At 42.2% G+C, this 288358-nt stretch overlaps 1 protein-coding gene, 1 long non-coding RNA gene and 1 other non-coding gene across 13 annotated transcripts; all 3 read left to right on the forward strand.

Moving 5' to 3' along the window:
• The first annotated feature begins 2740 nt into the window (after positions 1-2740).
• AIG1 (androgen induced 1) lies at positions 2741-214870 on the forward strand. Of its 11 annotated transcripts, none has more exons than XM_036024798.1 (6): positions 2765-3227; positions 48119-48274; positions 75586-75687; positions 172204-172319; positions 207417-207580; positions 212229-212302. In XM_036024798.1, the coding sequence occupies exons 1-6, from the start codon at positions 3087-3089 to the stop codon at positions 212285-212287; spliced, it is 738 nt and encodes a 245-aa protein (XP_035880691.1). In that variant the 5' UTR covers positions 2765-3086; the 3' UTR covers positions 212288-212302. The 11 variants fall into 11 exon arrangements, with proteins under 11 accessions (XP_035880700.1, XP_035880699.1, XP_035880693.1 ...); XM_036024799.1 differs by lacking the exon at positions 212229-212302 and adding an exon at positions 208378-208568 and having other exon boundaries at positions 2767-3227; XM_028510607.2 differs by lacking the exon at positions 212229-212302 and adding an exon at positions 214201-214870 and having other exon boundaries at positions 2770-3227.
• On the forward strand, positions 86728-86877 carry LOC114495830. The gene has a single exon (XR_003684495.1). It is a non-coding gene; the product is annotated as a small nucleolar RNA SNORA57 (small nucleolar RNA).
• LOC118500356 lies at positions 100474-111888 on the forward strand. Its single transcript, XR_004902926.1, has 3 exons — positions 100474-100485; positions 106273-106276; positions 108651-111888. It is a non-coding gene; the product is annotated as an uncharacterized LOC118500356 (long non-coding RNA).
• Positions 214871-288358: the final 73488 nt, after the last annotated feature.

Consider the following 288358-nt stretch of genomic DNA (forward strand, 5'->3'; position numbering starts at 1 on the left):
TCTCCACCTCTATATACTGTAAAAAGACTTGCAGGTATATGCTGAAATGTTTGCAGTGTTTTCTCTGGTTGGTGAGAGGCTTTCCTATTTTAATATCATAAATATGCTACTTGTATAATGAAGAAAAATAAACAACTCAAAGCTGTATTTTTTGTGACACCACAGGAGCCTTTCTGATGCCCAAAGCTCTCAAAGGAACACGTCCCAACTTCCGCCCTGTGGTGCAGACAAATGTGGAGGGGAAAAAATGATTTGCTCAAATATATTGATATTGTTAGGAAATGCTTATCTAATGTAAATAGATAATCAAAGGAAATACATAAACATAGAATATTGTAGGGATACACATAAATAATTCTTCCTCCCACATTTTTAAGCAAAGGCCTGTGGCTATATGAAGTTGGCTTCTTGGAATACAACATAAGGGAGACACAGGGGATCCTGTCATTTCCCAAACTAGGGATAATTATCATCACTAACATGTCAGACACCCTCCTCCTCAATAAAAAAAAGAAAGAGTATCATTTTTTAGCATTACTCAAGGAAGTATACCTTCAGCCCATATACAGACTATGTAAGAGTAAGGGCTATTACAATAAAAAAAAAAAACCCCACTAATGTAAGTAGAAGCTAAAACAGGGTCTTGAAATATTCCCTTGGGAAACATGTTTCCATGAAACTCACGGGGATAAGACTATTCTCTTCCACCCCCACTAACTCTGTGGTGGGATGAAAAAGATAAACAAGTGACATGTAGACATTTCCCCTCACAATGTATTCTTTAACTCAAACATGGAATCATCATGTAAATATTTATCAGTGAATAATGTATTGCAGTTCTTAAAAAAGGATGACTTTTTATGAAGTTTTAAAAGCGATATCCTATTGTATTATTTGCACTGTAAAAATGCAGTCCATGTCTAGATTAATACTGTCTTCACTAAGAATGCCTTGAAACATAGTTTTTTTTGAAACATAATTAAGATTAGATAGTATATAAAAAGTAAAATGAACAACCTGGACATATTAATACATAGTTATCAATAAGTTCCCCAAATTGTGGACTGACACTCTCCGTAAAATATTTGAGTTAAGGTTTATGTAAATATTTTATTACCCCCCCCCAAAACTCTTACGATGGCTATGCAATCACAAGTAACAAAGGCAACCCCATTGAAATAGATTCAAAACACTTCTTTGAGTGATATAGTTATTTATTTAAAAAGAAACTGACCACAGAAAAAAATTTTATGTGGCTTTATGAAAATATTTTTATGGCTTTTAATGATGGGGGCAAGAAGTCTTGTTAAATATTTTTTAAATTGCCCTGGCTGGCATAGCTCAGTGGATTGAGTTCGGACTGCGAACCAAAGCATCACAGGTTCGATTCCCAGTCAGGGCACATGCCTGGGTTGCAGGCCACGGCCCCCAGCAACCGCACATTAATGTTTCTCTCTCTCTTTCTCCCTCCCTTCCCTCTCTAAAAATAAATAAAATCTTAAAAAATATTTTTTAAATTGTAAGGTAGGAAGTCATATCAAACTAAAAGGATATTCCATGAACACATACAATTTTATCAGGGACTTCACAAGTCAGATCTTCAAATCTACTTTTAAATTGCAATCTTATGAACATGTAGCATGGACACACAGTTAAAAAATTAAATCCAACTGTACATGGAGAGAAAGCTACAAATCATCAATAACAAATAGTTTTAGGTTGGTAGAATCTTTTTGGAATTATCTTAATATTTTTGTGACATCATTTCTATTAGCATAATTATAAGGCCAATTTAAAAAATCTACTGGATTTCTTAATTCTGGTTTGGAGCTTGATTGGAAAACTTCGGGCAAACCTTGGTGAGGTGTTCCTTTCTCTTTCACTTTGCTTTCCCTGGCCCCTCCCTCCACAGTCTCTGACTCCGTCCGAGACTATTTGGAGAAGACACCTATTTTAAATAGATCCACAGGAAATACTTATGTTGTCTTTTCATAATTTGCCTCTGCTTCTGGTTGGCTAAAATGTGATCGTGTTGCCCAAAGACTGATGAAACTCCAATGTGACAACATTTACTGGAAGGCAAAGGGCATCCAGTTTATATTTACTTTCCTTCCATTAAGCCCTGGATGTGTACGGTAGGAAAAAAATAAATAAGTAAAAGGGCAAACCAGTTTAACCCTGAAAAGATTAGTGTTAAGTTACACACACGAGTTTTATATCCAAACTTCAAATGATTTGTTTTTAAGCAGAATGTAATCTTGTAGCATAAACAGTTATCTCACTCTTTCTTTATAACCTTTTATTTATAAACTTCTTTCAAAGTTCACAGTCTGTATTCTTATATATTAACAAGATATTTATAAACCTCCTGTGGAAAGAGCAAAGAAATCTATCTACTGGGGTAGAGCTTACAAGGGAATTTCGTAATGAACAGTAAGTAGTCTAACACTAAAAATCCAATCGGTCCAGAATAAAGCAGTCACTCTACCCGTGCTCACGCTGACAGCCCACGGGTTCCACAGCACCAACCACCCTATTTATCCAAGAGGTACAAACCCCAGGGACCCCGCTCCCCCGAAATCCCGCGGCTGGAACACTTGGTCGACGCCGGAGTCATCTTCCGCAGGGCAGGGTTCCCAACTTTCCGCCCCGCCCCGTTATTGTCACCCGCAGCAGCCCCTAGAGGTCGGAAGGCGTTCCCTTTCCGAGCCCTAGGCGACCTCGGGGATAACCCCACCCACCCGCCCAGCCCAGCCCAGCCCAGCCCAGCCCAGCCAACAGGCCCCGCCACTCCTCGGAAGCCTAGGGGGCGCCCCGGGCCGGGTCTCCCGGGGCCCGAAAACACTGGAACAGAATGACGGAGATGACGAAAGAGCTGACGCCACGCCGCCTGCCCGGCCGCGGCCACCGTTAGCGCCAGCGTAGGTCGCCTAGGCACTCGCAGTCGCGGTTCCAGCGGGGCGCGCTGCGTTCAGCGCCGTCCCGCCCCTCCGCCCGCTGCGCCCGGCCTCCCACCGCGCGCACCTATTGCCTCCCGCACCCGCCCCTCCTCGTCTCTGCCCAGCCAGCCCAGGCCTCTGGCGAACATGGCGCTTGTCCCCTGTCAGGTGCTGCGGGTGGCGATACTGCTGTCCTACTGCTCCATCCTGTGCAACTACAAGGCCATCGAAATGCCCTCGCATCAGACCTACGGAGGGAGCTGGAAATTCCTGACGTTCATAGATCTGGTAAGGCTGTCCTCTCCCTTTCCCCGTGCGCCCTGCACTTTAGCCTGAGAATATTTGTGAGTGCTCCAGTGCCTGTGGGCACGCGCCTCTAGCATCCACTCTGGTCCTCGCCTCTTCCCCTGTGATTGCATCTGCCTACCCCTTCCTTCGGCAGCCCCTCAGTACCACCCACATTACCTGGTTGCTGTGGTTCAAGTGGAGGTGGGGTGCAGCCAGGTTGTGGGCTCTTTGGAAGGGAACACATATGCTTCTAAGAGGTGACACAGAAGGATGCCCAACTTAATAAATGGATTGGACGACCTTGATCATGAGGGGCCTCCAACTCACTGGCTCCCAAGGTGCTTTCCAGAGTGCCCATCGTGGGATCAAGTTGCAGCAACTGTGGAAACTGGGTACTGTCGAATTACTTGGAGCTTCCTCTGCAAGGACCAAAATCCTCCACACAAAGAAGAGAAAGCGCCTAATAAAGTTGTGTTTTTTGCATCTGGTTATTTTTATTTTTGTTTTTCTTTATTTTTGGCCCATCGTCAGTAATTTCCTTACTTCCTTTTACCCAGAAACATTAGGGGATAGAGATTTTCAAAATGCATTTCCAGTGCAACTTTACACCCCAGCTTCCTACCATCCCATGTAAAGTTTGCATTAGTTTGCATAAGCAGATCCTCTTTTGGCACAACATGATAGCCTTGGCAACTGCAGCTTTTGTTTTTTTTTGTGTGTATTTTTGTTTGTTTGTTTTTTAACATATTCACTTCTGGCACTAAAAGGGCCAGAGAATCGGAACGTGAACGTAAGGCCCAGGAATGACATGGGGTGGAATGTAGGAACTTCAGAATGAAAGGTGGCTAATTTACTCTGGGTCCAATAAACCCTAACAAATGGCCACACTAAAAGATGACCTCAAGGATGGCCACACTAAAAGATGACCAACAAAGTCTGGGCAGAGGGTTCGAACAAAAGCAACCCATGCTAAGGACTGCAGAAGACGCTGAACCAAGTCCTGGGATGCGGGAACTGTCCAAGATTACATACCAGGTTGGCTACACAAGCAAGACGACGGTCATCTCTAATCGTTGACACTCCATTTTGTTGAAGAGAAGTTGATATTTGCTTTAAGATATTTCCAAAGGTTTTAGATCCTTCAAAAGAGAAAAGTGCAGTCGCAGAGTTTTTGTTTAGAAAAACCAGCTTATATCTGTGTCACATTAGATACATTCAGAGAGGAACTTAAAAGTTCTTTTTCCCTAGGTCTCCAAATTGGGCTCGTAGCCCAGGGCACAGGACGTACTCAAGACCTCCCAGGGTTTCAGGGGTTTCGTTTTTCAAATCTTCAACTTCCATGTCTTTTTTGAAGTTGATCTCTCTCTGAATATAGGTAATACCTGCCAGTTCTTTTTTGCTTTGTCATGTGCTCATCCATCCATCCAAGGGGTGAGCACGTGACAAAGCTCTGTGTCGTATTTACCTGATCCTTTTAGCATTCAGAAGCTAGATGATTTTTCACCAGGACTGTCTTTATATTTGATGGAAAAATGAAGTCAGGCTTGTTTTGACAGGAAGGTGTATTGGGTTGATTGGCCCTGCCAGTTATGATGTACAGCATACATGCTATAGATTGAATGAGTGAATCACAGCCCTGATGTTATATATATATATATACATACATATATAACATATATATGTTACATACATATACATATATATATATCAGGGTGTTAGAAATCATGTCCCTTTTTCAAGTGTTTAAACTTATGCTAAAATGTTTAGACATATTAAAATATGTGCTTAGGTTTTCAGACTTCTTTTAGGAGCTCTGTGAACAAAGTTCCTCTTAGGTCACTACAATACCCCCTTCCTCAATCAGATCTCACTTAGAGCTGGCCCACTTCAGTGTCACCAAGGAGCGGTGTTGGGCTAAAATACTGACGGAGACCCCACCCAGCAGAGCTGCAGGAACTCTGAACAGTTCTCAGAAGCACTCTGGGGTTAGATACAGTGTGCAGGGGAGCAGAGTAGGGGGTTGGCCATGGAGAAGGAGAGAAAGTGAAGGTGTCGGTTAATCCATGAGCGATGACTGCTTCTCACACTGGCGTTGCTTACTGTGTGTTGAAAAATAAGACTCCCATAAAGCAATATATTTTTCATAACCTCCGTGTGACGAGAAGCTGTGGTAGAGCCACTCTGACTCTCTTAATCTGTCATATACTTCATATTTTAGCATTTGATCACTGGGCATGTCTCTTTTAAATGATGATCATCACAAATAGACTTTGTCTATCAAAATTCAGGCATCAATTCAAATTAGATACTTTTACTTGGTTTCGTATTTAGATTCCGTTTGTATGGGCCTGCAGCCAGTCATTCAGATTTCTTACTGTCTGTGGTTCTGATTGAGATATAGTAATTCTCTTTAACCATGAGTTCTTGTGAGAAGTTATGTATAGAATGTATTCACAGAGGGACACTCAAGCAAACTAATATGTATATATCAGTACATATATACATATATGCTATGTACATGTATACACATACACACATATATGAGATCTGTCCAGAAAAAGTCCAGCCATTGCTAATATAAAGAGAATGGTTTGCATGACACTGATGTAATCTGGCAGTCAAGGAGAGTGGACTGGAATGTGCATGTGTGAACAATGATGACTTCACTGCCCAAGTCAGTGGGGGTGGTAGACCCCATTGGGTGAGCACGTGCACTGTGTGGCCATCACATTCAAAATGATTGAATGAGTAGAGCAATGAATCTGTATTAAATTTTGAGTTAGGCTTGAACATTCCTCCCAAAAACTATTCAGATGATTCAGAAGGCTTTGGGGAGGATGCAGTGAGTGCAGTGCAAATAAAAATGTGGCACAAATGCTTCAAAGATGGTTGAGAATCTGTTGAAAGTGACCTACATTCTAGAAGGCCTGCAACAAGCAGAACACCTGATAATATTGAACGTGTGTGGGCTGCAATCAACAAAAATCAGTGACTGACAGTGTGAGCACTAGAAGCTGAACTGGGGATTCCAAATACTACTGTGTCCAAGATTTTGACAGAGGATCTCGGCATGAAACGTGTCGTGGCAAAATTCATTCTGCAGCCTCTGCTACCAGAGCAGAAGAAATGTAGTTGCTGATGATGACTTGATCCAAACTGCTACCAGTGAAAGAGATTTCCTCAAGAAGGTCACAGCTTTGAAGGGGACTAAGGGGTCATTGTCCTATGTACAATGTTTCTTGTGTCTTACATCTTCTTCAATAAATGTCTCTTATTTTTCTTATTGCATGGCTGGATACTTTATGGACAGACTGTACAGATTCATAGTCTTTAGAGCTTAAGCATTGTATAGCTGTTCAAATGTCGTGGCCACCAACCGGCAGTGACCGTGGAACGCTGTGGATGGCTCGTCGAAGCTCGAGAAAAACATACACAGAGACAACTGAGTCCTGTGGGGAAATAGGGTCGAAATGGCCATTCTCTCTAGTGGGGAGCGCCATGGCCACCCACCCTAGGGAAGAGCACCCCATTCTCCCACCCAAGTAGGCTTTTATTGGGTTTGTTTGCATAACAATTCAGGTAAAGCTCATTACTCATTGGGAGGCAGTAAAGATCAAACAATAGATAACAAAGAACTCCGAGGGCCTATTTTGAGTCACAGTCAGGTAGCTAAAGAGCTGTAAAACTTTGAGGAACAAACTTACTTCTTCCTTGGACCCTTATCATTCAATTGAGACCATTCTAAACAAAGCTGGTTTCACAGGATTTTACACATTCTTTCTTAGGCCTGATCACCCAGGGGGCCCGCCCTTTCCAGCACAGAGCAGCACCACCCTCTGTCATTGTTTCAGGCTTAGGTGGAGCAAGGGAAGTAAGGCAGCCAAGAGATTAGGATATTTTCTCCCAGACAATGAGGACTCAGGCTTTGTCAAAGCCGAGGGGCGAGGGTCCATCACCCCCTTTTGCTGTAACCCCCAAAGTCCTTTCTTGGGGGCCTCCCACATGATCGTGCCTGTCTTAGGTCGTTCCCCCCTTGGGGAATCTTACCCGTTGCGGGCCAGACAGGGTGAAGTAAAAGGAGCAGAAGCGGTGTTCCTGCCAGGGAGATAAGCTTTTGTTTCCTTGGTGGCTTGTGGTCCAAGGTCATTCCCTCAGCCTTAGCCTTCATGGGGGTTACAGCTTCTGATACCTGGCAGGGCGGTTCCCAACATTCAAACAACCAACCTGTCATTCCTTAGGAATGGCATGAAAAGATTAGGCTACTATAATTTACCCATTTAACTTTTCATTTTTGTGTGTTAAAAAAAACTTTGTCGCTTAGTGCCTTGAACAATTTTAACAATTCGAAGGTCATTAGAGCGATTTTTGAAGAGGGTTTAGCTTCTCAAAATTCCAAGTAGAAGGCCCTTCTTCTAGTCAACGTGGCTGGAGGGGAGTCTGGGTATTTATCCTGGTGGCCATAGTCTGGTTCCATGTTCCATGTTCCATGGCATCAGTTTACCAGAACACAAGTTGGAAATCCAAGGCTGTGTGTATCCGGGAGCAGAGGGCTGCATGGCAGGGCCGTTCCAGCTGCAGCCACGGCTTTCTCTGAGTGTGAGTCATCCCAGGAGAATCAAAGCTCATGGTTAAACACTGAAATGCAAGATACTGCTCTCAGTAATTTTACACTGTTATTCCCCAAGAGCTTCTTTTTCCAGCATTGGAAAACGGTAAGAGAGCTACAGTGCTTCGGGAAAATTCAAGTTGGCAAATGGAAATGGAATGCCTGTGGTGTGGTAGGCAGAATGACGGGTCCCTAAAGATGCCCGTGTCCCCGCAATCTATGAATATATTAGGTCACAAGGCAGAGGAGAGTTAGGGTTGCTGATTAGCTGATGTTAAAATAGGGAGATTATCCAGGATTATCCAGATGGGCTCAAAGTAAGTCACACACATTCTTAAAAGCAGGGGGAGGCAGAAGAGGAGTCAGGTGGAAGAAGAAGTGACTGTTGAAGAAAGTGACGGAGAGATGAGGCATTGCTGGCTTTGAAGGCGAAGGGAGGGGCCAACTCCAAGGGGTGTAGAGGGGTGTCTAGAAGCTGGAAAGGGCAAGGAAATAACTTCTCCCCTGGAGCCTCCAGAAGGAACACAGCCCTGCTGACACCTTGGTTGTAACTTGGTGAGACCCATTTTGGACTTCTGCCCTCCAGAAATGTAAAATAACAAACATGTGTTGCTGAAGGCTCTAAATGTGCGGTAATTTGTTACTGCAGCAATAGGAAGCTAGTGCCTGTGGCTTTGTATGCTCTGGCCTAAACAAAAATCCTTAAATGTTGTTGGCTTAGGCAATGACTCAGTAGTCCTTCGAGTGTGTTAGGTAATTGGGTAATTTGCACTTTAACCAAAATACAGGTTTTGGCCTCCTGCATCTATGAAACTGTGTGGAGGAGACGCACATGTAACAATAGGCAATATGAGGATCTATAAAAACTGAACGACACTGGAAAAAGTAGGTCTTTGCTGTACTGTAAAGTATTTCAGAGACTCTCACTATGAAACACGCCCTACCAGGAGGAAGAATACCCTAAACTGGAAATAAGCTGGAGAGAAGGAAAATTTACACTTAACTGATTTCAAATACTTCCTTAGCCAATGTTACAGCTGACGAATTTTCTTCAAATGATACAGATTCGTTCACTTACCACTAATGAAAGGATGCTTGCCCCCTCAAGTTATGTAACAGTGGCCCCCAAAATTATTAAAATGAGAAATCAGAATAAAGGCAGCATAAATAAGATATATGTTGAGGCCTCAAAGTAGTGCTGGAGTTTAGTATTTTAAACTTATGAACAAATGCAAAGTTTTTCCTACCAAATTTTCAGTGAGCATTCTTTTCTTGCCCTAACACCGCCTAAGACATTTGAAATCATAGGGATTTTTTTTTGGAATATATCAATCAGAACTTTATTCAAATGTGTGTGCTAGAATGTCTAACACATAAGCCAGAATCAACTTTGAAAAACATGAACTGGACATTTGTTGCTAAAAATTAAATTCCTACTGACATTGGACTTAGGACCTTTGATTCTTAAAGATGGAAACAAAAATCTGGCTCTCCCATTTTTTCTGCTTCATGGTGCCCGCCAGTTTGAGAGTTACCTCCTGGGGCTGCATCTCACGCATTGTCTTCCCTGTACTGACTTCAGTTATGCATGCGCAGAAGATTGTTTAGGTCATGCCTCCTCAAAGTGTGGTCTGGCAACCAGAGTATCCATGTTACCTGGGAGCCTGCTGGAAACATGGAACCTTGGGCTCCCCCCCAGACCTTCTGAATCAGAATCTACACCTTAATAAGACCATCGGGTCATTTGTCTGCACATTCTAATGTGATAAGTGTTGCTCTAGGCCACCTTGTTTCTGCTCTGTAATTTAACATGGAATAGTTTATAGAATACAGCATCAATATATTAATTCTGCCTACTGTATTTAAAACACCTCTAAACATACCATTGCCGGCGTGGCTTAGTTGGTTGTAGAGTCATCCTATAAACCAAGAGTTGCGGGTTTGTTTTTGGTCAGGGTACATGCCTGAGTTGTGGGTTTAGTTTTTAGTTGGGGTGTGTGCAAGAGACAGCTGATCAATATTTCCCTACCTCACATCAATGTTTCTTTTTTTTAAGATTTTATTTATTTATTTTTAGAGAAGGAAGGGAGAGAGAAAGAGAGAGAGAAACATCAATGTGCGGTTGCTGGGGGTCACGGTCTGCAACCCAGGCATGTACCCTGAATGGGAATCGAACCTGCGACACTTTGGTTCGCAGCCTGTGCTCAATCTACTGAGCTACGCCAACCAGGGCTTACATCAATGTTTCGCACTCTCTCTCTCCCTCTCTGTTCCCCTCTCTCTAAAAACCAATAGGAATGTCCTCAGGTGAATATAGAAAAACATTTAAACATTTTTCAAAATATATTGAAGGTGACTGTTATGGTGAAATGGTTAAAAACATGTAAAGAATGACAACTTTAAAATAAAAGGAAGAGAAAAATGTGTTAGGCGCCAGGGATAGGTTATTTATTGCCATTATGAAACAAATTGAGCTAATCTTCAGGGCAACCAAGGTGAAAAAGCAAATACACACTTGCTTGCATTGTGCCTTGTGTTGGCATAAAGGAAGCAGAGCAATTTATCAGAAAAATACACTTCTTTCCAGACGCCGACTTTTCAAGGTCATTTATCACTCAGGTTGTCATACAAAGAACATTGAGTAGAAAGTAGATAATGCCTTTGATTGATTTTTAGCGGAATATATAGGAGTATTTTTATAGTTGATGTTTCTTATATCATGATTTGAGGAAAGCCAAAGGCATGGCTTTCTATTTTGACTGGGTGAAGGCATTTTTGTAGAGGTTTAAAGTAACATAATGTAGGCACTTATTTTTGTTTTCTCAATCTGTATTGCAAAAGAATTTAAGAAAGCCACAGAGTGAGAAGGGTGAATAAAGGCTCAGATGTTGAAACCCTTGGGGTGTTCAAAGAGCAGGAAATAGTCAAGTATACCTGGAGGATATATTTTGTGCTTTTAGACATGCTAAGAATTTTTGGCATTTAAAAAAACATTAAAAAGATAGCACTACATAAGTGTATTAAACAATGCATTTGAGTTTTTCTCATATTTACCTATTACTTACAATAAAACATTCTTGACTCTAGTTCGTGGCTTAATATTAAATAGGAAATAAAATATCTTGAGAAGAGATTCTGTATGTCATTATGTAACTAGGGTACTTAGTTTGCCAGTTAAAACCACAGACTGCCACGTGAGGGCCAAAAGTTCATTGAGTTCTCAGTGAACATATTGAAGTGGGGTTTTTGTTTATGTTTTTTGTTTTTGGATATTATACAAAGAGGGTGAATCTGCATTTTTTTTAGTAGAATCATCCTTTACACTGAAATGTGCATATAAATTTGAAGGGTTAATGCTTTTTCCTAGCCTTGGGGGAGAATTGTGAGTGTGATACTTTGCATAGAACCCTCTTTACCTTCTTTGAAAGTGTTGTTTTGGATCAGACATAATGTAGGGGCCTGGTTTCATCAGCGTGGGGAGGGTAGCTGAGTATATTTTTTTTTTTTTATTTTTAGAGAGGGAAGGGAGGGAGATAGAGAGAGAGAGAAACATCAGTGTGCGGTTGCTGGGGGTCATGGCCTGCAACCCAGGCATGTGCCCTGACTGGGAATCGAACCCGCGACACTTTGGTTCGCAGCCCGCGCTCAAGCCACTGAGCTACGCCAGCCAGGGCGGTAGCTGAGTATATTACCACCCATTCCCTTCCTTAGTTGCGACTGTTATTGACATTACGGAAAGTCATCTGACCACTCGTTGAGGTCACTTCTTTCCCCATGCCCGCCACCCCCCATCTCTGCTATAACATTTAGCAAAATTAGTAGCTGCTCTTGAGGCTTTTCATTTGTTTCTGTGTGTTACCCTGAAATGTCATGTGTTGCTGCGGGGCTGTGAACAATAGTATAATTTTCCATCTTGAATCAGATATTCCTGCGATCCAAGTATGCTTGGAAAAATCTTACTGCTTAGGATTCCACAACAACCGGGCTCTCTTGAGTGCCGGGCAGCCTCTGGCCTGACAGCTGCAGGGCCTTTTTCTCACCTGTGGTGCAGTCCTACCAGAGCTCAGGGAGTGCAGGGCCCTCTTTCAAAGTGGTGCATCTGGTGGCGGGTCAGATCTATTTTGGAGCAAGATATGGAATGTAGCTTCGATGGGCTTGGGCAAGATAGACTAGTCAAGAATAACCAGAGAAATCACTGGAATACTGTTCTTTTGAATCTTGAGAAAATAGAATGTATTCATGACAATATTTTAGAAGCATGGCATTCTAAGAAGTCAGTTAGATAAAGGTATAGTTGACTTCATGTTGACTAATATTTAGATGTGTCAGGCTATTATTATTTAAGAATTTAATTTCACAAGCAACACAGACTTATAGAAAATTTGTATAATACAGAGAGCCATAGGGAAGAAAATATACCCCATCTCAGTTACCCTTAGTTTTCTGTGCATGTTAGCATTGAGTGCTTTAAGATGGCATTTATTTGAGAACTTCATACACACATAGAGAGTCAGACTGCAGCTATATATATTGTATATGTTTACAGTGTGTGGACACATGTATAGTCAGATTTCAGAAAAACCCTATCTTTATAAAAATTATTTTAAATGACAGAGAAAAACATCACTCAGAGATACCAATGTTAGTATTTGGTTTTTGCCTTTTGAGCCATATATATATATATATATTTCTTTAAAACAAAAGCTCAATATATGCACACAGCTGTATGAATTAATTTTTTAAATTAACATACACTAAAATGAACCCCTTTTGGTGTCCAGTTCATGAGTTTTGACGGATGTGTAGACGCATGTAGCCACCACCACAGTCACCTAAAATATCCCTTTACGCTGTCCCCTCATCGCCCAACCCTTCCCCTGAGTCTTAGCGGCCCCAGATTTGTTCTCTATCCCTGTAGCTTTGCCTCTTCTAGAAAAATATATGACCTATGCTGCCCAGCATTGGAGTCTGGCTCTTTTTGCTTAACGTGATGCATTTCAGATTCCTGCGTGCTGTTGCCTATTGATCGTCCCATTTTATTGCTGGATAGTATTCCGCAGGATTCATGCCCCACTGTTTGATCCACTCCTAAGCTGAAGGGCATTTGAGATTTTTCTAGTTGTGGTAATAATAAAATAGCAGCTATAAACGTTGTCGTACAAGTTTTTGCATGAACGTGAGTTTTCATTTTTACTGGGTATGTACTTAGGAGTGGGATGGCTTGGTTATATGGAAAGTACATGTTTAACGAGAAACTGCCAAACTGCTTTCCAGGGTGCATGTGACATTTGCACTGCCATCATCAGTGCGTGAGAGTTCCAGTGGCCTGAGTCCTCGTCAGTGTGTGGCATCCTCCATTTCTCTTCTATTTTAGCTGTTCTAATATGCGTGTGTTATTAGTATCTCGTTGTTTTAATTTGCATTATACTCATGGCTGTGCATTTTTATCACACATACAACTTCTTTGAGAAATGTCTGTTCAAATATTTTGCCCATTCAAAAATTAGATTGTTTCTTATGATTAAGCTTTGAGAATTTTTGCATATGGTGGATATCAGTTCTCTGTCAAATGTGTAATTTGCAAATATTTTCTCCCTGGTGTATCTTTGCATTTTCTTACTACAGTGGTTTCTTTTGCAGAGCAAAAGTTTATCATTTTGATGGCATCCAAATAATTCTTTTTTCTTTTCTGGAACATGCTTTTGATATTTATCCAAGAACATTTTCCCTAACCCAAAATCACAAAGAGTTTTTCTTCCTCTAGTTCCTTCTAGAAGTTTTATTTTTTAGTTTTCAGTAGGCCTATGGCCCATTTGGAGTTAGTGTTTTGGATATGGTGTGAAGTAAGTGTCAAGTTGAGTCTTTTCTGTATACGTTCTTTTTCCTGTGTATATACAGGTGCTCCAGCACCGTTTCTTGAGAGGTCTGTCCTTTCACGGTGGCCTTCACGCCTTTGTCAGAGAGCAGTTGGCGTCTGCCTGCTCACAGGTACTGCGCTATGTTGATTTTTGCAGCTTTATCACACCTGAAATTTTTCACAATTTGTTTAGGCTATTCTAATTATTTTGCCTGTGTTTAAATTTTAGACTACACTTGCTAGTATCTACAAACTGTTCTATTGGTATTTTTGAATGGAATTTCACCGAATCTATAGAATGATTCAGGAAAACTTGACATCTTCACATTTACCCTTTTAATCTGTGAATGTGATACAACTTTCTGTTTATTCAGATCTTTGATGCCTTCCATGGACATTTTCTAGTCTTCAGCATATAACTCCTGCACATATTTTGTTAAATTTACACCTGTTTTGTTTTTGTTAGTGCTATTATAAATGGTATTTTTAAAAATTTGCCTTTTATTAAGCATGTTATATTTAATTGGCATTTTTATTGAGATGACTGTAGATTTGCATCAGCTGTAAGACATGACACAGAGACACCTGTGTAGGCTTTGCTCAGTGTCCCCCAGTGGTGCCATCTTGTACGATTGAATCATGATATCACAACTAGGATATTGATAGTGAAGCAGCCCAGATGCGGAACAGTTACATCACCACAGTGTACCTCATGTAGCATTTTTTATGGCCACAGCTACGTACTGCCTTAGCCCTTCCCCTGACCGCTGTTAACTATTGGTTTACTTTCTATGATTTTGTCATTTCAATAATATTACATAAATGGGGTCATATTGGTGACTTTTGGGGGTTACCAAAAGTAACCCCCCAATTATTCTGAGAGGCTTTTACTCTCAGAATAATTCCCTGGAGATTCACCCAAGTTGTTACACGTGCTGATGGTTTGTTACTTTTTTGCTGTGTCGTATTTCGTGGTATGGGTGTATCACAGTTTGTTTAACCAGTCACCCATTAAAGGATACCTGGATTGTTTCAAGTTTGGGGCTATTGTTAATAGAGCTGCTTTGAACATTCATGTGCGGGCTTTTGTGTGAACATAAATTTTTATTTTTTTGCATAAATATTCAAGAGGGCTGTTGCTGGGTTGTATAATAGTTGTAATTTTAGTTTTAGAAGAAACAGCCAAACTGTTTTCCAGAGTGGCTGTGGCATTTGACATTTTTTATCAGCAATGTGTGAGTGATACAGTTTTTCCTTATTCTTGCCAGTGACGCGATGTTGTCAGTGTTTTTATTTTAGCAATTTTGATTGGTATGTAGTGGTATGTCATTGTGCTTGTAGTTTGCATTTGGCTAACAATGGCTAATAACATTGAATGTCTTTGAGCTTACTTGCCATCTGTTTATGCTTTCAGTGAAACAAATAGTATTACTTTGTTAAATTGTCCTTTCTGATGGCTTATTGCTAGCTCATAGGGATACATTTGATTTCTGCACATTGATCTTGTCTTGTGATTTTGCTGAACTTGCTCATCCTTAGAGCTTTACTATAGATTCCATGTGATTTTTAAAAAGTAGAGTCTTGGCACCTGCTGATGAACAGTCTTCTTCTCTTCTAATCTTCAAGCCTTTTACATCTTTTTTCTGATTTATTGTATTGTTTTAGACTTCTAATATGATATTGAATAGAAATGATGAGAGTCAATATTTCTGCCTTATTTTTTAGGAAGAAAATAGTCTTTTGCAGTTAAATATGATGATAGTGATAATATTTTTTTTCATTTTTCATTTATTGGTTTTCCTTTATATTTTCTTCTACTCTTAGTTTGGAAAGCTTTAGAAATCACAAATGGATGCTGAATTTTGTCATATGCACTTGACTGTATCTGTTGATATGCTCGTATGGATTTTATTTCTTTTTCCTGTTAATATGCTAAATTATATTGGCTGATCTAAAAATATTGAACTAGTCTTGCATTCCTAAGGTAAATGCATTTGATTGTGCTATATTGCCCGGTTACATATTGCTGAATTTAGTTTGCCGTATTTTGCCGATTTTGCCTCTATGTTTATTATGTTTTGAGGAATATTTACCTCTTTTCTGTGTGTCTGACTTCACGATTGGAGTAGTTCTGGTCCTTGTTCTTCTTCTGTGTCCTCGAAGAGGTTGAATAGACCTGTGCTACTTCTTCCTGACGTTTTCTGTAGAATGTGTCCATGGAAACCACTGGGCCTGAAGTTGTCTTTGTGGGAAGGTTTTCACTAAAATTCTCATTTGGTTGATTAGAAGATAGGGAACTATTCAGTTGATCTACTTCTTTTTTATCATGATTTGGCAGTTTCTGTCTTTCCCGGAATTGGTCTGTTTGGAGAAGCCCAGCTCTCTTTCTCCGTGGCCCCTGCCCTAACCTCCGGGTTGCACGTGCTCCTTTGCTGGCTTCCCCTGGCCAGGAAAATAGAGTTCTGTCAGGATGTTACCTCCTGGGCTGTCACGCAGTTCTGCACACTTGGGGTCGCCTTCACAGAGAGGCAGCAAGGGAAAACCCCATGCCCCCCACCCCTTCCACCACCCTTTATACAAGAGAGCCTCCGTTTCCCAGTTCCTCTGGCTAGAGAGACAGACAGGTTTTCTTTCCTTAGGGTTTTAGACACCTGTGTTATTCCCAGCGCAGTTCTGTACTTGGGCCTGTAAGGTCTCCCTCACAACTTGCAGCACCCAGGGGGTCTTTTCTCTGGTCCTCTGGCAGGAAAGAAGGTGTTTCTCCTGGGGTCTTTGTGGCTAGTGCTTGCTGCAGAATTCTAAGAGTGAGCTCACCCTCAGTTCAAATATAGGGGGGAAAAGGAAATAAACATCCACAAACCTTACCCCTTATTCAAGTTTTCACTTTAATTCCCAATCTGCCTGCTCTGTGTACTTTTCAGAGCCTTCAGGTAGTAGCTTTTCATATTCTGTTCAGAGTTTTTAGTTGTAGTCAGTGATGGTGATAGGCTGGGTGGGGTCCACTTTCTCCATCTCGGCTGGCATCGGAAATAGCTTGCATATAATTTTAATATCTGTTTTTTTCCATCTAGAATATTTTGTATACATTTTCCCATGCCATTATGACATTTTTTTATAATATCATTTTTAATGAATGTGTATTCCTTCATCTGGGAATTTACACTAATTGGCCTAGTGAACATATGAGTAGGTAAATCTTTTCACACATCTGTGATTATTCTCTCAGGATAAATTCTTAGAGGTGCAATTGCTGTTCTAAAATCTTTAAGAGTGTACCCTAACTTTAAATCAATCATTTTTACTCCCTCCAATATTTAGAATACTTATTTCTCAATATTCTTGCTAACACTATGAGTGGAAAAATAACAGCAACAATCACTCAAGGTTCTGCAACTTCACAATTTCCTGACCAGGAGTCGCCCTGCAAATATTTCAGCACATATCTTATAAATGTAAATGAGAAGCTCTCATTAAGTTTATAAAACCTGTGGTATTGGCACATTTCGTTTGGGCTCATTAATACTTGAACCGTACATGAATCCTCAAATGCCTAGAGCATCCTAATTAGGGTAGAACTGACTTGGCTGAAGCGAGCATTTAGTTTCCTGTGCACAGTCATCATGGGTTTGCTTGTGCCTTCCACTCACCTTACATTCAAATTGCACTGCAGCTGAGTCATGAGTGACTTATTAAATCTAACTTGAAAGGCCAACGTTAGGAATCCAAGGAAAGTGTGTTTGCTCTTACAGTACACATCCTTTTCTTTGTAATTACACTTACACATCTTGGTTATTTTTTAAAAGAACATATGAATGTGGAAAAATACATAGTAGAATGGCAAAGTATCCTCTTCGAAAATATTAAGGCCTGAGTTCAATGCCAGAACAGATCCCTTGTGTATCAGCCCAGGTCCTGGCGGAGGAAAGATGGCCCGCTCAATCTGGGTAATTTGAACGAGTTTAGTGAAGGAACAATTTACAAGGGTGGGCAGGGTATATAGAGGAGTCACGAGATACAGCACTAAACTGTGGGCTACGAATATGGGCAATGCCCCGGCTAGGCTGAGGGCAGTGGCCTTTGGTGCTCCTCCAGCACGCAGGGATCTGCGGGGAGTGAGTGACAAAACAAACACCCCAAGTTTCCTTTCCTTGTGCTCCCCAGTCTCCTGCCAGTACTGCACATTGCTTAATCCCTGCCAAAAGTCAGAGGGTAAGAGAGCCTCTCTGATGCAGTGCCAAGATGTACCAAAATGAATATAAGGAAAATTATTGAATTTAAAACCCCTACCACAAATTCAGAAGTCTCTGGCTAATTTGCAACCAATTGTATATGATAAGGGACGTTTCTGTATATACACACACGCGCACACATTTGTAGTTGAAGATATAAAATGTAATGCTTAACATAATGTAAAATGATTTGCAGTAGGCTTTGCAAAGCATACTGTCAGTTTATTGGAGAATTATACACAGCCTATTCTATACCTATTAAATGGAGGCTTTACAGAATAGGAGAAGAGCACGTGGGTCCAGGAATCAGACTGAATCTGAACCTCATGAACCTCAGCCTTACCGTCTACCAGTTACCCAGCTCTGAGTCGATTTCTTACCTTCTCTAAGGCCTGATTTTTCTCATTTGTTCAATGGGAATAATAATAGTACCTATCCCACAGAGAGAGTTGCAGTGAGGATTAAATAAGGTGATGTGTTAACTGCATAAACCGATGCCGGTCACATATCAAGTACTTAATAAATGATTTGTATTATTTTTTAAATTATATTTTATTGATATGTTATTACAGTTGTCCCAGTTTCCCCCCTTTGCCTGCCTCCACTCAGCACCCTCCACTCCCTCAAGCAATCCCCACAGCATTATTCATGTCCATGGCTCATGCATATACGTTCCGTGGCTACTCCATTTCCTATATGGTACTGTACACCCCTGTGGCTGTTCTATACGTACCTATTTGTACTCCCTGATCCCCTCACCTCTTCACACATTCCCCCACATCCCCCTCCCACCTGGCAGCCATCAAAATGCTCTTTGTATCCATGATTCTGTGTCTGTTCTTTTTTGCTTAGTATGTTTTTTAGATTCAATTGTTGATAGATACACATTTATTGCCATTTTATTGTTAGTAGTTTTGATCTTCTTTTTCTTAAATAAATCTCTTTAACATTTTATATAATAATGGTTTGGTGATGATGAACTCTTGGTTTTTTTTCTTATCTGGAAAGCTTTTTATCTGCCCTTCGATTCTAAATGATATTGGTACTAGGAAGAGCAATCTTGGCTGTAGATCCCTGCTTTTCATGACTTTGAATATTTCTTGCCAATCCCTTCTAGCTTGCAAAGTTTCTTTTCAGAAATCACCTGACAGTCTTATGGTAACTTCCCTGTAGGTAACCAGCTGCTTTTCTCTTGCTGCTTTTAAGATGATCTGTCTTTTAATATTCTCTATTCTTTAACCTTTGACATTTTAATTATGATGTGTTTTGGAGTGGGCCTCTTTGCATACATCTTGTTTGGGTCTCTCTGTGCTTCCTGGACTTGCATGTCTATTTCCTTCACCAAATTGGGGAAGTGTTCTTTCATTATTTTTTCAAATAAATTTTCAATTTCTTTCTCTTTCTTGTTTCCTTCTGGAACCCCTGTGATGTGAATGTTGGAGTGCTTGAAGTTGTCCCTGAGGCTGCTTGTGCTATCCTTGCTTTTTGGATTCTTTTTTCTTCTTGTTGTTCTGATTGGTTGTTTTTTTGCTTCCTTATGTTCCAAATCACTGATTTGGTTCTTGGCTTCATCCACCCTACTGTGGTTTCCCAATAAATTGTTCTTTATTTCAATTAATGTATTCTTCATTTCTGACTGGGTCTTTTTTATGCTGCTGAGATCCTCACTAAGTTCTTTGAGCAGCCTTATAACAAGTGTTTTGAACTCTGTATCTGATAGATTGCCTATCTCCATTTTGTTAAGTACTTTTTCTGGAGTTTTGAGGTATTCTTTCATTTGGGCCATGTTTCTTTGTCTCCTCATTTTGGCAGCCTCCCTGTGTTTGTTTCTATGTATTAGGTTAAGCTGCCATAACTCTCTGACTTGGTAGCATGGCCTGATGTAGGCCCAGCACTACCAGCAGCCAGCCTAGATTCACAGCTTGGCTTTACCTAGTAGTCTACAAACTTAGCACAAGTAGCAACCATCTCAGAGTGCTTTATAGCTCATGCAGGGTAGCCCCAGGTAGAACGCAAGTAGGGACTAAACTTGACCTGAACCACCTGGGAAATCCCAGGACCAGCGCACTCAGTAGATAGCTACAGACCATGTCGGAGCACTGCTAAATCTCCCCTGCATAGCTGATCCTCCATGAAGGGCTGAGGTTGGTGGTCAGTGGTCACAGCCAGTCCTTGCAGCTGACTGGCTTGGGCAAATCCCTCCCATTGACCTACCAAAAGAATTCAAGGCTCATCTACAAGAGGAGGGTGTACTCAGTCCACATGAAGGGTGCGGATTTAATACCCAGCTTGGGTGATAGGGGAGGCTGTGCCGCTGGACCCTACAGGACACCTAAATGTTTTCTATTAATATTCTAATTGTTACATGGTTACATGAGACCAGGGACAAGAACCATGATTTGAGAGTACTATAGTCATTTTAAGATGAAACTAATTGCTTAACCAAGTATAGGATTCAGAAAGGATATAGAATTCGGCAATTAACTGTGCAGGCTCTGGGGTAAGATCTTGGGCAAGTTACTTACCTGCATGTGTGTGTGTGTATGCACACATGTGCTTTTTTCATGATTAAAGTTACACAGAACTAATCTGACTAAATATTTTCTAGTAGAGATAGTACTTTAATGAGTGCATAACAATTTATTTGCAATTAGCACTGAAAATACTAATCTGAGCAGTGTGGGTTTTTGCTACTTCCAGTATAGTTTATATGAATAAATATAAATTGATATGCCTTAACTGGCTAAATTAGCTTTAATAAACTATTAATATGCTTTTTATCATTCATCAGTTTCAAAGGTAAATTCCAGTGATATTAGTCTCATCCACTCACACTGTCCCGTCTTTGCTCTTAAATTGTGATTTCAAATAGCATAGAATAAATGAAAGAACTTGTGTTAGTGCCACTGTAAATAAGGCTTAACCTTGATACCTCACAAGGTGAATTCCCTTGGGCTAAGATTTTGTGTATATGTATACTACCATAGTGCCATGCTGGTATGGATAGTTAATAGATAACTATACGACAATAATTGGTAAGCCATTTTCCTAATGACTTCTCTGTCTTCAAAAAAGAATAAGAAGAAAGAAAATATCTTTCAATCTAGACATGGATCTCTATCAAATATAAGTTGGAAGTCAATAGTAGCCTATCATAGATACTGTAACATAATCACAATTGCTTTATTTCTACTTCATATTTTTACTGAAGGTCAACCTAACATAACTTAAAATGATCTTTGATTCTAATACATTTAGTGTTTCCATATGTTAACACGAGTTAAACTCGTACCTTCACTGTAATAAACATAATTTGAGCTGATTTCCATTTGCCATAGGAGGCCATTATGATGTGACCTAATTTGATATTTTAAAAATTGCCATCGGTGACCTTAGGGACAAATAGAAAAGGGAGCAGCACTGTGCCAGAAGATCTAAAGTATCAATAGAATGATTGTCAGATATGTCTGTCAGATGTAACCTCCCTGTTTTTTTCCCCCTGAAATGGGCTCGCTGTTATTTTGTAGTGGGAGAATTTCCCAGTCTTCATGCCTCCTTCATTTTCTCATTTTTTAGAACCATAGATTCCATGCTCCAACATCACAATCACATACTTGCATATCCTCAATTACCAGAACCCTTTCTACATTCACTCTTATTGACCCAGAAAATCTGTAGTCCTAATCAAACCCAACTACCTGCCTACTTATGTCTGCAACCGAGCAGCTGAGCACTGCTAAAGAAAATCACAGAAGCATGCTGTTTGGTCTTGCTCAATAGCAGTGACCACAGATGGCAAGTGGGCCCTCAGTACTGCCAACAGTGCACCGCATTTCCCTGGTCAGTCGAACCTCCTATTTTCACATTGCCTCCTTCACCTGTGTCCCCCTGTCTTCCAGCCTTGGCCCTCCCTTCAATGAGCCTCTCTGTGTTCACTCAGAGAATAATCTTCCCATTGGCCGAAGAGCCTAATGAACTTGCTGCTTGTTGCAGTATAGATGGACTTGGACGACATCATGCTGAGTGAAATAAGCCAAAGAAAGCCAGTCAAAGAAAGATAAATACTGGATGATTTCATTCATCTGTGGAATTTAATGAATAAACTGAACTCATAAGGAAAATGGAGACAGACTCATAGATGGAGACAGCTTGTGCAGGAGAGGTTAGGGAGTGGAGGGACTGAGCAAAAAAGAGAAAGGTCTCGTGGACATGGACAACAGAGTGGTAATTGCTGGAGGAAGGAGGAGGAAGAGGACTAAATCGGAAACAATAAATAAAGATTTAAAAAAACAAAAGCAATCAGAAGAGATTTCTACCTTCTCCCATCATCGTCACATCTACCAATCTACTTTCAGCTGAAACTGTGCTCTGCGTTCCCTCCTGTTACAGATGAACTGTTTGCTCGTCTAAGGACGACTCTTCCGTGAGCACGCTCCACGGCCTCCAGCCTGCTCCGGCGTTCCACCGCTGACATTATCTCCTCTTCCTCTTATGTTACATCATTTTCCATTGTGATTGCTTCATTTCCACACATCTGCAAATATACTATGCTATATCTCATTGTAAACAAAACCAACTTTATCTTAGTCTTGAGTTTTTTAGTGCCACTCTATTTTTTAAGTCTATTTTCAGCAAAACTCCTTTGAAAGAGCTGTCTGCACATCCAGTCTCCACTTCCTCTTCTGCCATTCTCTCTTAAACCCATTCTGCTGAAAGAGCTATAATTAAGGTCATCAGTCACCACCACATTGACAGATATAAGGGCCACTTTCAAGTATTTATTTAACTTAAACTCTCAGGGATATTTGATCCAGTTAGTTCCTTTCTGTTTCTTGAAACACTGTCTGAAACTTGGCTTCTGGGGAAATAGGCTTTTCTGACTTCCCTCTTACTTTTCTGGCTGTTTCTTCTTAGTTCCCCTGTCTGGTGTCTCTTCCTCTTCTTGGCCTCTCAATGTCAGACACCCCAGAACCAGTCTTAGATCCTCTTTTATAGTCTTCAGTCACTGGCTTGGGGCTCTCACGTAGCATCATGGCTTTAAGTATGTTCTACGTGCTGATGGTGCTCTAGATTTATATCTGGAGTCCCGATTTCCCCTGAATCTCGCATTCCTATATCCAACTGCCTGCTGTATGTCTCCGCTTAGAGGGATGATATATATTTCAAACTTATGCTCAAAACCAATTTTCTTGGTTCCACCTCCCAAACTTGCTTCTACCACATTGTTCTGTATAGCAATAAATACCACTATTACCTGGGACTGCAGTGTAGTACAAATCCAAAGTGTGTTGTTCTAAATGGGCCAACTGAATTTTTATTTGAATCTTCTATTTATTTTTCCAATGGGCATCTCATTTGTTTGAAATAGACTTAATAATGCAACAATTTGGCAACTCTTTCTAACTCTTGAAATGTTTAACCTCTGTGAGGAACTGCTATATTCATTACATGATGCAAATGATCGACTAACATCCCTTTGTTTAAGAAATTGTGGAAGATCAGAGAAGAACCTTCATCATGGTCAAAGAACATAATGCAAAAAAGAAAAAAAGTGGTTTTAACCAGTTTTCATGTCTTGGAGATATTTCAGCAAAGGCTTTTAGATTTTTAAAAAATTGTTTTTTACTTAGCATATTCTGATTCTTCCAATGATGGATGATTGACATGTCTGACTTTTAGACTTAACTATAAAGCTACAGTAATGAAGACAGTGTGGCATTAGTGAATGAGTAGAAAAATAGATAAATGGGTAAAGAATAGAGCCCAGAAATAGACCTAAATAAGTACAGACAACTTGTCTTTAACAAAGGAGCAAAAGCAACTCAATGGAACAAAGATAGTTTTTTTCAGCAAATGATACTGGAAACAGGACATCAACATGCAAAAAAGTGAATCTAGACATACACCTATACCCTTCATAAAAATTAACTCAAAATGGATCACAGACTGAAATGTAAAATGCAAAACTATAAAACTCCTGTAAGATAACATAGGAGAAAACGTAATGACCTTGGGTCTGTAATCCTCTTGGGTATTTTTAAATACAGCACCAAAAGCATGACCCATGAAAGAAATAACTGATTAGCTGACTTTATTAATATGAAAAAATGTATATGCTCTGTGAAAGACAATGTCAAGACAACGAGTAAACTAACCACATACTGGAGCAAATATCTGCAGAACACACACTGATAAAAGACTGTTATCCAAAATATACAAAGAACTCTTAAAACTCAATAATAAAAACAGAAATCTGATTAAAAATTGGCCAAAGACCTTACCAAAGAAGATATACAGCAGTGAGCAAACATATGAAAAGATTTCCACATCATATGTCATTAGAAAAATGCAAATCAAAACAACAAAATACTACTATGTACGCATTAAAATGGCCAAAATCCAAAACACCGACAACAAACGCTGGAAGGATGTGGAGCAACAGAAAGTCTCATTCATTTCTGGAAATGGTTCAGCTATTTTGAAAGACACTTTGGCTGTCTCTTAAAAAATTAAATATACTCTTACCATACAATCTAGCAATCTGTGCCCCTTGGTATTTACCTAAAGTCAGTGAAAAGGTATGTCCACACCAAAACCAGCACACAGATTTTTTAGAGGCAATGGAATATTACTCAGCCTGGAAAAGAAATGAGTTATCAAGCCAAGAAAAGATAGGGAGAAATCTCAGATGCATATTACTGATTTAAAGGAGTCAATCTGATTTAAAGAAGTCAACCCTTTTAGCAGGGGCACATATTGTATGAGTCCAAGTGTAAGACATTCTAAAAAATGCAAAACCATGGAGACAGTGGTTGTCCAGGGTTGGAGGTAGGGGGACGGATGAATAAACAGAGAACAGGTGATTTTTTAGGGCAATTAAAATACTCTATATGACACCGTAATCATGGATAGATTTATTATACATTTATCCAAACCTATAGAATGTGTATCACCAAGAGTGAACCCTAAGGTAAAGTGTGGACTTTGGCTGACATGTCCCTGTAAGTTCATCAGTTGTAACAGAGGTACCACTCTGGTGAGGGATGTTGATAATGGGGGAGATGGTACTGTGGGTCCAGGAGTTACATGGGGAATCTCTGTAACATCCCCTCAATTTTGTTGTGGACATAAAGGTGCTCTAAAAAGAATTATATCTTATTAAAAGAAAAAGTGGTAAATATCAAAGAACTGAAAGCACATTATTAGCTCTTTTTATATGCTGTCACCACTACAGCTAACTTCATAAGCTTTTTGGCCAGAAATATTGCAAAGATCAAAGAACTTTCAAAGGGATTTCTAATTAACAATAAATATAGGCTACTCTCTACATAATCCAGGTTTGCTATGCCCTATTCTTTATAGTCTAAGCAAATCGAGGCTTTTCAAAAGTCAATCATGGGAAAAAATGGTAAATATGAAAGAGTGTAATCGTTGTGTGCCTAAGGCATTAAACCAATTTGTAGCACTGATTTGACTAGTGCTGTTGCCTTCCATGGTCTGTATCTTTCCCAACCCGTATTTCTGCCTCCTGCCTGGAGGTAGCTGCCATTCTGAATGTGGTGTTTATCCTTCCCTTTAAAAAAAATACTATGTACTCCTAAACAATATATTGTGTTGGTTAGTTTAGCTTGATTAGGGCCTTCATAAAATGGGATCATTATGAGGCTTTCTTTATCCAAATAGAAATAGCATGCTTAAATAGGGTGAACTTGACAGCACAATGAGCCATTGTGCGGTTGTTTACATGCCTGTATTTCTTATTGCCTTCAGTACTGTGTAATTTGGTCGTGCAACTGATTAGCCAATTAGGAATTGGAGGGGTGATATGTAAATGTTACTGTCTAACTGACAGAATGATTTATTAGAAGTGTATCTCCGTGGAATTTCACCTGCTTTGTTGTTTAGGGGGCCCAGTGCCAAACCCCAAAACATGTGTGTCAATGGCAGACCTGTGGCCAGCTTTGTAAGAAAATTCTGCCAAAGTTGAATTCCATTCAAATATAATTTGGGTTGGGTTATCCAGAGGGATTGTACTGATTGAAAAATATATTTACCTTTTCTATAGCTTCCACCAGCATTGTTGAAACTTTCAACACGCACGGCTGTAACCCGAGGGCCCTGATGCCATCCACTGATGACGTTGATTTAGTTTTTGCCAGGGCTTGTGCTAGTACTTTGTGTTCTTCCCATGCCAGCTGCCAAGCGGATTCTCTGAACCGTAAGATTTACATGAAGATATCTTCCCTTTGCTCTTCACGTGTGGCTCCTTGACCCAGGTTGTTTACTTTGATCTCAGAAATGGTTCGACTTTGGTTTTCATTTGAATATTCCTTTGATTTTAGTGCGTTGCCTCGATGTAATTTGGATAGAAAATGCTATAAATTATTTTTATAAAGAAAGCAGAAAAAAGAAAGTGCCATTTGGCCATAACTTTAATCTACAAATGAAAAAAGAGCATTGATTTACTCTAGAAGACGATAGAAGTCAAGATTATGAAAGCTGTTAGTTAAAGCTTTGTAACTGGAAAAGCGCTCCCTTACTACTCTGCTGTCTCTTTAGTCCCATTGTTTTAAAAGGCAAGCGAAATACGCATACCCTGATAATGATACTATAAGATGCTAGTGGGGAATACAATAACATGGTCATACCTAAACTTTATTGCCTTGAATAGTGAATTATGCTTATTGTTGTACAAGTTGGAATTTCATTTTTTGTGTGTATATCTCAGAAGCTTTTATATTTCCTGCAACTCTCCTTACGCTACTGATATTGAACTGCTCTAAAGAGTAGGCATAGGGAAGTTTATGAAAGTGAAATGTCAGGTTACTGGCTTTTATCCTTCAAGTTCCAGTTTTACGGGAATAGGTAAGAAAACATGATGGTGAGGTAGCTCACGCAGAGGCATCTGGGAGACCAGTAAGCCCAACGCTCAAAAAAATCCTGGTAAGCACATTCCATCAATGAAAGTACAAGTGGCCTGCAAGAGTGGTACCTATCAATCATTCACAACATTGTATGAATTACTCTAATTAAGTAATCACATTGTTTGCCTTCTACCATTTTAGCTTCATTTCTGGGGATTGTTGGTTAGAGGAAAGAGGAGCAAGTTGGAAGGGCTGGGGAGGGGAAGCCCATGCTTAAGAGTGTGAATACCTGCTAGCATGGGGCTTGGAGCAGGTGGAGGTCTGTCGGGGCTGGAGACGGTTGGAGGGCAGCGAGCGGCTCTGAAAATCAGAGAGATGGAGTCCGGAGCTGTTTGTATGGCATGACTCCCACAGAAACCACCTACTCTGGCTCCTGACTCAATGTCTGAGAGACCACGTTAAGGCCGAAGAACGGCTGAAAACATGCAGGAGACGTTAAATGGAGATGTCATTGTTGTAGGACTCTTCAGATATTTTTCAAGACCACAGCCAGATAGTATTAATTTTTTGGCACTGCATTCATTGTAACGTTCTGAAACCCTGCATGTAAAAGTGTCGTAGATAAAATAATAGTGGTTGGTATTCATTTCCATCTCCATCATACACCTTTACTTTTTGTTGAGTTAACAGATATCTGACTTAATTAAAACAAAACTTAGTTATGAGCAGGGATGAGACATGCCAAAGTAGTCATTTAATTTTTCATCAAAGCTAAAACCAAACTAAAAAAATACTGTGTATGTTGGGTTGACACTTTATTTTTATGTTATCCCCACATTCTGAAGATTTGTATATACATTAGACACAAATACCTAGCGTGCATACATGTCTTGGGCCATTAGCAGTGAGTGCGTTCTTTCAGAAGGTGTAATTGAATTACACGTAAAAGACAATGAAAAATATCCATTTTTTAGTCAGTTGACTTGTTGACCCCACAAACACCTTCTCAGTGCTTCCTGTGTGTTACTCTGTTAGGTTATGATTAGGACAGTGACAAGCAATGCACTTACCGAGGTATCATTTATGGCATTGACAGGGTAGATGTGATGAATGCAAAGTTTTCTGAAGTGAGCTGCTGTTAACAGATCTTGTATCATAGGAATGTATACTTGAAACCTATATGATCCTATTAACTGATGTCAGTCAACCCAATAAATTTAACTTAAAAAAATAAATGATTTTTAAAATGTTTTTATAAGGTAATATAAAGTGAGCTACTGAAGGTCCTTTTTCCTGGTGCCTTCTAACCCAAAATTATTCACTAAAGACAAATTACTAAGGCCTTGGGAAGGGTTAGTCATTAGCCAGGATTCTTCTGAGTAACTGAATGAAAATTACTTGCCCCATCAAAACTTTTTGCTTTCTTTTTCTGCCCTAAGTGGGTGGCCTTGTCAGGGTTTGTGACTGCTGTTGCTGCGTCTGGTGGGGATGATAGTGGTGGGGGTGACGGGAAGGGATTTCCGTATTTTGACGAGCCCCTGAGCGCTCCCCTGAAGCCGTGTGATGAGCAGAGGTGGAAATGAGCACTGGTCCATGCTGGTATCGGGGGATCTGCTGCATTGCTTTTCTAGTGTTTCCTTAAGATTCTTTTAAATGTGAGTCTTAAAACTGATCATTCCATGGAAACATACAAGGCCCCAAAATAAAAATACTAACAATGAAAAGTAACAGTGCTTACAGCCCTACTGTGTAAAGGCCTATGGCTTGAATTGTTCAAATCCCTTTGCCATGGTAAACAGAGGACTCTGGCCTCCCAATTCTGAGGGTGGAGTTTCCTTCCGACCTTATTTTAGTGGAGGGATCCTTTTCTCCAAGAGGGCCCCCCTTTCCGGCCCAAAGCTGCAAGCTATGCGGAAGGATAGGGGTTCTCAGACTCAGCTGGCTACTTTATAGTTCCAAAGACCTCTGGGTGTATGACATCTAGTTCAAAAAGACCTCTTAGCCTTTCCCAGGTGTGAGCTCTTCTGTTTTTGTTTTGTGTTTCAGTGCTGACTCAAAGAAACCGTAGAAGCCATAGAATGCCCTGAGTGTGTCCCAGAGCTGTAGATAGTAGGCCTGGAACTAAATGCTGGAAGTAGGGATTTACATTGTGGGCAGAAAATGTTGTATTAGTAATTTAAATCCCCTAAACTAGGAATGACACTGTGCCTGTCAGCTCATTGCCACATTCTACACTGTCACAAAATTTTGTTTAGAATAAGAGCAACACGGCACAGATCAATGAGAACAAAGCAGAATGCTGAGGTCAGGTGAGGGTAATGTAAGTGGTTAATGAAGGTCCCAGGTCAAGAAAGCCAGAAAAGCCAAGGGAATTTCACCAGAGAATATGCAAGACAACAGTAAGAGTGGGAGGCACGGAGGCAGCGTGTGAGGGGGAAAGGCAGAGCCCTGATGGCTTTTGTTGGGGGTTTTTGCGAGGAATCTTCCAGGTGGGGCTACAGACGAGCCCACAGGGGCTGAGCAAATAGAGCACAGATCTTCAGAGAAGCAAAATCAAGAAGTTCCGAAATTTATTGTGCATCGTAATTTTAATATCACATCCTTACGTCTAAAATATTTGCCGACAAGTGTGATAGCTGGATTGCTTCCTCAAATTGACTATAAACATCATGAAGTGTAGGTTTTACTGAGAAAAACGTGTCAAATGATATCAATGTTTTCCCCACAGCTCCAGACAAAGTGTCCACAAGCACAATTCAGACCTTGGATTGGCAGTGCAAGTGAAACGGATCATTTTCTGTGTTACAGAAGTGCTCTGATTTGGTTTTTTGAGACTTGGTAGTCTGGTTCTGACCTAGACCCTCACATGGGAAGTTAAGGGGCTTTGACACAGCTGTTGTGTACTCTTGGTGGCAGTCGCTCCCATTCATTAGGATTTTAGCTCTCCAGGCAGCCACTGGGGCAGGTGAGAGGAACAGGGGCCCGACTTCGGGGAACAGATAGTAGGACTGGATGCCGTTAAGGAAATGGTGGCTTTTCCACAAGGATTCCCCAAAGTCTGGTGAATGATTACAGTGAAGTTGAATGCCTTTCGTTCTGTATTTCTGTGGATTGAACTGTGTCCCCCCTAAATTCTTACCATATGTCAAAATCCTAAACCCTGATATGAAAGAATGTAACCTCATGTAGAAATAGGGTGGTTGCAGATGTAATTAGTAAAGATGTGATCCTAGTGGCATAGAGTGGACCCCTAATCCATCAAGACTGGTGTCCTTATGAAAAGGGAAAGTTTGGCACAGACGTGCACAGGGAGAGTGCACGTGAAGACGAAGGTAGAGCCTGGGGTGATGCTTTCACAAGCCAATGAATGCCGAGGATTGCCAGCGAACCCCCAGAAGCTGGGGGAGAGGCCTGGCCCACACTTCTCCTCACAGCCCTCAGAAGGAGGGACCAATCTGCCGCTACCTGGATCTCAGACTTCCAGCCTCCAGAGCCATGGCCTCTCACGATGTATCTCCATTGTTTCAGCCCTTCGGGTTGTGGTGCTAGAAAACAAATACCTGTGTCATCTGTGTTTCTTGTCTGTCTCCTCCCATCACTCCGCATTCATTGAGGTCAGGCACTACATCCTGGGCATTTCTGAATCCTTAAAACTTAGCACACTGGCCAGAACACTTTGGGGGGCTCCAAGATATTTGTAGAATGAGTAGGTAAATATGCTGATCTCTACCAATAAACATTCAGGTATCTCTCATATAGGAAAGCATGTATTCTATTTTCCCAATTCCCAAACTTACTCCAGTTGAGTAATTTTGGCCCTGGATTAGGTTCAGATTGTCTTTTCTTGATTACTTCTCTCAGAGTCTACCAGTACACTTCGTTCAGATAGTTCTATACTTAAAAATGTGAATATAACTACTTTCACAGTATCTATAGATAAGTGAAGTTGTTATACCACTGTTCTAGGATAGTCATCATTTACAACATAATTTTCATAGGTTGCATTAAATGCTTGGTTAAGATTTTCGTGAGGGAGGACAAAGCAACTTTTTTATTGATGGACAAAGTCAATGACTAATTTTTACATAGAGATGGCTACTCATTGTACAGATGTGTCTTGAATAAATAAAGAATGTAAGTGGACAGTTTATTTACCCTGAGCAAAGGGATAGCCTATCCAAAATATTCCCATCGATGCATGCATCTGTCATCTCGAGTGTGGGAAATAGTGATACAGAATTCTATGCATATGCCAGTGAACTGAGATGTTTTTGAACTATAAGGGAAAATGTAGTTCTTTAACTGAAAACTTCCTCCCAAAGTGCCAGCAGCAGAAATATGCCAGCTGGCAACATGAGGAAACCTCATTGTCATTTACTGTAACTTTAGCCTTCGTACCAAGTGGGTGAAAAGCAGAGGGGAAGGAATCTTCCTGGAGACTGCGAAGAAGATGAGGTGACTTAGGACAAGGGAGGAAGGGAAGAAATCTTTATCTCCTATAATTGGGACCCCCCAAGTTAGAAGACTCCTCTGAAAGCTTGAAGATCAGCTAAAATATTCTCATACCGCCATAAACATGGAAACACCTTTAACTTCATACCTTTTGTGTGTTTCAGTTGCTGTGGTTCTTTGCGTATGTTTGGTTGTGTTTCTTCTAAAAGAGGGAACAGCAGACACTTCCGTTAAATTCCAGATCCAGTTAAACATAAGATGGACAGCATGGTTTTACACAAAACTTCCCTCTGAAAACTCATTTGCTTGAATTACTGTTGTTTTAACTGGAGTTATCTGTTTTGCTTAAACATTTAGACTTGTCCAAATGGCTGCGCAGAAGTTTTATGCTGAATTACAACTCTCAATTTACAGTTAAGGAAGAATTGTTTTCACAGTACAGGGAAGAGCATATCCTGTATGGTCAGAGGTCTACGTCGGCTTTTCTCTGCTGTCTGTACCGCGTGAGATTACTAGAACGAGAGTGCGAATTAGAGGCAGGCCCTAGACTGAGATCTATTTTATAAACATTGCATATTTACTCTACTAAAAATGATAGGATAAAAATTTTGTTTAAGATGTCCTACTTGCTACATAGCATTTAAGAAAAATTGACTCATTTTCAGACAGTCTCTTGAGAAACCTAAGATCAAGTGAAAAGACTTGGAAGGAAAACATCTTTTGACCGCGATGGTCAAATGTTTGTGGTGTCTATTTGATAGAGCAATAAGTGAAATAGAACTCCTAGCTTGTTGTTTTCCCTGACCTAACTAACCTCTGTTTCTAGGAATAAAAAGAAAAAAAATGCAAAAGGGCAGTTTGAAGCTTAGAGGATTCTCACTTAACAACTTCAGCGGGTGGAGCCCAGAACCCGGCTTGCATGTACAAAACTATACTCTAACTGTATGGGAGGGTATTGCACGTGCATTTTCCAGTATCAGACAGACACGTATTTGTGGTATACACATAGATGATTTAGCTTTCTAAGATATTTACCATCAGAAATGCCTTTTAAACTCTGGACTATAGTTGTACAATATCATGATTCCGTACACTTGACTCCATCTTACTATGTCCCATTTATTCATTTACTCACTTATTCATTCATTTATTTACTAGCTAAGCATAAGAGACATACTGAGAAATGCACAAATTATACATGATAAAAGGTCGAAACGCTTTTACAAAGGGAACATATCTGTGTAACTGCCACCCAAATCAAGGTGTCAGACACCAGCATCCCAGAAGTCACCTTCTGTCCTCTCCATGTCATTAGCCCTTTAAAGATAACCACTGTTATGACTTCTGTTACTGTAGACTAATGCTGTCCATTCTTGAATTCTAGAGAAATGGAATCATGCATGCTTCTCTAGCTTCCTTTGCTCACTATTGTATCGGTAAGGTTTGTCCTTGTGGTTGCACATAACTGTGCTTTGTTCTTTTCCATGGCTATGTAGAACTCCGTGTTGTGCATTTTAAACTCTACTTTCCGCCTTACTGCTCATGCATTTTGAGTTACTTGCATTTTGAAGCTATTGAGAATAATGCATCTTTGAATGTGCTCATGTATGTGTTTGGTGCACGTGTACGTGCATTTCCACCCAGGAGTAGAGTTGCTGGGTAAAAGGGTAAACGTGTACAGCTCAGCAGATACCGCCCAAGAGTTTTCCAGAGTGGCTTAAAAATTTATGTCCCTGCCAACAGGGTTTGTATTCCAGTTATTCTGTATCTTCACCAATGCTTTAAAGTGGCAATATTATTTCAGATTTATGTATTTTATTATTTTTACTTAGCTCTTCTGGGGGATATGCAATAATACACACAATTTTAATTTGTATTTCTCTGGTCACTAATGATGTTTAAAAAATTATTTGCTTATTGGCCATTTGAGTAGCCTCTTTTATGTAGTGCCTGTTACAGTCCTTTGCCATTTTTAAAACTTGGGTGGTCTGTTTCTTACCTTCTGATTTGAGGGAGGCTTTTAAACAAATACAGGTCCTTTTCCAGATCTACATATATTACAAATGTATTTTCTTTCTTTATGACTTATCTTCACTCTTTATGGTATCTTATGATCAACTGAAGTTCTTACTTTCAGTGAAGCTCAATTTACTAATCCGTCCCATTGCCGCACATGCTTTCTTTTGTCCTTTTAAAAGACATTTACCTAACCCAAGATCTTGAAGATATTCTCCTGTGCTGTATTCTAGAAGTTTTCTCCTTTTATGTTTCACATTTATGGTCCATTTGGCAGTGGTTTGGGGGTATGGTGTCAGGTACGAGTCAAAGGTTTTGTTCTCTGTAGCCTGGAGATCGGCAGTGGCAGCTTTGCTGTAAACTAGGGGGCTGGACGTGTGGGCCTGTGTCTGGGCTCTGTTCTGTTCCACTGGTCTGTCTGCTTAGCCTTGACCAGTGTCACTCTCTCTTCACTGCTACAGCTATGTTATGTCCTGCTATCTGCTAGTATAAGTCCTTCAACATTATTCAAGATTGTTTTTACTCCTTTTGGCCTTTGCATTTAATTTTGTGATCAGCTTGCCAAATATTAACCCTCCAAATTTAGGTTGTTAATGAAAATAGCATTGAATCTATGATCAGTTTAGGGAGAGTTCACATTTTGCAATATTGTACCTCCCAGGAGCACAGCATGTTTCTCCATTCCTTTAGGGCTTCTTTAATGTTATCTCAGTCAAGTTTTGTGGTGTTCTCCACGGTGGTCTTGCACATCTTCCATTAGCTTTATTCCTAGTTATGTGCCTTCTTTTTAGGAGAGAGCAGCTCTAGTTTGTACCAAAGCAAAATCTCCCTTCAGGCTCACACCCTTAAACAAAATGTTACAGAGAAACTCTTTTAAAGCTAAAGAGAGGAAGTGCCCTTGCACCTCGAGGAGGAGGTGTGGGGTTCGTTCTTCCGTTGGTGTGAGGTAGGTGAGATGCAGTTTGTCTTGTCCAGATGGAATCTTTCAAATACCATCGAAGGCAGCAGATGTGTGTGGGAAGAAGGACAGAGTATATTGAGAAGCAGGCCGACTTGCTGCCTTGGGTAATTTCATAGTTGAATGAAGAAGCCAATGTGTGTTCCAAGCATCTGAAGCACAGCCATTGATGGGAAACAAATGGCCATTCTAAGTAAATAGATTATATCCTCGACCTGCCTTCCTAAATCTATGGACTTAACTTCACCGATTGCCCGAGATTCAAGTTTTAAAATTAATGATCACATTATTACTAAGGTGACTGAGTAGGGGATAGGTTTGTTGGATTTATCATAAGCGTATTTCCCATTCAATTAAAAAAATCTTCAAAATTTAATAAATCATGTATGAGTCACTGAGAGCATTCTGTTTCAGAGATGAAGTCCTTTGGAAATATGTCTGTTTACTACTTTGTTTTTCTTCCCTTTCCCAGTCATGCTTTGGGAAAGAATATTCCTCCCTCACTGACCTGAGTATCTCCGCTGCAATTCACTTCTCACTCTGGCTCCTGACCCCTGAAGTCCATGGAAACTACTCTTATCATGAAGCCACAAAGGCCTCTTTCATGTTAGATCCAGTGAAAGCACTTCAGCTTCTTTCAACATTTGAGGTTACTGAAACAACCCTTCTCCACGGAACTCTTCTTTCAGAGCTTCCCTGACAGCCACCGTCCTCTCCTGGCCTTCCTCCCGCGTCTCGGACACTCTTTCTCAGGCCCGATTTCGGGCTCCCTTTATTCCATAAATGTTGGTATTGCACGTTGCTATTGGAGAGGACTCATTGTTGTCCTCCTGCAAACTTTCATTCTGGTGGAGCTTGTTCACTCCCATGGGTTTGCTGACAAAGCCGTATTCTGAAGTTACGAAAGGCTGTTTTCCTATGCTACAAACCTCTGTCTAAGTACCTGATGGACCTCTCCATTTAAGTGCCCCAAAGGCACCTTAAATGTAATATGTCAGAAAGTGAAATTTGTAAACGTGCTCTGCATCTTGGTCAATGGCACCCTTTCCAGTAGGCTGGAAACATGGATGTGGTTATTGATCCTTCTTTCTCCTTTCTCCTTCCATATCCAGTGCTGGTCAGTCTTCCTCCTTCACATCCTTCACATGGTTCCGGTCTTGGCCTTCATCTCTACGACCACTGCCTTTTTTCCTGTTCCCACATGTTCTCACACTTGGCCTTAAACAGCAGCCTCTTGGCTGGCCCCTCTGCCTTCAATGTTGTCATACTCTAATCCATTATCTGTTCTCACAGTGATCTTTCCCAGTGTGCTACTCCTTGTTTAAAACTCTATAGTGGTTCCATTTTTTCCTTTAGCGCTTTTCCTTTTCCTTTAAACTCTTTGTCATAGTTTTCTAAACCTAGTCATACTGAGGCCCCTCTCTGCTTCTTCCACCTTATCTCTTGACAGTGTCCCTTCTCTATCTCATGTGACTGGTCTCCCGGCCTGCTGACAGTTCCTTCTATCGCTCTGCCTTCCCTTTAGGAGTGCTGCTGCTTTTTCCCAGAGCAGGCACACTGCCCCGCTTACCACCCTCCTTCTAGGCACTGCCTCTCACTCATTCTGCATAACTCAACTCAGAGAGAGCCCATTCCAGGGGAGACCCTTTCCCTTCTTCCCCACCAGTCTAGACTATATTCTTTTGCATTGTAAGTGTGTGCTTCTTTTGATTACCCCAATCTGAACTTCTTGAAAGCAAGAAGCCTTTCATGTTTGTATCCTCCCTCAGTGTCTGCTTTTATGAATGGGCACCGCGCTAGGCTCTGGGGATGCAAAGATGAATAAGACTTCCTCTGTGCCCACAGCACTCTCACACTGTGGAAGGTGCTACAGAAACATCAACAGATAATTACTGTGCAATTTGTTAAGTGCCACATTACAGGTATTTACAAAACATGAAAGAAGGAGCACCTGATTCTGGGTCTGAGAGACTTTTGTTTAAGTGTACACAAGGGATCTCTAGAGAAATGATGTGTGGAGAGATAATCCTCTGGGTAAAGATCATCAAGGAAAATTCCTGGCAACGCATAGCCTGTTTCACCAGTTACTCTCCAGAGATCATTCCCTCAGATCTCTCTGATGCAGAGAATTACATGGGAGCTGAAATATTTACAAATGATACATGAACATGCAAATAAACATTATGCAGCTTGGTTGGAGCAATAGATGCATTGCAATGTGTTTTGGTGGGAGAGATATATGTGCATCAGGCTTAGCTGAGACTTGAAAGAGGCAGCAACATATTTTATATACCTAGGAGCTCTCTGACAAAAATTCTAATCCTGCTTGAGATAAAATTCACCCTGCTTTTGTCCGTAAATGTTTGCCTTTATGGTGAATAAGGTCCTAACGCCTTGAAAGGTTCATTATGTCTTTTTCAGTTATAATGTTAAACCTCAGAAAACAATCTAGCAAAAGACCTATATATTTTGGTTCCCCTTAGCCACGTCTCAGGAGAGGAATCCAAGGGAGGGGTATGGGCTGGAGATGAAAGTGCAGGAGTCATTACCATGGAGATGGTATGCAAAGTAAGGAGGCGGGGTCAGATCTCCCAGGGGCCGACCCCACTGCAGCTGGAAGAGAGAGAAGGTTCAATGACTGGGCCCTGGGTGCCCCAGGGGTTAGAGATTGAGAAGGTAAGGAAGACCCAGCTGAGAGTCAGTGTCATGTCCAACAGGGAAGAGGAAAGGGCCAACTAGCAAAACAACCTAAGTGAAAGCCCACTAGATGTCATATAAACTGCCACATAGATCATTATAAGCACTATGCACTTTTGGAAAAATGCAGTATATCATGATTTTTGGTGCAGATTTTGATTGGGGTTTATTTCAGGTATCGCCTTTAGACTGTTCACTGTGGTCACCACCAAAAATATTTTTTCTTGATGGGTGGTGTTGAATTATTTCTCTCAGGAGAGGTTTGCAGAGGAATTACTGTTTTTAGAGGAAAGGTGTATTTTTATTAATACCTGTTGGAACTCCGGAAGATTTTGAATTTCCTTCTTTATTCCACCCACAACAAAAATGATAAGACTAGCTTTATCCCTTTATGGGGTATTTTTGCCATTTGTTTTAATTGTTCTGTCCATATACAACTTTGGTTTTTGATGTTTTTCCCTATTTATTAGCATTTAAACACATACTTTGTATGTTCATGAGAACAAAAATGTGTCAGGATCATAAGAAGATGCAGTCACTTTGATGTAACTGAAAGGAAAATGCCTTGTTTATATTTCCATTGATATAAGGCGCACAGTTATTAATTGTTTTATAGACATGTATTTTATATTAATATACTTAATTTATAGATTTCTACAATATCGCTGACATTTTTTAAAACCTATTTTTTTCCTATTTTGCTCTGGAATTTACAATAACACCACTCCTCACAGTCCTTTTTCCTCCTCAACTCTGCCGACTTTTGTCTTGTCCACCCTGGAGCTGACTGCCAAGGCCACCCCTGCATCTCACTGTCATCAGGAACAGCTTGATTTCTAGATCATTCTCCAACCACAGTCTCTAGCTTCATATTCTCTCAAACTGAAAGAGTCCTGGGATTTTACAAATACTCCATCTAGAGGTAAAATATTGTGGATTCATTGGTGAACTGGTGGAGAACAGAAATGTAGAGAATGGTAAATTACACCTTGTAGGCTCTGCATCAGTAAACTTCAAAATGATAAGATTAGACCAATTAATATGGTATAACAATGGCCAGGTTGAGTTAGAAAAAGCAAACATCGTCTGATAGGGATTGAGGCTTCCCTAAGCCCATCCAGCAGCTTGTATCTGAAAGATCCTATTTCCGAAGGCGGAGTCAGCATCCAGAAATGGGGCTGCCTTTACAGCTGTTCTAACACTCACTTCCCTGCCGAGTAGTTGTCCACAATTGCATAGACATAGCCTTTATGTAGACTCAATGTTAGACCCAAATCAATAGATTTCTGAGTATTTTAAATAGCAACTTCTAGGGACAGAGGTCATGTCTTTCTATTGGCTGTATTCACACAATTTCACCTGCCTGTGTGTATGCTCGTAATATATACAATTTAGTTTATGATGCATAGATCATGCATGAGCATGTGAGATTATCTGATTCTATAACATCTAATCAGTTAAGATCTGATTTGGTCTTTCTTCAGGTCTAGGTCCTTTTTGTTTAGGTTGCAGATTTATCTAGCTCTTGAGTGATTATGTTTGGCACTTAAATCATCTTCTGCTGAAGTAATTTGTTACCATGAGTAAAAATTTGGAAGGGTAAAAAACATTTTATAATATTAGAAAATCTTCAGAATAGACTTCTCTTATAAAAGATGCATCGTTTTCAATAACTGATAATTACCATTATCGTGCTTACATCTAGATATCGTATACTTAGCAAGTAAAGAGTGCACTAAGTTAGAACATAAACACTTCTAAGCACATTCACGTTTACAGCACAATGTACAATCATTTAATAGTCTGCGTGTCTGCATTAATAGTTTGTTAAGTGCTTTGTACGTATTACTTAATCAATGAATATTTACTGAATAAATCAATGGTGTGTTTAACAGTTTTCAAAAAGTTCATGCTAATATTAATAGTTTCAAAAATCTTTAAGCCTATAAAAGTGTCGAGTTAGCTCGTAGTACCAGTGAAGTGCAGTGGAACCACCCAGAGTGGGGTTTGTGTTATTATTTGTAGATTAGAACGGAATCTCTGGCAGGGTCCTGCCGTACATGCTCTCCCCAGGCTGCTGCTGGAACACGGCAAGATCACGCCCTTTCGTGAAGCCACGCCAAATGCCTTCTTCAGATGACTCTTCTCCCTGCTACTTATATCTTGAAAGCGATTATGTGATATTGTAACGAATTTTGTGGACAAGCTTTCCTTTCCAAAGCTGCTTATCTAAATGCATTATTTCTGACTGCAAAGCTTATTTTTCTTTCTTTCTATCTAAATGAATTGCTTGCGAGGGGTGATTTATGGCTTACTTCATCGATTTTCAGTAATGAGATAGAGCAGTATGAGGTAAATGTCTGCGTACATGGGCAAGGATTCTAAATCACATTCTGAAAACCACGGGCTTGATGATGCAGTGAGTCCATCTCCTCAAAAATGCTTGTGGTGAAGATTCCTTGAAAATGCTTGGGCTTAAAGCACATCACTTAAATGACAGATTTGGAAAAATAGAGTTGCAATCATTACAGTTAGAGAACCATGCTGGCTTATTCAAGCAAACCCTCTCCCAGGGTACTGGAGGAAAATTCACCAGGCAGTGCATCTGATGGATAGAGTCTCAGTGGCTGAGGGAGGCAGAGAGAGCCTCTGGTACTTCTAAATGCATTGATTTCTCTAGAGAGCAGCATTCAGACATGTAACTGATCATAGCTTCCATGTCACTGGTAGACTCCATACTCTCTGTCACTGAGACGGACCCCCGTGGGTGTAGGACTGCTAGGGATGCCCGGTTGTCTCAGGCGAGGAAGGCACGGGAAACCAACTCTAAGGAATCCTTGTGGGTTCATTCAGTTGATTTCACACTGAGTTACTGTCCCATGGTGCCGAAATTCTTTTGGCATTCACTCTTGATCTTGATAATAAGGAGAAGGAATTATGCACCATTAAAAAGTAAGATGTGTGTAGAAGGGAGGGGGAATCCCTTGAAGATTATGTGTAATGGTCCTGCTATTTTATGGCTTTTGGATCCTTCTCACATATTATTTAACTCCTTCAGTCAAATTCACTCTTCACTGAGCACAGATACTGCTGTGGACTGGTTTCTGGCAAGAACTGCCTTGAAAGTTTTATGAACTGAAAACAAAATAATGTTTTCGGCCTTCAGTGCCGCATGCTATGTAACTGTAGGTGAGATACAGGACGGCCTCGAGCTCACACCGTTGCTCTAAATGTGTTAGTCAGCATTCTGCATGGGAGAAATCACACACACACATACACCACACACATACACTACACACAAATACCATGTATGTGGTGTATGCGTGTTATCTATCTATCCAGTATACTGTTCTTTCCTAGACTACATATACATTTATTAAAAGTTACAGAATACTCTGTTCTCTAATGATAAAACAGTTCGGGTAGATTTTCATTTCTTCTTCAGCCATTGCCCTTAAAGTAACGCTCTCACCCTCTAACGTGGAGGACCCCTCTAGGACCTCCCTCGTGGCACCTGTAAATCTCCCTGCCTCCTTCCCATCTGCTCTCTCCACAGTTTCTCTCCATTTCACGATCTGTATCGTTCTGGTCTCATTGCTGCCCCTCAGAGTTACATCTTCTTGTTTCTTCTGTCTCAAAGTAACTTCAAGCAAAATCTTCAAAATAAACATTAGGGTACTCATTATGTTCATTTTATGGACGTACAGTATAAGTAAAATGTGGTACACCATAGTATAAGTCACTGGAAATTTTACTCCCCAAGGTCAGGACGGCTACAATCTGGTCTTCAAAAATTCGTGTAAATAATGATTTGATTTCTTATTTAATGTGCTGCATTTCCACTTTGGTGCATTGTTGGGTCTTGCCTAAGTTTGGCCAATTAGGCAGAAATGTACAAATTATCAACTAATTCAAGTAATGACATGACTTCATATATAGACTATAGGTTTGGTGCAATTACACATAATTGAAGATATTGAAATGATCTAATAAAATGAAATAAAAAATCTATTCTATATAAGCCCTATCATATATATTTGGGACTGATAGAAGTCTAATCAATTTGCCCCATAATACAGACAATTTAGTACTAGTTTAGTGCATTCCAGAGGAAAAAGGAAAAAATATTAATTTAATGAAAACCACTTATGTGTAAAAAGTATAAGGATATGAATGGAATTGGGGTACATTCCCACACTTGTGGAAATGAATCCTACACCTAGAAGGACTCAGAAAAATGCGGTGATTTCCTGACAGGGGAGTTGAGGCGGTGGAGAGAAGGTGCAGAAGGAATGAAACAGCAGAGAATGTCCTAGAAGAACAAGTGCTAGAATGACTCAAAAATGACCTGGGATATGTTTCTCATTCTGATAAATCCCTGTTTGTATTTCTTGGGGAGAAATGGTACAATTGACCACTTCATCTCTACACATGGCACAAAATTATAAGAGCAACCAGCCTGCCACGAACTCCAAGCCAGATGGTGCATGTGTGCGTCATGCTGAGTTGATGGTGTGGACACGCCAGCTCTGCAGAATGGCTGGAGCCGAGAATAATGCTTCCAGGTAATCCTGCTTAGGATTCTCCTGTGCCTCTCCAGGCACCCTTTACATTTTTAACAGTTATTTTAATGAGTTTTGAGCTGCGGTGGACAACATGATGCCTATAGGCAATAGAAAAACACAAGTAAAATGTCTCTAATGTGATTTGTTAGCTGTCAGCTCAAATCAAATTCTAATCCTGAAGCAGAAATCTGACATGGTTTAATAGTGTTGGTTAATTGCATCTTAAGTGAGCAAATAACCAAAAGTCAGTCCGAGTTTCTCCCCAGGGAATGGTAACCTATTCCATAATTTCTGTGATCGTCTTTTGAGGATTAGTCAGTGTGATTTTGAATTAAAAAAAAAACAACAGAAAACCTCGCAGAGGCTAACAGTGCCCTCTCTGCCTCTTGTTTGTAAATTAAGAGGAGATCGGTTTGTACTAGCTGTTTTTCCTGACCTGTGAGTATGCCCTCTGGGGGAGTTTTCCCCTGCGGTGCTGGCAGGCAGGCGGCCAGCTACTGGAGAGGTCCGCAGACAGTGACAGGGTAGCCACCAGGTGATAGGGGACTGCTGTGTTAGATAATACCACTGGATAAGAAGAAGACAAATCAACAATAGAAAAAGTGTAACATTTCATTGTACCATTGATCTTATAAATGGCAAAATGTGTAGACTGTTGCATTTATATTTGCAGAAATTATTTTGTTTTTGTACTCTAGAGTACAAGCTTCTGTTCCCCATTTTGCATTTGAAGGTTCCCCCTTTCTTTTATAAATCTTCAGAAAAGCATCTGCTTCCCAAGAATCACTGAATTGTTATTTATTTAACAAACTTTATTGAGTAATTTAACCCCTTGCTAAGTCAGGTTTCGTTTCCTCTATTTTGAAGCTCAGCTATTAGGTGCATACACATTTAAGATTATTATGCCATTTTAATGAAGTGACCCTTTATTATTATGAAGTGCTCCTCTATATTTTTGGTAATATTTCTTAATCTTGAAACTTATTTTTGATATTAACATAACAATTCCAGCTTATGTTTAGTGTTTGCATCCATACGCTTCTAACAAATCTGTAACTTTGTGCTTAAAGTGCTTTTTGCTTGTTTGATTTTTAAATGCAATCTGTCAGTCTCTGATTTTTAACTGGAGAGTTTAAAACATTTGCATTTACTGTAATTATAAGCATTGTTGGCTTCAAGTCTGATAGTTTGTTGTTTTCTTTGCCTCATCTATTCTTTGTTCCTTTCTCCCAACCTCTGACTTGTTTTTGGTTGTCTTCATTTTGTTAGTATTTCATCTTATTTCCACTATTGGCTTATTGTCTGTGAGAAACAGAATTCTTAAATTGCCCCCCCAAAGATGTCGCCCTCTAGTCTCAAGAACCTCTGTATTAATGAGCTATAACCCCTCTGGTTGTGTTATGATATATGGTGCAGTTGACCATAAGAAATGGACATTATTCATGGAAGCCTGGTATTCCCGCATGAAGCATTAAAGGCAGAAAACTTTTTCGGTTCGATGGCAGAAGGAAAACTTAGAGATACCAGAATCTTGAAGTGCGTTTGTATTCTGCTGGTCGTTTTGACAATGGACGTGGCCAGTTGTGAAGGTTGGAGAGCAGATGCAAGGGAGTGAGAGTAACTCAGGCCAACTGCCAGCCAGGAAACTTGAACCCCAGTTTTACAGTCGACAGGGACTGGATTCTACCATCAACCAACCAGGTGGGCTTAGAAGTAAACCCTTTAATGAAGCCTCGAGACAGGAGCCCTGTGTGGGGACCGCTTGGATTTTGGCGTTATAGTTCCCTGAGCATTGAAGCCGGAATAACCCACCCGGGCTTCTGACCTACAGAATCGTGAACTAATCAATGGGTGTTCTAAACTGCTAAGTGTGTCGTGATTTGTTATGCAGCAGAGACAGTTAATACGTTAGCTAAAATCTCTACTTTATTCTTTTAGTGGTTGCTCTAGAGTTCAGAGTATATGTCTTTAATTTATCACGGTCTGCTTCCAAATCATGGTATATCACTTTATATATAACTAGGAACCTAACAACAGTCTGCATTTCATTCCTCCCTCCTCATCCTCTGTGCTATTGTCATAATTTTATTTCTAAATGTGTTTAAAACCTCATAATATATCATTATATTTTTGCTTTAGTCAATTATCTTTAAAAAGTAAAATAAAATTAGAAGTTAAATTGGTTATACTTATCCACATATGTACTATTTTCGGCAGTTGTCATGGCCTCGAATAGGGCTGAAGTACCCAGTGTCCTAGTCTCCATTCCTTTAGTACTTTAGTACTTCTTACAGTGAAAGTCTGCTGACGATGAGTCCACTCTGCTTCTCTTTGTCTGAAATAGTCTCTCATCTTTAACAATTCCTCCTCCCCCCTTAGAGGACTTTAAAGGTACCAGTGTGTTTTGGCTTGTGTTGTTTTACATGAAAAGTCTGCATATTTCTTGTCTTTATTTTTCTGTTTATGATGTATCTCTTTCCTCTAGCATTGCTTAATATCTCATCCCAAATTGTCAGTATTTGATTGCAGTGTTCCTTATGTAGTTTCCTTTGTTTAGCTTGTTGAATCTGTGAGTCTAATTCTCATGACATTTGGAAAAACTTCAGTCATTATTTCTTAAAGTCCTTTTCTACACGATGTCCCTCTTCTCCTTTAGGACTCGAGTACACATACTATTAGACTGCTTTCACATATTCTGACAGTATGCTGACATTCTATTAACTTAAATGTCTTTCTTCCTCTGATTTCTTTTGGATAGTTTCTGTTGCTGTGTATTCAGTTTTTTTTTTTTAAGAGTGAATATGGAATTTTTATTTACAATTTTTGAATCTGCACTCATGAGTAGGCATTTTTAGTATTAGGATTAGTTCATTGATAACTTTTATTTTTCTTTTTATTTTTCTGTTTCTCTTGATTATTAGTGGGGTAAATGTTCTGTAAAATCTGTATTCAGGTTTTAATCTTTCCTTCTGCAGTGTGTAATATGCTGTTATTTCAGTGACTTTTATTATGCCAGTGATTTTTTAATTCTAGATAATGTCTTTCTAATGTTTAAATGTTTTATCTTGGGGTTTTTAATATGTCTTTTATTTCTCTCATTTTCATTGAACTTCTTGAACTTATTTAATTTGTTTTTTTAATGTTCTCATCTGCCAATTACAATATTTCTGTCATGTATCTGTTTTTGTTGAATGGGTTTTCTCCTGGTTAAGGATTTCCGACTTCCTGGCATGTCTAATAATTTTTGATATGGATGTTGGCTATTCTAACGTTGGATGTTGTTGAATAATTGCATTGTGTTATCCCCCTTTAAAGATTGTAGAATTTTGTGTTTGCAGGCATTTAAGTTACTTATAGGTCAGCTTGATATTGTTGAGGCTTGTTTTTAAGTATTGTCGGAGTGGACCCAGAGAAGCTTTACTGCAAGGGTGTTTAGCACCAGTATTTAGGTATGAAACTTCCTGGGTTTCTACCGAACACCTGTAGTAGTCAATAAGTCCTCCCTGTTTGATTGGTCAGAACTTGAATAACTCTCCATTCTGAGTGAATTCTGAAAATTGTTTAACCTACAGTTTGTGGTAGGTAGAATTCTAAAATGACCCTCAGTGGTGCTAACACTTGTAGAATGCCCTCCCACTGGATTTGAGAAGACCCTGTGAATACAGTCAGTCCTGTCATTTTATTACTTTATCTGGCGAGAGAGGGGGAGAGACAGAGAGAGAGAGAATTTCAAGGTGTGCCTGGCTTCATCAGATGATCCCTTTAAAAAAAAATATTTCTCTGGCTGATTGCAGAGGGGAAGTCCAAAATATGAAAAGCTTGATTATGTATTAATTTCAGATGTCTAGTTGTTTATGGTTAAAATGCAAATCTGCTACTAGTTACTTAATCATGGAATTTTAAAATTCGCTTTACTTAATTTGCAGCTCACTAAATCCTGCTGTTATTAACCAGTCTTTAAAAGTAGGGGAAATTGCCCTGTCTGGTGTGGCTCAGTGGACTGAGTGCCAGCCTGTGAACCAAAGGGGTTCTGGTTCGATTGCCAGTCAGGACACACGCCTGGGGTGTGAGTGAGATCGCCAGAATGGGGTGTGTGAGAGGTAATCACACACTGATGTTTCTTTACCTCTCTTTCTCCTTCCTTTCCCCCTTTCTAAAAATAAATAAATAAAATCTTTAAAAAAAAAGTAGGAGAAACTGAGTTGGAAGGAAAGGAATTGAAAGACAGTAACTGTATCCCCAAAGCATAAAACCCACTCTTTTTTACATGACTTTTAAGTCATGTGAAAATATTTTGTTGTAATGAATTATACAGAGAATAATTAATAAACTTCTATGTACCTCATAATCAGCTTAAGAACTAAAATGTCATCAGTACAATTAAGGCCCTTGTGTCCTTTCCCCAATTATTCTTCCTCACCGATGTACCTGAATTCAATGTCATGAATTCCCATGCATTTCTTCATATTTTTCTTCATATACATGCATTCTTAAAATTATCTTTGCATTTTTTGAAATGTTATTTAATTTCAAAATGTAGGTTTTTTTCTGGTTTCTTTTTGTTGTTGTTGTTTAATGTTTTGTTGTTGTGAGAATGAAAAATCGATTAGTGCGTAGAATTCCATCGTGTGGATATACAGCACAGTTTATTCATCCAGTCAGCTATTGGGAGACATTTGGATCTCTCTGGCTGGTCTGAAGCAGCGACTGCTGAAACTGACTTTCGTACAGATGTGACGAGCAGACCTGTGGGTAGGGGCGGGTTTCTGTCCGGAGCGCCCTTCACAGCAAAGTCAGCAGACAATAGGGTATTTGAATCTTTACATGACTAAATTATTGCCCGTTGTTCGTCAAAGTGGTTGTCTTAACTTGCATTCCCACCATAAGGTTTCTAGTTGTTTTACATCCTTATAACCCTTGGTACTATCAGAATTAATCTGTGAGTAATTATATAGATGAGAAATGTAATCTTATTGTCATCTAAATTTGCATTTCCCTGATTATTGATTAGACAGAATACTTTTCAGTAGGTTCTCTGGGCAGATTGGTATGAATATGATTATTCCTGAATATGGCCACTTTAATTTCTCAAATCCTGATAGGGTTGAATTACAAACGTAACGTCTGAATTCATAAGATACACTATGGAAAATGTTCCAAGTATAAAGTTATTCCCTGAGTCATTTAAATTATTTCTGGTCATCATGACATGATTTGTGCCAGCTGTTCAGTTGTGCCATGCTCAGGTGTGGAAGTCTGAGCTTCTCCTACTCTGGTTTTTCTGGTTCTAGAAAGAACAACAATAAATCTAAGTCACTGGAGCAAAAAGAGAGTCTAAGTTACTGGGCAGAATATGACATTACTCTGGCTAAGACTGGCTAATAGCAGCAGGATTTGGTGAGCTCCAAAGAGCCCAGTGTATTATATATAAACACATTGCGGGATTTTTGTTTATTTAACTAAATCCGATGATGGAGTCTTCGTTCCGGGGAATTTTCAAGGTGGCTTCTGTAAGTGTGAGCATGCCCGTGCTGTGCAGAGGGGTGGAACCAGGTAGGATTCGGGCCCCCTCTCCCCTTTGTTCTGTGCCTCAGTGGGGAAGCCGATGACAGAGCTTTCCCAGGTTCTCTCCACGGCCAATGTGGAAATCTGCCAAGAAAAAATTATGTTTTCTAAACAAGTAATGAGTCCAACCGTGTCTTTTACAAATACATACATCTTCTGAAAATTATTTCTGGTAGAAGGAACCAGAAGAATCCCCCTAAATTTCTTCTTGCTGCTAAATGGGCATGGTTTTGAGCCCAGAGAATATATTTTCTGTCCTTTCCATAATTTCAATGATCATTTGCCAAGCCATATTACGGTATGCTGCGGGCCGCCACCAATGGCTCTGGATCATCAATACTGTACCCTTGCTTTAAGAATTTCACAAATAATTGGGCGATAGCATTTCCGTGTTTCTCTCTGTGGTAGTCCAAGTAAAGGACAGCGAAGGTAAGGAATGCAATTTGTAACTGATTTGGGAATGTACAGTTGGTCGTTTCATTTTGGGGAAATGACCATCTAAGTTTTGAATATCTAAGTTTACAATGCTTTGTAAAGATTTTAGTTCATAAACACTGAAAACCTGAGGAGTTTATTTAGTTCCAGTTGGACAGCAATTTGCTCCGCATCAGTCTTGATGATTGCATTTAGTTGATTTCTCTATGACTCATGGGCTAGACTCTTTATCTACCGCCTCTTCTGGTAGAAATTTCTAAAGCATAAAAAGGTTTCTTCACATTCACACTAAATTGTCTCATTTATTATTTAGACTATCCTGATCTTTGCACATCCTCGATGTTTGTTAAACCCCACTAGTCAATACAACTAGACCATAAATGTGATGTTTTAAAGTCATGGGCATGTCGTTTTGATAATCGGTGCCTTTCTGTTGAACTGTGTGTGTGTGCATCTATGTTTTGCATTTGTCCTTAGGTGAGCAAAAATGGAAGTAATGTTTTTAAGATGACCTTTATCACCCACCTCTCTCTTTGCTTTATGTTTATGGCCCGCTCTTTAAATGTGCTTCTGACCTTCTCTTGTCATGAGCTGTGTCACCCACGTGTAGCTGTCGTGGACTAACGCCAACTGTTGTCTCCCTCCAGGTGATCCAGGCTGTCTTTTTTGGCATCTGCGTGCTGACTGATCTTTCTAGTCTTCTGACTAGAGGAAGCGGGAACCAAGAACAAGAGAGACAGCTCAGGAAGCTCATCTCTCTTCGGGACTGGATGTTAGCTGTGTTGGCCTTTCCTGTCGGGGTTGTGAGTATGATGTAGAATGCATTTAACCACAAAGAAACTTGGGCCTTATTTCAGACTTCCGAGAGAAAAGGACTCATTATAGGTGGTTGAAATATTAGTTTGCTCTAACTGCCGTCACAAAGCACCACTGACTGGGTGGCTTAAACAGCAGAAGTTTATTTTCCCACAGTTCTGGAGGCTAGAACTTTGAGATCAAGGGTTGATTTCTCTGGGGCCTCTCTCCTTGGTTTGTAAGTGGCCTCTATGGACACATATTGGATTAGCCCCACCCCATGCAATGACCTCATTGAACCTTAATTTCCTTTTTAAAGGCCCTACCTCTAAATACAGTCTGAAGTACTAAGAGATTAGGACTTCAACATAGGAATTTCGGGGAGACACAATTCAGTAGTTTCTTAAACTGCCCAAACTGGAAATGTATGGCCCTTGGGTCTATGATCATTCCAGTGTTTTTGAATTTGAGAGAGACGAAGTCAGCATTATTTTACACTTCTGTTACCCAAGTGTGCCATTAGCCAGTATCACTTAAGTAAATGTTTAATATTTGGATCTGTTAGGGTCTGTCTGAAACATAAACCATATATCTTTAAAGGACCAGGAACCTATGAGATCCTGCAGATTTTTTTAACGTGTGTAGAGCCAGGAGATGAGAGAACTCATAAATCTCAAAGTGTGAGTGCAAGTAAGAGTGTATTGCCTAATTCATATTCAGACCTTTCATTTGACAGCTGATTTCTGGGTATAACAGACACCCAAGCGACCTAGACCTACATGTATTACATCTAAGGTCCAATGTAGCAAGAGTCAAAAGCTGTTTCCAATGGTTCATAGTCATATTTTTCAGATCTGTGGCTAGTGGAAGCTCAACATGCTTCTTCTAAAACTAATTTTTGCCATGTATGGTGCACACCCACATTTTCCACCAAAACTTTCAGGAAAAAAGTCTTTTGTTTTAATTTTTTAATTCAATTATTTATTTATTTATTTATTTATGTTTAGATACTTGTTTTTTTATATTATAAAGGAATTTTAGCATTTGTCTTTGAGTACTTTATGGTCCAGGAAATTTTATGTAACACATAATTACAAAACATAAGCAGAGATACAAGATGTTTCAGGTATTACTGACCATGTATAACATGCTTCCGTATTTTCTCCTCAATAGTTTGGATAAAAAGAGCACACTATATATAGTAAAATATGTTAATAAGTGCCCAGACTGTCACTGAATTGCCTTTTTTATGGACTGAGTTGTACGTTCCTGGGTAAAACAGCCCTTAGCTCTAGACAACAACACAGGAGGTTTATGATAATCTGGTTGCACTTTTCTCATTCTTATCCCCTGAAAACCTAAATCGGTGCTCAGATTGAAGCTATCTAGAAAATCTCTCAAATTCAGTTGCTTAATGTAACAGAGTTAAGTGTTTTATGTATTATTTAATATTTCCTTCTTTGGACTTGCCTTATAAAATTCTAATGTTTTTCTATCAAAATAGTCATCTAAGAGAAAATTGCCATTGGCATAAGGTACAAAAACATATACTTCCTGCATAAAAGACTTATTCAAGTCCGTATGCTTTTTTGTTTCTTTTTATCCCTCACTCCCTTGGTAATTCTATAGACATGTCATTGCCTCTGGAAGTCTTCCCTGGCTCGAAGGAATACAATAGTAATACAACACCAAAGTAAATAAGGATAAACATTACCATGTTTTTGATTAGCTCTGCCTTTCCTTCTGTTATATGATGTCAAACTGTGTCTCCAGGGCTTGCATTGTGAGTCTCGCCACTCTCATCAAAGGCTCATTACATATGCTCTTCAGACATTTGGACCTGACCTTGGCCAGGAACTTTTTGCACCTGCTTGAGACTTGAGATATTTGTTATGCACAGATTATTTGGTCCATGTACACTTTTTGGTTTGTAAAATGAACGGGGGACTTTTTGTTTCATTCCTTGTTTGAGTGCATCTGACATTCCCACCCCCCCATGTTTTACTGTTTTTGTTGTTTTTTTGTGTCTTAAAAGAGGAAAGAGCAATGATGCCTTTGGTATCTTCTTCCCCTTTTAAACCAGAAGTCGTAACATCATGTTTCCATTATATATGTATGCACCTTTCCTAGCTGAGGAGCTTCGTAGGAAAATTTACAGACAAATAATCCATCCTGGAGGTACAGCTTCACTGATTTCTTTACCTCATTCTTTTCCTGCGCACTGATACTTTACAGTCAATGTTTCCATTTTTAATAATCTTCCCTGTTTTTATGAGACCCTTACCATTTTATAGTCACTAGCCTTAGGTTCTTCTCTTACATTTGTTTCTCGCCTTCCTCTCTCTCTCCCTTCTTCTCTCTCTCCACACCTACGTATTTGGAAGAATCCTGGCTAGCAGTCTCCAGAAACCCCCTTATATTTTCCACCGTTTGTCTCTTACTCTTTCGTTTGACTTTTTATATGTATTTATCCAATTTCTACCAGATTTCTGACTCTTAATACACACACATTTATTTTGAAGCAAAAACTGGCAAATGGCTTCTTCCTAGACCCCATTAACTTTCTTGCAAAATTGTATTAACAAAGGATATGAACTTAGCTTTTTACATGCATTTTAACCTGTCAAATCACACAAAATTTAATCTAGTGATGTTAGGGATTAAATTGGCTTTACTCAGTGATTCATGAATTGGACAGCTTCCCCTCTATCACACAGAAAGGAGCTCCACCGAGCTATAGAAAAGGAAAGATTTTTTTTAAAGGCAGAAAGGGGTCGGAAAAAGAAATTATTAGGAAAGAATGTGCAGGCGAGGTTGCCCTGCTAAGGGGAACGGAAGGAGCCTATAGTCTGGACTATCTCACTAATGCCAACCGGGTCATTTCGTGTTCACTGGTTAAAAGTTACGTTCCTGGCCAGTGGAAACTGTAGCTACCCTAAGTATTAAATCTTGGTTTGCTGACCTGGGGCCTAGCACGAGTGACTCCATTTTGCGTCTGTTGTCTCTTTTATAACAAACCCAATATATTTTCATCATCGAGACCTATAATTTTATCGCTTCTTTTGCCTTCCTTTCCCCAAGGCTATTTCCTAGCTCTCTTTTCCCCTGCCTCAGAACTGCCACCTGCCCTGCTGGGTCTCCCCTCAGAGCCCCCAGCTGCTCAGCGGGTCCTGGAATTCCACTCTAGTTCTACCTTTCCTCCTTATAAAAATGTGAACCCTTTCTGGAGCAGTGCCCTGAGGAGTCACTAGCAGAGGCTTCAGGTTCGCACTCCCCATGGCCCCTGGCCTGGAGTGAGGTGCCCAGCCAGAAGGGTTTTTTAACATGAGAAAGAAGGGAACAGCACTAATGCCCAGGACCTGCTGGACATAGAGTTATACACGTAGCAATCCATGGTGTAAAAAGGTTTATCATAGGAGCAAATGATTAATTATAACATTTGCAGTTACACATCTTTCACTGTTTTGGTTACAGTCAGAAACCCCAGAGCCTTGGGTGCGGCTTCCTGAGGAGGAAGGTGCGAGCCATTCAGAACCTGTCCGTGGTCCCTTCAGGCCCCGGGCTCTGACGGCCAGGTGACCGCCCACGTCTCAGAGCGCCTCCCCTGCCACTTTCTGCTGCCTTCCTCAGCCCCATTCCTTTTGTCTGTCATCCAGAAATTTGCAGGGGAAAGCAGTGCGTATTTTTGTTTCCTGGTGCAGGGCAAACAGCGGGCACAGTGGCAGCTGAATTTATCACTTCTGCCCAAATTTTCCAGAGGAGACAGACCTCTCAACCCCAAGCTTTTCCTGGTGTGCCCATAATCTCTCTGTCACCTCAGTGGCGACGACAGCAGCCAGGGTAGGTTATCGAGGATTTGCATTTTTTACACTAATGCTTCCTCCCATCACGAGGTCAATTGAGAATTGACAGTAATTGCTTTAAGCGGGCACAAAGCCCTCGATGTGGCTTTGGGACCCATGACCCTAATGCATCTACTGCATGGACTCTCTCTATCTCAAGGATGTATAAAAATAATGAAACATTCCAGTCACAGATAATTGGAATAAAGTTTGTTGCAGCATAACCTTGAGGAAATCAGGCGGCGTTGCTTGAGTGAGCGTAGCATGTGTCATCCTGACTTGAGCAGATTCCCATAAATGCTAAGCTGGCCTTGGTTAGTAACGCTAATGGCCGGAAACCACCACCACTCCCAAAGCCTTGCCACTCACTTTGCAGGCATAACCCATGGGAGGCTCCTCTTACCATGTACAGTTTATTTCTGAACCCTGTCACCCTTTTAAAGAAGCATTACAAACAATTCTATGGCATTATGTGGTCTGGAAGCACTGAAGCTTATTAGGAGCAATCAGACTAAGAATGTCTTTTGTCTCCTGTGAGTTCATTGACTATTTATTTGGCTGGCAGATACTCTTCTAGTTAAGAGAATAGACTAAGGTTTCAGCCAAAAAAAATGATGAGGAACAAGAGGAAGAGCAACAGAAAAAAATGAGTATGGTGAATCCTGCATGTGTCTCCAACTGCTATCCTAAGCAGCCCTTGTAGTGACAATGGCCATATGTTTTCCATTAATTCAAGCCTATGCGTCCCATTCAATTGCAGCTGCTCAGCTTGCGTAATACACGTAATTCAATCTCCTCACCTCCCCAGTATACCTTTGTCCCTGGTGCTACTTGGTTGCTCTAGACCAGATGCTGGCTGCTGCCAAACTATCCTTGACTCACTCAGGGACAATGGAGGATGCCCCTCCCTTAATAAAAAGGGACTGTGTTTGGGAAGGTCCTGGAAGTTTGGATATGTTCTAACCGGTGATGAACATCTAGTGTAGAAGGGACAAATCGGCATGTACCAGGATGAACTTTTCTGAAATTTGGTCGCCTTAGTAAACCATTCCTGGTATTATAATCATGTTCTTCTAAAGACTTCATGAATAGTTTATTCTATTCTAGAATCCTTTAAAACTTGTTTTCATTCTTGTGATGGGAACTATATGTGTGGTAGCTGCTTCCTGAGGAAACATGGAAAACGGAATTTGAAATCTCAAATTCAAACTCAAAGAAAATGCATCTAGGAATTATCTTTTGAAAAATGTTTCTTGAAAAATCCTCATTTACTGACACACTAGCTAACTCTAAGCCATCCTTAAAAAAATGTTGGTGCATATACATTAAGATCTTCATACCCCTACAATTTAAAATACATTATGTTTATTTCTGATTTGAAAGGTAAAAGTTTAATTTAAATATAAAGAAAATATTTAAATGATATCAATTAATAATATTACTGTCTGTTAATATAACACAAGAGAAGGGCATTTGATTCTATTTGAGATTATAAATAAAAGCAAATGCCTTTCTTTTTGTGTTTTTTTTCTTTTTTTAAGTTATATTTTATTGATTATGCTATAACAGTTGTCCCAGTTTTTCCCCTTTGGCCACCCTGCATGATCTATAAAACAATCTGAGATATCTGCTACTTGTAGTGGGCTTCTCCAAGCCCAGGCAAAGCCAAGCTGTGAATCCAGGCTGGCTGCTGCTAGTGCTGGGCCGGTGGTCACTTAGCATTAGCGGGGGCTGAGAGGTTTTTGAGGCCTGCTGTTGCTTGTTTGATAGGATTTAAGAAATTGTGAAGCATGAGCCAAGACCAGCCATTCTTATCGAAAGGTTATGGTTAACAGTTTGGGTGGGCCCGTAAGTTAGGTGGGACAGAGTCTCAGGGGATCTCCAGGGTGAGGCAAACAGTGTTACCCAGGTTGCTAGAGTCTCAGTTATGGCACCTGCCTGCTGGCTCTGTGGGGGAAGGGCTCAGAAAAGGGACAATGGCCTCTGTCCACCTTTCTGTCTGGAAGAAAGCTGTTCTCCAGCTTCCTGCCTTGATGCCAGACACTTCAGTTCTTCCTTGTATGCTCTGGTACCTTTCAAACTGCTACCCCAGTGCTGGAGCTCAGAGGGAGTGAGTCTGAGTAAGTTCATTTGTAGGTTCTTTAAGGAGAATGCTTGGGACTCCAGAATTTTCTTCCACCAACTTAATCCCCATTGGTTTTTGCACCCAGACGTTGTGGGGACTTATCTTCCTGGCACTGGAACCCTGGGCTGGGGGGCCTGGTGTGGGGCTGGGACTCCTTGTTCATGAGATATCTGTACCGAATTTTTATGCACCACACGTGGATGTGAGACCAGCCCATTCCATGTCTGCACCCCTCTGGATGGATGTGGTTTCTTTAATTCCGTAGTTGTCAGACTTCCATTCAACTTTATTTCTGACAGTCCTGAGTGCTTGTGGTTCTATATTGTAGTTGTAATTTTGATGTTGTGCGAGAAGGTGAGTCATGTGTGCCTATGCCGCCATCTTGACTGGGGTCTATCTTCTTTTTGTTTTGATATTAAGAGGGATTTTTTTTAAAAGATTTTATTTATTTTTAGAGAGGGAAGGGAGGGAGAAGGAGAGGGAGAGAGAGAGAGAGAGAGAAACATCAATGTGCGGTTGCTGGGGGCCATGGCCTGCAACCTAGGCATGTGCCCTGACTGGGAATTGAACCTGCGATGCCTGGTTTGCAGCCCGTGCTCAATCCACTGAGCTACGCCAGCCAGGGCTAAGAGGGATTTTTTTTAAAAACACATTGTTTATTTTATAAACTCTGCATTTAATTTTAGAATACAGTTAATATCCACTGATCCTCTCTTTACTAAATTTTCACACAGTTACCTACAATCAAATTCTTTTTTTTTTAATTTTCTTTAAACCTTCTCTGATATTTTAAGGTTTCTTCACATGCCCTTTTCCTTTTCAGTCACCTTTGAAGTTAAAAATACAGTATCTGTTAGGTTTTATTTCATGGCAAAACCCAGTTCATTTAGAGTTGAGTCAACCATATGCTTCCCCCCGACCTGAAATGAGTGCTCATTGAGTTGCCTAAGAAGGAAGGTTTACAGATGAGGATTCATCAAGATCAATAAGCAAAATGAGCCTTTTTCTCCCCAACCAGGAGAAATGTTCAGAAGACTGTACTTACCTAATCTAGGTGAGTGGTCTTGTAATTCATTTTTGGTAGACTTTTCAAAAGACAAAGGTGTTAATGTGATTAGACAGATGTAGCTGATAGGGAATCTCTTCCTTCTCAGCCATCTTATATATTCTTTTCTCCTAAATGAAAACCAAAGATTTTCTGCCTAGGTGACCTATTTAAGTTTGTACATGGTCATGCTAACTCACAGTAGTGAGCTTTCTCAATGCTTGCAAGACAGATTTCTTCAACACTAAACATAATCTTGCTTCAAAAAAGAATTTATTGTAAGTGCTCATTATTAATCACACTACAGTGAAAACCACACATTTCTATCCAGAACAGTCAGAGGAGAAAAGTCTACTAGGCAGCAAGTATATAGTGCTAGGAGCCAACATAGCAGAGACTAAGGATTGATCTTGTCTTTCAAGGGTCTTGCAGTTTCGAGAAGGTAATTTTATTAAGCTATGTTACTAGTAAATTATGGGCATGATGGCCCTGACCAGTTTGGCTTAGTTGGTTGGACATCATCCTGCAAACCAAAAGGGTAATTCTCAGTCGGAGAATTATATCCTCGGTCAGAGCATGTGCCTGGGTTGCGGGTTCAGTCCCTGGTTGGGGCGCTTATGGAAGGCAACCAGTCGATGTTTGTCTCTCACACCAGTGTTTAGACAAACATCCTCCCTTTGTCTCTCCCTTCCCCTTTCTCTAAAAAATAAAAAGGAAAAATAAAAATAAATTAATGCAAAATAGAAGAGGGCATGATAAGCATAATACTACGTGTCTAAGGTACAGAGTAGCCCAAAAGAGGAAGTGATTAATATTAGCGAATGGAAGGTCCTGGAAGACATCCCAGAAATGATGATATTTGAGCTCTGTTTTGAAGAACAGCTAAAAACTTACTGGATGTGTAAGTTAGTTAATGGTACTTTCGCCTGTAAGTAACAATGTCCCCAGATCTCTGCCCGGCTCACTTTTTCATTTCATGAAAGTCTCTGCTCGGATGATTACCTTTAGAAAAGCTCCCATGAATAACCTATAGAAATTAGCCTCCCATTATTCTCTGTCCCGTCCCTTGTTTTATATTCTCCATAATGATTACCATTCGCTGGCACATTCCACGTTAATTTTTTGTTTCTGTCGTGTGTGTCTGCTCTGACTTGGTACATTCCTTACGACGCCAGGGAGGCTGTGTATCTGATATACTGCTGCAGCCCAAGCCCCGGGAGCCGTTGAGAAAGCGGACTACTATGAATAATTCAGTATTTGCTGAGTGAATAACCAACCAACCGTGACTTAAGCAATAAAGATATTTAATATCTCACAAGACAAGAAGCCTGTTAAGCAGGTAGTTTCAGAGTGATATTGCTCATCACTGTTATGTGAGACCTAGGCATTTTCTATTTTCCACTCTTCTATCACCAAGTGTTGACTTTCTGTCCTTGGACTTGCCACCTACTGTCTCAAAAGGGTTGATAAACACCCAGCTTCACATTTGCACAGCCATGTTCAGGGCAGGCAGAGGAGGAAGCTCTTTGGGTTGCTCTCCCCCCGTGTTTGTCTCTTCATCAGGAAACGAATCTTCCCTGGAAGCTCTGCCAGCAGCCTCCGTAGGTCTCCTTGGTGAGGAGTGTCGCTCGGCTAGAACAAGACGCATGGGAGGCTGGGACAGCAAGTAGCAGCGAAGGGGATGAGGTTACCGTGGGGCTGACACTGACTCTGATTTGCCTTATTGGTTGGCACATCGGTCCCAGACAAAATCAGGGGTTTCGGGAAGTATAAGTAAACAAATTTTGAGAATAACAATTAAACATAAAGTAAGTAAAAACTAGTAAGATTTTAGATAACACTGTTTATATGTGTTAATATAAAAAATAGATTCAGTAAAAATAGATACAGTAAAAAAATAGATACATGAGACTAATCATGGGTATTTACTATTCTGGCTGCAAAAGACATATTTTTCTATTTATTCCTCACCAATACTATTTTTGTGCGTTTTATCAGTATGATCATAAGCAACTATCTAAATCTGATACATGAGGAAGTTCTTTATGTTGCGCAATTGACCAAATGGTTTATGTTTAGTTTATGAATGTATGACATGCGTCAGAAGTGGCCCTGCTGAGACCACCAGCTCAGATACGCAGACAACTGAGTCCAATGGTAAATTCTTCATTTCATAGTCCCCTAGGACTTGTAGAGAATTCTCTTGCCCTGTGCATCATGTTACAGAATTACCACTCTCTCTAGGCAAGGAACCACAAAAATATCTCAGAAAATGAAGATAGCTTCTTTCCATATTTATATCCATACGTGAAATGTATATATGAACCGTGTGGTCAAGAAAAGGAAGAACTGATCTTCGGTAACATGAATAATGTGATACGTATTATAAAATAGACTGATGACTCCTGTTCTCCAGAACATGGCCCGCAAACCAGGATCTTTTCTGTGCTCTTGTTTGGGGACCAGGAACAAGATGCAATATTAGTTTTTGTTAAAAAAAAAATAGAAAAGGGAAAAAGGAGCACTATTCATTTTCCTTCTTCCTTATCTGCACATCCATCTTCCTCCCTCTCGTTATCTTTGTCTATCTGTCTCTCTTACCTCCTCTGCCCCATCCGTCTACCCCAATCATATCCTTCTTTGTAAAAATGAAAATAAGAAGGAACTGATTTGCTGTGTGGGTGTTCTTGAAATTACTACAGTTCCTGTGGGCATTTTGAGGTAACTCTTACCTGTTTGGCTGGATCAGAGTGTACTGTGTTATATCAACTGACATCAAAAGGAACATTTCCCCCCAAGGAAGGAGCTAGTGAACTTTCCACCCACACAACATTTATCAGCTGTTAGCTGTGCCCGCGCAATTACCACGCTGGTGATTTGCCAGTCCTGGATAGGACTTCCATTCATCATGCCTTTCTATACAGGAGAAAAGTTGCAGCGTAATTCTGGGGGACGTGTCCCAGAGACACAGGTGGGAAGGTGGGGCGGGGAGGGGAGGAGAGGGGGAAACAGTGGAGGAGGGATGGGTGGAGCCAGACTTCACAGGCAGCCCTGCTGGCCCAGTGTGCTCTCTCCGTGGCTCCTCTGAAGAGCAACATTCCAAGAAGTTTCCCTCCCAAATGCCCCTTTATCTGGTGGGTCAGTCTGTGCATCATTTACCCATAGGAACAGATATGAGCTAGGACTTGGGCTTGTGCTGGCGGAGTTTTCTGCCACAGGAGGAGAACGAGGGGAGCTGTGTCACAGAGGGAGCAGGGTGTCCTTCTGTCCAGTCCCCTTCTTTGCTCCTCTGGCTTCTCTACCAGCATGTTCATCGGTCTCCAAGGGGAGACTAGGGAGGGATGTGAAACAAGAAAGAACCCCAAGCATGAATGAGAGGTATACTAGAGTTGGAAGGCACGAATGGAGATGAATTTTCTGTGCTCATCTTTACAACCTCGTTACTTAGTCTTTGCAGGGCTCCTCCCCTTTGTTTAACCTTAAAAATCAACTACAAAATTAGAATGACCACCTTCATACAAGCACAAATAACTAGACAGAAAGAAGCCTCAGCGCTCCTACGCCCAGAATATAACGTGAGCGCACGTACATGCCCAGCAGATCGCTGTCAAAATGAGCACTGAGTCAAGGAAGGGAAACAGCCCTGAATTCGTTGCAATAATAACATGTTTGTCTGAATATTCAGAAATACTACCTGTGCCCTTCCCCGTCACATTACCTTAGAGTTCTAATGAAGACGCCTCATTCCCAGAGGTGGTTGCTGTCACCTCTCTTTTTGGGTCCAACGTGTGGACAAGCAGTTTCACTTACACTGTCTGAGACTTTGCACTATCTCCCGTCCAATCGTGGCAAAACCCACGAACAACTCACAAGGTTAAAAGAGCTAATAACGAAATCTGACTTCTGCTACATGCGGCTGTGAGCCAGACACTGCCCAAAGCTTTATGCTAGTTATGTCATCCTTGTTGTCCCAACAGGGAGGACTTCCCATCACTCCCACTTCACAGAAGATGCTTCCACTTTAGTTTTCAAGATGGGGTTCCCACTTTTCAGGTCACTTGCCTGAGGCCCACAGTTAGCAAGTGGGGCGACCAGGACTTGAAGCCAAACACTCTGACCAAGGGAATCCTTGATTTTAGCAAGTACTGTAAACTTTTTTTAACAAAGCAAACCTAAGCTGGGTTTTCATCATTCACTTGATAGACATTTGCAGCTTCGTACATAAATTCTGAGCTGACCACAATTTCTAATTTAGGAAAACGCATCCGAATAAGAAAGGGAGTTACGCAGAGTCTGGATCAAAAGTCACTGAAGCTGTTTCCTTGAAGCTGTTTAACAAAAGGCTCTTCATTTGTGCTCACTGTTGTTTCCCTTTGATGTAGTAGTTGGCACTCTGCAGCCAGTGGTTTGATGTAGTTTCACAGGCGGGTTTGCAAAGGACACATTTTGGCAAGAAGCAAACATCTTTCCGGCGTGTCCTCTCGTTTCAACAATTGAACACAGATTTAACTTCCCACATATTTTGCCAATATGCGTATTTTCAATATGTGAAAATAAGGTCTTATCAGTAGAAGTAACTACATTTTTTGAAGTGGTTACTACATGTATCAAATATCATCTGTAAATCACCCCTGGGCTTCCCAGAAGGCATGGTTCATAGCTGCATGATTGCAAAAGAATCTTTTTGGCAAGAAATGATCCGATACATCCTGCATGGGTATTCTAACAAGTGAACTGCGCCTACCCAGTGAGATTCTTTTACCAAGAATTCCTTCCTGAGAACCACTTCATTCTGCTATACCAAGAAAGTTTTTGTTCAAATCTTCTCTCCTTGATAAGTTTGTAGTTTACCTTCTCGCCTGTTTGCAACAAGGACGTGAGGCGGTCTGCGTCCAAAGTGGTCTGACCTCACAGGCCTCCGTGTTGCTCAGCGAAGCCTTCCGGTGAATGACCTTGCCTGTGTGGGTAAGGGTCTTCTGTGTTATGTCGCAGGATATGCAGAGGAACTTCTACGCACTTTATCTTGAAAAGTGAGGCAAGCCAGAACACTGGGGAGAAAACTTCCATTCTTGCACATTTGGTTAACATTTATTGAGTGCTATGTCCGGTCACTGTGGTAGACACAACTATGTCCTTTCACATACCTATAAGGGGATTTTTTGTAAACAAAAGGCAATAGACAGTAGGAAGCACACTGGTCCCTGCAAACCGTGACAAGAGCACTGGGGCACTGAGATGGGAATGCTGCCGCCACCCTGGCCACACAAGCTGGTCCCACCTCAAGAATGACGTCCGCCATAGTGGACCTGGCCAATGATGTTGGATGAACTCTTTTCACTTGAAGAGTTTCAAGCAAAAAGGGTAGTAAGGGAGGAGAGAAAAAAAAGTTCTAGGAGAAAAAAATATCCACACGTGGGAGATTTTCTTTGGGTTTCCTGGCTTTTTTTCCTCGCACATCAGCATCAAAACAGATGTTTCTCCCCAATCCTGGCACCTTCCTGAACTGCTGATCTTCAAACTAAATAGTTTAGTATGATATCCCGGCTCTTCATCGATGAGAAGGGTTCTTCAGCCACCAAAAAAATCAAGCAAAAGAATCCATATTGGTTAGCAACTCTAAGGAGTGGTCTAAGCAGATGACAAGGATTTCAGGTAGACCAGATGCCGAGTGCTTGCTGCCAGAAGACGGCGGCTGAGGCTCAGGATGAGACGGGCGTCTGTGAGCCCTTTTGGTTCCCAAGATGACTGATTGCTTGTTGATTCTTCCCACTGTATCTATGCAGCACAGATCAGCATGGGCTAATTTAAAAGGCAAAAATGGACCTTGCTGGCGTAGCTCAGTGGATTGAGCGCGGGCTGGGAACCAAAGTGTTGCAGGTTCGATTCCCAGCCAGGGTACATTCCTGGGCTGCAGGCCATAACCCCCACCAATCGCACATTGATGTTTCTCTCTCTCCCTCTCTCTCTCTCTCTCTCTCTCTCTCTCTCTCTCTCTCTCTCTCTCCCCCTCTCCCCCCCCCTCCCCTCCCTAAAAATAAATAAATAAAGTCTTAAAAAAAATAAAAGGCAAAAATGAATGTCCACACAAAGTTTCACAATGAGTATTTATTACTTTTATAATTTAAAAAACCCAGAAAGGTATTAGAAAAGCCCTCACATAACTACTCATATTTGGGAAAGAATCACAATTATGTTGGCAAATGTATTCTCATTTAGAGACGTTCACGTTCTAAATTTAGAGGGTGAACTGTTCATCCAGGAAAAAAGAAGGAAGATTTATACGCAGTTGATATAGTACTAAAAAGGAAACTCGCCAACGTCTCCAAAAGTTCTTTTCCTATTGTGAACTATGTACAAAACTTGCTACATATTTTCCTAGGTTGTTTGTGCATATAATCTAAACGGAACAAAGACGGAAAACCTTAACCTTCTTCCTGTCCCATCTCCTTGGCAATCAGGAGGCAATGAGGGGGCCATTTGTGGATGTCCCAGTGTGCTGGGCCAGGATTCAAGTGTCATTACAGCCCAGAACCCAAATCCAGACACTCAGTTTGGTCTGTCTGTTTTGCGGTAATCCTTCTCTCAGTAAATGAACTCGTGCCAACTAAAGTGTAGTTCGGAAAGATAATTCAGTGATTTATAACGACAAAAAGATTGTCGGGAAGACTGGAGTCTGTGTGAGCTCTCCGTAGAGGCAGGACAACTCTGAGGAAGACAAAGGGTAGCCAGAAGATTTCTGGGTGAACTCAAATGAAGGCAGTAATTGGGTGATATCTGTGTTAGGTCGTCAAATTACTAGAGTGTGATGCACCCTTGTGCACCGTAGGGACTGACTTGCAGGATGGATCACAGTGCTGCCTTGAATGGCCCGAACCTTGTTCTCTGTACAAAGCTGAAGACACATTCCTGCTCTTTTATACCCATAAGCTACTACCCACTAGGACGGTCACTTTTCTCCTGTTGACACGTGCTTCTGGGGAGGCTGTGATTCATTCCGTCAGGCTTCAGCTTCCACTGTCACAGGAGCATTCCGGTCGGGCTGTTCTGATCCGCTCCCAAGCACTGACTACAAGAGGTCACTGACGCAGAGCCGCCCAACACAGGACGCTTCCACAGAGGATGCTCTAATTACTTGTGTAATTAAATGTTATTAGATTCAGTTAAATGAGATTTTTCTTAATTTTATTCTCAGATGGTAACTTTAAATTCAAGTTGCAGTTAGCTGGATGTCTTTCCTATGTGCTTCTAGCTGCCCTGTGGATACTCATTTTAATGTAATCCTATCTAATAACTGGACTATAGTCCCCATTTTATTATGATAGAGAGAGACAGCAAGAGTTTGATTATCCAGTGATTCTGTGATGACAAAAGTCCAAATAGTTTCCCAAAAAAGAAACTTCTGTCTATGCTAATGGATTGGTAGTGGTGCTCTAACAATAAAACTAGTCTTGTGTGAGGTTTATGGATATGCTTAATTATTTTATTTGTTGTCACTTGACAGAGAGTGAAAGAAGCCTTGCTTAATTACTTTGGAGTGGAACTCCATTTAACATGGACACAACTTTGAACCCATGAAAACACGATCAGTTACTAAAATGCGAAGACGACCCACCTCGCGGGGTGATCTCACCTGTGTGAGGCGAAGAGAAACAAGATGCGGTCAGAGGCTTGAGCTGTGGAGACAGGCAGACCTGGGCTCCAGTGTGGCATCCACCACTTCCTAATGAATCCGCCACTTCATTTTATAAGCTCTCAGAATCTCAGTTTTCTAATGTAAAGAGAGGGCTCAAGGAAACCTAACTCACCTGAGTTATTCTGAAGGGCAGTGAAAGACATGGAGCGTTCAGAACAGTGTGTGGCGCGTGACAAGCAGTCAGAGGCTGTGCGCTTCCTTCGGTTGGCCCTAAAAATGGCCTCGTGTCACAGAGGATGTCGTGTTAGATGACAGCACCTATAGGTGAGGCCTGATGCCGCCCCACTGCACACACTCACTCGAAAGGTCACCGAATGCAAGTTCTCAGAATCCCAAGGGTACGTGTGGTCATGCCGTCCACAGTCCCAGAAGGAAGTCTTATATTTTTAGATTTCTGAGTGTGTGGGGATTTTTATTCTTTTCTGTTACTGATTCTGAATTTAATTGCATTTTTGACCAGGGTCTATGATTAGTAAGATACTGATATTCTGAAATTGCTTTGAAACTTGCTTTTTTTGACCTCAACATGGGGCCAGTTTTCATGTTCACGAGGCGCGTGTGAACAGCAAACACGTGTCAGACCACTGCGCCTGGAAGCACGTGTCAGGCCACAAGCCCACGTGATGGGCATCTTATGGTTCTGATGACTCTCACAGTCATGAATTTTCAAGGGAATTTTTCCTTCTCTTTCTTCTCGATACAAAGCTCAGGTTCCAGCAGGATGTTTCCTCACTGCCGCCCTCCCCTCACATTTTACTTCCCACGCCTCCATTGATTTCCCACTGGATGCAGGCCTGGCTAGAGGACCCAGAAATGAGAGTCTTCCACGTTTAATTTTTCATTCATTCAATTATTAATTCCTTCAGAAGCAGGTACTGCTTTGTGCAAAATGTATTTATAGAGGCTAAAGGCACTGGCTCTGGGGTCCCACTGTTTGGCCTCACATTCTGCTTGGCCTCTTGTTAATTTTTACCTTTGGGAAAGTTACTAAAATTCTCTAAATGTAAGTTTTTTCATCTCTAAAGCTGGCAAATGGTAATAGCTATCTCAAGGTCCTTGTGATTGTTAAGTAAGATCTTGCTTGTGAAGCCTCTGGCGCATACACAGCAGAGACGTAACCGAGGCTTCCTAAAGCACTGGGAAAGGTTTACAACCATTTTAAATGTTCTCACAATGACGAAGTGCAGTGACGGAGGACAGATTCGTGGTCGCCAGGGATGAGGCTGCGGTGGGGTGTGACTCTAAAACAGTAGCATTAGGGAGTTTCTCTGGGGTGATGGAGCCCTCCTGAATCCTGATCAGGGCAGTGGCTACACAAGTGTATACATATAGTGGGATTTCTACAATACACTCTCCAAAAATGGCAGCACGCAAAAACTCGTGAAATCTGAATAGGTCTATAGCTTAGTTAATAGTCTCGTACCAATGTCAGTTTTCTGGCTTTGAAAAACCCACCTATGCATATTATGTTATTATTGCGGGAAGCTACGTGAAGGATACACAGGAATTCTCTGTTATTTTTCAACGTCTTGTCTGTCTTCAATTAATTCAAAATCAAGAGTTGATGCCCTGGCTTGTGTGGCTCAGTAGATTGAACACCAGCCTGTGAACCAAAGGGTCACCAGTTCGATTTCCAGCCAGGGCACATGCCTGGGTTGCAGGCCAAGTCCCCAGCTGGGGGCATATGAGCGGCAACCACACATTAATGTTTCTCTTCCTTCCTCTCTTCCTTTCTCTCTAAAAATAAATAAATAAAATCTTTTTAAAAAGCCAAGAGTTAAGAAATAAATATATAAAGTACCAAGAGAGATGTGACAATGCAACAACAAAGAAATAGATCGGCCCTTGTTCTAAAGGAGTTTGAGTTCCACTGAGGAGAGAAACTAGTACTTACACTGGCAATTGTTTGATCACAGTTATGCTCAGTACTACGAAGGAAGGACTGAGCATGACAGCATATGCAAGGAACAGGGGCCGCTCAGGGGAGGGTTCTTGATTTCGGGTCCTATCCATTTGGGAAGGATGGGCTGGGCAGTGTGGCGGACGCATTCCAGGCAAAGGGGCAGTGTGCGGCAACCTTGCAGAGAGGAGGAGCTTTCTGCTAGCTGAGAGGGGCCAGCAAGTTAAGGAGCATATAAAAGTCAGAGTAAAATGGGCTAGTGTTATAAGCAGAGTGTCGCGGTGGGCCAGGGAAAAAGTCATTACTTCTGACAAGAAATTGGAGGGATAGGACCACACAACAAAGGTAACACTTGATAGAGCTTAAATTTTGAAAAAAAAAAAAGTAATGAATTTCAAGCTGCAGTTATAAAAGGTGCAAAGAAATGGATACTTGAAATATGTGGTGAGCTTGAGAAACTACGTATAGTATGGGGATTGGGTTCCTGGAAGAAGCTGGAAAGACTCTGGAAGGAGAACTGAGGGCCAGGTCACAAAGGGACATTCTTCTTTTTTGCATTCTATTTTTTATTTTATTTTATTTTTTGAATTAATATGATATCATCCTATACTTTCTTTTGTTTTTCAGATTGCCTTTTTTATTTTTTAAATTTTTATTTATTGGGGTGATATTGGTTAATGAAATTATATTGGTTTCAGGTATGCAATTCTATTATCCATCACCTGCATGTTGTGTTGTGTGTTCACCGCCCCAGGTCAAGTCTCCTTCCATCACCGTTTATCCCCCCTTTCCCTCCGGTAATGCCCAAACGGTTGTCTGTGTCTATGAGATTTTTTTTCCTTAATTCCTTCACCTGTTTCACCAAACCCCCCAGACCTCTCCCCTATGACAGTTGTCAGTCTGTTCTTTGTCTTTATGATTCTGTTTTTATTTTGTCGGTTTGTTTTGTTCATTAGATTCCACATATAAGTGAGATCATATGGTATTTGTCTTTCTCTGACTGGCTTTACTCAGCATGTTTTTCAGGTCTATTCATGTTGTTGCAAAGAGTGTGATTTCCTTCTTTTTATGGCTGAGTAGTATTCCACTGTGTAAATGTACCATGGCTTTTTTATCCACTCATCTACTGATGGACACTTGGGCTGCTTCCAAATCTTGGCTGATGTAAATAATGCTGCAGTAAACATAGGGGTGCATATATTCTTTTGAAGTAATGTTTCAGGCTTCCTTAGATATATTCTCAGAAGTGGAATAACTGGGTCGTAAGGCAGTTCCATTTTTCATTTTTTGAGGACCTTCCATACTACTTCCCACAGTGGCTGCACCAGTCTGCATTCCCACCAACAGTGCAGAATGGTTCCCCTTTCTCCACATCCTCACCAGCTCTTGTTGTTTGTTTATTTATTCATGATAGTTATTCTAACCTGTGCACCGTGATATCTCATTGTGGTTTTAATTTACATTTCTCTGATAATTAGTAACACTGAGCATCTTTTCATGTGCCCGTTGACCATCTGTATGTGCTCCTTGGAGAAGTGTCTGTTCAGATTCTGTGCCCATTTTTTTTAATTGGACTGTTGGGGGGTTTTGCTGTCAAGTTGTATAAGTTCCTTATAAACTTTGGTCGTTAACCCATTATCAGATGTACTATTGGTGAATATGTTCTCCAATTCAGTGGGTTTTCTCTACATTTTGTTGATGATTTTCTTTGCTTTTATTCTATGCAAAACCTTTTGATTTTATTCTGCAAGCAAAGTGGAGGAGCAGCATTAGAAGTTTTAAATTGAGGAGGCCTTAAAAGTTTTAATAAGAAAACTCTGAGTCCAAGATAAAGCACAGACATAATATTTTTAAAAAACTGAAGCCGCCCTGGCTGGCGTAGCTCAGTGGATTGAGCGTGGGCTGCGAACCCAAGCATCACAGCTTTGATTCCCAGTCAGGACACATGCCTGGGTTGCAGGCCACAGCCCCCAGCAACCGCACATTGATGTTTCTCTCTCTCTCTTTCTCCCTCCCTTCCCTCTCTAAAAATAAATAAATAAAATGTTTTTTAAAAGTATTTATTTAAAAAAAGACACTCTATAAATTAAAAAAAAAACTGAGGCCAGTGGGCCTCACTAAGAGGCTACCTCAATAATCAGGATTAAGGACAGTATGGCCCAGAACTTTGTGAAAGCCAGCTGAGCATGCAGCGGGGACCTCAGATCCAGATGCTCTACTTCTAGTAATGCTTTCCTCTGGTGCACTCACAGCATACAGAACAGCACACACATAACACGCGTACTGCGGGATTATTGGACATAGCAATACTTGCAATAACTGTACATATCCGTTCATGTGTGCTTAAGTAAATTATGGTGCATAATCATATAGTGGGATACTATGAAGTGTTAGGGAAAATGGAGTCTCATCAAGTCAAATAAATTGCATCAAAAGAGTATTTTCTCTAGCCTACCCTTTCCCTGAAGAAATGCGTGTGTGGCTGTACACATTGGTCTAGGAATTTAGGTTAGCCTAGACCAACAGCCTTCAAAGCTCTAAGCAAATAGTATGTATTTAATTCCTGAATTAAGGACTGCAAGACTTTATCCTACATCCACCGAATGCAACTCAATCATTTTTATTGAGCTAAGTGGCTTCTCTGTGGGCCAAACCCCTCAGGTTCAGTGCCCGCTGCACGAGCTTGCATGGCCCAAGACCCTAGTCATCCATCTCCTTGCCCACAATGCACAGAACGCTCTGAGGCTGGTATTGGTGTTGATGCCTAGAGCAACCCCATTTGCTGGACTTGCCACCGTTCTGATTTTTTCCCCTATTCTTTGTGCATCAATTTGGGTTGTGTGTGTGTATGTGTGTGTGTGTGTGTGTGTGTGTGTGTGTGTGTTTCTGGCTCCTGGTGATTTCCTTCCTCGTGTGCTCAGCAATAATTGAACAGTATATTTGTCGTGACTTACTTAGCACCCAGGGTTCTGCAGCAGGAAGGGTTCCCAGTGCAGCTAGTCTACGGCACTGCAGAAAGCTAAGCCCCAACTGTCTTTCCCAAAAGCAGTTTTTCCTTTCATCGCTTGTAAGGTGACTTGCAGATTTTTGTAGTTTTAGTTGTTATATTTTATTCATTTTCTAAGTTCTCTTCCTTCACTTTTACAATCCTCTCTTGCTTTATTTTTTCTTGTTTTATTTTGTCTGAATTTTTCTTCTTTGACCTCTATTTAGTCTTTGACCTTTAACAGATAGTTATTTGATCATAAAGTACATTTATCCTGGCATAAGTTTTCTGGTTTGTATGTTCAGTTGCCTTTTTTTTTAGGGGGAGGGGGCACATTTCACTTTATCTCTTTTTTCGGGGAGGCTGTGTGGTACCTATGAATACATTCCATGCTATTCTTTTACTCATGATTGCTCATCCTCACGTTGGTCTGTTCTTCCTGAGCCAGCTCTTCGTGAAAGGCGCGAACTGGAAACAGGCTAAGGAGTGAGCTAGAGCCGTTTGAATTTCCAGCTGTTTTCCACCACCACCACCCTCCCCTGGAAAAAGGCTTCTTTTCAGGCTCCACTCATTTCTCTTTTCTTGACTCATTTTGATCACAGCCCTTGTGTATGGTGACAGCTTGGTCCTGGCCGCCCGAGCCTGAGGCTCAGCATTCAGGCTGCTTACAGTGGATCCTTTCTTGTGCGCCTTACCGTACCCACATCCAGCTTCTTGAACAGACGACAAGCTGACCCATTTAACGTGAGCACTTAGGACCGCTGAACCCAATCAGGGATCAGCACATTTCCGCAGTGCTCTCATGCATCGCAGACCTCCTGTTCCCGGCAAGGGCCATTTCGTGCGCCTTAGAGTGTGCCTCCTGTAATGACCTCTCTGTTCTGCTCACCCAACCGGAGAGCCCTTGTGTCTTGTTTCTTACATCAGTGTCTTCCCCACCCTAGCTCAGTGCTCCGAATACTTGGCAGTGCTTCTGTAAGAGTGATGTTTGGTTACGGGTGTCTCCTACTTCTGTTGGTTTCATTTCTGTTTCTCATTCTTCTCCTTATTCTTGGTTGATTTCAGGAAAGAGAGCCATTAGTCTTCCATTTCTGATCTAGAAGTGCAGAGGAGGATTATTTTAGGGTGATGGGAAGACTAAACCAGGTGAGGGAGGAGCTAACTCCTAGATCTGAGAAGGGAAGGACTAGAAGAATCGCCTTAGAAAGAAGGACATGAGAAGGCCATATCTTCCTCACTGATGGAGGGCAAACTGTAGGGTGACCGGAGAGAGAAATCTGAGGTCAGCAGGAAGAAAACCCGAGGCGTAGAAGCATACTCGCTCCAGTGGGCGATGTGGGGTCCGCCACAGATGAGAAGCAGCATTACACCTATGTTTGTTTATTCAGCGCATTTTTGTCAAAAATGTGTTACATGCCCAGCATTGGGTAATGGCACTGGACAAGAGAGACAGGTTTTTGTTCTCTGAGACTTCACTTTCTTGTAAAAGAATGGAACAACAACAACAACAAAAAGAGCCTATTTTAAAAAATCAGGGTCTATGACAGAAAATAAAGGCGCAGTGGAGTCATTGGGGAGGCTTCTGTGAAGAGGTGATGTTTAAGCTACACCTGAAGGAACAGAGAGTCCAGCCATGGGAAAATGAGGTAAGAGCGTTCTGGCCAGGAGAAGAGAAAATGCCACGGCCCTGAGGCAGGAAAGAGCTTAATGAGTGTCAGGAACAATTAAATTGCCACTTGGAGCTTGTAGAGCAAGCGAGAATATGGTGGAAGCTGAGGCTGTTGAGAAAGGCGAGCACCAAATCACGTGAGCACTTAGAGGAGCTGGGTTTCTAATTCTCACATTATTTATTCATAATGCGAGATATGAATAATCTGGATAAATTATAAATTCTACCAAAAAGACGGTAGTTGAAAGCCATGAAAAAAGCCACATAACGTTAACATGTACTTTAGAAACTCTCTAAATGGAAATTCTGGTTTTAAGATAATTTAAGCAGAATGCATAGCATAGAAAGTATAGCCCTGGCTGATGGCTCAGTTGGTTGGAGCGTCTTCCTATAACCGAAGGGTTGTGGGTTTGATTCCCCGTCAGGCCACATACTCAGGTCATGGGTTCAGTCTCCCATCCGGCAACTAATTCTCTCCCACATTGATGTTTCTGTCTCTCCCTTCTTCTCTCCCTTCCTCTCTCCCTTAAAGCAATGAAAAATGTCCTTGGCAAGAATTGAGAAAAAGTATAATGTCACTCATAGCCTCATAATTACAAGTAGAGGAAATCCACGTTACACTTCTAGGAACGAGTACTAGAAACTAAGAGTACTCTGGAATAAAAGATGCTATAGCATTCCAGAGGGCCCTAGGCTTCGCCACACAGTTCTGAATTTGAGGGTGCGGCTGAGGGAAGTCAGCCAGGAGGGGGCACTTGCTGAGTCAGGATCTCCTAAACCTGGAAAGTGGGAAGACAAGGGCCGTGTTAAAATGGGACACCCACTTTGTGCATGGGGGCCATCTGAGACAAAGCCAGCTAGCATCTAGAACACACAACATATTCTCATGCTTCGTATGTTTGGGAAGAAAAATCACAGCTGGAAACCTGTCTAAATGCAATATCACCTCTCAGCAACCGTATGACCCTGAAAAGAATTGATGGGAAAAAAGGCATGCATAGGAAACTTGCAAGCCAAGTGATAGAACCCCAAAACAGAATTTAAATTCCTCCAATCTGTATTTGGTAAAGTCTCAGTACTAGTAGATTTGTTCTAAAAGGGAAAGCAGTTTCATAGGATATGTCGTGTTGAAGCTATAGACTTTAAACACATATTCATTTATTTCTCCCTGTTTTCCTTCTTTCCCCTTCCTTCCCTCCTTCAACAGTGGATGTTTGAGATCATGATGAGTGGTCTTTGTAGACCAATCTATAGATAAGTAACTTTTCTCTTTAGCCGAACTCATAGCACTGTTCTCTGCAACATCCTTTGTATTCTAATCTGTTTCGCTACGTCACAAAAAAATTCCCCACTGATCAGTGAAGCTGCTGCTTAGAACAGGTTAACTGGCATGTTCTAGCTTCAGCTTCTGTGGAACTCCATAGAAAAGACTGCTCGCAAAAGAGACACAGGGTGAATCCAGTTGTCTGTAGCTTTCATTTCTAACAGTTCCAGGGGTTCAAATGAGGGCTTCAGTGACTTGTTGTTACACAAGTATTTTTGTCTGGGACGCTTGAAGGACTGGAAACTGGCGGTGCTCCTTTCACTCTCAGTTCAAGTACAGTATTCTGGTCCTGGCAGCTGAGAAGCAGCAGGTGTGTGCTGAGGAATGGCTGGCCATTGGTCCTGGCCCGAGAAGGAGCCTCTCCACAGCAGTGGAATGTTTCACTATCGCTCAGCCCGTCCAAGAGCACCTATTTTTATTTTACATTCGTGCCCTGGTAGTAGAGCTCAAGCTTATTTTGGGTTCGCTGGTGACCGTACAATCAAGGGGATATCAGTGCAAGAAGCCAAGAAGCTATCACCTGTGCCGTGTTTATATCTCAAGAATTGTTTAGAGGGCTGATTACTCAGCTGTGCCTCTTGACCTTCTAGTGTTACACTAAAAAAGGTGACTAACGTGTTCTTGAAAGTCCCTTCCCTTTTAAGAACCCATATAATTCCCTCAACGTATGGTACGAGAGGGACCAGATTGCACTATTAAGTATTGAGCCCACAATGCTCTTTGCCTACTGAATGATCATTTGTGGTTAACAGAAAGGGCTGTGTTGGTGAATGATGAACAACGAGTTCTCCAGGGAAATAAACTGATCTGTAGTATTTGCTGATATCCATAGTGGAATATTAAGAACAACGTTTATAAATTCAGAAAGTGAGATGAAATAGAGAAATTCCACAAAATGCAAACATGACTAAAACTAACTCAAGGGAATAGGAAACCTGGAAACTCTATAATAAAGAAATTGAATTCATAGTTAAATCTCACAAGAAAACGTACAAGCTCAGACAGCTCTACTGGAGAAGTATATCAGATAGGTAAGGAAGAAATAATATCAGTCTTGCTCAAAGTCCCTCAGAATAGAGGAGGGAACACTTCCCAATTTATCCTGTAAGGCCAGCATTATCCTGTTACCAAAATTAGAAAAACACATTATTAGAAAAGAAAACTAACAGATCAATGTACTTTATGAATAAAGGTGGAAAAAATATGCCCTGGCTGGTGTGGCTCACTGGGCTGAGTGTCATCCCACTAACGAAAAGGTCTCTGGTTCGATTCCCAGTCAGGGTACGTGCCTGGGTTGTAGGCCAGGCACCCGGTTGGGGGCATGTGAGAGGCAATCGATCAATGTTGCTCTCACACATCGATATTTCTCTTCTTCTTCCTTCCTCTCTTCCCTTATCTCTAAAAATAAATAAAATCTTTTTTTAAAGGTGGGAAAAATATCCTAACACAATATCAGCAAGTTTAATCTACCAATACATGAAAATTATAATACATAACTAAGAATCAAAAGTTGTTTTAATATTAAAAATCAATAAATATAATTCATCATATTAACAGAATAAAGGAGAAATTTACACAATCACCTCAAAATATGCAGCAAAGCTATCTGAAAAAATCAGTACTCATTTATTACATACATATTTCAACAATAGATGAGATATTCCTCAACTTGATAAAAGGCACATAAAAACCTGTAGCTAAGATCTAACTTAAGTGTTGAAAGACTTAACACTCACCCAACGAGAGGGAAGAAGGCAAGAATGCTTACTCATAATTGCTTCCAATGAATATTGTGCTGAAGGTCCCAGGTTGTGCAATAGGAAAAGAAAAAACAATAAAATGCATACAACTTAGAGGGGAAGAGGAAAACCTGCCTTTGTTTGCAGGTCATGTACATATGTAAATCCAGAATACTTTATAAAATATACTTTATAAAATACTATGAGTACTTTTAAAATACTTTATAAAATACTATAAATACTTTATAAAATAACTCAAACTACTAATAAAACTTAACAAAGATAAAGGATACAGTGTCAATATACAAAAATCATTTGTGTTTTTGTATTCTATCAACAAAAATGTAAAAGAAATTCAGTACTATCTACAATGGCATAAAAATCAAATGGTGATAGATTTAACAAAATGTGCAAGATCTGCATATTGAAAACTACAAATGTAGACAAATTAAAGAAGGTCTAAATAAATGGAGACATAAATTAGGTTCGTGGGTTAGAAGACTGAATATGGTTAAGATGCCATTTCTCCCCAAATTGAATATATTGTTTCAGTACAGTTATAATCAGAATTTTAGCAGTCTATCTTTGTAGAAATTAATCAGCTGAGATTCTAAAACTTAATAGGAAATGCAAAGGACTTAAAATGGCCAAAATGGTTTTGGGAAGAACAGAGAGGGAGCATGTGGTAAGCAGAATCATAAGAGGGCCCCAAGATTCCACCCTACCCCCACCCTGTATTGTGCAGCCTCCAATAATTCTGTCCCCTTGAGTGCGGGAGGGGCCTGTGATTAAGTTCATTATATGGCAAAGGTAAAGGGATTTCCATCAGGACTGGAATGGCGTAATGCCTGCGTGCACTCCAGACCAAATGTAAAGCTTTGGTTCTCACCCTACAGAAACAGCTGCCTCTTAACTATCCAGGTCAAGGGATACATTTCACAGCCAACCGTCTGGCATCAGGCCCAGGAAGGAGGCCCACGCAGACCCTGGGGCTTCCTTGTGTCTACTTGGGAACTCCGGCACCTTGGTTTCCTGGGATGTAGTCTAGAAAAGCAGGGGTGCCGGCTGTGGGTGGACAAGCCACTTGGCCCCAGGATCACCTCACTCTGTAGTGAGGGAGGAGGCTCAAGGTGACTAGAGTAGGACCTGCCAGAGCGGGACAGCTCACACTTTCATGTGCACAGGGATGACCTCTGACTCTCATCAAAGTGCAGGATCAAAACTTAGCCCTGGCTGGCGTAGCTCAGTGGATTGAGCGTGGGCTATGAACCAAAGTGTCACAGGTTTGATTCCCAGCCAGGGTACATGCCTGGGTTGCAGGCCATGACCCTCAGCAACCACACATTGATGTTTCTCTCTCTCTCTATCTCCCTCCCTTCCCTCTCTAAAAATAAATAAATAAAATCTTAAAAAAAAAGCTCACCAGAACGGCGCAGGTATTCTACACATCTCACAAGCTCTAGGTGCTGCTGATCCATGGGACCCCACTTCGTTAGCAAGACTGTGGACTTGGGCCCAGGTCCGAGGGGCAGGTCACACTGATAGTCTCTACATTTGAAGTCTGTAGTGCAATCAATAAACTAAAATTGTGGGTAATTCAAAAATTATGCGTTGTCCTTGGAAAGATCCTAATGATAGTTAACCTTAAGTTAATAATAGATTTTTTCTTTTTTCATCTTGTACATTTATCAACTGAGTGAAAGTAGTTGACCCAAAAGCAGGATAAAAAAACCCAAGGACCCCAGTCATATTAAAACTATGTGTTTAGCCTACATTTGCATATTGTAATTATCATTCAGTGTGTTTTGTGAAAGAATAAATGTTCATAACACCCTAGGTTTTAAAAGTGGTATTTTTTTCAGGCAAGATAACCCATGTTGTAATTGAGATACTTGGAATAAGAACTTGGGAACCCATCTGATTACTAGCCTTGAGCTGTAACCACCAGGGGTTTCATCAAAAGTGGCATTAAAATATTTATTTTCACTAATGAAATGTGGGGACATGGTTGACATAAGAAATGAGATTAAAATTATTTCTATTGAATATTCATGTTGCATTTATCATTCTGCTGTATTTATTATTTTAGACATAACTTTAATTTGAGACAGAGGCTTTGATCCCTCCCCCTGGGATCGCTCCCTTTATCGTGCTACGTTTATTGACTATTTACAAAAGCGTTGACTTTTTCTTTTAAATTCTATGCTGAAGGTTAAGGCCTTGGGCCATTCATTTCTTTATTGTATCTGAACTTACTCTCTCATCATTAGTTTGAAGAAAGATGATAATAAATTCAGGACTCGACTCTCTTTTGATGATTATATTGCTGATGGGTCAAAGTCCAGCCTCTGGAACCCAGATGAACTTACATGTTATTCCGAGAGAATTAGGACTCTTCCTTTGCCCTCCACACACTCTACTTCTCAATGCTGCTAAAGCCCATGCTTAGACTATATAAATTAATACATTTGCTTGCAATGTGACTTCAGGACATTTTGTAGCAGTGATTTGAATGCTGTTTGTGGTGAAATAGGAACTTGAGAATGCAAAGATTAATTTAAACCACATGATGGGTTCAAGGAAAAGGGACACCCACTACAGATTCTTGAATGTACGCTGACTCCATACAGTGGGGAATGGGATCCAAAAACCACCAGTGAACTTTTAAACCCTCTTGAGAGGAATCAAACCAACACAGTCAGCCCTGGGAGGGAGCTGCTGTGGACAACAGACAGACCGTTTCTCTCTCCCTCACAAACATAGCCCCTTGCCTGGGAGAACACAACTGAGGGATCAGGGAAAGAAGACGGACCCCAACCGTTACCACTAATGGCATGAAGTTTGCACTGTCCTTCCACTCACTAGCTCGTTTACTGATTTGTCTTTCATTATAGATTACAAATTCTGTTGGGTTCTTTGAACAATAGATAATGAGCAAATTGTGTGTTGTATGATAGCTGGTGAATTTGAAATAAAGGATTTCTTTTCCCTTGCAGTTCGTTGTAGCGGTGTTCTGGATCATTTATGCCTATGACAGAGAGATGATTTACCCGAAGTTGCTTGATAATTTTATCCCAGGGTGGCTGAACCACGGAATGGTGAGTCAACTAAAACAAATGATTGCCTTTATTTCTTTTTTAAAATTGATTATTAAGTGCTGTTTTCTAGCTTAGGCTTTCTGTAACCTCAGCCTAAATAGCTGTGAAATGTTGGAAGGCTACAATGCAGTTATCACCAGAGAAGAATACTGAATATAAATAAGAAACGTCTTCCCATAAAGTTGAGTCACTGTTAAAACTGTGCAGTAGATGACTCCACAGTGTGTAAGAGGCGCATCGGTGGTGCTCGATGGTACAATACAGCCAGCTCACCAGGAGATGAAGTGGAGCCAGTGAGAGGCTTGTCCTCTCTGGCAGCCCGAGGGTCGATTCTCGCCTGCCCAATCATAGGCACTCTACTCCTCCTCAACTCACATCAGTGGGAACGTGTGGGAAGTGCCTGTGTACTGTGCTTGGGGCAGTTCCCCAGGAGGAGCAGCCGGGCTGTTCCATCCCCTGGGAGGTGGGCGCCAGAGGTATCTTCGGTGGTGGCTGCCTTGCCAGGGTCTGCCATCCAAGGGCCTTTGCCTGTGGCTGCTAGGTCTCTTCCTTCTTCTGAGTCCAATTCTTTCTGATGCTTTAGTCCTCACGTTTCAAATCAAATACTGCGGATGGTTTGCACATCACTTTACACTGTCTGAAGAGATGTTTTCTGCAGAGAAAATTGGGTGTCATCTTCCCTTTCTGCTTCTGAGACTGAGCACAGTTTGGGTACTAAGTAAGAAGCCTGCATTTTTTTGGTGACAGCAACTTTTAGACTGTCACTGGGTGCTCCTGGTGAAAAGGGCAGCCCATCACAGAAATTATAGGGGAGCACAGAACTAGAAATAGTGTCTTGAATGTGAAAGCCCTTTCATGACTCCATGTCTTTCGCTGTCTTTCTGCCCCACGTGACCTTCCCATTCTTTGCTGGGAAACCCCTGTTTATCCTGCTAGTTTAGACAATAACATCACTAGGCAGCCTTTTCTCACTCTCCCGTCAAGTTAGTGCTTCTGTCATTTGTGCATGCACAGCACTTTCACATCTCTATATCCACATCTGTGTCCCCCACAAAAATGTTACACTCCCAGTGCAAAACAGCAGCCTGCAAATTCCAAGCACTCTGCCCAGCTGCCTGGCTTATCATAGGATCAGTGCATATTTATTAGATTGGTGAATGAATTCAATAGTGCCAATTTCCATAACACCTTGCCGGACAGTACTAATAGCCACTGTTTTTAAGGACCTACTGTGTGCCAAGCATTCTACAGTGGCTATATCATTTCATTTTCACATAGGTATTATGAATGAGCAAGTGTTATCCCTTTTACAGATGAAGAAACGTAAGCTCTGAAAGTTTCTGATACCAGAAGGGCCTTAGCTGAGGACAATTGGTGCATCAGGTGCTATAGCAGTACAGTGTGTGACTATTTGGAACCCTCACTGCACAATATTACCTTCTGGCCAGAGCCTGAATTACAACCGTAGCAGATCCTGGCACTGTGTAACATTTCCAACAGATGGTTTATTGAGCATGTACACAGCCATTAGAACTTCAACATGAGTCTCGTCGTTTTCCCTGGATTCAGTTGGATGGATTAAAATTCTCACTCTTAGAGGCAAATAGAAATGCAAGGAGGATTTCAGTGACATAAATGTTTAGGGAAGAAAAAGATAAATTTATTAACATATCCAATTTTCTCAGATAATACGAGCTCAGTAGGTGCTTTCACAATGAATTTTGTCTCAGTTCAGACAAATGACCATTTCTTTGCTTGTCTTCGTATTTCCATTCATGTTTCCAAGAGTTACGGACAAAGAAGTTGCTTGTGGTGGCTGAGGAATATTTTGCAATATTAAATAATTTACACTACCCTAAGTTTGTATGTATGAAATTTTAAGTACAACATGCCTAAAGTTTAATGCTGGTTATTTGAGATTGGCAATTGAAATATGAACATTAAATGCTGGAATCATGAATAATTACATTTTTATAAAGTGTGCAATAATATTTCTGAAATATCAAAAAATTAAATGAGTGTTTTCAGCTTTGTTTAAATTTTATTTGAAAGTTTAATAATAATTAACTATAATTTGTGTTTGCTTTTAATTTTAGTAGACAATTTTGAATATTTAATTTTAAAAGTAGAAAAACAATTCCATTATAAAATTTTTACATTAATTTTAATTCATATTTTAGTGAAAACATTGAAAATGTTTACACCTTAATTATAATTACATTTTATGTTAAGTTGACGTTCGATTTAGCTTACGGTAATACTATTAGTAGAATTCAAAATTTATAAAAATTTCCTTTATAACAACAAATTTCATGAATTTATTGATATGAATGCAAGAAAATAAAATAAAATTTTGAAATAGTTATATTAAATATTTTATATTCGTATTTGTAATTTATGTCAATTTGTCTTTATTTTACTACTCATCTAATCACATTTTTCTGTTGTTTTATGAAAATATATCTAACAAGGTAGCATGATAGAACATTTTTTTAATGTTTTACTTAATTTGCAACTTCTGAATATTTTCGCAAATGGTCTATGGCTCACTAGTCCTATTTGCTGTTGCATGTTTAAATTTTTATAACTACGTGAATTCCTGGAGAGAATGTATCCTGTACTTATTAGAGTCTCAACATAATTTCTAGGGACCCGGAGCCCTGAACCACAGAACTCAGATGCAGTTTATAAGTCTAACATGACACCATTTCAAAAGACATTATTACTTCAGTCTTGGATTTACAGCATTTAAACTTCCCAGCACAAAATTAGTCAGAAAACAAGCATAAAGGAAAACTCACAGACTCTGAAATTCACAGGGTTTTCATTTTGATACACACTAAGGTTGCCAGAAGTTAGACCTGATTACAATGAAAGGCATGTATTCTATCACCTCCTTTCCACTCTCTACCTCTTTTTCTCAGCAAGTAATCCTAGAATTTACTTGTGGAAGAGAAGAGGAAAGGGGTAAATAGATGAGTTAGAACAGTAATACACCCTTGGTGTGTAGCCACTAAGTTATCTCCAGGCTCCATGAAAATAGCACCAAAAAAAAAAAAGAATTTTAACTGATTGCAATTAAAATATAAATATATAAAACAGCAAATAGAATCAGTTCAGTATCCAAAATAAAAACCATGTATCCTTAAAGCCCGATTTATTTTTATATTCCCAGCAATTCAAAAAGCACATAATGAGTACAAGGCATTCACTGTCAATAATAAAAAAGATGTTTGTGCATTTGCTTTTGAAACTTGGAAGAATTTCAGGTTTACGTTTATATCCTTCTACCACCTTTCTATCCTCAGTCCATGGATGATGAGACAGAAGAAAAACAGGTGATATCAGCCAGTGGATCATTTTCTAAAATGTAATGAGAAAGGTCATGAACAGTCGTGTGAGGACTGTGCATGGCTGCAACATGGGGGGTGGTGCTGTGCTTTGATTTAATCCAATCCAGCAAACATGTATAGAATACCTGTGATATGCAAAGCACCCTGCTAGGCACTGGGTGGCTATAGGAGAAGAAAAACACTTGCAATTTTAGAGGATGGAAATGGCATGTTTGAAGTGGTAAGTAGGAAAACAATTCCACAAGCCAGCAGAGTAGTTCCCAACAGGCTAGGTTCACTCTGACAAGGAGAAGCCCCATTGTTGTTCTGGCTTCGAAAATAGAAGCCTGAACCTTTCTCTTCTGCCAATTATAGTTTTAAATCATTGCCAATGGAGTAAATATACATTTACTCCGATAGGTGAATCAATAAATATTTAAACTCCAGTATGATTGCAGACTCTCACTGATGCTATAACAGGAAAAAACCCAACAACAGCGAGACAGTGTTTCTGCTTACTGAAGACCTAATTAATGTTTATGAAGTGCTTTGAAAAGGCCCAGCACTGTGGAACTTTATTATATTATTATTATTACCACAGATCTTTAATCAGACATGACCTAAATATTCTTATAATCACAGCAGGAGTTTTTCACTCCTTGTGTAATTTATAAGGAGAGAAGAAAAATAAATCCCACCTCTCTTCATGCTTGATTTGTCAGTTGTTCTTGTTATATGTAACTGATCCTCAGGAGAACCTTAATCTAGGGTACTATTTATTCTGTTCAGTGTTATTTTGACATTTGGTAATTACTAAAGTTTTTGTACATCTGTCTTTCCCAGAAGAAAAGGCATTAAATACTGCTTGTATGATCATTGGTTTTGCAGGAACTCAGATTTGATATTTTTCTTTTGGTGAATTGCCAGTTCTGGGATTCACAGATCATGCATTCCAGTACCCAGGGATCCTGTGCCACCCTGAGAGTGGATATTTTATAAAATAAGCTGTTAGTTGAAAGAAGACCATTGTAAACATTCCCTATGAAAAAAAAAATACTGACCTTTCTCAGTTTTCCCAATATATTCTAAAGCAGCTAGAAGATACCTGGAAATTATTAAAAATAAAAGTTCAGACAGGAACAGAGGTCAGAAATTTCTTGGGAACCTCTTTCTAAGACTCCCAGTGGACCTCCCAAAGAAAACACAAATAAGACCCCAAAGACCCAGGAACAGGGAGGGTTGTGTCCACAGTGAGGCAGACACTTGGAGCCACGCTGCGTGCTGTTCTGGGGGGTGAGCTTTTTTTCATATTCAGTTTTACTGACCACAGCTTCTCCCAGCGTGCGTTTTTATTTGCAATCATTAGTTCCACCGACTCCACTTCTTCTGTCAGATTTTGCTGATCTAACTGTTGACACGAGGATTTGATTCTTCTATTTAAGTCAGTAATCAGCTTTAAGGTTAGTTCATTTCAGCCGTTGCCAATTTTATTATTTATTTCAACTAGAAATATTATCAATTGGAGAAAATGTACTTTTGAAACTGATGTTTGAGAAACCTGAGAAGAATTTTTTGAGGTAGAGAAACCAAAAGGGTTTTCCAGGTTCTCACGTAGGAATCTTAGAAGTCGAATCTCCATCCTAGCAAATTAAAAGCCGAACAGACTGAAAAATCAACAGCTCCTTTTGCATCCTTAAAAGACAGGAAGACACAGGGGAAACTGCCGCCCCCAAGATTGGAGAGGCAGATACGCATATAAAGAATAACAACTCACTGGGGCAGAGATTCATGAGCAGAAACTACTGTGGGAACCAGTACCAGGAGAGGGAAACCTGAACTGGCATTTACGGGTTGCTGGAGGCTCAGAGTGGACACATGTGAGAGTGAAGAACTCTAGGGGAACCTAGTCTTAGGGGTCCTCACAATGCTGTGAGACCTACCCCCAGAAACCCCACAGTGAATATCTGAAAAAAAAATCCCCCCCTGTTTCTAGCATCGGGAGGGGAAAATCAACCATTTATAAATACACTGGAGCATCCCGTCCTTAGCAAGGTCTGCCCTCGGAGGAAGCAAACCACAGCCTAAGTCGCTGAGCCAGAGGATATATCAGCAGAGTCCTCGGAAAACTGAAAAGTAAAGAGACCAAAAACTGAAAGAAAGAAGAACAGAACACCCAAGCACTGTGGGACAAATGCAAAGGCGTAACACATGCATGATGAGATGACCAGGAGAACGAAGGGAAAGGCACCGAAGAAATAAGACTGAGACTATCCCCCAAATTGTCAGACATCAAATCAGACCCAGTAAGCTCAGGAGACACCAACTCAGGTAAATACCAAAAAATCTACACCTAGGCATATTGTTTTTTTAAATACGGGAAATCGGAGATAAAGAAAAAAACTCCTGAAAGAAGCAAGAGGGATGGAGAGAACTGGAGAGAGAAATAGGACCTGAGAGAGGCTGGGATGGAGGAGGGGAAAAGAGGGGAGAAGAGGAAAGGAAATGGGGTAGAGTTGTGGGCAAGAAGAGAGGCAGCTGTAGAAAGGAGGGAGAGATTGAATAAGGAGATGGGAAGAAGATGATGGGGGGCGGGGAGGGAGAGTTTACAATGTCCTAGAATAAACAAGGCACAGTGGCTAAGTCATACAGTTTTTTTTTTATACCAACCTCCTCCATAGCTCTTTGAGATTTGGGGGTTAATTTTTTTCTCTGCCCTGCTTGGCATATTATCAGTACTCAGGAACTATCTTATGACTCAATAGATGTTAGCAGATTGAGCTGGCCTCCTTAGGTGTCCCTTAAATGCATCAAGCACCCTCCTTGTCTTGGAGTACTATTCCCCAGAAACCTCTTTGGCTCACGCCTTCACCTCCTTCAAGTCTTTGCTCAGTCTCACCTTCGCAGTAAGGCTTCCTCTGAGCAGCCCACTAGGCGCCGCAACCGCCCCCGTGCCTCCCAGAGTTCCTCGCTGTGCTGTTTATCTCCCTCGTGGCACTCGCCAATTTGGACACGTTACATGGTTTTACTTACATGTTGTATGTGTGCCTCCTTGTTCATCTCCCTCTGCTAGCATATAATCTCCATGAGAACAGAGGTCTTTGTTTTATTTATTGAGTTATCCCAAGCACCTAGAACAGTACCTCTGCTTAACGGGCAGTCGATGAATGTTTGTTGCAATATTCCAGGTCCCTGTGTCCTCTTGTTTTTTCCCCCCACTCTTTATCTTTTCCTCTTCATAATAGTTGATGGAAAATGCAGCCCCAAACCATTCACTTCTTTCCTAACTTGTATGTTACTTCACTCTTCAATCTAAACTTCAGTATGGAAAAATTCTGCATACAGGCCTGCTACCCACCGCCCCCCATCTCAGAGGATCTCACTGTTTTTTACGTGTCATATTACTGCTGCTGCCTGAGAAGGCCTGGACTGAATTCTAAAGAACACACTGTGGGTACCTGGAACACGTAAGAGCTACAGGCGAGGTATATAACAGCCTGGATCGAATTTATTGAAAAGCTTCCATATATTGATTGTTTTATCTGGGTATTATTTATTCCTTCTCTAGGGTAATAGACAGTGGCTCTTTAAAGCAATTTCCTGCCCTCACAAATCCCTCTCTAGGACTAATTTTTCATGCAAGGGTAGAATTCGAGGCTAATAATATTTGGCTTGTACTCTGCCCTTTTTCTTGCTACATTTAATAGAGGAGCAAGCCCAGCAGTAGTATGAGTTCATCAAAAGGTCTGTAAGTTATATTCAGATGTTTTGGGGTCAGCAAAACCCGAAGTGTGGTTTACTCAAGTTTTTTTACCCCTAATCCTTAAATCCATAGATATTTCAAAGTAAACTTAATTCATATGTTTCTCATTCATTTGCCATTAGCTCTTCAGAGTCCGGCGAGGGGGTGGGGCCAGGAGGAAGGTATTGTCTTAGGAACTGGCTTCCTTCTTCACTACCACAGACAGATCATTCATTAGTCACAGACCCGGCTCCTTGGCAGGAGTCCATCCCTTTATCCTTTCCAGTTCCCTTTTAATTGGAGCTTCAACCTCAGCAAGCATCTGTGATAACTGCCAAGGACAGCGAAGTGGAAAAAAGCTGCATTTTCTATCATGGAAGCACAGAATCCCAGAATCTTAAACTTAGAAAGTGATTCTAGAGACCACCTTGCCCGCATACCATGGGATACTTGTACCACCTGAACAACACCCTTTCAGGCCCTGCTTGAGCATCTCCAGGATGGGGCTGCGGCTGTACAAAAGGCTCTTGTAAGGAGCTGCATCTTCTGTTGACATGTCAGTGCCCATCCCTTCGTCTCTTCTACAGGACTCAAATGCCAGTCCTCTTTGCTCTCCTCATGTTCTCTTCCAAAAGGATCTCACTCTCCCCCACAACTGTGGTCTCTGCCATATATGGGTCATTCCCAAGTCTACTTCCTGGTCCACCATCCCAAGGAGCTTCACCCTCTGCATTTGACACAACGACCTTGAGATGAACATATTGAAAAAAACTCCTTACATTAACCCCTCCTCTAAATCTTGTTACTCCCCTCATGTTGCCATCTTAACAACGGCAGGATGCATCTCAGAGCTCCTCTTTCTACTGCATCCCCCAGAGTTAACAAGTCCTATCAGATGTGCCTCCCAAGTAGCTGCGAAGTCTGCCCCAGCCTCCTCATCACCACCCTCCCTGCTTTGGTTCAAGGTGTTATCATCTCTCCACTGAGCTGAGGCAGCAGGCTCATTTCTCATCTCTTTGCCTCCCCAGTCTCCTTACCACATTCTTCTCCGCCTTGCTGCCTCAGTTACCTTTCTAGAAAAGATGAGGTTCTAATTGGCTCCCTGCTGTTGGGTTGGCCAAAAAGTTCATTTGTTCTTTTCCTATAAGATGGCTCTAGTAGCGCTTAGTTGTCTTGAACTTCATCTGAAACAATTTTGTTAGATTGAATTGTGACAGCTGTCATATCAATGTGCATTTTTAAAAATGTATCAAAATTGGTGAATTTTTGTGTAGGCATTTTAATATTCAAGATGGAAGAACATAGGCATCATTTTCAGCATATTATGCTTTATTGTTTCAAGAAAGGTAAGACCGCAACTGAATTACAAAAAAAAATTGTGCAGTGTATGGAGAAGGTGCTGTGACTGACCAAACGTATCGAAAGCGGTTTACAAAGTTTCGTGCTAGAGACTTCTCACTAGGTGATGCTCCATGGTTGGGCAGACCAGCTGAAGTTGATAGGAATCCAATGGAGACATTAATTGAGAACAATCAATGTCATACCACACGGAAGATAGCCAACATGCTCAAAATATTCAAATCCCTACAGTTATTGGTGAAAAGGAGAGGTGTGTCTTTTATTTTATGGGAAAAATTAAGCAGACTTTTCGACCAGTGCATTCCTCCCTCGGACAGCACCGGTGACTGAAGCACTCTGCCGGCTCCTGGGCATCTGGGGGCCTTCTCGCTGCACTCGGAACACCTCGTTCACGCACCTGTGAGTTCCCTTATCCCATTGTTTGGTTACTAATTATTTATGTGTTTATTGGAAGAATAAGGACTAGCCAATTGGTGGGAATGTTTCCCGTTAATATAGCCCCTTTTCTCCCTGTCGAATGCATTACTTGCTGTGAGCTGGAAATATATCTTACAATCCTATACGCCCACGTGCAGCCGCTCACATTGCCACTATCTCTATGTGTCAGGATAGCACGACCCATGTTAGTGAGCTTTCCTTCCCACACCAACCCCACTGCCATCGCCACACACAACAGAATGTCTTTTTTGCTCCATTCTTTTTTATCACATCCGATGAACCCGAAAGAGCCAGTGTGTTTCTGATGCTGTGTTGCTACCAGTTGCAGATGCAAGAGTCACCTAGAAAGAGGGACTGAGTCAAATGATCTCTCTAGTTCTCTCTGGTTTTATTATTCTGTGAAAACAGTTCCACTAGTGGGAACTTAAGAGTTCGTTGTGGGAATTCATCAGGTTGGCCGTGGAAATACATAGCACACTGCCTGCCTCATAGTAAGCCTTATACATGTAAGTCATATAAGTCCTCTAAAATAGGATAGAATAGGGCAAGATCATATAAGATGAGATGAAAGTTTCACTATAGCTAGTGCTTTTCATTTATTATCAAGTAACAAGTAACAAGTTAGTGTCAAATTGCCTAAAGCTTCAAGGAAAAATGCCCCAGTGGAGACCTTATATTTTTAGCCACCCTGAATTCACATGTACTTCTAAAGTAAAAACTTAATGAAATTCCCTGAAAGCTTATATAAAATGTAAGATAGTTACCCTTGGGCATAGAATTCAAATCTTATTTTCAAGCATTTCCCCTCAGTTGCACCTATTCAAAAGAACATTGCTTAAATTCAGAATTTGACTGCTAATATTCACACATATGGCAAATATGAACTAATCAGACCACAGATATTTTGCTGCATTCCATGGTGTCTCATTTATTTGTTTAATTTGCAGCTATAGCAACTAGATTCCACCACTTTAGGCTTTTACACAGAGACCTACAGTCTGATCAGCTTGGTTGAAGTTTGGCACTCAGCACTATACTCAATTGAAGACATATGCACAAACTCACCACATTTTTTAAGCTGGTTTTCACACGGGGCAGATGTATCCTATTTGCATAAAAATATGAAAAGCAATCTTCTGTGTGGACAGTAGACAATTAAAAGATACAGCGACCTACTCTGCTGTAACATTTCAAATCTTAAAGTTTTCTTGGCATGCTTCTCAAAAGCCCATCTGACTTTGAAGCAGCCTGTCTCTCCACAGAAAGCTCACTCCAGCAATGACTAATGGATTGACCTGGTGCCACACTAGTGCTGCTCCATGCATGCTGCTCTGCACAAGACGAGCCTTTGGAAATGACCTTGAAACAGAGTGTTGCCAAGTTAATGAAATATGGGCCTTCAAGAAGTGCCATTTCACAAGCAACTTACAGACGGGTATTTGCAGCATTGTCAAAGCTCAGGCTCTTAATTTGGCGTTGGTTTACCAAGAGTATTTAACATACACTAGGAATGATGTTCCCTCTTGATTTTATTAGTTGCACTTTGTAACAGGTTGGAAAAATTAGGTAATGGAGAAATTGGCATTCTGCTGTTGTTTCTCTGAGGTGTTTTCTTCTCAAACTTTTGCTGAAGGAACAAGAGATGTCCAAAGGGTAAAGGCGCAGTTGGTGGGTAACGAGAAGATGATAGGAAGAAGTACCTTTCTGCACTTGTAAACCGTCCAGTTGATATGGTTCCACCTCACCAGACTCAGGCTCCGGGAGAGGAGCATTGCCTTGTCATATGCACACCCATATGATAACTTGTTGTAGTTCAGAAGTGCTCGCTGATGTTGACGTCAGTTGTTGCCACGGGGTTTTTCAGACAGTGAATGATGCATTTGTGTTGGTGCATGATGTCTCCCTTCGATGGCACTTCTCACGCTGGTGAGGTTGGCTGACATTTCAGGATCTGGATAATGAAGCTGCGCTTTCAGCTTATTTGGTAGTCAGTGATCAGTCTCCTGGATTGGCGTGACTTTGAGACAGCCCCCTCAGCTCCCCTCCCTGTGGCCCTGCTTCCACAACCGTGCAGAGGGCAAGGCCAAGGACAGGGCAGTCCAAGTGGGATGTCGGAAGGGCACTGGGGAGCGAGATGTAGTCTCTGAATTCATTCTCAGTTCTCTTAAGGTAACTCTTTTTCATGCAAAGTCAGATTCAGTACTTCTTTTTAAAAAAGAAAAGAGAGAGAGAGAGACCAAAGGACTCTGGCCCTCTGGGCGTCATGTCTTTGGTGCTTATGGTTCCCAATTCACCCAGTCTATCCTCTCACGTGGGACACGGTTGAAAAATAACATAAAGACCATTCAACCCCTGTAAAGCATTCTGAGAAGACTCTTATAAAAGACTTCTGGCCATTCTTACTTTTTAAATGCTGATAATCCCCACTAAGTAATCCTGGGAAATAGACATCTATAAGATCAGGGCAGCATACTGTCAACAGCAACTTCCCAGAACATTCCTTCTTCCTTCATCTGGGGTTTTTCAATAAGTAATTTGATATTTCTGTAAGTTTATACTGGAATCAGTAAAATGAAGGCATTTTTTCCTTATAAGCTCAAGCCTTCCAGAGTCATCATTTTGGGGAGTGACATAAGTAAGCCTTGCAACTAAGCTAAAAATCTAAATTATAGAATCTAGCTATTGCAAAACTCTTCATATTTTATTCAGTAACATAGGTTAAAACCAATGACACATTTGCAAAGCAGTTTTTTCATGCAGTCACTCATAATTAAGTGAAACTTGGTGATGCTAAATGCCATATGATAAATTTTTTGCTTATAATTTTTTTTCCCAGTTGCCTGTTTTTGGTATTGTCTGAAAGGTTCTGGCAGTGGAATCTCAGAAAAATTCCATTATCTTACCCTATTTTCTTTATCTATGTATATTTAGGGTGATTCATTTTTTCATTAGAATACCACACTTTATTTTTTCATTCTTAAATGCTATTTGATCTCAAATAGCCCTCATCCTTAATTTAGAGTCCGTCATATGAATATGCCTAATTTTTCATGTATTTTCTAAAACACTTCTCAGCTTCTTAAACAAAGCAGGGATGGGAGGGGGGATGGAGACCGAAACCAGGATGAGAAAAAGAGAAAGACACGCAGCAGGGAACAGCAGCCATCAGGTACACCGTGACTTCTGCTGCTTGATATCGCAGATCACAGGAACCAAGGGACAGAACAGAGAGAGAAGGCCCAAGCCAAAGAGATCTGACACCCAATAATCGTTTGTCCTTGACCTTCTGCTGACTTCAGCACTGAGCACTGCCTTTCTCCTCTTTATCATATTTTTTAGTTATCTTTTCAGTAGACGTTTAGAAATGAGGAAGTGGTGAGCTTGGGATAGTCAATTTAGTCAGACAATATGTTTACCCCGTAAGCTATATCCACAGCCTCACCCTCCTAATTTTTGGAATCATGTGAGATTATTTATGCATATGGGGATAGAATGTAATAGAACGTTTTCATTTTCTTCTGAAAACGTTCATTCTGCATTCCCTCTGAGCTTCCCCCAGTTGAATAGGGACTTTCTTTCCAAAGCCTCAAGTAGGGACTTTCTCAGCCTTTATTGTAACAGGATGGCGCTTTGTCCTATTTGCTTTCATTGCAGAGCATCTCAGACAGCTTCTCTGTACCTTCATACATATTTATACTGGAACACACGATTGAGAGAAATATGATCTTGTATTAGTCAGGGTTATCCAGGGAAATCGAATCAATAGCACACAAGCAAATAATAAGGAATTAGCTCCCATGATGACGGAGGCTAAGAAGTCCCAAGATATGCGGTCAATCAGCTAGAACCCCAGGAGAGCTGATCACATAGTTTTAGTCCAAGTCAAAAAGCCTGAGAACAAGAAGAGGCAATGCAGTGGGTTCCGGTCTATGTCTGAGACCAAAGGCAGGAGGAGAAGGACGTCCCTGTGTTAAAAAATGAAGGCAGAGTACAGGGGCAGCACATTCGCCCTCGGTCAGGCTTTTCTTCTATTCAGGTCTTCAGTGGCTTGGGTGGAGCCACATTGGGGAGAACAAGCTGCTTTACTCAGCCTGCTGATCTGAATGTTAATCTCATCCAGAAACACCCTCCTACACACACCCAGGAAAATGTTCATCCACATACCTGGCACCCCATGGCCCAGTCAGGCTGACACATAAAATTAACCATCACTGATCCCCATTGAAAACCCCTCTTTTCCCTTAAAAACAACTCCACTTCTAGATGTCTGCAGACTGCCTTCCTCCTCCCATGCCATGGAAGTTGCGCTCGTGTGGGTCAACGCTGCTTGGCCCAGGTCTCCTGCTCAAGGTTCTGAATGGGTTCAGTCCAGGAGGGGACCCGTGCACGGTGAGTACTTTTTTAACGTCCCCCTCACAGGGTTCTGAGGCATAGCCAAAGTTGGTTTGAGAACCCTTGAATTCGTTGGTCTCTGGGCTTCCGTGGAGTCGAAATTGGTTAATGGAAGAATGCAAGAGGAATGTCACCTTGGTTGATGGCTGGGGCTGAGCTGCGCGGAGGGTATGGCACCCAGACAAACCTGTTAAATGTGCATAACCAGCTTCGTTTAACCCTTACGGGCTGGTTACAGGGTGGCATTTGTGCCTTGCTTCCTGCTGGGAGAAAATACTGGCAGCATCCCAAGATTCTAGGAAAAACGAATTGATATTAGCATTTCTTAGCAGATTAAAAGCATAATACGTCAATTAGTACTAATCCTTGGAAATATTTATAGAGTTAAATTGTCTGTAACTAATTAGAGATGGCAGTTAACAGGGGACATGGGTTTCCTCTGAGTTATATGAAACAAAATGTAAATCTTTTATATAACTCTATTTCCTACAGAAAGGATTTTTTTGCTTGTCAGTGGGATTTTTTAAAGTTTTATTTTATTTTCTTGGATCTCATTACTTTTCCATAAATCCTATAAACAGAATTATAGTGAAGTGAGTCATAGTCTTAACACTTTTTTGAAGCTTCTTTTGCCAATGCAGCTTGGAATATGGGGGATGTTTTTAAAAAAAAACTGTGTTTGAAAAACATGGGAAGGGAAGGGAAAGGAGGGGAAAGAGTGAGGCAAAGAAGGAAGAAAAAAGAGGGGAGGGAGGAAGGAAGAAATAAAGGAAGACAGGAAGGGAGGGAGGGAGAGAAGGCACAAAATATTTTACTTTATATTTTTTAACTTAATAACATTACATTAAAGGTAAAATGTTTTGCGGTATCTCATTGGTGGGTTGTAGACACCTTTGAAATACAGATGGATTTGGATTTCAAAAGTTCATGAGCTAGTCATTGAGAACTGGGAACATAGTTCCCCACAGAAATTGTGTTATATAAGTGGTAATTAATGTTCGAGGCAAGCTCATAAACTCTCCTCTCTCTGTTTTGAAGCTGAATGTGCATGTACAGTGATAAATGGTAGACTACACTATTGAAAACTTGTGGATCTAAAGAACATAAAAGCAATAAAGTCAGCTGTGGAGTTGCTGAAAACTTTTCACTTAAAAGCTGGCGCTGGAGGGAAAGCAGCTTTGATTGGAGAGGCCTGGAGGCATTCAGAACACCTCATGTTGATACCTGAGGGCATCGCCCCAAGGGGCAAAAGCCATTCTTTCTCAAGGGTCTCTGCAGCCACACTAATGCTTTAAGCTTAGCACAAGAACCCAGCACATTTGGACCCTATTAATAAGTCCTCAATAGAATGCCGCCTTTCCTTTCTAAACAAATCTTGACAGGGCACACACTATGTGTGATGTGCTCCTTACCACTTTTGCCAGAAAGAAAGCAGGAAGAACCCCTCCCTCTCTTTGTGGACTTTATAATCTAGTGGGGGAGACAATCAAATAATTGTACAGTTAGATGGCCTATGATTCATACATTTGTATGAAAAAATATTATGTGACTATTAAAGTTGATACCTATTTACAAGAAGTAATGATGAGTCCCACAGTATGTACCTGGAGATGGGGAGGAAATAAATCTTTGTTAAATACCTGCCATGGGCCAGCCACTTACTTTAGGGCATCTCATTTAATCCTGAGGGACCCTGAAAGGTAGAGGTCATTATCACCACTTCTCAGATGAGAAGCTAAGACTCAGAGTCATCAAGAAATGCATTAGTGTCCCAGGTTCGATTCCCAGCCAGGGTACATTCCTGGGTTGCAGGCCATGACCCCCAGCAACCGCACATTGATGTTTCTCTCTCTCTCTCTCTTTCCCTCTCCCTCGCTCCCTTCCTCTCTTTCTCTCTCTCTCTCTCTCACTCTCTCTCTCTCTCCCTCTCTCCCTTCTTTCCTCCCTAAAAATAAAATAAATAAATAAAAATTTAAAAAAATGCTGAAAAAAAAAAAAGAAAGAAATGCATCAAAGATGGGAAGACATTGGCAGCAGAGATGGGGTGCAGACCAAGCCTGTCTGACTCCAGGCACTTGCTGCCAATCCAAGATGCCTGTTCTGTAAAACCACCCTGGAGATACTTCCTATTATTTTACTCAATGTTATAAGTCTCCGTGCATTAATCTCCACCTCGAATTTAGTCATGGAAACAGTACTTTCTCTCCTGATGCCGGTGTTTCTTTTCCCCCATGTGAGTTATTTCTGCCTCTGCTCTGATGCCGTATTTAGTCCTCCCATGCCGTGGCCAGCTCACCTGTGGTTCCTGGTACAGTTTCTTCTCCTTCTTTCCCACCGTATATTTTTGTCTGATTTTTTTTTTGGTTTTGTGTTGGTTTTTGCTACCCTGAGCATTTTGTCACAAGCTGCCTTGCCCTTTTGAGACATAGTTAGAATACACATTACATAAATAGAAAAGAAACAGATGTGACTTCTGGAATTCCTTGATGGTCTCTTTCTGTACCCTCCTCCTGACCTAGAACAGGGCCTTGCACTCAAGTGTGAGCAATAGGGATCGATTGATTATTAACTGGTTAGTTAACTGCAGCAATTCTAAAGGACAGTCTGGTTCCTTTAAGGAGGACCAAGAAGTTGTTGGCTCCAGCTTTATATGTTAACTTCACTGTAAGACTTACCACGTTCCTTTTCCTTAACAGAAAGTTATCTGTTGCATTTTCTTCTGTCACTCGTAAAGGGATGTAAAGGACCAGGAGCACAGCTGGCAGGTACCACACTTCTCCCTCTTGCTGGGCTAAGCACTCAGCGGATATTGTCTGCTTGATCCTCGCAACCCTCTTGTGCTTCCCATTTCCCAGGAGGAGAAACTGAGGATGAGCAAATTTAAGTGATTAATGGGGAAATCAAGGAAATAACCTTTTTCCTGGTAATTCTGCACTGGGTGGGAGAAAATATTAGGAAAAGACAAAGGATTAAGAGAAATAAGTAGCTTCGGGTGTGATCAGCAAAATGTAGAAGAGGGCTGGGAAGAAGTGACTTGTAAGGAAATCATTCTTCCTGCCCACCCCCTGCTCCGTTGACCAGGATGTAGAAGTCATATGCAAATGAATATTTTCATATACATGAGACATTCTGTCATCAGGAGATCATAACTTTGGGGGTGAGAAGGCTATACTTAGAAATTTCTTTAATCCACATATTTATTTGGATAAATTTAAGTTATATAGTTTAATATTTGAACAGAAAACTAAAGATCTTCTTTATCCTTCTGGGCTCACCCTTGTTTTCCTATGGATCTCCCAGCCCACACTAACCCCAAAGTCCCTGGAAATGTGGATGTGTGCTTGATCCCTCTACCTCTTGGCAGGTGACCTTCCCCGCACCCCCCAGCATGCTCCCAATCATTACTTCCACCTGCGATAGCATCCAAGGTCCTTCGGGCACATCTGTAGCTCTCCAGAACAGAAAGACAGAAAACGGGGTCCTCTCTGCCTAGTCACGCTGGAAAGAGGGAGCACCCCATTGTGAATGATCCCCAAGAGGTGAGCATCATCCCGGGAATGAGGAGGAGGCATAGTAAGAGATTAACTCATTCATGGATATTTGCTTAACAAATACTTGCTTAGTACCATTATTGCCTAGGGCTTTTCTGGGTACTCATTTCATTCTTCTTGAGAAAAAAACATTCAATCAAGGGAGAAAAGTTCCAGCCCCAAGGAAGAGGAGGAAGAGCTCTGGTGATTTGTTTTCAGGAGCTGAAATTGGGGGTCTAGAGCAGACTCAGTGATTGGGGGAGAGTGTCCATTCAAGCTGAGTTTAGGGGATACACACTAATTGGGTATATCTGGAAGAGGAGTCAAAGGTGGGGGCATTACTGGAGCCATGGGTAGGGAAACAAGAAGGGTCTCAGATCTGGGAGAGCCTCACACCGCAAAAACTATTTTAGGTTTTACCTTTTAGGAGACAAGAAGCATGTCGAAGTTTTGCATGAGGCAGGTGACTGAATTCACACATTAAAGAGATGGGAAAAGAAAAGAGGGGTGACTCGGGCACAGGAACGGCATATGCAGAGTCAGGAAGTGCCACCGTATGTTGGGCAAAGCACACACCGTGTGATCCCACAGAAGAAGAGGGGCAATGAGGCAAGGACACCTGGAAATCACCCAGGGCCGGCCCCCAGCCACCCAGCGTCCTGGCCAAAGAGACTGAATTTGATCCCGATAGCTTGGAGGAGCTGTTGAAGGATTTTAAACAGAAAGCAGGGTGAGACATGCATTTTAGAAGGCTTCCTCTGTCAGGGTCGATGGATGAGAACTAACAGGGACAGCATGGACTTGGGAGGGAAGACAGGAAGTCCGAGAGTGGAGATTTGGTCGGCACCCACACTCAGGGAGGAAAAGCCGAGGAGATACCACCGCAGGGGCGGGAGAATAGCTCTGGGAGAAAGGGGGCCGAGAGAGGAGGACACCTCTGGAAGAAGGAGGGTCAGTCACACATGTGTCCTGGGCCACAGAGGTCAGCAGCTGACAAAGGTGCTGAAGGGTGGCGCAATGACCCAGGAGACAAACCAACGCAGAAAAAAGGAACCTGCCTGAAAAACAAAACGTAATAAAAGAAAATCTCACTAATGTGGCTTTTTTTTTTTTTTTGGTGAGGGAAGGTGGATGGTTTCATCTTTGCAGCCAGAAACAAAGGCAGATTGAGGAACAGCCTCTGAGTGGTAGGGAATTTCCCCTTGCTGGCCTTGGCTCCGTTTTCTCTAGGTGAATGACCTGCTATTTCTAACATACACCCCTCACAGGGCCAGAAGTCTCCCCAGCTACACAGTAATGGTCTTTGGTGTTCTTCCTACCGCTTAATGTCCTGTCCATCCAGAATGATTTTCTCTATATTGATATGAATGTTAATCTATACCTACTAAGCATAAGTCATAGGAAAATAGGCAGAAACATAGTAAAACAGAAGTTACTTGTTTTGCACATTTCTTGAGAAACTTTAAAATAATTCTTCCCACTCGTGACTTCTCATTTGTCAGCACACCGAAAACAACAAAAGCAAAAATAACAAAAAATAGTTTGATTCATTGGAAAGCTGCATGATTTAGATGATCTCTTCAAAATGTCCTGAAACTTGATTTAGATGCTTAAGAAGAGCCTTCAGAAATTTCTGTGGACCCGTCATTAGAGATAAGCTGTTTTTGTGAGGATTTAAAAAAAGAAACACAGTTTAGAAAATAGATGAAATTAGACTTAACTTGGAGAAGGGGTTCTCTGGACAAACGTTACTCAAAGACTTTGGACCACGAGCTCCAGGCTTCGACTGTTTCCCAAGATAAATATGCAGGTAGGAGCCGGGAGGGACCTTTCCAGAGTTCGCCGCACAGTCGGTGTTCGAATGAGCCCAGTCTGCCCGCGAGACTACAGGTGAGAGATGCATGCTTCTCGGTTCTTTCTCATAATTTCTCTAATCTTTCTGGCAATAAAAAAGGAAAAACTCATCAGGAGTATAAAATGTTATTGAATCTGCAGCAGTCGTCATGGTTACCTGCATAGTTTCGTCGCTTTATTAATGTGTAATTCCCTTTATTTCTGGAAATATCATTATAGTGAAACCTAAGAGTCCGCAGCCTCTTTGCGAGTTTCGCCATGTGTCTCAGAGACGCTGCCGATGGCTATGACGAACGTGTGTGGTGTGTGGGCCACCTGCGTGCTGAGGACCCAGTTAACCAGGACATCATTGTTTAGGAAAAGGCAACTTGAAGTTAATCGCTCTTGAGAGTTCCTTAAAAGTTCAAATGCTTTCTTAAAAAAAGTGCTTATTTTTTCCTAGAGGGAAATGTTCCACAGCTGAGTCTTTTTCTAACTACAAGAATTTAGGTTTCCTGCCATTACATTTTAAAGTAATTATTATTACTTTCTGAAGTCACTTTGAGGGGTTCAGGAATTTTTTATGATTGATTCTTTTAGAAATTATCTTTTCTAAATTTGTTTCTTGTATCATAGAAAGATTTTTATGAGACACCATTGTTAATCAAGGTTTTTGAGCGAGTATTTCGAAATATACCCTCCCACTCCCCAAGCTGACGCTAAATAAAATAGTTCAGTACGTGATCTTTCAGGCTAACTGCATATGGCAGATGCTGCTAGCTGGTCCCCACATTCTTTTCTCCTCTTCCTGCACCAGCCTGTATTTCCCAGCATCCCTTGCAGTTAGTGCTGACCTCGGACTCTTGTGACAGTGGACTGTGAATGGAAGTTAGGAGATCACTTCCAGGTCTGGCTCACAGATCCCTCCCACTGAACACCCCCCCCCCCCCCCCCGCCATCTTTTGTTTCTAAGCTGGTCTGCCAGTCTGGACCCTGCAGTAACTGGGTGGAGCAGAGCCTCCCTGCCGACCAGCAACGCCTACTGTCGTGGAGAAGAGACAAACCCTCTAAGCTGTGAGGGTTGTGTGCTGTGTTACCGTAACTAACATAACGTTTATCACCATCTCTTCAATGTGGGCATATAAGTTCTGGGAAAAGGTCTGTGGTTTTCATCCACAACATTTTCCTGTAGCTCATCTCATAGCCTTTAGAAAGAAACCAGCATTGTAAATCTTAGGGCCCCTCATCAGGGTCGGCGGGTAATTTTGCTGTTTTGATGAGGGCTTGAGACCTGAATGGCTATAGCAATTTTACATAATTGGAGAATATCACAGACCCTTGGGACTTATATGCACGAGGAATCCAAGGAGTTGGAATTGGGTACTTTTCTGAGTATTTCTATGTGCCAAGTACTGTGTTTGCCCTTCCAATATATGTGATTTATTGTCTATAATCAATCTTCAAGGAAACTATTATTCCCATTTTACAGACTTAAAGTGTCATTTAGTTTTAATAACTTCTTCATAGCTAGGGAGTAGCAAGGAAGGATTCAAAGAAATGTTTGCCTGGAACCAAATTCAGCCAAGCTTTTTACTTCGCTGCTTTTCATGGCTTACACTCAGTTAACTACATCAGTTGATCATTATGCTCTATGACAGAATGATAGCCAGTAATAATTGGAAACATATGCGAAGAATATTTGATTATCTGTGATGCTGGGAAGAGAAACTCTCATTAGATTTTTAGAAAATTCTAATACTGACATTGTTGAGTTTTTACCTTCTATCTTAATTAAAACATCACAACAGTTGCTGTAACAGATAGCAAAATAATAGTACTTTAAAACTGATGGCTTGGGGGTTGGCAGGCCGGCTCTTCCTCATGAGGTTAACCGGGGCCCCAAGCTCTTTCATCTGGTTGCTTCTGGATGCTCCAGGATTCTTCTTCATCTGCGTGGTGGCAGTTGACTTACCACACCACATCGGCATTTAAGCCTTAAAAAGAGGGTCCAGAGAGGAAAGGGCAGATGTCTTTCCAGTTAATGGCATGACCCAGAAACAGCACATATCACTTTTGCTCAGAAAGTGACACGGTCTTGCTGCTGTCTGACTGGGAGAGGGTCAGGATACGTCGTCTGTAAATGCCTGGCCTGGTGTCAGTACTTGTGTTCTCACAGAGGAAGGGGTTGAGGGACATGGTGGGACAAAGAGCAGCCGTTGCCACACCTTCTCCCACTTCCCATGTTTGATAAACATGAGAGTGGGAAAGACTCAAAAGGGCAGTGGCGGTGAAGGGGAGAAAACAAATCAAGGAAACCAAGTAATTCAGAAACTGAGTATCTCCTTTCTCCTTAACGTCTTCCAGAACATATGCTAAAGGAATCGAGAATTAGTGCCTTGCACTAAATCACTTTAAATTAGTCTATAACGATTAAATCAAACATTCTCTGAATAAAATGATTACATCAAACGGAGGACACAGGAACAAATACCAGATATTAAATAATGTCAACTAATGAGAATCAATTTCATTAGTTTCACATGTGGTTAAATTATAAAACAAAGACCTCATCTGGTAGAGATATTTACTGAGGTCTCTATAAGTGAAATGATATGATGTCTGGAGTTTGCTTTAAAATGTTCCAGAAAAAAAAAAGGGAAAGGGGTTGATGAATAGATAAAATTAGATTGGGAAAATGTCCTAAGTTGTTGAAACTGGATGATAGGTTCATGGGGGTTCGTTATGCTATTCTTTCTACTTTTAGGTATATTTGAAATATTCCATACCATAATAAAAAGTTAAATAAATACTAGTTCCAGGAAAGAAAAGCAATTTTTGGCAGTGCCCCGACATAAGAGCTCATTTCTGTACTCTAGTTAAGTACATTCTTAAGTTTCCAGTGTATTATTATTTGTTCTGCATGCACACAAAGGGCAAAAACTCATTTAATCTAAAGAATTCAGTAACAATTTGCTTTTGAGCCAATTAAGTAAGACATTGGTGAGTGCCTGCTGCATCTAGTTATGCAAAGGATGCAAAAAAAAATGAGTAAGATGAGGCCCCTGACCACTAAGCTTAAAGTCTAATCAAGAGGATAGGACAGTCTCTCAAATAAATCTAATTGAAGAGAGGTGCACCAGAAGACTTCAATGTTAGGAAATCCCATCAAATTGGAAGGATCGGGAAAGTTTCCTGGATCAGATGTCATGAGCTGTAAAGAGAGGGTAGGCTTTGGATAGATGGAAATGGTGGGGAGAAAGGCTGTAAGCCTGAGAATTTGAGGTGGTTTCCTGGTGACAGGAAAGAAAGGTATGGTTTTGAGTGAATCCGAATGTCCCATTACAAGAAATAGGGGAGTAAAGTGGACCTGACAGAGAAAAGTCTTGTTCTCTAAGGGGATGTGTCATTTCTGAGACACCAGTGAGACTTGCCAGATGTCCATCTGGTCTGCGGATGTGGTGATGGAGCACAGGAGGAGGTCGGAGTGGGAAGTCAGCTGTGCGTACTGACAGTTGAACCTGTAGGTAGATTGTAGGAAGTGTTTCTACTGACGAGAATAAAGGTTTTTTAAGGCCAGTTTTGTTAGAGTAGAGCGAAGTCCCCAGTCTCCCTCCTCCCTCTTTACCGCCTGAGCACTGCCTCCTGTCTCCCCCACCCTCCACCCCAGTCTGTGCAAAAATTGTCTTCCACGAAGCCACTCCCTGGTGCCAAAGAGGTTGGGGACTGCTGGTAGAGGGTGGAAATGGTGGCGTCGTCATTGTGAAAAGGACAGGGTGGTTTTAAAGACAGTTGGAGTCCCTGGAGTGACAAGGTCTGGATTCCTCTCTTGCACTCCCTTCTCTCACAGAGCCCACGTGTCTCCAGTTTCCCCCTCCTCCTTCCTTCAGGCTAAGCTCCTCCAAAGAGGCACCTGCACAGGATGTCTCCCCTAGAGGACTTCCTTTCACTCTTTCGCCCAGTCCGAGTCAGAATCCGGCCTCACCCGCCCATCTGCTGAAACTGTGCTGGAGTCCTCACGGAGGGTTCGCAGTGCCTTCCAGGTGGGCAGTGCTGGGGCGCCCTTTGCAGCTCCCTCCCTTGACTCTCTGAGCAACATTTGACCTGAGTAGCCACTCGCTTCTCCTTGGAGCTCTCTGCTTGGCCTCGGGTGTCCTCCTGGCCGCCGTTTCCCGTTTTCGTCAGACTCCTTCTCTCCTGAGCCTGCACGTGTTGTGGGACCTTAGGACCAGTGCCGGGCTTCCTGCAGGCTCTCCTGGAGGGTGTTTCCTGTTCTACGGTTTCACCTAAGAAAAGTCAGCCAAGCACTAACGTTTACATCTCACTTGAGTCCTGGACCCACCTAATACCGCCACTTGGATTGCTCACAGGTGTTTCATATGTAACATGTGCTGCAGTTCGGACTCCCAGCCCCTTCCCTGTTCTCCATTCCAGTAAATACCACCACCACCTATGTACAGTACCTTGGTGTTCAGGCCAGTGAAGTGAATCAGTTTGTTTGCAAAGATCCACAGGACAGTTCCGCTAGGAGGCTCAAACAAATACCACTCTGTTCGGGAATGTCCTTTGATCCTCAGGCTGTTCCCTCAAGTGGCTGAAGTGTGTAAGCTGTAAAAATAAAGGTTCCCACATAACTTCATTGTAACACAGCCATTTGATTCGGCACCAGTGCTGGCTGTAAATGTAAATCTGTGGTTGGATTTAAGCTATATATTTTAAAGGGCTTTGTGGTCTGCTGGTCCCAGGCAGCCAGACTCTGAGCCTGACCATGCTCGGTTACACTTGGGGCCAGCCCCAGGGAGTTCCATCAGTAGAGGGGACCTCGCAGATCCAGAGGCGTCCAGCCTGCGGCCTGTGGGCTGCATGTGGCTCAGGATGGCTGTGAATGCGGCCTAACACAAAATCATAAATTCACTTAAAACATTATGAGACTTTTTTATGTGATTATGTGTCTCAGTGTGTTCAACGTGTGGCCCAAGGCAACTGTTCTTCCAGCGTCGCCCAGAAACACCAAAAGGCTGGACACCCCGAAGGAGATGCCCACTCTGCTCTTCTTTCAGCCGGATTAGAACTCCACAGGGGCAGACCGCTCCGCCGCCCTGCACTTGGCCCCGAGTGGCGAAAAACAGAAACCCTAATTCTCCTTTTGTGGCAAGAAGCTGGAGACACTGTCCTTTCACAAGAGGACAGTATTAGGACAGGTTTGCATTTTATCCGTGTCTTACGAGTCTGTGCTCAGTGGAAAGGCACAAGGATCTGGGGGGAAGAGGACCAGCTTCTGCTTTCCCCCGCAGAATTAGCTCGTTGGTTGTAACACTGATTAGTGGAGTTGTCCCAATCTCTCCTTACACCGCTTTCTACACCCAACACAGAATAATAACGGATGCTACTCGAGTAGCATCGGTTATTTAACAGATGAGGAGACTGAGGCATAGGAAGTCAGCCGACTACTCAAAGACACCAAGCATTAAATTCGTGTTATTCAATTCCTGTTTGGACCCACTCTGTTGTACCCAGTTGCCTGCAGACGACCTCTGAATTACTTCTCCTCGTGCCTACTGTGCCCTTGATGTAAGATGTGCCATAAGATTAATTCAACAACAGCTTTCCCAAACAAAGGAAGTACTAGCAGATCAAGTGTAGTTATAACAGGGCTGTCTTTTAAGTTTCTACCCAATGTTTTCCCCTTGGTGATTCCTTTTTACCTCAGGCTCTCAGCTTCAGGATAAGCTAATGGCAGAAAACAGAGGCAAGTTCTAGTCCATTGACCTCTAACATTGCCTCATGAAATTGAAAAAGGATAGTCAGAAGCCGGGGTTGGTTTGGGCTTTTGTTCATTACAAGACAGAATGTTTTAAAAGACAAACTTTAAAAAAGGCTTCAAGGTCTGCTTGGATGATTTAAATTGTCAAGCATAACAATGTGGTTGAGCCGGGGAGAACGGAGAGTGACGTCTGAGGTGCTCCCTGTCCCGCAGGGGGGAACGGAACGTCTGAGCTGCAGGCAGGAGGAGAGTGTGCCGTGGGACAGACGCTGGGGGACACCGGGGAGGCACGCCTGCTCCAGTTCTCCTGGAGATGGGAGTCACGGAAATCCCAGAAGCATTTAGGAAATCCCCGATTCCAATCACCATCTGGGAGAGGCCACACCTCGCAGGGGAATCCTGGGGCAGCATGATGTTGGGAGGAGAAAAGCAGCACCGACTGGCTGAGATGTCCAGGCTACATGGAAAACTTTTTACAACTCCCGGTGTCCCCAGAGACCGCCCCGGGAGGGGATCAGAAGGGCCTTGCTGCCCCGTGCATAGGTCACCGGGATGCCATCAGCAGATGTGATATGGATTCCGTGCTATGGAACAGAGACAACGTCAACAGCAAAAGCAGTGTGGGCCCCCAACAAAGAGCAGGAACGGGGGCTAATGGGGCTGATGCCTCTTCCCTGATATCATGCCACATAGGAGCCTTCTTAGGATTTGGTTACTACCAGGCAGAAGAGAGGAAGGGCAGGACCCTATTTTCACTATGTTCAATTTCGGAATTTAGCTGAACATGATCGTGTGCCCCTAGAATTGGCTGTAGTTTTAGTAGCTGAGTTACTCAAGGTCACAGAGCTGGAGCCGCCTGCAGCCAGGATTCCAGCCCAGGCAGCTGGCTGCGCAGTCCCTGCTCTAGGCCTCCATCTGTGCTGTTGCGTTCTCTGCTGTGCTGTCTCCACATTTCCCCCACGAAACGGAATGGTGGCCCATGACCTGACTTAACTCACATTATAGAAAGGTAAAAGGGGATGGTGAGGTCCACCCTGTGACTTCATACATGGATTTTAAGATGCATAAAAATTTTGGTAACACTAAAATGTCGACTGGACATTCTCTTTTTTTCTTCATCCCTTCTGCCACTGCTTAATCCATGTCTTATCAGGAGGATTACAAATGCTTCCAACTTGTAGAGATTAGGCTTTTTCTGTTTAATTAAGAGCAAGGGAACTAGGACCAATGGATGGAAGTTTTAAAGAGACAGAGTTCCATGCAGAGTCAGAGGGAACTTCCTCATAATTTCAGATATCCAAAGATAGAATGAGCACCCTTGGGTGGCACCAAATGCCACATCCCTTGAGATGTTAGAGCATCACTGGGACACCTACTATTGAGAAGAGACCATGTGGAGGGGAGTTAAATAGAGAACACATGGTTGGATGATGTAGCTTTTAAGGTCCCTTCCAACTTTGAAGTCCTGCCACTTTATGATGGAGGTTGTGACTGTCAGATTGCTGTGTGTTTAAAGCATGAAAACCGAGGACATGGAAGCAGTAGGACAGACGTGTTTTGAAGATGGGTACCATTGAGGGAAGCAGAGCTGTATAGGGCTGATACTATAAGGTAGCATTGTAGGATTTTAACACTGGGAAGAACTGAGCAGATTTGTATGTAGAAGGTAAGGAATTCATAAAAAAAGGAAAAAAATAAAAGTTAGAGTTCTGTTGCTATATCTGTTGCTGCATAACATCAAAACTTGGTGGCTTTACATGACAGCCATATCTCAGGACTCTGCTGGCCTGGAACTGAGGCAGGGCCGACCACGGTGATTTTTCCATTCCACACGGTGTCCTCAGGGATCACACTGTTGTATTTAGCTGGCACGGTCCTGTGTCCTGGTGGGGATGCCTGGGAAGCTGTGGTCAGCTGGGACTGTTGACCAGGGGCCCTACATAGGGCCTCACCAGTCTCTCGGGATAGTCTGTCTTCTTCCACGGTGGCTCTGGAGAAGCATTCCAGAAGGTCCAGGCAAAACCACACAGCTTCCTCTGACCTAGATGGGAGCCTTTAGAGCATCACTTCAGTGCATCCTGTTCGTCCGTCAAGTCCCTGAGGACAGGTGAGGCCTAAGACGAAAGGAGCTTGGTGCCAGGACTCAATGAGAGCATTAGCAAAGAATTTATAGCTGCCTGTGATTTCCTACGGAAACAATCGCGGGAACAAGATGCTGAATAGTGTTAGGAGTCCAGGTGAGAGCAGATAGGATTGTTCTTAGAATGGTGGCTGGGCGTGTCTACCACGGAGATAAAAATGAGAAAAAGAGGTTCGGGCAGTGGAGACACGAACTTTGAGATGAAAACAAGAGAAAGTGGGAAGAGTTATTTCAGAGTGCAAGCGATGCCAGGCTATCTAGTGGGAGGAGAGTTTCCCACACACTGTCCGTGTTTTGTGCCTCTGCACCGTTTCCCCATCCTGAGAGATACCTGTCTGCACTGGTTTCACCAGGCACGCCTCACACAGCGTTTTGTCTGAAGTCGCTGTCTGCAAGACTTTCGGTTCATACTTGTAAATAGTCTTCGTGTAGCCTGCAGCACACCAGACTCCAGTGTTGCCCAGGGCTGTGGGGAAGCAGTGAACTGGCCCCCCTGGAAAATGAGCCCCTCTGTGGCTCCAGTCCCAGTGCACACGTAAGGGACTGAGCAGCAGAACCAGGAATCGCGGCTTGAGTAGCCAAATGCAATAGCTGCTTTTCACAGATTATCCAGATGATCTCTCCCAAGCTTCTTCTTCCGGATGAAAAGGAATAAACAAATAAGACAAAACAAAAACAGAGTCTCTTGAGGGTGTGACATCGGCAGGTACTCAGAGCAACAGTGGTGGTGGCTTGGCTCCTACTGTGTGCACAGAGGTGTTGGATTGGGTCCGTTGCTGTGAGTCTGCTTGTGTGCATCCTTGGGATAAGTAGCTTTAGAACTGTGCTAATTAGGGAGTAGGAGGGGGTGGAAGCGGGCAAAGCGGGGCTAAATGGGCAGGGAAAGAGACTTGACTTTGGAAGATGAGTGCGTGACGCAGTGTGCAGATGTTGTATTGAGTTGTACGCTTGAAACCTGTACGGTCTATGAACCAGTGTCACCCCAGTAAACCCCAATAAATTCAGTAGAAAGAAATGAAAAGAAAGAAGTTTGCCAATTGATTTTAAAGAAATGTTTCCCTTTGGCATGGTGTCTCATTCTTTTCGCATTATGTGTTTCGGTGATAAGTTATGAATGCATAAATGCATTACCTTTGCTCATGGGTGTTTTCTGTTGTTGATGTCAAGTGCGCACATTGGACACTGCTGAATTTGGAATGTGACATTTTGCCAAGTCAGAATCTCACTTGCCCAGACAACACACATGTGGATTTGCAGTTGTTTTCTTTTAAAAATAATATATGTGTGCGGTGCCGTTGATTAATGTAATACTGCATTAATGTGCTGTTCCAACACCGTGGGACATGCGCGAGCCCTTTCAGCCAGCAGTCAAGAATTCCCCGGACTAGAGTTTCTAATAAAATATAGATTGCGGGGCAAGAAGAAAAAAAAAACATCAACGTGAGAATTTATGGATAGCAAAAGTGCTTGAGGAATCAACTTCTCATGGACTTGCCAGTGGAAATACAGTGCAATTGTTACATGATTTCATTCCTCTAAATCATTAGACATTGGCTATCTCTCTTGAGTCACTGAATCTGGGCGTTTGAACGGCCTGCCTCTCTCTGTTGTTTCATGGCTTTTTATTTCTAAGTTTTCACTTGCTCCAGTGTTTGTATGGTTGTGGTGTCACCTCCAAAACTTCAGCGAAGGCTGACATAGCCACACAGGTGACAGGGCTCGAGCGGCCGAAAGTAAAACTGAATTCTTCACCATCCACTGCAGATTGCCGCAGGCAGATTTCTTCAGTGCATTGCTGCTCTCACTCCTGCGTGGGTCATTCCAGGCCTATTTTAAGTAACAGCTTTCCTTTTGTCTTTCCTAAAGTTATTTTCAACCTTTAACCACTGTCGTTTTCCTATTCCAAAAATCTGGAATAATATTTTTCTAGGTCAATGAACTGAGGCAGAATTTAACTGAGTAAAACCATTCTCAATGCAGTGTGTTCAGCTTTGTAAACTGAGATGCTCCTGCAGTCTGCGGAAGGAGGGCCTGCATCCACCTTCCTCTCTTTCCCATTCCAGGAGGATGGATGTTTTCAAACATCTATTTGATAGGAGAAACAGAGACAAGTCTGTGTTTTGTGCGTAAAAACCTACCTTAGCCTTAGAGTGAATTTAGAATTCAGAAAGTGACATCTGTTCTTTAATCCCGTAAACCTTGTAAGGTCCTTAAGAAAGCAAAAGATACAGAAATGAACAAACAAACAAACAAAAGTATCGTGCTCCTTAATGGAAAGAATATTTCCCTGTAGCCAAGCTTTATGAGTCAGAATTTTGCTATAAATAATTTATAGCTATAATCAGAAGATCATTAAGTTCAAGCATGTAGAAAACCATTTCATGGTCTTTGCTAATAGTGCTAATAGAGCCCAACTCAAATGAACTGGGCCACTGATATTAATAATATGCCTTCAGAGTCCAACTGATGTTGAGGGGAAGCAGAGGGTAATTTCTCTTATATTTCCGTGGTTTTAGATCTGGATATTTTCATATGGATTCTGTAAAATAAATGTCAATTGAGATCAACAACTAAAAATTAAGGTTGACGAGAGCATCTCTGTGGTAGGTGGTTGTGTTTAGAAACCATATGCGAAGGGGACAGGGCTCATGATGCCATAAGCCATATACACTCAGGGGGCATTAGAATGGGCACCCCCTCACTCCACAGGCGAGGTGTGGCCTGAGGGCTCTGGAGGAACACGTAGGGGAAACCTCCCAGATATCACCTCTCTGGTGAAGAATGCAGCTCTCTTCTCTTTTGCCCGAGTCGTAATGACCTAAGGCTTAGATTCCATCCCATGAGTGCCCTTCGCATGGAACCACCAGCTAGAATACCTCCCATGTCCCAATGACACAGCCCTCTTGTGTTTTTCTGGTGTTTGGATTCCCAGCGTTGCAACTCAAAAGTTTATTTTTAGTTTTAGAATTTTCCTTTCCATTAAAAAAAAAAATCCCTGAAGATTTGTGGCACCACTGTTATTTCTGTTAATGTCATTGCTTCCATAGCAGCAAGCTGAGACTGTACGAAACTATGTTTATGACAAAGCAATTATCCAAGTGAACATTATAGCTGCATGTAGCAAAGCCTCCATTTAGATTTCTTATAACCATTATACCACACACACACACACACACACACACACACCCCTTCCAATGTATGTTATAAACACAGTATAATCGGCTAGACTCTCCTGTCCCCATCCACAGAGCTGAGATGTGACTAGTTCTCTGGGGTTTTGTAGCAGAATGAAAGCTCAGGCAGCAAGCGTTCTGAGCCATAGAGACAGTGCATTCTCCCCTGCTCTCAGTCCCAAATGGGAGTGGAATATAAAATAACGGCATTTGTACTGACATTTAATCCTTAGAGTAGGTTTAAGGAAAAAAATAGAGAGGAAACAAACAAAATAAATTCCCATGTTTTTACAGCTCATTTTGCTAAGCATAAACCTAACATTTATTTTGCCTTGAAGGTCTTTTCCTTTCAGAATTTCAGCTGGTACAGTCACGTTTTAATTTAGGACATGTCAGATTTGCTTTACCATCTCCTAGGTCAGAGATTTCAGTAGCCATTCTATGGAGAAATCAAAGGTCTGCGTGAATGGGAATTTCTTATTAGACCTAACTCAGTATAAAGTGAGACCAGTCTAAGGACTGATGTCTAGGGAAGTCATGCTAGGAGACCACTGTCGAGTTTTTATCTTCCCGTGGACAATAGGTTTGGCCTTCCCAAGTGTTTGAATGTGGTTCGGCGTTATCCATTTTCTCCAATTCCAAAGTCTCTCTGATCAGCACAGCTCATATTCAGTTGTGCAAATAAAAGGTGGTTAAGAAATAAAGTTCATGTTTTTTGAATCCTTTTTGAGCAACATTCTTTATCAAAATCTAACTCAGCAACATTGGCTACAGAATTTTGTAGCCATTGTGAAGAAGTACCATCCAATTAAGAACAATGGGCCTCTTCCTCCTTCCCCGCTGAGAGCTTACACTTGCATGGAGAGTAACACAACCTCACATCCACAGCAAAGTAGACGGATACAAAGAAAAGAAGCAACGTGATATGCATGCAGCCAACCATGTTATATAATCGAGGGCAGGAAGCGTCAGTGGATGCAAGGTCTTGGTGGACTGTCAAGGCTTGATTCTCATGAGACATTTGGAGAAAGGGAAGGCTGTGACTTATTGAGGAAGAAGAAGCATAGCGTGCTTTAGATGCATCCAGCAACATAGGCGTCATAAAACCGAGCAACACTGCAGAAATTAAAAATTAAACAACACATTCATACTGCATAAAAGCAACCCCATAAAACTGTCTAACCTCACATTCACCAATCCACAGCCTTTCTAAATGATTTTAGATCTTTCCCCTGCTATTCTAAAATTCAGTTTCTTTATCTGGAGCATGATTCTAACCTAGGATCCTTAAAAAACCCTGTATTTTATAATTCATGAAAATTACCACGGCCAACAGACATCAAAGGTGGGGGACGGTGTTCTCAGGAATCCATAGCTTCTGGGAGGAGCTGAGGGAAGAGCCCCACGGGGGGCACCCCACTAGTGATGCTGATAAGGCAGGGCCAGCCCCAAAGGAGACGCCAGAGAAATTCGTAGGGAAGTATCATGAATAAGAATGGCATAAATGTGTGTGCTGACCAGTGTGATGCAGGAGACAGGATGCTGAGAGTGAAAACCGGTGCAGGTCTCACATTGATACCGTGTACCGAGGACAAAGGGACATTTGTGTGCGAATATGTCTCTAGAAGTGCCTCATATGCAAACATTAGTTGAGGTGGATGGAGGTTGATGAGATGTGGTCTGAATGACTTTTTAAAATTCCAGCAGTAAGTTAACTTCTACAACTTGTTTCCATTCTTATGTGTAGTATGACACCTGTCCTGCGTGTCCTTCGTCTAACCCAGGGTTTCTCACCTCAGCAGTATCAGCTGTTTGGGCCAGATCATTGTTTGTTTGGGGGGAGGAGGTGCATTGTAAGATGTTTAGCAACCTTCACTAGTAGCAACCCCTCCTCGCCCCCAAGCCTGACAACCAAAAATGTCTGCAGACATCGCTAAATGACCCTGGAGAGCAAAATCGCCCTGGGTTGAGGGGCGCTGGTACCCCACCAACAATTCCAGTCCCACCTGTCCTTGAGAAACAATTAGGTTGGCTAACGCTTCTGGCCCCTTCTCCTCTCCGTCTTCTCTTCTCACCAACTCTGCAGTCTCTGAAGCTCAGCAGGTGCTTTCCCTGAACGCAGCCCACCCGGCTCTGCCCCGCAAACTCTTTCCTCCCTGTTCCTGAACTTTGAAGGTGTTTGGGTTTGGGGACTCGAGAGCAGAAGAAAAGAGGAAGAGTCGGCTTAGCAGAGCAACTGGAAGGGAAAATAAGGTCAGAGTGGAAAGAAGCGTTCCAGAGTAGGAGGCTCGTTGAGAGCGTGGCCGTGAACAGGGCCTGCGGCAGGTCTAAGAGATGCTTCCAGACACGTTTTGAGCAAGGGACCAACCAAGTAATGAATTCTGATCTGCTGGTGGAAATTCCTCATTACTCTATAGCTGTACCCATTGAGGTATAGCTATAAAAGCGGGTCATAAATGAAAACATGGTACCGTGCAGTGCTGCACTCTGGAGGAGAGAAGGTGAGCTGTGTGAGTGCGGAAGAGCTCAGGCACGAGAGGGCCCTTGAGTTCAGCTCCCGTTCGGACCAAACCACGGAGGCCCCCTTCTGAGCACCGCCGGCATGGAGAGCAGTCAGACGGCAGAGACCAAAGTGGCTTTGAAAGGGGTGTGTGCCCACAGCATAACACCCGGTCTCCTACGACAACTCAAGAAAGCTTAAAGGTTTCTGCTTTTAAACCAAGAAAGGCAGACTTAACCTGAAAAGCCTGTGCTTTGTGTAGGAGGTGTGCCGGGGGGCAGGGGCGGGGAGTGGAACACGGAGCAGCCGTCCCCAGATCAGCTTCCTAAAGAGCATCGTGGCCCCAAGGCTTAAATATTGGAATGGGCCGGTAAAAAGCACCCCTGGATTCCAAACCCGTGCAGTTGTTCAGAAAGCTTTTGATATTTCGCAGTAAAATTACAATGGAGGTAGTTCTTTTTTCCTTAAAAGTGCTAAATGGTTTCTTACAGTACAATTTTAAATGTAAGTGTATGTGTTTAGTTACATGATTGCCCCATTTTATTAATTGACCTCCAAATAGTTATTGTGGGTTTACATGGCAACTACTGTGCTTGAAAATGATATAAATAAATACATAAATACATAAACAAGCAAACAAATACATGCCCTGTGGCTAACTCTAAGGATCTTGCCGTCTAGTGGAGAAAAAGACAAGAAAACTAACAACCATAATGCAGGTTTTTGAGTGCCTTGACAGAGTGCGGGATAGCATACATACTAGGAGAGAGACAGCTTCTAACTCAAAGGTGAAGGTCGGGGAAGAGAACAGGTATCTGGAAAGTTCTTTGTAAGAAGACGGAAGTCTACGAGAACAATTCGTGAAATAAAACTATTATATAATGTAGTTGAGTTGAGATTTTAAACATCTATTTTGAGACTTCTTATGGCTCCCCATATAAATGAGGAAAGATGGACCGGAATCAAACAGAGAGCTGGAGTCATAAAGCAACATAGATTGTTCAGTTTGAATAATTGCCACATCGCTGAACAAAAGAATAATAAAATATATGGTTGATTTTTCCTAGTAAGAGAACTTGCCAAAGCCTAATAAAATACTCTTGATATCTCGCTTCATGAAGTAACCGAAGGGAAATGTCTCTGTGTTTTCCTGCATTTCATGTCCCTGAGATATGGTATTGCCAAGACATGCAAACAGCACTCCCTGGACTGGATTTAGGGGTGACAGGCTGGGCCTGGGATGCTGGTTACTCTCTACAGGCAGTAAGGAGAGCACTGGACTTGGAATCAGGACACCCCAATGCAGTCCCCACTCTGCTGCTTCCTAGCTGCGAGATTTTAGACAGGCCACTTAACTTTCCTGAGCCCCAGTTACTTTATGTGTAAGACGGGGCTTCACAGGTTGGCTGCAAGGGGTAAATGAAATACAGGTTACATCTATCCATTGTGTCTCTTGATTAACTATTGAGTGAATGGATCTTCTTGTGCAACAATACAAGGTCATACTCTAAGTTAAGCACGATTGCAAAATATGTGATGACAGGTACATGGAAGTCTTCGGCTGTCCTCCTACCTTCTCACCCTGCCTCAGTCTGTCCTCACTTGTGGCAGATCTGGCTTTATTAAACACAGATGGATTGTGTCACTCTCCTAAGTGATACCCTTCAGTGCCCTCTCATCACCGTTCAAGGGAAACCCAAGGCATCTTATGTTCTAGTGGGTGATCTGTGCCCACCTCTCTGGCTGACCTCTGGCGTCTCCCACCCAGGTTAGGGAGGCTCATCCTCTCTCTCTTCCCTCTCTGTGTATTTGCATTGCTCGCTCATGTCGAGAGGCCCTTGCTCCCACTTCCTTACCCTGCAGATTCCTTCCTAGTTCTTCACATTCAGCGCAAGTCTTAAGATCTCCCTCTGTGCTTTCCATGGTGTGTCAATGTCTACCTTCCCAAGAAACTTCTCTTCCTGAAAGCTTATTGTCCATGTGGTTGAAATCAAGAACTATGGTTGATACGGAAATTGATCCTGGAGTGGGTTTCAGGAAACAGACTCTCAGGGAAATACAATGAACTGGGAATAGATTATCTAACCTAGATTAGGTAGAACAAAGCAAAATCCTATTTAAAATCCAGAGTGCGAGTCTAATAGCTCATGGCACCCAGTGGTGAACGAGTGAATTCAGTGCACCTCCGTTCACCTGGTGTCCACTGCTCACAACGCACGGTCTCAGATCATCACTGCCATGGAGAACAGGGAGGATCTGAGGGGGTCAGGGCCCCTGAAGTAAGAGACAGAATGACAGGCTCACATCCACACGTGCTTGTTCCAAGGTAAAAAAGAAAACTCCAAGAGCTTTCTGGTGGCCATGTAAAATGATTCCTTTATATGGCCTCAAAGCAGAGATTTAGAAAAAAAGAACCCACAAAGTTCGATCCTGTGGGTTTTGAATCATAGTGTTAGCTGAGCTCACAGTGCCTTCAGGTCTCTGAGAGAGAGCAGGGCCCAGGGAACCGGAGCAGCTGGTTTGGGGGTCTCCGGATACCTGGACATCCCCGCTCCCGTGAGCTTCCCTTGCACTTGGATGTGGCTTCTCCTTCTTGCAACAGTCACTGCTGCTCCGTGACCTCCAGGAGCTCCTTGCCAGGGGAAGCCACTTCCCCCATCTCTGTTAGGATGCCAGAGTCTTATCTGTTCTTCAAGCCCAATTCTTGGGAGTGGATTTTAGCCTATCATTTTTAAGTGCCAGCATTCCTCAAGTTCCATGCTTCAGAGTAACTTGTATTTGTGTGGGATTCTGAAGGCCTCCTTGAGTGAGGTTCATTGAATCTCTGGTTTAGAACCCTCATAATTTTCACTACTAAAATAAAATGCATTATTGAACTAACAAATCATGAGTACTAAAGATATACAACTAAAAGCAATTTTTAAGTAAACAAAAATTCTTAAGTATACTTGGCACTTGCCTCATCAATCTTCATTTTTATTCAATAACCTCTCTATTTTGTGTTTCTCTTCTTGTTTTTACTGGTTTTTATTTTAAAGGAAATGTAAACACATTACAAAAAAAATAAAGAAAACATGACCCATTATTTTATCATTGTTACCATTTTGGCCTATTTTCTTTGGGGCTTTTTCATTTGCTTCTCCCCCTAACCATTATGGTAGACATCGTGATGTGTAGAGCTTTTTAAATTTAATACACTGCACACATTTTAATCTCCTTGTGTGTCTGTGGCCTCTTTTTCAATGGTTGCACAACATTGGAAAGAGTACAGTTACTAACTCCTGATTATGAATTATTGAGGAAGGCAACTCTGCTTTATTATACCCAGCTACTGGTAGGGTTTCAATGACCATTTGTTAAATTAAATTGAAATTCCTTGCCCAGTCTAAGTTTGCAATGTTTTAAACACCATTCCAACACATATCTTTCCAGGTATGGTTTGCCCACATTTTTTACTTAAGATGGGTTCCCACAAGTGGGGTTACTGGTCACGAGGTATGACCATGTTTATGCCTCAACGTGTGTTGCCAAATTACTTTCCTTCTGGAAGGGCTGTACTGACGGACAGCAAACCCCTGCAGTGCATGAGATCACCGGTTTCACTCCACCCCTGTCAGCACTCATGCGATGGAAGGAAGTCCAGCCTCTCATTGTGATTTCAGTGTGAACGTATTCTCATTTGTGTGTTTAGTGATGGCGTCTGCTCATTTGTGAATTCACTTACATAAGCAGTTTGAGTAAACCCTACATAGACGGAGGATATTAACCTCTATGAACTGCTAGTATTGTCCGCTTTTGTTCCCCTCCTCCCCCTAGTTCTGGGATTCGGGCGGAGCGCCTTGCCTCCCCTTTGTTGACAAACCTGTTAGCCCTCTTCTGAAAGCACCTTGAGCTCTGAAAATTGGCGACCTTGTGAAATGCTCCTGTCACCTCGTTTTAGCTGCCAGCATTAACTGACCCAACGAGGACAACTTATTCATAACTACTGTAGCTAATCCAGGAAACACTTTAAATTACCTCATCCTACATGCCAGTACCGCTTCCACAGGCAAAAATAAAATAAAATACCATATGTTCCCCATTGTCACTGCTCTTTTCCAACTAGGAGAGTTGCTTCTTTTTGACCCAGTTTTCCTACCCAACTTCCCGTCCTTGAAGCAGGTGTTTGACATATGTCTTTACAAATCTTTGTAAGTTTCTGCCTTTTTCTAATGTTTTGTAATGTTTTAAAGTAGCCAGGTTACCTACCTCTCCTTACCAGAACTTCAGTCTGAACAGAATATAAACCATTCCCACTATCTAAAGTAGTGATTCCTGAAAAATAAGCATCCTCAAGGGTTTCATTCGCAACATTTTGCAAATCATATCTTTTATTGTTTTCCTGACCTCTGCTGCTTCCTGATTCTGTAGTTTATTCTTTCCCCAATTTTCAGCTTTAGAAAAGATAGGAAAGAGTAACTCAACTTTTTTTTAAAGATTTTATTTATTTTTAGAGAGGGAAGGGAGGGAGATAGAGAGAGAGAAACATCAATGTGCAGTTGCTGGGGGTTATGGCCTGCAATCCAGGCATGTACCCTGGCTGGGAATCAAACCTGCGACACTTTGGTTCGCAGCCTGCGCTCAATCCACTGAGCTATGCCAGCCAGGTGTAACTCAACTTTTTAATAATCCTTTGAGAAATTGCTCCCCTAGTCCTGTTCCCTCAAATTTCACTCCTAAACCCTAATTAAAACATCTTTTGGTTCTGAGAAAATCTCTATGAACTGCAAGACACTGAAAATAGGCCCTGTGCTGGTTGTTCCAATAACCCAGGTGTATGTTTTTATTAAAGGGAATACGTACTGGCTGGCATGAAATTGAATAGAAACAATCTCCATACCTATAAAGATCAGTGTCTGTGTTTTATGTAATAAAACATGGGGAAATTATTAAATCAGAGACGAGGAGATGGGTTCTCGGACCAGTTTGCCACAAATTAGCGATTGTTAGTAGGTTACTTAACTTTTTTTGAGGCTCAGTTGTATATCTATAAAACTGGACTCTGTTGGTGATTTCCAAAACACGAAACAAACAGTTGAGTCAGAGAATGCTCCTGACTAAAGGAAAGGCAGGAGGCCTACTGAGAGTTCCATCCTCTTAACCACCCCCCACCTTCCATGCCTCAGGCTTCAGAGGCTGCCCCGAGGGGTCCCCCCTCCGATGACTCAGGATGTGATTGTTTGTCAGGCACCCACCAAGTTCCTTGCCAGCTTTGACATTATCTACCTTCCAGTGGTTAAAACGTGGCTCATGCTAGGATTTGATCAGGTAGGCTAGATTAGGAGGGAAAGCCTGGGTATTTTGGGATGTCCCTGGGTGGAGTTGTGATCTCTCCATCTGCCCTGACTATACAAGGTCACTGGTATGTCAGGGAATTATTTTTAGTATGAACAATGTGCTTCTATATGCCATGGAGTGTAGTGCGGATCATTCTACCTTGCCTCCTTTAATCCTCACTGCCAGCCTCACCTTGAACTACTCACCCTGACCCATTCCACACACACTAGTCCAGCTGGTGGGGCCACCGGGCCTTTGCTGCTTGCTCTGCCAGAGCATCTCCAGCCTGGCCCTGTGTCTTATTTTAGGTTTCAAGGTGTTTGTTACCTGCTAAGGGAAGTCTTTTTTGATCATCCTAAGTGAAGATATCTTGAATATGCTCTCTTATTTAATTCACAGCATTTATTACTATTTGCACAGTAGTGCAAATAGTAATAATAGTAGTTGTTAATTCATTATATTTATGTTTATTTGTATAGTTTCTGAATCTCTTCACACACACTCAACTGTGAACCTCTGAAGAATAATGGTATTGTCTGTCTTATTCATCACCAAATCCCCAATACCTAGGAAAGTGCCTTGCCTACAATAGATGCTTGTAAGTATCTGAATGAGTAAGTAAACCAGAGAGGTAGTTATTATCATCTCTATTGTACAGATGCGTGAAGTGAGGCTTAGAGAGGTTTGATTACCAACTCAAAGGCACATAACTAGTAAATGGTAGAGCCTGGATTCAAACTCAGGTTTGACCCAAGAGTAACCCTGAACTGTTATTTGGAATCTCTTGGTTGAAGCATTTTCAACTCTAATCAATGTCCATATCTACTTGGTGGGGTGTTAGTAAGATAATGATTACAATGACAATGAAAATTATGACGCCAGGCATTGTACACCGCGTGAGTATTTCCTGGACCTCTTCCTTCATCACCTGCAGAGCACACACCACCTCACCTGGCAGCGTGCTCCTTGCTGGGTACCTCTAATTTTTAAAAAGTATTCTCGTATCTGGAGCCAAAATCTGCCTTCATGCATCTTCCACTCACTGATTCTAGTTTGTCCCTCTTTAGCAACGCAAAATGCATCCTTTCCAGCTGCCAGGGTGGAGAGGAAGTCGGCAGCAGCAGGGCGGACTTGGATGTCCCTGATTTCTCGCCTGTGTGCAAGTACCCGGTACATCAAGCATTCCCATGTAAGCAATTTACCTGCCACGGGTGCTTTAATGTGCAGTGATGGTGTTGTTTCATCTTAATTAATGGTGATATCCTTTTCCTTTGCCAGTAGATAAGCGCACTCTTATTAAGGAACCTGTGTTCTCGCCACAGGCTTTGAATGATCATTGTTGTCTTTGCAAACTGCCCTCATATGAAAGAGGTGTTCACACTAGACTTACTGTTCACCTCCAACTTGAACGTGGTAAAAATTGACGAGGAGATGTCTAGTAAACTCTCGGAGCGCCTTGAAACCATGGCCCAATGCAAACCTGTTTAATTCTGTTCCTCTGTGGTCTCTGGCTTCAACTTTTGGCCTTTGAGAGTGTTTCAGTCCAAGCTACACTGCGGTCACTGTGGTTTCCACTGGTGGCAACTGGCTCCCGAGGATATTCCTTATGTTTGAATCTTGTATGGCTCATGACTTTTATCTAGCTCCAATTTCTTTGGGTGGTTCCACACGAAGAAATAGAGAAAAATGTGATAATAACAGCTAATATTTACTGTGCTCTGTGAGCCAAGAACTGCTCTAAATCCCTTCCTTGGATTATCGCATTTACTAGACAATAACTTGTCCTGGGAAAAGAGTGCATTCCCCATGCTGAGTGCTTCACATTCATTATTTCATTTCATCCCAGCTCTTCAGTCCTATATTATGGTATTGTAGCTTCTCAGTGATATGACTGATTAGATGCAATAATCCATACAAAGTGCTTAGGACAGCGCCTGGCAGAGACTTAGCACTCAAGAAATGCGAGCTGTCGTTATTACCATATTTCTTACTTAATGCTGAGGAGATTCAATGTTTTTGGATCTAGACTCACACCGAAGCATGCGTTTTTCTGGCTTAAATCAACACACGGTCCTACAGTAGACAGGATAATAAGGCAGAAGCAGCAACAACCCTCAGGGCAGGAGATCTGTGGTTGGGTGTTGAGTTCTTCCATTTAGTGGATGGAACACCCCAGCAAGTTCCTCGTGCACAGATGAGATGAGCGAGCCCGATGGTCCCTCAGATCTTCTGTCCCCGATAAGTCCCCTCATATATTTCTCTGTCAACATCTGAAATTTGCTGTGAGGCTCATATTTCTGCCATCTCAGCTGACACATCACATTGAAAAGACCCAAATCAGCCCTGGCTGGCGTAGCTCAGTGGATTGAGCGTGGGCTGCGAACCAGGCATCGCAGGTTCAATTCCCAGTCAGGGCACATGTCTAGGTTGCAGGCCACGGCCCCCAGCAACCGCACATTGATGTTTCTCTCTCTCTCTCTCTCTCTCTCTTTCTCCCTTCCCTCTCTAAAAATAAATAAATAAAATCTTAAAAAAAAAAGACCCAAATCACCATCATGGAAGGTGCTTCAGGAAAATGCTTGGTAAGGAAGGTAAGACGGGCACCCCCAGGATTCCTTCCGTCTGCTTCCCAGCCCTCTCAGCAGGAGGGCAAAGCCATTGGTCACCCATGGGTTTAGGCGTGTTCAGGGAAAACACAGCACAAAATGCACTTTGGTAGTATTATTTGTTTTTTTTTAAATTTTACTTTCGTGATCCAACTGCAAGGGAGGAGGCACGCTGCAATAAGGAGAGTCCCCGCCTTGCAGCCTCTGAGCTGTACCCCAGCTGCCGCTCTGCCACGGTCTGGCCCTCGGGCAAACGGCCGTCACCCTCCTGGGGCCTTAGTTATTTCACTTGTCAAAAGGGACTGTGAAAAAAATTGCTAACCCATACCATTTCATTAACCAATGTCACCCCAACAAAGTCAGTAAAAATCAAATTTAAACATTTCTTCCAATTCGAAAAACTTTGTGCTGGTAAGTTCTTTCTACCAGAACAATACTCTGGTGAAATCTTACGGACAGAAAAGCATTTGTCTCCCCTTTCTCTCTTCTTGGCCAAGTGTAATGAGAGTTGGTGTGGAAAAAAGTCTGCCGTGAAAAGGTTCATTCAGCCTTTCCTTAATAGATCGAGTGGTTGGTATTTCTGCTGGCTTCTGAAATACATTACAAATCACGACCTGGAAGAAGTCCCAAAGCTGCTCCAAGCCTTCCTGCTGAATTTGGATCCATCTTCAGGTCTTACACTGCTGCTCATCCTTAACAACTGACAAAATATTTACTTTGCTCGGTACCGAAAAGGGTAACATTTTCCAAAATATTAAACTAGGTTGGATTCAGAACACAGACAATGAGGCAAAAAGTTGGACCTCTGTTTGAAGCCATGTCGCTGAATCATTTTCCAGAGTGCCATGAGAAAGAGGGCCTGGGTGGATGTTTGCGCGCCGTGATGATTCGGAAGGGGCAGAGCCGGCCAGCCTGCCTGGCACACGCGCGCTGGCATGTCGACCAGAGGTTCTCAAAGTGTGGTCCCCGGTCCTGCAGCACCAGCGCCCCTTGGGCATTGGTAAAAGATAGCAGTTCTCACCAGCCTGTCGCAGTCCTGCTGAACCGGCAAGGCCCAGCAGTCTGTGTTGTAAGGAGCCCTCCAGGTAAACGAGCTCTGGTAACAGAGCCGGTTGAAAGTTTGGAACCACTGGTGTAGTAGGCCTAGGAAGGCGACAGGTGCTTATACCTCTGAATGCAAAGTTACTAGTGACAAGACTACTTACTAACTTAAGTTCTCATTAATGCAGTAGTTTTTCTAATATACACGATCTGGTATGTAAATTTGAACATTGGGCATGTTGCTTTTTGAAATGCTTTCCCCACCGTCACCACCCACCCCTTCTCTACTCCCATCCACCTGTGCCCTCTACCCTTGGCCCCACCCACATGCCCACGACAATAGTGTCTCAGTTATATTTGGCCCTCGTTAGGACAGTAAAAATGCACCGCAATTTGTCCTAACATACCTATGAGTAGCTGGTGATTTTGATAAGAACTAATTGCACTTTTTAAAAGCTCATATGAAGTTCCTCCTAGGATAAAAAAAAGGGGGGGAACCAAAATCATATGACTGGTATTCATAATTTTCTGTTCTGTCAATCAGTTTTATGGTTAATAAAACTATTTTTATAAGTCAACGGTGATTTTTTTTCGATTAAATTACTGTACATTTTTCTAGTTGCCAGCCTTAATTAAGAAATAGACTGCCATTGTTTCTCTCTAACATTGTCAGGAATTTCTGGGAGAAATTAAGCTAATCCTCACCAGCACCTCCTCCTGCCACTCCCTGGTGTCTCCTTCCTGCCCCCTCACCCGTGTGCATTACCTGCCTGGCCACTGCAGGCATCTGAGCTGCGACCTTTGTCCTGCAGTCTCAGGCTTGGCAATGTCATCTGGTCCCAGGGTCCTGCATCTGTTGATTTGGAAGGCTCACAAATCTGTGACTAGAGTGTGATTTTGCTCCCGGGTTCCAGCCAATATCTCCAACTGTTTCAATATCCTTCCAGCACCTTCAAGACCTTAAGACTCCACATCCAAACCAGAACTTATCATTTACCCTAACCCGCCTTTCTGATGTCCCTGTTTCTTTTAATGACCCTCCCGCTCCCTGTGTCCTCCACGGCCTGGCGTAAGTCGGGGGCAGGACAGGAGGTGTAGCAGAACAGTCGTGGGGTTCGAAACTGTACAAAGCCAGATTTGAATCCGGCCTCTACCACCTACTGGCTACACGTGCCGTAAGGCACCTCCTCAGATCTTCAGCTCCTTCATGTGTAACCTGGATAAGTTGGAGGAATCAAAGAGGAAAAACACATAAGAATGTGATTGTGAAATGTATTGTCCAAACCAAGAACACGGAGAATAGGAGAGGCCACTCTTAATAATTATCCCATAATCAAAAGCCCAAAGGCATAAACTCAGACTGTGCCAAGAAAAGCAGGGTATGTATCCATCCTCTCTATTTACTGTTACGAGTTGTGTCCTCAATAAATACGAGTCCCCTTTCCCTCCCTTCCTGCCATTCCCGTTTGCCCTCAGTGTTTTCTGAATCTGCCCTTCACTTTCACGCCTTCTGCCCCCAAAGCTGTCCTCAGTCCCCGCCACCAAAGCATAATAATGTTCTCTCGATGAAGCTCCTTGCCTTCCATTTCTCCCCTCCACTGCACTGTGTGCCCCGTGGCCAAATTGACCTTCTGAAACCACATCTCTCAAAGCATTCCCTGCCTCGAGACCCTTTAGTGACCTCCCACGGCCCACTTGCTAACGTTAAAACTCCCAAGCGTGTCAAAAGTCTTCCTGTTTGGGGGTCCAATGTATTTTTTCAGACTTCACTCCAAGTGCCTCTCCTTTTCCTATACCAACTTCTTGGCAAACTCAAGCATTTCCCTAACTGTCTGGTCCCCTCTTATGTCTTTGTTAATGAAACTATCTTCCATCCTGTCTCCACTCCTGAAATCCAATTTGCCCTTCGTGCTGGAGTATGCCCTCTTTCAAAATGCCTTCCCCAGTCTTCCCAGTGAGAAGCTCCCCCTGTACGCGCCATACTCTCTAAGGATGTCGCCTTCATAATCTATAGCGCTGGATGCTCTCTGTTTTACACTCTAGTTAACCGGGCTGAGGTTTTAGACACCCTACAAGTAAGGGGGTGTGAGAGGGGGCAGAGAAGGCACTCGGCCCATGCCACGTGGCTTTAGATAATTCACATATAAAAGGAACTGGGTGAATGCTTGTTGAATGATAAACTAATGAATGAAAGTCACTTTTGCCCTGCCAGCAATTAAATACTGCCATTACCTCTTCAATTAGCCAAAAGCTCCTAGAAATATATGGCAAAGATTCTCATTTATTTTGCCCCTTTTAAGAAGCAGGAGGTTGAAATCATTCAATCAGTGACAGTAAAGATTCTAAAATGACACATAACTTTCCCCTGAATCTTCACTTTGATGCTATTAGCCAGATTTGGCCAATTTTGTTTTTTAAAAAATTGTTAGTCAAAGAAGTTTTATAGATGCATATAGTGAAAGTCGGGCATCTGCCTACACCTTAGGCATTGGAAAATACTTAAAAATCAGTCTCCTTGAATGCCTTTCTCCAAACTGCAAAACGTGTGGGACAATTTTGTCTTGATTTTTTCTTTCTTCTGCCCCATTTAGAGAAGAAAATTTGCGTATATATGCTAAGGCAATTTGTCTCTACTGACTTTTTGGCATTTGTTTGTTTGACTGCTTTATAGTAGTAATAACATACAGGTTATTTTTTTTTTAAGAGAACAGATATGGTTAAAGGAATAGGTCATTTCAAAATTATAATATTTATTCAAAATATCATTAAGAGGAAGTTCCTTGTTTCCAAAGACATCTTTTGAAAGGTAACAAAATAACTCATATAATTTTCAGAATTTTCCTGTTTTGATATCCACCACTGGTTTGACTTACAAAAGTGCTCTGGTGTAGTGAAAAAAGTTACACCTGTACAATCATACCTTTAAATGACGGCTCTAGATTCCATTCTCCCTAACTTTTTAATTCAAGAGATCATTTTCTTTGCATTCGATAATTGCTCAAACAGTTCTGCCAACTACTGTGAATCTTTTCACCCAAGACTTTTATCTCAGTATGAGTTTTTAGAAATGAAAATATAGACACTTAACCTTCATTGAACTTGAAATGGTTAGGCCTTCAAATGTGCATAATTTTATGAAAATTATATATGTACTACTTAACTTAGGTGCCTATTAAAAATTAGTGGAATTACAGGTGTGTCGCTAATTCACTTCACCTCTCAGGGAACTGGGATATCGGGGACAAGCTGCCAATCCTTCTCTATTATTTCCAAAGATAATCTAATGTGTTAAAGAAAGATAATTAACTATCTGTATGAACTTCTGTCATTGAGTTAAGGCTCTTGAACACAGGTAATAGACTCCTCAGAGGTGGGAGTATTGGCCCAGAAAGCAAGAATCTTACCTGTAGTCGGTCAGTCAATCATAAATGCTTGCCCAGTGCCTACTATAGACTAGGCACTGCGCTAGTATCAGGGTACATTGCAAAGCACCCAGGCGTGGCCCTGCCATGAGGAGTGTGCTATCTAGTGGAGAGGAGCCATTGCAAATGTGCCAGTGCCTCTGCCCATGCCCTTCCTTCACCCACATCTGACATGATGGTCACCAGGAGGAAGGCTTGAGAAAACATCAGTGAGAGCTATTCTTTAAAGGGCCTCCAAATCAGGAGGACATTCATCTAAACGATTGTAAAATTACAATGAAAACAGGAGCAAAAAATAAAAAGCAGCCTAACTTTTTTTCAAGGTTTTATTTATTGGTTTTTAGAGAGAGGGAAGGGGAAGGAGAAAGAGAGGGAAAGAAACATCAATGTGTGGTTGCCTCTCACACACCCCCTACTGCGGGCCTGGCTCGCAACCCAGGCATGTTCCCTAACACGGAATCAAACCAGCAACCCTTTGGTTCGTAGGCCAGCACTCAATCCACTGAGCCACACCAACCAGGGCTAGCTTTTAAGGCCTAAAATATCTCTATAGCTATGCAGAGATCTAGGCTTCCAATTTTAGGCCAAAAGAGCTGTGATCTCTTTGAGGTACAATCCTTTTCAACATAGAAGAATATCTTTGTGGATATTTTAGGGTTCTTTAGAAGGAAGGGCCAAAGGCTTACTCGGCAGCTTCAGGGGTTGGGTCAGGGGGGAGCTGGGGTGGGGAGCAATAGTTTACTACAGGGTTACACATGCCTGGGTGCCAGGACAAGCCAGGGAGAGCTGGGGCTGCAGAAGAATGGGGGTCTTCAGTTGGGGATCTGCATTAATGTGACTCAGATGGTCTCCCAGGGCCCACTACACCCTTCTTTATCTGTTGCATATCTATTATGCCACTTCTTTAACCTTCTCTGGTTCTACTTTTTCCTCTTCTTAATGATTTTCAAATACTTTTGACCAGTGAAAACATTTCTGCAAACAACATCTTATATGTAAATCTGATGAAGGTGAAACTGCTCTGGATAAAGTGGGTGTGGGCTTGGCTCCTCCCACCCAGGCCTCCTGACCCCAGGCCCTGTGTTACTTCCACAGGACCCCAGTGATTCCCTGGAATATTCATTTGAAAACCTCTGCTGTGCCCTTAGCTTTGGTTTTCTCAGTTTACTTTTTCCAATGCTTTTATACATCCTGAAGAGAGAATCTAATGGACTCTATTTTATCTTGTTGCACTTGCCTGGACTGTTCTTGAACAAAGTGGCCACCCTTGATCTAATCAGTGGTGGCCAGCGTGAGGGTAGAGTTCACGTATGTAAAATGTGGCCGCATAGGGCTGTCCCTTCAACAAGGGTCGGGTAAGCTAGTGTCTCTCAGGGGCTGTGTGTGTGGCAGCAGAACTGCCATGTCTACTGTGTGGTGGGGTTGGAGCAAGTGTTGGCACCTGAACCAGGAGAGGACAGCACCAGCTTCAAACAGCCCAGACCAACACACAGGAGAGAAAAGCTGAGGAATAGGAAGGAGAATCCGAACAGTCATTATGGGGATCTGAATGTACTTCACGCACAAGAATGAGAGACTCCGGGCTTTGGCCTCAGGGGACTGTGGGATGCTCAAAACCAATAAAGAAATGATTGTCACCAAAGCGATGGGTGTGGTCTGGGGGACAGGGGAAACAGAGCCAGAGTTTGCTGTCATTTTACTATACATGTTTTTGTATCTTCTTTCTCTTAGATAAGCCCCTTTAACATTCAGTGTACTAAGGGCTTGGTGATGATGAACTCCTTTAACTTGACCTTATCTGAGAAGCACTTTATCTGCCCTTCCATTCTAAATGAAAGCTTTGCTGGATAGAGCAATCTTGGATGTAAGTCCTTGCCTTTCATGACTTGGATACTTCTTTCCAGCCCCTTCTTGCCTGTAAGGTGTCTTTTGAGAAATCAGCTGACTGTCTGATGGGAACTCCTTTATAGGTAACTGTCTCCTTATCTCTTGCTGCTTCTAGGATTCTCTCCTTCATTTTAATCTTGGCTAATGTAATTATGATGTGCCTTGGTGTGTTCCTCCTTGGGTCCAACTTGTCTGGGACTCTCTGAGCTTCCTGGACTTCCTGGAAGTCTATTTCCTTTGCCAGAATGGGGAAGTTCTCCTTTATTATTTGTTCAAATAACTTTTCCAGTTGTTGCTCTTCCTCTTCCCTTTCTGGTACCCCTATAATTTGGATATTGGAACATTTGAAGATGTCCTGGAGGTTCCTAAGCCTCTCCTCATTTTTTTGAATTCTTGTTTCTTCATTCTTTTCTGTTTGGTTGTTTCTTTCTTCCTTCAGGTCCACTCCATTGATTTGAGTCCCAGTTTTCTTCCCATCACTATTGGTTCCCTGTACATTTTTCTTTATTTCACATAACATAGCCTTCATTTTTTTCATCTAATTTGTGGTAAAATTTGACCATTTCTGTGAGCATCTCGATCACCAGTGCTTTGAACTGTGCATCTGATAGGCTGGCTATCTCTTCATCGCTTAGTTGAATTTTTTTCTGGAGCTTTGAACTGTTTTTTCATTTGGGCCAATTTTTTTTTTGTCTTGTCACGCCTGTTACATATGAGGGGTGGAGCCTTAGGTGTTCACCAGGGTGGGGCAACCCAGTCCCTGCATTGTGACACTGTGTATGGGGACAGGGGTCCGGGAGGGAACAATGGTGCTTGCTCCGCTCTGTGCCACATTTCAGTCCCTTCCACCACTTCCCCTAAGCAAACTGGGCCCTTCTGGCGCTGATCTCCATGTTGGTGGGCTTGTGTACATCCTGGGACCCTGTGGGTCTCTCCAATGAACTCTCCTGTGAGGCTGGGAGTCTCTCCCAGCACCTAAACTCCCACAGGTGTTTTCAATCGGTGTTTTGAGGCTTTATTTCCTGTGATGGAGCCCTGGGTTGCACAGTCTGTCTCGCTCACCAGTTTCGCCTGGTTTATCTGCGCGCGAATGTGGGACCACCTGGTCCGCCAGCCACCTTGTGCACTGTGCCCCTCCACAATCCGCCGCCTCTCTGGGTCCGCCTGTTGCCACCCTTGCGCCGGGTCCGCCAGCCACCGCTTTTTTTGCTGCAACTCCGCACAGCCGCCTGACTCCTCACCTCCTAGCCGTCTGGATGAATGTATCTGCTTTGACTCCTCGGTTGTTGGACTTCCATTCAGTTCTATTTTCTGTCAGTACTGGTTATTTTTTTGTTTCTAAATTGTTGTTGTCCTGACTTTGGTTGTGCGAGGAGGCACCGTGTGTCTGTCTACGCCTCCGTCTTGGCCAGAAGTCCCCTTTGAGAGGTTTTGGGTAGATCCCATTTGAGCTTTGGGAAGATGACGCTGGCAGCCATGGAGGGTTGACTGAGGAGGCACAGTGCAGGGAACACTGGCGCTCCCCTCTCCATCCTTCGGGTTTCTCTGTGTTTAAGGAAACCTGTGTGTAAACTGTAGCAATGAGTAAACAGCTGTTCTCGATTTCAGTGTTTCATGAGTTTTGTATCTTTTCGGGGCCTTTATGAGAATTTTTTTTTTTAAGATTTTATTTATTTTTAGAGCCGGGGGGAGGAGAGAGAGAGAGGGAAAGATTCAATGTGCGGTTGCTGGGGGTTCTGGCCTGCAACCCAGGAATGTACCCTGGCTGGGAATCGAACCTGGGACACTTTGGTTCCCAGCCCGCGCTCAATCCACTGAGCTACGCCAGCCAGGGCCTTTATGAGAATTTGAAGGATAAGGTGGAAGAGGAATTAAGAATATCAGGTTGTCAAAGAGAAAACGTTGGGTGGGAACACCTTGGGCTTGGACTAAGCAGCTCATGCTGTGCAGCTCTTGGTCGGAGACCCTGGCCTCCCCAGACCGCTTTGTGCAGGAATTACGCCGTTACTCACTGCACGCGTGCGTGGCAGAAGGCAGGCTTTCTGGATTCATTTTCTTCTCAGGATTGCCTGTTTTATGGGGGCCTTTCTTCTTCTTCCCACCTGTGCTTCTGCCACTTTGTTCCCTGGCTTCATCAGTTTCTAATCCAAACGATAGCATGTCAGTAAATTATATATGTGGAAGTAGATCAAATTGAATCTTGTTAGAGTAATATACTAGCCATGCCCCCCTTTCTTAGGCTCGGGAGCTTCCTGAACTGTGCTAGTTCTCTTCAGCCAAATGATAATGAGTAACATATATGTGGGGCGGCTAGCAAGATGGGAGCCCACAAGCAAAGGGAGGCATTGCTCTCACTGATGGGGGAGGTGCCTGTGCACCTCACACCGGCCTCCGCTCCAGGCACCATCCAACCCTCTTGTCCCCAAGGCCCGGAAGTGGCTGAAACAGCAGGTAATTCTGATGACTGTCATTCACGTCAGGACATGGACCACCCAGGCGACTCTGCCTGGCACTGCAACCACGTCTTCAGTGGTTTCAAAAACGATTTCAAAAACTACAATTTCTTAAATTTCAAAACCAAGTCCTCAGATTACATTATGTTGATGGGTTCATTTATTTTGCCCAAATTAGAACCCAGGCAACCCGGGACTGATTGGTGGTCCGATGAGATAACAGAAATGAAAAGGGAAACGAACCCTGCTTTACGTTGTTGGGGAACCGCCTGGATTGTGCGGGGCCACTTGTCAGTAACTGCTGTTCCTTCTCCACCGTCTGCACAGTTAGTAGATTATTAAAAAAGAATGTTTGCCCTGACTGGTGGGGCTCAGTGGGTTGGGTGTCATCCTCAGTGAAGAGTCACCTGTCGGATTCCCAGCCAGGGCACATGCCTGGGTTGCTGGCCAGGTCCCAGGCTGGGGGAGTGAGAGGAAAAAATCCCCTCTCTCTAAAAATAAATAAATACAATCTTTAAACAAAAAAGGAGAGGATTTTTTCCTCTCTTTCTTTAAAAAAAAAAAAAAAGGATCTGCATTTTGAGCCCACCATTCCCGTTCCCGGGAAGCCAGCTGCAGCGCCTGGCTGGCATCTGTCCATGGTGCTTGTGCTGCGCGATGGTGTTCCGGAACTGCAAAGCCCCCAGCACCCCCTCTGCCCGGCCCCGTGTGATGGGGACCGTGTCTCTGGGAGGAGAGGAAGAAGACCTAGACTGAGATAGTTTTTCCCATTGTTCAATAAAACACTAGGTCATTAGCCTTTTCAGTGGTAAACGATTTCTCTTTCTGAGCTCTCCACACATGCTTACTCATAAAGAAAAAAAAGAGAAAAAGTAACTAGGAGCAGGAAAACTGCGTGAGGCTGATTTCCATTGCTTTTGTCAATTGTCTTCTTTCAAAGGTAGATTTGAGTGATTAAGTGATAATAAGATGAGTATCCCTAAGTGGGTTTCCCAAAGAAAAGAGAAAATCCTAGAGATTTCCCCACTAGGTTGCTTTTGAGGAGCTTGTTTCAAAAGAGAAGAAAAATATTGATTGAGCGCAGACTAGGAGGTTTTGTCTTTATAAGGAAAAAAATTACTGCTGGAGAAATAAAGCAGGAAGGGGAAACATAAGCCAGCCAGCCAGTGTCTCCTCACGGGCCTTACCTTCTTTTAACCTGGTTTCTTCAAGTGTCCTTTCTGGATAGGGGGCATGAGGATTCCTCAGACAGATCCTGGTTAGGATCTTTTTACCAGGAAAAATGGATCCAAATTAGACTCAAGAACCTACTCAATCCCATTGATAATGTGGTGGGACAGAAATACTTGGACTTCTCACTTAGAAACTTGCCTTTCACAACTGGTGGTGAATATTCTATGATACATAATACTAGCAAAAGCGATTGGGAGATGAGGATGCAAATGAACTTCTATCAGATTGGCTGAGAACATGGCAAACAGGTTATTCCACTTGAAGCTCAAATATCCTCCCCTTCCTAGGAAAACAAAAAAAATGGAATGAAACGAATTGTAAATCCATAGCCCTGTGTACATGCCTTTATTCATTCATTCTTCAGTCATTAGTTGAGAGCCTACTAAATGTTAGGTGGATGGTGTGAGGGGTTTAAAGTGAATGATATATGACTCTGACTGTAGAGGGGTGGCAGTTCTAGTGGCAGGAGTGAGTTAGGGAATCGTTACATACAAGGTGTAAGCGGCAGGATATGTGTGCGGCGCCATGAGACCCCAGGAAATGGGCTTTTTCTTCCAGTGGAATGCCATGAGGATTTCAGTCCATGCAAGAGTTTTTTAAAAAACAAAATTTGGTATTTTCTTTCATCATTGAAGGTCTGTATTAGCACATGTTTTATGTTTCTACAATATATTGCTGGAAGAAGAATTCAATGCTGCACTTGGGATACTTTTGCACCTGGTTTTTCATGTGACTATATTTTGTAAAATAATTGCAGGGGAAATTTGTGGGAAATGTTCAGATCTACAGGAATTTTGTGATTAGAAGCCGAAGCTGTGTGTCAGAAAGGAAGTATATCAGTTAACGTTGCTGGAATGGAGAACAGCGGCCCTTTTTCTGCTACATGCCTTCCTTGGGTTCTCCATCTTACTCGCTTCTCCCTCACCTGATACATTTTTACTTTTGTTTAGCCAGCAAGCCCAAAAGGAAGTGTGACATCTTATACCTACTCAAGATATTTTGGTTTCTTTGGCCCTGGGAAGCCTCTGTGGGCTTTACAGGCTGTGCCAGTTCTCAGGAGTAGATCGCGTATGGCTGGTGTCCCTCCTGGTGACCTTCGCCGCCATCTGGGTCCGGACCCGCGTCTGCCCGCTCTGCCCAGCAGGACAGGGTCTCAGCTCTGAGTCTGCAGATGCTTCACTGGGACTCGGCTTCCATGACTCATGCCATCTGTTGGTGATTTGTTGTTATTCTGGAGTTGGGGGTTTTCAAAGGTTTCGATTTCTGGAGTCCCTCCATGAGGTGCACTGTCTGGCCACGGTTTTCTGACTCCAGCTTCCCATCCGGTCTCGGGCCAGGCCCCAGCTCTGAGTCAAGCTGCCACGGACCTAATGATAATGTTCTTTGCACTTCAGAAAGCTTCACACCAAGTTCCTGCCCCCTCCTGAGCGAGTTTCACTCTTCATGGGACTTGTTTGAAGTTCAGCCAAGCTGGCAGCCCTGGGGTTCCATTTTTACAAGCTCTAGCAACAGTAGGCTGCAGTCCTTTGTGTCACCATGCCATCTGCTTGTCTTTTTCCCTTTTCAAACTGTAAGCAAAGTGAGTGAGCGACCTACACCAAAAACACCCCCCCAATTAAGGCACACTTGCCTCGAGTCCACCTAAATGACACTGCTTTGTCTGTTCGAAATCACATTTCTTCCTCATACTTCCAGAAGATATTTTAGTTTCATCAAACACATAAACAGTAAGAACAATGAACATGTATGTTTTTACATGCCAGGCACTGCGCTACATGTTTTACGTTCTCATGATTCCATTTTATCTACAAAAGCCCAGTGAAGTGCCATTCTTATCCCTGTTTTTGCATATAAGGAAATTGGGGCTCAGATAGATTAATTAACTTACCTGTGACCACTGATAAAACCTAAATATAAACCCCACTGCCCGCCTCTTCAGTATAAGAGCTTAATATTTTTTGTATACTGCCCCTCTCTTGATATTAATTGTCCAACCTTTGAATTTCAATGCCTTGGACTAAAAAAATTCCTTACTTTTTAAATAGAGCTTCATGCATCCATTAGCAATTCCCATTCCTTTGTTCATCCAACAAAGATTTATTGAGCATCTATTGCATACACCATGCTGGGTCCGGAGGAGCCAATTATGAAGTCTTGTCTCATGGAGCTTATAATATAATTTGGGCTACATTTATTTGTTTAACAAATCTTTGTAAGAAACAGTATACAGTCACCATGCTAGGAACTGGTGCTATACAGTCTAAGGCAATACCACTCCTTAACTCTATTATACTTAGAGTTAAGCTTTCCAATATACTGTAACTCTTAGGAATTGCAATTCCTAGATTAGGACTCAGAAGAGCTGGATTCTAGCACCAGTGTTTATTATGTATGTCTTGGCCAAGGCATGGAACTTCTCTCTCCCTTTCTCTCTTGGTTTCTTCACATATTAAATAGATGTCATGGAAGGTTACCTCCAGCTCTGTAAACACCATTTCTACTTTAACTGGCCTTACGAGGGAAGCTAAGGTTTAGAATTATGGAGAAGGAGAAAAGAGGTAAGTCTAGGTTTGTGAGAGAAGCAGGAAAAAACTTCAAGCAGCATGTTAACCAGATGGCTTCAAGTAACAGAAAACATGACCAATCACTTAAAAACAAATATGAATTAATTTTTCCACATAAAAAGACATCCAAGGAGAAATGTTTCTGCTGTTATTTCAATTGCTCAACAATGCCACGAAGGACCAAGTTTCTTTCTAGGTTTCTGATCTGCCACCCTTAGGGTGTTGGCCTTTCATCCTCCAGGTTATTGTCCCATGTTTACAAGATGGGTTCTGTGGTTTTCAGAATTGTTCTCTCATCCTGGTGTCCAAAGCAGAAGCCATAGGAGAAAAATGTTTTCTCCCTAGTGTGGCACTTTTTGTTGTTGTTTTCACTCTGGAATAGAAGCCTTCCCCCTTCTGACATTTCCTTATATCTTATTGGCTAGAACACATCAAGCCCTAAACCAATCATAATTAAACCTTTGGATCTGGGGTGGGGCCTCTACTTTCTCTGAAGTCATGGAATCTCTACCTGCTATAATATCTGTGTTTGATTTGCAAGGAAGAAAGTGGTTAGGCAATTAAGAATGTCTGTCATAGAGAGGTGAGTGGAAGCAACACTCAAGCAATGGTCATTTAGCCTTAGAAAAGCCTAGAATACTTGGAGACATTGTAATGAGCAGGAACACTCAACAGATTAATTTTAGGAAAGATAGATCCTGAAAATAAAACCACCAACTTTTGTTATCCAAAAAGGTTTTGTGTTCAGAGTAGATTATCCATCAAAGGGAAAGCTAGGAGATAAAATTGCCACTAAGAGGCTCCTATGAACTTCCCATGATTGGCTTGTATTTGGAATGAAGAAGGACCAGTTACAACTTCTCTTTCATCTGAAATTCAGATACTGTAGAAGTAATTAAGAAGGAAGATCCATGCTCACTGGGGCAGCCTAAAAGAACATGGTCATCCAAAAGTTTTCGTTGAACTGAATGCCTTGATACAAAGATAAATAACATACAGTCTACTTACAGGCAGAAATTTTAGATTTCTATGCGTTTCCAACTGTAACTGCAGTATAATGAATGTTTTACCACACATGAATGTTCATGCCCAGAATACAGCCCTGGGACGGAGCTGATCAGTTCTGCCTGGAATGAGACAGGTGGGGATGCAGGTTGCATATGCAGTGGAAATGATGTTTGAGCTGGACCCTGAAGGAGGGAAACAGGTATTCAGAGTTGAAACACACAGAAGAACAATGAAGCCAGGGGAATCTTATAACAGAAATCAATCTCCTCTGAATCTTTTTCAGCAGACACTAAATGTTAAGACATTCAGGATCAAAAGAACCAACACTTATACCAGCTTATTGGAAAACCTGCCATGTTTTTTATTTGTTGAGATAGACTGTTGCTGTGGCTTCAAAAAAAAGTGAAATAAGCTAATCAGAGGGAGACAAATACTGCATGATTTCACTTATGAGGAATCTAATGAATAAACTGAACTAGCAAGCAAAATAGACTCAGAAATAGACATCAAGATGACAGCTATTGAGTGGGGAGGTTAGGAGGTGGTGGGATCCAGGAAAAAGGGCTCGTAGACATGGACAACAGTGTGGAGATTGCAAGGGGAAGGGAGATATAAAGGGTTAAACAGTAATGGAAAAAATAGAATTTAAAAAAAAAACGAGGAGGTGATAGATGCTTATATATGGCTATTTGCTGATGAGCTGAGGTGCTGGCCTTGGGTAGAACAGTGGACAGGCAGCCCCGAATGAATGAATATGGGGAGGTCTGTGTGTTCAATTCTTCACCCCTGCTACCACACGATCTTGTTTCCCTCTCACCTTTCCACTTCCATGTCCGTGTTTATGAGTCCATCTTGCCACCTGAGTTTCACCTCCTAAACAGTGAGATGTGTATCATCACAGCTCTGACCTTCCATTGCCCTAGCACAGGACCTGCCACACTGTCGATGTTGGAATCATAGATATTAAACAAATGAGTGATTGAGTAAGCACATGAGAGGTTGGCCATGGCCGTCCTACGTGTGGGCCACATAGGCAGTTGGAACTGATGAAGTACTCTCCTGACTGCATTGTATTACACACATCTGGCTCCGGATGTTCCCTCTGACTAGAATGTGTGACATGTGCCAATAGGTGGGGAGCAGAGGCCGAGGGTCTCCCTATAACTAGGTACGTGTAACTATAAGGGTCTGAGTCGCTGTGAGCCACTGCCAAAGCCCACCTAAAATGGGCCAAGAGACTAAATGAGCAGGGATCAAATATGCCTTCAAACTGCACGTGAAAGGGAGTATGACACAGGGGAGTGAATTTTAGAGTCTTCAACCAGCTGTTTGAATCCCAATTTTATCACTTCCTGGTTCTATGACTTTAGGCAAATCACTTAAACCCTTTATGCCTCAGCTTTCTCATCTGCAAAATAGGGCTGCTGTGAGAATGAAATGAATATATATGTGTCCTATATTATCACATGCCTGGCAAATAGTGAATACTCTGCACGTGTTAATGACTTGAACTGCACAACAATCTAGGAAATAAGTATTACTTTCCCACTTTGCAGACGACGGAAGTTTGGCTTAGTGAGATTAAATGGGGCCCTGGATCTGCCAGGTCAAGTAGGTAATAAGTGACACAGTCAGGATTGAAATTTAACTCTGACACTACAACCTCTGTTGTAAGAAACTGAATGACTGCAGATTGTGCTCTTAGTGGCAATCTGTTGACCTTAACGTTGCTAGACAGTAGCTAAGACTTCCATTAATAAGTCTTCTTTAACAACACTGGCATTTCTACATGAAACACATCACCCACAGACGCCCCTTTCTGCCTGTGATCACGAAATGGTGGAATCACAGATTTGAGAACATCATCCAATCACAGTTCCTCATTTCCAGACCAATTTCCCTAACTCTTAAGGCTGTCTATGGTAAAGAAACATTTTGTTTTCTTTCTTTTTAATTTGAAATCTGCCAAGAACCAACATTTTTATAAATTATAATTTTAAAATGATTACTAGAAAAAGGAAATGAAAAAACAAACAACAGTCTAACCCCAACTTTTATACTATTAGACTTAATGGGCAAACTGCTAGAGAAATTTCTAGATGCTTATTCTCAATTTCTGTACTTATCTTTTTATGGATCTGTACCAACAGCCAGCTCTGATCCACAGGCCACACTCAGAGTTTGTGGTGAGAAGAACTTCTGTGAAGAATTAGCAGACGGAAATGATACCAATTCCTATTTGCTTTTTGCTTATGAGGAAGTTCCTCAGATTTCTATGGATTTTCCTATACAAATATTGACCTGCTGTTTGCAAGGCCACCTGGAGAACCTCCATCCATCATCAGAGGGCATGAGAAAAAGGATCTGAAAAATAAATAAATAATAAATAGAACAAGAAAATCTCAGCCACTACAGTGGATCTTGTGCTGGGCACAAGGTAAATGTTAAAGTCACTTTTTTTTAAGATTTTATTTACTTATTTTTAGAGAGGGAAGGGAGGGAGTCAGAGAGAGAGAGAGAGAGAGAAGCATCAATGTGTGGTTGCTGTGGGCTGTGGCCTGCAACCCAGGCATGTGGCCTGTCTGGGAATCGAACCTGCAATGCTTTGTTTCACAGCCCGTGCTCCATCCACTGAGCTATGCCAGCCAGGGCTAAAGTCACTTTTAACAAAGGCTCAAGAGAGTCCCTGAAAGAGACAGGCCCTGGGAGTATGTCAGAAACACTATGCAGCCCAGAGCTAGTCCAGACTGCCAAGTGAAACCCCTAGCCCTTGCAAGTTAGACCGAGCCATTCTGGAGTTGTCATGTGGAGTTCGGTGCAGTCATGTGGAGCCCTCTCCCTCACCCCTCAGCCTGTACCCCTGTCTCAAAGCAGACTCACTTGACAACTTTGCCCAACTCAAATTGGCTGTCACCCTCTTTGCACTTTTAGGATGAGGCATTAAGAGGGGGAAAAAAAAAAAAACAGAAAGAAAAGCCAGGCAAAGAGAGTTTATTCCCACAAAGACCTTCTATTGTACCTCCTATCAGATGCTCCACTTTCAATTTCATTAGCTTTTATTTTTATTTAGCAAATACTTCCACTGTGCTTATTATGTGTCAGGGACTGTTCTAAGAAATTTGTAAACATCAGCTCACTTAATCCTCACAATAACTGTAAGAGGCGGGTTCTATTACTCTTTCTTTTATAGATGAGGAAATACAGGCACAGAGCATTTGAGGGTCATCCCAAAGTCACACAGCCGGTTGTCGTCTATGGCAGCCTCCTCCTTGTCCCAGATGAACAGGAGAAGTAGAAGGAAAGGCTCAGAATGAGGGGGAGTGATAGCAGTGTGAGGGGAATGGAGCTTAGTCCAGAAGAAACAAGACCTCTCGCATGAAAAAGCAGCCAAATCTCTGAGGAACAACAAGGGACACTAGTCATCGTAAGGGAAAACAGACTCAAGACTGAGAGGCAGGGTTGGTATGTAATGTGAGCAAACAGAACCAAAATCATGCATCTGTTATAACCAAACTCACACCAAAGGACGTGGGAGGACACCTGTAACCATAACAATGATAAAATAGCTATGTTCTTTTTCAGTCTCTACGGTGAGGCAGCTTATATATATAACTTGTTTTAATCCTCACAACCCTATGAGAAAGACAGTGTTACCCCCATTTTTCAAATGAAAACATTAATAAAAGTACAGAGAGGTATAAAAAATTGTCCATAGTCTCCCCCATACTGATTGGCAAAACTAGAATTTCTATCCAGTTCTATCGTGATCACAGGCCATTTCTACTTGACCACACTATTGGAGTTGATGACCCCATGCCGTGGGGATTTGGGTTAGCAGAATCTAAACCTGTGTGCAAAGTCACTCTGTGTCCCAGAGTCTCAGAACTATGTTACCTACAAATGAAACTAAATAAGTTATTTGGGTTCTTTTCACCAATGGGGAAAACCCAAGAAAGACAAACCTAGTTACCCATTGACTAGACACAGAACACAGAACTCTGAACACTAGACACATGCATCTTACAGGGGGAACAGAGACACGGGAGCTGAGAATATGTCCCCACTGAAAGTCCTGGGGTGTCTGTCTCCCCCACAATGGGCCGGAGGTGGTCTGCAGAAGGTGAAATGTTACTGAGCCTAACGCCTATTTGATGCCCTGGATGGATGACCCGCTGGAGTGATCGGGTTCTTCCAACATTATTTCCATCCTAGATCTACATAAAGTTTGTTGGCAGCGCTGGTTCCTGAGACCAGACCAGAGGGTGTTTTCATTGCTCCATGGGACTTGTATGAAATGTATTCCCTTCCTTTTACAATATTCACCGGTCCAGCTACTTTTCAGTCCTTCATAAACAATCACTTGATGGAGTGGGAACATTTGCAGCGATCATATGTAGGTGCTAAAGTCATATTGGGTGTGTAATTGGAATTCTATCTAGGATATTCACAGTTTATCTAAAGCAATTCAAGAATAAGATCATAAAAAAAAATAATAATTCCAGAATGGGTCATCAGGAGTGATACTCTTGGAATGCTAAGTGAAATTGTGAAAACAGCACTGCTGTGTGTTCTTGGAATTCGCAAGGCACTCCCCCAGAATGTCATACTTGCTCAGAACCCTGGTTTTCTCTCCCTTTGAATGGTCTCCCAGTTAAAAATAGCCAGATACAGTATCCTAGACACCAAAATGCCAGGAATCTTTTGACCAGGTGAAGTCTCATCTTTCAAGATATCTGACCTTACACCACCCCAGATCAGCCTGTCCATTTTATTTGATGACAGACAGTGGTAGCGTAGGTCTTGTTAAGTGCTCATAAAGGCTGATGGAGAAAGGAGGCTTTCTGCAGCTTGCTTGAGGAGGGTAATCATGGTTCAGAAGCATTGCTGTGGGTTACTGTCTTACCACCACTGAGGGTAGAATAGGAGGAGAAATCCATCCCCTGTGGTATGGGAGAAAGGGAGAGGTAATAGATGGAGATTTTCAGGATTGAGCTGAGGTTAAGGGAAATGGGGAAGGCGGGGAGGAATGCAAGAAACATTGTCATCTGTGCTTGCCAGGCTCGTCTGTGACTAGATGTCCATTTAGTTTGAACTGGAAAGCATTTTCCACCCACACATGCATCCTCCATGAGAAGGATGCAAATGTGGTACTCATTTCTCAACCCTCCCCTCTCACGCTCAACACAGACATAGCTAATCAATCATAGCACTCTTCCTGGCCGTGCTAGCAGTTGGCATGTAACTCCTTCTCACCCAGTGTTCCAGGCATAACAGTTGGCAGATGAGTTCAAACCTGTTTACCTTCTCTTGTCAGCACTGGTAATGCAAAGATGAGTAAAACCGAAAACCTAGCTCCTGACCTTAAGCAGCTTGCAGACTCGAGGGAAATAGACCTAGCAGGAGTGACTTATATATACTATTTCAAGATGAAATGATAGAATTATGCATTCGATGCTGTGGGAGTATGGAACGAAGAGTAACTATTCCTGAAAAAGTGTTTCCTGGAGGAAACGAACATGAATGAGATTAAAAGGAGAGAGTTCACTTCTCAGTCAAGGTGGAATAGGCCTGGGGCTTACCATATATTGCTGTGTATAATGTGAACCCACGTTTTTGTGTGTGTTATACACAGAATTATTATGCCCATTATTATATACCCATGGTATATAATTGTTATACCTGTGTATAATGTGCATGCTTATTTTTACCTCAGAACTTGAGGCAAAAAGGCAAAATATATGTAATTAGCATAGCCGGTGAAGGTGCTTTCTCAGGCCAAGGGTCTGAGTGGGGAATGGCAATGGGTGAGGATGGGTGGCAGACCAAGGTCAAGAGTGGTCTCTCCTTGATTGCCAGGTAAGAGGTCACAGATTTTTCTTGTAGAAAAATTCCCAGCCTGACTGGGACGCCGTGGGGGCCATGGAATGACTGTAAGAGTTCCAAGAATTCACAGCCCCCTGAGGAGCCCCCGAAATGCGGTGCGTGTACCACCTAGGTGTGCACTTTATAATGTCGCTGCTGAGAACACACGGTGTTCTTGGAGCAGTAGAAGACCCAGAGAAGAGAAGGCGTTCACTCTCAACAGTTTAATCAGAAGTGTCACGAACCAAACACCGTGCCATAAAGGTACCGCTTGGGAACTGATTTAATTGTGAAAATGCACTTCCTGCACAAGATGGGAAACGTGGGCTGTTCAGAAGAGTCCTGGGACCTGAGTGTCTGCTCGGGTGCTTTTATGGTATCTCACGTAGTCAGCTTAGTTCTTCTTTTACTGAAAAACATATAAACTCAGGCTGGGCTCATGAGCTCATAGCACTTGTTACCACGAAAGCCTTTTCCTAACATCCCGGAGTACTTGAACTTAGGATCATTCTCTGAGAAGTCATTATATCTAAATAAATACTCCATGAAGGAAATATGCTCAGCTATTAATCTAATAGTTCAACTTTTGAAGAAGAAATGACCTGTAACATTACCGCTAAATTATCATCATTAAGGATCAGAAACCATTATTGCTTTTGTGGGAGGGTGCACCTCTGAAATTTCAGTTCATAAATAAGGCTTCTGGGTTTATTCATCAAAACATTGAACGTTAGCCAGTCCTCAGTACCAAAGTTAATATTATAATCTCTTACAGTTGTATAACATAGTTGGCAAAGCCCTTTCTCTTACATACGTTCTATCATTCAATGCTTCTACTAGCCATTCGAGGTAGGTGGAAAGATATTATGAAACCTGTGTTAGTGTTAAGTATTGCCATTATCCTGTGGATTTTTTAAACAAATACCTATATAAACAGAATGAAACAGAGGATTGGATAATTATCAACAATGAGAAACTGGGACATCAGCCCTTTCCCATCCCATGCCAGTTAAGTCATAGAGGGTTTACACAGGGTTATTGAGAGTCCTTTAATATTTTTAAGGTGAGTAAGCACCCCAAAGATGAACCCAGTGAACCTAATAACAAATCGGGTCCCATGGCAACCCGGCAGCATGCAATTTGAGGAATTATCCCAATTTGAAACATTGCTATTAATAGCACATTTTTCATAAGTACAAAATGTACCCCTGAAAGCATGAAAAATGAAGTCAAATTTGTAAGGAACTGGAGAAAAGGGAGGGAGGATGAAAGGAACAGGGCTGGGAAGGAGAAGGGGAAGAGGTGCTGGTCTCCGAGGAGAGCTCAAGCAGTAGGTATGTAATTAGTGCAATCCACCAAAGCAGAGAAACTTTAGGATTTGCTGTCAGTTTTTTTTCTGGACAACATTTTGATATGCGCAGCAGCTAAGTTGACTGACATTGCATCTATTTATACAAAGTAATGAAAGAAGATGAAGAAGAAAGAACATAGCTTCCAGAGAAGATTTTGCGTATGTAGAGTTTCGTGGCGGTTTCAGTTTCCCCCAAGGGCTCTGCACAAAATTTACTGCTCTTTTCATTTTATTGATACTATAATGGAATTTGATACACTCTAATTCGAAATTGAAGATGTTATTCATTTCATATGTCAGTACAAAATCCAATCAGGAACAAATATTGCCCCTCCCAAAGCTACAATCGTACAGAATGCTAATTGCTTTGAAAAGAAATAAACAAGTTTTGGATGAGGGTGCTATTCTTTGATATCAACCAATGAAGCAGTCTCAAAAGTGGGGCTCTTCATCCGAACTTTTCCTACTGAACGATTTGGGTGTTTCTTTCCAGCAAAGACAAACACTACGAACTTGATAGCTGCTGCTCCCGTTCATTGATCTCTTTGCTCCCGGGCTTGCAAACATCCTCTGTCATCCTGATAGCAATGTAGTCGATGAATACCCTCAACAGAGGTGTGTGATGGGGCAGTCTAGCTTATCAGCTAGCAGCATAGGCTTTCCAGAAATATACGTCGGTGTTCAAGTCACAAAGCTCAGGGTTTAAGTCCTGACTTCTACTTATGAATTGACCCATCCTAGAGAAGATATTGAACCCCTCTAAGTTGCATTCAGTTTCCTCTTAGAGTTAATTGGGAAGGAAATGAGATGATCCATGTGAGCCATTCAACACAGAAATGGGCATGTAGGAAGTGTTCATTTTAAAAATGGTTAGTAAATGTTTGTGTGTGGAGCCCATAAAATAGTAGCCAACATTTACTGAGCAATGTATATACCAGGCACTGTTCTACATGTTTTGCATGTAAGACCTCTTGTAATCCTCTCAACAACCCTATGAGGCAATCAAAAACCTTCAGCTAACTGTGAGAGTTAGCCAACTAGAAGGTTAGAGGGAGCAATGTGCACACCAGACCATCGTCACTCAACTCTGACATGAATTGCAAGTTCAGGGATTCTCAAAATCCTCCACAGGTTCGAAAATCTGCTAGCAGGACTCACGGAACTCATTGAACACCGTTATTCTAGGAAAAGAATACATATTAAAATCAGCCAAGAGAATGAGGATATAGAGAAGGGTCTAGGAGGCGTCCAAAGTGGGTTGCAGTTTTGCTTCCCCTTTATAGCTGTGGATGGCATTAGTTCTTCTCAGTGACAATGTGTGACAACATGCACAGAATATTGCCAACCAGGGAAGCTCAGCCTGAGCCTTTGGTGTCCAGAGTTTTTATTGGGGCTTAATCATGTACTTCCTGCATGGCTGACTGCTAATCTCCAGTCCTTTCTTGGAGGGAGAACTGATACCAAGTAGCCCAAAGCCACCATCATAAAATCACATTGTTAGGCTGGTGGCAGAAGCTCTCAGGCAAACAGGCACTGCTGTCAGCAGGGACTTTTCAGGGGCTTTGAGAGCAACTCCTAGGAGCTGAGAGCAGCCTCTAGACTGCTTCTTGGGTGAGGTTAATTCTTCACTACTAATATACCCATTTTATGGATGAAGAAACTGAAACACAAGAGAGGTTAAGAAACTTGCCTAAACACTCCCAGCTGGTAAGGAGAAAGCCAGGATTCAAAGCCAGGCAGTATTTCTCTGGGGTCTTTAAACATTATGCCTTGTGGCCTGAAGTATGTTCATTGACTCTCTCGCAGTGAGACTGATAATAAATGGTAGGACCCGGGTGGGTCTTATTCAAGAGTTCTCGGTCTTGCCATGTTCCTCTGGCTTTTGCTTACAAAAATCCGAGAGCCTCACTGACTGCCTGTCTGAAAGGCTCTTTCTTCTCCATAGGTGAAGCTGCTAATAACTCTCCCGGGTCTTCCATCTGGCACGCTGAGCCATGCTGAGCCACACTGAGCCACACTGAGCATCAGTGGCTGTCTCAATAGTAAAGTGCCCCTTTGTGGTTTCCTGGAAGTGTCATGTGACTATTAAGAGTCGATGGAGTTTTTATAAGCCTTGAAAATAACATTACTTATGAAGTTAATAATTCTGTATTACTTCTACAGGAAATAGAGAGGTACCAGTACTGATTAGTATGTGCATGTAAGCTCAAGGGAAGGTGTTGACAGTCACGTGCCTTTAAGTGTCTTTAGGAGAGCATGGCTAGGGTTCCCTTGTTTGCTATAGTACATTACAATACCATGAGAGTGATGCTTTCTTACATTTTTTAAAATTTTTATTTATTGATTTTAGATGTAGAGGAAGGAAGAGGTAGAGAAACATCGATTTGTTGTTGCACTTACTGATGCACTTATTGGTTGATTCTTATATGTGTCCTGCCCAGGATCAAACCCGCAGCCTTGGCAGATGTGCTCTAACCAACTGAGACACCTGGCCCAGGCCCTCACACATGTCTCCGGAGGCTGTCTCCAGTACCCTGAAACTCAGGATGCAATTCTAGATACCAAGCTACAGCTGGTTCCTTTGGAAAACTCGTCTCAGTTGCTTGTCAGGAGTGGATGGTTTCGAGGGGAGTAGTGGGAAGAGAGCCACACCCCCATCATCCCCCTCACAGAAGAGCTTTGCTGACTACCCACTGCAAACAGTAGAGGGCTCATGGGTGAAACGAAAGGGGCAGGCATTTCCCACCCACAGATCAGCCATGCTGATGTATGAGGCCAGCTCATCACAATGGTAGAAGTCAAGCCAGGTGAGTTCAGCTGACTGAACTTGAATCCAGGCAGAGAATCAGTGTACTTCCTCCCCTACTTCCTACAACTCCCATCAGTTAGTTAAAATCCTCATTAATCCAGGGTGAGGCAGGAACAAAATGGACATTTTTAAGGTTCTACAGAGATCCTGAGGCACAGCAAATGTCAAGCCTGTAATAGAACTGAAGTTTTGCCATGATTTCAAACCTTAAATTTGCAAACTATGTGAAACAGGACAACCTGCCATCTAATACTCATTTTCAACATCTAGGGCAGGCTTATTCTTTAAAGGGAAATGAAATGACCAATCCCCACTTGTATTTTGGTTTAGAAGAGGGGCTGTTAGTGTCAAGCATGTAATTAAAAGTCAAGCACGTGATTAGATAGTATGTATATTTTTTTTAAATTAGGGCAAGTTTACCACAAGGTAATTTAATTGTTATTTATCAATATGGTGGCTCTTGGAGTGTTTTCACACTGGATATAAAAGAATACACATGCAGAAAATTCTAAAGCTACTCTCAGGCAGGGAGATATTGTTTGAACTGGTGTATCTTCTGTGAGGACAACAGGTTGATTAGAAGTTATTTCCTGTCAGTGTCCACTAACAAAATAATCAGTTATTAAATATTTATTGACACCAATCGGATATGCTGCCTGGGTTTCAAGTTCTTGCAGGTTGAGAGGAAGAAAGAGGCGTGGGTTGCTGAAGTTATGTGGATGTACTTGAAAGACATGTGGGAAGGCTAAGGGAAGATGTAAAACCAGCCGGGCAGCCTCATGAGTGGGCCTCACCAAGTGAACATTGGTCCATACCAAGGCTAGGACTACACAGTAGCTCCTTTCATCTGGTAGTAGTTCTGGAAACCCAACAGCAGCTCTGACAGATTCCCAAGGTCAATAGTCAGATCTTCCATCTCTGCTCCTTTCTCTACCCAGTTCAGCTTCCTATGTCACTACCAGCTCATGGTCTCTACAGCTGTTACAAACTACTACCACTCTGTCTCATAGCTTTCACAGCTTCTGTTTGCTCAAAGCTTCTTCTATCTCATCTGCTTCCTGCCTTCCTCTGTGTTTATTGCTTCAAGTCCATCCATCCTACGGTTTGCTGGTGCTCTTATATGTCTAGCATTTAAAGCCTCTAAAAGAAAGGCTGGCCATAGTCATGGTTCCTTCTGTGTACCTCTATTGGGCATGTTTTGCAAAGGTTACCATGAGGGCCACTGCCTGCCTGTAGGAAGATGTCTTTGAATGAACCACTAGTTCCGTATCCTACTGGCTTTCACCAGGAATGCAGTAATAGGATGTACATCATGCATGGTAAGCCATGCATGAGAAATCCCTTAGAAAAAGGAAACTATGAGCTTTGCAGGCACATAAGGCTTCTCAGAATGTGCTTTGGCCTGTCTCGAACAAGACTAAGCCACACCGGAGCCCCTCCTGGTTGAGTCCAGGCCCAGTCCCCTTTCTGACTGAGCTTCCTGTGTGCCTTGTACACAGGCCCTGGTGTTAACCGCTCTTCTCCATCAGTGTGATCACTGGTATCTTATTTCCCTGTCAGGGTTAGCTCCAGAACAGTAAGCAGCTCTTTATATTCTTTCACCTCTTCCCTCTGTCCCTGAAAGAATGGCATGACTTTCTGTTTCAAATACATTCCTGCTAATTACTATGGTTTAAGCATGGGCTAACTAGAATGACAAACACTGGGGTATTTATAAATCTAAAAGAAGTTCCCATGAGCCCTGTCCAGGTGGCTCAGTCGGTTGGAGCATCATCCCATATACCAGAAGTTTGCAAGGTCAATCCCCAGTCAGGGCACATACAGGAGGCAACTAATGGATATTCTCTCTCGCTCTTTCCCTCCCTCCCTCCCTCCCTCCTTGTCTCTATAAAATCTATTTTAAAAAACCCTCAGGTGAGAATTAAAAATTTTTTTCAAGTTCTCACTAGTGATTTATATTGAAATGTAAGAAATGTCAACAAAAATATGTCCATGCCTTATCTCTAGAATCTCTGAATATTACCTATTATGGCAAAAGAGTAATTATTAACTCGTATGACAAAAATACATGATCAGCTAAAGATCTGGAAAGGAGGAGCTTATCTTGATCACAAGTGACCTTCTATGAGAAAGGCAGAGGAAGGTTAGACACAGAAGAGGAGCAGGCCGTAATCACAAAGGCAGAGATTGGAGTGATGTGCCCACAAGCCAAGAAATGCTGGCAGTCTTTAGGTGCTAAAAGAGGCAAGGACGGATTCTCCCCTAGAGACTTTGAAGGGATTGCATCCCTGCTGACACATTAATTTCAGATTTCTAGCCTCCAGGACTGTGAGAATAATTTTTTGTTGTTTTAAAACCACCAAATGTATGGTAATTTTTATAGAACCCTAGGAAACTAATCAATAATACTGTCTTAAGTGTTCCACAGAGGTCTGTGGAGTCTTATCTTGAAAACCAGCCTGAGTAATGCTATTTGTTTGCAAACTAGGGTGGATTTTGACCTGCGGTAGATTCAGTTAGTGCCGTGACTTGGTCTGCTGAGGTAGTCGGCCCATAAGCTCCATGACTGTAGCACTGTGCTACACGTTACAGGTGCTTAATAACCATTAAATAAGTGAAAAAAATTCTCTGGTTTCCTCCTGGTTGTTTTTTCTGGTTCTGTGCACCCAAATGATGGCTCTGGCTCCAGAAGGCAATGCACTTTCAAGCTGCAACTTTTCGGACCTTGTTTTGGGTCCCATCCTGGTCCCTGGCCTTTGAGTATTCTTTCTATAGTTCATCCTTCCTCCATCTCCATGCCCACTCGGGATAAGAAAAGCAATCTGTCCTCCTTTTTGTTCCCTTTAACCTGTGCAAACTATTGTTTCTGAAATAAAGCCTATTACATTTTCTTTCTATTTCTTCTCTTTATTTCCCCATCTTCAAAGCGTAATCAAACCTCATCTCCCCTTCATGTCACCTCATCCTTTTCTATATTGCTTATTTCTCTCTGGAAATCAGATATTTATGTGAATACCATCCCTTCTGCCAGACTTTTGAATAGTTTTACCTTTCAGTTCATCATTCCCTTAATGAATAATGTAGGAAAAGCTAACTATATTGGAACCCAGCAAATATTGCATAATTGAATTAATTGAAGGAAAATTAGGAGAATTGAGGAGGTTAAACAAGAGTAGAAAAAAATGTTGTAATGAAATCCTTAACATGCTAGGGAGATAATAAGGTAAATAAAATTATTCTGAAACAACATTAAGGGCTCAAATGAAATGGTGGTGGGCTGGTCCAAACTCATAACAGTAAGGTCAGAACGATTAGATTAATCTACACTTGGTTTCTTGTTTTTTCCTATTGCTCCATAACAGTTTACCACAAACTTAGCATCTTAAAAGAACGCACATTTTGCCCTGGCTGGTGTAGCTCAGTGGATTGAGCATGATCTGTGAACCAAACCATCGCAGGTTCGATTCCCAGTCAGGGCACATGCCTGGGTTGCAGGCCACGGCTCCCAGCAACCACACATTGATGTTTCTTTCTCTCTCTCTCTCTCCCTCCCTTCCCTCTCTAAAAGTAAATAAATAAAAACTTAAAAAAAAAAAAGAACACACATTTTGCCCTGGCCACTGTTGCTCAGTTACTTTGGAGGGTCATCTTGTAAACCAAAATGTTGTAGGTTCAATCCCCAGTCAGGGCACACACCTAGGTTGTAGATTCAACCCCCCTGGTTGGGGCATGTACAGTAGGTGACCCATCAGTATTTTCTCTCTCTTCTCTCTCTCTCTCTTCTTCTCTTCTCTTCTTCTCTTCTCTTCTCTTCTCTTCTCTTCTCTCCCTCCTCCTCCCCCCCCCCCTCTCTCTTCACTATCCCCCTTCCTTCCCCTCTCTCTAAAAAACAATGAAAAAATGTCCTTGAGTTAAGATTTTTTAAAAAATGCATATCTGTCATCACACAATTTCTGTAGGTCAGGACTTTGAACATGGTTTAACTAGTTCTTTTGCATCAGGGCCTCCCACAAGGTACAATCAAAGTGCCATCTAGGTTGGGATCTTATTTGAAGGACTTAGTGGGGAAGAATCTTCTAAGATCCCTTGGCTACTAGCAGAATTCTTTAAGGGCTGTTGGACTGAGAGCCTCAGTTTCTACGTGGCTATTGGACCCTCAGCTTTTGCCATGTGGGCCTCCTTGCCACATAGCTACTGTGTCATCAAAACCAGTAAGGGAAGTAGCCTGCTAGCATAATGGAAGTCACATTCTTATCTAGCTTCATCGCAGAGGTGGCATTCCTTCTACCTTACCACATACTGGAGGTTAGAAGCAAGTCCCTAGACCAGCCTATGCTCAGACAAAGCCATGAATACCTGGAAGCTGGGATCATTGAAAACACATCTTCGAATTTGTCTGCTGCATGTGGTAAATACCAGAGGTGTTCCCTAAGTTTTTCAAATGGATTGTATTCTAAAAAATTATATCTTCTTCAGTTAGAATTAAGAATCTAGTATGATTTTTTAAATAGAAATAATGTAGTTAGATTTCTAAGCTTACTACCCAGATAAGGGTGTTTTACCCATACTAAACCAAGGATCATGCTGCCCAAACTACTATAAATAACCAACATTTATTTATTCCACTGTTAGTCTATGAGACTATAGTTTCCAGACTTCAAGTTTGGATACTGGAACAAATTCTCCAGTTAACAGATCTTCAGCATAGCATATAGGAAGTTAGAAGTTCTCTACATCCACCATCAGGAACTCGTTAACTCTTTTACACTATGCATAGGAACAGATTATTCCCAAACAAAATATTTATCCACAAGCTGATGTTTATCGATGCTGCATTTACTGTGTAGTCATTCTGTAAAAGTCCTCAAAATTTGCACTGAAAATATAAATGTTTTTACAGGGAGAGTAAATCATTTTCAAAGTCATACAGAGTATGTTCATTCAAGGAACCATTTCACATCATTTTTAAATCCTTAAAGGGAAAACAAAAACTTTTACTGCAGTAATACCAAATCCCCTAAGCTGAATGAAGTTCCTGGTCCTCGTTTGTTTACACTAAACCTCATGGGTTAATATTATTGATGCCATCTCCTCTCCCCTGCAGACCAGTGTGGAAAATCTGCCTATTTCTTCAGCTAGCAGAAGAAAGTCTTTTGAATTTTTAGTTTCATCAAAGACTGGGCCTTTCCCTTTTTGAAGTCTCCCCTTACTTCCTAGCCATTGGGGAGTGCTTTGAACTCAGCTCCCACTGACCCTGCTTCTGCTTCAAAGGCTTCTTGCCTTCCATGCTGGGAGAAAGTGCCTTTTGAAAGTGGTGGGTTCCTGCCTTACGTGGATCTGTCAGCAGCAATAAACAAAAATAATAATAAGCAGCAGTAGCAGGTCATGGTTATTACAGAGATCTGGAGGAAGTGTGGAAATCAAAGGGAAGCCATTTAGCAGCACCACTTGGAAGACAGGAGATCGAACTTGCATTCTTCTCCGTGAAGCTGCTGCTTCTGTAATGTGCGTAAGGCAGGGAGTGGCTTCCAAGGGGCCCATCCTTGGATGGAAATTTTGGCCCAGGTAAACATCCCAGAGGCATTATACATGAGAGAGTCCAAATTTAAAACAAGTTACTTCCATGGGAATCTTCCCCAGGCTCCAGAGAATTGAGATCCAGCCCTGAGGCGAAGTCCTAGACATGCCCGTGATCTGTCTGCTTTGTTTCATCTGCAGACACAACCTGAAGCTGCAGCTCTTGGAAATTTTCTCTTGTTCTTTACTTCCTTCTTTTTTCTAGATATTGACTCCTGGACTAGTTATGGGTTGATTCTGTTGGGCTTTTTTTTATGTTTTCAGTTTAATTCTCCAATTAGATATATAAAATTTTAGCTCTAATGAAATAATTTTGTTTTGTCTCCAACAATGATATTACTAAAGTTGTTGTGATGCCTTGTGAGGCAATTTAAAAGCAGATCTTCCCCACTCTAGAAGTCTCTGATTCTGTGAACCGTCAGGTGAATCATCAGAGAAGTGTACCCGCCAGCATGTTGTAGAATAACCCCTCAAATTACTGCGTGATGCAGGACAGTTCATGCATGAAGACTGGGTCTGCAATTAGCAACAGCAATTGAACCACACTTTCCTCCATATATGATAATGGTTCTCTCAGTCACGGGGTATATTGCTAGGGCTGTCATAACAAAATACCACTGACTGAATGGCTTAAACATGGGGTCCTCAACCCCTGGGCCACAGAGCAGTACCAGTCTGTGGCCTGTTAGGAACCAGGCAATACAGCAGGAGGTGAGCAGGGGGAGAGGGAGAGAAGCAAAGCTGTGGCTAGTATTACTGCCTGAGCTCCGCCTCTTGTCTGTCCACCACCCCTACCACCAGCTTCCTCCCCTACTATGGAAAAATTGTCTTCCACCAAAGGGATACCTGGTACCAGAAATGTTAGGGACCACTGCCTTCAACAACAGAAATTTATTTCTCACAGTTCTGAAGGCTGGGTGTCCAGATCAGGGTGCCAACGTGTTTGGTTTCTCCCGAGGCCTCACTGCCTGGTTTACAAATGGCTACCTTCTGTGTCCTCATACGGCTTTTCCTCTATGTACTTGTTTCTCTGGTGTCTCTACTTCTTCTTGTAAGCACACAAGTCCCATTGGATGAGGGCCTCACCCTTATGGTCTCAGTTAACCTCAGTTTTCTCTTTAAAAGCTTCACTGGGGGTTAGGGCTTGAACATATGAATCTGGGGGAAACATGATACAGTTTATAACATGGGGTTACCCACAACGCCCAGAGGCAGCTTGAAGGTCATAAATAGTTTCTAAAATGTGTGTGAGCATGTGCATATGTGGATTTTTCTAGAAGGAGAGTTTACAGCTTTAATGGGAATCTCAAAGAATTCTAATGGATAGGATGCATTGCTTTATATTAACCTCCTTAATATTTTTCCAGGTTTGATGGTATATGTAAATCACTCATAAGGGTTCTATGATTCTATACCCCAATTGCTCCATCCTCTCTAGACTTTGAGATCTAGATTCTGTTTGGCTACTAATCATGAATCTTTTCAAAGATTAGGGAATATTTGGGGACTATGTTTTTCTCTGTTGCTGAGATAACTGCAATGATGATGCTGTGTTTTTCATCATTATACAGTTTTAAAGGGTCTTCCTTTGTAAATGGTGACTTGAGTGCTTAAGGAAACATATAGCTTTATAAATCTAATAAATACCTGAGGTAGACAAGCAGAATAACAATCAAAAAGCAATTATGAACTTAGGACATGGCAATCACATTACGAAAATTAATTAGTGAATTAGTGAACGAAGTTGAACTTCCCCGCACAGGCAGTGTCGTCTGTGCCTATTTAATATGTGGCAAAAAGCAATGAAAAATGTGGTGGGAAATGGCCCTATGGTAAAAACTGAGAAAAACTGAAATTTTTTGAAAATGGAAAACAGAGGATAACGACACTTGAAAAGTCACCCATAGCCATGGTGTTCTCTCTCTCTCTCTCTTCCTCCTCTCTCTCTCTTCTCTCTCTCTCTCTCTCTCCTCTTTCTCTCTCTCTCTTTCTCATATCTCTACAGCTCTGCTTGGGTCCCGTCATGTGCTCATCACTGGGGCTACTGCTTTGATTGCATGTTTGTCCTACTGACTCCTTAAACCTGCACTTAGGATTTTCATCACCATCAGTAAATTTCATTTTGGTAGCTTTAGACATTTTTCTTGCCCAGTGATTTTCAAATTTTTCTCTAGTTACAGAACTGTCCAATCCAAACACAGTCTTCCATGAATGGCAAGTAGATACAAGTGGAACTTATAGCTGATCTAAAGTGGGAAAAGAGCCCTAACTGGTGTGGTTCAATGGGTTGGGTGTTGTCCCACAAACCAGAAGGTTGTCAGTTCGATTCCCAGTCAAGGCACATGCCTAGGTTTCAAGCCAGGTCCCCAGTTGGGGGCATGCAAGTGACAACCAATCAATGTTTCTCTCACACTTCAGTGTTTCTCTCCTCTTTCTCCCTTCCCCCCTCTCACTCCAAAAATAAATAAATAAAATCTTTTTAAAAAAAAATGAAATAAAAAATAAAGTTGGAAAAATGTCCTACCAAAATAAAAACATACTATACCCCATGGGTATAGTATAAGTGGGAAATGTGATATTTCCCTAATCCAAAGCAGTATACTGTGTGTACTCCTCTGTGTGGGTCCCCAGTCCATTAGCGCTTCATAGCTGAATATTGCTTTCTTGGTTTAGCACTCCCTATATGCTGGAATATCAAAAACAAAAAATGAAATTGTTTTCCCAGTTTGTTTTGTTGTTTTTAAAGAGAAAAATTAGCTGAGACATTTCTTTTCTCTGATGTGACTTCCTCTAAAAATATCAGTAGTAGATGGGAAAATTAAAACAACACTCACTTCCTTTTCTACATTGTTGGACGACGACAGCAGGAGGGACTAGGAATCTTAAAGCACATCATTGACTTTGGAAACATGTGCAACCTTTGGTCTCATTTGCCCCCAGAACATGCAGCTGGAGTTGCAGAAGTAACTATTTAAGACATCCTATGACCTTCTGGTGAATGGCTCTTTTGGAAAGAGTCACTTTGAACCCCTGTGTCATTTTTCCTGCAGTCACTGTGTTGGGACCACAGACAGCTGGCAGCTCCCACCACCGTGGCCTATGCCTGATGGCTTTCAGGGAGTGCTCCAAGATCCCGGGGTCCCATCCGTTCCCTCCCTGCAGTCAGTAGCTGCGAAGCACTAAAATGAAAAGAAGTTTGAAATACGTTTCTTACTATTTAGAGAGACTCTGAATATTTCCAGATAGCATGACTGTTAAAAAATAATCTTCATTCACTGACCCTGAAAAAGAATGAAGGAAACCTTTAAAAAACAAATTAAACTTCTGAAATTAGTACAAATGCAACCTCTGTGAGTTTTGGGGATTTTCAGTGGAAAAGTATACTAGTGAGTTTCTGTATGTGTGTATGTAAACAAACTGCTATAGTTAAGTGTGTATATGGTTACAAAAGCTTTACTCCTGCTATTTGGGATTTGTGTTTGTTTTGGTTTTGGTTTGTTTTGCTTGGTTTGGTTTGGTTTGATTTAGTTTGGTTTGGGCTTTTTTTTGTTGTTTAGTTTTGTTTTGGTTTGGTTCTTACAACATTTTGGCTCTAAATTGATCAGCAAAGAAATAAAGTTGTGATGTTTTATGTAATTTGCCCCAGGTCATACAGAATTTGTGTCAAAGCCAAGTTGAGATTATTTTTTTTAATGTGCTGTTTTAACTAGCCAACACACATCCCTTGTTTCTTGAGCTATCTGGTAGGTTCTAGACACTATAGGGGCCATAGGGGACATAGAAATCTAAGTCACAGGCCCTCTCCTCACCTGTGTGTACCCTGTCCTGACCCCACAAGCCCAGTCAGTTGATAGGCCAAGATAACCTCTGAATGAGTTCTAATTCTTACTTCCGCCCAGTAATGTCTTAGGAAAATGGAGACTTAGTCTAACTTAGTTCTTAGTTAGACTTTGGTGACAGGCTGTATCCCCCTTACTGCTCATCACTTCCTGCCAGCCCTCAAGGTTAAGCATGTCCATGTGCAGCTGGTGGTGCTTTTTCTATTGGGATTCTCAAAGTTAAAGAAGTAGAATGGAAGGGAAAAGAAACTAGTAACTGTTGAATGCCTGTTTAGCCCAGCTGCGGGTTTATATATTTTAATCTTTATAACAATCCCATGAATATCTTATTGTCATCCCCACTTAACAGATGAGGAAACTGAGGATCAGAAAAACCAAGTGGGTGCTCAAGGTCCTCCAATTTAATCCGTGACATCAGCAGTATTTGAATCTAGGTTTCTCCTAAAACAAAGGCCAGATATTTCCCATTAGACTGAACCATTTCTATACAACTGCTAATGAGGATAAGCCTTCAATTTCCTTAGCAGTAAAATAAACTCAAAAGTCTGCCACCTTGGTTTACCTGTCATCAAATGGGAGAGTCGAGAACATAGGTAACAAATGAAAGAGAGTTGGTGTTCCTTCGGCCTCTTTTTGAATTGTGAACAACCACCAGGAAACTATGACTCAAGTCATCAATAGAATTAATGTTTGCAGTGACTCAGGAATGCTGAATTACATGTCATCCCGGTGCAAAGATTTCTTCTTAACCATGGCTAACATTAAAGAGAGCGGTATCTTCCATTTTTACTCACACCTTCTTGCAAAACTCATAAAACCTTTCTTTAAAGATTTTTCTTCTCTCACATGTTTCTTACCCTACATCCTCTGTTAGCCAATGAAGGCATTTCATGGACTTGATTGGCAGAGAGAATCAAAGAGGGACATGTAAGTAGATGGAGTAAGGAACCAGTAGGGTGACTGGCTTTGGAGATTATAAATGGATGCTTAAATTGAAAACATCTTGAAGAACAATTGATGAAAGGTCTCAAATTCTAGACCTAAGAGTTCTGATTGAATAATGTGGGCTAGCAGGATCTACTGCACTTTTGTTTTCTGTCCCTGTCACCTGCTGAAGTATGTTTTTCCAGGCTCTCTGTTGAACTACATTCGCCAGAACATCAATAGACATTTTTCAGTCCTTATTTCGCCTTCTCAAGAGTACTAAATGCTATTGACTGCTCCCTCCATTCACCGCCTAGCTAGGGATTCTTCCTCACCATTCAGACCTACATGAACTTGAACATCATAAAGGTTCCTTCTGTCTAACATGCTCATAGCCAAAGTCAGGAATGTACATCCCCCAACCCCTGCCAAAATCTGGCCCACTCTCAGTGTTTACTGTTCAGTGTGGCCACTAGAAACCAAAAGGGAAGGCAGGAGTGATTGTCCATGTGTTGCTCGGGCAGTTGTTTGGATAGTGGATAGAGAATACTAGAAGAATAGTAAGAAGGCAAAATGGCCGATGGTTCATTTATTTTGGGACTTACAGCACTGGAGCTGCCTAAAAGTTTCAGTTCAATAAGATTCAGAGACAGTGACCTGGAGGCCAACTGAACCCTTTCTGTGGAGTATGTAGCCCAAAGTTGTATTGGAGAAGGGGTTTGTTCAAGACAGTGAGGTTTTCTACTTGAATGTAACATTTTTTAAAGCACCTGGAGTAATAAAATCACCACCAAATGAACCCCACAATAGGTGGAATTCACAGAAAAGTGGGAAGTGAGAGGAGCCCTCATTAACTTAGAGTTTTCTTTGCCTCATGAGAGGAAACCTAGGTAAGGGCACCTTCAATGAGAGCAGTGAGCTAAGCAAACAACTCTACTTCGCAATGATTTAAGGAACCTCTGGAAGTTCTTTTCCTTCCTTGATGTTAGTGCCATAAATTTAGGTTGGCTGATAATCTTTGGAGTGTAGGAAAAGCAAGTGGTTAGTTTATGGTCAATTTCTCTCAATGATTATCTTTCAGACAGCACATGAGTTATGAGAGAGTATCTAACCTATCCCGCTGTTGAAAAAGAGAATCGGATGAATGTTCAAGGTGCTGCTGCTGAGAGCCTTTCAGCCGTTGCTGCAGCCCAGCCGTGGATGTGTCAGTGAAATAAATCCGAGACAGCCATCTAAGAATTTGCAAGAGGAAGTGTTTTCATAATATGGCTTAGCAAAAACATTTTTATATTAAATCTACTTGCAAATTTAAACTGCACCAGGGGAAGGCAAATGGGTTTATATAATCCAAGTAGCATAGGAAGTATTAAATAGTTCATGTCGTTAAAACAGGGTGACATCATTCCTGAGGTTCTTTTTTTCTCCAGGAAATTGAAGGTTCCATCCACAAGTGAGAGGTAGAAAGATTTATTTCCTGTGGGAGAAACTCGAACAAACTCACAGCCTGCCTTACATGTATGATGTCGCTGCAAAACAAGAGCTGCCCTATTTTATCTCTTCGTTTTTCTCAAGCTGAAAAACAAAGGGGGCAAAGGTAGGGGAAATAAATGAATTTGGGGAAGCCTTGGCCTTTACATGAAGAAAACCGCTGCCAAGAATCACATGAGCTCATGATTTGATCACGTATCGGTTTCGAGAAATGATTCTTAAGGGTTCCTAGAATGAAAGGAGGGATTTTACAAAAAGACTAGAAAAAGAGGGAGGAAACAAATACACATCAAACAGAACTAAAAACTGAAGATTTCTTTTTTGAAAAGGTTTACAGCCTAGCAAGGGGAAGATCTTAGAACGATATGTAATAGTTATGGTCTCCACCAGAGTTTCCCAGAGGGCCAGTCCGGGGGTAAAAAATTGTTAGGTGGGCCACAGATGGGAGCTGGGCAATACATATTTCTGGCTAAACACTGTGGTCAGTTTTTTCAGAAATTTTTCTAAGTCAAGTTTCAATGTGTTATTATTGCAGACCTTTCTAATTTCCCCCCTTTAAATTCTTCCTCAAACAAATCTGCTTAGCTAGCCTCAAATATTAAACATAAAATTAACATCAGAGATAAGCAGAAGGGTACTAATCCAGTGGACAGTGGATGGCCACAAGGAATGCTTGTTAGGACACTTGTGTCCCAGTGGACTTATTTGGAAACTTGAAACCTAAGATACTGTGACTCTTTTGGCTGTGACTGTGTATAAGGGAAAGCAGATTAATACATCATCCTTACTCAGCCCAATTGTCTTTGACTTTTCTGTTCGTAAAGTCACATGGTCTCACCCCAGCATGACTAATGGTGACCAAGCATTTTTAAGTGGTTCTCCAGCAAAACAGAAGTGATCTCACATTTGGCTGTACAGCTTTTACACGATAGTTATTTCCATTTTCTAGGTCCTGCTATTTTTCTGGGTTTTCTACCTTTATCTTTACCTACCTAAGCTTCGTCCTCCTATTTTATTTTATTTTATTTTATTTTATTTTATTTTATTTTATTTTATTTTATTTCTGACATGGAGAACTTATTCACTTGCCCTTTCTCCTGTTCCTCTTGTAAGCTTACTGTAAGCTGCGGCCTGTTTTATCATGTTTCTGTGTGTTCTCAAAAACCTGATGCTTGTATTCTAATATTTTCCCGTGTCACATCTTCTTTAATGCACTTTTTAATTTTTTTATGAATTTACATTTAATAATAAAATAGAACAGGTAAAGGACATTTGAAAAATATAACAATGTAAACACAAAGATGATCACTCATGATCTTTCAAAGGAAACCATGTTTAACATTGTACTCTAATCCTGTTAGATTGTTTTACAAATAAGACTTTTAAACAAGATAATATAAGTGTTCTGTTATGTTCTTTGATGCCTAACTATGATAAGTATTTTTATTAATATCTTTTAATGATTATGTCATACCCATTGAGTGCATATATCTCAGTTTAAAAACCATTCCCTCATTGTTGTATGGAGGAAGGGGTTAGCCGGGGTCAATTTGCTTCCGAAACAGCGGCTGCCGTGTATTCTTTGTCCAACGTTCATGAGTGGGCGCTTTTCACCTCATTCTTGCAGCATGAAGTGTTCTTATTTTAAAAGAAAGCTTTGCTAATGTAATATGTGGAAATGGCTTTTCATTTTGATGCGACTGCTTATTAGTAAGAGTGCATGTATTTCCATGAATTTGTGTATCGTTAGTCTTTATTCATTAATTCTTTCACCCCTTCTCCGCCTTTCTATTACCTTGTACCCCACACTGCTAATTTTCAGCGCTTCTCCTCATTCCCTCTGCCGGCATTTCCTCCCCCCTACGTTATATTTGTAATTCTCTTTTGTCTTGTGTCCAGTAACTTGTGGGGCAGTGGGACCCAAACTGCATTTTAAGATCATTTTTATGAGTCGTTCTCAGCAGGTGTCTTCAAGGCCCCACGTCCTTTTTTGGTCCCCCACTGCGAAAAACTGATTGGCAGCCGGTGACGGGCAGGGCACTGGCACTCGGCTCGCACAGGAAGCCCTGCAGGAGGTGCCCAGAGCCGCGGCGGAGGAAGTGCGGCCAAGCCAGCACAAGGTGGGGGACCAGATGTCGCCCGATTATGTTCCATTGAAATCCAAACAAAGCCCCACATTCAGGATCATTTCCTTGAGACTCCCCAGTTGGAAACTGGCACCAATCCAGAACCTTGCAACAGCTGGTCTCCCCATGCTAGGATTTATGTGCCTTGCATAAAACTTTACCTGCGCGTTATTGATTGGTTTCTATAAAGCAATCAAACACTCTCTCAAAGACCCAAAGCGTACTGCTCTCTGCCGAACATAAAGAGAGACCGTATATCACTGATCGCGCCAGCAGGCTTATTACAGGCTTGGGAACTCTGGGAAGGGTGCGTTTTCCTTGTTATTTATGCCGCCCGTGTTAACCTCGAGGCTGTAGCCCGGCATTAGCAGCTTCGCAGCGACAACGCTCCGCTCTGGTTAGGAGACTGAGCCTGTTCTTCGGAAATAAATTATGTTATATGAGGAAAAAAAAGCTTTCAGGGGACACTAGCAGATGAGAAATCGTGCTTATGTTTCTCATCATCCAGTTCATGTTGGGAAACCAAAGAATCTTTGCAAACGCTCATTACTTGTTATGGTCCAGGCCGTTTGCATTTATGCCTCCACGCTCCTCCTCCGCAGGAAGGTGAACTGTAAGCCTGACAGTTTTATTTTCTGAATATCAAGGACGAAAAACAAAACAAACAAAAACCATCCTCCCCACCACCCACCCCTGCAAAAAAAAAATTAAAATAAGCGATAGGGTAGTTGTGCTGAACAGCAGAGGAAGGTTTTAATTTTAACACAAAACAAGCATTTTTAAGAAAAAATTGAATTGTGAAAGCATATCAATATAATAGCGAAATATTCCTTCCTGACCTAAATCCAGGAACTGTATTTTATGCATTGCCTTTATAACTGGCTGCCCCTGCTATTTCAATCACTTGATAAGGTCTCCGTGACTTGCTCCCCCTCTCTCCCTCGATCCCTTTCTCATTCTCTCTCTGGCTGCCTGGCGGTCCTCAACCCAGATTCTCAGACCTCACAGTGAGATTTTGGAGCAAACCCTTTCCATTAGAAACAAACAAAATAAATTGTTTCCATTCCCCAAAGGAATGTGCTAAAGCCTTTTTCCCTCCTTAACATGGATGCAATTTAAGTCTGGCAAGAGCTGAACCCAATATACCTCACTCGGAAGAGAAAGCTTTGCTAGAGAGACCCTTCTAGAAAGAGTCCCTCGTCTTCCCTGTGAACTTAAAATGACAAAAGACAAGCGCAGTCCATGCCTTGGGCATTCACAGTGTTTCTGCAGAATGCTCACCCATCCCCTCACAGTACAAAAATGCACGAAGCACCTACTATCTGGAGACCCTGTGGGCAGATTGCTCCCCACCCGTGAGGCTGTGAAGTCAGTCCTTACTGTGTATGCATTTCCTTCGCTCACGCTCTAACCCTTACCATGCCCAGGGCGTCCACATGTCCTTCAAGGACATTTCCCTTCATTACTCTGGTTTAGAATCTTGCCTATCTGTAATGTGCCTGTAGGTGATGAATGAAAAGGAAACAAGGAGAAGACCATACCCATTCACAGCAGGTACTAAATGGAAATTAACTGAGATGATCTCTCAAGAGTTGATCAAAGACAATGCCGTGATCAAGGACCAAGTTAAACAGAGCCAAGGAACTCAACCTCGAGGAATACGCACAACTCAGAAAAGCAACCCTGGCCCTTGCCAGTGTCCCACATCTCTGTCCTGTTGCCCATCTACTTCTACAAAACACATGCTCAAGGCTGTGTCACAGGAGTCCAGCATCTTGGCTCAGGTCCTGGGAGCCATGCTGCCTCCCCTGGGCAGAAGCCGTGCCCACAGGGGGTCAGACCCCACGTCAGTTCGGGCCAGAGGAAAAGGTGCCTGAGGCCATGTCGGACAAGGACTTACTTGTCTCTTTCACTGTGTGGACACCCTATATTCTTAATGTACCCTAGCTTTTCCTGTTCACAAATTTACCAAAACACTTATTTCAGTCCATTTATTAAACCCATAATGGAATCAATATTTGAATGAGTACTTGAAACAATGTATACTTTTAGTCTGGCCCACAGTCATGGCCCGTAGGCCGCCTGTCCTTGTCTAGCAGGGCACACCACAGTTTTATTGTCCCCCGCTCACTTTATCCAAACCCCCATCATTCCAGGGACTGGCTGTTGCACCTAGTTCGGGCACCCCACACAGTTCCTCAGTTTATACCTTTGATCACGTGTTCTCCCGTCCTCTCTCCCTCCATCTTCTCGGATTCTTCAAACTGAAACGGTTCTCGGAGCTCCCAGGGAGCCCTGACCTCATCCTGCTTCCTTCTTCAATGGCTCCCAGAGAGCTGGGTCCTACGACCGTCCAAGTGAGGCGAACATGTTGGCTGTAGTGAGAGATCGACCGGAAGGCCAGAGCTGATGGCCAGGCCTTGACAGTCCAGCCTGCACGAGAGGAAGTCCCCCGGTGAAGAAAGGTCAGCCCCACTCATCACCGTGTCCACAGGCAACGTTCGTAGAGTGGGGACATCACTCGAAGGAGCCAGCGTCGGGAGGCATGGGGAGGAGTCTGCACGCTGTGTTAGAGCTTACAAAAACGTGTCTCTCCCCATGACTGGGCTGCAGGGGCTAATGAAAATGTCAGATTCCTCTGATTTGGCTGAACTTTATGAGCACAGTGCAGCAATACCGTTGATCTCATACTGATCCGAAATGGGCCAAAATACAGGGGTGGGCCAAAGCAGGTTTGCAGTGGACAGTTGTTCCTATGGAAAATAATACAGTCATCAATAAATAATAACAGAATTGTGTTTCACGTACTCACAACTGTGAACCTACGTTTGCCCACCCTATGTATGTTTTTCATTGTATTAAAATGGGGAGGGTTATGACTTGATGCATATGCTTTGGGAAATAAAGCTATTTAAAATATTGGTCCGTGGGTGAACATGACAAAGCATGGTGCTGTAAGGAAAAATAAAGCCAAAGGTCATTTGTGTGCTCTGGATATGGAACCTGAAGCATATTTTTCCTTCCAGCCACCCCCCACAAAATGCACTGGCACAGCCCTGACTGGCGTAGCTCAGTGGATTGAGTGCAGGCTGTGAACCAAAGCATCACAGGTTCGATTCCCAGTCAGGGCACATGCCTGGGTTGCAGGCCACGGCCCCCAGCAACCACACATTGATGTTTCTCTCTCTCTCTCTTTCTCCCTCCCTTCCCTCTCTAAAAATAAATAAATAAAATCTTTAAAAATTAAAAAAAATGCACTGGCACACGGGGAATGAGAGTTTTATGTTCTCCACACACCTGGCATTGTTCCTAGAGCCTCAAATCCTCAGTGACCTAAACTCAATGGCCTACTGTGTGCCTTAGCTACCGAAGGTGTTGAATAGCAACAAATTGATAATGAATTTTAAAAATGATTGTGTTCACTAACTATGACATGTTGAATAAGAAATCCAGCTCCATGTCAAGGAGACTTATTAGTCATGCATGACCATTTATTAAATACAGTAGCTGGCTTCATGGCCCCGCATCAGGCAGCGGTGAGGAATGTTACCATATGCTGACCGGCCGGCTCTATGACTCCTAAAAGTGCAAAGTCCCTACAGATGCTGGTGTCCGTGCACTCACAGCCCTGCGGTACAGTTGTGAATCCTCAGGCTGGTCCTTGCAGGTACTCCCTTGAGTTTGTGTACAGACAGGGGTTCAGAGAGACTGCACTGATGACTGTGTGGCCAAGGCCTGGAGTGTGAGGGAAATTCAGCTTGAACGGAAACCACCTGTGGTCGGTGGATGCCTCAGTGTGCCACACAGGTCCCCTTCGGGACTGAAGGACTCACCTTTCCAGCAGCTGGGAGCCATCGTCAGCTCTGCACTGTAGGCCATCTCCAGGAGCCACCGCCATCTGAAGAGAATGTTTTCCTACTGGTCAGACCCCCTTCCCCGGGGCAGTCCACATCCCATAACTGGTCTAGACAAGAGGATAGATAAAGACTTGACCCCCTGGCCCCAGCATAGGGCACCTCTTCAGAGCTCCTGGTGGGGTCAGCCAAGGCCCTCGTTGAGACACACGGCAGGCACACTCCACCCTCTGCTGCTTCACGCTTCCTTCTCCCCACCCCACCCCACCCCACCGCCCCCTCCACCCGCAGGCACGGATCCTCCAAACTCCTTAATCAGTTTTCTGCAGGCTGATTCCATCTCAGAGTCTGCTTCACAGGGAACCTGACCTGTAACACTACAATGGTCCTGGGTGCTTGTATCCGAAGGTGCGTGTTGGGAATATTACATTATAGTGTAAGGGATGAGAGTGGCTAAAATGAAAAGGCATGAGAGTAACCAAAAGGAAAAAGACAGTCTCAAGGGTGAGGATGTGGAACAAGTGCAACTCTTACACACTGCTGAGGGGAATGTGAATTGGTGCCATCACTTTGGAAAACTCTTGGACATTATCTACTAAAGCTAAATAGCCAGGATCATATCCTGCTGTTCCTGTCCTTGGGATGTACCCAAGAAAAATGCAAACATACTCACGGAAAGAGAAATGCACAGGAGTGTTCATAACAGCACGCTTCCTCAAGGACTAAACTGGAAGATCCAGTGTCACTGGCAGCAGACTGGATGAGTTGACAGTGTGGTATTCACACAATGGACTACCGTACCGCCATGAGAATGGAAACCTGCAAGTCCACACCTCAAGTGAGTGAATCTGGCAAACATGATATTGAGGGAAAACAGCCGGGAACAAAACAAATACATAGTGTATCATTTCATTTATGTCAATTTCAAAATCAGACAGACCTGCTCTCCAGTGTTCCAAGTCAGAGTGATGGTCCCCACAGGGGAGATCAGTTGTGACAAGAAGAGGTTCAAGGGAGATAGTGTGGGTGGTGTGTATCCTGTGTCAGTCAGTTTCTTAATCTTGGTGCTGGCTACAGGAGTGCGTTCAGTCTGTGAACATTCATCTTCCAGACACGTAACTGTTCGTACGCTTTTCCGTATATGTGTTGTTATACTGAAACTGCAAGTTCACACAGCAAGAGAGGGAGGAAGAAAGGGCCTGCTGCAGAAGAAATGTATCTGTAAGGATTCAGACTCAAATTCTCCAGATTTGAACACAATTTCTGCCGTCCACTGCTGCAGACTCTTCCCGATAATTCAGGTCCAGAAGGGCGCCAGTTGGCTCAAAGTCATATAGCCAAGTGATGGAGAACGGCTTCCGAGCCCTGTCTTCCCTCCCCTTCCTCGCAGCAAGCAGAGCCCATGCAGCCACTAGAGTCCTGATTAATCTGGACTCGCTGTTGGCCAAATAATCATCATCAGTGCAGCCTAAGCAAGACATAGAATGTGGAGGGAAATAAGGCTTGAACAAAGACCTAGAGGAGCATTGAACTTGATATACTGTGTCCAAGGTAACAGAGATGTCATCCATTTCTTAGAGGCCTCTTTCCTCACCTATTGTCCCACCCGCAGTTGTGTAACCATCAGTGTGGCCTTCTGTTTAAGAGACCACGGAGAAAAAGGCTTGAGCCATGAACTAACTTGCCTCTTTCTCCCTGGACTTTCCCCCATAATCTTTGAGAGAACATTTGACAATTCATTGCTTTCAGGGCTTCTACTGACAACATTACCTATGTTGTGGCATCATTATAAAAAAGAGCTGTTATAGCTGCTTCATATATTTTAAAATAGTTCTTCTGTAAGAGCTTGAATTTAGCTTAACAGGTAATAGAGATGAACTTCAAGATTAAAATGGAACTGCTCCCTGTTCCTTAAGTGTGTTAGTGTGTGTGTGCATGTGTGTACACATGTGTGTTTGCATGGGCATATACTGATTGATGTGTTTGTGTGGTTGTATGCATGGGTGTGTTCACAGGTGTGTTTGCATGAGTGTGTGCATAGATGTGTTTGCATGTCTGTGCATGGGTATGTGCTTACAAGTATGCATGGATATAGTCATATTTGCATCTGCATGCATGCGTGTTATGCCCATGCACAGTCTCTGTTAATATGATTCCATTTGCAGGGTGCATGTCGCTCTCTGGCTCTCTGCTTTCAATTACACTCAAACTACTCCAAAACCTCCGAACTAATCCTAATCAACTTGGAAGCCACCACACTCAGGCCTGAGGCTGTCAAATGTGAGTGCTTGCAGATGTCGGTGCAGGAATCCAGAGGACAGACCGAGGCTGAGTCACTGAAAAAGGCATGCCAGCGCATCCCAGTTCGAGCGCGCTGGGGCAGCCATGAGAAAAACGTGTCGTGACAGTAAATCAATAACCTCTTGGACACCGTCCGTTTCTGAAATATCCCTGGTTAATTATGCCAGGGCACACTTGGCAACAGTACTTTGCTCCAGCATTAACCTAATGCTTTTTGCATGAAGCAGGATTATAACTGGTTCTCATAAGTCAAATTTGACATTTCAAATCAGGCTTTAAAGGTTTGGGTTATAGATTTTATAATGCCTTCATGTCCAACATAATTGCCCTTATTGCTGCTAGCAGACATTTGCCAATCAATCAGAATATCATTTATTTTATCGTAAACAAGAGTAAATCAAAACCATTTGAAGTCTTTGTATTTGAAGACTCAGTGAAGAAACTTTAGGATCACTGAAATTTCCTTGGACACACGACAGAGGAGCGTGGTGAAATTATAGAAGTCAGTGGAAATATTACTATTTTCTCACTTCAAAAAATTAATGCATTTATATTTTGTGAATATACAGCTTTAGTTTGATGACTTGATTGCACAGAAATCTGGTTTGGGGCAAAGTAGCCCCTTTCCTTTCTGTAATAGAAAATTATAATTTTAAAGATGAATGTATTATTTTTATTTATTTATATATTTTAGCCAGGAACTTATTTTTTATCAATTGCCCATTAAATAGGGTTTACTTAAAGGAAAGTCATAATATCATGTTCCTTGAACAAAGGTTTATTGAGCCCCCATTACTTTCCCTGCACTGTGCAGGGAGCTAAGAATACAATGGTCACTGAGGTTTGCTGCCTCTCCCTAAAGAAGTGCTTCCAACATATCAGGGTCACTTTCCTACTTGTTAACTAGAACATTACAAAGCAATTAATATACCATTATATGCATAATGTTACACATATGTGTGTAACATAGATATACACACATGTGTGCAGCATTAAGCACCATAGTGTAGATATGTAGTGAGAACAATAAAAAGGGGGGATTAATTCTTTCTGGGATAAGGGTGATGATATGGAATAGCATTAGTCAGAATAAGCTAGTTTATTCTAAGGTGGCAAATTAACCCCAAAATCTTAGTGAACTAACCTCGCAGAGGCTTATTTCTCACCCCACACTGCCTGCTGCAGCCCACTAGACCTCGGGGCAGCCCCTTTCCAGGCTGTGACTCGGGGATCCAGGGTGCTTTCATCTCGTGGCTTCGTCGTTTGAACATATAGCTTATGGGTCACTGTGACGGGGGAAGTGAGTTCACAGCAGCTGGAAAGGCACCGGCCTAGAAGTGTTCCTATCACTTTGTACATAGTAGACTGTTGACTAGAACCAGCCACAATGGCCTTGCCTAACTGAGAAGGTGCAAGGGAGTGTGAGGGATGATTTTTTGATGAGCTGAAAATGACCTTGCCATAAGCATGTGCTAAAGAGGAGGTCCCAAACATCCGGGGAATCCAGTAAGAGAAGAGTGTGAGCAAAGGCACGAACATGTGAGCCCTTTTGGTGGAATGGCGACCGTCGCCAGTACAGAATGGTATGAGGTTAATTCAGAAAAGTACGTTGAATCTGATAGTATGAACCTTTGAAGGCAATGCTGAGAAACTTGGACTTTGTTCGGAAGATATTGAGAAGGTTTTAGAGAAGAGACCCAAATAGTCACAATTGTGTTTTTAGAAGAATACCCTACATTGGAGAAGGCTGATATATATGGATGAGTAGAATCATTTGAGTTCAAAATAATTTTTGAGCAGTGTAGAACATTAAAATCTAGCTTCTTATTTTTCAGTTTCTTTTTTAATTTTAACATGCCCCTAGAAATGAGTTTCCTTTTTCTATCCTCGTCCCTGAAACTTAACCAGTGTGTCGTGATCTTTAAGAATGCTTCCAATTTTACTGACTATAGAGCAGTTGGTTACCTTTCCTTTTGCCTTGCCTCCTACCGCTACCATCCCCACCCCCCAGGGCTCTCCCTTCTGCTGTCATCCAGCCCACCCTGCAAAATGCTTTCAAAACACTGTTAAGGATTGTAGGCTCAAGAAAAGACAAGGAAGATAGCTCAAATAGCATCTCAGGAAGAGAATGCCTCTCTGTGTGCGTAAACTGATTATTCTGACTCCTGCCCCTCTGCCTCCCTGGCACCCTTGGTACCCATGGATGAACATAAGGTCTGGTCTGATAGCCTTCATTTTAAACTTGAATATGGAGGTCATTCATCCTTCAGCCCTGGGAATCTTCCCAAATGGGATGGTGTGGATGAGAGAAGGTCCCTGTTTTTTTTCTCTTAAGCACAACCAAAAGACAGAGAGTTTCACTTCCTAACACCAATTCTCCCACTGGCTACTCCCTTATTCTCAGGTCTTCCCAAATGTTCCAGAGTTGGTATAGGTTGAAAGCTGGGCTCAGAAGCCAAAATGCCCAAGCCTAGGCCCAAACCTACCACCTTCCAGTTGGTGACCTTGAGCAACTGCCTTCACTGCTCTGTGCCTCAGTTTTTATAACATGGAATCGATAATAATATCTGTGCCAATGAAGTATCGTGAGATGTAAATGAGATTTAATCCGTGTAAAGTACTTACTACAGTCCCTGGCATGCGGTAAATACATTAGACAGTATTATTTAGCAATGTGCCTTCTATAGAGATTTCACAAAAATAACTTGAATTCTTTTTTGCATGTACTGTGCAAGCCACTTTTACCATAAGATCTCATGTAATCCTGATGCAACCCTAATGAATTTGGTCTCTTCTGGGGTCAGAGAATTCAAATTTGTACTAGCTTAATTGAAATGCATTCCCAAGAATAGTAACTTACTGGGAGCAAGGATCATCATCTGCTCTGTTCTGAGATACATTTTAAGTACCTGGAGTTCTGAGTGGCACATAGTAGAAGTACTAGAAGCATTTATTGAATGAACAAACAAACAAGCCTGGCAAGCAGTGTGTCTCACTCGGTAAAAGCAGAGGTTTGGAGCCAGGTAGACCAGAGGTCTAATGCTGGCTGCACCATGTACTAATTCTAGGTTACTTCTGACAAGTTAATTACTCTGTTCTTCTATTTCCTCATTTATAAAACTAAGGTGAAAATAACTATTTCATTAGAGTTGCTGTGAGAATTAAATGCAATGCTGGTGGAAAATACCTAGTATCAAACTGACTGTATATTGGTAGCTATTTTTATTACTATATATTCAGTATTTGTGCACCTAAATTAATAACAGATGAATCAACATAAAACACAGAGGGATGGAAGAAGTCATATCTACATGTTTATCTGCCAAATATAAATTTGCCAAAATTAAAGACTAGCTTCCTTTTTTATTATTTTTCCCTTGTTGCCTTTTGTGTTGTGGCATGTATTCAAGTAAAAGAGAAAAGAAGAGCAGAAAAGGGGAAATTGTAGGTGGGGAGGCTGTGGGGAGGTAGGGAAGAGGGGATGCTGAGGAAGACCTAGAAAAAAGTCATGGAGAGAATCAAGCCCCTTTCTTGAGGAAAGAGAAGGAAGGAAGGAAGGAAGGGAGGGAGGGAGGGAGGGAGGGAGGAGGGAGGGAAGAGAGGAAGAAGGGAGGGAGGGAGGGAGGGAGGGAGGGAGGGAGGGAAGAAGGAAGGAAGGAAGGAAGGAAGGAAGGAAGGAAGGAAGGAAGGAAGGAAGGAAGGAAGAGGGGTATATTGGTAGATAAATCTCTCCTCCCTCTAACCTATCCTCCACCCTGCCTCCAGCTTGCTCTTTCTATTAATGCCCAAGTATGTTTCTCCCACCTCTATATGCCTTATACTACACAGAAGGGGTCTCTACCCCTTAAGCTTGTACAGGTACCTCTGCTTTTCTACAGGACCAAGTCCATAGGAAAGCCCTCTGATTTGGCTAATGCCTTTGTCAACTATCTGAACTCAATTCCCCATGCTCTTTCATGTCCGCCAACTATAACACTCCCCTCAGAGGTCCAGGCTGTGCCTTTACACCTTTTTCATTGGAAACCTTGCAAATAAACTCCTTCCTCTATCTTTTCTTCTGCTGGTGAAGTCCTAGTCACACCAACTCAATTTCAATGTCTTCTGCTGCGTACCACTGTCCTTGACTAGCCCACTGCACCATCACAGGGCTGCCCGTCTGCATGTGTCTCATCACATTGTAATCCTTTGGTTGTCTGAAGGCGGTCATCAGAGGTGCTCTTCTGTGAGAACCACAAGTGTGAATTGTAAACTGTTCATGGAAGAAGTGAATACCTTTAAATCGCTTTAAAGTCACTGCTAGATTTTAAGATACCACGTGGGACATCTCTGGCATCACATTTACAAGAAGAAAAATTCCTTTTGGTGGCCGACACTGCTGGATGGAAAAAGAGTCCCCCCCCCCACCAGAGCCCCTCTTGACACACAGACCCTTAGTACCTGTGGACACCGTCATCAGGAAGGTTCAGCAAGAGACGTTAATGGCCCTCAAGCCCAAATGCTTTCCGAATGCAAAAATAATAGACCAGTAAAATGGTGCCACTCACTTAGTATAATCGACACCTCCTTTGCTCTTAATTGCAAAGATATGCATGTCTTGGTTTAATGTAGGTTACTGTTTGGTTTATTGGGCCTAAATATTAAAACCATACCCTAAGAGTTGTTGGGACTAATGTTAGGACTGGATGAGTCCCAAATTTAGTATTGTTCCCATACAGAGTTTTGGAAGTGTCTGGAACACACTGGCACTCAATAAATATTGGTTCCATCTGAATCTCAGTTTCTGATGCCGGATCACGCTTCTAACCTGATTCTGAGATGCCTGTAGGCCAGAGCACCTCAGACTGATGTGACAGCCAGCAGAAGCAGGTATCCAACACTACTCTAAAAAGGCAGAACCAGGAGAGCTCCGGCAGTTTCCAGGGAGATCCATCCTATTGCACAGGCATCGACGGCCACACTCAAACCAGCACCACAGCCCCTAGGAGAGGGAGGCGCATGACAAGGGAACGTTCCTGGAAACTGCAGTGGTTAAGACGTGTATTTCCCTGTCATTTAAAGCACTAGAATATCTGCGCTATGAGGAGAATGAGGAGGGGTTACAAATTTTGAGCTGACCCCTCAGTAAAATGAATAATCACAGTTTCTGGTGGTATGATAAAATGTTGTTAAAAAATTAGGTTTCAGAGTTAAAAAGTTAGGTTTCTGAGAGCTTGCCTCACCTTTGTCTCCAAGGTGCCAGGGATGTCACTGACCCCCCCCCTCCGCATCCACTGAGGAATCGCTCCCACCCAGCACTGCCTTTCCCTGTTTTCATCAGATGTTCTACTTCTGTGGAGGGCCCAGAGCTTCGCACAAGTGAGGAGTGGACAGCGTTTTACAATCTTCACCAGTTTTTCTGACATCACCATTTCTGTCGTTCTCGATCATGTTTTGCTAATACAATGGGCATTATCCTCAAACTTGAAATTCCTTCCTGCTTTATTATAGAATTTAAAAATCTCTCTTTTTTAGCCCCCTTTTATTCTAGAGGGGATTAAGAGGGGAAAAAAGCAAACGACATTTTCAAGTTACAATCTGGAGTGCACAACTGTCAGTATGCTGGAGCGAGTTTCCCGTGTATTTTCATTTGTGATTTACCTGCACACTTGTCAGGATGTCGCGGGAGCTCTCCCTCCCCCCCTCCCCCCTGGCAGCTCTGCTCACATCTCTAGCCCTACCGCATCCTGGCACCCACAGCGATGCAGCAGCAGCTGCGCACCTCCTGGGCACACACAGGCACTCGCACACAGCCATCCTTCAACTTTTTGTTTATGATCAAAAGTTGTCATGGGCATATAGGCAAACCTAGGTACCCTGACAAACACGAAGGCACGAACCGTGGTCTGCTTCCATGGGAACTACCAGCAGCGCTACTCCACATCCAGTAAACCAGACACCTCGGGAGCTGGGCCCAGCTTTGAGAACACCCCGGGCTCTGCCTGGGCCCCACAGATGCAAATAAGTAGACTGGGGGCTGCCAGCTCTCTTGTTATTCGGCTACGCAGGGGCTTGTCTGGGGCACCTCACTATTCAAAACCTGGTTTTGCTTCCAAGGAAGAAAACTGCTTGTATCTGGTGTTCATATGGTAGGGGAGCAATACTCTCCCATTTAAAAAACATTTGGGAAGAAGGAGAAAGACCAGAGAAATATCAGTTCAATGCAGTCTTCAAATCTCATGTGTTGCTTTCATAATGTGCACTCTGATTATGGCCATAATGTCGAACTCTGAAATGAACTTGAGTGGTCCCCTAATGCATCCACCCTGCTTGCCTGAATTCATATCATCACACAGCACAGTTTGTATTCTGTTTATTCTAAAACTTTCCTTTAGTTCGTAGGTTACCTGTTGCTATCACAGGCAATCAAAATGTTTTTCCCAATAGCAAGTCCAGATCCTCCTTGTGCAGTGTCAATCCATTTCTTTAATCCCGTCATAGCCCACTAAATTCCTCCATAAGTACCTGAACTTCCTACTCATCCGTCTCTCCCTTTTTCTGGTAAAAGGCCATCTGTTCATAAATCAAACAATTTAGCAGTTAAGAAGCACAACGACAATTTATGATCATCCGTTCCAGCGCATAGGCCGTGTGCCCTGACGACATGCGAGATGATTTATGGGGCACAGAGACCCGGCGCTACACAGTGCTGAGTCGCGAAGTGGGGAGGTAATTCCCTCTCGGTTATGTTTCGGTCCTCCTGATTCTGCTTAGCGGAGTCTCTGTGTCATGCTGGCATGTCTTTAATGCCCCTCTGATACTTTTATAATACTCCTACTTCGTACAGAGTGGACCTCAGAATCAGGTTTTAACAGCAAACATATTTGGCAAATATTTATTAAGACCAATTACTTTTCATTGTATTGGTGGTTATTTTCTTTTTATGACAAATGATACTGTGTCTATGAGAGTTTCTAAGTTCCGTAAGTTTCCCTGTAAATACATTTATGTAAGAAAAAAATGTAGAGAAAGAATATACTTTTTAAAAAATCAGGTAGCATGTAAAAAGCTGAATTATGACTTTTTACTTTTGCAGGCCTAAGCACTTGGTATTTGTGACTTTTTTCTCCATTTATTTATTTATATTTATTAATATACACATTAGTATATATACATACATTTGTTTTATACATATATAATATGCTTTAAAACATTTATAAATATATATAATGTGTTTATATATAAATATGTGTATATTTTATATGTAACATTTATGACTGCATTGGTAAAAACATGAATATAATCTTCAACTCTAAAAGTTATTTTTTTTCCTTCTGATTGTAAAAGAAATTAGAACGTTTGCATGGGCCCAAGGTACTGCACCTACCATGCCTAATGCATAAGCAGCCCTGGTATATGCTATAGCAAAACTGAAAACAGTAGTTCTTCATGACTGAAGTGTGACAGGCATGAATTTAATCCAACCTCCTCATTTTGCAAAGACCAATACTGAGCTTCACAAATGTGCGAGCACCTGCCTGAAGTCTTACAATCAGGCGGGCCCAGTTGGAGCTGGATCGCAGATGCCAGTTTCCCGGTTTTTCTACGCTGCTTCCTTTTTTGGATCCACTTCTTCAAAAGTTTTTTTTTTATCCCATCTCCCTTCCATCATAATGAAACCATGGGTCCTTTCTCAAATCCAGCCCTCTGCTCAGGTCTGAGCATCTCTGTGCAGAGGCAACACTGCCTGGTGGATCCCCTCTGCAGGGAGACATTTGCTGGTCAGTTCTTGGTGATAGTCTGATCATTGCTGCCCCATGGAGATTCCCACATTATATACAAATATATACCCACAAACATATTCCCACAATATATTTAAAATAATGTTTTAAAGCATATCATATATGTATGAAACACAAATGTAAATTATATATATATTAATGTGTATATTAATAAATGTAAATAAATAAATGGAGCAAAAAGCCTATGCAAACCCTATTAAGAAAAACACAAAGGATAAAAAAGGGCCAAGACAGATTTGGGCTTTCCTTTTTAGACACAATCTTCCAAATACAGTCTCATTAAAATCAGCAGCAATAGGAAGATTGAGCATGGGTTGGGATAACTACTTACACCCTAGACCAGTACTTTCTAGCACAGAGTTTATAGGGGAGATCAAGGATTTCCTCCTTGGGCTGTCAACCCTTCATCTCACTTGGCACTTAATAAAACAGTCAACCCTGACTGGCGTAGCTCAGTGGATTGAGCGGGGGCTGCAAACCAAGGTGTCGCGGGTTCGATTCCCAGTCGGCAGGTGCCTGGGTTGCAGGCCATGGCCCCCAGCAACTGCACATTGATGTTTCTCTCTCTCTCTTTCTCCCTCCCTTCCCTTTCTAAAAAATAAATAAATAAAATCTTTAAAATAAATAAATAAATAAAATAAAACAGTCAAACCTCAGTAACTCAGCTGCTGGGCAGTTGTTCTATTGATAATATGCTGCAGAAAACAGTGCAATGCAATTCTGAAGAGCCCCCTCTGGCAACCAGCCTTTATCTCTTTGTTTATCCAAAGTATATCTACACCTGCCTGAGAAAACTGTAAGTCAAAAGGTTTGAGGAATATAAACAGATCATTCCTGGGTTTGCTTTTTTTAGTTGTCAAATGATCCTTTATTGAAATGTTTTCCTCTGCAGTTCTTAAGTAGCCAGGCATTCCATCACACCCTGTGGGTGTCACCCATGATGTCATGAGGGTGGTGGCCATCAACATCTCAGCCAACAGACCAGGCAGGCCCAGTCTCCTTCATGGTTCCAGAAAGCTCTCTGGCTCTGCAGATCAGCGCTACATCTATCAGGCAATGTTGACAAGGCATCCAAAGAGCTGTTTCCACCCTGCTGGATGGGTCTTCGCTCCGCTCTCTCTGTCTGGTTCCTGGAGGGCTTTGATGGGAGGGCAGAGGCTGAAGGCCCCACCCAGTCTGGGCCTGTCTGTTCCGAATGATCAGTTTCACTGTCATTCTCAGAGCCTCCCAGTCACCTGTTACCTTTTTTGGAGACAGACCCAAGGGCCCAATCCTGGGAGCCAGGGCAGAGGTGGCACCAAATCCCCACTCATGCACTTCAGGTGTTAAGACTTGGACCCTGTTGGGGGGAACTTAGGTAACATGGCAGGGACGTCTGGTGCCAGAGGAACCCCGATGCAGGATGACTGAGGAAGTCGTGCCTTGGCCTCTTCTGAGCCCAAAACTGAGAAAGCTGCCTCCAACCGTCTTTAACTATCCTTGCACCGCTGAGTTCTGACTTTATGCCAGCTGATTTTATTGGGTATTATTATTCAGAATGTTTATATGTCACAGGGGGGAAAGACACATTTAGCAAAATACTTTTTTTTACAGTGAAGACCTTTTTGTTTATTTTGAGGCTAAACAAAAAAAAATAGGTCTGGTCTATTGAGAAGCAACATAAGCAATGTACAATCATGTACTTCCAGGTTTATTGTGTCAAAGAGTGTTTAACTTGTATCTTTTAAAGATATAATTCTAATGTAGAAAACAGAGTATGGGATTTGGAGACAGACAGAACTGGTCTGGACCTTACCTCCAGACTTACTAGCTCTGTTATTTTGGGCAGGATAATTCCCTTTTTCAAGTCATTAGTACCTCATCTGCAGAATGGAGTTAATAATTCCCACTTAAGATGCTGTTTTGAAGAGTAAATAAATCATCTCCATAAATATTTATTGATCCAGTGTGCCAGGCTCTTGTCTAAGTGCTACAAATACCACAGTGAGTAAAACATGAGATTATCATTTGGGGACAGCTAGTGGTCTTTTGTGGTTCTTGAGTCATTTAAGCTCAGTATTGCCGGGAGGAGAAAAAATCTGTATTTCTTGTACCTGTACTTCTTAAACAATTATCCCTCTTGTCACTACAGATTTTGAGTTATAACTCAGCTTCTAAAGGTTTCTTAGAGATTAAGGATGACCATCTTTAGAGTTTTACAGTTTTTCAAACTCATAAAATTTTAGCTACCTGCAGGGCAACATTTATATTTGCTATAAATATTTTGCATGATTTTCACTTTTGTTAATATACACTGTTTATTGGTAAACATAATTTGAATGATACATTTTAAGAGAAGGAGATAAGCATCCTGTAGTGCCTGGAAATTCCTAATGATAAGCAGTTGTTATCCTGATACAGAAAAAACCTTCTCCTGAGATTTCCCGCTAGCCAGACAGGCCCAGGCACAGCTGGGCACAACAAGATCTTTTGTCATTGGTTTTGTCACTGATGGAACAAGTAGCTCCTTTTTAGTGGTAATGGTGCCAGGGATGAGGTAATCTAGAAAGATATTTGTTTTTCAAAGGGATTTTCTGCCTGGCATCATCAAAGTACATTCTAACACTTCCAGGTAATGACATTCGATAATGAGCAACTAAGCCAGGCAAAGTATTGATAACTGGATGACTAAAAATTGTTAGATTTGTTATTTGAATCTGTATAACTTTATAGAAAAATGGATGATTTTCTGCTTGCTTTGGAGCAATAAATGAAGAAAGAGAGTTTGGACATTATTTAGTAATAACAAGTCAAAAATAATATTGTCCTTCTGTAAACTCACACACAGGCCATTAGAGTCAGCATTATTTTCAGTGTAAATATTTTATTTGCATGGATTTTTCTTCTACGTAAGATTTGATGAGACTTGGCCTTATTGCTAGCTGTATATTTGAATTTTACATGAATGCACCATTGTAAAACTATTGTTGGCAGCTGACATCGTTGGTGAAATTCCAAGCCAGTGTCATCTGAGGTGACTAGGTTATAGTGAAAAAAAAAAAAACCCACAATAAAATAGATCTTTAAAACACATATTGTCTCTGAATTAACACATTTTGCATGGCCCCCCTCAGAGCTAATTATACTGTTTTAAAACAATAGTAAAGAAACAAAGGATAAAGAAATATAAAGCCACCCAACTGTGCACTCACCCACCTGACACTCCAGGAATACCGTGCTCTAATTACTAATGTGTTGGCTGTCCAATCAGTTATCTAGAGGAGAATACTTAAGGCAAAGAATTTCCAGCCTTAATATTTCTTACAAAATCCTGTTGTTCTTTTTTTTTTCCTAGAATATAAATAGTAAGTTCCTCCAAAAATGTTCACCTGGATCCACACCTTGTCTTTTCCCAGCCAGGCCTACCTGTAACCTGACTCCATTTTGCTATAATACTTACTAGAGTTTGAAAGTCATATCATTCAATCTCCTGCTTTCTCCTTGAATATGCAAACAATAGAGCAAGGGCAGAATGAAGATTCATAGCTGTTATGGGGTTACTAAATAGGATCATTCTTCCTTCTGACGATTCTATTCTCCTGTCAGCTTCTTGCTCTTGGGAAACTAACCTACAATATTAGAAGGTAAATCTATACCCTGACCCAGTTTTACCTAAGAAGCTCTCTGTCCTTTATATCTGTCCACCAAATTTCAATACCAAGAGCACTGGACTTTCCTTTCTTCCTACCCAATTTCGGCCCCAACCTGGCCTCCTGAACAGAGCATATAGAGTAGCCACTGGATCTGAAAAGCAAGTGGTAATGTTCCACCCAGGTAATGTAGGTAATGTTTTCTACATTCTGTCTTCAAACATCATACCTAACTCTGCACACTGCTGGTACAAACTGGTACATTATTCCTCAGAACTAATTTGGCATTACTCCTAACTTGTTGCTGATACACACATAATTTGGCATTATATATCAACATCCTTAAAATCTTCGTAGCCTTTGACTATAAGAAAAAAATGTAACATTCAGACATTCATCAAAATACTTATGTAAAAGATATTTATAAAAAGGCTTGTTTTATAAAAAGACATAGTAAAAGATATTTACTATGATACCATGTTTAAAACAAACATTTTATTTCTTTATTTTTAGGGGAAGGGAAGGAGAAAGAGAGGGAGAGAAACATCCATGTGTGGTTACCTCTCATGCACCTCATGCTGGGCACCTGACCCACAACCCAGGCATGTGCTGTGACTGGGAGAACCAGCGACCCTTTGGTTTGCAGGCTGGCCCTCAATCCACTGAGCTATACCAGCCAGGGCTGATACCATGATATTTTTAATAAGTGAAAATTTGAAAATCTTTTTACTACTTATTGTTCAAGAACAGAGACTTGTGAAATAAATTTTTGTACATCTATAAGGTGGAATTTTAAGCAGCAATGGTCAGGGTTGATACTCTTAGAGGGGTTTTGAAAATGGCATATCAAAAATTTTCATGCTACAATTGAAAACAAAATTCACACATAAGTTTGATCTTAACTGTGTATAAATAATATGAATGGGGGTAGGGACATACACCAAAATATTAACACTGATATTAACACTGGTTATTTTTACTCCTTTCTCATGTTCCACTTTCCCTCTTGTACATCTTTCTGTATTATAGAAATGCCTTTTTATAGACATAAGTAAAATTTCAAAAATTAAGAAACCGAAGAAAAATACCAGTGGAGCAATAGACGTATTCCATGCTTTTATGTCCATGCTCAGGTCTCTGATGTTTCGCTTTCTCTGGGGATTTACACTCTCCGTTCTCCGGCTGGAGACAAAACAGCTACTGAGGGGCGATGATGAGAACCTGTGTCACCTGGCCTCTGTTCTTTTTCAGCACACCACGGTTTTGCCCTTTATATTGATCGAGATGAGGACATCGCACCACGCGTATCCCAGCAGGAGCAGCGGACTCACCGCCATATGTACCTTCTCTGTTGGCTATATATTATGGTAAGGGCAGTGCCTGCTGGGCTTTTGTATCATATTAGATTCAGCACTGCTAAATTTGGGCACGTATTTCATTATGGATATAATCACTAACAGATTCACACTGCGTGCCTCATTTGGTCCAAGACCTGGGCTTTGTCTCATTTCCCCAGATGCTTATATTTTTAGAAAGTGTATGCCAAACCTCACACAACAGGAATTTGTTGAACAATCCCATGTAAGCAGTGGTTCTTCCAAGGCTGCATTTTTCAACTCTTTTTCAAACTAAATGTTTTTCTTGGACACCAGTTTTATTGCTTAAGGGCTTTTTTGCTTGGGATTTTTTGTTGTTGCTTTTGTTGGGGAAGGGGGAGAGTTGCGACGAATGCAAATAAGGACAGAAGAAATGACCTCTTAGCGAAGCGACTCGAAACTTCATAGGAAACAAGTGAAAATGTACGTTTCCCTGAGTCAGCTTAAAATCTGTTCCAGAATTAGTTAGTACATATTGTGTCCTCTTAATGGATTTGGTTTTTAAAACTGGAGTCAATAAATCACGAGAAATCTCCAATTGGTCTATTGGGTATGAATAAGTCCCAAGTGGGAGACGCCAAATTTATTCGATATGAGTTTTTGCCTGATGAGTTTATTACACATTAATTGCAGTTCTTACCATGTTTTAATGTTTCAAAATTGTTTATCTGAAGAGAAAATTTCTCATGTCCCTTATAATTCCAAGTCCTCTTTGATATATTAGCATACACAGAAGGGGTCTCCCCCGCCAGTATTTCTGCCTCTCAGGACCCTCTTGTCCTGACTTCTGGGTCACCAGCCTTTCCTTTAAGCCTGAAGTGCTGAATAATGTTCTTCCAGTCCCATCAAACTCCTGGAGCTCTTTGGGAGGCCCAGTGTTCATGGCGGGTGTTGTTCTGGCCAGCCCAGAAATGTAAAATAAAGGTCAGTTTAGTACTTCACAAGCTGCGTGAGAATGTCCACATAATGCCCCAGATCCGAACAGAGAGGGATCTGCTTCTAGGAAGTCGTGCCCTATGACTCGATCTAAGGGGACATCTGGGCTACAGACCTCAGCACAAACGTGCAGTAATGTTCCGTAGTCGCCGTCTAGATCTTACCCAAAATGGTAAGTATGAACTTTGTCTGATAGAAAAGGTCCAAAGGATCAGGGCTCATGGGTGAAGAGTGACTGTGAAATTACATCTTAAACATGAAAATGAATGTTTGTACTCTGTACATATGAACTTGATAGTGGGATGACTCATGTCTTTCAGAAGAGCCATGTGGGGAAGCTACACAATTATTCCAGAGACGCTGCAATGTTCACAACATACCTGAAATTGCCTGTAACATTTGTTTAAGCAGCAAATGCCTTTCACTCCTCCCTCCCCCAAAATACATTCTCATCGTTTTGCATTCATATTTGCTTACCTATGGGAAGGGAATTTCCTTACTCTGGGAACTCTGGGTGTATTTCCATGAATTCATTTATATGCCATCAAATTATCTGAATCTTGTAGAGCCCCAGAGGTTTCAAGCACTACGTACTTTCAGATGGTTTTTCACCCCCTGTGGGTACAATCAGTCCACGTTCCAAAAAGACACGTGGGAAATGCTGTACCACATCATCTTCATTATAGACCCCCAAGATCCCTCATTAAAATGAAGCATTACTCATGCTCTTCATGCCAAGTGGGGCTTGCCAGCTCTGTGTACTCCCTAAACAAACCAGTGCTTGTTTGGACACGTATTTGCATTAACCAGCACATTCTCTCAGATATATCTGAGAAAGCTTTCAGAATAGACTTTTTGTTATTGTTCCGTCCTAGGCATTTATAGCTATGCCAGGACCTAAACAGTGTCCCTCACATCATGCCACATTATATAAATCCAAGGATCTTAATGGTTATCAGAAAGGTACTGGGTTTTGTTCTCCTTCAGACTATATCAGGGCTGACAGACCAGCAGAAGTTTTGGGGATATGAAGTCTGTTGATAGCATATGAGGGTCATGAGTAGACATTCCACAATCTCATGTCAGGTGGCAGAAAGCATTCCTCTTATCACATGCTGGTTGTACAATAAATAGATCTCCCTTCCTGGTCCCTGTATGGTTGAGCTGATCGGTACCCCTGGGACTGCTAGCCAGGCTGGCCGCCTGCTTTGCTCTGATTCTAGCTTTCTCTCCCTCTCACAAGTCTCCCTCCCTGTCTGAAGCTGTTCTCCGCCTGGATTTGGATAGCAAGCGGTGAGAAAGCGAGGGACACCAGAGCGTTCCCTCACAGCCTGGAGCCCATTGCGCTCCTCCCTCCGTGGCTCCAGTTCCCAGCCCCTGCATCAGTCCCACTCAAGCTCTATGTTTTGAAGTCCTCTCTGACTCCATTCATGGTCACTTCCAGCTCCTCACACTTCTCTGTCCACTTACCCAGGGGTCTGGGACGCAAACACCTCCTTGTCCAGTTACGGTGGGCTCCTTTCCTGCACACCTCCCTCCTCCATCGCTTCCCCACATACTCCTCTGCACCTCTTCGTGGGATTTCCTGAATAAATGGGATGATCCACGGTGTCTTACGCAGGGTACGACACAGGGGACCTCTTGGTTTCCAGTGTAACAGCACTTACAAGGCATTGTAATGGAGCCCACACCTTTGAGAGCCATGCCAGTGCTTTTCAAGCATTACTGAGTTCCCAAACAACCCTTCAAGATGGGGATTGCCTGGTTCATTTTACAGATAAGGAAACTACAGCTTGGAGGCACTATATGACTTGCCCAAGGAAAAGCCACTAGTTTTTTGTGGTGGTGGTTGTTGTTGTTGCCAGAACTACAGTACACGCACACCCTGGTGTGTAGCTGCAGAGTCTATACAATTAACCACTCTCTCCACTGCCTCTTCGTGTGAAGAGCAACTCCACAGGTAAACAGATTAAGTGGGTTTTGAGTGTTGTTTCTATAGTGGAGCAATGGAACACCAGAACCAGCCATATCTAAGAGTTAAGGCCACTTCCTGGACTTGAATTCAGACTCCTCCACTTCATCTTTAGGGGCTTTAACTCATTCAGGTATAAAACAGGGACAAGGATAGTGTGTACTTCCCAGGACAGTCATGAGGACTCAGTTACTTGTATGTAGAACCCATAGAACAATGCCAACATACAGTAAAAAGTTTCCATATTTGCTATTATTATTATTGTTGTTATTTTTATATTTGCAGTTCTGAGAAACTCCTCAATGAATAGTAGCAAGAGTGCATAATGTTTTTCTAATCAAGCATTTCAGAATTTTAGTTCTGATCATGTTAAACCCTTTCTCTTCCTTTTACTCTTCCTCACTCACTCATACACTTTTCACTTTAAAAATCCACCCCACCAGGATATAAAATATCACCTTTGTTCTTTTAAGTTTAAAAGGATCATCAGATAATCTTGAAGGGAGGCTGAGTAAAACAGAGGGCTTCAAGACCATGGAATGTTGACTGCTGTCACCCTAGTTGACAAATTCTGCACAGCAGGACACCCTCACTTCCCGTGCCTGGTGCAGGACTCCTGGTGGCCACTCTGTTCAACAGTGAGTCTCCGCTGTCCTGGGGAGTTTTCGTGCAGCCTCTGACCATCACCCCCTCCCCAGCGCTTCTCACCCAATCAGAGCCCACAGGAGATCTCAGGGACCTCCCACAATGCATAATACATGCAGACACTAACTGCACAGCGTGGGCAGGAGCGAGGCAGCATTAGGGAAGAGGGGAAAGAGAGCCCCGGAACAGTCTTCTCATGGATACGTATTTCTGCCACTGCAATGAACTTCTTTAAACCGAAGCACAGATTGCTGTTTTCTCGGGACCCTAATCTTTTTAAATTCCATGTTCCAAATCTTATTACCCCAAATGTGTTCACTGTACAACTTCCCAACCCAGAAAATAAGACAAAGTAAAATCAAGATAAAGTGATCTTTCTTTTGTGATGTAATTCCAAATTGTCCCGAATCAGAGTCCTGTCTCTCACTAAACTTGATTATCCCTCAGCTGTGCAATTGCAGATTTTTTCCTTGTTGAAACTTTTCTGTTTCCTCAAGTTGCTGCTGGAAACATCCATTATCTTAAAAACAGAAAGCAGTTCTTAAAAATAAAAGTGTACACCAACTTAAAAGCCATGGAAAGAATTTTTGAGCCATGAATGAGTAAATTTTTTAACATAAAATTTGTACCCTCTTTACTGTCAAAAATAACTTTTAGAGCACATCAAAATTCTCCTTGTGTAATTGAACACTTCTTCACCAGTTACATACAAATTGGCCTGCATGCAGTTTTTCTGTGACCAGCATGTGACATTTTCCCCTGTTCAACTTGAACATTTCACTCCATCATAACTGTCTGCCCAGATGACTTTTACATCTGTAACAGTGTATGGAAGTTTTCCTGATTTCCAGCCATCAGAGAACTGGGACCATGCTGCAAGAGTAAGGTGATAAGTTATCTTTCTTGGAGCTGAAAAGAGATTTTTCTTGGAGCTTATAAGAGACAGCCCAAGGACCCTGCTCCCTTACCCATCATGAAAGCCATCCACACTTTTTGCCATGCCGACCCTACCCACTTTTCTTCCTTAGCCTGGCTGGGGAACAGAGAGGGGGTCTTTGCAGTCCTGAGTTTTGTGTCTAGGGAAGCCACTGGAGGAGGAAATGTCTCCCCTACTCCCCAAAGCCCATTGTAAAAGGCTCCAAGAGAGTCCCTGGTAAATATCAGGGGAGAGAAAGGATCCAATTTAAGAAGCAGATTTGTCCACTGTCCCGATGCCTCCTACAGAGCATTGGAAGAACCTGACAGAGTGGAGAGAGAGGCAACTGTGGGACAGCCTGTATCCTATTGTATGTGGCAATGACGGGTGTTTCTTATAGATCTAGTTTGCTACTGGGGGACATCACTGGGCTTGAGCTGTCTTAATGGTGGCCCATCCAGGAAGGCCAGTCCCTGGGCAAAGGTTTCCCAGCAGGAAGAAACTGTGGCATGTACTGCCATGCACAGGAGCCGGGGGTGTTTGAAGAGGTCAAGATAGAGGAGCCCTTCGGAGACCCCTACACACCTCACACATATGTACCCCATGCAAAAGGGAGCATCTCAGCATCAGCCTCACAGCATTTACCAGTGGGAGGTTGGTATTAACCAGAGGAAGCTGGGCGACCACTTATACAACTACAGGCAATGATATAAGGAATTGTCCATCCTTCTCCCATTTCCACTCCCAGAACAACAGGGAAGAGACATCTCAGAACGAGGATATGCCCTCCCCTTCTACTCCAAGGTACTGGAGAGAGAGGGGCACAATGAAAGTGAAGAGCCCTCTTCCATTGAAGGCTCCAGCAATATCCTGGTTTGTTCAAGGGAAGCAGAAGACCAGTGTGTTGGAACAGAGTGGGGGGAGAGTGAACAGAGACGCTTGGCAGGGAGAGAGGATCTTGTAGGGCCTCGTGGGCCATTGTAAGGACTGTGCCTTTAATTCAGCATGAAATTGAGAGTCTTTGGAAGGTTTTGCGCATTACGTTGATGTGATCTGAGATGTTTTTAAAGTATCACTTTGATTTCTGTGTTGAGAATGGATTGGGAGCAAGGATGGGGCAGGAAGACAGTTAAGTGGCTATAGCAGTGACCCTTGTGGGAGATGACATGGCTTGGACCCCAGTGGTAGAATAGCAGTGTGAGAAGCAGAAGGGTCCTGGGTATATTTTGAAGATAGAGTCGGCAGGACTTCCTGTTTAATTTAGGCCAAGTCCAAATCAAACTCCAGGCTCAGTCCTTTTCACAGCTTTTTAACTTGCTGTGTGGCCGGGAGAATAACGGTGTACAAAGGTGTCTGCATCTTAACCTTAGAACTTGTGAATGTCTCCTCACATGACAAAAGGGACGTTGCAAATGGGATTACATTGAAGATCTTGAGATGAGGGGATTAGCCTGCCTTATCCAGGCAGGCACAGTCTAATCATCCAGTTCTTAAAAGGGGAGACCCTTTCCCAGCTGTGGTTAGAAAGAGATGGAGCCGTGAGAGACCAGTCAAAGAGATGTGATGTAAAAAGGACTCACACAACCACTGCTGACTTGGAAGATGGAGGAAGGAGGCCATAAGCTAAGCAATCATGTCTGCCTCTAGCAGCAAGAGAAGGCAGGGAAACAGATTCTCCAACGGAGCCTCCAGAAAGGAACACAGCCCTCCCAACATCTTAATTTTAGCCCCTAAAGCCTGCATTGGACTTCTGACCTACAGATACATTTGTGTTGTTCTAAGCCACAAAGTGTGTGTCAGTGGGTTATAACAGCAATAGATAAATCACTTATTCTCTCCCTGCCTTAGTTTCCCCCTCTGAAAAAGAGAGTGATGATACTTTAAAACAAGAAAATGGGTATAAAATGCCTGCCACATAATTGGCATTATATCAAATAGTATATAGTAACCACTGTTGTTCTGTGTATATGTTAAGAACACTCATCACCAAGCCCTTATTATATGAAATGTTAAAGGGACTTATCTAAGAAAAAGAAAATATGTACAGTAAAATGACAGCAAACTCACGATTATTAACAACCACACCTAAAACAAAAACAAAAACAAACTAAGCAAACAACTAGAACAGGAACAGAACCACAGAAATGGAGATCACATGGAGGGTTAGCAACAGGGGGGTGGGAGGGGGAGAGAGGGGGGAAGATACGGAGAATAAGTAGCATAGAAGGTAGGTAGAAAATAGACAGGGGGAGGGCAGGAATAGTATGGGAAATGTACAAGCCAAAGAACTTACATGTGTGACACATGGAAATGAACTAAAGGGGGGGATTGTGGGTGGGAGAGGGTGTGCGGGGTGGAGGGGAGTGAAGGGGGGAAATGGGACAACTGTAATAACATAATCAATCAAATATATTTTTTAAATAAGAATGTTCAGCTGTAAAGTAGCCTAAACTCAGCACCTTTCTGCGTGTTTCTTCACTCATTAACCTGCTCTGGGAGGTTGAAGTCCAGACCCTGGCCGTCAGGGGTCCTTGCTCAGTTCCCGTCTTCCTAGGGGCTTTAAGCAAATTCCTCAACCTCTCTTTGCCTCATTTTCACCACCTTCAAAATGGGAGATAATGCCTGCCCCATAGAATTGGTGTGAGGACTAATGAGCTTACAGGGAACTCAGGAAAAACTAGCAATTTCCTTCTTCCTAGGCAATAAAAATCCCAAACGTCTGAGGAGTCTGTCTTTATGAGAAATACCCGTGTCTTTGTCTCCCTCTTCCCCACCACCCTTATTTTCCTTTTATCTTCTCTTCTTCTTATGAATTTGGGTCCTGCTTTGTGGGGTTTGTGTCTTTTTACAACCTATGCTACAGAGCTTTCTGAAATTTTCTTATGGTTCATATATTCAGATCTTTCCTGAGCTCTGCTTTCCCCCTGACAAGTGAGAGTGTCCTTGCTTTCCCCTTATTCTAATCTGCTTATTTTGACAACCACTTTGTTGAGCGTGAGTTACTGTTTTCTCCTTTTCTAAGGAGCGGGTATCTATCTGGACAATTGAGGGACTGCGGCCTGGAGTGTGGCTTGCACTAGGTGCCTCCGAGTGTCTCCCTCACTGTTGATGAAGTCAGTGTTTTTAGGACTTCATCTGGACAGAAAAGGTTTATTGTGCACATACTTTATCTCAGTTTCCAGTATGTATTGTTCTGAGTTTCACCTTCTCCTACACCCAACGGCAGGGTGCTCAGACATTCTGGGGGAAGATGAAGAACTAGAACTCCCCATATGTTATGAAACATGACCTCTGGATGATTTTCTGTGTGCTTCTGATCCTTTCCATGCCCCCCAACATCCCCACCGCACATCCATACCAGCACCGCTGCTGCTTTCCCTGTCGTCTTCTGGAATCACCAATTTGAAGCTACTTGTGTCCTTGATGTTACTTGGCACTTTCACTTTGTATGTCTCCAGCCACCTCTGCCTGTTCCCCTCCACCTCCCTCTCCCAGGCTCTCTCAGGAGATGACCTCGCTTTTTATTTCACAGAGAATATTAAAGGCTTTGTGTAACTTTTTCGGTTTCTTCCTGCAGACATCCTTTCTGCACCCACCCACTCTTGGCTTCAGGTGACAGTAGGGGGAGAATTTCTACTCCTTCCATCAGGTAACACTTCCCTCTGTACTCGGGCTCCATCCCCTCCCAGCCCTTCATCCGTCCATCATCACTTCATTCTCCTGTAACGTCGGTCTCACTACGAGATCCTTCCAATCAGTATTCGAACACACTCCAGTCCTAGTCTCCCCCTTAAAAATAATTACTCCTCTGGAACCATCCTCACTCCCTTTTACATCTACAGCACTGTCTTCTTACTCACAGCCGAGTTTCTCCAAAGAGTTGTCTACACTGTCTCTACCCCCAGTTACACACTTAAGAGACAGGATAGTGTAGCCACCAAGAAAATAGATTCGTGAGCTAGACTACCTGAGCCTGCGTTCTGCTTCTGCAGTCCGACTTTGGGCACATCACCTTACCTCTCTGTGCCTGCGTTTCCTCTTCTCTGGAATGGTATATTAAGAGTACTACCTCACAAGGTTGTTGTGATGACTAAAATAATACTGATCTTTAGTATATGTAAAGCACATAGGACAGTCTAAGCACAGGGTGAGTCCTCTGTTATTATTATCATTCACCCACTCCGCTGTGGTTTAAGCTTCATTATTTTAGCGAAACCTTTGCTGATCTCATGAGTGACTTCTGTTTTGCTAAATTTGTTGAATGCTTTGTAGACCTATTCTCAACTGACATTTTGCAGTTTTGATTCTGAAACAACCTCCTGCCTAAACCTTTCTCTTCCGACTTAGATGACGTACCAGTCTCCCTGTTTTCCTCACAGCTCTCAAACTCCCCCTCCGCATCATTTGCTGGCTCTTCCTTCTCTACCCAAACCTCAGTGTTGGAGCTTTTTGGAGCTCAGTTCCAGGTCTTCTTTTTTATTTATTATTTTTTAAATTTTATTGTGGTAAGAATACTCAACTTGAGATCCACCCTCTTAACCTAGGTCTTCTTCATTTACTACCTACTCTTCCGGGTCAACCCATTCACTCCGTATTTGCAACCACTGCCCTCCAGGATCTCCAGCTCAGAGCTGTCTCCCAAAATCTGCTCATAAGACTCTCACACTTAGCAACTGCAAACCAAACTCACATGGTACCTGCTTTCCCAATCACACCCTCAAACTATATCCCTTGGCATTGCCGGCCACCCAGTTGTTCATGCCAGAAATCTATGAGGCATTCTCAGCCCATCCCTCTTAGACCTGCGTGCAGTCAGTCACTCACTAATCTCTGGCTCTTATACCTCCAAAGGACTTTAGAAGTCTTCTTACACTTAGCTCCTTCTCTACTGCCAACACCGTGGTCCCAGCTGCCACTGTTTCTCTCCTGAACCACAGAACAGAACTGGCGTTCTCCCATTACCACCCCTGTCTACCCACAGGGCCTCGGGTGATCTTTTAAAAAATACCTATGATCCGGCCACTCCCTTACTCAAAGACTATGGATGCCTTCCCATTGCTTCTAAGGATAAAGTCCAATATTCCTTTACATGGTGTATGGGGCCCTGCATTACCTGAGCCTGCCGACCTCTCTATCTTCATCTTCTTCCTCTTCCAATTTATTCACTACTCCCAGCCCCAGTGACCTTCTGTCTGACTGTCAAGAGCAATACATTCCTTCCAACTTCAAAGCTTTCACCTTCTCCATACCACTACTCAGCCCTCCCTCTTTCCCAGACGCATCTCCCACAATTGTGAACTCCAAATTTTACTCACCCTTCGAATCTCAGCCACGCGTCTCTTTTTCAGGGAGGCCTTCATTCATTCCCAAGACTTGGAACTAGCTTTGCTGCGGTACATCACTCTAATCCCCCATTCATGTCTACCTAGGGAGTTAAAAAAATAAAAACTGTTGCTTTTATGTGGTTATTTGGTTAATTTTTTCAAAGTCTGCCACCCAAATTCCCTTCCTTCACTGTCTAGAGCAAGAAAATGGTGAGCATTTGAAATGATCTTAAAGAAAATAAAGAGCGCTTCCTTGTCTAGCGTTTTCTAAGGGTTAATGCAAGCACATTTTCCTTAGGCTTCACATCAATCAACATGTCAGAGAAAATATTCTTAATATAGAATGCTTCATAAAAGAAGTTGTGACAGTATGTAAGTTTTAAATGCAAGCGGATGAAGTAGAAAATTTTTTAAATTATATGTGTTATATATATTTAACAATTATATATACCTTCCTCTGGGCTCAACTGTAACCATATGAAGTATTTATAATATTTCTACCATCTATTTTCTCATACTGAATTTTAACTTTATTGTCTCTTCTCCCACCTGCTTGATTCATTCAAATTGCCCACTGAACCTGATAGACTTGTAGGAGGAACCTCACAGACGCATTCCTTGCCAAAGTGACATCCTGTATGGGAGATGACCCAGTTTGGGCAATAAAAACATTTCAAGTCGAGGAAATCCGATTATTAGCCGAATTATAGCCTCCTCATTTTCCTGAGCAAGGCTCCAAGTTGTCTTTGAGAGGATGAGAGCAGGTGGAAGGCTCAGAACGTACTCTCTGGTGGCTAATGGGAGGGATTATGTGACCTTCTCTAAAGTGGCCGGAGTCCTGCCCCGTCTCACTGCAGGAGAGGGTTCCCACAGCCTGCGAGAGCTGGGAGGGACAGGGTGCCTTCCCAGCGCCCAGCAGCGCTGCAGCTGTGGGAGGCACGAAATAAAAACTGGTCGAAAATAAACAACTTAGATGGGGAAACATCTGCTCCAGACTAGATCCTCCAAGAGTCAAAAGATATTTACAGCTGAAAAGACTTTTGTTTGAGATAAGATGGAAATGGGAAGAAAAAACGTGGTCTAAATCATGCATGCAAAACTTTGACTTTATCCATTTAAGTAGACTGATTTCTCTAATAATTTCCAAAGTAAGAGAAGCAACTAGCTTAGTTATTATTGACATAGCGTTTTGATTCTCCCATAATCTGAAAGACCTGCACTCATGTTGACTCAGGGGAAAGTTCATTAACTCTCTCAAAAAAGTGTTATTTGAACCTCGACCAGTTGTGAGGCGTTGTGCTGGGTGCAGGGGGTAAACAACGTGTGGTGCTTCTGCTCTGCTCTCAAGGAGCTGACAGTCTATTAAAGGATAAGAGAAATAAAAAAGCAATGCCCATACCATTGATCAGGGTTATGGAAAGTAGGAGAAATGGAGGCACACACTGCCTAACTCAGACATACAGGGCTATGGAAGGCTTGTTAGAAGTGACATGGAAGCTGGCCTTGGAAGGCGACTAAGATTAGCTACATGAAGGCTGTCTTAGAATGTTGCAAGCAAAGAAAAAAAAGATGGTCCAGGGGCAAGAGGGAGAAAATCATAGGCAGTCAAAGAAGTTTAGTGCACCTGGAACCATTGACATTTTGCCTTCCTCTAATCACTATAATCTAAATTCCACCTCTACTCTCCCCACCAAAGCTGCTTTATTTTACCCTTCTACAACATCCTACTTTGAATAAGTTTTATGCTCATTTGTTTGATTTGTTGGTTGATTGACTTGCCCATTTCCCATGATGCCCAGCTCTGTCTGGTGGCTCCTTCTCAGCTTCCTTGGCAGGCCCCATCCATCTCATTCCCTAAGGCTCAACTCTTCTTAGCAAACTTGCTAGCACCGCCTCCCACCCATTTTCCACCTGTTTGCTAGAGAGTTTGTTTTAAAATGAAATCTGGTCACATCAATTCTCCTACTTAAAACTTTTTAGTAGTGTGGTCTTTTTTCCCAGTTTGGAGTTTGTCTGTTTTGCTTTGTTTTGTTTTGTTTTGTTTTGTTTTTCTTTTTTGGTAGCACATTTATTTTGCTTTATAACAATGATGTACCTTTGGGGCTGTGATACCCTCACATGCCAGTAGAAAAACAGGATATGTAAGTCATCCTTAAAAGCTGAGAATTACGTACAAAAATCTTAAGTAAATTAAAACAATGCATAAATTTACAGGTACAAATACAAATCATGTTGTGACTATAATGAGTAATTTAGTCCCATGATAGCTTGTTGAAAAAAACATTGGATAAGAAAAAAATGAAGCCTGAAGGCCTGGATTAGCTGTTTGCTAGCTCTGTGGGAAACTGCAAGAAAGAAGGGACAATTCATTTATAAATTCATGCAGCCTCCAGAGAAACCCGGAAATCGTCATTCGTACTTCGTTCAGATCTGGTCGGACGCTAGAGGAGTGAACAGCTCACTAGAAATTCAGCTAAAGAGCCATCACATTAGGCCAAGTCCCTTCCGTAAGCACAAAACTCAGAGTCTCCCTTTATCACACAAATTGCCCACCTAACTGTGTTAAACTGTAAATCAAAAGTATATACAGAATTTTATAAAGTGTATTATAAAAACAGTTAACTTGATTACAGTGTGAAATAATGTTCTTTGCCTGCCTATCAGACAAGGACAGTTGTCTTTTCTAAAAAGGCATACTCAGGTGGAAGAGTCAAACACGACATGTGTGCCTCTGCCAGGGTGAACTTGTACTTGTAAACTAACTTGTACAGAAAGTACAATGTATCGGCCAGCAGTGCATTTAAATGCATTTGTAGTGGCCATCGGAATAGCCACAAAATTTTGCAACCATCTCTATTATTCCAGAACATTTCTATAGCCCCCAAAAGAATCTTCGTATACTTTACATAGTTACTCCCTATTTCTCCTTCCCCACAGCCCCTGGCAATGACTACTCTGCTTTCTGTCTATTTAAATTTCTTATTCTGAACATTTTATATAAATGGAATTCTGAAATGTGTAATTTTTTGTGTGTCTGACTTCCTTCATTTACCATGATGTTTTCAAGTTTCACTCATGTTGTAGCATGTATTAGTACCTCATTATCTTTTATAGCCAAGTAATATTCCATTGTGTGAATATACCACATTTTGTTTATCCAGTCATCAACTGATGGGCATTCTTTGGGTTGTTTCAACTTCTTTGGCTAAAGATGAACGTAAAACATTATGAAGAATCCACACAGTCCAAGGGAGAAAGGGCTAACGGGAACAAGAAGGAATCCAGGAGACAGAGAGAAGGCCGGGTTGAACATGAGACTGCAAAGCAATGCTGCACAGTCATGTCACTTCATGGCACACAAAACCCATTGAAGTTGGCTCTGCTTCCTCCCTAGAACTCCACTCAAACTTCTTATAGTTCCATGAACCTGCCTTTATCTTGTCTTTCTTACAATGTTTTTGTCTCTGTGGGGACCATTGTCTTCCAGGTCTCATCCCCATTCGAAGTCTATCATGAGTCTCAGATCAGATGTCATTCCTCCAGAAAACCATCCCTGAACACTCTGGATTGGTGTTAGGTGCCCCTTCCAAGGACTCCCATGCATCCCCCCATCACCTCATCACAGCACGTACACCACTGCTTGGAAACCCCTCCCCTCCACCTGGCTGTGAGCATGTGGGCATGAACTACTGTTATTACCAGTGCCTGAAGCTTCCTGGGGCATAACTGGGGCTCCATAAATTGGAGGAATGGCAGAAAGGAAGGAAGGGAGGGAGGCAGGGAGGAAGTGTACATTCAAAACCACGAATCCATGAATCCATGAGGTTCAAAGATGCTAAGAATTAGGGCATGATAGTAATGTGGATTTCATTCCAGCACAATGGTGGTTGTGATTCCTCAGGGATGAGTTTTCGCAACTTTAAAAATAAGTGAGAAGTGGCGTGATTAATGTTTGTCAAAACATATTTATTTATATTTCTGAACACGTTCTCCTTCAAAGTTGAAAATAACTTTCTCAGACATACTTGCTTACTAATTCTCCCATCTTCTTTCTTTGTCTACATTTGGCATTCCATTCTTGAATGAAGGCTTCTAGAACAAAACTGAAAAGTGGTAAGAGACTATTCATTCAGTGGACACAGGTAGAGAAGAATAGGATACTAGCCAGGATTTCAAATATAACCTGTTATTAAATACACTGTATTAATTGACATTGGAAAGTGGTCCTCCCCCACCCATTATTACCGATTTTTTAATTCAATTTGTATTTATTTTTGTTAATTCTATTAAAAATTGTGCCTATGCATTTTCTCCAAAATGATTAAATTGTGGAAAATTGGGATTTTAATATTATTGAGTTAATAGAGATATCCCTTTAACTTGACTAAATAATTTTTTTTAATATCCAGCTATAGAAAATGCAGCTACATTAAAAAATATTGTACGCGCTAAGCCTTTGAATGCGTTTTCTTTGAGGAAGTCACTGTGTAAATGAAGAAATATTTGACACATGCTAATTAAGCGAGTTTGAACTATTGAAATGTAGCGGGCTACCATCCAGCTTTTTAGTTTGCTTTTAATATTTTATTTCTAAATGTATGCGTCTCTTGACTAACTACGAAGCTTGTTTTTACAAGAGACACATAAAGGGAGATGGTCTTACACTGACTCTTGCTTTGTAATCCAAAACATAACTTATGGCAAGTTCCCCTGTGCTTATCTAATAATGAGGTTGGACGAGAATAATGTGGCCTCGGATTGTGGTGTTCAAGGCATTCATTAAAGTTAATCATCAGTGCTCTTGCATAGAAGCTTTATGCCTAACGTTGATCGGCCCTTTGTTGTGTGGGGTTTGCTTGCATTCAAGTACCAAGGAGCTCACCACAAAGACCATCAGGTAAGTTTCCATGGTAGCAGTTTCCTTTGTTATTCCCATTTGAAACATAGACAGTACGGAAATACTCACCGTGTCACTGCATAATGAAAAGAAATTGAATATTGGTAATGCCAGGATAGTCAGGAAGCTGGTCTTTGGGTGTGACACTAAGAGAGGGCAGGCTGTCTACTCAGGTTTTCTTTCAAGCAGCTTTCCACCCAGTGAGACTAGTGTCCCTTTGATTTTATTACATTATGACCTTCAGTGGTCTTACTTATTGCCCTAGGGACGAATGGAACTAAATGGTGAATAGAATTATTTCATTAGTGCTGAACCTTACAAAAGACAGGTTTCTATTCATATACTAATAAGACTGTGGTATGAAACTCTGGAAGGGGGAAAAATCAACTTTTCAAGATATGAGGATAATATCGAGGAAAGACAATAGCTTTGAGTTTTTGTTATGTTCGTGCATGTGTTCATTTTTCCTAGTGACTTAACACCTGCATTTGCTCATTGTCTTTGTTGTCTAAAATACATGCATTCTGATAAGTGTCACATCCCCATGGTTGTGAGCCCCGTATTTGAGCCCCCTAGCAGCACAGGGGAGCTTTATTATGTAGCCTGTCTTGTTCTAACAGGGATCACCAGAGAAGTCAACTGGTGTTCACTCATTCGAATAAACAGAACCATGTATTTACAAAGGCTTAGCATCTGTTCCTCTATTCAGTCCCACCAAAACATTGTTTCTGCCACTTAGGAGAGAGTAAAAACTGTAACTTAACTCTTAATTTAATTTACTTTTCTCTTTCCCGCAGGCTAGGAGATCTGAAAGCGTTTATGAACTGGTAGAATTTTAGTGCTTCTGTTTTAGCTATTTTAATTTATTAAATTTTCTCAGGCCATGTACGACTTTCCCTTGTAGTGTCAGCCTTCGTTACATACCTTCATGGGTTAGAAGTATGTAAGATTTCTGCCGTATATTACACATACTTCAAAATACTTTAAAAAGAAATCTTCGGTGAGATGGAGAACATACATTAATAAGGAATTAGATACAAATTTGGCGAGTAAAGCAGAAATGGAAAGGACCCAGGATTGCGATAGAAGATTTAAACTGAATCAAAGGTTTAATATTTCAAGCTTGAAGTTGTTGGGAGGCAACATTCACCTTTCAGGTGGAGCAGGTGATGTGGGAACGTGGGCTTTCCCAATGGACAGACAAGAGTGAGATCAGGACAAGGATAGAAATTCAAGATCAGCAGGACTAGAAACCAGGAGAAGGGGAGGGGATACTAATCAAGGGTATGGCATAGAGTGGAAAACTATGAGTGGGAAGGAGTGGAGGGAGAGCTCCGAAAGACAGCCTGATAGGATCCTGCACTGCTTCCAGAAACCTAGCAGTGGGCCAGACTCTGTTCCAGAAGAAGGCAGGCCTTCAATTGTTTCTGCAGTCTGCACAGCACCACTGCTTTCCCATTTCAAAAATTAGTAATGCACGATATTTTGCCTCTGTGTAGTGGATATAAAATTTAAAATATTACCCTGCATTTTGAATGCAGCCTCCAGCGTTTAGGCGGAAATACTCTCACCTTATTATTCTAAACCATCTATGTTATGGACTTACCTTTATTCGCTAATATATTCGTACTACAAATATATACAGCACTCACTGTATATTGACTCTGCTAGCTGACAGAGGCTCAGAGATGAATGAGACCAATGGTGAAAAGCCAAGCAAAGCTCTTATGTTCCTGACAAGGAGAATGCAAAAGCAACCATTTAGAAATACAACCAGAGCATCACAGCAGTGAAAAGGGGAAAAGACTTTACCAGAGCCTTATAAACCCAAAGAAAGGGCAATTACCCAATGCTAGCCCCCTCTAGCTTTCCTTTCTCACAGACCGGGAACACAGGCCCATTAGAGCACTCAGATTTAACCATATGATTATAAAACACATCACCATCCCAGGCCAACCACTGCATTAACAGGGCCCCAGTATAACAGAGCTACAAGACACAGACTCTATTTAACAAGAAGTTTTGAGCTCTTAGGGAAACTCAAGACAAAGGGGAGAGAAAAGCAAGGACATTAAAGGAAATTGAAGCTTCTGGCACCTATGGCTACAGCAAACACTAAACATAGCCCAAGTCCTAGTCAGAGTAACACACTAAAGTTCTGTTTACTTCCATTTCTAGTGCTGGAGATATCAGGCCTGATTTTCAAAAAAAAAAAAAAAATTACAAGGCATGACAGTAGGGAAAAAAAAGCAAAAGTCTGAAGAGACAAAGCAAGCATCAGAACCAGATATGGCACAGATTTTTAAATGATTAGACAAGGCATTTAGAATAACTATGATTTATATGTTAACAGCTCTTGTGGTAAAAGTAGACAACATGTACAAACAAGAGTATTATAATCAGAGAGCTAGAAACTCTAAGAATGAATCAAAAAGAAAGGCTACAAATCAAAAACACTAACAGAAATAAAGAATGCCTTTCATGGGTTTACCAGGAGACTGGACACAGGCAAGGACCAAATTAATGAGCTTGACAATATTCAATAGAAATTTCTCAAACTGAACTACAAGAGAAAAAGAAAGAATGACAAAAATGGAACAGAATATTCAAGAACTGCGGAGCACAATTAAAAGGTGTAACATATACAAAATTGGAATACCAGAAGAGAGAACAGAGCAGAAGTACTTGTAGTAATAATGGCTAAGAATATTCCAAAACTGATAACACCAAACTGCAGATCCAGATTCAGGAAGCTCAGGGATTACCAAGCAGGATAAGTACCAAAAAATGTACAAATGTCATGTTCAAGTTGAGAAGACCAAAGACAATATCTTGAAAGAAGCTAGGGTGAAAGTGGGGGTAGGGGAGCACTATTTACTTTTAGAAGAATGTGGATAGAATTTATAGCATACTTTTCATCAGAAACCACTGTAAACAAGAAGAAAGTGGAGTAAAATATTTAAAATGTTGAAATAAAAAGACCATCAACCTAGAATTCGCTATATCCAGCAAAATTATCTTTCAAAAATGAAGGAGAAATAAAGATCTAAGACAAAAACTGAAGGAATTCACTGCCTGCAGACCTGTCCTTGAAGACATGTTAAAATATGTTTTTCAGGAAGAAAGAAAATCATATAGGATAGAAACTTGGATCTACTTAAAGAAAGGAAGAACATGAAAAAAGGAATAAGTAAAGGCAAAATATAAGCTTTAATCTCCTTATTCTTAATCGATCTATTAGAAAAGTGTTGTTCAAAGTTACAGCAGTAACAATGTGCTGGGTAGTTATAGCATGTGGAGAAGTGAAATGAATGAAAACAAGTTATGAGGGATGGAAAGGAAGAATTGAGAATAGCTTGTTATTAGGTATCTGAACTATCTAGGAATTGATATTTGGAAGTGTATTTAGATTTGTTGTAAATTTATATTGCAACTCTAGGGAAACACTAACAAAAATTTGCAAAAAGAAGTTTAACCAATACTTTAAGAGAAAAAATAAAATAGAAGCATGTAAAATAATTAAAACCAAACAAATATAAATGAGGGAAAAGAAAAAGAACAAAAACAAATATAATATAAAAATACAAAGTAGTTATTAACCCATCTAAATCAATAATCACTTTAAATGTGAATCATCTAAACAAAGCAATTGTCACAGTAGATTTTTTTAAAAATACCCAAATATGTGTGTTGCATACAAGAACTCCACTTTAAATATAAAGACATAGATAGGTTAAGCATGAAAGGATGGAGAGAGATATAATATGCTAACACTAATCAAAATAGAGCTGATGCAGCCAGATTTATTTCAAACAATGTGCATCTCAGAACCATAACATTGTGGAAAGCTGGATGCTTTCTCTTTAAGATTGGGAATAAGACGAGGGTGTCCCCTCTCACCACTCCCATTTAACATTGTATAGGAAGTCCTAGGTAGTGCAATCAGACAAGAAAATAAAGTAAAAGGTACATATAGAGTAAGAGAAAAGAATAAAACTGTCTTTGTTCACAGATGACATGTAGACAAGCCCCCAAAATTTACAAAAACACTCCTGGAATTAATTAGTCACTAGATACAAGGTTAATATGCAAAAATCAATTGCTTTGGTATATATTACCATTGAACAATTGGTATTTGTAATTTAAAACAATACCATTTACAATGACACCAAAAATGAAATACTTAGATATAAATCTAACAAAATATGTACAAGATTTATATGCAAAAACTATAAAACTCATGAAGGAAATAAATAATATGTAAATAGGTGGATACACAGTCTATGTTCATGGACTGGTAAGATGGTAATTCTTACTAGCTTGATCTATGGATTCCACACAAGCCTAATTAAAATCTCAGCAAATTATTTTGTGAGTATTGACAAATTCATTCTAACATTTGTGTTCAAAGGCAAAAGACCTGGAATAGGCAACTCAGCATTGAAGAAGAAAGAGAAAATTGGAGAACTGACACTACCTGACTTCAAGACTTTCTGTAAAGCTCCATTTTCCAAGACACTGTGGTCTCAGCAAAAGAATAAACACAAACATCACTGGGACAGAACAGAGAGCCCAGAAATAGACTCATATAAATATAGTCAACTGGTATTTAATTCAGGAGAAAAGAAAATTTAATGCAGAAAGGATATCTTTTCATCAAATGGTGCTGAAACAAACCTTATACCTTTCACAAAAATTAACCCAAAATATATTATAAACCTAAATGTAAAGCTCGATACTATAAACTTCCAGAAGAAAGCACAAGGTAAATAGGTTTGGCAGAGCTTTTAGATACAACACAAAAAGCATAAAGAAAAAAATACTGAAAACTAAGTTAGGCGTCCAAAATGTGTTATAAATGTATTTGGTCAATAAAAGGGGGAAATGAGAGGTTTTAAGAGGGCTGAACTCACATATTTCATATTAGGAAGTCTTAAGACAATATCTAAAATTGATGACTCAAGAAACAGCAATATATGGCTATTTTTAAGAAATATGGGTATAAAATCTAGAAGAAACAGCTGAAATTGTTGAAGGTGGCCTCCTCTGGGGAGCAGGGCAAGCCTTGGGAAGGAGACCAAGTATTGCAGTTGGGTTGGGCAGGGACTTCCTGCTTTTTTACATGAGCTTTCTAGAACTTTCTGATGGTTTAATTCTGATTTTAAAAAAATGAAATAAAGTTGAAAAAATGAACACTAACACTCAACTTGAAAAAAAAATAATCGACTCTACCCCTCCTCCCTTGCAGTAGTCAGACGTAACACTGAGGTGTCATCTAACATCTGTATTACTCCTGTTCGACAGGGAAGCCTGTCGCAAGGGTGGGGACAACATCTATTTCATATCCTGCTGTACTCACAGGTCTGGCACACGCTGAGCACCAGTATACATTTGGAGAATGAAAATGTAAAAGGACCAACATCTGAATTATAGGGGTACTGGAATGGGAAGAGGAAGAGCAACAAGTGGAAAAGTTATTTGAACAAATAATAAAGGAGAACTTCCCCAATCTGGCAAAGGAAATAGATTTCCAGGAGGTCCAGGAAGCTCAGAGTCCTAAAGAAGTTGGACCCAAGGAGGAACACACCAAGGCACATCATAATTACATTACCCAAGATTAAAATTAGAGAATTCTAGAAGCAGCAAGAGATAAGGAGACAGTAACTTACAAAGGAGTTCCCATCAGACTGTCAGCTGATTTCTCAAAAGACACCTTGCAGGCAAGAAGGTCCTGGAAAGAAGTATTCCAAGTCACGAAAGGCAAGGACCTACATCCAAGATTGCTGTATCCAGCAAAGCTTTCACTTAGAATGGAAGGGCAGATAAAGTGTTTCTCAGATAAGGTCAAGTTAAAGGAGTTCACCATCACCAAGCTGTTATTTTATGAAATGTTAAAGGGACTTATCTAAGAAAAAGAAGATAAAAAACATGTATAGTAACATGAAAAAAAAAGAAAATGTAAAAGGAGCATCTATCAGCTGTGGAAGCAGCACACACAGGAGCATGGCGACAAATAATACAGAGATGGCTTCACTATCATTTGACACTGGGCTCTGCCACAAAGCAAGAGCTCAAGAATTGTCTGGAAAGTTTGCTCTTTATTAAAGAAGGTTGGCGATTGCAGAGAGAGAGAGATTGGTAGTACGAAAAGGTCGCAGGATCAAGGAAGAGGGAACCACGGCAGGGGTAACCAGAACGGTGTTTGTCACGCTGAAAATAGAACCAGCTAGAAGGAGAAGCACCCAGTGTGCTAAACACTGCAAGTCATTCCTGCAGAATCTGGAGAGCGATGATTTTCTGTTGTGGCATTTAGGATGTTCCTCCTCCCTTTCCAGAACTAGCAGTTTGAACACATGGGCTTCCCATGACCAAAGCCCATGCTGATGACTGTTGGGGCCATGAGTCCCTCACTGACTGCGCTCCCCACTTCCCTCCAGGAAGAACTCATGTTCCCTACCAATGTGTCAACTTGGTGCTTGGCACCTGTATGCTTTGAGAAGGTCCAAATGATTCACGTTAAGCAAAACCAGTATGAAGTTTATTACGGGAGACTCGAATGGAAGCCTCTCCAAGGGAACATCACCATAGGACCAGGTAGGCTGTAGAAAGTGTGACTCAAAGGAGGTAAATCTTTTGAAACAGGTTTAGACATGTGCCAGGACACGTGCTAGGAGAAAATATTCTGAAGCAAACGATCGGCCTGCCCATGTGGATAAATTACCCTGATATGTATGATTGAGAATCAGGAGGAAAACACATTCCCCCAGTTCCTCACTACAGGAATTCAGGCTGGAAGACACGCACAATTCGCCTCTTTCTCCAGGGATGGGTGGAGGGACTTGTAACTTTGAAAACATCTTTGTGTGTGAGAAGTACAGAAAAATACTATATATTTGCAAGGAGCAGCAGTGGAAAGGTGTTTTGTTTATTGTTTGCTTGTTTTTTTACCTAACCTAGTGGACGGTGCTAAGAACTTTACACTACTTCATGCATACATCTGTAAGGTGGGCAGTTTATACCCCTTTACCAAAGGGGAAACTGAGGCTCGAGAAGTTCAATAATATCCAACATAACCTACAGGCATGTGGACAAGCTGGAAGTTGATCCAAAGTGTAGATGACACAGCTACATAGACAGAACCGGCTGCATAATTGGCGGGGTCAGTGCACAATAAAAACGTGGAGCCCTTTGTTCAAAAGTGATCAAGGATTCAAGACAGTGACAGCACAGCATTGAACTCAGTGCAGGGCCCCAGGTGGCTGCTGGGGATGCACAGCCCCAAGGCAGCCTGGTGCATAGATCATCTCAGGCTCTGTGTATCTGCGCTCGCTCCAGAAGGAAAATTGGAAAGACTTTGGTCAATCTTAAATGATGATTTAAGAGACTGCCTTGAAGAATACTCCAAGAAACCCACAGTACGGGAAGGATCATATCATTCTTCCTGTAACTTCTAACATAGTCTCTGGAATTGAGTTAGAGGATATTTCCACACTGCTTCGGATGGGGCCCCTCCATTTGGTATTTGCTTGTGGATAGATGCTCTAGCACTATCACACATCGCCCAGGAGAACTTTTTGAGCGCTGTTCCCAGAGCCCTGTTGCTACCTCCAGGCGGACGTCCTATGTCACATTCCCTGGGACCTACGGTCTTTTCAGTGGGAACCTGGGCAGCCCCTCTGCACCGTAATCTCCTCAAGGGCACCCCTTTGCATCCTCACTGTTGCTTACCCCACCTGGCACAAACTGAGTACTCCAGGAATGTTTGTTGAATAAGTGAATGAGTCCATGAATTCTAGAAAACTCCAGTAGAATTCTAGGTTTTCAAAAATGTGATAGAAACAAGGCTTTGCACAATCAGTACTCAGGAGATGGTCCAAGAGCCCTACAGAATGGCCCTAACATGAAATGAATACATCTAAAGAGAGGGCCAGGTCTACAGTCAGCATTTGAGCCAAAAGTCAAACGTGCCCCTGACAGATCTTCAGAAGCATCAGAGTGGAGGCACCGTGGGAGACACAGAGAGACCCAGTGGGTGAAAAGCTGAGGCACGTCCCTTCTGTCACTCCACCCTACACACTCATTGCCTGCCAAGCAATGTAGTAAGTTCCAGTAGGCTGAATGCACACACGACATGACCGTTTCTTAAGAAGTAGGTCAGTGCCTTCTCTGAAGGAAGTGTGTATGACTTTATCCCTGCAGTGGTTTTCCTCTCCTCTGAGGAAGTTTTAAAATCTGATCTTCGAGTTTTATAAGAGTCTTGTCTTATATTAAAACTTCGCCAAAACGGACTTATCTTGCATCTTGCAACATTTCTATATTTCACACATTTTCCATGATGAGCATGAATTACTTTTAGAATCCGGGGGGGGGGGGGGAATTTACACAGAGGTTTTGTACTTTGATTATTTTTGGTTCTGAGCACATTAGAAGCTGTGCAGAGCCCTCTTCCCATCCATCGCATCTTCGTCTTCAGAGCGCTAGGGGACCCTGCTGAGCGCCACGTCCCTGCTTCACCACAGACTGAACCTCGTTTGCCCTTCTGCTCTCATCTATAAAATGGTGCTACTATATATAATACCTGCCCCAAGGAGTTGCACATTGCCTGTCGGTGAAAATTCAGTATCAGTAGCTATTGGTATTAGCTGTTACGGCAATGAATTTGTGTTCTATTCTGTCTTATGACCTAATAACCTGTCTGTCAGATAGCCTGGCTCCTTACCAAAATGTGAATAATAAAACAATTTTAAAATCCTCTTTAAAATAAACTTATCATAAGAACTGAAAGGTCATCAGTAGGATAAAGAAAGGTGATAGACCTGACTGGTGTGGCTCAGTAGATTGAGTGCCAGTCTCCAAACCAAAGGGTCACTGGTTCGATTCCCAGTCAGGGCACCTGCCTGGGTCGTGAGCCGGGTCCCCAGTAGAGGTACATGAGAGGAAACCACACATTGATGTTTCTCTCTCTCTCTTTCTCCCTCTATTCCTCTCTCTCTCTAAAAATAAGTAAAATCTTTTTTAAAAAAAGAAAGGTGACAGAGCCAGAAAAGGGAGGGACATTATGTCTCCTTCACTACAGCTCCTCCAGGGCCTCAGTGACCTCCACAACTCGTGAGCTATGTGACAGGATGAAACTTGGCCATGTGGCATAGAGAGCTGCTGAGCCTGACAAGGTCAATTTTTCTTTACTTACTACTTACCATTTATATCCATTCAGCATCCAGAGTAGATTTGAATGATACATTTATCAGCTGAAATCAGAAAAATATCTTGCTTCTACTTTGTAGGTGGAAAGTCTGTTTTCTTTTTATTATTATTATTCAGTTATAGTTGTCCCCATTCCCCCACCCCGTGCCATTACTCTCCCCCACCCTACCCACCCCTACCTCCCACCCCATTTTCTTTTTCCATGGGTCCTTTTATACATGCTCCTTGATGACCCTTCCCCATCTTTGCCCCATTATCCCCTTCTCCCCTCCCTCCTGGTTACTGTCCATTTGTTCTTTATCTCCATGTCTCTGGTTCTATTTTGCTCGCTTGTTTGTTTTGTTGATTAGGTTCCACTTATGGGTGAGATCATATGGTATTTGTCTTTCACCACCTGGCTTATTTCACTTAGCATAATGCTTTCCAGATTCATCCATGCTGTTGTGAAGGGTAGGAGCTCCTTCTTTCTTTCTGCTGTGTAGTGTTCCATTGGGTAAATGTATTTTCTAATTATTCTCAGTTCTTCTCAGAGTTACTGTGCTAATAAAATGTACTCTACTCTACCCTTGAACCACTCATTTGTTGGCTTCAAGACACTCTACTTTTCTGTCTTCCCCCCAAGTCAGTAGCCCACATTTTTTTTTGCTTTCCTTTTTTACCTCATCCTTCTCAAGCTATCCCTTAAATCTTGATCTTTTTTAAGGTCCCCTTATGGACTCACTTTATTCATACCTCATCCTCTATCTGGATGATCTCAATCTGTCCTGGTGGCTTCAGCCGCCATCTTTTTGCCAGTATACCCAATGTCTGTATTGCCATATCAGTCCTCCTCTCTCCAGTTCAAACCCATGTAACCGCCTTCAGGATATCTCCACTTGGATATCTTACAGGTACCTCAAACTCAACATGTCCAAACGGAACAGGTCAACACCTCAAACCAGCTCCTTTACAGCATTCCGTACCTCAGGAAATGGCAGCATCCTCCTCCTACTTAATCAAGCCAGGAATCTGTGATTAATTCTTACTCATCTCAGTTCCCTAACTGCCTAAGTCCAAACATAATCACCAAGTTATCCTAATTCTATTTTCCAAATCAGTGTCTTTCAAATTGACTTTATTGTGAATAAAACATATAAAACACATCCTTTGCATCATGACCCTGTCAACATGCATGTGCATGAAACACATCAAGTGGAAGTCCCACAACCCATTTTTATCATCACTGTAGACAAGGCCTTCTGATATTTTCTCTTATGTTTTCTTCTATTCTTACTTTTTAAATGCTAGCAACCAGTGTGTTACTAGCAGATATTGGGTCGGCCAAAGATGACTCGGACACCGGCCTGCAGTGTCTGTGGCGTTATGGATGAGATACGAGATAAATTCACACAGACTACGAGTCCTATGGAAGAAAAGGGATGTCATGGCTACGCTCTCAAGAGGAGAGTGCCCCTATCCTTGACTTGGCAGGTTTTTATTGGCTTTCAATTTGCACAGGAATACAGGTAAAGCTCATTAATCATTGTCAGGCAGTAAGGATCAAACAGTAGATAGTATGCAAAGAATTATGAGGGCTTATTCTGAGTCAGAGTCAGTTAGCTAAAGGGCTACAAAACTTTGGGGAACAAACTCACTTCCTGCTTGGATCCTTATCATTTAATTGAGAGCATTCTTAGCAAAGCAGGTTTCACAGGCGTGTATTCATTCTTTCTTAGACCCGAGCACCCAGGGAACCCATCCTTTCTAGCACAGGGCTGTACCGCCTTCTCTCATTGTTTCAGGCTTAAGTCAGGCAGGGAAAGTAAGGCAGCCAAGAGATTAGGAGACTTCTTGAAGACAGAATGAGGACTCAGGCTATGTCAAAGCCTTTGCTATAGCCCCCCAAGTCCTTCTCCCCATGATTGTGCCTGTCTTAGGTCATTCCCCCCTTGAGGAATCTTACCTGTCATTGGATAACTGATCAAGCATCGGGGGCCAGTTATGGATGAAGTAAAAGAAGCAGAAGCAGCGCTCCTGCCAGGGAGATAAGCTTTGTCTCCTTAGTGGCTTATGGTCCGAAGGTCGCTCACTCAGCCTTAGCCATGGGAGGGTTACAGCTTCTGAAATCAGGCAGGGCAGCTCCCAACAGAAAAGCTCATCTGTTTTTTTCCATAAGATGGCTCTAGTAGCACTTAGCTGTCTGTAACTTCATTCGAAACAATTGTGTTAGATTGTATGGTGACAGCTGTTATATCAGTGTGCGTTTCTAAAAAACTTATCAAAATTGGTAAATTTTTGTGTAGCCATTTTAATGCTGAAGATGGAAGAAAATATGCAACATTTTTAGTACTTTATGCTTTATTTTGTCAAGAAAGGTAAAATGCAACTGAAATGTAAAAAAAAAAAATTTGTGCAGTATATGCAGAAGGTGCTGTGACTGATCGAACATGTCAAAAGTGGTTTGTAAAATTGTGTGCTGGAGATTTCTCACCAGACAATGCTTCATGGTTGGGTAGACCAGTTAAAATTGATAGCGATCAAATGGAGACATTAATTGAGAACAATCAACGTTCTACCCCGAGGGAGATAGCTAACATACTCGAAATATCTAAATCAACAAAGTTTTTAGTGAAAATAAAAAATGTGTCTTTTAGTTTATGGAAAAAACCTTACGGACTTTTTGGCCAACCCAGTGTGTAACAACTCGCTCTTTGGTAGCTGAGGGTGGGGAATCCTGATATGCATTTGACAGTCTTTGGCTGAATTGAAGCTACCAACCAACCAGCTTACAAACATCCTGAAGATCCAATAGCCTGCTCTCCTGGCCACCTGATCTGTTTCACATTTATTTAACACCCCTCAAGGACTTCCTGATGTCCACCCTGGGACAGTCTACATTTCTTACCATGGCTTAAAAAGCCACCCACAGTGTGGCACCTGCCTGCCCTTCATGTCCTCTCTCCCTTGAGCTCAACAAAATGTTTTCTTCTGGAATATTTGGAAGCTGTCCTCTATTTTTGGGTTTTTCCACATGTGATTTCATTTGGCTAGAAAGTGCTTGCCTCCCATCTTTATTCAATTAACTCTTACTACTCCTATCATACCTTAAATGCCATTTTGTTCATTAACCTTTTCTTCTACTGTGTGACAGGCCTGGTGGTAAGTGCTGAGGATACAATGAGAAATAAAAACAAACATAGTCCCACACCTCACAAAATTCGGATAGTCTAAAGGGGGAGAAATATTATTCAAACAAATATGTCATTCAAATTTAAGTACTAATAAAAAAAGCTTTAAAAGAGACTCATGGTTCTTAAAGAGCCTATAAAATCTGACCTAATCTAGTAGGCCAGAGAATGCTTTCCTAAGTGATGAATGGTTAGTTATAATAATTGAGCTAAAATATAAAAAGCAAAACATAATTTAACGAGTCTAAGGGGTGGTGAAAGCATAGACAGAAAAAAAAAAAAACGCATGTGAAAATCCCCATGGCAGGAAGGAACATGATAAAATCACGGAGCCAGATGAAAGCCAGTGTAACAAAAGCAAGGTTCGGTATGGAGGGAAGAAACAGGTAGAAGCCACTCTGCAAAGGGCACTCTCGACTTTGTTAAAAATGTGGGTCTTTAACAAAATACAATGGTGGGGGCATGCACATGTCTGAGCCAGTGATATAATGTGTTCAGATTTCTGGTTTGAAAAGATCCCTCTGGCAGCTGTGAGGATGAGTTGGAAGGAGACAGAAGTAGATATGGAGAGAAGTTAGAAACTATGACAATACTCCTCCGGACAGAGATAGATGATTGTAGCATGAATTAAGATGCTGGTGATAGAGATGGAAGCAAAAACATATTGGAGAGATGTGTGAGATGACCGTGACAAGACAAAGTAATGGGTTGAAAAGGTGTGACAAAAGGGAGGGAAGTAAAAAAGGTGACTCCCAGGTTTGAGCTGCAAAACTGAATGGAGCTAGCACCACTCTCAGAGATAAGGAACACCAGTGGAGGACCAGGTTTGAGGGAAACGAGCATGTTGTTGGCCACAGATACATCAAGACTGAGGTATCTTTATGCCTCAGCGCAAAATGAGATGAGATGAGGACTGTTGGATTAACAGTTCATAGGACATGAATTTGTGACATATCTATATATAGGTAGTAGACAGGAAGCAGTGGGCATGAATAAACTCGTCAACTGAGAATGCATCACCAGCATCTTAATTCACGCTACAATCATCTATCTCTGTCCAGAGTGTTGTCATAGTTTCTAACTTCTCTCCATATCTACTTATGTCCCCTTCCAACTCATCCTCACAGCTGCCAGAGGGATCTTTTCAAACCAGAAATCTGAACACATTATATCACTGGCTCAGACATGTGCATGCCCCCATCATTATATTTTGTTGAAGACCCACATTTTTTAACAAAGTCGAGAGTGCCCTTCACAGAGTGGCTTCTACCTGTTTCTTCCCTCCATACCGAACCTTGCTTTTTGTTATGCTGGCTTTCATTTGGCTCTGAGATTTTGCCATATTCCTTCCTGCCATGGGGATTTTCACATACTTTTTTTTTCCTGTCTATGCTTTTACCCACCCCCTAGACTCATTAAATTCTATTTCACTGAGAACCAAACCTTAAGGAAATTTGACATTCAATTGTTGGGTAGGGAAGAGGGAACTTACAAAAAGATCCAAGAAGCACAGCCTCAGATGTAGGTGGAGAACCAGGAGAACTCGATGTCAGAGAACCAGTATGTTTTGGTCAGTTATCAAGGACAGAAGCCTGACTGTTGTGGGTGGAGGAATGGCGCAAAGTGCAGACATGAGTCAATGAGTGTGGACTCCCTGGAGAGGTTAGTTTTGAGGAGAAGGAGAGGTGTGGAGCAATATTTGTGAAGTTGGTGGAAAATCTTGTGTTGTGCTTTAATGGAAGACATTTGAGCATATTTATCAGCTATGAAAAAAATTGATTTGAAAGGAAGTTGAATACACAAGAAAAAAAACAATAATGGTGAGTGGAAGGTCCCAAAAAAGGAGGAAATGATCCCTGGGCACCCTTGACATCCTATACTTAACATTTTCTTCATTCTACTGCACTTAATAGATATTAAGTTCATTGGACTGTAATTCATGAAAACATGAATCACTTTTGCCTCATTTACTTTTGTATCCCTAGTATCAATCTCAGTACTCAGGGGGTATTAATAAATGTCATTTTTAATTGTACTTTAAAGGGAATGACTTTGGAGGTACATTTAATAAAATAGACCACCCCACAAGTCTTCTGGTACTATAGCATGTGCATATATGAAGTCCTCTACAAAAACTATTTGGGTGATTCAAAAAGCCACAGCCATGGGCAACTGGTGATTGGCAGTTTTGTCACAACAACGCACCCACTCATGCATCACTTCTCATGCAGAGTTTTTTAGCCAAACATCAAATCACCCAGATGATTCAGTCCCCCTACAGCCCAGATTTGGCACACTGCAACTTCTGGCCTTCCCCAAAACTAGAATCACCTTTGAAAGGGAAGAGAGGAGTCTTCAAGCTTGATGTAAAATTGGATGCAGATTCATTGCTCTACTCAGTCACTTTGAATGTAATGGCCACACAGTACACATGCTCACTCCATGATGTCTACCACCCCCACTGAAGAGTATAGTGAAATGGTCATTGTTCATGAATGTGCATTCCAGTCCATTCTCCTTGGCTGCCAGGCCACAAGCCGTTCTCATTATGTTAACAATGGCTGGACTTTTTCTGGACAGACTTCATATATGTATACACACATGTGTGCACAAGCACACAAACACACCTTGGTTATCAATTTTTAGGCTAAAATTAAAATTGGTATCATTACATTAAGCAGAAGTTATTTGGGCATTAAGACAAGATAGCCTCCGATTAAGATAGAATTTGAAAGTTAACCAAGAAGGCAGAACTCTCCAAAAACAGATGAGCAAGCCCATGAGTCACTTATGTGCAGAGAATTGAGCCTTGATTATATCAAGGATACAAACGGTGAAAGCACAGCCTGTTGGGACAAGAGGATGCACCATTGGCACTGATCCAGGTGAAATCCCACACAACAGGGCTGTTGTGTCTGAGAGGGTTGGATGGCCTACTAAGTCAAGAAGACGTTTTAGCCCTGGCTGGCGTAGCTCAGTGGATTGAGCGCGGGCTGGGAACCAAAGTGTCCCAGGTTCGATTCCCAGCCAGGGTACATTCCTGGGTTGCAGGCCATAACCCCCAACAACCGCACATTGATCTCTCTCTCTCTCTCTCTCTCTCTCTCTCTCTCTCTCTCTCTCTCCCCCCCTCCCTTTCTCTCTAAAAATAAATAAATAAAATCTTAAAAAAAAAGAAAACATTTTAAAAAGAAAACCTTCACTTCATTTTTGAAGGCAATGAATGTGCCTCATTTAGGGAAGCAAGTCTGTGCAGCAGAAAAGAAATCATATGTGCATTCTTTTCCCATTTTGCTAGACACGGTCTTTACTCCGTTTCATTATCTGTGAAATGAGGATAATTGTACTTCATAAGGTGCTTGAATAAGGTGAAAGGGATTATATATCACATTAAAGCACATATTCTGCCCCAAGCTACTGCTGGAGTGACACAGTAATCATCAGTTTAAGAGGTGAGAGACAGGGGAGACATATATTTGCTGTTTGGTGATGGGGGGAGGGCAGAGATGCGCAGAAACTAGGATGCAGGGATGATGATGACGTCATGGAAATGTTAGGTTAGAGATGCTCCGAGTAGAAATGTGCAGTGGGCAACCTGGGGCTCCAGAGTTCAGGGAGAGGTCAAGGCTGGAAATAGACACTTAGGAGTCATCTACAAATAGACAGGATGTGGTCATGGTTACCTATTCAGTGTCATGATTCCATACAGACCAAAAATACATTGCAAACAATGTCTGAAGAGTCGAGACCTGGCATCAGAGACATTACCAAAAGCTTCAAATATAAGTTTCATTTTCCGGAAGCAAGTCGAATGCCAGGAACAGGTATTTAAAAATATGGCTAGCATTCATAATTTGAATTGCTCTTACTTGCCTAATTGAGGCAAGTTTTACAGTGAGTCAGATTGTTTTATAAGTTGATTTGCAAAGTCAATTATAGATTTATGGTATTGCATTTTGGGGATATTGCATATTATCTGAATGAAAATAAGCTATGTGACGAGCACACAACACCATCTACACTAATTAAGGCAAGATTAGGAAAATAAAATTGCCTCTAATGTACAAACAATAGTATGCATCAAAATCCCATAGGATTCTGGTGGCTCCGATGAGAATAGGCTACAGAATAGACTGTAGCCAAGGTGAAGGAAGCTCTTGGCATGGTTCTGTTGAGAGGTGATAAGGACTGGAGACGGTAGTGGTGGCAACGGTGAAAAGCAGATAATTTGGTTATATTTGGGAAGTAGAGCCAGTTCTAACAATCGAATTTCTGCTAACTCACAAATGCTTCAGCCTTTAAAAAATAATGACTAACTTGGCTTCCTCTTTTGGTAAAATATTTCAGTTCGGACAGTTATTCAAGCTGCCTGGCAGGATCTCATAACCACCTCCTCCCTCTAAGGCAGTGTGTCTCCTTATTGACTCCCCCCACCAAGGAAGCTTTTTAGGTATTTTTTCCCTAATCTCTACCCCATGAAAATGCCTTATTGTGCCAAAATACACAGGGTGAGACAAAAGTAGGTTTACCATTGTTCATACAAAAAAATAGTACAATAATTAATAAATAATAATACAAAAATAAATTCTGTGTTTCATGGACTCACAACTGTAAACCTATTTTTGCCACACCATGTACATAATATAATATTCATCATTTTAACCATTTGTGAGCATACAATTCAGAGTCGCAAAATACATTTACAATGTTATGTAACCATCACCACTACCTATTCCCAAAATATTTTCATTATCTTGAACATAATCTCTGAACCTGTTATACAATAATTCCCCAGTCCCCAATTCCCCTTAGCCCCAGGTAACTCCTATTATACTTTGTCTCAATGAATTTGCCTATTCTAGTATCCTATTTAAGTGCAATCATGTGATATTTGTCCTTCTGTTTATGGCTTTTTTCACTTAGTATAATGTTTTTAGCATCTGTCTGTGTTATAGCGTATATCAAAATCTCATTCCTCTTTAAGGCTGAATAATATTTCATTGCATGTATATACAACATTTTCTTCATCCATTCATCTGTTGATGGATACTTGGGCTGTTTCAGTCTTTTGGCTACTGTGAATAATGCTGCTGTGAACAGGGCTGCCCAAATATCTGTGTCCCTGCTTCAGTTCCTTTGGCTCTATACCTAGGAGTGGCATTGCGGGCCCATGAACTTTTAATACTACAGATAAACTGCATATCAGTCTATGTTCTGTGTATACCTGTACCTGTGCTTTATAGGTAAAAAGAATAAGATTTCTTCGCCACCCTCCCAGAATCAATTTTCACCTCCTTCAGGGAAAAGTGCTATCACCCTCATTGAGATTGCAAGCTCTAAAGAAAGATACCAGGTTGGTTTCTGGATCAGAGGACGTATACACACACACACACACACACACACACACACACAAGGTCAGTCCAGCCATTGTTAATGTAAAGAAGATGGGTTGGATGACATCAATATAACCCAACAGCCCAGGAGAATGGACTGGAATGTGCATGTGTGAACAATGATGACTTCACTGTACTAGTCAGTGGGGGCAGTAGACGCCAGTTGAGTGAGCATGTGTACCGTGTGGCCATCACATTCAAAATGGCTGTAAAGCAATAAAGCAATGTAAAGCCAGTAAAGCAATGAATCTGCATCAAATTTTGCATTAAGCTTGAACATTCCTCCATGGAAACTATTCAGATGATTCAGAAGGCTGCACCTATGGACAAGTAGTGATTGGCAGCTTCACCACAACAATGTGCCCACTCACACATCATATCTCATGCAGAGTTTTTTGGCAAAACATCAAATCACCCAGATGATTCAACCCCCTACAGCCCAGATTTAGTGCCCTGTGACTTCTGGCTTTTTCCCAAACTAAAATCCCCTTTCAAAGGGGAGAGATTTCAGACCATTGATTGTTGCACGTGGGTCACCGGCCAGCAGTGACCACGGAACGCTGTGAATGGCTCGCTGAAAAACACGTGAGAAACAAAACAAACATGCACAGAGACAAGACTAGTTTCTGTGGGGAAGTAGGGACGAAATGGCCACCCCCCCTGGTGGGGAGGGCCCTGATTTACAGTCCATACCTGCTTTTATTGGGCTCATTTTGCATAATAATTCAGGTAAAGTACAGTACTCATTAGGGGGAAGTAAGGAACTATAGAAAAGAGGGAACTCTGCTGGTCTATTGAGTCGGGGTCAAAGAGCTGTAAGACTTTAAGGAACAAACTTCCTCCTTGGACCCCTCTCATTCAACTGAGAGCCTTCTAAACAAAGAAGGTTTCACAGTAATTTACATGTTCTTTCTTAGGCCTGATCACCCAGGGAATCTGCCCTTTTCAGTCCAGAGCTGCACCACCCTGTCATTGTTTCAGGCTTAGTACGGGAACTAAGGCAATAAGGAGATTTTCTCCCAGATGCTGAGAACTCAGGCTATGTCTAAGCCGAGGAGCGAGGATCCGTCACCCTCTTTTGCTGCAGCCCCCCAAATCCTTCTTTTGGGGGGCCTCCCAAAGTGATCGTGCCTGCCTTAGGTCGTTCCCCCCATGGGGAATCTTACCCATCTTTGGCTAACCAACCAAGCTTTTGGGGGTTCAGCAGCAGAAGCAGCATTCCTGCCAGGGAGACAAGCCCTTGTCTCCTTGCTGGCTTACGGTTCCAAGGGCGTTCCCTTAGCCTTAGCCTAGGCGGGGGTTTCAGCTTCTGATACCAGTCAGGGCAGTTCCCAACAATTGATGAGATTCAGGAAAATATGACGGGACAGCTGACAATGACTGGGAGAACTGTGTGAGGTCTCAAGGTACCTACTTTGAAGGGGACTGAGGTGCCATTGTCCTATGTACAGTGTTCCTTGAATCTTGTATCTTCTTCAATAAACATCTCTATTTTTCATATGATATGGCTGGATACCTTCTGGATAGACCTTGCACATTATATATGTAGATAAACTGCTTAAAAAGAAGTGAAGCCATAACAAAGAAAATGACCCCAAAATACAGAGGTATAAAAAGTAATCTTTATTGCCATGACATAAATGCTTTATATTTTATTTAGTCTCCAAAATTGACAACAGCTGATATTTTGGAATATAGCTCTTAGCTGTGTCAGAAAGGAGCCAACATTGCAACTATTCTAACTAAACTTTTGAAAACAGTGGATATTAATGATGTTGTGTTGCCACTGAGTCTAAAAAAATCTCCAGAACACAAATAGAATAATCACAGTATAAATTAGTAAAATAGAAAGGGAAAGAAAGAAACAAATACAGATGCAAGGACCAGGCTGTGGGAAGCCCGGTGGCTGGAGGCTGCGGGGCGGCCCTCCCAGTATGTGGATGTGTATTGGTGTCCGGTTGGGAGGCAGGGCGGCTGGATTCCTGGCACACACTCACCTGGGTTTTACTATAGTGTGGTTGCCCAACGAAATGCTACAGTGTTTCGTTTTGTAAAGAAGAGATTAAGAAGATTGTATAATAGTATTTAGACAAAAACAAAAACAAACAAACAAAAAAAACCAGTGCCAAATCCCCAACCAAACCCCTTCAAGAGTCAGAAAAGATAAGGAGAAACTGGGGAACTTCCAGACTGGAGGAGATAAAGAAGTCATGACCGCTGAATACAATGTGGGATCCTGACCAGATAAAGGACATTAATGGGAAAATGGAAATTCCAAATAAAACCTGCCGTTCAGCTAGTAGTATTGTACCAATGTTAACTGCTTCGTTTTAGTAATTGTGCTGGTTATGCGAGATATTAACATGCAGGAAACTTGAGCAAAAGGCATGCTGGAATTCCCTAGTACCGTATTGCAACTTTTCTGTGAACCTAAAATTATTTCAAAGTAAAAAAAAAAAGTAAAAGAAAACAAACAACAAAGTCTCTGGGAGCTCCTAAGTGTCAGAAGCAAAACTGTGATGGGCATTGACGAAGAATAGTTGGAAAAGGGGGACCATATTTGTAGTATCAGCAGCTTTGAAACCTGGCGTGAGAGTAACTGCTATCTTCATCTCCCTTGCAATTCCATTGCAGGGTGTGCTGGATACATCACGTAACTGGGATGTGGGTGTACCCGTTCCTGGAACACATTGGCCCCGGAGCCAGAATCATCTTCTTTGGGTTTACAACCATCTTAATGAACTTTTTGTACCTGCTGGGAGAAGTGCTGAACAGCTATATCTGGGATACACAGAAAAGTGAGTATTATTTAGGGGAGTATAAAACAAGAGAATTCCTGTCGTAAAACTGTGTGCAGAGTCTGAAGGAAAATTCCACCATAGCACAGAATCACTTAGGAGGACTTACCTTTTTATAATAACAGTGTTAATTTAAGAGCTCCGGGTAGTTACCCAAATGGTTTATTACTCACTTTGTCTTATTAGCTCGTAAAATATCCAAATCTAAGAGAAAAGAAGCATGTCTATAAAATTTTATAGGGAGTTCACTCTGATTAATAAGACTGCCTTAGCTAAAGAACCCCCAATTAAATAGATAAATTATTAAATGTAAACAATCTCTCCCTGGCTGGTGTGGCTCAGTGGATTCAGCACCAGCCTGGGAATCGAAAGGTCACCAGTTCAATTCCCAGTCAGAGCACATGCCTGGGTTGCAGGCCAGGCTTCCAGCTGGGGGAGTGCAAGAGGCAACCAATCAGTGTTTCTCTCACACATCATGTTTCTCCCACTCTCTCCCTCCCTTCCCCTCTCTAAAAATAAACAAATAAAAATCTTTAAATGTACCCAGTCTCGATAAAAGTCACCCAGGTCTCCACTTTTTACGCCATCCTTTCCATGGGTGTAGCAGCCTCAGAGACGTCTCACCGCTATTCTGCTTGACCTTTAAGCAAGGCTCAGGCCACTGTGATAGACCAGTGACTGTCATGTTCAAGGGCTGAAGTGGCAAAGAAGTCCAGGCAGTAAAGGGTAATACTTCATTGCTGCATAAACTCTCTTAACCTACGGTTTGATTTCTCTTTTGTTTCTATTTACGGCAGAGCCTCCATCCCGGCAAGGCACGTAATCTTACCCAAGCTGCGCAAAATCTGCCCAAAGTGTATGTAAGATAACACACAATTGGGAAGGTGGCCAAAGCAACAGCGCAGATATGTAGTGACTTGAGTCCTGCATGAGAATACATCTAAAGGCAAGATGATGTGGGGATGTTAGAGACCTCTCTAGACATCACCAGAAAATGATCCACGTGCCCTACTTTGTGCCAGACACTCTGCCAGGAGCGTGCTCTAGTTAGACAAATAAAACAGTCATTGCATGGTTATTGAATCGGACTTCTTTTGTGTGTGGCTCTTCTAAGATGGTATGCCTCGACGTACCAGCCCGATGTTAAATGGCCCAGAGGAATCTGAGGGTTTCTTTTCCCAGCAGCTGGCTTGATTTGAATAAGTGGTCTATTTGTAAAAGTGTCAAAATTTTTTATTCAGTTCAGGCCATAACTTGAGGGGCCAGAAGTTTTATTTTAATGATTTTCCTTTCTGTTCAATGGGAATAGTAATCTTTCTCTAGTAATTAACTGATACAAGTATTTAGTTAACTTTTAAAATGTATTAAAAGGTAAATGTGTCCTGGCAGGGTAGCTCAGTTGGTTAGAGCATTGCAGGTTCAATTCCCAGTCAGGACACATACCTAGGTTAAGGGTTCGAGCCCTGGTTGGGGCCTGGGTGTGGATTGGAGGCAGTTGGTCGATGTTTCTCTCTCACATCAATGTCCATCTGTCTGTCTGTCTGTTTCTCTCTCTCTCTCCCTCTCCCTTTCTCTGTCTTCCTCTCTCTCTAAATATCAATAAACATATCCTCAGGTGATGATAAAAAAATTTTAAATAAAAAGTAAAATGCAAACTTTATCAACTTTTTGGGGAAAGGACATTATATTTCAATTGAAGCTAATATGCCCAATGTATGTTACTGAGGACGTGTTTATAACTGCCTGTTTCCCCTCGACTGGCTTGATTCCAACGGTCATTCGGCCCTTGTTCTATAGCTTCTAAGAAAGATGGCCTGGAAACCAGGAGAGAAAAAAATCCAATCTACATAAATAGAATACTACATTTTAGCAGCTTTGAGTAAGAAGTTAAAAATGAGTAGTGAAACTAAGGGTTGTTATTTTTAGTCATGTGTTCAATTTCATTTGCACCATTCTTTTAAGCAGCATGAGTTAAAGTTGACTGATCTTTTGTAACTCATGTCAGGTTTAGAGATTAATTTTATCGGCTTGGGACCATGCCGTTAATTCATGGAGACAGAGGTTTTGGGCCAAGAGGTCATCTTTGTCATATAGGGGAGAGATGACAAACTGATGGCCTCCTCCAAACCTTACCTGCACAAAAGTTTCATCAGGCTGACATAGTGGGGCTTTCATTTGGAACCAGCATTTCAGAATTGGGAGATTTCATATGAAGGCCAGATTTTTTTTCTTCTCAAATATCTTAAGATCTGGCAACACCGAGCCCACTGTTCTCTTCTGGCAACAACAGTCTGGAGCTGAAGGTCAGTGGTTCCCTTTAAATGGTGCTCCAGTTTACCCTAGTCCTTGCCTGGCCACTTTGCTCAGTCTCATCAGTTGGCTGGTTCTGTAGGTAGTTGACATGAAACTGCCCATTAAAAGCGGTGGAGGAATCGAACAAAAAAGAGAAAGGACTCATGGACCTGGATAACAGTGTGCTGATTGCTGGGTGGAAGAGAGTGGGTGGAGGTGGAAGAGGGCATAAGGGGGATAAATGGTAATGGAAAAAATACAATAAAAAGATATTGAAAGATCAAAAAATAAATAAAAGCAGTGTGTGTTGTGTGTGTGTGCTGTAGAATGAATCGAATACAATCGAGCACAGTGTTACCATCCTGAGCACATTTGCTACACCCCACACCAAACTCCTCCAAGGAGCAGGAATGCCACATCTGGCCCCCCTTCCTTTCATCTGTAATGACTTTTAATGGCTCAACTTCCTCCACCTGGTATGATATGTTGGCCTCAACTACAAGATGAAATCACATTGTTACAGAATCTTAAAACTAAAGAGGAGATTAGAGATCATCTAAACCAACCCTTTCCTTTTACTAAGAAACAACGAGGCCCAGAAATCTTAAGTAACCCACCAAAAATGGTTGGTTGCAGAGCCGACACCTGAAGGATGTTCAATCCGGTGTTATTTCAAGTAAACCATCAGAGTGTCTCCACTGGAAAACCAGGCATGTGAGAGTTCAGGAAGTTCACTCAGCACCGTGGACCTAGCTTATCAAATAACAAAACAGACCAACCTGATATGAACTAGGAAAAAGGCCTTTAAGGGAGGCTAAATTAATAGGTACTCGTTTACTCTTTTTAAAAGAAAGTAATTCCACGTGACTTTGTGGCTATTGTATTACCTCACCTGGGCTGCTACAATAAAGTACAACAAACTGGATGGCGTTAGCAATAGAAATGTCATGTCTCACAGTTCTGAGTGCCAAAAGCAAGGTGTGAGCGGGGTGGGTTCCTTCTGAGGACCGTGAGGGAAACTTTGTTCCAGGCCCGTCTCTTCGGCTTATAGGTGACCATCTTCACATTCACATGGCATTATCACTTATATGTGAGGCTGTGTCCAAATTTATTTTTTAAATTTTTTATTCTCACTCAAGGATATTTTTTATTGTTTCTAGACAGAGAGGAAGGGAGAGAGAGAGAGAGAGAGAGAGAAACATCGTTGTGAGAAACATCGTGTGAAATATGGATCGGTTGCCTCCTCATATGTGTCCCGACGGGACCAAACCCACAACCTGGGTATGTGCTCTGACTGGGAATTGAACCCAGGACTTTTTAGCCCGTGGGACAATGCTACAACCAAATGAGCCATACCGGCCAGGGCCAAATTTGTTTTTTATAAAGACATCAGTCATCTGATTAGGGCTCACCCCAATGGCTTCATTTTAACTTGGTAAAGACACTGTCTCCAATACAGTCACATTCTTAAAGTACTGGGAGTTAGGTTTGGGGAAACACAATTTAGCTAATGGCACTCTGCCGTATGTCCCCAAATTCATGCCCTTCATTCATGCAGCATACATTCCCAATAGACCTCAAAGTCTTTCCAGCATCTGAAGTTCAAAATCTCACCCTAAATATTATCCAAATTACATGTGGGTAAAGCTGGGGGTATGGTTCATCCTGAAGCAACATTGCACTCCAGTTGTGAACCTGTGACCCCAGACAGAAAGTTATCTGCTTCCAAAATACAATGGTTGGACAGGCATAGAATATATATTCCCTTTCCAAAAGAAAGAAATCACAGGATAAGAAAGGGTCATGGTTCCCAACTAAGTCTAAAAGCCAGCAGGGCAAATTCCATTCCATTCCAAGGCTTGAGAATAATCCCCTTTGGCTGAATGTCCCGTCCTCGGGACTCACCAGGAGGGGGGCTGTGGCCCTGCATCCTTGGGCCTGTGCAGCAGCCCTACCCTCTGGAACCAAGAAGGATCCAGCCCCTAAAATGCCTTTGGAGTTACGCCTCCTTCATTTCATCCATCCCTCTCAGTCTACACTAGCGGGGCTTCTGCTGGTACAACATTCTGAAAAAAAACCCTTTTGGCTTCCCATGTAATTCCTGGGGGTCCAAAGCATCAGACAGAGGGTCCCCCACAGGTCTTTCCCGGAGTCTGCTGAGATGATTAATTGGATTCACAGGTCGCATGCCCGGTCTCTTGAACAAACAGTCGTGCAGCCACATCCTTGGCCTTCTTTCACATTCTAAGGTCCTGGAAATTAGGACCTCGACAGATGGATTCGGTGGGGGACCCAATTCCACCTACAACACTTAAAATATTTCTCTACTTTAGCTCAGAGTTTATTCCCATTCCAGTGTGTCATTTTATTAAAGTCAAACTTCGTACAACCAGAGATGGGAGTGTCCAAGGGTGAAAGGTTGGGGTGAGGACGGCGAAAGCAGACAAAAGGAGGTCAGCCCCAGGCCTCTGGGACACAAACTTGGCGCCTTTCCTCTCTGCCAAGTGCCCACCCAGGCGCGTCCCACACAGGCCCACCCAGCAGCTGTGTCCCAGCCCTGCCCGCTGGTTGTGCCCCTCCCCCAGCCCCAGGGGAATCACAGGTGAGTGAGTCTCCGGGGATCAATCAGCTCTTCCTCTGCATTTCGGAAAGCACCTCCCGCCTCAGCTTGTGACAGGTTTCTTTCAGCTATTTGTGTGGAAATTATACCTGTGGTTCTTCCAAATATTATTTACAGCTGTCTAATTTTTCCCTCTGCCTCCCAGCTGCCAAACGAAAGTAGGTGGGGAGCCATTTTCCCTGTCTGGGTCAGTGAACACCCCTGTTCTCCACCCCTGCTTTTGAAGATTCCACTCTCACTGCCAAGCCAACCCAGCTGCAAGAAAACACTTAGGAGGAAACAGACTTGAAAAAAGAGAAGCGAGCGGCTAGCTCCCAATAGCTTCTCCACAGGGCTGGACGGGGGATGAAGTGGGGACTCAAGTCATGTGGCTTGTCTGAACGGAATCTGTGTTGTGTTTGTCTGCCTTTGCCTTGGTTACCCAACAACTAAGGCATCGCCTGCCTTCCCCCCTCTGCCCGCTCCCTCCTGCCTGTGGATGTCATGACTCCTCGATTTGAAGTTTTCCTTAATATGATTCTGAGAATTACTTTGGAAAAAGCGTTACAGATCTCCGCCAGTTCCTTAGTCATGAAAACCAAACCTAAAAGAATGTCTAAGGACACCTGTTCAGAGCATGTTAGCCACATTCCGCTGCCACCACCCTGGCCCCACAGGACACAGACCGGCAGCTGGGACAGGGGGCCACGTCTCCCACTTGAAGCCCTATCGTGGTGGCCCCCTGAGGTTAGACTTCCTGAGTTTTTATATTGCGAAATTCCATGCGTTGTTCTGTTTTCCCACCAGTCCAGCCTGCTGAAGCCTCCTCTGTTGACTGTTTATCCATTGATTCAGTAAGGATTAATTGAGCTCCTACTGTGAACAAAACACTGTGTTGTGTGCTAGGGATATAATCCGGAATAAAACAGTGAAGGGCTCTGCCCTCAGAGAGCTTGCAATTTGCAAAAGAATACCAACAGAACCTTCTATGCAGCATTCAGTTGGTCTTTTGTTCCAGCAAAAAGTGTCTGAGAATTCAGTGTCACAAGAAAAATCGTCAGCTAGAAAAATTGAAGTAGGGAGCCATTTGCTCGATTTCACTTTAATTCATGAGAATGACTTGAACATTTTCATCTCCAGGAAAATGAAACATCATTAACTATTCACTCCAGACAATGGACAGAGGTCTTACGGCCCAGATCCATATAAGTCTCAGGAAGAAAAACAGTTCCACCAATCTTGGGTTGACCATAAGGAGAACTTAAGTTTAAGTACAAATGGGTATGGATGTAAACACTTCTTGTGGCTAATGGGCTGTGAGCTTTAAAATTTATTTACACACACACACACACACACACACACACACATTTCTTGATTTTTTAAAATCCAGAGTCCTTGTCTTAGAAAGGGACAGGACTAGTCGGGGTTTCCATGCAAACTCAGTGAGTCAAGAACTGACTCGAGTCCCTTACTCCCAGAAGCCGTAAGAACCGGGTGTGTCCCAGAGATATTCTGTCCTGATTTGGTGGAAAAGGGTGGTGAGAGAGGTCACAGAGGAAGTTTCTGGAGAAAGCCGTGAAGGGCTTCCCTTCTCAGCTAGAGAGAAGGGATGGGTGCAGGAGGGTGGGTGAGAAGTGTTGAGAGAAAAGGGTTTTTTTTTTAAGCAGCGTGGCAGAGCTGCTCCTGGTTTAATCTGATGCTCACACAAAGTGCTTTCCCTGTGTCTTAGGTATGGAAGAAGAGAAAGAGAAGCCTAAACTGGAATGAGATCGAAGTCTGCACGAAAGAGCTGAGTCGAGCCACCGTCATAGACTCATTCCCCCTGGCGCCGGCAGCGCAGCAGAGGAAGCCTCAGCGTCCTGCTCGGAATTCGCCTCCACCTCCCGGCCCCGGAGGGAGGGCACCTTTTATAGAGAAACACAGTCTACCAGAATAGAATCCAGTTGTTTCCAAAATAACTCCCCCTCGTCGTTTGTTAAAGGACTCTTTCCAAGCTCCTGATGGATGATAACAGTTTTTTTTCCTCTCCTGGTTTTTAAAACTAAAATGGGTCATTGGATTTTAATGTGCACAATGTGATACCATAAAGAATAAAATTCTATTGTGTTTCTTGTTGAGAAATTTGTGAAAATCAAAGGAGCAGATGTGGAGCAAGGTATTTGAGTATTCGTCCCCAGGTGGCCGGGATAATGAACCTGGGCCACAGTGTAAGTCTGGGGGACACGGGATGGATGGTCCGTCCCCGTTGCAATCATGTCACAGTTGCCTCAAACAGGCAATGTGAGTAAAAAGTACGTCCATTTAGTCAAACCCCTGAGTGGTTTTGGATCTCATGGTTTAACCTTGCGAAACTTTTCCTAAATGCAAACTGTAACTTTAATAAAGATCAGGTAGCTCTTCATCTGATAATTGCACAGTACATCTCAAGCCCTAACAACACTGGCGTCTCCTTTCTGACTTTGTTTCTGGTACCTGTTGAAAATAGGATTACTGAACCTGGTTCTCACAGTTTCATGGTTGCAAAAATCTGTATCTTTCTGATACATCCTAGAAGAATCGTTTTTGGAAAAAAACTAATTTACAAAGTGTTTGATCATAACTAGTTTTAAAGAATGCTAATGCAGAATATGTAGTAAAACATACAGAAATAAATCTTAGAGAAATATAGTGAAAGAATGAATAAAAATAAAAGCAGAAATTATATAAGGTAGCAGGAAAATAACAGTGGAATTGATAAATAAAGTGATTATTATAGTATTTCATCTGTACAAAGACCATTAAAACATGAAAATTACTGATATATGAGCTGAAAAGAAAGAGAGGAGAAGACAAATATAAGCACAGATGTGAAGCAACTTTTTAACTATAAAAATATATTTTATAGCTCTATGACAACAAAGTCTTAGGACCCAGTGAAAAGTGCAGTTTTTAAGGGAAATAAATTCAGTAAGAATTAGAAAGCTGTAATGGACTGACATTCATGGAATATATTTTTTAATGTTCAATTAACTATCTCCAAAGGGGGAATTGGATCCAAAGATCCTTTACGAGCAAGTTCTTAAAAACTTTCAAGTAACAAATCTCATGTTACTTAAATCATTCCAAAATTACAAACTGATAAAACACTTCCCAAATCATTTTTCAAAGTTAATATAACCCTTAAAAATAAAGCCAACACAGCAAAGAAAAAAATGCTTTAACTAAAATGCTGGCAACATCAACCCAACAGTACACAAATAACTTTTTGAAACTATAAATAATGTTTACTCTACAAATTCAAGGATAGCTTAATACTAGGATTTTTTATTTAATACCTTGTCTCAGCGATGCACAAAATACAAAATCATATGATTCTCTCCATAGTTGCTCTAAGGCACTTGAGAAATCTAAACATTTATTTCTGATAATACCATTAGTAATACAAAAATATTTCATATCATGAGAAAAAAAACAGCTCATTTCAAAGGCATTTCATTTTCAGGTCAGAAATAAAATGTCCATGACACTATTATTGTTATTGTTCTGAGATGTTTGGAAAATGTGAGATCCAGCATCAAATAAGTTACACTTTGACCTGGACAGAAAAAGTTTTATGGTTAAAAAAAAAGTTTTATGTAACTATGTAACTATAGAATTGATGTTATTAACGGAAAAGAAAAATGTGGTTAACAAATAACAGGAAAGGAGCAAAACCACCATTTAAAAGGAAACCATTTTTCCAGATGACTCTCAGAAGTGGAAACCTCAAGGAGTGGAATATTTTTAAGGAGTTTCTGGGACAATTCCTCAGGGACCCAGTGACTACCCATCCCCGCCAGCAAATAACACTTTCTTGCTTTGGCCACCAAACTGACGCCTAAAGAAGCTGAGGCCTGTGGGTTTTAGATAGAAAGCTGACTCAATTCATAGGATAGCAGTTTGAATATATGCCTCACTGATATTTGAAATACAATTACGTGATCAGATTTGGGATTTGGTTTGGTTTCCCCGTGGTGGGTCATTTTTGTTTTGGGAACCCTGGAGACCCTTCCTGCCAGATGGACACCCAGGGCTCTCTCTCCAGGTGTGTGGGATGCACTGAGGCCCGTCATCCAGGAGCTGCTGATGCCCCCACTGAGCCATCACAGAAATTCAGCTTGCCCTGGAGCAGAGTGCATCAGGATGACTCTCCCTACTGCTCTCTGAGCACCGAGTGGTGAAAACATTATCAGCAATTTTTTCTTTGGGCTGGGGGCCTCCCCGCTTCCCCCTGTCAGTTCTCAGAAGGAAGTTGTGTTTTACCCTCTTCTCTATACACATGTGTTAAGTCCAACCCAACACCCATGGTCTCTGGGGAGAATGTGCTTCTAGTTCAACTTCTAGAACAAGAAAATCAACAAGTAACTAATGCAAATTAGTAGGAAAACATTTAACAGGAAATTGCATCAAAGATGCAGAACAATGAACAGCTTCTCATACTATTTTTCAGACTTAATACACTTCCCAGAATAAAACCAGAAGAGCACAAACTTTCACATATCATGAAGAAAAACACTAGTAACATAAGTCTAATGCTATAAAATAATAATTGTCATTGATCTAATTGTGTTTTTTCTTCTGAGGGACTTTTTAAAAAGATAAATATAATGAAAAGATATACTACATTCTGGAAAAGAAGACTTTATTCTTAAGATCTCATTTCTTCCTTTGAATAATTTATTTATAAGTGCTACATAATTCCATTTCAAAGTTGCCGAAGTTTTTTTTTAATTTAACAGAAAAATAAGGAAGTAAAAACAACTGAAAAAATCTTGAAGAGGACAAATAATTAAAGCATATAGTACTCTTAAAACAAATAAAAATGCAGCGAATAAAATAGACTGGTATGTCTCAAGCACAGAGAGAAAAATCAGCAAAATGGAAAACGAGCAGGTCTGTGCATGTGTGTGGTATGGCCAAAGTGGGTTCCCAGTTGTCCATACGGAAAATTAGACAATAATTAACAAAAATAATTTGAGGTACACTCCGTGTTTCACATACGCACAACTGCAGGCCTCCTTTCGCCCACCACTGTGTGTGTGTATGAATTTAGTGAGTAATAAAGATGGCATTTCAGATTAGTAAGGGCATAATAAATTATTAAATTGTGCCGCAACAAATGAATAATTATTTGCTAAAAAAACATAAATAAAGCTAAATGGCTTCCTTAAACCACACACCCACACACACCATAGATACACTCTCAGATATATTAAGTAATGAAATGCTCCCAAAAGGTATAAAATAAGTGTAATAAAACATAGATGAATAGCTGATCCTGTAACAAAGTAATGGAAAAAGCATGTAGCATTTATGTATAATGTATGTATTAGGAAATTGCATATTATACAAAATATAATGAGGAAGTTGAATAACACACATACATGTGTGTATATGTGTTAGGAAGTTGAATCTACAGGTCTGATAGCTGACATAGTATCCAGTAATTGAGACAAAACCTAAGATGTGTTCAAGACGGTGTTAGCACCATTTCCTTATTTAGGAAACCTGGAGAACCAGCCTGGGATGGGGTTTGATGATAAACTGGGCTTTGGGTTTTTCCGTATGTAGGACAAGGCCTATTTCAGTGAAATTGTAGGAACAAAACATATTCCAGGTAATTGAGGAGCTTCTGACATGAGTGTATTGTAAAAAAGAAGAGATAGCAACTACAGAATACTACTGCAAAAGCAGCACTTGCACCTATAGAACAAAAGCCATGAGGATAATATGAATCGAATGTGAAAAATCTTGGTAAAAATTCTAGGTTAGCCTTCGATGGGAACACCTCTCCCACTCACAGGAAAGAAGGAGAAAGGAGTGTGCTTAAAAGTGAGTTTGCAAGACCAAGAACAAAATTCATGGACTTCTTTTGGATGGCTGAAATTTACTCCTCAAAGAATCACCCAAAGACAGTGAGAGATCAGAAGATGGGTCGGAGTTTGTGATATACCCTGAAGGCAGTATAGACTAGGAAAACACAGAAGGCTTTCTGGGTGGCACTGATATTGAGGAGAGGCTGAAGATCAGGAGTTACCTTGCTGATAACAAGGACCGAGTAGAGATTTTCTCCAAGAGAACACAACAGGCTTAGTAACGAAGTTGAAATTTTGGTTGAGAAGAGGAGGTGCCACAAAAGCACAAGCCAGTGAGCATCAAGGGTGGCTGGAAGGATGAGCATGGGGTCTGGAACTGAGGAAGAAAAAAAGAGGATAAATGTTGGAGCACAACAAAATGATCCAGAAGTTGACAGTCTCAATAAGTCTCAAAAATAGATGTGTCAAGGAAATGAGGGCCGTAGACAGGAAGTCATGATCAGAAATGAACTGTGAGGGGTTAACATTGCAGGGATGCAAAAGATCATACTACTTCTGGCTTTCTTTAATTACTATGGTGTGGTAGCAGTGCCCCTCCCGGAGATGTCCATGTTCTAATCGCCAGAGGTTTTGAGTATTACCTGTCATAGCAAAGGGACTTTAGGTGTGGTTAAGTTAAGGATTTTGAGATGTGGAGTTTATACTAGATTTTCCAGGGCACCCAATGTAATTACAAGTGTCCATCAAAGAGGGAGAGGCAGGAAGATCACAATGAAAGAAAAAATGTGACAATGGTAGCAGAGATTGGAGTGATACAAGGAAGGGGCCATGAGCCAAAGAATTTGGGTAGATTCTAGAAACTCAAGAAAGACAAGGAAGTGGATTCTTACATGGAGCCTCAAAAGTAATTCTACCCTATTGACACCTTGATTTAGGACTTCTAACCTCCAGAGCTGTTCCGTAATAAATTTGAGTTTTCAGCCAAGTTTGTGGTAATATAGAAAATTAAAACATATGTTAAAATTAAGTACTTTTTACATATTTATGTGGGCTATTCCTGTGCTATGCTAAAAAGGGAAGGTAACGGCCACATGGTAACATCAAAAATTCATATTTGTGAATTTCTAATAATTGAGTGACCAGCACTGTTGTCCCTCATTAAACCAAACCAATTATCCAGTGTTGACAAACCGATCCAAGTTAGTCAAACTCATCTGATACATTGAAATGGAAGTGCTGATGATCACCAAAGAAGTCCCCATGGAAACATTCAAAACATTTAGATGCTTTCCTGCCTACTCATCAACAAAGCAATTAAAATATTTGAGGCAGATGACCCTAATTTCAAGTACAATTCAAAGGATTTTGGAGTGATGACAAGCATCTTTGCTTACTATAGAGAGATTTGCCAGGAAGGGAGATAGGCATCTTATGTCCAAACTTTATTGAAAATATATTTTTAAAGCCTCAGTCAAAACAATCCAAGCAGTAAAAGTCTCTCAAGGTAATTTTGCAAGTGTGTAAAAGCAAGCACAACATAAAACCTTTTTAAAATTCTATATCTGATTTTACATATAGGCACTAGCATATTAATAAGTTTGATTGAATAGCCTCAACGTAGATGTGTGCAAGAATGAAATCCATTCATTTTCAAGCAGCACTAAATGTTGCAGCCTCTTGCTCCTACAACCTGCCCAGGCCAGACATATTATTTCTTTATCCCACTCAGGTTTAATATTTATTCCTGTGCTTTTTGAAATCTGAACTGTCAGTACTCTCTCTCTCTCCTGTCTCTTCCCTTGTGCCTGGGCGGGAGGGGGAAAGACCTATGCTTACGCAGAAAATGGCATCAGAGCTGGCAAGTCCCCTCTCTGCCTCTAAGGCCAACACAGCCAGGGCCAGGATCAAGTGCTGGCCCTGGGTTCTAAGTGAGGATGAAATTGTTAGCTCTCTAGGGAACTCCCCAAGGTCCCACCCTTGCACAGATCCCCTGTCCTCTTCTCCCCTATTACCAAGGCAACAAGCAATACATCCTAAAATCTCTGCTTCTGGCAAGCCCCAGCTACCTTCCATGGCATGCACCCATCCATCCTTTCCAAGCCAAGAGTGGAAACACAGGCTGCCCTTGGGCATTCTCTCTCTCAGCTCTATCAATAGCAGCATCAGTTGCTGGCTCAGCTCAGTGGCACACAACCCCGCCTCCGCCCCACCCCACAGTCCTTACTGGGGGATGGAGGGAACTTGGGAAACACAGATTTCGACAGAAGAGGTTGGAACAGATAGACACTTCCTTGCTGCCTAGCCCCAGGCCCTCCACCAAGGGAAGGAGAGGGAAAAGGCATTGTTAATATTTACTATGTGAACCTTCTTCAAAGGTCTGATATCCTTGCTCCCGCTTTGTCCTTTATTCTATAAAGACTAAACGGGGGGGGGGGGGGGGGGTGTTGAGAAACTGGCTGGGCTGGATGCCTTTTGTTAGTAAACCTCACAGTGTGGGGCTGGCATCAGTTGGCATTTCACAGATCCTAAAAGTGAGACACTTGGTAAGTTGTATCCCGAACCATGGTCTCTCGTTAGCAGTCCCAGGGAAGCACATATGGCCCTCATCACCACTTTACCACTGTTTCTATGTCTGTATTAATTTTGCATTACAGTCATCATTAATTCTGGAATTTTTATATTACAAGATGATTTTCCCAAGACACATCCTCAATTTGGAGGCAGTTTTGAAGTAACTTTTCTATGTAAGCTGAATCAATTTGAGAGTATAATCTTTGCGCCAACTAAATTATAATTGAGGAGGTCACGATATTGCTTCCAAGAGTCCATTTGTACCTCTGGGATAAAGGTTTCTGAGAACGAAGAGTAGGAGGGAGGAGGGGAGGAAGTCCAAAAATAGAGTTTGCATTTGTGAGAGAGCCTCGCGATCAGCTGCATTTACTCTGCCCTCCAGTAGAATATTAAGGCAAAGTTGAAAGAAGGTATATCATGCCTGGGGAATTTCTGCCTCGAAGAAATTAAAAGGTCTGGAAGTATCCATGCCCAGCTGTAAACATTGAGAAAAGACTGGTGACTTCCAGACATCGGTCGACAGAACTGGTTATGACTGTGAACCCCGAGAAAGGGACATAAACGAAACGTGCCCTATGATCAGTCTGGCTTTGTGCCTAGAAGCATTTCCACATCACAGTGCTGGGTGGGAAACCCTGGACTGAGCCTGTCAGTCTCACTGGGCGAAGGAGACCAGTTCAGGAAGACCAGGGTGACTAGGATTTGTGCAAGACAGTGCTAGACACGAGGGAGTTATGAAGAGAAGGAGCTCCAGAAATCTGCATGGAACCCCCTCCAATCTTGGCTGAATATCAATGTGCACATGAATAATGAAATTCTACAATTTGGGGGGAAAAACACTTACAAAGGAGCAAATCCAAGAGCTCATTTAAAACCAGGAATTATTTATGTCCCCACTAGCCAGAGTGCAGAGGCCTCGCTGAACACACAGGGTATTCAGAAGAGTCAGGTGTTTGTCAGAGTTCTAGGTAAAAATTACTCTAGACCCACTCTTTAAAAGATTTCAAAGAAGCCTCAAAATTATTTAACTAATCCTCAGTAACCTGATTGCCTGCCAGAATAAAACACAACCGTCTCTAAGGAAAACTCTTAAGAAAATAAATAAAAAGCCAGTACTCAAGACAAAATTTGTCATGCCTGGCCTACAATCAAAATTTTAAGACATGCCAAGAGTCAAGAGAACTTGACCCAAAACCAGGGGAAAAGTCAATCAATAGAAATAGACCCAGACGGATAAAGAGATGAAACTGGCAGACAGGGATACTAGAACAACCATTATAAATATACTCCATATGTCAAGAAGGCAGAGGGAAAAATTAATGTGACTGGAAGACAAATGGAAGATATAAAAAAAATGCTCATAAAAATTTTTAGATATGAAAAATACACTGAATGGATGTGACAGAAGATTAGAGGCTTCAAGAGGAGAAAGGATCAGTGGATGTGAAGACATTGCAGTAGAAACTACCCAAACCGAAGCACAGAAAATAAAAAGACTGAAGAAATAAACACAGCTTCATTGACCTGTGAGATGTTATATATGTAATTAAGTCTATTGAAAAGGAGAAAAAGGAGGAAGAGAGGAAATAATACTTGAATAAATAATGACAAACTATATCCCAAATTTGTTGAAAACTATAAATCCACATAACTTAACAAATCTCATACAGTACAAAAGCTAAGGAAATCACACCAACAGAAATAATAATAATATTACTGTAAATAAAGTGATAGACAATTTTAACATAATAAAAGTCACATTTTATATAGAAAGGAACAAAGATAAGAATCATAGATTTCTTCTCAGAAATTATGCAAGCCCAAAGACAATGGAATGACATCTTTATAGAGCTGAAAGAATATAACTGTCAACCTAGGCTTATACACCCAGAGAAGTACATTTCAGTAATCAAGGCAAAATAAAGATTTTTTTCCAGATGAACAAAAGTCAAGAGAACCTCATCAGCATGCCTGTATGCCAGGCAGAGGCAAATGACAGAGATGGGAGCCCAGACTTCCACAGCAAGCGAAGAACATTTAAAATGGCAAATTTCTGGGTGAATATCGAAGTTAATTTTCTCATGTTATAATTTCTTTAAAGATAATGAATGCCTAAAGCAAAAATAAAACACCATGTGGTTAAGATACATGTAGAAGTAAAATATATAAAAACTTTATAGCCCCAAGGAATTAGGAGAAAATTTGGTAAGCTTCTTCCATAATTTATAAATGGGTATTATGTTTTTGAAAGTAAACCGTCAAAAATTAAAGCAGCAATATTTAAACTCAATGCAACTCATAAGAAGGTGAGATATAGCCAATAAACTAGGAGCAAAGATAAAATGGGATACTAAAAATACTCAATGATTAAAGTGTTCCGTATGTTCATTGTGGTGGTGATTCCACATGTGTACACAACCATCCGAACTCATCAGATTGCACACTTTGAGAGAATGCAGTTTATTGTACATGAATTATTTCTCAGTTAAGTTAAATAAAAATAATCTCATGAAAAGCAAGAAAAAAGGGGAAAGAAGCATAAAACAGGTAGAACAAATAGAAAATAAATCATAAGATTTTAGATTTAAATCCAACCATTCAATAATTCCATTAAATGTACATAGCCTAAATACTTTAATAGATGTAGCAGTTTTCCCATTGAGTCAAAAGGCTAGACCAAACCATATTCTGCCTACAAGAAATTCATTTTAAAAATAAAAACCACAGGTTAAAAGTAAAAGAATTGAACATACATCCCATGCACCAGTGGTCAGAAGAATCTAAACTAGCTGTATTACTAGGGGACAAAATAAACTTTATAACCAGGAATCTTACCAGGAATAAAGAAGAGCATGTTATAATTCATCAAAAAGACTATCTTAAGTGTGTGTGCAACTAGCAACACAGTTTCAAATGCATACGGAAAAGGCTAATAGTTTTGAAAGAGAAATAGAAAAATCTATCATTGTAATAGAATATTTCAACATTCCTCTTCATAACTGATAGAACTATACAAGATAGTAAGGGAACAGAAAACCAACACCACCAACCAACCTGACGTAGTGGACATTTATAGACCACTCTACCTAACTACAGAATACACATCCAAGTGCACATGGACCTATGTACTTGGTAAACTACACACTGAGTCATAAAACAAGTCTCAAATGTTTTAAAAATATTTAAATCATGGCCAAGTATATTCTTTAGCTAAAACGGAATTAAAATGAACTAAGTAGAACTGAAAATTCAACATATCAAAATTCGGTGCTGCTACAAAACAGTGCTTAGATGGAAATGTAAGCGATAGATACTTATTTAGAAAAGAAGGTCTGAAATGAATGATGGAGTCTTCTACCTTAAAAAGTTAGAAAAGTAAATCAAAACAAGCCAGAAGGAAAGATGGAAGGAAATAATAAGGATAAGAACAGAAATGAGAAAAACAGAAAATGAACAGATAGAAGAGGGTATAGTGGAATAAGTAGTGATCAAAAGAAACTTTACTTGGGGTAACAAACACACAATATACAGATGCAGTATTAGAGAATTGTACCCTGAAACCTATGTCCCCCAATAAATTTGATATAAATAAATAGTAAATAAATAGAAGTAAACAGACAGTAATAGAGAAAACCAATGAAACCACAAGCTGGTTCTTAGAAGATAATAATTAAATTGGCAAACTTCTTGACTAATCAAGAAAGAAAGAGAACAAATATTTACCATTACCAGGGATAAATAAGGAGAAGTCCTATCCTATGCTAGAAATGCTACAGACATTAAAAAGGCAATAAGAGAATATTATGGACAAATTTATTCAAGCATTTAAATTCCAATAAAATTGGCAAATTCCTTGAAAAGCAAAAATTACCAAAATGTACTCAAGAAGAAATAGAAAACTAGAATACCCTATATTAATTGAATAAATTTAATACCTAATTCAATTCCCACAAAGATAACTCCAGGCCCAGAGGGTTTCACTGGTAAATTCTATAAAACACAATAAGAAGGAAATAATAGCAATCTTGCACAAACACTTGCAGACTATAAGCAAGGGACAAGATAAACTTCCCAACTCATTTATGAGGCCAGACTCACCCGCATATTTAATACTGCCCTTAGCCCCAAGCAACCAGGACCCTTGCTCTGGGCTCTCACGCCTCAGGGAGCTTCATACTTTGGAGCACCTTCGTCAAGATTTCCCAAGCTCCCATCGAGTGCCTGGGATCAGTTGAGCTGGCAATACCATCTGGGTGAAGTGCCCTAAGCTTGTCCTTTGACCCTCATTGGTCCTAGTCCCACTTTCTCCCTTCCCTGACTCTCTACCCTTCACGTGGGACTAACCATATGCCTGATTTGCTCAGGGACCCCTACCTGTGAGGCCATCCCAGAACTCCATGGTAAGATTTCAGTTCCCAGAAGGAAGGCTGGCAAGCAGAGGGCTCCCTCTGACATGCACAGTATTACCTTGGTGGGATCATGAAAGAATGGGCTTTCAGAGTGGTGCCTACACGCTGGTTTTGAGTGACTCTTACTGATGTCAGACACAGAGCACGTTTAGATGTCTGGACTACTGCCAGAGTTTACTGCTAACCCTTGGGTTTGAGCCACACATTTGGACCCATGCCCAAATCACCCGTGTACCTTCTGACTTCACGGCCGCCCATGATCACCTGAAGGCAGCAGGAGTCCTTTACCTACAGTGGCAAGCATGTTTTTGCACTCCCCACTTCTGACATCCAGGCTGATCCCCCAAAGCCTTCTGCAAGGTCCCTGGGACGTGCCAGGCACCCTCCAGAAGGACTCGTGCCTGTCTCCTCTGGGGGCCTTTGAGAAGGTTGCCCTTTGCCTTTCTGACTGATGTTCTCCCTTGCCTTGGACTGGCGTGGCCATACTCTTCTAGGATGGTTCTAAGTCATGACGAAGGGGGGGACTTCCTTGCACATGTGGGACTATCAGCTCGCTCTGCTCACGGGGTCCTCACGTCTTCTCTGTGTGAGTGCCTATGTGTAGAAGGTAGCAGTGTGGCAGGCATTGAAAGAGGACACTTTCTAAAAAAAAACACGGACTATAGTAGTCTAAGGAGTTCTACATTTAGGCCCTAAAATTCCAAACAGTAACCAGAAAACATGTTAACATGACCAGTAAACAAAATATCCTTCACATTTTTTTTGGATAGTCTGGGTAAGATCTACATTTGCGGTTATCATTAACAAAGCAAGTAACAGCCTTTATTGTGTCTCACTGGAAGCCAGTATTCATGGGTGGTAGAGGGGTGACATGGCATCATGAATAATGATCTGACCGTAATCACATAAATAGTCTCAGAGAACTGCAGAGGTAAGAAGATCTACATCATTTCAATGCAAACAGGTCCCAGCTGTGGGAGTAAGAACAATGTTGCCACACATTTTCTAGATGGGAGATAGGAAATAAGTCCCAAGCAAGAATTTATAGATAAAGAACTGAAGAAATTGTTTGTGGACCTAAATATGAAGGAAGAGATGGGTACTAAAATGAAAGGTCACTTGCATTGATTAGACAATAAACAAATTGATTACCTCTTTTTGACCTATTTTTCTAAATCTTCACTATATCTCACAGAGGCCCATGGATTTTGACAGACATTCATAATCACAAATTTTTATATAAACAGCCCTGGCTGGTGTGGCTCAGTGGATTGGGCACCAGCCTGTGAACCAAAGGGTTCAATTCCCAGTGAGAGCACACACCTGGGTTGCTGGTCAGGTCCCCAGTAGGGGGCACTCAAGAGGCAACCACACATTGATGTTTCTCTCCTTCTCTTTCTCCCTCCTTCCCCTCTCTCTAAAAATAAATAAATAAAATCTTTAAAAAATTATATAAAGAAAGGCCTGGCAAAAAAAAAATACCTGCCAGGAGCCCCACGCTCCACGGAGATACCTCTGCCAATATCAAAACCAAACACATGACACAGAATTCTATAGACCAGTATCTTTTGAGGTTATAAACACACAAAAATAATCCTAACAAAACACTAGCAAGTTGGATCCAGGAATGTATAGGAATGATAATACACTACAAACAAGGAGTTTATCCCAGTAATACAAGGTTTGTTTAACATTACAAAAATCAGTCAATGCCCTTATTAACTGAATAGAAGAAAAATTGTCTGATAATCTCAATAGAAGCTGGGAAAACACTTAAGAAAATTAAAAGCCCATTCATGAAAGTGTTTTGTATCTGGCAGAGGGGCCCTGGGCACACAGGGCCTTCTGAACTAGAGGTCTGGTCTGGTGGTGGCCTGGTTCACGCCGCTGTGATTGCCGTGCCTGGCTCACACCTCCATGGTTACCATGCCTGGTTCACAATGTTGTGATTGCCATGCATCGCTCCACAACTGGTGGAAGAACTGAGGCCCAGGGATCACCAGTCACGTTCCCACCATTGGTCAGTGACCAAACTACGGTGCAAATGTTTCCCCGTCTGTCTCTATACTGCATCCCTTCCCCCACACCACAGTGTCTCCTACAAAGGATATCCAATTTCACTGAGGGAAGCTGCATTTAGTACTGTTAGGAAAAAAATAAGAAAAAACTTTGAACTTCATTTCCACCACGACCAACATACTTACTTTGTACACTGAGATGATCGTGAGTGTATTTTTGAGACATGAACTCAATGCACAAAGATTGCTATTCTTTCTTTTATGTTTTAAACTAAATCAGGAGCAAATACAGTTTTATGGAGCAGCAGATTAAATAATTTTGGAAGCCAATATTTGGAAGCCAGCAAATTAAATAATTTTTTTCAGACATCGAATGCACTATAAAATTATACATCCAAGAGAAGGTATAAAAATGAACACTTGTTAACAACAAATCTTCTAATGTTACAAAGATGACAAATATCAAAAACAGAAAATCAAGAAAAATAACAAATATTCTTATTCATTAATTGCCTATCATACCTCCGTGCTACCTTTTTCTTGCCTTTTTAAACTCATACTGTTTGTTTTTATGGTATGATTTCAATGGAGAGACTAAACTAATTTTTCTTTAGCATAGTCAAATAAGATTATTACTATAAATAGTCAAGATTAATAAAACATGCAACTTCCCATACAGATGTACTATCTGTTTGCAAAGTTTGTGCCCTGTGAACACAGAGATCTTTACAACTTCTATTTCTATGATTCCCATTAAAAAAGAAAACAAACTCTGTGTCTCCATTCACATAACGCTACGTAATGTTCTCTATTCCTGCACGAGAGAATCCCAGACCAAAAGCAAGGCATAGGATGCCTCTCCGTGTGCCCTCTTGGAACGATGCCGCCTTTTTCTCACCCTCCTGTAACCCACCAGTGACTTGGCTCAGCCTGGGGAGTAGGCTACAAGGCCCCCTATTCTGGAGTCTAACTCTCTCTAACCTTCTCCAGTTCTCTCCCTTTCTCCAGCTCAGAGGCTTTTTACCTGCTTGTGACGGGGACTGGAGATGCCCAACTGCATCTTCTTCCACATCTCCCCTGTCTCATGTTTGCACTGAGGATTTTTGCACACAGAAGACAAGGATCGAACATTTTTATTCTCAGGTGTCTATCCTTGTTATTTGTACTGGAGCAAAGCAACCCAGAGAGCAAGGGAAGAAATGCAGTGAGCAGGAGCAGGAAACACCTGGGTTGGCGATCCTGAAGGGCCACCACCCAGGGGGACCAAATCCTAGTCGGGCTCCTTGTCAGGCAGATTCCTCTTGACAGATTCCTTTGTAACATTTTGGAGTTAATTTTTGCAAATAACATTCCCTAAGTTAACATCTTGCTACACAATCTCATTTTGAAAGAGGAGTTATTGGAAGCATAGAGTGCTCTATTATTTGAATATCAATTAAGACTATGACCAAGAGAAAAGACAGTTTCCCTGCAGGAGGTCCTGATCGTGAAGCCTGTCTCCAATTTCATTGTGTACTCAAGCAGGGCTGTCCAACATTTTGGTGTCTCTGGGCCACACTGGAAGAAGAAGAGTTGTCTTGGGCCACATATTGACTATATTGCAACATGTAATCACCAAAAAATCTCATGATGTTTTAAGTAAATTTACAGTTTCGTGTTGGACCACATTGACAGCCATCCTCGGCTGTATGCGGCCCACCCGTAGGCTGCAGATAGGATGCCCCGGGAAGGGGGTATGAATGCAAAGCCTCAAAACTGGGCAAAGCTTCTTTTTCCCTAAATGTAACTGGTTTTTTACCTGCAATTTATTCTTGCAAGCAGTAAAGGGGAAATCTTCAGGGCCATACTGCAGGTAAAGAAATATCTCTCCTTGCATTCTTATCCAGGCACAGAACAAAGCATCTTACCTACTGTGTTTTCTCACACTTTGTTTAGACAGGAAATTGAAAAGGCTTGAAAATAACCTCAGATATGTCCGTATTCTTTTGTGTGCATCACATGTTACTTTGAAAAAGACAATGCAGGAAAAATAATTTGGGGGTGGCCCTGGATGGATCCTGAATTAAAAGTGGCCATATACAGTTTTTTCTCTCCTTTCTCGTATGACCTCTCCACCCCCATCTCTACAGGGACCCCTCCCCTCCCTCCCACAGATTTCTGCCATTCTCTAGCAAGGCAGTTTCTCAACTCTATTTTTGCCCACTTATCTGCCTTCAGCCCCTTCTCTTTATTCCTGTCTGCTTCTCCTGCTTCCCCAACAATTTTCATTCATTCTTCTTCTTTGAGACAGTGGGTTTATTAAACTAAACTGGGGGTGGTGACAATTCCCCACTGCTGTGAGACTTGATCCCTTTTATCCAGAGAAATGACAGGCGAAGGGGCCCGAGACAAGGGTGTGGGCGTGGGGACAGAGCGGAGCTGGGATGCTGCCAGGCCCCCCACCAACCCGAACAGCGCTCTTTTTGTCCCCCACCACCATCGGGAGCAGAAGTGGAAAGTGTTGGTCCCAGGACACTGGAAGTATTACCCTTAAATGGTTTGAGGATTGTTAGGTAATTAGCATATTGATTGTTGCTGCAAGACCCACAAACTCTGGATCTCCCCAAGATCGTCAGCATTCCCTCATTTCTGTCACCGTCCCAGCCACGGTCCCTTCAGTTAGTGAAAAGGGACTGTCATAACAGAGAGCAGAGAGAGGAGAAAAGGTGGAAATGGACAGAATAACAGTGTCCATTGCCTTTTGTGACAAATTCCCTAGTTTACCTTCCTAAAGCTGAAAGAAAACTATTTTGTCTGAAACAAAAACTAAATGAATGGTAAGCTCCAACAGCATAGTGCCTGGGATCTCAAGCAGCAGCTCGGACTCCCAGCTCTGCCATTCACTAGTTAAGGGACCACATTATGAGGCCTTCTAAGCCTTGGTGTTCTCAACTACAAAGTGGGGATAATAATGTTCCCTTCTTTATTGAACTGTTGTAGAATTGCAAAGAGACAACTACAGAGTGTTTAACTTGGCTTAGAATAGGATCTGAGGAGATGGAAGCCAGTATCCCTTACTCAGTGCAATGTGGTAGGAACTAGAGTACAAATTAGAAGCAAAGTTATTTGCTGCCCTTCAGGAGCTCACAATTTAATTTTTAAAAAAACATGGCCCTGGCTGGTGTAGCTCAGTGGATTGAGCGCGGGCTGCGAACCAAAGTGTCACAGGTTCAATTCCCAGCCAGGGTACATGCCTGGGTCACAGGCCGTGACCCCCAGCAACAGCACATTGATATTTCTCTCTCTCTCTATCTCCTTCCCTTCCCTCTCTAAAAATAAATAAATAAAATCTTAAAAAATAATAAATAAAAAATAAAATTAAAAAACCATGAAAAATAACAATTCCAACAAGGTCAGTTTATTGACAATAGCCTCTGTAGGAGTTCTAAGACAAGAGAAATTTGTGAATACAGAAGAAGAGGGTTTAAAGATGTGACAAAGGACACAGAACTGTTTAGCTTAAAGAAATCAGTAATTTTTAATGCATGGCCATTTCCAGACTGTCTTCATCACCCTCAAACTTCAGAGTCAGTGGAAAATTACATGTGATCTTGGAGGATAAAATCTGTGACCACGCATATTGACAGTGTCCTGAGTCTTCACCTCATGCCCTAATGGCTATGGGAACCTTATCAAAAGGGGAAGAAGTTCTCAAGACTCCTGATACTTTGTATGTGTCTGATGCATAGCAAAGTGTCTCTCTCTCTGTCAGTTTGGAGAATCTTCTGTTCATCCCCAATGTTCCTAAATTCCATTTTGGAACATTGGAATTTCCAAATGATGTTCCTTGGAATTTATTGTTTTCATGTATGGTTCTGGGCAGAGATCCTTCTCAAATCCCTTTTAATTAAGAGGCTAATGTCTTTCATGCCTAGAAAAATCTTAAATTATTTATTGGTAAATTCTTCCCTTCATTTTCCTCTGTTCTTTGTGTCTGTGTATTCTGTTTCTCAGATGTTAGGCAGCCTGGCCTGGTCCTCTTAATTCTAGTCTTTCCTCTTATGTTTCATCTCTTTGCCTCTTTGCTCTACTTTCTTGGGAATTTTCTTATTTTATCTTCCAGCTCTTCAGTTGAGCTTCTCAATTGCTAACATGTTTTTAATATCAGAAAGTTCTATCTACGTTTCCTGGATGTTCCTATTTTATAGCATCCTGCTTTTGTCATTGTAACCTCACACTGTGAAGAGCAAAGAGAGGAGGATCTCACGTCTCCCAAGGGCGGTAATCCCATTCATAAGGGCTCCGCCCCATGATGATGATAGATAGATAGATAGATAGATAGATAGATACTCTACACACATACACATACAGAAAGAAAGAGAGAATAGATCACACAGTTTTCACATACACATACAGAGAGGAAGATAATAAATCACATAGTTTTTCTGACCTGAAGCCTGAGATGAAAAACAGTGAAGTGTTTGGGTGACGATGAGAGACATTAAAACTGTATGGAATTATTTGGCTCTAACTGAGAGGATTCAAGTATACAACTTATGATGATAGTCAGAAAATTATGTTTAAAGCCTTTTAAAAAGCTGTTATTTGAAGATGATTTTAAATAAAATATACATTCTAGACGAGGTCTGAGCCAATACAGTTCATACTGCAAAATGCCATCAATGGGACTGATATCAAATATACAAATCACACTTCCTACTCCGTAAGACAGACTGGATGTTCTTTATCAGGTCCACATAAAATGCTGGTAAAACCAGCTATATATTAATCCACAAAGAAAACCTCAGTAACTTCCTAAAACAAACAGGCCATAGGGCAAAAAAAGATTGTCCAATTGAGCTAGAAGAATTCACAGATGAGATCGTTTTTAAATTTAAAAGTATAAGCATAAACATACCAAGTAGAGATGCAAGCAGAGAGCTTTCTAGGCAGAGGGTGAAAGAAGCAAGGCTGCTGGAGACTAGGCACATGGAGTGGAAAGAGAGAAACTGGGCAGGAGATGAGGATGAACTAACTGCTCCTCCCCATCGCTTCTACTTGCAACAGTTTGAGTTTCACCCTGAGGGGGAGTTTGAGCAGGAGAGTGCTGAGCACATTTGCATGTGAGAAAGTTTGCCCTGCTTTCAAGGTGGAGGCAGAAAGCAGGAGACCCGTGCTTTGATAAGGGCACAGAGGAAGGTAGGGCATGGAAAGGAGGATGAGGGGCGAATGGGAGAATGAATTACAGCAATGCTGTCCAACAGAAATTTCTGCAATGGTGACAATGTTATATGTCCGCACTGCCTGGCATGGGAGCCATTGGCCATGTGTGGCTATTGAGCACTTAAAATACGTCTAGTGCAACTAAAACATTGAATTTCTAATTTTGATTCATTTTAATTAACTTAAATAGATGCCAGAATTTATTGAACAGTGGAGCTTTACAAGGTAAAACTGCGTGTGTGTGTTTGTATGTATACATGCTGGTATGTGTGCATTTTTTTAATTTTTAAAATATCTTTATTGAGGTGTAACTAACAGAAAACAAACCGTACATGCTTACAGTGCAGTGCTGATGTTTTGACACATGCGTATGCCGTGAAACCACAATCACAGTCCAGAAGGTGAGCATATGCATCACTCTGACTGTTACATATAAAATTAATGCACCTGGAAAAGAGATGCCAGATCAACATTAAAAGACACTCGGTTTTACCAGCTGCTTCTTTGTCTGCTTTTAGGATAAAATGCAGAATCTCCAGCCCTCCTAAAAAAAAAAACTTTACACCTTTTTTAGTTTGGGTTCCTTGGGGTTTTTTTCTCTCGTTTTCAATATTATATAAAGAACCTTACAGCTAAGGCAGCATTTCTGGAACGGGGTGGCAGTGGGAAGGAGATTCGGGCACAGAACATGGTGCGGGGCGCAGAAAAGCTCGGGGCCACTTCTGCCCCGGCCTCTCCGCTGTGCTGCCGGGAGGAGCTGGCGCTGTTGCTGCAACACTCCCGGGGTGCAGTTTGGGCTGCTTGTCCGTAAATCACCATTAGGCCTCCCCGTGCAGAATTCGACTGCCTTCAGAGATTTCAAGTTTTCTGAACATACCGATGTGTGTGGTTGTGTGTCTGTGTGGGTTTCGCTGTGTCATTTTTACCCTGAAGCGCTTGCCTCACAGGGGATTTCTGTCCTGAATAGATACATGCTCATATGGGGCAGTTAGATGTTTTCAACATTTCAGGGGAAAAAGAAAGAGAACAATGTGAATGAAAGCCAATCAGGGACCACTTTGACTTTTTAAAATGAGAATTTCTTTTTTTTATTTTAAAATATGTCTGTCTAATGACGAGCTCCTCGCTTGGTCTTGACTTGGACGCCCTCGGGCTCCCAGGGCTCCCGGGGCTCCCGTCACCATGGCATCTGCCGTGGCCTCTGCGCGCTCCCAGGGAACTTCCCCTCTCTTGAAACATTTTTTAAATCTTTTAAAATTAGTCATGTTGACTTGCGAACTCTCCTTAGAGGCTGACATGGGCCTCTTTGTTTAATGATAAAGATGAGATCATTCCTTTTATTTAAAAAAATAGATCTGAACTAAATCCAGGCACTTGACTTATCACTGGTTTTTCATTTTTCTTCACAGTACTTCATGCATGCATCCATCCATCCATTTAGTTCACTCACTAAATATTTACTGAAAATTGTCTACGTGCCAGGCACTCTTCTACAAACCAGAGATACGACAGTGACCAACAATGACAAAGAATCCTACTCTCATCCTAGCTGACATGGATAACAAAATTTAAAACAACAATGGTAAATATACAGTAGGTCATATAAAGGTGAGAGCTATTGGGAAAATAAAATAGAATAAGGTGATAAGAATTGTCAGAGGAACGAGAGTTGCTATTTAATATAAACTTGTCAAGAATTACACTGGTAAGGTGACATGCGATTGGATTTCTGCAGCTAATGGGGGAGTAAGCCATGTGGGTATCTGAGGAGAAGGCCCTGAGACAAGATTTCCCTCGGTATGTTTGGGATTGGCTGGCACACAGCAAACCAGAGATCAAGGAGGAAGAAGAGGCCCAGACCATGTGAGACACAGAAGAATTATTATGAAGACTTTTACCCTAGCTGAAATCAGAAGTTATTGGCAAGTCTCAAGCAGAGTTGTGATGTTACGTAATGTATGTTTTTAATGGATTGTTCTAAGGTACAGTAGTAGACTAGACTTGGCATGATGTGGTAGGCAGAATAATGTCCATCTCCGAATCCCTGAAACCTCTGAATATGTGATGTCACATGGCAAAGGGCAATTAAGGTTGCAGATGGAATTAAGGTTACTGATCAAATGGGGAGAGAAGGGAAGGTGATCCCGGATTTTCTGCATGGGCCCGATGTAACCACAAGGGTCGTTGTAAATGAAAGAGGAGACAGGAGAGTCAGAGTGAAGGTGATGCAACTTGAAAGTCTTGACCATCGTTGCTGGTTTTGAAGACGGGAGGCAGGCATAAGCCAAGAAAGCCTCTAGAAGCTGGAAAAGGCAAGGAAATAGACTCACTCCTGGAGCTTCTGGAAGGAGCGCACACTGCCAACACATTTTAGACTTCCCATCTCCAGAACTGGAAGATAAATTGGTGGTTTTGAAGCCACTAAACTTGTGCTAAGTTCTTAGGGCAGTGATCGGGAACTAACGCAGGTGGGATGCAAAGGTGGGAGCCGAGAGGCGGTGCAGATACTGTACCCTCACCATGTGCCAGGCACTAGGTTAGACGCTAATGATAAAATGAGAAAAGATATGGTTCTTATTGTGGTGTTAGTTAGTAATTGAAGGTATGAGGCAGGAGATGTAATCTTGGTGGATATCAGAAGGTGTATGAAAGAAAGAATAAAGGGTTTGTGAATTTTGCAGAAAGTCTGTGGAAGTAAAAGTTTTCAGAAGCCTGGTAGATATCAGAAGGAAAAGGATTTTCCTTCACATTTTATATTTTTCTTCCTACCTGATCCCTCCAGAATTTGGCATTCTGAAGGAGTGAATGATGACACAAGATTTCTTTGCATAAATCCAACAAGACCAGTTGTTAATCGTGGTTATAATTTAATTGTGACTTCCAACTCTTTCCAAATCTGTCATCTCCAGAATATGACCAAAAAATGAATGAATCCAAATGGCATAATAGCACTTGACAATGCACTGCCCTCCTTATGAGTCCGACAGTTTGTTAACACCCTGATTGCACTTATTGTTTAATCAATATTACTTTAGAAATAATCCAACAGGCTCAAATAGATCAGGAGATCCTGACCCGCCTTTCTGCAGTTAAATCAGCACTGGACTGGATCGGCAAACGCCAGGACGCACTAGTGACTCTAGCGCCTGACCTGTGATGCTGGTTTCTCCAGACTGTGCATCACACCACTGCAATGGAATTCCAGCCAACATACTTGGACTGATACTCAACATCGTTTAAGAGGGACTTTTTCCACTAACTTAAAAGGACAGATTGATAAATTGCAGCTAGAGTTGCATCAGCAGCTGCAGGACATTCAATGTTTAACCAAATGGGATGTTTTTAGGGGCTTTAATGAAAATATTAGTTGGCTGAATCCCAAAACATGGTTTGACAGACTTAATTTGAGAATTTGGGTTTTCAGAGCAACTGGTTGTTTACTGATTATAATATTGCTTTGTGTACTTCAGTGTATTTGCAAATTGTTTTCCCAGGGTTATATCAGAGACCAGCAGGTAGCAACCTTTATGGAACCCTTAGCAGTCCTAACTAAGAACAAAGGAGAGATATAAAAAACCATTCTGCTAGACGTGGAACTATAACTCAACACCCACGTAAGAAACCAGTGGGGGATGAGTTGGTGCGCAGAACCGCACCTGTGAAGAAATCTTCCTGTAGGAAGTCAGGCCTGCATATACTCAGACTTGCCTTGTGATTTACCTTTCCTGAAATCCATGTAGTTCTCCCAAATATTGAAGTGTAATCAAACTTGTTACTCCTGTTTTTCCCCGTATCTAAAATATGTTTTCTTAAACTAAATTTAGAAATCTAGGTATTAACAACCCATAGAATTTCCTTTTTTGCCTTAATTTTTACTTGTGCCTTATGATGTATATAGATATTGCTTTTCTTGTAATTTGCATCCGTAAACAGCAAATAGCAGGTTTCACAGGCTTAACAACAATTCGGGTTTTAATAACTAAAAGAGAGGGAGATGTTGGGAACTGCCCTGCCTGGTCTCAGGAAGCTGTAACCCCCCTTGAGTTAGGCTGACTGAGAGACCTCTGCACCAGGAGCCACTAAGGAGACAAAACTTATTTCCCTGGCATGAATGCTGCCTGTTCTGTGCCTGACCTCCTAAGCTTGATCAGTTAGCCAATGACGGGTAAGATTTCCCATGGGGGGAATCATCTAAGACAGGCATGATCACGTGGAGGCTTCTGGGAAGACTCGGGGCTGTGGAAATAAAGGGGTGATGGATATCAACCCCTGCCCCCTCGGCTTTGTCAAAGCCTGAGTCCTTGTTCTTAGATGTGAGAAATCCAAGTCTCCTGGCTGCCTTTATCTTCTCTGTTAACTCAGGCCTGCAGAAATAGCAGGGGCAGTGCAGCCCAGACCAGAAATGGTGGACCCTCAGGGTAATCAGGCCTGGGACATAGAATATGCAAGATCCTGTGAGATCTGTTTGCTGGAGGATGTTATTAAATTAGAATATGAAGGCACAGACAGGAAACCAAAACTAGCCCTTTAAGCAATATGTTAAAACTCCAAGCTCTGCCCAGAATCACAGCGGGGATTCTGACTGCACCTTTGTAAGTCACCTACTTCTTTTGATCTTTTCTGCCAGACTGTGAATCCACAAACTAAGTCTGTATTCTCAATAAAAATCTGCTTGGGAATGGATACGGGGTGTTCCCCACTAGAGAGAGTGGCCGTTCCATTCCTACTTCCCCACAGGACCTGGTTGTCTCTGTGTATGCTTTTCTTATCTTTTGACAAGCCATTCACAGCGTTCTGTGCTCACTGAGGGCCGGTGAGCGTGCGTCATCCTATCATCAAAAAATACACAGTCTGAAAGAGAGAGACATATAACCAAGTAATTCTAGAACAGAATAAAAACTACAACAGAGATGTACATGTCAGGTTCATTCCTGCCACAAAGGGAGACATTATCGGTCTCCCTCTTTCTTCAGGAACTAGGAGTTTTGCATAAAGGTTCTAGATGACTGTTGAGGGAGAAAAGGGACGGGGTACACCAAACTGTAGGGCCAACACAGGCAAAGCCTCAGAGATATGATACAGGATGGCATGGCCCAGAGCAATAAAGAGCTTGGAGAGTCACAAATATGGGAGAGTGACAGGAGATAAATTAAGAGATACAGGTCATGAATGGTTTTCCATTCTAAGAATCATAGAAAGTATGGGATAATTGCAGGAGATTACGAAGTGGTTTAATTCATTTCAGAAAGGTCATTCTGGTGGCAGTGTGGAGTGTATATTGAGAAAGAATGAAACTGAAGATTAAGATTGAAAAATAAAGGCTTAAAAGAATAGAGAAAGGTACCAGAGTAGTAAGACTTAATAGATCATGATGATTGATTGATTGTGGTTCTTGGAAGAGAGGGAATTGTCTAGCATTACTCTAGGATTTTGGTTTGGCTAATATTATCAGTTAGGGTTAGGTTTGGCTGTGCATAACAAAAACAAAATATAGCAAAGGCTATGCAATATGAAAGCTTATCATCACTTGTGTGTAAGTCCAGAAGTCGGCAAAGTAGGATTAGAATGGCTCTGCTCCTCGAAGCCCTCCGAGACCCGGGCTCCCGGCCGCATGTGTCAGTATTCTGAGGTGGAGCCCCAGGCTTGTGGTCCAGTGCGGCCGCTCAAGCTCCTGTCATCATGTTCACATTCCAGGCAGCAGGGTGGGGGAAGGAACAAAGAAAATAAAGGCAAAGGAAGGATCCTAGCAACATTTTCAAAAGCTTTCAAAAGTTGCCATATGATACAACCATTAGCATTCCTTTGGCCAAAACTTAGCCACAGAGAGATTGGGAAAGTAGCTTTTTTTCTGAGTGGCTGTTGGTCCAGCTAAAAATATGGATTTTTTTCCATATTTTTCCAAACTATGGAAAGAAGGGAGAATAGATATTGGGAAACAATAACAACTCTGTCCCAGCTGATGGTTGGACAATGTTATCATTGAGAACCAGGTAGAAAGTAAAGAAGGAAGAGGCAGGGACAACAAGAAAGAACTTGATTTGGGTGATACTGCATTTCAGGGGTTTAGAGACTATGAGGATGGAATTGTTCAATAGTCATTGAAAAAGCAGATCTGAAAAGCAGGAGCAAGAAATGCCCTAGAGGTAAGTACTTGGAAATGATCATGTTGTAGGAGCAAACATGAGTTCATCCAAATAGAATCTAAAGAATGTCCATAGAAAAAGATGAGGAAGACCAGTCAGCCAAGATGCACCAAGAGTGAGCCACAAGAAAGTGATATCCTGGAAACCAAAGGAGGAGCAAGTTTCAAAAATGTGGAAATAGCAATGCCAAATCTTTGAAAGAATAGGGAAGACCAGTTGGAGAAAGAACCATAAATATGAGTAGTTAGGAGGTCATTGTAGAGATTGACGCAATGATTTCAGAGGTGTGATGAAGGTAGAAGCTAGACTGAAGAATGTTAAGAAGTAAAATACCATTTTTTAAAAATAAGTGGGATAAAAATAGACATCTTTTAAAGATGAAAAGTTTAGCAAAACAGAAACAGGTTGATAGAAGACACTTACAAAGAGAGACTTGGACATATGTAACAGATGATTTCATTTGACCTGAATTCCCTTTTGAATCGCTGGCAGTTGTGCTCCCAGGGGAAGGAGAGGCCCAGGGGTGTTCTGCAAGACCCGCCACTGCACTGCTTCAGAAAACCAGCCTCTACATTCACCCACGACACTGACACTTGGCTGGCGAGAATGTTATTTAGACCTCATTTTGGCCTGTAATTTCATGTTAAACTTATTCTCTCTAGTCACACCTCCTTCTATATCACCAGTTCCTGCTCCCTCAGTGACCTCCCCCCACTGCACAAACCTCCACCTCCCCCACTACACAAGGCCACACATTCAAATTCATAATCTCTCTCTCTGTCCCTCCCTGTCTCTCTCTCCTCTTTTCTCCAGGGCTTGTTCTGGAGTTCACTCATAGAGAACATTATTTTGTTAAAAAAACAAAAATAATTTACAGTATAATCAATCTCCCAGGATAATAGAGTCAGAAAAAAATTATAGCAGATGTAGACATAATCAGACTAATCTTAGCATTAAAAGAACAGAGACAGACTTAGCCACAGTAGGAAATTAGAAAAGCAATCAGGACACGAGAACTTTAGAGCCAAAACCAGAAAAGCCCAGGAACACTGGGAAAAGTTGGTCACCCCGATGGAAAGCTGTCAGGACCTGAGATCACATTAGGAATTTGTTATTCTCCATCTCTGTGTCTCATGAAGATTTGGCCTCTTCAGAAGAGACTTCTCTGTTCTCTTTTTGCTAGGAATAAACTAGTATTCCCTGATCCACACCCTAGAGGAGTTAATCTCAATGGTTTAGCAAAGAATCTTTGCACACACTACCCACACCCATCATAACACACACATGTACTCACACACACTGGATTCCCTGCCAGCTTGGGTTATGAATAGGCTGGCCTTGGGTTCAGGTGACTGTCCCTGTCCAATCTGTGAACATTTCTCTATAAAGCTAGCTCACTATCTTTCTGAACCCAGAACTTCCTTTTGTAAACACAGTTATAGAATTTGTAAAAAGATCAAGATGGAGCTGGGTATGACAGGTACCACCTAGTGACACGTAGGACAGTGTACTAGTCTACTGGGCTGCCATAACAAAATACCACAGATGTATAAAATAAATTATGCAACAGAAATATGCTTCCTCACACTTTTGGATGGTGGAAGTCCCAGATCAGGTTTCAGCAGGTTTGATGTCTTCTGAGGGCTCTCTGCTTGACTTGCACGTGGCCACTTTATGACCATGTCTTCACACGGCTTTTTCTCTGTGTACACACATCCCTGGTGTTCCTGTCTCTTCTCGGGACACCAGTCACATTGGATTAGGGCTCCACTTTATGCTCATTTAACCTTGATTACCACCCTGAAAGCCTATCTCCAAATATAGTCACATTGGGGGATTAGGACTTCAACATATAAATCTGGGATTGGGTGCAATTCAGTCCCTAACTGTCAACATTCATCCTCTTGAGGGAAGAGCTGGTCTTTATTCCCACGTTTTGGTTTAGGTGGGGTCTGCCTATGACAGTGCTGCCCCACTTCCTGGCCATAGGGGTGGACACGTGACCCAGGCAGGGCCTATCATAGTAAACCATCCCTCTGATTCTAGATAGGTCCACCCATGAACAAATAAGTCAAGGTTAGCCATTAGAGTTCTCCCCAGGTTTTAACTTAAATAAATAAACAAACAAAAAAACAGGACAGTGCTTTTTAATTTACTCAACTGGAAGGACATAAACCTGGAACAGTTTTTCCTGCATCTAGAAAGCCTGTGTGGAGTAGGAGAGAATTAACCTAACCCAGAGGAGGACGTGGAGGAAAGCGATGCAGGAAGGAGTGGACAGGAGGAACCTGCTCGCCAAATGCTGATTCTAGGCCAGACAGCCCTGGAACGAACCTGACTCCTGAGAGTCCCTTCATGGTGGTCCAATAATTTCCCCCTTTTGGCTGGACTAAACTGAGGAATGATTTCTCTGACTTAACTGAATACACATGTAGACTGATATGGCCCCCAAATTCCCACCAACCCCCAGCGTGTACACAGCTGGGAATAAATGTAATAATCGTGTAGGTCTGGGCAGCTGTGCATCTAAAACAAACATGCAGCTTCCTCGTGGTCAGGAGCTCCAGACAAGGAGCATACAACACCCAGCAACTCTTGTTGTTTAGGAGTGATGGGCAATCCCTCTGAACGTTCAAGGTTCAGACACTTGAGAAGATACAGCAGTTTGGGATACTGAGGTTTGAGAAGAATTGTAAACACAACAAAAATAAGACCAATATAGAGTTCTACTTGAATTAAGAACACCAAAAGTGAATTGTTTGAAAGTGAATGAGTCACCTTACCAAAGAGACTAACTCACTGGGGTTAGAGATTGCTTTGGGGAAATATAGTTGCCAAGAGGATCCAAGGACACTAGCTTCAATACCAGACTCTTTGGCAATGGTAACTGCCATCAAACACAAACAGTTTGTTTCCCTTAAAGTACTTATTGAATAACTATTAGAAACCTAGACAGAGGAATACAAAAAAAATGAGACACGGTTCTGACCTCACAAGCCCAAGTGTTATGGGAGGGATGAGACCTAACACACGTGAAATACAAGGACTTAAAAGAACATAATCAAGGGCCCAAAATGTGGTATATGACCTCAAGGTTTCAGTAACATAGAAGCAACTGGAGGCTCTTCCTCTTCACTAACGACTTGAGAGGATTCCATTCTCTAAACTGGCCCAGCTTAGAAAGGCTGGAGTATTACCAACACTTTTTTGCCCATTGAAAACACAATATATTTAAACTAGAAACATACAGAATAAAATAATTTTGGCCAATTGACAAACACTAGAGAGCTGTAAACATATGTCTATCTCCCCGGGTTCGCCAGCATGAAGTTGAGGATGAAGAGAATGTTTAAGGACATTGAATTATCAGTTACACACAAAGTACACACTTGGGGTCAGGTGAATTAATATGAGAGCAAATAGAAGAACAAGGACACTGAATATACAAATATTATGACTTTGTGCTTTCTCAAAAGATGTTAGAAAAGAGAGAGATGTTTGCTTTAAATTTCACAAATAGTACTTTTATCAGCATTTAATTGTTCTTATAATACAACATAAATGTGAAAGTAAAATTAGAATAACATAAATAATCCATTAACAAGAAACTCAACCACAAGAAAGAAATGTTGCATAAATGTCTGAACAAAGGTTCCATTAAGTGATTCTGGGACTGTTGTTATTCACATGGCCCCAGACGAAAAGAAATTGTTTAATCATACAATTGCCCAAATTTTACTACAATGCAAGTTTCAATTCTCTGTATCTTCATAAAATAAAAATTTTAAAAAGATATAGCTTTATCAGGAAAAAATCAGTCCTATTACAATGCAGACATATTTTCCAAGTCAAAGTTTACTTTTACACTCATGGAGTAAAACTTTTTAACTGAGTTGAAACACATCAAAACATGCTCATTATTTTTACTACCAAGTACATTTTGGGTTCCTCGTATTTCTTTTCCTGAGCACCCAGTCGGATTCTGAGAAAAACTCTACTAGGGTTACATTTCATCTACATGGTTAAAAGAAGGATTGGCACTCTTTTAATTTGGTGGTGGTTTTAACTCAAATTCCAGATTAATGAGGTTTAAGTTCCTGCAATCACAGCTCTTTAGAACACAGCAATGAATCTTCATAGGCCTCATTAGAAACTGTACAACTAAAAAGATGAGAGAAAAATGACATCCTCTTTAATTAGTCCTTTTACAAATTCGTCCTCTGGATGTTACAGGCATCCCTCAACTTAACTCTAACACATGAAAAGCATCTAAGGAGAAGAAGGTGAAGAGACCCCATAAGCACTTTGAATATGCCTCTTATTAATTATTATTTTCATGGGCTACAGAACTTTCTGTGGTTAGTGATTACCACTATCCAGTGGCCTGCAGAAGAGGTGGCAAGTTCAGGCTCATTAGGGCTCATAAGGGTCTTAAAAAGTCACTTAAATCCATTTTTCTGCCTTTAGCAGAACCATTGAAGAAATATGAGATGCTACCAATTTTTTGTATAATTTCAAGAAAATAGATGCTAGGACATAAAAAAATAACTCAAAAAATCTTCAATGTCTAGCAACCCTTACTGTTAACTCTTATTGTCTTTCTGAAGACATTTTATATCCATGAGCCTGGAAATTAGATGCATGGCTTAACTAATCTCTGGATATCAGCACATCTTCCAATTGCTATGACTGCCCAGAAAGTACACGTAAATCACATCTGTACTTTAGGAAAGAAGAGTTCAAAGCCCTCATCATTTCTAAAGGGGTTCTATGCCAGAGTGACTTCCATTACCTTCAGAATAAAATACTGATTTCAAGGGGGTAAAACCACCTGTCCCATTTCTGTTTACCAGAGCTAGTCAACATTTGAAATTTCATTCTTCTCTTTGGAATTTGTTTTTGCATTTGAAACATAAATGTGAACATGTGTTTTAAGGATTTAAAAAGAACCACACTCTTTAAATGCTAAGTATGTCTATAATTACTGAGCACCTGCTTAAATAAAGGCAAGGACTGCTCCAAACAGAGGGTTACTTACTTTTTGTTGATCATAGGATCCTGGAGAAGAAGGTGGGGTTTGGGAAAAAGGGGCGGCAACTCCCCGAGAGTATGACAAGGAGAAAGTAGCTAAAACTACAATAATTAAAAAGCAAGAACATCCCAGGCCAGTAACTACATTCGTTGTTTTTCTTTGATCATATCAAATCTCAGTTCATATCAGAAACTACATTACACTGTGAAGTTTGTTCCTTGATCAATCTCAATTAGCCACCAAGAATCTCCGGGTGACATCACGTACTTAACCAGATGTCCTTGAAAAACAAATTGAGGATACAGAACATAAGATGGATACAGACTTACAAGTCAAAATATAAAAAGCAGGTTTCTGTATATTCCAAAACAGATGTTTATGGTGAGAAAAACTATCCAGGCATGACTATGGAAAAAACAGCAGAAGGGGAAAAGGTAAGGCAAATATGGAAACATTATAAGAAGAGATCAAGAAAAGAATAGAAGTAAAAGCAAAGGGAGATGAGAGTGCTGGGTCATGTACAATAAGATCACGCACGGGTTCATGTGTATACACGTTAATGCAGCAGAGTGTGGGGGAAAGAGCCTGGACATGAAACCTGAATTCGAAAGACCTGTATTTTGCCCCAAAATTTAGCCTTCACTGGTGACATGACCACAAGCATACACAATAGTCTGCTAAGGCTGCCAAAATCAATTACCACAGACTGGGTGCTTTAGCCAACAGATACTGATTTCTCCCAGTCCTGGAGGCTGGAAGTCCAAGATCAAGGTGTCAGCGGGGCTGGTTTCCTCTGAGGCCTTGCAGATGAACATTCCTCTCCCTGTGTCTTCACATGGTCTTCCCTCTGGAACTGGGTCTTAGTCTCCTTTTCTTATAAAGACATCAGTGGCATTGAATGAAGCCCCCCACCTCCAACGACTTCATTTTAATTTTATTACCTCATTAAGACCCTCTCTCCAAATTCAGTCACATTCTGAGGTACTGGGGGTCAGGACTTCAGCATATGAATTTGGGGGAATGTAACTCAGTCTACCATAGCACATTATATAAACTCTTCAAGGTTCCCTTTTAATCATTTATTGTTATTTTATTACAGTTGTCCCACTTTTTTCCCCTTTGCCCTCCTCTGCCCAGCCCATCCCCCCCTCCCACAGTCAATCTCCACAGCGTTGTCCATGTTTGTGGGTCATTCATATATGTTCTTTGACTAGCCCCTTCCCCTTCACCCCATCATTATCCTCCTAACCTTCCTTCAAGTTTCCTTTTTAGAAGAGGGTTATAATGAGAGTAACTGATAATGCTATTGTAGTGACTCAATGAAATAACACATTCTATGTGTTCAGAACACATTTCAGAAGTTAAATGCCCGGTCATAGAAAAATGAATAATTATACAATATCCATACTACTGAATAGTGTACAAAAAAATTAGGGAAAGGTTTTAATCACATAAGAGAATATCTATGACATTAAGTATTTGTAACAGAATCTTTTTAAATCTGTATATAAACATATAAATATATTTAGTTTATAACAAAAAATATTCATTGGAGGAAAATACACTAAAATGTTAATCATAACTAAATTGAGGTGGCAAAATTATTAATAGGTAATCTTAGCTATGTCTATACTAATCCGTACTTTGTTATCTACAATGTGCATGCATTTGTTGTATTTTATTTTGCATCAGGATTATACTCAAACTTAATTTTCAAAGTCAAGTATCCTATGAAGCTCTATCTAGTCTACCTATCAAGTCCTGCTACACAAGTGACTAGTTTCAGTTCTTTCCACTGTATCTTCTGATACTTATCTTCATATTTTTAACCCAGGTTTAACTTTTTAAAAAATATCTCTATTTTATTTCTATCAACTTTCTACCAGGGGCAGAGAGGAATTAGGCCTCTTGCACTTACAACTCCTCAGCCCCCAGACATTTCCCCTCTCCCATCACCCTATTATAACTTTATTACATGGTTATTAAATAAATACCTAGTGTTTACCTCTTATGACAAATACAACCTTCTTTCTTAGTTCTAAACATTTGTTGACATCTGTCATCATCATCTCCCCTCCCGAAAGTCAGCTTTTTATGTGAAAAAAAGCTATATTTTCATAATACCCATTCTTAAAAATAAAACAGACATAAGGATGATTCAGCATCTAATTTACATGACACATATATATGTATGAGGGTGTTAATGCATACATCTGTGCTGAAATCTCGGCTCTGCGGTTTACCAGCTGTGTGATTATGGTAAAGATACCTAACTTTTCTAATGATCAGCTTTTCTTCATTTGAAAAATATTAACAATACTACCTGTCTTACATAGTTATAGTTTGAAATGGAAATTATGTGTATAAAATGACAATGATGTACACAGAATGTGCTAATGGCTCAAAAACAGGTAGTCAGTATACAGTTGATATTAACATAAATAAATTTTTTAATTTTAAAGTACTTTGTATAAATATGCCATATTTAAAACTATCTAAAATCTAAAACTATTTAAAAATCTAAAACTATCATGTTTCAAGTCAAACAATGCAAGAAGAGATCAAGGAACTACTGAAAAATTGTTTTGCCTCTGGTTCCTAGAGGAGATATGACTTAATTAGTGAGAATAAAACCGGCCACTTTATTTGAAAGTGTAGGTCACTTTGGAAGAATAAATAACTAGTGTTGCCCCTAGTATAGTCCAGATGGTCTTAGAGGTTTCTTGAACATTAAGAAACAGTTGATGAGCCAACAGCACCCTAAAGCAGGCTAGCGATAAACTCGATAAGCACACTGGGATCTCTCCCAGGTGTGACCCGCAGCCTCTTCCCCCACTGCAGCACAGAAGGGAGTCTTGACTCCAGAGCTACACGTACCTTCAGCAGATAGATGGGTAGCTCTTGGAAAAGCTATTGCAAAAATGCTTTGGATTCAATCAAAGAAACTGAGACACTGGGCATTATTCTTTGCATTTTGGGACAAGAGATCCAGAGGAGAGTCGTTCCTCACTTAGACCACCAGATTGCAAAAGGAAACGAAAAGCAGACATTGGTGAGAAGATGGTAAGAAAAGATTGTCAGAAGGTAGCAGGTGGTTTTGTGAGGAAGAAGCAGAGGAAGAAAGGGAAGGAGAGAGGGAAAGAGGCAGGGAGGGAGGGAGAGAGGGAGAGAGGGAGGGAAGGAAGCAGGAGAGGAATGGAAAGAAGGAAAGGAAAATGCCCTCTCTTCATTTGCAATGTCTGGTCCATCGCCCTCAGCCAAACCACAGACTAGAGCAGGCAAGGATATGCTTGCATCATCTCAGTTCCATTAGAGGTCTGAAATATGTCAACATCTACCAGAACAATTACTCCTGTAATCATAACTTAAGGAAGCCTGTCCGTTCTTCTCAACTCCACACTCCTTAAGATCATAGGACGTGGTTAATTCTCTTTGCATCACTAAAACTTAACACACTCTCTGGCACATAGTAGGTACTCCATAAACAAATATTTTTCTGTTAAAACACTTGGGGGCTCATATGCTCTATGTTTTTCACATGTAGTCCATTGCTTATCCTGGGCTGTAAAAATTGAGCTTACGTGTTCATAATAACCTATCAAGAGCGCTTCACTGGGTATTTAATTCATCATCTCTAATTTTTACAACCACCCCCTAAGATACTATCTCTATTTGACAGGTGAGGACCTGAGTTTGGACAGATTACAAAACCCACCCAAGGTCACAAAGAAACAGCACTGCCAGGATGTGAGCCCAGGGTTGCCCAACTCCAAGCTTGAACTCTTCACCTTCTGCTTCTCAAATGACAAGGAAAAGAAGATTGAGTAGAGAATTCCACTGTAGATTGTTCTTATCAGTTGTGTTTTATGTAAAATTCCATATGGGTCAAATTTCATAATAAAATTTAAGAGAACCTCTGAGTCATTTTGTTATAGGAAAGCAGTCTTGGTATTTGAATCATCATTTATTATACTGAATATTTTTTTTTGAAGTAAGTATCCCTTAGTTGAAAATTAGAAGAATTTTATCATAGATAAGTTTAAAATAAACAAATAACTTCATTTATTGAGTTTCCTAGGACCTGAAATTGTTTATATAAATCTTATTTAAAAGTAAACCTGTAGCTGAAGTGCAGCGAACACAGCATTATTTGAGTGTTACTTACCATTATGGATACTTTTGTGTTTCTATGTTTTGCTAACAGGTATTAGCTCAAGGTTGCCTCATTTTTACCTCCCTGTCCTTGTTTTTGTCAAATCTATGAATTTCAATGCTGTACTTCTTAGAGTAGTACCCTACCTCGAGATCTCTCTCTCTCTTTCTCTCTCACACACACACACACACACACACACACCTTCTACAGAGAAATCAATTATATGGAAGATTTTGAGGGCAGAATAAAATGCTTTTTGCTCAGACCACCAAAATAGTGATGGGCCAACTACCCAGCTCTGGGTTTGGTGTCTCACTCATTCTTTTATGCTGACCAGTACTGAAATAATATTTTCCAGATACAGCGTTGACCTTGAGTTTTGGCCAGCTTTGGCCTCTCATCCTGTCAGAAACAGTCCTCAGACACCAGTGAGTACTGGGTAATAGAACTAAAACACTAAACGTAGAATGGACCTTAAAGATATCCTCACTCGACCTCCAGGATAAATAGTTGAAGAAACAAGGTCTTGTTAGAAGATTAGTAGGTACTTAGGAGGTGAAATGAGACTAGAACCCAGGTCTTCTTACCTCCAGGAAACTGCCAACTTCCACACACCAAGCCCTCTCCTGAATTCCAGATCAGAGGAAGCTATGTGTTCTTATAAAACCTGACTTAGGAAGAACTTATCTGTATGAAAATCCTTGTCCTCTGATACCAATAACTTTTGATTTCCCCGGATGGTGCTCATTTCTCTTTTCCCATCTTCACAGCTCAGTGATTGCAACTTCTTTCCTCTGAAATGCCGTGGTGCCTGTGAATAGTTACCTGTGGGGACTTCAAAATTCAGAGCAAATCTTTGTTGAACAGGAAGGAGATCGAGGGAACATTGCCTCTTCCTGAATAGAAATTTTATGGCATTTCTCCCAAGTGTGTAATATGTATGTGGCTGCATCGTATGAAACTTTTATGAGAGCACCTCATTTCAGTTCTCCTCTTCCTCTTACAGTGGGCCCGCTCCTGTTATTTTTCTGTGACTGAGATTTTATTTTTAAATATTAAATTCTGATTGTGAAAAGAGGTTCTTTATTCCCAGAGCTACACACACACACACACACACACACACACACACACATATATATATATATATATATATATATATATGCAACTTCTTCTGACTTGTGTGGAAGCAACTCTCACATCACAGCTTCAGCCCTGGGCCCATAATTTCTAAGCATCAGATGAAGCCTCATACTGCGATGCAAATTACAGCACCCAGGGATCTGCAGTATAATCACCCAGTTGCAAAGAAGGTAAAGAGGAGAAGAAATTACCATAATGGACCACAGAATATATGCAAGAGAATGCGCTGAGTTTTATACAGCAGATTTCACCACCATTATAAAGATATGCTCGCTTTCTATTGAAAATGTGCTCTCCTTTATAGAGAAATGTTGGCTCCCTCTTGAAGGAACTTGAATTTCAGCTACTTTTATGGTACTGATGGGTTGGATTGACTTATTCATATCTATTCATCCAAACTTTGAAATAGCCAACCAGGAACTGGGATAGTTTCAGAAGCTGTAACTTCAGTGGATAAGTAGGTTGAAATACGAAAACACAAAGAGTGAGAGAGAACAGCATTCTAGGAGGGAGAAAAGGAGTGGACAAAGGTGTCTAGAAAGGAAGGCATGTCTGAGGACAAGCACAGGCCAGCTGGGCTAAAGTGGGGGATGAGAAGTTGCTGCCACATAACAATATGATCTTAGGCTCCATTACCCAATGGAGCTTAGAGCCCGGGGTCCCAGATCCCAGGGTGCAAGTTCATCTGAAGGGAAAGCTTCCTCTGATGTACTGAATATCTATTGCTGGGCCAGGATCCCAGAAAGCTCTCTGCGGGAGATGAAGGAGACCTGGAACTCTTCCACGGTGATTCCTAGGATTTCTCTGATTGGGAGCAAATCACAATTTCTTCTAGGACAATACATAATAGGATATTGAGTATAGGTGGTTCTTCCTCAAATTATTTGGAAGATGGCAAGGAATACCCACTATTTCTTAATTAAGAAATATTTGTTGCCCAGGCTAGCATAGCTCAGTGGATTGAGCGCGGACTGAGAACCAAGGCATCGCAGGTTCAATTCCCAGTCAGGACACATGCCTGGGTTGTAGACCATGGCCCCCAGCAACTGCACATTGATGTTTCTCTCTCTCTCTCTCTCTCTCTCTCTCTTTCTCCCTCCCTTCCCTCTCTAAAAATAAATAAATAAATAAATCTTTTTAAAAAATAAAGTATATCTTATTAATTGTAAAAAGAAATATTTGTTAAGCCATTTGAATTCATTTTCTTCGATTATTCCACAAATAATTATTGAGCATCTATTAAATATGGAGAGAGAAAATAAATAAGACACAGTCCCTTCACAGTGTCCATTCCTGGACTGTTGGGGATGACAATCACATAGACAATTTTAGTAAACTATGGTAAAAGAATTGCTAGAGAAATGCGAACGGAATCATGGGAGTCGAAGGAAGGGGACTGATTCTGCCTGGGTGAGTGTAAGTGTGAAGGTCAGGGAAGCTCTTTCCTGTAGTGGGAACACCGAAGCTGAGTCACATGGTTAAACAGGATTTTACCCAGCAAGCAGGGGCTGGAGTGAGAAAGGAAGGAGGGCAGGAAGGAAAGGACATCCCAGGCAGCAGGGTTGGCAGTGAAAGAGCAATGCAGCAAAGAGTGTGATGTGGCTGGTGAACGTCAAACAGACTGGTGTTCCTGGAACATAAGGCATGAGTAGGGGGCACTATGTCCTGTAACACATTGCCACAAACCTAGTGGCTTGAAACAACACAAACTGATCCTCTTTACAGCTCTGGAGGTCAGACGTCTCTACTGAGATTCAATGGGCTCAAGTCAAGATGACGGCAAGGCTGGTTCTTTCTGGAGGCTCCCTGCCCTGTTCATCTTCTGCTGTTGTTCTGCATTCCTTGGCTTGTGGCTCCTTTCTTCATCTTCAAAGCAAATGGCTTCTCTGTGCATCTGTCATCCTATGGCCTTTTCCTCCCGCCGACATCCCTCCCATTTCTTGCATCTTCATTGACCGTCTTGCCTTCCCCTCATTAAGACTGTCATATTGCATCAGGCTCACCTAGATAATTTTAGGTTAATCTCTCTGTCTCAAGAGGATGCAGGACAACAGCAGAAGATGATAATGTTCATAGACATGAGGGATTAAGATTAAGATGAAGGCATACCTGGGAGGCTTTGATTCAGGCTTTCACATAGTGAATGGCAGGAAATAAGTTTTAGGGAGCAAAAGGGATTCAGAATAAGAGGGCATTGTAAGCCACATTAGGAGATGGAGATAACCCTGCAGACAATGGGGAACTGTTGAAGGGCTGTAATCAGGGGACAGACAGGACAGCAGAAGCTGAACTGAGGGGGACACCCTGGAAGCAGAGCAGCCACTTGGGAGGCTACTCTGAGATTAATCAGAAGAACCACTTATGCTTAAGTGTAAGACGAAGTACTTCCCAGCCCCACATGATTTCTCAGATAAGACAGAGTGACCCTTATATATGAATGCTTATATTTGAATTCTTATAAATCCTTACTAAGGCAATTCTCTTAATTACTTTCATTAGAACAGCAAACTGGTGTTTGATGATATGGCTAATGATCTAAACTGAAATACTTTTTGAAATGGTTCTATTGATAATTACATAGAGACAACATGTTAAACCAGGACTGCCCCAGCCAACTAGGCATATGGTCACACTATGTTTGGAGAATGCACATTCTCCTAAGATGGCTTAGGAAAAAAAATGCTAGTTTGGAGTGTTAGAGAGGTCTCCTGACTGATTCAGTAAAAAAAAAAAATAAGGCAAAGTCAACTAATAGAGCTACAGTAATTTTTCCTGGGATGATGACTTCAAAATCACAAATGTTGGATCGTGTCATAAACAAGCCTTTGACAATCGACGTTGAAATGAATGTATTAAGTGATTACACAGCGAGGAGTACAATACACAGTTGACAAAAACAGCTGCTTCATGGATTCTTGTGACTTTAGCAAACATTTCCCAAGACAGAATCACATCTGGATTCCAAAAATGCTGTGTCTCAGACACCACAGAATTGACCATGATTTGCTCTAGAAAACTACCTTAATTCTACTGATGATGAAGGCCCTGATGGGAAACAGCACACGAGAAGTTTGAATAAAACTGCTTCATGAAATATGAATGACGGTATTAATTTCTAAATTAGTATCCTGCATTTCATGGTTTTTTTCTATATGCATGTGAAGCTAAATCATTCTAGTATAGATGGACATTGGACTATGTAGTGATTAAATTACATCCCCCCAAACATGGTTAAGTTTTAGGGAGATGATCTTCTAATTGAACAGATACCTAAAGCACCCCCCCCCCATGAGCTTTAAATGCCCGTGTCCTCCTTTCCTTCTATCTGCAGTACTCAGAGAGGAAACCCTGCAGGACTTGATAAGTAGAATGATGGACGGCAAAAGGCAAGTCCCTTGGATGGGTGACCGTATTACCAACTGAACCAGTCAATGGCACAGACACAGGTTTCAGGGTGAACGGTGGGCAAGGGGAGATTAAAAGTTCATTGTTGGCCATGTTGAGTTTGAAAGTCTTTTGGGGGCAGACAGAAGATCTTTAGGTATGGCATGGGTTAATAAAATAGGAAAGTTTATTTGCACTGGACCCGCAGGAGGAAGACAGCAGCAGAATCCCAGAGAGGCAGCACGGAGGCTGAGCATGATGACACGGGAGAGGTGAGATCACTGTAGGGGTTTATATTTGAGGGTGTTAACGAAGATGTCCAGAATATGGGGTGCGGTGGAACCAGGTTTCTGATAGTACTAGTTGAAAGGAACTGAACACAGGCATGAGCTAAGACGCCCCTGTAGTCCAAACCCAGAACCCGATGCAGTCAGCACAGGGCGCCGGGAAAGCACGGTGCCTGGAAGCCGAGAAGGGCGAGAGGCCTCCCAGGCCCCATCTGTAGGGGATGGAGCCTGCTCAGGTCCCTGTAGCTGAGAATAAAGATAGAAATGGGAGGGTGAAAAAGGTAGAGAGAGCAAGTTTAATTATAGTTAGGAACAGAAGAATTGTGTCCCCTCAAAATTTTTATGTTGAAGCCAGAGTCCCCAGTTTGATAGCATTTGGGAGACGGTTAAGTTCAGATGTGGTCACAGGGGTGGAGCCCTGGTGATGGGACTCGCATCTTTACAGGAAGAGGAGACACCACAGCCTCTGCCTCCACCACGTGAAGATACAGTGAGAAGGTAAAGGCAGCCACGTGCAAACAAGAAAGAACCTTGTCACCAGAAACAGATCTGCTGGTACCTTGATTTTGGACTTCCAAGCCTCCAGAACGGTGAGAGGTGGGTGCTATTGTTTAAGCCACCCAGCCAGCCCATGGTGTTGTGTTACGGCAGCCCAAGCTGACTAAGACAATTTTGCTTCAGGGGAATTGTTTGGCTGGAGGGACTTTCCTTCTGCTTTTCCTGTGAGTTGGAATATCCTACTTGCTGAAGAGTGGGACCAGGAGCGTGGGGTTACCAAGAGCAAATATGGGCCCACATCCGGCAGCGGCACCTCTCCAGTTCGCCACCTGTGAGACTGAATGTGAACAGAGGCGAGCCATGCACCCGCCCACACGCACCCCTTTCCTACCTCCCTGAGTCGGGGAAACCCGGCTTCCCAACCTTGCTGGCTCATTGGAACCATACAAGCTCCAGGTCCTGGTGATGGAACTGACCCCCTGAGGACGGCCCCGAGGTCACTGGCCCTCAGACAGACACAAGCATCTTCTCTTTCCACAAACATCTGTTCCGTTGGGCCCCCAAGGGGGAGGGTGGGCACTTGGTGGCTGCCTGGCTTGGAAAGTGCCCATTACGAGCAGTGGATCATCTTGCATTCCATTAAGCATGTGATTACAGCCAGATGCTGTGGTGATGGGCACACAACAACTCCCTATAATAACCGTAATTATGATCCTGGTGTTTCTTTAGCTCAACACACTCTGAACTTCTTAAGTCAGAAGAAATTTGAAAGAATTGCTTATTAGAGGCTGCAATCAGATGGAGAGGGGGAACTTTTCTAAAGAAGGGGGGAACTCCCCCCTGACACCTTGGCTTCTGCACAGCCTGCTCGGACACCCTGCGGTGTGGTTCTGGGGTCCAGCGCAAACACGGCCCTGGCTCCAAATTCCTGCTCTTACTTCTCTTCTTCCCTTTGCGCTGCCCCACGCCCACCTCCCCGGGTTCCTTCTCAGCTGCTTCCCCTGGCTGGAAGAGAAAAACAAGCACCTGCGTGCCCGTCAACTCACATCCCCCCTGCTGTGGGGGCTTGCTGAGAACACGGCCACCCCTGCCCATTTGGGTGAATTTCTTGGAATACCCAGCGAGGAGGGGGGCGTTCAAAAGCTAAAATTGGCTACTTGCTGCGATGACTAACAGCCACCTGGGCCTGCCATTCTTGTGGATCCATCTATTTGTGGAATACGGAGCCGTTTAGGGTGTATTTGTGTGCACACGAAGTCTTTACTTAGAGGAGCACATTTAAGAGAGTTGGAAACTCAAGTCTGTGAAGAAACAGGTTGCATTCCTTTCCTAGGGCTGCCGTAACAACGTACCACACACCGGGTGGCTTAAACAACACAAATTCTTGGGCTCCCCGTTCTGGAGGCTAGAAGTCTGAACCAGGGGGTCAGCGGGATCCGTTCCAGCTGAGGGCTGGCTGTGAGGGCAGGATCTGCTCAGGGCCTCTCCTTAGCTTGTGGGCTGTCTTCTCCCTGATTCTCTTCACCCTAGTCTTCTCTCTGAGCAAGTGTCTTTCTCTTCACACGGCGTTCTTTTTCATAAGGACACTTGTGACATTGAATGAGGGGCCTACCCCCTAACTCCAGTATGACCTCATCTTAACTAACGACACGTACAACAGTCACCTCTCCAAATAAGGGCACATTCTGAGGGACTGAAGGTTAGGACTTACTTCCACTTGTGGATTTAGGGAAGACAAAATTGAACCTATAAATGCATTGTGAACCTACCACATGCCAGGCACTGTGATGACTCTGGGGATACACTCTTGAAGAAGAAAGAGAGCTTCTACCCTCCCAGGGCGTGTATGGGGGGAATACATGCCCTGGGCAGAGAGAATAATAGAAGAATCACATCATCAGCGTTGTGATAAGGCCCTAAGAGGGGCTGTGGGAGCACAGGGGCAGGGCTCCCATTCTAGCCGTGGAGCCCAGTGGAGGCTGCCCTGAGGAAGTGAGGCTGAAGCTGAGGCTGAAAGATGATAGGAGGTTGCTGGGGAAAAGGTGGGGTGGAGCAGGCAGATGCGTCACTTCTGGTTGGAGGTGACAAGAAAATAGTCCGTGGTTTTGGCGTATGACGTGTGAGGGTATATCTTAGATATTAAGGAGACAAGGACTGGAGGGACGGAGATGACTCAGGGAGGAACATAATGAGGGCCTTGTGAGCCCACTGAAGAGTGCAGATATCAACCTGAGAGTGCTTGGGAGCCACTGAAGGAAATGGTGTGATCGGACTTAAGATTTAGAGAAACCAGCCTGCTGCAGTCTGGTTAGAAGGAGAACAAGAAGAAAGAACCCCTAAGAAGGGCATTTCTGTCGTCCAGATGGGACATGACCACACCTTGAACTAAGAGAGTAGCAGGAGATGGAGCCCGGAAGACATTAATACCCACTTGTCCTTCGCATCCGGCCCGGCCCCTAGTCCCATCTCAGCCCTAACATCCCTGCCCACCCCCGCACCCCACCCCCACACCCTCAGATCTCACAGGCACCAGCCTTTCCCGGCAGCCACTTCACTGGTCTGTGTGAAGGCTTGATACGAATCGCCTCTCCCCCATTGTTTCATTTTTCAGATCCATGGTGTTCACCGTGGTCCAGGCGCTGAGTGAGGAACATTAACTCATGAAGGTATCAGGAAGCAAGTGCTATTATTGTCCCCATGGGGAGACAGGAAGGTCTTGCCCATGTCACAGAGCTAACAGGTGGCAGAACCAGTATGTGGCCTCTGGCTTCAGAGCCCACACCCTTACCCATGATCCTACATTCTCTCTTCTGGGCAGACTTTATCATCACGCCCAGCAGAATGCCTGGCATGTCCAGTCTTCAATAAATTCTCATTGAGTGGATGTTGGTGATAATCGGATATGTGTGGTGAAAATGGTGGGGGGATGGAGGTTGGGGGCAAGCATCAAAAGTCACTTCCAGAACTTTCCACATAGATGGGAAGTGAAAATCATAAAAGGGGAAGCTCTGACCAGGGGCTGCAGAGAGAATAAACTTCCAAAATCGACTTCCAGGACCTCTGCTCGGTGGGGCGGCTGGGACAGGCCGATGGGGCCCATCTCCTCCCACACCTCAGGCATCTGGAGTCCCGGCCACCCGGCAATAGTTTCGCGTCAGCCGCTGCCCTGGGGAGAATAATATCAATCTGAAACGTTTTAGGCCTTCCCCATAACAGCTGAATAACAGCTATTAGCTTCGGACTTTAGGCATTTTTATGAGATCTTAGTTCCAGGGCCTGAGGTTTGGCAAAATGAGCATATTATTCACACACAAAACAACTGCATTAAAATAGCATTATGAGTCTGGCTGACACTGACAAAACCTAGGAAATTCAGAGTTATGGTGAAAAGCCTGTCCTGAGTTCACCTTCACCACTAGGCCCAGTGTTACTTCCCCTGCCGAGACATCAAGGGTAGAGAGAAAGGCCCCAGTGGGCGGAGGAGTCACATGGGTACATTCAAGGCAGCCCAGGTGAGGAGGAAAGGGAAGAGGAGGAGGACTCGGAAGAAGGTCTGCGACAGCAGGGGCCGTGGTCCCTGGCCCAGGCCTCCCTCTTAGAGCCCGTGCGGTGACATAAGCGTGAAGCGCTGGCCCCTGAGGCTGGGCCCCTGGTTCCGGGGCCAGGCTCAACTTGCCAGCATCTGCTTCTAGCTCCTCCGGGCTGGACACCCACTTGCTATAAGCTGATGATGATGAGACGTGCACACCTTTGCCCCCTGAGACAGAAGCATCATTCAAACTTCCATCCCTCTACTGGCCTTGGACACAGGGAAATTCGCAGGCAGGTCCTTTGCTCCCCACTTAATTTCCATTTTTTGAAAGGAATTCTGTGGAAAGAAGCTCAATCACGGGTGAACAAAAAGTGTTGACTATGTTTAAACATGCCAACGTGGCTGATGGTCCCATTGGGAGACCACAGTGAAAATTTAAGAGTTTACACTATTTCTATTCACAGTTGCACTGAGAGTCAGGGAGAAAAGTGAGGAAAGGAAATCCCTTCTTCTTCACCAAAACCAAAATCTTTCTCCATTTGAGATGAGATGGAATCATTTGTTCTCAGTTATTTATTTAGTGAGGTATAGTTGACAGATGAAGTGATAAGATGTTTAACATGTACCATGTGATGATTTCATGTGTGTACATGTTGGGGAAGGATTCCCCCCTCAGGTTAGTTCCACGTCTCCCACCTCCCATATTTGCCTTTAGTTCTACTTTCTTAGCAAATTTCAATTATCCAATACGGTGTTGTCGACTAGAGTGATCATGTTGTATATTAGATTCTCAGGCTGTATTCATCTTATAACTGACAGTGTGTATAACTGGTTCTTTGATTATGATTTGGGAAGAAACTTCTGTAATGCCAGAATGCACCAGGGCATTTTTGTTGAGAACTTCCCACAAGCTTTTGAAAATAGTTCCACGTAAGCCAAGACCTCAAGAACGGGCCAAGGTCATTTTGAATATGGTGAGTGTTACCCCCGTCTAACCGACTTCAAAGTGACCAAACACAGGCCTTGGGAAAGCTGACTCAGTCTAGCATAATGTGTCAGGAGTGGCAGGGACGGTGAGCTGCCACCCCCACATAGGAAAGAAACCCAATGAGCTTTTGTAACATAAAAATAAAATGTGACTTTAATTACACAAAATGACTGCCCTCTTCCAATAGCTTTTGAATTTCTTTCAACTTTTTATCTTTCCAATCTCTCCGTGATTAATACATCTCTTCTCTCTGCTCTAAGTCCTGATCCACCAGAGTAACAACCGAGGTGGGTGGGCTCCTTGAACCTTTACAATAATCCTATGAGGAGCTGCTTTTGTGGTCCCACTGATAACATAACTGTTATTTATCGTAGAGATTCAGAATGACGTGAGGTTACATGACCAAGGTTATACCTAAGTGGTGAGGCTGGAAGTTCACGCCACGTGTCCTGCTTCAGAGGCTGTACCTCTAGCCAAGTGTGGAGTCCTCGCCCTACACACCAACCCCCCATTTGATTTTAGGTGGAGCTTAGCCAGCCATCCCGCCCCAGACCTGTGTTACCTGTCTAAGTCAGAACCACAGAGCTCAGGATCCTTTCAGAAGTCTCCACCTTCGCTCGGGAAACCCTATTCTCATTAGCCAGACAAAAGACAGAAAAAGCAGTTATGCCCATTTCTAAATTGTTCAAAACAAGTATGAAAACCACATCTTTCTGAAAGCACACTGAAGGCTCTTATCATTTACCCCTCTTCCCAAACAGGAAAACGGAGAGGGTTTTGTGCTACCTACCGGGTCAACAGCTGAGCCGGGGAGAAAGTGCAGGCAGACTTGGGCCTTAGAAAAGCACCGGGCAATCACTTTTCCAATGAGCTCTAAAATGTTCATAATCCTGAGTACTCTGGCTGCAAATGCATTAAAGTACAGAACAGCTGGTAGTTGAAAGAAAACCATTTCCCGCCCCCTCCCCTGACCTGACTTGTCATTTAGCAAAGCAGAGACAACTTTGGTTTTGCCACAGAGCACTGCTATCTAGACATCACAGCCATGATCGGAGACCCTCCTCCCAAGGGCACTGGCGATATTTCCCCTTCCTTGTTTGGAAGAAACAGCCATGAGAGATTGATCAAATCAATGACAGCTGCAGATGGAGGACAAAGAGATGGTGTAAGCCCAGGCTCTAACAAGCTCAGAGAGACACCCAGGACACAGTGACATCAGCAGAACCAGGCCTCTCAAAGCCAGTGACAGATAGCACTTGGCAGATTCTTGCAGAGCTCTAGATAATTCTCTTCCAGCAGGAATTTTCACTGAACAGTCTTGATGAGCCTGTTAACTGTGACTTAACTCTTAGTTGGAATGAAAAGTGCAAGCATTTGACATGTTTCTTGGCAACATCTTTTGCCATGAGGATGCATTTGTCTCCGGTTTTGTATTAGAATTCTTTGGTGGGGACACTCTGGAGTTAAATCATCCTCTTTGAAGGTTGAGTTTTTTGACTCTTTTATGTCTTTCCCATCATGGACCCCCCTGTACACACACACACACACACACACACACACACGTGAGTGCGCTCATACAGACGTGCACAGATCCATAGACCCTGGGTTGGCTGCTCAGCCCAGGGGTTGCTCAGCCCAGGTAGGAGCAGCCAGCCGGTGCTCAGCATAACCCAGGGTGGTGAGGCCTTGGTGGGAGCAACACAGGAGATCTGAACAAGCCTCACACCCTATCTCCCAGGGAATGCTTTTCCTTGATTCTGCCTGTTGGTTCTTTCCCTTGCTAGCTTTGTACTTGAGCAGTAGAACTCAGTGAGGAGAAAAAGGTAGAAGAAAGAAATACCCGGCTATCAGAAACAGGGCTGGCGAGACATGAAAGTGACTTGTAAGGTTTCTCCAGCCTCTGCTCTTTCTCTTTCCCTGCTTTTTGTCATTCGAAATCCCACAGGTGTGAACATGGCAAAATGTGTTTCCTTGCCTCACCGTGTTATTAAGTCACACCTCACTCTGAGTCAGGTCGAGTTATGAAACCTTAAGGTTTAGAAAATTAGGTCGAGGACGTGGGGGAAACGCCCACTGGGAGAAGTCACGGGGTTCACCCCTGGCACCAGGGAAGGAAGAGGCCGTCACCTCATGACCAGCTTCTCCTGGAGATCCCTGAACCACACAAACATTTCTGTTCCATGGGAACCGCAGGAATGGGGCTGGCAGAGGAGCCTGGGAAAGGGAGCTGAGCGTCCCGTCGGGCTGGCCTCCCAGCCGGTTTCCTGTGCTGTCACTTCACACCGCCAGGCCGTGCTTTTGCCTTTCCGAGTGCCACAGAGAGGGCTGGTGCGGATCTTGTGAAAGCCCTCTATTTTGACTAGGGCGAGTTAGCATTCTTCCTGCCCAAGGGCAGGAGGAAGGATGAGCGGGCTTAACCCTGTTCTTTGATTCTGCTACTGCACTGAATGGCTTCCCTGTGTCTCTCCTGAGCGGGAGGTTAGCCAAGAAGACCTCCAACATCCTCCAACCCTGTCATTCATAGGAATAGAGCCCTTCGTGATGCCCCTCTGTCCAGGACCATGGGATTGCACATGGTCGTTACTGGAAGGGATGAGCCCATTCTGAAAGGACACACTTACCTTGGGTCTTTTAAACTTCAGGCAGTAGGCCACGTGACTTTGTTGTTTCTGTCAGACAATGCATTCTCTTTCTGAAGATCACAATAAGCCCATATAACAGGAGATTCAGGTAGCTTCTTGTGTGAGTTCACAGAGTAAGAAATTTTTTGCAAAAGAAAAAGTCAGCCTTCACTTTCAAAGGCCTGAAAATATGATTAGGAAGTGCCCTTGCCTATTCCCTCTCCGCCACCAAAGAATAAAGCCCTGTTCCAGAACAGGACGTCAGCAAATGCAAATGCACACCTCGGATGCTATCTGAATGCGCGAGCACCCAGGGCATGCTGTGGGGTGTGAAGGGAGGGAAAGACTGATGAGAAAGTCTTCGGCAGGGTGGTGAGCTGCACAGCAAGCTTTAGAGACTCACAGTGGAGAGTGGCCAGGGAGGGTTATGAAGCAGGGGTTGGGGGTGGCAAGCAAGTGGAAGAGGAAAAGTCTATGGGATACTAGGATTTTACTTTATCATCTCCCTAAAAGGAATCCACCAGGAAACACAGATTATGGCATGGTAGAGAAAATTGTTCAGTAGAACTTTTTTTTTCTTTTAATCCTCACTTGAGGGCATTTTAGGGCATGCTCACTGATTTCAGAGAGAAGAGAAGGGAGGGGTAGAAAGAGAGGGAGAGGAACATCCATCAAGGAGAGAGAGAAAGATTGATCAACTGCCTCTGGTCCACACCTACACACCCTGGCCAGGGACCGAACCCACAACCCAGGCATGTGCCCTGAGTGGGAATCAAACCAACAACCTTTTGATTTATGGGATGATGCTCCAACCAACTAAGCCACACTGGCCAAGGCTAGACCTTTTTTTTTTTTTTTAGTTTTTGTTGTCCTGACTCTGAAAACATACACCTCACTTTGCAGCCAACGCAGGGACAGTCATGGAGTCCACCAATGTGCATCCAGCTGGCCCTCCGTGCCAGATCCCCTCCCAGGAGCTGGCCCTGGGGCTCGGACAACACCAGCTGTGTCCTTAGAGCCATGGAACCTAACTGAGCAGGAGATGGGCAAGGAGCAAGTCAATAGACAGAGAACAGTTCAGGGTGATGGGTCTCAAGAAAAACAAAAGATTCGTGTGATGAAGGCATGGGGGAAGGAGTCGCATCCACTAAGGGAGAAAGGAAAGACCTCTCTAAGGTCATGACACATGGGCACAGACCTAAGTGACAAGAAGCAGCAATCCTTGCAGGATAAGATTTGCATTCAAGGCAGAGGGAACAGAAAGTGCAGAGGTCCCAAGGAAAGGAGACAGGTGCATGCTAGGGACAGAAAGAAGACCAAGGCAAACAAGGAGAGAGTGGGGGAGACACAGTAGCAAGAGTGGAGGTGAGAGTGTGGCAGGAGCCAAGTCAGAGGAGGGCTTGCGACTCTCAGCAAGGAATCTGACTTCACAATATGTAATAGGAAAGTAAAGGAGGACTTAAGTGGAGTAGACTTATAATTCAGCCTATGAATACAGTGTATGATTCAGACCCTAGTGGGCAATCCCAGAAGCTCTCAGAGCACCTGGCACTTGAGGGAATGAGTGACAACTATCTAGTGATCAGACGTGTGCCTGGGATCTAGAACGTGGCCTTATGCACATGGTAATTTGGGGACCCTGAAAGAGACTCTAATACCTCACACAGGTACTGTTTCACATGTGTACATATTGCACCATGAGTATCCAAATAATACATGCATACTTCATTTCTTAAGCATGTATGCGGTTGTGAATGATAATTAAACTTAAAATAGAGTGAATTCTACATATTGCACACAGAGTTCACAGAGGCCCTCCTAAAACTTCTTGTCCGGCGAGCATGCTGTGAACGTGCTGAAAGGGAGAGAGGGGAATCTCGGCTCTCAGTGCAAACCTGCTCCCAAACCCCGGAGCACCCTGGGACCTTGGGGAAAACCCAAGCTGTCTGTTCTCATCATCGTGACGGTTCAGAATCATGGGTATCAAGTCACCATTTCATGGCCAAGATTTTCTCTCCAGGCTGAAGCTCACTCATTTCTGACAATATGTTGAAAATGAAATATGCCTCCCTGCTTTCCTCCTTCCATTTAAAATTTATGAACTCTGCAGTTTTAAAAAAAAAAAGTTACTCAAGATTTTCAGAATGAGCTATCCGTTTACACACCAGCATATAGGTGGCAAGATCTGAAGGGGCCAAAAAGTATTAAACATAGATATATCATCTTGGAATATACAGAATAGGAATTAAAATTCTTTAGAACAGGAAAGAGGATTTTAAAATGCAGACAACATACCAAACACCAGCCAGAACTTACTGGCAGGAGTGTGTCAAAACTGTTCTTATTCATCAATTTTGGTGGCTCCTGGACCCCAGCAGAGGCCCCGCCCCATTCTCTGTTGCTTAGTGGTTGGTGGTGGAAAGGTTCCCATGCGGAACAGTGGCGCCCAGACCTAACCTTGTCCTGTTCTGCCAAGTCAGAGCTGATGAGAGGGGCCCAGGCCATTTGTCCTGTGGCCTTGTTCTTACATCTGACCTCGGAAAGACACTAGATCTGTTGTTGGCCATTTGGCCATGGGTCACAAGTCCTGCATTTTAAAGGACTTTAAATAAGCATACAAACACATACACACACCTCTCAAAATGTTACGCTGGAAGAGTCTTATTGTCTTTCTTAAATCTTTCAACTTATAATGGAAGAAATAGATCCATGGTGAAAGACCAGTTTTTGAGACGGCAACAGAACCAGGACAGAAAGTCACATGTCCTTCTATCAGATTCACAGAAGAGCCACACCCAAGTGCCTCTGCTGTACAGTCTCGAACCGTCCAGACTCAGTGGCCGTTTTCCTAATGCTCAGCCACTTGACCTTAAAGCACTGGAGGGCATTCTTCCTCAATGTGGTCAGAGGAGACCATGAGCTCCAAACGCAGTGTTGCCTTCACCATGTGTTTAGTTACCCTCTTCCTTTGCATTACGTGATTCCTAATCTATCTTAAATTAGGATACAAAAAAACCTCGTCTACATAAAAACAGCCTGAAATCAGGAAGGAGGCAAGAGCAGCCCCTATCAAGGCAAAAATGTGGCCCGCACTGAAGATCGTGGGGAGTCCCTTCAAGCCTTTGCTGGTGTCCCTGACTCTGGATTAATACAGTTAAGAAGTATTTGAAGGGTTTCCAAGTTCCCAGAAAACTGAAAACAGCAAGAAAATAGAAAGTAAAAGCTCCTAGTCCACAGCCAGACCATCCATAGCACTGAGAAGGGCCCCAGGCAGCAGGGCAGACCCACCACAACAAAACACGAAATGCAGACACACTATGCAAGGCAGACACACCACAACAAAACACGAAATGCAGACACACTATGCAAGGCAGACCCACCACAACAAAACACGAAATGCAGACACACTATGCAAGGCAGACACACCACAACAAAACACGAAATGCAGACACGCTGTGGGAAACGAAGTGAAAGGGCATCTGCAGGCGTCTCCCCAGGCCCAGAACACACTGGGCCCACAGTGGCCAACAGCTCAGCACAGCACTCGTTGCTTCTAAAACTATCTTGATTTAAACAGCAAGAGAAAGTTTTATTTTGGTCGTGCTTTGAAGACATAGAGAAGTATGATATATGTTAGCAAGACCGGCGAGGCTATAATTTCATGTGGCAATAACTGTTAAGACTGTATTGTTGAAAGGGTGTAACCACACAAGTGAACGTGCAAATCTCCTCAGCTTTGTAGAATCCCCTGGGGCGTTGGTTCTCTTCTCTTTGTCCTGCCCTGAACGGCCGCTGAGATCCTGTGCCGACTCCCTGATTGCTATGCTAAGGAACGTTGATAGCTGTGGAAAAGAGCTTCAACACTTCAACTTCACCTCAATGCAAATCACAAGTGGCTCTCTCTCCAGCATTCGGCAAAACCCTGAGGGGACAGGGGGATTCTTTCACATTTTCCACCTACACCAGACGCTCACCCTGCCCCCGTGAGGACGGGTGTTTTTACAGTGTCTGGGATGGCTCTGGTGAGGCCAAGACACCTTCACGGCTTCTTCTGTTTGAGTGTGCATGATCCTTTGCTCTCTGTACCCCTCCTTATAAATGGATATGTTTTTATGGTTTCTGCTCATAAAAAGTAACTTGGAAACCTGAAATATTATCTTTAAAAGAAAGACTGTAAATGTGAAGGTTCTCTCCTGAGGAAAGGGTTGCCCCCTCCACCACCACCACCAAAGTTACAAAACAGGGAAAAAAGATGGCTCAATAGAACCCTAGGGACACAGAGGTATTCTTTTGAAGCTGTTTACAAATAAGGCTGTTGCTCGGCCCTGGAGTCTGGGTCACACAGTCTGAGGATGTTTTGAGCCGCTCTTCTGGCCTGCTGGGACAGCGTCGTAGGAGGCTCACGAACACGTTAGTGATTGATCTAAGGTCAAAGGCACAGCCTTCAGGAAAGAAAGGTGTTCAAGAGTCCTCCCCACTCATGGCTGTCTACAAAAAGACCAGTTGCTCAGGGTGGCAATCTGTAAAATATCAAAATAAAAGAATAAAAAGATGACACCAATTCATTTGGATGTCCACACTCCACTCTTTGTCTACCTCACAGGTGGCCAACTGTAAACTGATCTTTTCCTTGTTGGAGTGAACAACCCAGGATAAAAAAAAAAAATCAAAAACAAGCAAAGAAACACAAACAAAAACAAAGCCCTCCACACACTGGCCTTTCTTTATGGAGTAATTCCTTCTCCCCGGCACTCCACCCCCACTGTGGGCCTACAGAGAGCCTCCGCCTAACTCAAACCATTTCCCCAACGCTGTCGCTGGCCGAGAGTTGCGCTAACACGATCGCCCCAGTCCACTGGAATTCTGAAACCAAGCAATGCACAGTTTGCTGCTGTTGACTGGAAACGGGTGACTCGTTCCATGATCTAAGTGCTGACCCCTTTAGTATGCCTCCCCAGACAGCCCTGTGCTGGGGAAAGTACAAACGCACATCGCAGAGAGTGCGAGAGTGGAAGATGACTGGGAAACATTTTTCTGGCACTAAAGCCAAGGGAAAAAAAAGTGTTTTTGAACAATACCGTGTAGCATTAGCAATCTAAGTACATATTCTTTCCGAGAAGTGTGTACGTGACTAACACAACCCAGTTATGAATGAGTGAGTGAGCATCAGAATGAAATGGAAAATGAAAGACAATTTCAAATAAGCTATCATGTTATGTTTCCGAAATTAAAATTCCGGCTCAATGTGGTAGCAGAAACACAGACTTTAGTCCCCTCTCTTAAAACTCATGGAAAAAAACTGTCCTCAATGAAACAGAAGGATGACCATTCTCCAAACAAAACTACCTAAGAGGCTGCCTCAAACTCGAAAGCCTGGAAGGAGGCTGAGAACCATGTCCTTAGAGCTCAGGCAAAATGCTAGTCTCCCAAATGTCAGATCTGAAAGACAAACCAGGCATCCTTTGCAGGTCCTGCAGGCAATGCCCTGAAAAGCGTGCCTGGCCCAGGGGGTGAGCAGAGGGGAGGCTGGGAGCTAAATCCTTTCCCCTAAGTCACACAAAGACAGTGTCTGCTCACCAAGCAACCCAGAGGTGTTTTTTTTTTTTTTTGTAACTCACACAAGGCACAGAGTGGGCCAGTGACAGTCCTGGGTCTCCAGTTACATTGGGGAGACCCAGCAGCCAGACAGGCCATGGTGAAGAGGAGAGGCTCAGAGCAGACGTCAGCCCCAGCCTCTGGAGTGACATGGAGTCAGCTATGCTTGAGGCGCCTCACCGTATCTGCTCATTTATTTTCCTTGGGGCTGCGTCTCCCATTTATTTTCAGTCTCTACAAATGAGGGTGGTTCTCAGCAAAATCTTTTAAATAAAAAAACAACCTGGCTGTAAGTGCTTCCCTCTCTCTGATGAAGCACGCAAGGCGGCAAGGAGCTCATGAGAAAGCAGGTAAAGGACACACAGGACCGGAAGAGTCTCCCAAAGAAACAATTTTCAGCCAACAAGATTCTAAATATAAAAAACAGAACAGAAAGAAAGAGTGATGGTTAATTGTTATGCGTCGACGTGACTGGTCTAAGGAATGCCCAGGTACCTGGTAAAACGTTACTTCCCGGCGTGTCTGGGAGGGTGTTGTGGGGCGAGATCAGCATTAGAACCAATAGAAAGGGTAAAGCAAACGGCGGGCACCAAGGTTGCGGGTGTCATGCAGTCAGTGCTGGCCTGAATGAAGCAAAGGAGCAGGAAGGCAGACTTTGGTTTGGCTGGGACATCCATCTCCATTCCGCTGCCCTCGGACCTCGGTGCCCCTGGTCCTCGGGCCTTCAGACCCTGATCAGGACTTGCCCCGCTGGCCCCTCATTCTCAGGCTTTGGACTCGACTGAATTACACATGACAGGTTTTGCCGGTTCTCTAGCTTGCAAGTGACAGATAAATCATGGAGCTTCTCAGCCTGCATAATTATATAAGCCAATTCCTAGAGTAAATCCTTCACATCTCTCTCTCTCTCTCTCCATATATAAACACACATACAGGGAGGGGCAAAGTCCGTTTACAGTTGATGGGAAATAATGCAATAATGAATGAATAATAATGCAAGAATACACCCTGTGTTTCGTGTACTCACAATGCAAACCTACTTTTGATCCACTCTGTATCGTGTTTCTCTGGAGAACCAGAGAATAAGAATTAGTATTGACTAATACTGAGGGAAAAGATAGAAAACTTCAAAAATGAGTATAAAACCAGAGAAAACAACCAAAAGTAAACTAGCAATTATGCATATCTTAAATTCTTTTAATCCTCACCTGAGGATATGTTTATTGATTTTAGAGAGGGAGGAAAGGAGAGAGAAAGAGAGAGACATTAACGTGAGAGAGAAACATAGATCTGTTGCCTCTCCTATGTGCCCTGACTGGGGATTGGACCCACAACCTAGGTATGACCATAACGAGTGGTCAAACCCGCAGTCTTTTAGTATATGGAATGATGCTCCAACCAACTGAGCTACCTGGCCAGGGATGCACATTTCAAATTTTGGTCAGTTTTTTTTTAAAAAGATGTTTATCAATCTTCACTCTCATCAAAACAGATGGGAGTTTTCCTACATCCATGCTGACTTTAGATATTACCAATCTTTTAAATTTGAGTTAATTTGTCAGATGAAAAACAGAGCTTCCCTTCATTTTAATTAGCATTTCCCTGATGATTAGTGTGGTCAAGCATGTTTGCATATACTCACTGACCTCTGTATTTGGCTGCATCGAGAAGCCCCCTCCTGTGCTGAGAAGAATCCTTAAAGAAATGTGAGCGGCTTTCTCAGCTGGGAAGAGGCAGGCACAGTGCTTCTGAGGCCAGACTTTGCCGGAACATTAGCTGTGCAGAGCAAGTGGTGTCATCAGAGCCCGACCAACTTTTGAGAAAATCTAGAGACCAAATTATGTTATGAGATTTTCTAAATGTAGGGTCAGCCAAAGGCACAGAAAAGAGGAGAAACAGCATCAGAAGTCCAAGAAATCTTGTTCCAGGCCAGACAAGGCAGTCTGCTAAGCTGCGTGGCTGGGGGAAAAGGGTAATGCCAAAAAGATCTTCATCTACCCCACGATCCTTGCTGATGCCCGAATCTTTGAAAGTAATTATCACCCTCAGGTCAGGCTTTCTGTCTCTGAAAGGACGTGATTAAGCTTCAAATAACCGCAGTGTCTTCCAGCACCTCCTATGCACCACACTCTGCCACAGCAGACACTGACTCAATCGGAAGGCACCGTAGTGCAGCGTGGGCCTGGGTCAGGCAGAGGGGCGAGGAAAAGTGGCTGACTAATGACACAGCGAAAAATGAGGATAAAAATGCCCATTTCCTAGGGAGTTATGGTAGTTAGGTGAAACAAGGTATTGAAGGCCTTTTGGCTGGGACAAAGTAGGTCCTCAGTAGAAGGTAATTCCCTGCACCTTTCTTCTAATTCCCTTTAACACTTCATTTGCCACTCGCGGTGCTTGTGAAGCCAGCAATGTTTGTGAGATGGAAAATAGAACTGAGGACAGCGGGCATCTCCAGGCAGTGAGGCAGGATGAGACGGTGCCATGGGAGACAGGGGTGAGGAAATGACAAAGTCTGATCACTTTGCTGTCTTGTCACCAGGTGGGCATTCTACAGACTAGCCCTGCTAGATGTGCTGGATTCTACAGAGGAGCCCTGAGCTAAAATACAGAGTCCTTGACTTTACTTTAGGAAAAAGAAAAGGCGGCATGTGGCATTCTCACACTTTTTGAGAATAGACTTGGGAGGGGTGCAAAGGGAATTCAGGCCCTGCATTTTTCTGCAGGAGGGAAGAAGTAAAGTGTCGTGCGGGGACAGGACTCGGGGAGCCCTGGGGGGGCAGGGAGCAGGGTGGGAGGGAAGTTGGAGCCCCAGCCCCGACAGCCAGGCTCCAAGTTCTCAGTTTCCATCAGGGCAGGGATGTTTGCCTTACTGCAAAATTCAAACCTGACACCATCTAAACTATTTTATCAGTAGTATTTTACTTCTTGAAATATTGTCAATGTACAGCAGCAGTGCTTTAGAAAAGCATCCATCCAAGGGTACCATGCTCAAGGCTATTTAAGGAAAGGAACCCTTTGCCATCTCTGCAAACCCTGAAATAGCCCCAACTGTGAGAAATTGCATCAGCTCTCACTGCTATGCAAATCAGAGAGTGGCTTGTAGGGCAGCCTTGCTTATTTTGGTAAAACGTGTGGGTAGGGGAGGGGAAATGGCTGTTTAAAATGCATTTAAAACTTGTAGTTTCCAATTATTAAAATCTGCAAGAAGGAACTTAGATTTCCTAGGAACAAAATACAACAAAACTTACTCCAGAAACATGTCAGGCGTAAATGCACTTTATTTTCTTTTTCAACTTAAGTTTTATAGTTGACACTATCACGGATGTCCTTCCTTTCCTGCCCTTTGCCCACCTCCGCCCAGCCCCCAACCCCTTCCCTCTGGCCATCACCACACTGTTGTCCACATTCAAGTGTCATACACAGATGTTCTTTGGCTAATCCCTTCACCATCTTTCATCCAGCCCCCCCCTCCCCTCTGACAGCTGTCTATGCCACATATCCATGCCTCTGTTTCTATTTTGTTTCTCGGTTTATTTTGTTTATCAGATTCCATATATAAGGGAGATCCTATGGCATTTGTCTTTTACCAACTGGCATATTTCACTTAGCGTAATAATCACCAGTTCCAATAAATGCACCTTAAAACCACATTGGTGGCTATCTGAAGACAGAGTTGAAAATTGTCCTACCAAATGGATAATATAAGATCATTTCACCTGCAACTCAGAGCTTGTGGGCTCCCAAAGCAAACCTGCTGGCCCTGCACCATGCCTCTTTACCACCGTTGTGCAAGGTCATGACCCCTGAGCTGTTCTGTGGCCGCCGCTGCTTCTGCCTTTCAGACTTGGTGCTCTGGCCACCTGTGACTTCCAAGATCTGATTCACAGCTGGGGCTCATCTCCTCCCTCAACAACTTTCCTCGCTGCATCTGGGCTGCTGATACTAGCTCCTCAGTCCCCTCCCAGGATCCAGGTCTCTGCCTCGGATGCCTATTCGCTGAATTATTCACTGTTAATGCAAATGTACCTCCGGCTTCCAGATCTGCATCCTTAATTTGGCACCACATACTTGAATCCTATGAACTATCAAACAAGGTGTTATTAACATTAGTATGGAAAAATAAACATATAAGAATAGCCAGGAAGTCTATTAAAAAGAGCATCCATGAGGGTAAACTAGCTCTTCTAGACAGGAAAGCCTGCTATAAAGCCTCCACATCTGAAAAAAATCTGGTACTGGCTACTGAAGAGGCAAACAGAGCCACAGAATAGAATAAAAAGCCACCAAAGATGCCCAAGTACCTATGGAAATTTAACATGTGACAAAGGGAGCATCTCAAGTTGCTGGGGCAAAAATCAGAAAAACTGGGTAGCTGCTGGGAAAAGACAAGGTCTGTGTCTGGTCCCACACACAAGAATAAATGTTAAATGAATTGGGAATCTGAATGGAAACATTTAAAATATACAAGTACTAGAAGAAAACATGCATAAATTCCTCTTTAGCCATGTTAGAAGGAAAGTCTTTCTAACCATGACTCACAGCTCAGGAAAAAAAAAGAACAGATCAGTAGATGTGGCTACATAAAACTATAAAAACACGTGGGTGGCAAGAGCACCACATGCAAAGTCAAAAGACAATGGACACACTGGGAAAAGTGTTTATAACTTACACCACAGACTAGGGGTTTATCTCCTCAATATTTAGAAAGTCTTTTTTTTACTTTTTTAAAGATTTTATTTATTTATTTTTAGAGAGGGGAAGGGAGGGAGAAAGAGAGAGAGAGAGAAACATCAATGTGCGGTTGCTGGGGGCTGTGGCCTGCAACCCAGGCACATGCCCTGACTGGGAATCGAACCTGCGATGCTTTGGTTCTCAGCCCGTGCTCAATCCACTGAGCTACGCCAGCCAGGGCAATATTTAGAAAGTCTTAAGAGGGAGAAATAACCAAAATCAACAGAAAAATTGGGAAAAAACAAAAACAGAAAATTTATTTTAAAACATATATAGGTCATTTAAACATACAAAAGATATTCAGATAACTCATAGCTAAAGAAGTGCAAGTGAGAACAATCCCGTTATCTCTCAGGTGATCAGAAATGTTAAAGGATGACAGTGCATCCCATTGGCAAAGCCGGGAGGAAAGAGGCACCCTCGTGCATTGCTGGGGCGGGGGGTACAAACTGGCACAGCCTTCTGAGAGTGGAACTTGGCAATGGCCAGGACAACAACTCATGCACCTACCTCTCAAGTGAGCAATCCCACTTCTAGGAATCTGCCCTGGAGATACGTATTCAAAACTACAAAAATATACATGCGTAGGCAATCCACTGCAACACTGTTGGGCAATGGTTTAAATACAGCCATGAACCACACAGCAATGCTTCAGTCAAAGCTGGACCGCATACATGATGGTAGCCCCTTAGGATGACAACGGAACTGAAAAATTCCTGCCACCTCGTGACGTTGTCGTCATTGCAAGGTCATAATGCAATGCGATGCCCATGTGTTTGCGGCGATGCTGGCGTAAACAAGCCTGCCGCATGGACAGACGGGTAAAAGTCGCACACACATACAAGTATGCACAGTACATAAAACTTGGTAATGACAATAAATGACTAAGTTGCACATTTAAGGTACACTATACTATACTCTTTATTATTATTTTAGAGCCTATTATTTCTACTTACAAAAAGAAAGTTAGGTGTGCCCTGGCTGGGTGGCTCAGTTGGTTAGAGAGTTATCCGTACACCGAAAGTCTGTGGGTTTGATTCCCAGTCAGGGCACCTACCCAGATTAGAGGTTTGATCCCCAGTTGGGGCAACTGCTTAATGTTTCTCTCTCATCTCTCTCTCTCTCTTTCTCTCTCTCTCCTTTCCCTTCTTCCCTCTCCAAAATCGATAAGCATAGCCACAAGTGAGGATTTAGAACAAGAAAGGTTGCTGTGTAGCAGTATGCCGTGTTATGCAGGCAGCACCATCCTACATCCCCTGTTTACCTTATCCCTTGATTGCATCACTTCCTCTCATACTTGATTTAATTTTGTGGTGTTTTCTTCATCATGGCCCCTAAGCCTACAAAACCCACTGCTAATGTTGCCAGTAAGAGGCCACAGCCAGTGACTGACCCGGGAAAAGAATTTAAAGTGATTAAGGACCACAAAGACAGGAGATCAGGGATGGCGACTGCTCACCCATCAGGCATGCCCCGTTCCAGCATAGGTATGATCTTGAAGAACGTGAAGAAAGTGGTGGAAGCTGTTACAAGACCAGCTTCATCAAAGGCAACAAAACTAACAAACATTTGAGAAGGGCCTATATCAGATGTGGAGAAATTTCTAGTGATCTAGATTGAAGACCAGACACAGAAGCGTGTCCCTCTCATCGCCGTGAGGATCACCGCCAAAGCAACACTTTGTTTGCGATGCTGAAAGAAGAGGCTGGGCCCAGTACAATGCCGTGTTTACTGCTAGCTCTGGGTGATTTAAACAATTCAAGAATTGCTATTCATTGCATAACGTGAAAGCGAGTGGTGAGTCTGTGAGTGCTGATGTGGAGGCAGCTGAGGAATTTGTGGAAACTCCAGATAAGCTGATGTGGAGGAAAATATCTTGCCAGAGCAAATATTCAATATGGGTGAAACGTTTCTGTTCTGGAAACCGACTCCTGGAAGGACTTTCATCTTTAAGGAGCCCAACCAATGCCAGGTTTCAATGCTTTTAAGAACAGGGTAACAGTCTTGCTTGGGGCAGTGTTGCAGGCTCACAGATTGAGACCCTTTGTGACCTGGCACAGTGAGAATGACAGGGCTGTCACGCATATCAATCAACACACACATTGCCAGGGTCCTGCAAGAGCAATAAAAAGTCATGGATGACCCAGCTACTCTTCCCAGATGTCCTCCTGAATTGCTATGCCCCAGAAATGGAGGAGGACCATTTGGAAAATAGCATACCTTTCAAGATTTTGCTTATTGTTGATAATGTTTCTGAATATCTTCCTTTTATTGGCAATCTTCATCCCAAAACCAGAGTAGTATTTCTCCTTCCAAGTACCACCTCTTTGATTTGACCAAGGGCTCAAAAAGTTATACCAGCTTCGTAAGTCCTGCTACGTGAGGAGGACCTTTGCTCAGGCTGTTTGCTACAACTGAGAAAACACGGACGCGATTCTGAAAGGGTTACAATGTCCGTGACCACACCCAGAGCCTTGTGTGGTGGTGTCACCAAGAAGTCTATGAATGGCACCCAAACACTCAGGAGCTGCATCCATGACTTCAGAGGATTTTCCAAGAATGAAGAGGTGGTAAACTCTACAACGCCATGGTTAAGGTGGCAAACAACTTTAATCTGGGTGTAGACAAGGATGACACCGAAGAGCAATGAGAAGTGGTTCCTGAGGACTGACAAACGAGAAGTCGTTGGAGCTGGAGCAACAACACTTCCCTGGGAAGAAGCAGGAGAAAAAAAAATCAGAGAAGAAAAAGAAGAGCCTCTGCGAAAATTCATAGTGAAGGGCTTAACAGAAAAAATTTGAAGACCAACACAAGCTCCTTAAAAAGTCTGAGAACGGGTTTCACCGGTGTGGCTCGGCTGGCTGGGTGCCTTCCGTGAAACGAAAGGTCGTGGATTCAGTTCCCAGTCTGGGCCCATGCCTGGGCTGTGGGTTTGGTCCCCCATCAGGGCACAACTGATCCATGTTTTTCTCTCACGTCGACGTTTCTCTACCTCCCTTTTTCCCTCCTTCCCCTCTCTCTAAAAAGTAAAATTTTAAAACATTTTTTTAAAGTTTGAAAACATAGACCTCCAACACCAAAAGATTTTCATTAACAGAGAGTCATGTTCATGGGCATTACCTGGTAACAAGCAAATCTGGGGTGAAAAAAAAAAGAAACTAAGAAAACCACCGTGATCATATTTCTGGTGATGCCTCTTCAAGGAGGGTCTCAGGAAGGTCCTCCAGGAGGTGTTCCAGGAGAAGCCATTGTCAGCATAGACATGACGGTCCCATGTCCCTGCAGATGAGGAGGAAGACAGTGACGGTGACGATCCAGACCCTGGGTAGGCCTCGGCTATTGTGTGTGTGTGTCTTAGCTCTGCATGGGAAAGTTTAAAAATAGGGAAAAAAGCTTAGAGAATAAGGATATAGAAAAAGAAACTATTTTTTGTATAGACACACAATTTTGTGTTTGTGTTTTAAGTGTTATGACAGAAGCGTTGAAAATTTTTTAAAATTGAAAAGTTCACAAAGTAAACAAGTGACAGTAAGCTGTTAATTTATCAATGAAGAAAGGAAATTTTTTATAAACTTAGTGCAGCTTAACTGCACAGGGGTCATAAAGTCCACAGCAGTGCACACGACTGTCAGGTCCCCACAGTGGCTCAGACTCACTCACTGACCCGCCCAGAGCAGCTGTCCGTCCTGCCTTCCCCACTATGGTCAGCGCCCTGTGCAGGTGCGCCACTTCTTGTCTTTCAAACCACATTTTTACTGAGCCTCTTACTGTTTTGATATGTGTAGATACAAACACCACTGTGTCACGGTTGCCTACAGTACTCAGTACAGTAGCGTGCTGTACAGGCTCGGAGCCTGGGAGCGGTAGGCTGCCCCATCCAGGTCTGTGTAAGCGCACTCCGTGATGTTTGCACAACGATGAAATTGCCTAGGATGCATTTCTCAGAGTATATCATCATCATTAAGTGGTTTATAGACTATACACACACTTTTAAAAATGGCTGAATACACTGCAGTGCATCCAGACAATGCAGCTGTAAAAAAGAACGATAAAGATTTCTATAAACGGGTGTGGTGAACTTACTAGGATATATTGTTAAGTGAAAAAGTAAAGTGTAAATGAATATAAGTAAGATGTTACTCTTTGTGAAAAAGGAAATAGGAAGCTATACATGTATATACTCAGTAGTTTAAAAACAGCAGAAGAACTAGAAACAAATCAGCTGGAGACAAGGAGTGAGTGGGGATGGTCTGGAGTCCTGACTTTTGGAAACCATGCTACTGATTCACTCCGACAAAACATATAGAGACTGTAAATAAAATCTACAAAGATGAGAAAAGGAATCCAAAGTAAAATGTGTGTTTTCAGCCAGGGGCTAGTCAGGAGACAGATATTACACAGTGATCTGAACAAGGAAACATAACATGAACTCTAATGTAGGAATTACTATAAAGGTTGAAGAGAACTCTAAAGAATACTCCAGGACAGAAAGAAAGAAAGCCTAAGGAATGAGCAAACTTGGAAGGGGCCTCCCCAAGAATGACATTCGGGCCTCATTGAAGAGGAGGTGGTAGGTGAAGACAGTCCATGAACGCTAAAAACTAGCAGGTTGCCTCAGCTCCGTAGCCACCAGACAAGCAGAAAACACCCATCTGCAGTATGGAAAGGCTGACGCTGGCAGGAGGGACTATCCGCCAGGGCCAGCAAGTGGAAAGCACTCCCTGGGGTCCAAGTGGACAAGTCTAGCAGACGGGCATGCATAAGAAGTTGGGACATTGGGAGGCTGCTCCCCCACAGAGCAGCACAAGCCCCAGAGGGTGTGGTGTCCATGCTGGGAGGGTGCAGTGAGGTGGTCACTGGTTGGGGCCAGGGCTGTGAGCTCACGAAGGGACTGTGTGGGCTGGACAAGCAGCTAAGGCGGAGCAGCACGGATTTCCCCACACACCATTGGCACCTGCGTAGTAAGAGGGGGGAGATCAAACAGCTGCGCACAGTACCGGGAAGAGAAGCCCTCTCTCCTACAATGTCCCTGCAGTGACAAATCATAGCTTTGTGCTTGCTACCAAGGAGAAACACTTACAGGTTCCAGCTCCATCATTGCAGAGTAGGCAAAGTTGGGTAAATTTGGAGATAAGGAGCAATAAATTGATAACCAGCAGAGAAAACAAACACACAAATAAACCTCGCTATATGATAACTAATGAATAGAAGTGTGTGCATATCACCTATATTTCTAGCTCTCTCCACTGCGGAAAACTAGAAGCAATGACACTCCAGTAGCAATAAGTGCCCTTGGTGCCAAGAACTTGATTTCTGGATACCATTGTCCAGTAAAAGGAACAGAGGCTCCTTGGAGAAATGGCTCACGCCATGGCTAGACTGGGAAAGTACAAGATGAGTCTGCAACATCTTGCGGTGCCAGAAAGTAAGTGCTTTAAAACTAAAGGATGGCAACATGTCAAAAGGATTCAGGAGCCAACCTGATGGACTTCTTTTGGCCAAATATGGCACAATTTGAACAAACAAAATAAATAATGATAGAAACTGATCGTGACCCAGAGAATATAATCAGAATCTAGGAGTCCATACTGATATAGCTAAGTAATTGACTAAATAAGTAAATGGGAAAGAAGAGAAAGCTCTTTCTTACAGCAAAACTAATAAATGTAGAATTAAAGATGGAAAAAGAACGTTACTATTTTCAAATACTATAGTATAATTGTTTCAGAAAAGAATGGTCAATGAATGATAAAAATTAGTGCAAAAGTATTATGAGAAACAGGATACTTAACATAGTCTCAAACTAGAGCTCTTACAAAATATTTATTAATTTAAAAAAATAGTTGATTTACAGAGGGGAAGTCTAGCAGATACTACCTTAACCAAATGATCGAAGCTGGTATCACCAGTGAGGGCGCAGGTCAACATCATGAGCGCCTTGGGATGATGTGCAGGGGACACCGATAACTTTCATAGTCCTCTTACCAAAAGGGAACAGCTCAAATTTATTCATGAGACAATATCTCACAAGCCCAAATGGAATAAAAATTCTTCAGACATCATGAGCCAGGACCTTTTTGAGGTGTTATGGTGATGAAAGTCAAAGAAAGGCCGAGGTACTGTTCTCCATTGAAGGGACTGGAATGAGGCAGCATTTGAAGGGGCACTCACCCTCAGGGTCACGAGGACATAGAGCTGGCCCTGAAAGATACCCAGGAGACATGACAACGAAACGCAGCATGTCATCCTGGTTACGACCCTGGACATGGGTGGGAAAACTAGTGACATTTGAAAAAGGTCTCCAGACTATATCATAGAAACGCATCTAGGTTAATTTCCTGATTTCGACCATTGCCCTGTAGTTATGCAAGATGAACATGTGAGGAATCTGGACACACAGGAATTGTTCATACTCCTTGTTCAACATTTTTAAAGTTTATGATTGACGTAAAATGAAAAGTGAAAACAGTTTTAAGTTAAAAATAGTAAAGACAAACAGGTAAGACACAAGGCTTCTCGTGAAGCACGTAGCCTAGTGTCTCATACAGGAGAACCTGCTAAGTCAGAGAGTGATCCTGCGTGGAACAAGCTTGGGCTTGGGGCCACCTGATTGTAGGCTCACCTCCGGCCTTGGTGCTCACTGATCGTGTGATGCCCGGCTGGCTACCTAATCTTCCTACGTTTCAGTTTGCTCATGTATAAAAGGAGTCATATACCTACTTTATACAATTATGATTATCTCTATTACTATCTATGTTAGGATCATCTTATTCAATAGACAATGTTTGCAAAGAATTAGCAGTTGGTATTATGGTTGTCACAGTTAGCCATATGAATGACTACGCTATTCCTTGTGAGCAATTACACACTGGGGCCTGCACAGCCCCTTGAAGGCCAGGTAGATACAGCGCAGACTATGTTTCTAAACTTCTGATGCATTTCTTGCTAAGTAAAGCCAATACGTGGAATTTCAAACTTACAAAACAAACAAATAATGAGTGACTGCTTTTTCTTAAAACATGACTCATAGACCTTTTACGGAGCAAAGAGCACTTGGTTTCCTTTTAATTGTGCAGAAGCAGATGTGTGACACACAGCAATTATTTGTGTATTGCCTCCAGCAGACAGAAAGGGCCACCAGTGGGTGACTTAGGCATAGAGAGAATCTGGCTCACGAATAAGCTTTAAATGTTGACTCTTTCAAAGACATAAAGAGAAGCCAAACCCTGGTTTGTCTGCTCTAAACAGATTCTGAGCTACTTAAATGTGATGACATAGACCAATATTTGAGGTTAAGCATTGCTTGTAGATTCCTGCTTTCTCCTTCAATCCATTTTTGAGATAACTCCAGCATAAATAATGGGCGAGCACAGAAGAAGGTTGAAATGGCTAAAGATACTCTAGTCAGTGTTATTTCAGTGCTAAGTCAAACACTGAAGTGTCTGATGTTTCTAGTAATACATTTATTTTATGAAAAGGATATAAGATCAAGAGACTTCTGTGGCAACTGCTCCATATCTAAATGAGGGATGCAAACCACCCCAAACAAAATATGCCAATCTGCTGTCTTCCAAATATTTCCAATAATCCTTTAAGTCTAGGAACAAACATTAAATTCCTGAATAAATTCTTCTTATCTTTAAAATCAGCTCCAAAGTTTGAGAAACCCTAGCTTTTAAATATTCACCAAAAAAAAAAGAGTTTCCATCCAGTTGTTTGGACCCACAGCTCAAGTTCATGCTAACTTGAACCAGGGCAGAGATGTTGTTTTGTAATCTTTTGTTGACCCCTGGTTGATTCCTGAGCACTCTGACCACACTGAGTTTTCCAAAGCATCTTCACCTTTGAGTCCTCTTTCAGCCCTGCTGCCGTTCACTCAACAGTAGCTTCTACTTTGTGTTGCTCAGATCCGGTATATTTAGAATGTGCCCTCTAATGACTGTGCTGATGTCACCACCCTCATTAGCCACATTACTTCAGCCTCTGAACAAACTCCCTCCTTCTCCAAGACTCAGCCTTTTTACTTGGGTTCTCAGTCTTACTCTTCCAATGGTCATTTATTCTTCTCTTTGTCTTTCAAAAAGACATAGGCTTCCTTATGCTTCCCCTGAATATTGGTTGTTTAGTTAGTGCTCCACTAACAGTTTCCCTGCCTAAACCATTGGCTTATCCTTCAAACCCGGCATCTCTCCTGACTTCTCCACTGAAACAGATCCAAGGACCTTTTATTAACGTCTCTGTCTCTGACACATCTGACTTTGGGGAACACACTGGTCTCGGTGCTAACTCTAAACCTTTGCTCCCTCTGAGGGCCCACCTGAAATCTTCCCTCGTTTTCATTTATTTCACTCCTACCCATCCTTAAAGGTCCAGCTTGAGCTCCTTTTCATCTGGGAAGTCTCACCAGAACCTCCCTCCTCTGAAATCTTACAAAACTGCCAATAGGACCCACTGCATCTCTGAGGTGCACCCGCACTGTGCTTTGGGGACTATGACAGTACCCACTTCATGCAACCTTGCCACCTGCTTTTTCTTAGCCAACGAGAGAGACGTACCCTTGTCATGCCAACTGGACTCTCTCCCTTGAAAACAATTGTTGACTAGAGTGACTGAAGGAGAAAATGGATGGCAATAAACCATGCTGGCTGTAGGGCTCTGCTGAGCCTGTGACCCAGTTCCACCTTCTTGACCTTGGGAGATAAAGGGTCTGGACTTCCTGGATGTGGCTTTTCCATATTTCCTTTACTTCTGGAACCCACCCTTTTAAGACTTCCCCTTAAGTTGTCCAAAATAAATGTTTCTACCTGTGTGCAAATAAATTTAAATAGGACTCTTTTATTGCATTTTATTACCTTTTTAAAAAGATTTTATTTATTTATTTTTAGAGAGGGGAGGAAGGGAGAAAGAGAGAGAGAGAGAGAGAAACATCAATGTGCGGTTGCTGGGGGTCATAGCCTGCAACCCAGGCATGTACCCTGACTGGGAATCGAACCTGCGACACTTTGGTTCGCAGCCCTCACTCAATCCACTGAGCTACTCCAGCCAGGGCGCATTTTATTGCTTTTAATATGAAGAGAGAAGAGCTAATTAAGTCTTGTGAACCAACAATAGGAAGTTTCTTGAGGGAAGAAACCGCCTTAAGACTCTATATATCTTATACAAACTTTTAACAATTCAACTGCATGAGAATAATCACATGAAAATCTTCATCCATAAACAAGAACAGCTCTCTGAGAGCATCTTTATGATTCTACGTTGCAGTTTAGGATCCTTTGATAATTTCATAAACACACCCAAGTGCCAGCTACGACCATGCACTATGGTACACACTGGAGTTGTGCGCCAGATGAGAAAGACAGAAAACGTGGCACTTGCCCTGACTCCAGCATCTGGCATTCATCTTATCACATCAACTGCGTCTTATACAATATTAGTACCTAGTGTTAATTTGCCATATTTATTTCTGAGTATTTTCAAATATAACACATCATCTATTATTCCTATTGTACACAGGGTAAGCCGCTGTTGGGTCATGTGACCAAGACCAAAACCAGACCTACAACAAGAAGACAGGTCCCCCGGCTTACAGTATGTTCCCTCCTTCCCTCTCCACCACAATGAGAAATGTTTCCTTCATTAAAAAAAAAAAAAAAAAGCCCTGGCTGGCGTAGCTCAGTGGATTGAGCGCGGGCTGGGAACCGAAGTGTCCCAGGTTCGATTCCCAGCCAGGGTACATTCCTGGGTTGCACCCATAACCCCCAGCAACCGCACATTGATGTTTCTCTCTCTCTCTCTCTATCTCCCTCCCTTCTCTCCCTAAAAATAAAAAATGAATAAAATCTTAAAAAAAAAGAATTAAAGAAGGCAAAATCATGGTTTAAAAAAAAAGAAAGAAATGTTTCCTTCAGAACACAATTAAATGCCAGCATTATATTTTATTTAATTCCCACATCACATCCAACTCATAGGTCATTCTCTTCTCACACAAAATGAAAGCAGCTTCTCAGTTTTTGTTAGAGGAAAACAGAAATATTAGCTGGTTCAGGGACATTTGACTAACAAATATTTGCACAGCACATGCTAAGTGCAGTGCCTTGGACTATCCTGTGATGATACCATCACTCAAGATATACATAGTCCCTACCTTCACCGAGTTTTTGGTCTCAAGGGAGAACAGGGGAGCACCATGCATATGAGGAAATACAGCACATAGTCAAGTCCCCCAAATGCTTAATTTCCCAGTCTCCCCAATCATTTGTGTATTGATTGAAACTGATCAGCCTTGGTCTTCCCTGTCATTTCAGAGTCTAGGTCCCCACATCTTCACAGCATCACCTCTCCCCTTTCTTCTTCACAGTCTCCATAATCCCATATTTTTAAGGTGGTTTCCAACATTGTTATGGACCCATAAAGCATTCACAAAGATGCTGGTGAGTCCTTAATGGTCCTCAGAGCTCTATAAAAAAAGTTCCTGGCGTAGCTCAGTGGATGGAGCGCGGGCTGGGAACCAAAGTGTCCCAGGTTCGATTCCCAGCCAGGGTACATTCCTGGGTTGCAGGCCATAACCCCCAGCAACCGCACATTGATGTTTCTCTCTCTCTCTCTCTCTCTCTCTCTTTCTCTCTCTCCCCTCTCTAAAAATAAAAAAAATAATAAAAAAAAAAAGTTCCTTTCCTGAAAAACAGAAAGTTGCCTCTGTCATATTGTCAAAGGTCCAGAACAGGACCACAGGACCAAGAGTCAAAGGCTACACCATGAAATTTCTTCTTTAGGGATGCATTTTCGGCAAGTGGTAGATCTGAATGTGTCCTGCTGTTTTGCTTCTAGGGTCAACAGAAGTATATAAAACTTTCCAACTTTTTTCAAAACATGAGCCATGAAATTGACTCAACAAAAGGAATAACAACAGTGGTAGCTGGTTATGGTGCAAAACCAGACCAGGACACATCTGTTGAATCACTTGACATAAAGACAAGATTTTTATGAGCTTAGAGTTCACATTGGTCAGTTGTCAAAATGTACAACTTTGTGGACACTCTTAAAGATGTTACTGTCATTTTTTTAAAGCAATTTGTATAGGGTATTGTTTTCATGTATGGTTACTGCTAGTGAAACATAATGGGCCACTGCTAGGACAATTGGAGTGGAAAGAAGTGACACTATGAAAAGATTTGACATTCAGTACATCTCTAAACCATGGCAGGTGAGAGAGATTCGAAAAACCACAGAATGTAAAATGAGGCCAGGCAGTGATTTAAAAGTCTGTATATGTCTTTGATCGTAATACCTAGCACTTTTAAAGAGAATTTGCTAACATTAATTACTCCTCACAGCATTTTCATTGCACAATATCAACAGCTGCATTCTGTCTTTGTTGGTGAAGATGTATAAAAAGGGAGTTAAAAGATGGCTCAGATCTGGAAAGCAGTTGGAGGCAGAGCTAGTTTCTAAATCTTGCGTTTATAGCACATCATTAAGAACTCCAGCTTTGAGAAAAGACAAACCCAGGTCCAAATTCCAGCTCTGTCACTTAATATCTATGTGATCCTAGGCAAGCCACTTACTAAGTCCTAGTTTCTCCCTCTGTAAAATGAGAATATGTAATAAATTACAAAAATGGGTCCAACTGTGTACCATCCCACCATTCCCTGCATCCATACCTTTTACTATGCTGCTTTCCAGGGCTTTTCCAAGGGATGGAGTGCAAATTCCACATTCTTAGGCCTGGCTATGTGGCTTGCTTTGACCAATGGACATTAACACACATGTTGCAAGCAGAAGGTTGAAACAAGCTTACACAATTAAGCTTGTACAGTGCTTACAGTCAGAACTTGCAGCTCTGCAATTGCCAACAAAAGATGACCAGCCCAGTCTATTGGAGGATGAGAGAAAAACAGAGGAGCTGAATCTTCCCATTCATCTCAACCAAGGCCAGGCTAGTCTAGTCTCCAGTGAGCCAAACCCTATGCATTGTGCGCCAGTCTAGCCACGACTGACAGATCTGCTGAGCCAGTCACCCAAGATGTATAGGCAATAGTTATTATTACATGTCACTGGGGGCTTGGGGGCTTTTGTTGCTGTGGCAATAGATGACTGATACATTTAATATGTATCGGTACCTAATGATAACAATAACAACCACAATGATAACATGTGCTGTCCTTTCAGAGAACCAATTACAGAACACACCAAGGTATTGACAACTCAATGCATCTGTGGATCCAGAAGCAGGTCTGTCTCACTGAAAAATTTTTTTACAAAATTAGGCAATTTTATTTCCAGTTTTTGTGAAGAACCAAGATGATGGTCCAATTTTATTTTTTTAAGCCTATAAGTATCCTGGAATCTGTTCTCATAACACTTATCTTCTTTCTAGAAGATTTACTTTGTTAAAATTTAAAAGCAAACAAATAAACAAAAAACCCACACACAGAGTTTAAAAAGACGTTCAGATTCATGAAGTACTGAGAGGAAATGAAACCAAAGGCTCGCTGCATGGATACACCCCAGTTTTCGGGTTTGTCCCAGCGGAGGGTGTGGCAGGGAACAACAATCACCATCTTTTGTATTCTTTTCGTATTTGGGTAATCTGCTTGAAGTGGTATAATGGCTGAAGAATGCGAACTCTAGAATTCAGTGCTGCTTCTGCCCCTTACCGGCCCTGTGATCTTTAGCAAGCTAAAGATTAACTCTAGAACTCACCTAAGGGGGTGGGGGACGGTAACCCTCTAAGGTCGTTTGCAAGGGTTATATAATGTTTGCAAAGCCTTTAGAGCTATGCTGGATGCACAACAAACAGTCAATAAGTATTAGCTAGTAATGGTTACTATAATGAATGAGTCTGTGTTCTGTCCGCTGCATCTCTGACCACGTTAGATTGCAGAGAACACTGCCGTGTATGCATGGCGAGCCTAATGTGCCTTGATTCAAAACAGCCCATTAGAATGGAACTACCTGTATCTACCCTCAGTATAGGTTAAAAACTGGATCTCACCTAAGTCAGTCAGAAAAAGCTAAGAGCCATATGATTTCACTCATTTTGGGGACATAAAACTGAAACACGTGGATGTAGACAGCAATGGGGATACAGATGGACAGACTTCCAGAGGGAAGGGGGTTGGGGAGTGGAGGTTGGAGGCAGCCTACTCTATGGTGACGGGAGATGGGTTGACTTTCGGTGCTGAACACACAGTGCAATGTGCAGGTCTAGTGTCACTGAAATGTGCACTTGAACCCTATGTGACCTTGTTAACCAATGACCCCTGAGTAAATTTAACAAAATCATTTTTAAAAAATAAAAATAAAAGAATTTGAGATCAGTCAAAAAAATTCCAAATCTCAGGTTTTACGCTGCAATGTAAGGAAAAGACACACCCATCGAAAAGAAGAAACATGGTTTGGACACATGCCAAGAGTGATGTCTCTCAGCTGCTCCCAGGACATCTGATGTAGCCTCTGAAGACAAAGAGGGTTCAAACTGACTTCCAGCTTTGCACCGCAGTTCTGTCTGTTAGCACAGAGACGTACCAAATGTCCTTCGCCTCAGCAACCGACAGCATGAATAGAGATAAAGACTCTCCCCACCTTAAACATGGACATTCTTCCTCTGTTGGCTATTGATCTTATTAATCCAGTGAAATTAACCACCAAGGCCACAGTCTACCCCAAGGGTTGCTGTCTTGCTCAGGAATGGAGATCAGGAAAGAAGTAAAAAAATAAATTAAAAAAAAAAGTCTCATGCTCTCCTTCATGGAGCCCCTTCCTCTCTGTGGCCTCTTACCCTCTCTTCATTCCATCCGTATCTTCCTGGTCTCAAAGAGGTGGCTATTCCATCCCCTACGGGCCTTTATCGTAAATGGTTCTCTGTTGTGGTCCCCACAAGCTGTGGCAACAGGTCGCGATGTTAATTACATTAGCCCGGTGCCGCGGTCTGCTCCAATTCTTTCTCTTGGATCCAGCTCTGCTGTGCTGTCCAACAAAGCAGAGCGAACAATGTGCATCAGGTAAAAATATGGCCCAAATAATTTGCCAGCGCTATAAAGTTCCTGAAATTACTACCACCTTATAAAAGTTAACAATACAAACTTTCTCCTATTATCAATTCAATCTGCTGCTCCCACAGAGAAATTTCAGTCCAAACTTCTGCCCATAAAATTTCCTTTGACTGACCCAGTTACAGGCAGAAGAGATGGTATTTGGACCTTTGGGTGGAATCAGGGGTCCTTTGTCACCAGCTGCTCCCTGGGCCATCTGCCAGTACAGTTGGAGTACAGCCGTAGCACCTCCAACATTTGATGATTTCAACCCTGACATTCTTTTCTCTCTTTTCTCAAGTACCTAAGGGTCAACAAAACACACGAGAATAATATAGCATCAGCCTCAATCCCACAAAATCCAGAAGCACAAACAAATTCCCAGTAATAATCTAAATATCGATTTCTGTCCAAGCAAAAGATAGCATTTCCCAGAGCCCAACACATTATATTCCAGATATTTACTGCTAGTGCTGGCTATAGATCATTGTAAAGATTTGGTGTTATCCAGGTCTGCAAGAAAACAAGAGGGGGGAGAGTGAGAGAGAGAGAGACCTCTTCCTTCCAATTTCACGATGCTAATCAATCTTTACCAACTGTTAGAATTCAGACCTTGGAAAGCCAAGTTCAAGGGAGAGAGAAATCGTACATCAAGACCTGAATTGTGTCACTGCGTGCTCCTGACCATGTTCTGCCTGCACAACCGAGCTTATACACGTAATTAAAATGCAACTTAAAAATAAAAACATGAAGGATGTTCGGTTGCACTCGTGATTACCTCCGCTCTTGCCAAGGGTAATCAACAGTGAAAAAGATAAAACCATCAGTATCTGAATTTAAATGTTAAAATAATAATAAAGCTGATGGTCTCCCTAAGGTTAGTTTATAATAAAAATAACTTCTTGATCCTGGAAAACTTATCTGGTTTCTTTCCTTCTTTCTTTCTCCACTTAATGACTGAAGTTATTATTTCCATGGTGGTCTCCAAACCACACTTGGTTTCTATGTAGATTGGCATGTCACCTCCAACAATTTCACCAGCTGCCTTTTCCTCTCAAGAGAATATGATTAAAACATGAATCCAGCCTCTGGACTAGTCTAGCGAGAAAGTTATATAAACCCATCTCCACACAGCACAATATTTGCTCTTCACTATGCGACGTGTCCTCCCTTCTGTTTGTTATGCCTCCACAAGAAAGTGACGGGTCCCAGCGAAGCAGATAGAAAATCTTGCCCTTTCTGCCTCACTGCTGCTTGTTCCTCCTGACTTCTGACACCTGAAAATGTGAAGTGGCACACAGAGTTCAAAATGCAGGTTTCTAAGTGAGAGGAGATGAGCCGGAGGACAGCCTTGGGTGTCTGAGTTGCCCGACCTTGGCTGCCTAGAGCCGCCTGGCAGCGGTGGCCTTCACCAGCACGCACGTAGACGGGGGCCCTGCTCAGTCAGCCGGGACAGCCTTCTTGGGCTGGTGCTAGTTCACCGTTTTGTCCTGTTGACTGGAAAGCATCCAGAGCTCAGATCCATCACTCAGCAGGCATTTACTGAAACCGCCCCTGGGCCTAGCATGAGGCTCAGTCCTGGCTTTGGAGGAGCTTACCATCTAATTACTATAATTAGAGGCCGATTGAGTGTTAAACTGTGTGACACTAAGTAAGCGTTTAAAGAAAACGATCACTGTGGGCTAGAGTAGTTGGAAAACATTTCATGGAGATTGCAGGACTTTGAAGGGAAGAGCAAGATAACGCTAGAGGTTAATGATGTTGACGAAACGTGCTTAGGACGAGAGAGCACTGTGCTGAGTGTGCAGCTGGCCTGAGGAGGATGCCCACAAAGGAAGGCAGAGGCCGGGCACCCCTTGGCACCCCGCCAGGGTAGCGACTCACTACAAATACAGGTTTTCTCTCAGGTCAAGAAGTAATTTCATCTTTCCTGAAATTGCTTAGGGTTTGAATCGGAATGGTGACATCCTTTACTTACTGAGGCCTCCAATACAGAAGTGCCACGGAAAGAAATGACCTCCTATCAATGCCAGCGCAGGCTAGATTAGAAGCTGAGAGCACTTCATGGGGAATGAGGATCACCTGGCGGCGTGATGGGTCTTCTTCCGAAGGGCAGAGTAGCCGGAAAGACCACTCGAAATTCCTTCTACGGTTAGGATTAGAGTGATCCGTGGAATTCACGTCCATGAATTTTTATAAGTCATACTGTAGATTTCTAAGTAATTAATGAAAATAGCAACACTTTGCTTTATTATTCCCCCTTAGCTATTAACATTTTGTTGTTGTTGTTGAACTATGAGCATTTCAGGACGAAACTGTCTCTGGAGGACGTTTGGTTTTCTGCAGCTCTGCCCGTGATTAATGACAGGACAGGTGGGCCGAGGGAAGGCGTGCCCAACACGGCAACCTTGACTTTCCCAGCGAAAAGCTGACAAGACCCATTTTCTCCCTCATGTTTGGCTAGGCTGCCAACTGGCTTAGCGAGTGCCATCGGTTACTTCTGAACTCTTATCTCCCAATTCTTATGTCAACCTGAAAGCACCTCTAGCTCCCTCTGGGGAGATTTTTTTTTTTTTTAAGGGAGGGAGAGCAATCTTATGCCATTCCAAGTACCATTTGCAGATCAGGTTTTCCAGAAGGCGGACAGGGGCCTTGCTTAAACTAGTGTTGCTGAGTAGTTAGCTCATCTGCACTCCAACCAGGGGCCTGACAGCAGGGCCTTCTGTGGGCACTGGGGGCCAGTCAAAGGAGGCGTGATGATTACTCAGTGCTGAGCTCTGAGTAACCCCGTCCACTGTTCTCTCTTTAAAGGCTCTAACTGGGGCCTGGAATTCACCCCTCGCTCCCACAGTTCTCGGTTGTTTATGGCCTTCTGGGAAGTTCCCAGATAGGGTATACAGGCCGCAGGCTCAGAAACGCCGGAAACCGAGTTTGCTGTGCTGACCCCATGCCTAGGACTCTTCCAGACCAGCAGCTCCAGCGCTCTGCAGAAAACATTCACAATGAGTGATGTGTGCCTGTGTGGGCACCCGCCCATGGGCGTTCCCAGGATCACGCACAGCTCGCTGAATGCTGGCTGTACAACCTCACCCCTTCTCCAAAACAGGAAAGTGTGGCAGAATATTAGAAGACAGGCAGCGTCATGGGGAAAGACTTGAATCTACTTGAAGGTATGCTTTGAACAAAAAGAAATAATTCATAGATGTCAGCAAGTTATGAAGGAAAACATGAATTGAAGCATTTCAGAGTCGCAATGCTATATTGAGAACGGCTGCCTTTGACACCAAGCTGCATCAATGCCACACAAGTGAACTGCAACTGGTCGGTCTCAAGGACGACCCCAAAGGGCTGTCTGCCAAGCAGGGCAGGTGCCATGATGCTGCCCTGTCTCCTGGGGAAGGGACCAACACCTCTAACTGTGTGAAGGGACCGCCTGCCTGAATTCAAACCCTAGCTTCACACTTGTTGCTGTCTTCACTGGGGCTGTTCCCAAATATTCCAATCCTCCTTTCTCTGGGGTAGATGGTGGATTACATTCCCTGCCACTGTAAAGGTGGGCGTGGCTCTGTGACTTACTTTAACTCTTTGGTGAGCAGAAGTGATGCCATTTCTGGGCAAAAGTCAGCAAGCCTTCTTGACTCCAAAGTGGTCCATGGTCCAGCAGTATAGAAATCACTGAGAAGCTTGCTAAAAATGTATAGTCTCAGGCCCATCCC

This window comes from Phyllostomus discolor, chromosome 4, assembly GCF_004126475.2.
Source record: "Phyllostomus discolor isolate MPI-MPIP mPhyDis1 chromosome 4, mPhyDis1.pri.v3, whole genome shotgun sequence".
NCBI lineage: Eukaryota > Metazoa > Chordata > Mammalia > Chiroptera > Phyllostomidae > Phyllostomus > Phyllostomus discolor.

Coding starts and splice junctions, on each gene's coding strand:
- AIG1 (XM_036024798.1), top strand. CDS start 3,087: ATGGCGCTTGTCCCCTGTCAGGTGCTGCGGGTGGCGATACTGCTGTCC. Junction 3,228..48,118: donor TCCTGACGTTCATAGATCTG/GTAAGGCTGTCC, acceptor GTCTCCCTCCAG/GTGATCCAGGCTGTCTTTTT. Junction 172,320..207,416: donor TCTGTTGGCTATATATTATG/GTAAGGGCAGTG, acceptor ATTCCATTGCAG/GGTGTGCTGGATACATCACG.